The 288,358-nt window shown below is 44.1% G+C and overlaps 6 protein-coding genes across 32 annotated transcripts in view; 1 reads left to right on the plus strand and 5 right to left on the minus strand.

The window, feature by feature from the left end:
• The first annotated feature begins 26,725 nt into the window (after positions 1-26,725).
• On the plus strand, positions 26,726-53,820 carry LOC139550144 (Golgi reassembly-stacking protein 1-like). Of its 3 annotated transcripts, XM_071360800.1 has the most exons (11): positions 26,726-26,883; positions 31,734-31,952; positions 33,681-33,955; positions 44,313-44,393; positions 47,150-47,353; positions 47,674-47,760; positions 47,897-48,027; positions 48,727-48,835; positions 49,169-49,310; positions 50,483-50,644; positions 50,897-53,820. In XM_071360800.1, exons 2-11 carry the CDS (start codon positions 31,763-31,765, stop codon positions 51,373-51,375), a joined length of 1,860 nt encoding a protein of 619 aa, XP_071216901.1. In that variant the 5' UTR covers positions 26,726-26,883; positions 31,734-31,762; the 3' UTR covers positions 51,376-53,820. The 3 variants fall into 3 exon arrangements, with proteins under 3 accessions (XP_071216901.1, XP_071216900.1, XP_071216902.1); XM_071360801.1 differs by lacking the exons at positions 26,726-26,883; positions 31,734-31,952; positions 33,681-33,955 and adding an exon at positions 42,922-43,145; XM_071360799.1 differs by lacking the exons at positions 44,313-44,393; positions 47,150-47,353; positions 47,674-47,760; ... (3 more) ...; positions 50,483-50,644; positions 50,897-53,820 and adding exons at positions 37,652-37,975; positions 38,155-40,176.
• Positions 53,821-55,645: 1,825 nt separating this feature from the next.
• LOC139550143 (WD repeat-containing protein 48-like) lies at positions 55,646-76,408 on the minus strand. 4 transcript variants are annotated; one of them, XR_011669984.1, is made up of 19 exons: positions 76,308-76,408; positions 75,221-75,361; positions 74,953-75,028; positions 73,606-73,688; positions 72,863-72,992; positions 72,443-72,531; positions 72,128-72,229; positions 71,680-71,904; positions 71,356-71,430; positions 70,897-70,993; positions 62,361-62,566; positions 62,150-62,246; positions 61,963-62,058; positions 61,663-61,774; positions 58,595-58,682; positions 58,425-58,501; positions 57,964-58,153; positions 56,636-57,585; positions 55,646-56,402 (listed from the first exon to the last, which is right to left on the minus strand). XR_011669984.1 is itself a non-coding variant. In XM_071360797.1 (18 exons), the coding sequence occupies exons 1-18, from the start codon at positions 76,353-76,355 to the stop codon at positions 57,490-57,492; spliced, it is 2,025 nt and encodes a 674-aa protein (XP_071216898.1). In that variant the 5' UTR covers positions 76,356-76,408; the 3' UTR covers positions 55,646-57,489. The 4 variants fall into 4 exon arrangements, 3 of the variants coding, with proteins under 3 accessions (XP_071216898.1, XP_071216897.1, XP_071216899.1); XM_071360797.1 differs by having other exon boundaries at positions 55,646-57,585; positions 61,663-61,771; XM_071360796.1 differs by having other exon boundaries at positions 55,646-57,585.
• A 16,893-nt stretch (positions 76,409-93,301) lies between these two features.
• On the minus strand, positions 93,302-215,589 carry LOC139550145 (sodium channel protein type 3 subunit alpha-like). Of its 3 annotated transcripts, none has more exons than XM_071360803.1 (28): positions 215,133-215,589; positions 192,973-193,279; positions 182,795-182,913; positions 176,995-177,084; positions 176,190-176,318; positions 172,891-172,982; positions 164,712-164,954; positions 163,950-164,013; positions 137,467-137,608; positions 135,991-136,188; positions 135,057-135,236; positions 134,020-134,412; positions 133,690-133,831; positions 132,489-132,727; positions 127,137-127,310; positions 124,422-124,778; positions 117,746-118,186; positions 111,845-111,962; positions 107,671-107,825; positions 106,643-106,816; positions 101,291-101,413; positions 100,684-100,956; positions 100,455-100,508; positions 100,070-100,207; positions 99,548-99,652; positions 98,169-98,321; positions 95,982-96,099; positions 93,302-95,771 (listed from the first exon to the last, which is right to left on the minus strand). In XM_071360803.1, exons 2-28 carry the CDS (start codon positions 193,237-193,239, stop codon positions 94,414-94,416), a joined length of 6,039 nt encoding a protein of 2,012 aa, XP_071216904.1. In that variant the 5' UTR covers positions 193,240-193,279; positions 215,133-215,589; the 3' UTR covers positions 93,302-94,413. The 3 variants fall into 3 exon arrangements, with proteins under 3 accessions (XP_071216904.1, XP_071216903.1, XP_071216905.1); XM_071360802.1 differs by having other exon boundaries at positions 99,548-99,648; positions 100,066-100,207; XM_071360804.1 differs by lacking the exons at positions 176,995-177,084; positions 182,795-182,913; positions 192,973-193,279; positions 215,133-215,589 and adding an exon at positions 176,792-176,994 and having other exon boundaries at positions 99,548-99,648; positions 100,066-100,207.
• Positions 215,590-215,857: 268 nt separating this feature from the next.
• Positions 215,858-220,736, minus strand: LOC139550146 (calcyphosin-like protein). The gene is made up of 5 exons (XM_071360805.1): positions 220,635-220,736; positions 219,689-219,793; positions 219,268-219,445; positions 218,873-219,082; positions 215,858-217,128 (listed from the first exon to the last, which is right to left on the minus strand). Exons 2-5 carry the CDS (start codon positions 219,778-219,780, stop codon positions 217,027-217,029), a joined length of 582 nt encoding a protein of 193 aa, XP_071216906.1. The 5' UTR covers positions 219,781-219,793; positions 220,635-220,736; the 3' UTR covers positions 215,858-217,026.
• A 6,660-nt stretch (positions 220,737-227,396) lies between these two features.
• LOC139551311 (neurturin-like) lies at positions 227,397-231,703 on the minus strand. The gene is made up of 2 exons (XM_071362815.1): positions 231,319-231,703; positions 227,397-229,283 (listed from the first exon to the last, which is right to left on the minus strand). Exons 1-2 carry the CDS (start codon positions 231,701-231,703, stop codon positions 228,814-228,816), a joined length of 855 nt encoding a protein of 284 aa, XP_071218916.1. The 3' UTR covers positions 227,397-228,813.
• A 33,765-nt stretch (positions 231,704-265,468) lies between these two features.
• The window catches only part of LOC139550147 (receptor-type tyrosine-protein phosphatase F), a 498,277-nt gene continuing 475,387 nt past the window's right edge, over positions 265,469-288,358 (minus strand). For all 20 annotated transcript variants that reach the window (XM_071360808.1, XM_071360817.1, XM_071360813.1 and 17 more), the window contains 10 exons: positions 287,040-287,215; positions 281,863-281,982; positions 281,182-281,336; positions 279,933-280,218; positions 274,543-274,721; positions 270,957-271,083; positions 270,749-270,874; positions 269,990-270,144; positions 267,813-267,948; positions 265,469-267,633 (listed from right to left, as the gene is read on the minus strand). In XM_071360808.1, coding sequence (XP_071216909.1) covers positions 267,565-267,633; positions 267,813-267,948; positions 269,990-270,144; positions 270,749-270,874; positions 270,957-271,083; positions 274,543-274,721; positions 279,933-280,218; positions 281,182-281,336; positions 281,863-281,982; positions 287,040-287,215 — 1,529 coding nt within the window. In that variant the 3' untranslated portion in view covers positions 265,469-267,564. The remainder of the gene's footprint in view (positions 267,634-267,812; positions 267,949-269,989; positions 270,145-270,748; positions 270,875-270,956; positions 271,084-274,542; positions 274,722-279,932; positions 280,219-281,181; positions 281,337-281,862; positions 281,983-287,039; positions 287,216-288,358) is intronic.

Below are 288,358 nucleotides of genomic sequence, written 5' to 3' on the forward strand. Positions count from 1 at the left end.
GCCATTGGACATAAACATTACACAACAAGTTGGAAATCGCAAATTCAACCATGAGTGGTTTGGAAGGAACCAGGGGCTAATTGCAAGCACTGCAAAGCATCACTAGCCTGCTATTCAGTGGAGAAGATGTGTGGTCCAAGTCTGGGTTTAAGGGTCTCTTTTCCAAGCTTAAAAGGATAAACATTCACATGCAAACCTGTTTATCCTACGGTTCTGACTTGGTGTCCAGGGATCGGTCCATATTCTGAATTCTGTCTCTGTACATTTCAAAAGTGCTGAACAAAATAGTTATATTGACTACGTTCGTCCTAGCTCGCTCATTAATGTCTTAATGGAAATCACGGATTGCCTCTTATGCGCTCGTCGTCCCCTTATGTCATAGTTTGTACATCTCAATTGTCAGTAGAAACCACATTTGTTTAAGCAAGTCAGCCTTATCAGCTATGTATTTTTTTAAAGGCAGTAAATGAGGCTGAATGAATTGTTTTGCTGCCAGACAAGGCTCTGCTGATAGCCAGGTGTAACGATGGTAAGGATTCACTTCATGGTCCTGAAAATAAAGGTCTGCTGTTGAGAGCTTTATTTAGACCCTAACAGTTTGTGCTCACTGTTATAGGGCAGTTAATGTATTGTTTAGTGTTGTGTTGCTGACATGAATCAACAACAACAAATGGGATAGTTTTGCCCCACCAACATCTATATGCTAAAATCACCACTGTATACACTATAGATTATACACTATAATTAAGGCCAGGAGTTTTTCCTCATCATGAAACCTGACCAGGAGAAACTCTTGACCCAGATCTAGTTGGGACCCTAGTAGTTAACACAACTCTGCTCCAGTAAACCAATGATCTCAAGACTCCAATACTGTAGGCCCCATTTGATTTTACCAGTGTGGTGGGCTGTCAATTGAGAAGGGGGTAGCTGCAGCACAATATGGCAACTGGAGTATGGGCGAGTGGGTGTGTCAAAAGGAAAGTAATGGGTGTGTAGAAATGAGTGGGTGTGTCAAAAGGAAATTTAGTGGGCGTGTAGAAAGGAGTGGGTGTGTCAAGAGGAAAGTAGTGGGCGTGTAGAAAGGAGTGGGTGTGTCAAGAGGAAAGTAGTGGGCGTGTAGAAAGGAGTGGGTGTGTCAAGAGGAAAGTAGTGGGCGTGTAGAAAGGAGTGGGTGTGTCAAGAGGAAAGGAGTGGGCGTGTAGAAAGGAGTGGGTGTGTCAAGAGGAAAGGAGTGGGCGCGTAGAAAGGAGTGGGTGTGTCAAAAGGAAAGTAGTGGGCGTGTAGAAAAGAGTGGGCGTGTAGAAAGGAGTGGGTGTGTCAAGAGGAAAGTAGTGGGCGTGTAGAAAGGAGTGGGTGTGTCAAGAGGCAAGTAGTGGGCGTGTAGAAAGGAGTGGGTGTGTCAAGAGGAAAGGAGTGGGCGTGTAGAAAGGAGTGGGTGTGTCAAGAGGAAAGGAGTGGGCGTGTAGAAAGGAGTGGGTGTGTAGAAAGGAGTGGGTGTGTGGAAAGGAGTGGGTGTGTGGAATGCGCTCTGTTAGATACTTCCCACGCCGTTGCGGGACAGTAAACAGTGCTTGACAAGTGGGAGCGAAGGACACTATGTCCCAGTGTTGTTGCCATTCATCCCCTACCCATTGAGTAGACTATATACATATCAAGGCCAGATCTAAATAATTAAATGAGTTATTTATTGTGTAGGCTGCTGTCCTGGGAAGGAAAACATTTGACACGTTAGCTCCTACCGTCGACACGACCGTGATACAGCTGCCCAGTGGGAAGCACCTCAGGTCGGGCAGCATATATACCTCAGGGGTCAGCAGGCACCTCAACATCGGAGCTGGTCGTCGGTTTTATCAACTTGTCGTGCAGCCCAATCAGCATTTGCAAAATGTCTTGAGTGGCAATGAATCTGTCCAATTAGCTGATTCGCCTTCCATACCCTCTCTCCTTTCGACACACCCACCTGCCCATACTTCGGTCGCCATATTGGGCTGCAGCTACCCGTACTTGCATCGATTAGACCGTCTTGGCCTGAGGTAAGAACAGCCCAAACCCCAACGGAGAAGAACCCAGAAATTACTAATCAGTCCTATATTAAGAATAGTATGTGGAAACTACCAGAAAGCAATTGGCAACCAAAAAATAAAACTGTTTGGCCCGAAGCTTTCTTTCAGCCAAACGCTTTTAAACTTCCTGCTACGGTGTTTGAAAGCGTGTATTTATAGTTGATTAATGGAAGACAGTGCTGGCTAGCTGCTCCAGCTGGCTGCAGATATAGTTAAGCTATGATGGCTGACCTATATTCTTTGCTCAACTCTGGACTAGGTGAGTGAGTGAGAGAGAGAGAGAGAGAGAGAGAGAGAGAGAGAGAGAGAGAGAGAGAGAGAGAGAGAGAGAGAGAGAGAGAGAGAGAGAGAGAGAGAGAGAGAGAGAGAGAGAGAGAGAGAGAGAGAGAGAGAGAGAGAGAGAGAGAGAGAGAGAGAGAGAGAGAGAGAGAGAGAGAGAGAGAGAGAGAGAGAGAGAGAGAGAGAGAGAGAGAGAGAGAGAGAGAGAGAGAGAGAGAGAGAGAGAGAGAGAGAGAGAGAGAGAGAGAGAGAGATATTGATTCATGGTCAGCCCACTAACCTGACTATCAGACCATAGAAAAATTACAGCATATCTGAAAAGGGCAGAAACAAACCACAAGGGAGAAGAACCCAGTAAATTACACCAATCAGTCCTGCAGATCAGCGTTTCCCAAACTCGGTCCTGGGGCCACCCCCTCGGGTGCACTTTTTGGGTTTTGCCTAAGCACTACTCAGCTGATTCAAATGACTAACTCATCATCAAGGTTTGATTATTTGAATCAGCTGTGCAGTGCTAGGGGGGGAAACCAAAGCCTGCACCCAGGGGGTGGTCCCAGTTTGGGAATCGCTGCTATAGATGAACTAAGAATAGTATGGAAAACTACCAAAAAGAAAATGGCAATCTAAAAATGTAATCCCTCCCAAACACATAAAATTGGAACTCCCTAAAAAAAAAAACACACAGAGAAGAATAGGCTATCCAAAAATAGTGACTTTGAATCACTTTGAATAACTATATAGAAATATAACAATGAATTCAGAACAAAAATAAATATATACAGACGTGGCCAAAAAGTTTTGAGAATGACACAAATATTAATTTCCACAAAATATGCTGCTTCAGTGTCTTTAGATATTTTTGTCAGATGTAACTATGGAATTCTGAAGTATAATTACAAGTATTTCATAAGTGTTAAAGGCTTTTATTGACAATTACATGAAGTTGATGCAAAGAGTCAATTTTTGCAGTGTTGACCCTTCTTTTTCAAGACCTCTGCAATCTGCCCTGGCATGCTGTCAATTAACTTCTGGGCCACATCCTGACTGATGGCAGCCCATTCTTGCATAATCAATGCTTGGAGTTTGTCAGAATTTGTGGGTTTTTGTTTGTCCACCCGCCTCTTGAGGATTGACCACAAGTTCTCAATGGGATTAAGGTCTGGGGAGTTTCTTGGCCATAGACCCAAAATATCGATGTTTTGTTCCCCGAGCCACTTAGTTATCACTTTTGCCTTATGGCAAGGTGCTCCATCATGCTGGAAAAGGCATTGTTTGTCACCAAACTGTTCCTGGATGGTTGGGAGAAGTTGCTCTCGGAGGATGTGTTGGTACCATTCTTTATTCATGGCTGTGTTCTTAGGCAAAATTGTGAGTGAGCCCACTCCCTTGGCTGAGAAGCAACCTGAGGGGACAGCCAATGAGAAGTAGAGGGTGATTATTCAACCTGAGGGGACAGCCAGTGAGAAGTAGAGGGTGATTATTCAACCTGAGGGGACAGCCAATGAGAAGTAGAGGGTGATTATTCAACCTGAGGGGACAGCCAATGAGAAGTAGAGGGTGATTATTCAACCTGAGGGGACAGCCAGTGAGAAGTAGATTGTGATTATTCAACCTGAGGGGACAGCCAATGAGAAGTAGAGGGTGATTATTCAACCTGAGGGGACAGCCAGTGAGAAGTAGAGGGTGATTATTCAACCTGAGGGGACAGCCAATGAGAAGTAGAGGGTGATTATTCAACCTGAGGGGACAGCCAATGAGAAGTAGAGGGTGATTATTCAACCTGAGGGGACAGCCAATGAGAAGTAGAGGGTGATTATTCAACCTGAGGGGACAGCCAATGAGAAGTAGAGGGTGATTATTCAACCTGAGGGGACAGCCAATGAGAAGTAGAGGGTGATTATTCAACCTGAGGGGACAGCCAATGAGAAGTAGAGGGTGATTATTCAACCTGAGGGGACAGCCAATGAGAAGTAGAGGGTGATTATTCAACCTGAGGGGACAGCCAGTGAGAAGTAGAGGGTGATTATTCAACCTGAGGGGACAGCCAATGAGAAGTAGAGGGTGATTATTCAACCTGAGGGGACAGCCAATGAGAAGTAGAGGGTGATTATTCAACCTGAGGGGACAGCCAGTGAGAAGTAGATTGTGATTATTCAACCTGAGGGGACAGCCAATGAGAAGTAGAGGGTGATTATTCAACCTGAGGGGACAGCCAGTGAGAAGTAGAGGGTGATTATTCAACCTGAGGGGACAGCCAATGAGAAGTAGAGGGTGATTATTCAACCTGAGGGGACAGCCAGTGAGAAGTAGATTGTGATTATTCAACCTGAGGGGACAGCCAATGAGAAGTAGAGGGTGATTATTCAACCTGAGGGGACAGCCAGTGAGAAGTAGAGGGTGATTATTCAACCTGAGGGGACAGCCAATGAGAAGTAGAGGGTGATTATTCAACCTGAGGGGACAGCCAATGAGAAGTAGAGGGTGATTATTCAACCTGAGGGGACAGCCAATGAGAAGTAGAGGGTGATTATTCAACCTGAGGGGACAGCCAATGAGAAGTAGAGGGTGATTATTCAACCTGAGGGGACAGCCAATGAGAAGTAGAGGGTGATTATTCAACCTGAGGGGACAGCCAATGAGAAGTAGAGGGTGATTATTCAACCTGAGGGGACAGCCAATGAGAAGTAGAGGGTGATTATTCAACCTGAGGGGACAGCCAGTGAGAAGTAGAGGGTGATTATTCAACCTGAGGGGACAGCCAATGAGAAGTAGAGGGTGATTATTCAACCTGAGGGGACAGCCAATGAGAAGTAGAGGGTGATTATTCAACCTGAGGGGACAGCCAGTGAGAAGTAGATTGTGATTATTCAACCTGAGGGGACAGCCAATGAGAAGTAGAGGGTGATTATTCAACCTGAGGGGACAGCCAGTGAGAAGTAGAGGGTGATTATTCAACCTGAGGGGACAGCCAATGAGAAGTAGAGGGTGATTATTCAACCTGAGGGGACAGCCAATGAGAAGTAGAGGGTGATTATTCAACCTGAGGGGACAGCCAATGAGAAGTAGAGGGTGATTATTCAACCTGAGGGGACAGCCAATGAGAAGTAGAGGGTGATTATTCAACCTGAGGGGACAGCCAATGAGAAGTAGAGGGTGATTATTCAACCTGAGGGGACAGCCAATGAGAAGTAGAGGGTGATTATTCAACCTGAGGGGACAGCCAGTGAGAAGTAGAGGGTGATTATTCAACCTGAGGGGACAGCCAATGAGAAGTAGAGGGTGATTATTCAACCTGAGGGGACAGCCAATGAGAAGTAGAGGGTGATTATTCAACCTGAGGGGACAGCCAGTGAGAAGTAGAGGGTGATTATTCAACCTGAGGGGACAGCCAATGAGAAGAAATGTGATCATCAACAGTAGTCTATTCCTGTCCTTGGTCATCCTTGTTATACGTTTACTTTGACAATGGAAGTGTTTTACTTTCCACGTCAATAAAGTATTTTGAATTGAATTAATTTTGACTCGCTCTCTCTCTCTCTCTCTCTCTCTCTCTCTCTCTCTCTCTCTCTCTCTCTCTCTCTCTCTCTCTCTCTCTCTCTCTCTCTCGTGTGTTGAGGCGACAGGAACTGGGGCAGTGTAGTTTCGCACACATGCCTCCAGCAGCTTTGTAAAAAAAAAAAACTTAGTGAGCATCTCCCTGTGCTGTGACTGTGTGGTGCTGTATCTAGGCCACGGTTGGCCCAGCTTGACGAGAGGAAGGAAAGTGGGGTACAAGAGACCGTGGCAGCCAGCTAGGCAGCAACCTGAGAGAACTGGAGAGAGACTGGAGCCCGGCTGCCTGGTTGAATGTAGCTTAACTATGAGTTATGCAACATGGTTACAGCCGTGACAGCATTGGAGAGTAACGATCTGGACTCCAAGACACTGGCTGTCTGGCTAGAGTAGCTGTCCAGAGTAGCTGGATAGAGTATCTACCTGGAGTAGCTGGATAGAGTAGCAGGATAGAGGATAGAGTAGCTGTCCGGAAGTAGCTGGATAGAGTATCTACCTGGAGTAGCTGGATAGAGTAGCAGGATAGAGTAGCTGTATAGAGTAGCTGGATAGAGGATGGAGTAGCTGTATAGAGTAGCAGGATAGAGGATAGAGTAGCTGGATAGAGGATGGAGTAGCTGTATAGAGTAGCAGGATAGAGTAGCTGTCCGGAAGTAGCTGGATAGAGTATCTACCTGGAGTAGCTGAATAGAGTAGCAGGATAGAGGATAGAGTAGCTGTATAGAGTAGCTGTCCAGAGTAGCTGGATAGAGTATCTACCTGGAGTAGCTGGATAGAGTATCTCCCTGGAGTAGTTGGATAGTAACAGGATAGAGGATAGAGTAGCAGGATAGAGTAGCTGGATAGAGGATAGAGTAGCTGTATAGAGTATCTACCTGGAGTAGCTGGATAGTAGCAGGATAGAGGATAGAGTAGCAGGATAGAGTAGCTGGATAGAGGATAGAGTAGCTGGATAGAGTAGCAGGATAGAGGATAGAGTAGCTGTATAGAGTAGCAGGATAGAGGATAGAGTAGCTGGATAGAGTATCTACCTGGAGTAGCTGGATAGAGTAGCAGGATAGAGGATAGAGTAGCTGGATAGAGGATTGAGTAGCTGTATAGAGTAGCAGGATAGAGGATAGAGTAGCTGGATAGAGGATTGAGTAGCTGTATAGAGTAGCAGGATAGAGGATAGAGTAGCTGGATAGAGTAGCAGGATAGAGGATAGAGTAGCTGTATAGAGTAGCAGGGTAGAGGATAGAGTAGCTGGATAGAGTATCTACCTGGAGTAGCTGGATAGTAGCAGGATAGAGGATAGAGTAGCAGGACAGAGTAGCTGGATAGAGGATAGAGTAGCTGTATAGAGTAGCAGGATAGAGGATAGAGTAGCTGGATAGAGTAGCAGGATAGAGGATAGAGTAGCTGGATAGAGTAACAGGATAGAGGATAGAGTAGCTGTATAGAGTAGCTGTATAGAGTAGCAGGATAGAGGATAGAGTAGCTGGATAGAGTAGCAGGATAGAGGATAGAGTAGCTGTATAGAGTAGCAGGATAGAGTAGCAGGATAGAGGATAGAGTAGCTGTATAGAGTAGCAGGATAGAGTAGCAGGATAGAGGATAGAGTAGCTGTATAGAGTAGCAGGATAGAGTAGCTGGATAGAGGATAGAGTAGCTGGATAGAGTAGCAGGATAGAGGATAGAGTAGCTGGATAGAGTAGCAGGATAGAGGATAGAGTAGCTGTATAGAGTAGCAGGATAGAGTAGCTGGATAGAGTATCTACCTGGAGTAGCTGGATAGAGTAGCAGGATAGAGGATAGAGTAGCTGGATAGAGTAGCAGGATAGAGGATAGAGTAGCTGGATAGAGTAGCAGGATAGAGTAGCAGGATAGAGGATAGAGTAGCTGTATAGAGTAGCAGGATAGAGTAGCTGGATAGAGTATCTACCTGGAGTAGCTGGATAGAGTAGCAGGATAGAGGATAGAGTAGCTGGATAGAGTAGCAGGATAGAGGATAGAGTAGCTGTATAGAGTAGCAGGATAGAGTAGCTGGATAGAGTATCTACCTGGAGTAGCTGGATAGAGTAGCAGGATAGAGGATAGAGTAACTGGATAGAGTAGCAGGATAGAGGATAGAGTAGCTGGATAGAGTAGCAGGATAGAGGATAGAGTAGCTGGATAGAGTAGAAGGATAGAGGATAGAGTAGCTGGATAGAGGATAGAGTAGCTGGATAGAGTAGCAAGATAGAGTATCTACCTGGAGTAGCTGGATAGAGTAGTTAGATAGAGTAGCAGGTTAGAGTAGCTGCTTGGGGTAGTTGGATAGAGCTGGCTAGAGTAGCTGGCTGGAGCACAGGAGAGTATGACTGGATGAGAGTTAACTAGCGAGTGTTAATCAAATCAAATCAAATGTTATTTGTCACATGAGCCGAATACAACAACCTTACAGTGAAATGCTTATTTACGAGCCCTTAACCAACACTGCAGTTTCAAGATTAATTAGTCTGTGTGTTCATTGATTGTTGAGACATTATGTGATATTGGTGAAGAAAATAGCTTTTGAAAATCACTTGATGATCATTTTGAGAAATGTGCTGTTAAAACAGGTGAGTATTATAGAAACTTCCGTGGCTAGTCCTGACCGGGATTCACAACCTGTTGTTAATAACCCACCACCTTATTGCATTTAGACCCCATTATCCTCTTGATGAGGCCACTAGGTGTTGGGTTCAAAGGTCGCTAAAGTATTCATACACTATGTGGGCTATTTGTTAGCAGTCACAACATGTCTTTGTGCTGTACTGTAAAAAAATTGAAAATAAATACACATTACAGTGTGTAGGCTTGGTGGGCCTGGCAGTCAGTCAGACAGACCATATGCAACATAACTGTGATTAGCTATAAAAAGACAGTCGACCTTTGCACAGAAGAGAGATGAAGGAGAGAGAGAAATCACTCTCTTTCTTTCTCTTTCCATCTACGGTTTCAGAAAGGCAGCTCGTCATTTTTCTTTGTTGTCGTGTTTGAAGTAGAAATGGCACTATGTCGTGTTATAAGAGTCTATAGCAGATCATATTACATGGGCATCTGGAGGCTCCTCTGCTATGAGTCATATCCTTCTCCCCCTCTCCCCCCCACTGCTCTCCACCTACTCCTTCCACACCTCCCTCTCTCTGTGGCCTCCTGGGCTAAGATACTCTCTGACTAAGGGGAAATCTGAAGCGGGAAAAGCCTCCTGTAATTGCCCTGCAGCTAAGTATGAGACATACATACTACAGTGTACTGTACTGTGGTGTACTGTACTGTGCTGTACTGTGGTGTACTGTGGTGTACTGTACTGTGGTGTATTGTACTGTGCTGTACTGTGCTGTGCTGTGCTGTACTGTGGTGTACTGTACTGTGGTGTACTGTGGTGTACTGTACTGTGGTGTATTGTACTGTGCTGTACTGTGGTGTACTGTGCTGTGCTGTACTGTGGTGTATTGCACTGTGCTGTACTGTGGTGTACTGTACTGTGGTGTATTGTACTGTGCTGTACTGTGGTGTACTGTGCTGTGCTGTACTGTGGTGTATTGTACTGTGGTGTACTGTGGTGTACTGTACTGTGGTGTATTGCACTGTGCTGTACTGTGGTGTACTGTGGTGTACTGTACTATGGTGTATTGCACTGTGCTGTACTGTGGTGTACTGTACTGTGGTGTATTGCACTGTGCTGTACTGTGGTGTACTGTGGTGTACTGCACTGTGCTGTACTGTGGTGTATTGTACTGTCTGTGGTGTATTGCACTGTGCTGTACTGTGGTGTACTGTGGTGTACTGTACTATGGTGTATTGCACTGTGCTGTACTGTGGTGTACTGTGGTGTACTGTGGTGTACTGTACTGTGGTGTATTGCACTGTGCTGTATTGTGCTGTACTGTGGTGTACTGTGGTGTACTGTGGTGTACTGTGGTGTATTGCACTGTACTGTACTGTGGTGTACTGTACTGTGGTGTATTGCGCTGTACTGTGGTGTACTGTGGTGTACTGTGGTGTATTGCACTGTGCTGTACTGTACTGTGGTGTACTGTACTGTGGTGTATTGCACTGTGCTGTACTGTGGTGTACTGTGGTGTACTGTGGTGTATTGCACTGTGCTGTACTGTGGTGTACTGTATTATACTGTATAAAAGAGGGAAACAAATTCAGAAAAAGGAAATATTGAAAAAGTACTGCATAAACTGTATTTCTACAACATGAGATAGCAGCATCAGGATATATACAGTAGTTATATATATATATATATATATGATAGGTATGAAGCAGCATCAGGATATATACAGTAGTTATATATATATATGATAGGTATGAAGCAGCATCAGGATATATACAGTAGTTATATATATATATATGATAGGTATGAAGCAGCATCAGGATATATACAGTAGTTATATACAGTAGTTATATACAGTAGTTATATATATATATATATATATATATATATATGATAGGTATGAAGCAGCATCAGGATATATACAGTAGTCATATATATATATGATAGGTATGAAGCAGCATCAGGATATATACAGTAGTTATATATATATATGATAGGTATGAAGCAGCATCAGGATATATACAGTAGTTATATATATATATGATAGGTATGAATCAGCATCAGGATATATACAGTAGTTATATATATATATGATAGGTATGAAGCAGCATCAGGATATAAACAGTAGTTATATACATATATATGATAGGTATGAAGCAGCATCAGGATATATACAGTAGTTATATATATATATATATGATAGGTATGAAGCAGCATCAGGATATATACAGTAGTTATATATATATATATGATAGGTATGAATCAGCATCAGGATATATACAGTAGTTATATATATATATATGATAGGTATGAAGCAGCATCAGGATATATACAGTAGTTATATATATATATATGATAGGTATGAAGCAGCATCAGGATATATACAGTAGTTATATATATATATATGATAGGTATGAAGCAGCATCAGGATATATACAGTAGTTATATATATATATGATAGGTATGAAGCAGCATCAGGATATAAACAGTAGTTATATATATATATATGATAGGTATGAATCAGCATCAGGATATATACAGTAGTTATATATATATATATGATAGGTATGAAGCAGCATCAGGATATATACAGTAGTTATATATATATATATGATAGGTATGAAGCAGCATCAGGATATATACAGTAGTTATATATATATATATATATGACAGGTATGAAGCAGCATCAGGATATATACAGTAGTTATATATATATATATGATAGGTATGAATCAGCATCAGGATATATACAGTAGTTATATATATATATATGATAGGTATGAAGCAGCATCAGGATATATACAGTAGTTATATATATATATATATATGACAGGTATGAAGCAGCATCAGGATATATACAGTAGTTATATATATATATATATATATATATGACAGGTATGAAGCAGCATCAGGATATATACAGTAGTTATATATATATATATATATATATATATATATATATATATATATATATATATATATATATATATATACAGTGGGGAGAACAAGTATTTGATACACTGCCGATTTTGCAGGTTTTCCTACTTACAAAGCATGTAGAGGTCTGTAATTTTTATCATAGGTACACTTCAACTGTGAGAGACGGAATCTAAAACAAAAATCCAGAAAATCACATTGTATGATTTTTAAGTAATTAATTAGCATTTTATTGCATGACATAAGTATTTGATACATCAGAAAAGCAGAACTTAATATTTAGTACAGAAACCTTTGTTTGCAATTACAGAGATCATACGTTTCCTGTAGTTCTTGACCAGGTTTGCACACACTGCAGCAGGGATTTTGGCCCACTCCTCCATACAGACCTTCTCCAGATCCTTCAGGTTTCGGGGCTGTCGCTGGGCAATACGGACTTTCAGCTCCCTCCAAAGATTTTCTATTGGGTTCAGGTCTGGAGACTGGCTAGGCCACTCCGGGACCTTGAGATGCTTCTTACGGAGCCACTCCTTAGTTGCCCTGGCTGTGTGTTGCGGGTCGTTGTCATGCTGGAAGACCCAGCCACGACCCATCTTCAATGCTCTTACTGAGGGAAGGAGGTTGTTGGCCAAGATCTCGCGATACATGGCCCCATCCATCCTCCCCTCAATACGGTGCGGTCGTCCTGTCCCCTTTGCAGAAAAGCATCCCCAAAGAATGATGTTTCCACCTCCATGCTTCACGATTGGGATGGTGTTCTTGGGGCTGTACTCATCCTTCTTCTTCCTCCAAACACGGCGAGTGGAGTTTAGACCAAAAAGCTCTATTTTTGTCTCATCAGACCACATGACCTTCACCCATTCCTCCTCTGGATCATCCAGATGGTCATTGGCAAACTTCAGACGGGCCTGGACATGCGCTGGCTTGAGCAGGGGGACCTTGCGTGCGCTGCAGTATTTTAATCCATGACGGCGTAATGTGTTACTAATGGTTTTCTTTGAGACTGTGGTCCCAGCTCTCTTCAGGTCATTGACCAGGTCCTGCCGTGTAGTTCTGGGCTGATCCCTCACCTTCCTCATGATCATTGATGCCCCACGAGGTGAGATCTTGCATGGAGCCCCAGACCGAGGGTGATTGACCGTCATCTTGAACTTCTTCCATTTTCTAATAATTGCGCCAACAGTTGTTGCCTTCTCACCAAGCTGCTTGCCTATTGTCCTGTAGCCCATCCCAGCCTTGTGCAGGTCTACAATTTTATCCCTGATGTCCTTACACAGCTTTCTGGTCTTGGCCATTGTGGAGAGGTTGGAGTCTGTTTGATTGAGTGTGTGGACAGGTGTCTTTTATACAGGTAATGAGTTCAAACAGGTGCAGTTAATACAGGTAATGAGTGGAGAACAGGAGGGCTTCTTAAAGTAAAACTAACAGGTCTGTGAGAGCCGGAATTCTTACTGGTTGGTAGGTGATCAAATACTTATGTCATGCAATAAAATGCAAATTAATTACTTAAAAATCATACAATGTGATTTTCTGGATTTTTGTTTTAGATTCCGTCTCTCACAGTTGAAGTGTACCTATGATAAAAATTACAGACCTCTACATGCTTTGTAAGTAGGAAAACCTGCAAAATCGGCAGTGTATCAAATACTTGTTCTCCCCACTGTATATGATAGGTATGAAGCAGCATCAAGATATATACAGTAGTTATATATATATATGATAGGTATGAAGCAGCATCAGGATATATACAGTAGTTATATATATATATATGATAGGTATGAAGCAGCATCAGGATATATACAGTAGTTATATATATATATATGATATTTAACCCTCTGAGTGACCTAATACTGTAGTCACAGTAGTTATCCTAATTTAACCCTCTGCGTGACCTAATGCTGTAGTCACAGTAGTTATCCTCATATAACCCTCTGAGTGACCTAATACTGTAGTCACAGTAGTTATCCTAATTTAACCCTCTGCGTGACCTAATGCTGTAGTCACAGTAGTTATCCTAATTTAACCCTCTGAGTGACCTAATACTGTAGTCACAGTAGTTATCCTCATATAACCCTCTGAGTGACCTAATGCTGTAGTCACAGTAGTTATCCTAATTTAACCCTCTGAGTGACCTAATGCTGTAGTCACAGTAGTTATCCTAATTTAACCCTCTGAGTGACCTAATGCTGTAGTCACAGTAGTTATCCTCATATAACCCTCTGAGTGACCTAATACTGTAGTCACAGTAGTTATCCTAATTTAACCCTCTGAGTGACCTAATGCTGTAGTCACAGTAGTTATCCTAATTTAACCCTCTGAGTGACCTAATGCTGTAGTCACAGTAGTTATCCTAATTTAACCCTCTGAGTGACCTAATGCTGTAGTCACAGTAGTTATCCTCATATAACCCTCTGAGTGACCTAATGCTGTAGTCACAGTAGTTATCCTCATATAACCCTCTGAGTGACCTAATGCTGTAGTCACAGTAGTTATCCTAATTTAACCCTCTGAGTGACCTAATGCTGTAGTCACAGTAGTTATCCTCATATAACCCTCTGAGTGACCTAATGCTGTAGTCACAGTAGTTATCCTCATATAACCCTCTGAGTGACCTAATGCTGTAGTCACAGTAGTTATCCTCATATAACCCTCTGAGTGACCTAATACTGTAGTCACAGTAGTTATCCTAATTTAACCCTCTGAGTGACCTAATGCTGTAGTCACAGTAGTTATCCTAATTTAACCCTCTGCGTGACCTAATGCTGTAGTCACAGTAGTTATCCTCATATAACCCTCTGAGTGACCTAATGCTGTAGTCACAGTAGTTATCCTAATTTAACCCTCTGAGTGACCTAATGCTGTAGTCACAGTAGTTATCCTCATATAACCCTCTGAGTGACCTAATACTGTAGTCACAGTAGTTATCCTAATTTAACCCTCTGAGTGACCTAATGCTGTAGTCACAGTAGTTATCCTAATTTAACCCTCTGAGTGACCTAATGCTGTAGTCACAGTAGTTATCCTAATTTAACCCTCTGAGTGACCTAATGCTGTAGTCACAGTAGTTATCCTCATATAACCCTCTGAGTGACCTAATGCTGTAGTCACAGTAGTTATCCTCATATAACCCTCTGAGTGACCTAATGCTGTAGTCACAGTAGTTATCCTAATTTAACCCTCTGAGTGACCTAATGCTGTAGTCACAGTAGTTATCCTCATATAACCCTCTGAGTGACCTAATGCTGTAGTCACAGTAGTTATCCTCATACAGTGGGGAGAACAAGTATTTGATACACTGACGATTTTGCAGGTTTTCCTACTTACAAAGCATGTAGAGGTCTGTAATTTTTATCATAGGTACACTTCAACTGTGAGAGAAGGAATCTAAAACAAAAATCCAGAAAATCACATTGTATGATTTTTAAGTAATTAATTTGCATTTTATTGCATGACATAAGTATTTGATACATCAGCAAAGCAGAACTTAATATTTGGTACAGAAACCTTAGTTTGCAATTACAGAGATCATACGTTTCCTGTAGTTCTTGACCAGGTTTGCACACACTGCAGCAGGGATTTTGGCCCACTCCTCCATACAGACCTTCTCCAGATCCTTCAGGTTTCGGGGCTGTCGCTGGGCAATACGGACTTTCGGCTCCCTCCAAAGATTTTCTATTGGGTTCAGGTCTGGAGACTGGCTAGGCCACTCCAGGACCTTGAGATGCTTCTTACGGAGCCACTCCTTAGTTGCCCTGGCTGTGTGTTTCGGGTCGTTGTCATGCTGGAAGACCCAGCCACGACCCATCTTCAATGCTCTTACTGAGGGAAGGAGGTTGTTGGTCAAGATCTCGCGATACATGGCCCCATCCATCCTCCCCTCAATACGGTGCAGTCGTCCTGTCCCCTTTGCAGAAAAGCATCCCCAAAGAATGATGTTTCCACCTCCATGCTTCACGGTTGGGATGGTGTTCTTGGGGTTGTACTCATCCTTCTATTCCTCCAAACACGGCGAGTGGAGTTTAGAGCAAAAAGCTCTATTTTTGTCTCATCAGACCACATGACCTTCTCCCATTCCTCCTCTGGATCATCCAGATGGTCATTGGCAAACTTCAGACGGGCCTGGACATGCGCTGGCTTGAGCAGGGGGACCTTGCGTGCGCTGCAGGATTTTAATCAATGACGGCGTAGTGTGTTACTAATGGTTTTCTTTGAGACTGTGGTCCCAGCTCTCTTCAGGTCATTGACCAGGTCCTGCCGTGTAGTTCTGGGCTGATCCCTCACATTCCTCATGATCATTGATGCCCCACGAGGTGAGATCTTGCATGGAGCCCCAGACCGAGGGTGATTGACCGTCATCTTGAACTTCTTCCATTTTCTAATAATTGTGCCAACAGTTGTTGCCTTCTCACCAAGCTGCTTGCCTATTGTCCTGTAGCCCATCCCAGCCTTGTACAGGTCTACAATTTATCCCTGATGTCCTTACACAGCTCTCTGGTCTTGGCCATTGTGGAGAGGTTGGAGTCTGTTTGATTGAGTGTGTGGACAGGTGTCTTTTATACAGGTAACGAGTTCAAACAGGTGCAGTTAATACAGGTAATGAGTGGAGAACAGGAGGACTTCTTAAAGAAAAACTAACAGGTCTGTGAGAGCCGGAATTCTTACTGGTTGGTAGGTGATCAAATACTTATGTCATGCAATAAAATGCAAATTAATTACTTAAAAATCATACAATGTGATTTTCTGGATTTTTGTTTTAGATTCCGTCTCTCACAGTTGAAGTGTACCTATGATAAAAATTACAGACCTCTACATGCTTTGTAAGTAGGAAAACCTGCAAAATCGGCAGTGTATCAAATACTTGTTCTCCCCACTGTATAACCCTCTGAGTGACCTAATGCTGTAGTCACAGTAGTTATCCTCATATAACCCTCTGAGTGACCTAATACTGTAGTCACAGTAGTTATCCTAATTTAACCCTCTGAGTGACCTAATGCTGTAGTCACAGTAGTTATCCTAATTTAACCCTCTGCGTGACCTAATGCTGTAGTCACAGTAGTTATCCTCATATAACCCTCTGAGTGACCTAATGCTGTAGTCACAGTAGTTATCCTAATTTAACCCTCTGAGTGACCTAATGCTGTAGTCACAGTAGTTATCCTCATATAACCCTCTGAGTGACCTAATGCTGTAGTCACAGTAGTTATCCTCATATAACCCTCTGAGTGACCTAATGCTGTAGTCACAGTAGTTATCCTAATTTAACCCTCTGAGTGACCTAATGCTGTAGTCACAGTAGTTATCCTCATATAACCCTCTGAGTGACCTAATACTGTAGTCACAGTAGTTATCCTAATTTAACCCTCTGAGTGACCTAATGCTGTAGTCACAGTAGTTATCCTAATTTAACCCTCTGAGTGACCTAATGCTGTAGTCACAGTAGTTATCCTAATTTAACCCTCTGAGTGACCTAATGCTGTAGTCACAGTAGTTATCCTCATATAACCCTCTGAGTGACCTAATGCTGTAGTCACAGTAGTTATCCTCATATAACCCTCTGAGTGACCTTATGCTGTAGTCACAGTAGTTATCCTAATTTAACCCTCTGAGTGACCTAATGCTGTAGTCACAGTAGTTATCCTCATATAACCCTCTGAGTGACCTAATGCTGTAGTCACAGTAGTTATCCTCATATAACCCTCTGAGTGACCTAATGCTGTAGTCACAGTAGTTATCCTAATTTAACCCTCTGAGTGACCTAATGCTGTAGTCACAGTAGTTATCCTAATTTAACCCTCTGAGTGACCTAATGCTGTAGTCACAGTAGTTATCCTCATATAACCCTCTGAGTGACCTAATGCTGTAGTCACAGTAGTTATCCTCATATAACCCTCTGAGTGACCTAATGCTGTAGTCACAGTAGTTATCCTAATTTAACCCTCTGAGTGACCTAATGCTGTAGTCACAGTAGTTATCCTCATATAACCCTCTGAGTGACCTAATACTGTAGTCACAGTAGTTATCCTAATTTAACCCTCTGAGTGACCTAATGCTGTAGTCACAGTAGTTATCCTAATTTAACCCTCTGAGTGACCTAATGCTGTAGTCACAGTAGTTATCCTAATTTAACCCTCTGAGTGACCTAATGCTGTAGTCACAGTAGTTATCCTCATATAACCCTCTGAGTGACCTAATGCTGTAGTCACAGTAGTTATCCTCATATAACCCTCTGAGTGACCTAATGCTGTAGTCACAGTAGTTATCCTAATTTAACCCTCTGAGTGACCTAATGCTGTAGTCACAGTAGTTATCCTCATATAACCCTCTGAGTGACCTAATGCTGTAGTCACAGTAGTTATCCTCATATAACCCTCTGAGTGACCTAATGCTGTAGTCACAGTAGTTATCCTAATTTAACCCTCTGAGTGACCTAATGCTGTAGTCACAGTAGTTATCCTAATTTAACCCTCTGAGTGACCTAATGCTGTAGTCACAGTAGTTATCCTCATATAACCCTCTGAGTGACCTAATGCTGTAGTCACAGTAGTTATCCTCATATAACCCTCTGAGTGACCTAATGCTGTAGTCACAGTAGTTATCCTCATATAACCCTCTGAGTGACCTAATGCTGTAGTCACAGTAGTTATCCTCATATAACCCTCTGAGTGACCTAATGCTGTAGTCACAGTAGTTATCCTAATTTAACCCTCTGAGTGACCTAATGCTGTAGTCACAGTAGTTATCCTCATATAACCCTCTGAGTGACCTAATGCTGTAGTCACAGTAGTTATCCTAATTTAACCCTCTGAGTGACCTAATGCTGTAGTCACAGTAGTTATCCTCATATAACCCTCTGAGTGACCTAATGCTGTAGTCACAGTAGTTATCCTCATATAACCCTCTGAGTGACCTAATGCTGTAGTCACAGTAGTTATCCTAATTTAACCCTCTGAGTGACCTAATGCTGTAGTCACAGTAGTTATCCTCATATAACCCTCTGAGTGACCTAATGCTGTAGTCACAGTAGTTATCCTCATATAACCCTCTGAGTGACCTAATGCTGTAGTCACAGTAGTTATCCTAATTTAACCCTCTGAGTGACCTAATGCTGTAGTCACAGTAGTTATCCTAATTTAACCCTCTGAGTGACCTAATGCTGTAGTCACAGTAGTTATCCTCATATAACCCTCTGAGTGACCTAATGCTGTAGTCACAGTAGTTATCCTCATATAACCCTCTGAGTGACCTAATGCTGTAGTCACAGTAGTTATCCTAATTTAACCCTCTGAGTGACCTAATGCTGTAGTCACAGTAGTTATCCTCATATAACCCTCTGAGTGACCTAATACTGTAGTCACAGTAGTTATCCTAATTTAACCCTCTGAGTGACCTAATGCTGTAGTCACAGTAGTTATCCTAATTTAACCCTCTGAGTGACCTAATGCTGTAGTCACAGTAGTTATCCTAATTTAACCCTCTGAGTGACCTAATGCTGTAGTCACAGTAGTTATCCTAATTTAACCCTCTGAGTGACCTAATACTGTAGTCACAGTAGTTATCCTAATTTAACCCTCTGAGTGACCTAATGCTGTAGTCACAGTAGTTATCCTAATTTAACCCTCTGAGTGACCTAATGCTGTAGTCACAGTAGTTATCCTCATATAACCCTCTGAGTGACCTAATACTGTAGTCACAGTAGTTATCCTCATATAACCCTCTGAGTGACCTAATGCTGTAGTCACAGTAGTTATCCTCATATAACCCTCTGAGTGACCTAATGCTGTAGTCACAGTAGTTATCCTCATATAACCCTCTGAGTGACCTAATGCTGTAGTCACAGTAGTTATCCTAATTTAACCCTCTGAGTGACCTAATGCTGTAGTCACAGTAGTTATCCTAATTTAACCCTCTGAGTGACCTAATACTGTAGTCACAGTAGTTATCCTAATTTAACCCTCTGAGTGACCTAATGCTGTAGTCACAGTAGTTATCCTAATTTAACCCTCTGAGTGACCTAATGCTGTAGTCACAGTAGTTATCCTCATATAACCCTCTGAGTGACCTAATACTGTAGTCACAGTAGTTATCCTAATTTAACCCTCTGAGTGACCTAATGCTGTAGTCACAGTAGTTATCCTCATATAACCCTCTGAGTGACCTAATGCTGTAGTCACAGTAGTTATCAGTAGAGAAGGGGAACAACTGAATATGGGTAAACCATAGTTGTCTCTCTGTCATTTTGCCTTGAGGTCAGGAACAGTACTGTTTCCAATGAGAACCAGAGGATTTGGATGCACAGGAGATTCCCTTAACGGTGTAGACTTATAGTCTGTATGCTCGTGTCACAACAGGACACCTATACCGTGAGGTGAAGACGCATACACACACGCACGCACACGCGCACCGCACGCGCGCGCGCGCACACACACGTATACACACACAACACCCTCCAGGCATCAGGCGGTCTCTTGTTTTGGGGGGTTGCCGGGCAGACTTTAGTCTGCAGATTTTCCTCTGCTCCCTCCTGTCTCAATAGTTCTATTGTCGCCTAGAGTGGGGGTGGAAGTCTCTCTCTCGCTCTGTGTGTCTCTCTCTCTCTCTCTCTCTCTCTCTCTCTCTCTCTCTCTTTCTCCCTCTCTCTCTGTCTTTCCCCCACCCTCTCTCTCACACCCTCTCGCCCACCCTCTCTCTTTCCCACCTTCTCTCTCTCCCACCTTCTCTCACTCACTCCACCCCTCTCTCTCTCTCTCTCTCTCTCTCACCTTCTCTCTTTCCCACATTCACTCACTCCCACCCTCTCTGTCTCTCACCTTCTCTCTTTCCCACCCTCTCTCACTCTCTCCCACCCTCTCTCACTCCCACCTTCTCTCACTCTCTCGTATCCTCTCTCTCCCACCCTCTCTCTCTCCCACCTTCTCTCTTTCCAACCCTCTCTCTTTTCCACCCTCTCTCTTTCCCACCCTCTCTCACTCTCTCCCACCCTCTCTCACTCTCTCCAACCCTCTCTCACTCTCTCCAACCCTCTCTCACCCTCTCTCTCCCACCCTCTCTCACTCACTCCCACCCTCTCTCTTTCCCACCCTCTCTCTCTCCCACCTTCTCTCTTTCCCACCCCCTCTCACTCTCTCCCACCCTCTCTCTCTCACTCTCTCACACCCTATCTCACTCTCTCGTACCCTCTCTCTCTCACCCTCTCTCACTCACTCCCACTCTCTCTCTCCAACCCTCTCTCTCTCCCACCCTCTCTCACTCTCTCCCACCCTCTCTCTCTCCCACCCTCTCTCACTCACTCCCACCCTCTCTCTCTCCCACCTTCTCCCTCCCACCCTCTCTCACTCTCTCCCACCCTCTCTCACTCTCTCCAACCCTCTCTCTCTCCCACCCTCTCTCTCTCTCTCCCACCTGCTCTCTCCCCCACCCTCTCTCCTTCCCACCCTTTCTCTCCAACCCTCACTCTCTCCAACCCTCTCTCTCTCCCACCCTCTCTCCCTCTCTCCCACCCTCTCTCCCTCTCTCCCACCCTCCTCTCTCCCACCCTCTCTCTCTCCCACCCTCTCTCTCTCCCACCCTCTCTCTCTCCCACCCTCTCTCACTCACTCCCACCCTCTCTCTCTCCCACCCTCTCTCTCTCCCACCCTCTCTCTCTCCCACCCTCTCTCACTCTCTCACACCCTCTCTCACTCCACCTTCTCTCACTCTCTCGTATCCTCTCTCTCTCCAACCCTCTCTCTCTCCCACCCTCTCTCTTTCCCACCCTCTCTCTCTCCCACCTTCTCTCTTTCCCACCCCCTCTCACTCTCTCCCACCCTCTCTCTCTCACTCTCTCACACCCTCTCTCACTCTCTCGTACCCTCTCTCTCTCCCACCCTCTCTCACTCACTCCCACCCTCTCTCTCTCCCACCCTCTCTCTCTCCCACCCTCTCTCACTCACTCCCACCCTTTCTCTCTCCAACCCTCTCTCTCTCCCACCCTCTCTCACCCTCTCTCACTCTCTCCAACCCTCTCTCCCTCCCATCCTCTCTCACTCACTCCCACCCTCTCTCTCTCCCACCCTCTCTCTCTCCCACCCTCTCTCACCCACTCCCACCCTCTCTCTCTCCCACCCTCTCTCACTCTCTCCCACCCTCTCTCTCTCACTCCAACCCTCTCTCTCTCCCACCTTCTCTCTTTCCCACCCTCTCTCACTCTCTCCAACCCTCTCTCTCTCCCACCCTCTCTCTCTCTCTCTCCCACCTGCTCTCTCTCCCACCCTCTCTCCTTCCCACCCTTTCTCTCCAACCCTCTCTCTCTCCCACCCTCTCTCTCTCCCAACCCTCTCTCTCTCTCCACCCTCTCTCTCTCCCTCCCTCTCTCACTCTCTCCCACCCTCTCTCTCTCCCACCCTCTCTCTCTCCCACCCTCTCTCCCACCCTCTCTCTCTCACTCCAACCTGCTCTCTCTCCCACCTTCTCTCACTCCCACCCTCTCTCACTCTCTCCAACCCTCACTCTCTCCCACCCTCTCTCTCTCTCTCTCCCACCTGCTCTCTCTCCCACCCTCTCTCCTTCCCACCCTTTCTCTCCAACCCTCTCTCTCTCCAACCCTCTCTCTCTCCCACCCTCTCTCACTCTCTCCAACCCTCTCTCTCTCCACCCCTCTCTCTCTCCCACCCTCTCTCTCTCCCACCTTCTCTCTCTCCCACCCTCTCTCTCTCCCACCCTCTCTCACTCCCACCTTCTCTCTCTCCCACCCTCTCTCTCTCTCTCTCCAACCCTCTCTCTCTCCAACCCTCTCTCTCTCCCACCCTCTCTCTCTCTCTCCAACCCTCTCTCTCTCCCGCCCTCTCTCTCTCTCTCTCCCACCTGCTCTCTCTCCCACCCTTTCTCCTTCCCACCCTTTCTCTCCAACCCTCTCTTTCTCCAACCCTCTCTCTCTCTCACCCTCTCTCACTCTCTCCAACCCTCTCTCTCTCCAACCCTCTCTCTCTCCCACCTTCTCTCTCTCCCACCCTCTCTCACTCTCTCCAACCCTCTCTCTCTCCCACCTGCTCTCTTTCCCACCCTCTCTCTCTCCCACCCTCTCTCTCTCTCCCACCCTCTCTCTCTCCCACCTTCTCTCTTTCCCAATGTCTCTCTCTCCCTCCTTCTTTCGTCCCCCCCCCCTCTCTCCCCACCAGGTATATAAGCAGTTTATAATCATACCTTTAAGTAAAGTTGATGATGTCATAATAGCACGCATGCAATCCTCGTGAGCAGCGTGAGCTGTTACTTTGTCAAGCAGCTGGAGGAACATTCTACTCTAGTGTACCAAATTGCACCCTATTCACTATATAGTGCACTACTTTTGACCAGGGTCCATAGGCTCATAGGGCTCTAGTCAAAAGTAGTGCACTATATACTTAATAGGCTACCATTTGGGAGGCATTCTCTGTCTTTGTATCTCTGCCTTACATGTGACCTCTATGGTCGGCTGCTTGGACATGGGGCTCAGCTCACTCCTCTCTGCAGTCAAAACAGGAACATGTTGTACGATTATCCTTAAAAAGCTCAGTGAGCAGGGATGGAGGGAGGCAGGTAGGGCAGTAGGGAGGCAGAGAAGGAGGGAGGGAGGCAGAGAGCGAGGGAGGCAGAGCGGGAGGATGAGAGGCAGGGAGGCAGAGAGGGAGGGAGGATGAGAGGGAGGATGAGAGGCAGGGAGGGAGAAAGAGAGAGAGAGAGGGAGGTAGGCAGAGAGAGAGGGGGATGGAGGCAGAGTGGGGAGGTAGGCAGAGAGAGAGGGGGGAGGGAGGCAGAGAGGGAGGGAGGCAGAGAGGGAGGACAAGGGAGGGAGGCAGAGAGGTTAGGGAGGGAGGCAGAGAGAGGGAGGTAGGCAGAGAGAGAAGGGGAGGAAGGCAGAGAGGGAGGGAGGTAGGCATAGAGAAAGGGGGGAGGGAGGCAGAGAGGGAGGACGAGAGGCAGGGAGGGAGACAGGGAAGGAGGCAGAGAGGCAGGGAGGGAGGGAGAAAGAGAGGGAATCAGGGAGGCAGAGAGGCAGGGAGGGAGGGAGACAGAGAGGCAGGGATAGAGGGAGTCAGGGAGGCAGAGAGGCAGGGAGAGAAGGAGTCAGGGAGGCAGAGAGGCAGGAAGGGAGGAAGGCAGAGAGGCAGGGGGATGGAGGCAGAGAGGCAGGGAGAGAGGGAGAAAGAGAGGGAGGCAGAGAGGCAGGGAGGGAGGGAGGCAGAGAGGCACGGAGACCGAGAGGGAGGCAGAGAGGCAGGGAGACCGAGAGGGAGGCAGAGAGGCAGGGAGACCGAGAGAGAGGCAGGGAGGCAGAGGGGGAGGCAGAGAGGGAGGCAGAGAGGCAGGGAGACCGAGAGGGAGGCAGAGAGTCAGGGAGGCAGAGAGGGAGGCAGAGAGTCAGGGAGGCAGAGAGGGAGGTAGAGAGGCAGGGAGGCAGTGGACTGACAAATGTAAATCCTGTTATAGTTTCCGTTTGTAGTTATACAGAAAACAGTTTTACTTAATTTTCCATGATCTAATTTATACTCCATTGTCATGTCTGTTTGGACAACTTTGGTTCTGTACTTAGTTTAGCTTGTTTGTGTACAATAGCTTCATCACACAGTGGTAGACTAAAACATCGTGGCGACGTTTTGGTCATATCCACCACTGTCTGAGGTTGTTTCACTTTCTTAATCACTTTTTTCTTAAACATTTATTGGCATGGAAACATTTGTTAACAATGCCAAAGCAAGTGAAGTAGATAATAAACTAAAGTGAAATAAACAATACAAATTAACAGTAAACATTACACTCACAAAAGTTTTAAAAGAATAAAAGACATTTAAAATATCATAATATGTACAGTGGGGAGAACAAGTATTTGATACACTGCCGATTTTGCAGGTTTTCCTACTTACAAAGCATGTAGAGGTCTGTAATTTTTATCATAGGTACACTTCAACTGTGAGAGACGGAATCTAAAACAAAAATCCAGAAAATCACATTGTATGATTTTTAAGTAATTAATTTGCATTTTATTGCATGACATAAGTATTTGATCACCTACCAACCAGTAAGAATTCCGGCTCTCACAGACCTGTTAGTTTTTCTTTAAGAAGCCCTCCTGTTCTCCACTCATTACCTGTATTAACTGCACCTGTTTGAACTCGTTACCTGTATAAAAGACACCTGTCCACACACTCAATCAAACAGACTCCAACCTCTCCACAATGGCCAAGACCAGAGAGCTGTGTAAGGACATCAGGGATCAAATTGTAGACCTGCACAAGGCTGGGATGGGCTACAGGACAATAGGCAAGCAGCTTGGTGAGAAGGCAACAACTGTTGGCGCAATTATTAGAAAATGGAAGAAGTTCAAGATGACGGTCAATCACCCTCGGTCTGGGGCTCCATGCAAGATCTCACCTCGTGGGGCATCAATGATCATGAGGAAGGTGAGGGATCAGCCCAGAACTACACGGCAGGACCTGGTCAATGACCTGAAGAGAGCTGGGACCACAGTCTCAAAGAAAACCAATAGTAACACACTACGCCGTCATGGATTAAAATCCTGCAGTGCACGCAAGGTCCCTCTGCTCAAGCCAGCGCATGTCCAGGACCGTCTGAAGTTTGCCAATGACCATCTGGATTATCCAGAGGAGGAATGGGAGAAGGTCATGTGGTCTGATGAGACAAAAATTGAGTTTTTTGGTCTAAACTCCACTCGCCGTGTTTGGAGGAAGAAGAAGGATGAGTACAACCCCAAGAACACCATCCCAACCGTGAAGCATGGAGGTGGAAACATCATTCTTTGGGGATGCTTTTCTGCAAAGGGGACAGGACGACTGCACCGTATTGAGGGGAGGATGGATGGGGCCATGTATCGCGAGATCTTGGCCAACAACCTCCTTCCCTAAGTAAGAGCATTGAAGATGGGTCATGGCTGGGTCTTCCAGCATGACAACGACCCGAAACACACAGCCAGGGCAACTAAGGAGTGGCTCCGTAAGAAGCATCTCAAGGTTCCGGAGTGGCCTAGCCAGTCTCCAGACCTGAACCCAATAGAAAATCTTTGGAGGGAGCTGAAAGTCCGTATTGCCCAGCGACAGCCCCGAAACCTGAAGGATCTGGAGAAGGTCTGTATGGAGGAGTGGGCCAAAATCCCTGCTGCAGTGTGTACAAACCTGGTCAAGAACTACAGGAAACGTATGATCTCTGTAATTGCAAACAAAGGTTTCTGTACCAAATATTAAGTTCTGCTTTTCTGATGTATCAAATACTTATGTCATGCAATAAAATGCTAATTAATTACTTAAAAATCATACAATGTGATTTTCTGGATTTTTGTTTTAGATTCCGTCTCTCACAGTTGAAGTGTACCTATGATAAAAATTACAGACCTCTATATGCTTTGTAAGTAGGAAAACCTGCAAAATCGGCAGTGTATCAAATACTTGTTCTCCCCACTGTATATATACAGTGTTGTAACGATGTGCAAATTGTTAAAGTTTAAAAGGGAAAATAAATAAACATAAATATGGGTTGTATTTACAATGGTGTTTGTTCTTCACTGGTTGCCCTTTTCTTGTGGCAACAGGTCACACATCTCTCTCTCTCTCTCTCTCTCTCTCTCTGTCTCTCTCTCTCTCTCTCTCTCTCTCTCTCTCTCTCTCTTACGGCAATATGCTGACAGCACCAGCTGAAACTGGTTTGTAAACATGCTGAGGCACAGGGTTAGTGACCTTTGAACTCAGAGACAGCAGACCCCTCCCCTCCTTTACCCCTCAGGAGAGGACTGTCTGCAGAGTGTGGGAGTAGAAAAACTACCTAGCAACAAGCTGACTAATCAACCACACTGTCAACATAATCTTGGTTTCATAATAACATGTATCAACTAAATTGTAATAGTATGAGTTTATTTAATATCATGACAATGAGAGAGAGAGACATTTTGTGTTGCACCTTTTAATCACACTATGGGTTTGGGGTAGAGTGTACCCCATGGCTTTCCCTAACCCAATCCATTACCTACCACAACTGTTTTCCGCTCTATGACCAATCCAATGAGCTGAATATGGAGCTTTGAAATCACAATGTCTACATCTGAGAAGGCAACACACACACATCATTAAACAGAACAGTAGGCCACTTATTATATCTCTCTATGTGTCATCGGCAAGGCATGAAGACAGCGGCAGAATAGTCTATTATATTCTATCTGGACCGATAAGGTAATGCAGGAAGCTGTAGGCAGTAGCAGAACGTGAACAGCAGCAGGAAGAATTGTGTGTCGCTCCCCTTTCCTGTGTGACCGCCTGCGTCAGCGTCGCGCAGTGGGAGTTTTCCGCTGACGAACACACGGTTGATGTGCGCACTACACTACAGTAGGCTAGTCCAGAGAGACAAGAGAGCAGACACCGTCAGCGATCCAGTGCCACGGAGAAACAAAAACCTTGACGCGTTTATAAAACCGTCAAGTTAATAACTGATCTGTTGAATTTAGGAGATGGTGATCTCATATTCTTGGTGAGTAGCCTAACTAATGACCGTGTCTTTTGATCTGTTTAGTGGCAAAGCTAAAACATATTTCAACATCAGCGGTTTTGTAACCAGTCATTAATGCTGAGTGTTTGATAAGCCTCTTTGTGTGGGGGGAAAGTTGTCTTAAAGTTATATAAGAAGTAACAAAAAAGCGGACAACTATTTAATGTTTTTTTTATTTATTATTAGACTACACGAATGTCAAAAAGATAAGCAGAATAATATATTGTTTTTCGGCTTTAAGTTTGGTTTTGGTTGTATGGAAGCTATTTATATCGACAAAAATCTTTTGATCGTGTTTTCCAGTAGTTGTTTTGCTTGCTGTAGCCTAGTTGGGTCTTGTAATAGAGACCCCAAATAGCAACAGCTGAGTGTGACTGGGCTGACCAGCACAATGTTTTCATTGTAAAGGCCTAATTACCGAACACATGAAGCTCGCGGAGTGACGAGGTCAGCGGCGGAAGTTGGGTCGCGTTTATAACGGGATGGAAGCCAAATAGTGAGGCAGTGGGTACTTAGTAGTAGTGGCAATTTGAGTAAAATATTGGTTGGTGTGTGTGTGTGTGTGTGTGTGTGTGTGTGTGTGTGTGTGTGTGTGTGTGTGTGTGTGTGTGTGTGTGTGTGTGTGTGTGTGTGTGTGTGTGTGTGTGTGTGTGTGTGTGTGTGCGTGTGTGTGTTGCACAGTGCTATGCAACACTGCAATTCAGGTATTTCTGCTGCTGTGAGTCATTGAATTATTTATATTAGTCACACACACACGCACACGCACACGCACACACCCACCTGTACACTCACCATTAAATTTGACCTGAGTGAGAGGGGATGTCAAGGAACAGAATGTCTCTTGGAGAGATTTTCATAAAACTGCAGAAGAAAACCATAAGTCATTCTGAAACAACACACATAATCTATTTAAGCAATAAGGCCGGAGGAGGTGTGGTATCAGGTCAATATACCACGGCTAAGGATGGTTCTTATGCACAATGCAACACGGTGTGCCTGGATACAGACCTTAGCCTTGGTATATTGGTCGGGATACCACCATCCCAGAGGTGCCTTATCGCTATTGTAAACTGGTTACTAACATAATTAGAAAAGTAAACAAGTCATTTTGTCTCATACCCATGGAAAATTGTCTGATATACCACAGCTTTCATCCAATCAGCATCCAGGATCCAATTTACCCGGGGGTATAAATAGACATATTGTAGTGCACCTTTTGCAATCACTACAAATGTATAATACAGTTAGTCATACAACCAAACATGAGCTGCTTCCTTCTCTGTAGAAACGGTGTGTTATTTATTTGAACACCAAGACAAATTCCTAGCAACCATGTGTTATATAAATGTTTTCAGAGTCTTCACTGCCTTGTCCTAGTTATATTTGTGAGTATGACACTAATTCTTCCTAGTAGTATATACCTCTTATTCCTTCCTAGTACTACATACCTCTTAATTCTTCCTAGTACTACATTCCTCTTAATTCTTCCTAGTAGTACATTCCTCTTAATTCTTCCTAGTACTACATACCTCTTAATCCTTCCTAGTAGTAGATACCTCTTATTCCTTCCTAGTACTACATACCTCTTAATTCTTCCTAGTACTACATTCCTCTTAATTCTTCCTAGTACTACATTCCTCTTAATTCTTCCTAGTACTACATACCTCTTAATCCTTCCTAGTAGTAGATACCTGTTATTCCTTCCTAGTAGTACATTCCTCTTAATCCTTCCTAGTAGTAGATACCTCTTAATCCTTCCTAGTAGTAGATACCTCTTAATTCTTCCTAGTAGTACATTCCTCTTAATCCTTCCTAGTAGTAGATACCTCTTAATCCTTCCTAGTAGTAGATACCTCTTATTCCTTCCTAGTAGTAGATACCTCTTAATCCTTCCTAGTAGTAGATACCTCTTAATCCTTCCTAGTAGTAGATACCTCTTAATCCTTCCTAGTAGTAGATACCTCTTAATCCTTCCTAGTAGTAGATACCTCTTAATCCTTCCTAGTAGTAGATACCTCTTAATCCTTCCTAGTAGTAGATACCTCTTAATTCTTCCTAGTAGTACATTCCTCTTAATCCTTCCTAGTAGTAGATACCTCTTAATCCTTCCTAGTAGTAGATACCTCTTATTCCTTCCTAGTAGTAGATACCTCTTATTCCTTCCTAGTAGTACATACCTCTTAATTCTTCCTAGTAGTAGATACCTCTTAATCCTTCCTAGTAGTAGATACCTCTTAATCCTTCCTAGTAGTAGATACCTCTTAATCCTTCCTAGTAGTAGATACCTCTTAATCCTTCCTAGTAGTAGATACCTCTTAATCCTTCCTAGTAGTAGATACCTCTTAATCCTTCCTAGTAGTAGATACCTCTTATTCCTTCCTAGTAGTACATTCCTCTTAATTCTTCCTAGTAGTACATTCCTCTTAATTCTTATATTTACATTTACATTTAAGTCATTTAGCAGACGCTCTTATCCAGAGCGACTTACAAATTGGTGCATTCACCTTATGATATCCAGTTCTTCCTAGTAGTACATTCCTCTTAATCCTTCCTAGTAGTAGATACCTCTTAATCCTTCCTAGTAGTATATACCTCTTAATTCTTCCTAGTAGTACATACCTCTTAATTCTTCCTAGTAGTAGAAACGGGGGGCAAGAGTTCAAATGACTAGAGTAGAGAGCTTTTCTGTGACAACATGTTTTGTTTAAAGCCTCTACACCAGGTGTATTCAAGCTGAAGTACACAGACCCCAAGGAGTCCTACAGAGGCTTCTGCGAAAATATACAAATATAAAATATAGTTTTTTATATTTTAATGTTTTTCTGAATATCACTACAAAACCACTAAATTCAACTAATTTTGAATGACATACCTACAGTATAGATATCATCATAAAATCATCTTTCTAATGATGATACAACTTTTATTTCTCAACCTTTTAATATTAACTGGAGTGAATAACACTCCCTGGAGTATCTGACAGGCTTTGAAAATGTACCCTTGAGTAGTTTTATGTACTTGGACATGCCTGTCTGCCAGCACATGGCTAACCTTTGTTTAACCAGCTAAACACCTACTTGCAAAAAATGCATTTGGAGTTACCTTCTTTTTTTAACTGATAGGCCATGTCTTCTTATTTTAACCATAGGTTAAAATAATGGAAAAAAAATGATTTCCCCCAAATCTATTCATTTGAAAATGTTTATTTACTTCTCCTTGTCATTATCGTTCACAAAAATAAAACATGGGTAAAGAAATGTGCAAGAAAAGCTTGAAGACCACTGCTCTACTCTCTTGTATTTTACACTTTAAGTTAGAGTCCAGTTGAGCCTATTTAAGTATGTATTTACAGTAGTATTCAACACAAGCTGAGTTTGTAATCATTAAATAGACCTGTATGTTGTTTGTTCTGTGTGGGCTTGGTTTCCACTGTACTCCCTGTTTCACTGGGGCCAAAATAGCCTGCTCTAGACATAATTTTCCCTCCGAAATATTCCGTCCTGGACTTCCTCCCTCCTTGTTTCCCAGCCCTCCCTGTTTCCACGTTTTCTTACTGAAAAACGTCCCAGGAATCACTGGAATGTTAATGACGAGAAGGAAAGAGAGAAAGAGCTATTGACATTTTTAGACTAGCCTTGTATTTCACTAAAGCAAAAAAATAATTTGGGATTGCAATAGTTATTGAGCATGTTTATGACATGGGTTATCAATATCTAGGCTATGTAAGTTATCAGTGGTTGTTGGATAATCTGTAGGGACGGCTTTCATTAGTTTAAATAAGCAGATGTCCTCCTTTTAAAACCTGTCAAACCCGTACAGGTACCTCAGTCAAGGAATGAGGTTGGAAAATAACGATCCTACCCGGTGCTGTGTGTCACAATGAACAACAAAAGCAGTATCAGATTACTCTGCTGTGGTTTTGCCCGTTGACAACAAGACATAGATCTAATTTATTGTTGGCAGTTTGTGAAATGTTATTGGAAAGGAAAGTCCCAGTGATGTTTTTTTTTTGCATATGTCTTATGATACCTGTTTGACATGGAAATGTTGTGGGTGAAATTGAGCAGTGTGTATGTTACTGAGTAAATAACACACTTTGCAACTTTGCATGACTCAACCATGAGTATTGTTAAACTCTGTTTCCACCAGACTGATATTAACTATAGTAGTCAGAAAATGCATTAGAAATAACGTCAGTGTCAAAAGGAAGCTTGTGAATCACTGTTACACATTCAGTTATTACGGTAGGCTACTGATTCACCGAGTGAGTGGGCACGGCATTGTGTATGACTCATGGATATATCGGGGGCCGTGAAAATATATATTTTTTTAAATGTAATCGACTTAATAGCAGGAGTTTCTGTGATTAATCACTAATTCAGAATTTGCTAAAATTGAGCTGTAATTCAAGGTTTTATATACAAAAACTAATACAAGGATATTGATGTCTTGATTTAGCAGAATCAGATACATTGATAAAGTACACCTTTTATTTTTTACTTCAATGTCAACTTGTTTTGACATCACATTGTTGTTTTTAGCTGTACAGGTTATGTATTTCAGATGTCTTCAGACAATACAATCACGATAAAATACACTGTGCAATAAAATTATCAAAAAGTTAACTTAAGTTAACTTTAACAGTTGTAATTGTTATACCTCAGTTTTCACGAGACATATAGTCAGCAAAATACGGTGCCTTAGAAAAACTATTGCGTCACTGTTACACATCCATGTACTACAGTTAGTGAGTATTCATTCATCACCATTGCAGTATTAATGTGTATTGTTAATGTATATTCACCATCCTTTTTTTACTGTTTTGTATCCAGGCAGATCGTCTAACCGCCCTAGAGAAGCCATGAGTGGGGTCCTGAAGAGGAAGTATTCCGAGGTAGAAGAGGAGGACCCTTGCTACTCCTCCCCTTCTTCCTCCGCCTCCTCCTCCTCCCCCTCCTCCTCCGCCTCCTCGGAATGGGAGTCGGATGAGGAGAGCTGCAACAGTGACAACCAAGACTTCACCCCTGCCTCACCTACCTCCCATCTACCCAGTAAGTCAATAAGAATGGTGGTAGCTACATTAACACATCTGTTGATGATCCATGTTAACACAATCTTAAAGCAATATTTTGGCCAGTAGATCTCATAAGGAAACCCCTTGAATATATATCTATACAGTATGTCTATATACAGTATATGTTAATGTATATCATTTTTTATGGTCATTGGTCAATAAACTTGCAATGAATATGTCTTATCTTTCAAATAAATGCAAAGCTACACTATTGTTATCAGAGTCACTGCTAGGGAGTGTATTGAAGGAGTGTCCCGTTATCACACTACAGCAGCTAAGTTACAATCTGCTGGTAGCAGAGAATAGGCTTCTCTTTGAGGTACTGGGCTTTGCCCCTTGAGTTGACTGAATCATTTGACTAAGCAATATGATGTGAATTACAGTCATCATGCTTAAGCTGAAAATAATAGGTTCATGTTATTTCATTCAAAGATCACTACAAACTCCAGTGACTCTGTTTTGCACTGTTTTGAATGGACAGCACATAGACACACGTCCCTTAGGTTCAACAGATTGTGGTTGATATGTTGATTTCATGGACCCCCCCCCAAAAAAAATATATATTTCTATTTCATGTTGTAATTATTTTGTTCTCCAAACCACATTGAGAGTTAGATTCATTACAGGATGGACGTGAAATAGGTCATAAATAGTTAATCAATCACGAAACTACCATCTCTCCCCCACACAACTGCAAACACACTGTGTCCCAGTATGGAATGTCTCTAGCCAAAATAACAGCAGCGGAACTAAGCTGAATCCCAAATGGCACGTTCTTCCCTATGTAGTGCACTACTTTTGACCAGGGCCCTTATAGCTAATAGGGTGCCATTTGGGACATGGAATAGGTTACTACGTAGCTTGCTGAGCTGTTGTTTACCAACCTCCTCACTTTCGAGTTCCTTCTCCACTCCAGCATGTGTGAAGGTCAAACAACTCGTTATCATGAGGCCAAAATGTCAGATGAAAACAGCGACCTGATGGGTCATCAGTGACCTGATGGGTCTTTAACAGTCTCTTAGTAGTAGGGTGACTAGTACTTCTCACCAAACTGCAGAGAGGTTAGAGGGTCTTACTATAATTATAAGCAGGGTCTCTTTCTGTCTGTGTTGAGGGAGACATTGTCTTTCTCTCTCTTCATTCTCTCTCATTTGCCTTCGGTTGTATTATTATAAACACTCCTTGGGGTTTTGTTTCTAACAGATAAACTCCCTTATGTTCAACTCTGGTGACCCAGTTGACAAAGTTGTTAACACTGGGTTGTAACTTGTAACCATTAACAGTTAAGTGAGGTAGCGTAGTCTGCCACCCAGTGGCGGCTGACAGAACTGCACGATCAGCACTTTCGGCATACTTATTTTGTATTTATTTTTAATTATTGAACTAGGAAAGTCAGTTAAGTACAAATTCGTATTTACAATGACGGCTTACCAAAATGCAAAAGGCCTCCTGCGGGGACGGGGGCTGGGATTAAAAATACAATAAAAATAATATATATAAATATAGGACAAAACACACATCACGACAAGAGAGACACCAAAACACTACATTCAGAACTGGTATGCAGTAGCTCTAACAAGCTGACATTGACAAAGGCATAGAATACACCAACTTCTTGTCGTGACTTTAAACCCTGTTTCCTCTCCTCCTCCTCCTCCTCCTCCTCCTCCTCCTCCTCCTCCTCCTCCTCCTCCACCACCAACAGTCCGCTCCATCCTGAAGAGCCCAAAACTTTCCCATGACAACAGCGGCCATAGCAACAGCGTTGTCTTCAACCAGGTGACGGTGTTCCTGTTCCGGCGTTGCCAGGGTTTCACCAGCGTTCCGAGGCGCGGCGGTGCCACCCTGGGCATGGTGAGGAAGCACAGCGCCCTCCGGAGGTACACACTGGCAGAGCACACCCAGGAGAGACGAAGGAGGCGCAGGGAGAGACTCAGAGATAGACTGAGGGAGGAGAGGCTGGAGACACTCAGACAGAGAGTAAGTATTCTAGACTTCTAATCTACTAGTGAGCACTGTAGACCTCATTGCCCGGGCGGTTTCCCTTGAACCAGATTAAGCCTACCCCTGGACTAAAAAGCATGCTGTCCTGTGTTTGTCCCAGTCGAGTGCAAACTGACCATTCTGGTATAGTTTCTTGCATCCCATTTGCTTAAATTAAAATTAAATCAAAATCAAATAATCAAATCTAATGTTATTTGTCACATGCGCCGATTACAACAGATGTAGATTTTAGAGTGAAATGCTTACTTACGAGCCTCTAACCAACAACGCAGTTTTAAGAAAAAAATAGTATTAAGAAAGTATTTACTAAATAAACTGAAGTAAACAATAAATAAATAAAAGGAAAATTAAGAAAAAAAATAAAATAGAAAAATAAATATTAATTAAAGAGCAACAATAAAATAACAGGAGGTACCGGTACAGAGTCAATGTGGAGGCTATATACAGGGTATTACGGTACAGAGTCAATGTGGAGGCTATATACAGGGTATTACGGTACAGAGTCAATGTGGAGGCTATATACAGGGTATTACGGTACAGAGTCAATGTGGAGGCTCTCCTTTTCCTGTCGTCCACGATCATCTCATTTGTCTTGATCACATTGAGGGAGAGGTTGTTATCCTGGCACCACACTGCCAGGTCTCTGACCTCCTCCCTATAGGCTGTCTAATCTCACAGTAACTTAAACGTCATGTATGCGGGTCATTCCACCTCAAGAAGATGGGTCATTCCACCTCAAAAAGATGGGGTCATTCCACCTCAAGAAGATGGGTCATTCCACCTCAAGAAGATGGGTCATTCCACCTCAAGAAGATGGGTCATTCCACCTCAAAAAGATGGGTCATTCCACCTCAAGAAGATGGGTCATCCCACCTCAAGAAGATGGGTCATTCCACCTCAAAAAGATGGGGTCATTCCACCTCAAAAAGATGGGGTCATTCCACCTCAAAAAGATGGGGTCATTCCACCTCAAAAAGATGGGTCATTCCACCTCAAAAAGATGGGTCATTCCACCTCAAAAAGATGGGTCATTCCACCTCAAGAAGATGGGGTCATTCCACCCACCATCTCAGATTGTTCTGAATGTTTATGTTGTTAGAAAACAGATGAGATTAGCTTTCTTCCAACATTATTTTGTTGAAATATAATTTGAAATTAAGTTCAGGATGATTTTGACATGAACCATGAAAATGTTAATATAGGTACCATTGACTTAGCACAACAGTTAGCATTTGAAACAGGGGTCAGGTAAACAAAACCAAAGCATGGATTGCTGTCATACCTTGTCCATAAACTGGTTACAAGGTAAGGAAACCAATATGTAATTTTGTAATTCAAATGAACTATCCCTTTAACATTGAAATGGGGGAAGAACAGCACCATCTAGTGGTCAGAACCTGGTAATACCAGGACATAGGATGGGACAAAAACCAAACAACTTCAATGACTCCTTTCTGAACAGGGGGGGAAACATCATCAGATTCACTGAGAATACACAGGGTGAAGAAACAATAGAGTTGCAGCTCCATACTACTGGTCAGACATAGCAGCTCTATACTACTGGTCAGACATAGCAGCTCTATACTACTGGTCAGACATAGCAGCTCCATACTACTGGTCAGACATAGCAGCTCTATACTACTGGTCAGACATAGCAGCTCTATACTACTGGTCAGACATAGCAGCTCCATACTACTGGTCAGACATAGCAGCTCCATACTACTGGTCAGACATAGCAGCTCTATACTACTGGTCAGACATAGCAGCTCCATACTACTGGTCAGACATAGCAGCTCCATACTACTGGTCAGACATAGCAGCTCCATACTACTGGTCAGACATAGCAGCTCCCACCGTGGGTGGGTAGTGCGTGGGAGGTCTGTGGGTGGTTGGGGTGTGGTTGGGTGGTCTGTGGGTGGTTGGTGCATGGGGGGTCTGTGGGTGGTTGAGTGTGGGGGGTCTGTGGGTGGTTGGGTGTGGGGGGTCCGTGTTTTTAACTCATTGTTTGAAAAAAAGTTTGGTCCAAATCAGATATTAGGTATATTTATATTTATTGAATATTTTATGAATCCTATGGGAAATTTGGGTGCAATCAATTAGCTTTATTTCTCAGAGATCAAATTATATTTCAACAAAATATTGTTGCAGGATTGCTAATCTTATCTGTTTCTAACTATAGAAACGATTTCAGAACATTCTGAGATGGTGGGTGTCATGGCCTACTGAAATGACATGGAACGACCCAGATGGGTTACTGTAATGACATGGAACGACCCAGATGGGTTACTGTAATAACATGTAACGGCCCAGATGGGTTACTGTAATAACATGGAACGACCCAGATGGGTTACTGTATTAACATGGAACGACCCAGATGGGTTACTGTAATAACATGGAACGGCCCAGATGGGTTACTGTAATGACATGGAACGACCCAGATGGGTTACTGTAATAACATGGAACGACCCAGATGGGTTACTGTAATAACATGGAACGACCCAGATGGGTTACTGTAATAACATGGAACGACCCAGATGGGTTACTGAAATGACATGGAACGACCCAGATGGGTTACTGTAATGACATGGAACGACCCAGATGGGTGACTGTAATGACATGGAACGACCCAGATGGGTTACTGTAATGACATGGAACGACCCAGATGGGTTACTGTAATGACATGGAACGACCCAGATGGGTTACTGAAATAACATGGAATGACCCAGATGGGTTACTGTAATGACATGGAACGACCCAGATGGATTACTGTAATGACATGGAACGACCCAGATGGGTGACTGTAATGACATGGAACGACCCAGATGGGTTACTGTAATGACATGGAACGACCCAGATGGGTTACTGTAATGACATGGAACGACCCAGATGGGTTACTGTAATAACATGGAACGACCCAGATGGGTTACTGTAATAACATGGAACGACCCAGATGGGTTACTGAAATGACATGGAACGACCCAGATGGGTTACTGTAATAACATGGAACGACCCAGATGGGTTACTGTAATAACATGGAACGACCCAGATGGGTTACTGTAATAACATGGAACGACCCAGATGGGTTACTGTAATAACATGGAACGACTCAGATGGGTTACTGTAATAACATGGAACGACCCAGATGGGTTACTGTAATAACATGGAACGACCCAGATGGCCTGCTGTAATAACATGGAACGACCCATATGGGTTACTGTAATAACATGGAACGACCCAGATGGGTTAGTGTAATAACATGGAGCGACCCAGATGGGTTACTGTAATCACATGGAACGACCCAGATGGGTTACTGTAATAACATGGAACGACCCAGATGGGTTACTGTAATAACATGGAACGACCCAGATGGGTTACTGTAATCACATGGAACGACCCAGATGGGTTACTGTATTAACATGGAGCGACCCAGATGGGTTACTGTAATCACATGGAACGACCCAGATGGCCTGCTGTAATAACATGGAACGACCCAGATGGGTTACTGTAATGACATGGAACGACCCAGATGGGTTACTGAAATGACATGGAACGACCCAGAAGGGTTATATCTTGTATTCCTCGACTCCCTTGAAAATACTCTAAAAGCATTTAAAAAGAAAAGTTAAGGACTATGTGTAAATATTTTATTTTAAGTAACTCTCTTCTCTCCAGCTGACAGCCAGTGGCATTATGGACCAGGAGGAGTTAGATCACCTCACCATCGACCAGGTGCCAGACGAAGACATCGAGACACATCTTCCTGCGGCTGACCTTGAGGATGGGGAAGAGGATGGGGGTGACGGTGGGTTCCTGTACCCCTACGCTTCCCGCCAGAGACAGGCTCTACTCCGGACGGCGGGGGTGAGGCACATCGACCGGGAGGAGAAGAGAGAGCTCCATGCTCTGAGGAAATCCCGAGAGGACTGTGGATGTGACTGCCAGGGATTCTGTGAACCTGAGACCTGCGCCTGTAGTCTGAACGGGATCAAGTGCCAGGTGAGAGCCATGCAGATGTGACGGGTTTGATCCCTGGGCGTCTGATGAACAAAAAGCCATTTGGCAAAGAATGAGAATTCTCTCCCACACCTAGATCAGATGCAAACTTTAGTCATATAATGAGCTAAGATTTCAGTCATATAATGAGCTAAGATGAATGTGATTTCTCTCCGCAACAGATGGATCGCTCCAACTTCCCTTGCGGCTGCACCAAGGATGGCTGTGGGAATACTAACGGTCGCGTGGAGTTCAACTCCAGACGGGTCCAGACCCACTACATACACACTGTCATGAGGCTGGAGCTGGAGAGGAGACTGCAAGATGAGATACTAACCCAGAGGAGAGACCCAGAGGAGAACAAAGAAGAGCTCCAGGAGCTCCAGGACCAGGGGCAGCATCAGCAGGACAGTGCCCAGGAGGGGAGATGCCCCTTCGGGTTCACCCTGGAAGAAGAGGGTCTCCCTCTCTCCATCCCCACCACCCCTACCTTCCACTTCAGCTCTGAACTGTGTGAGGTTGGGGAGAATAGTTGCTGTAGTGACATGACCGACTCGTCCGGCGTCTCTGCCCAGAGCGAGGACTCCGACGTGGGAGGAAGCCCTCGAGAGCACCAGCCTCTCTTGGATGTGGACGATGGAGGTCTGGCTTGTGTCCTCAGCTTCTGTGACTCTGACAATGAGGACTGCTCCATGGGCAGTGAAAGTGACACAAAGCCAGGGAGACAACCATCGCCACACCTTCCCCAGTGTGTCAGCAGCTTCGACACGTCGTACGGTCTCTGTAAAGACACCACAGCCAGCCTCGGCCTGTCCAACGCACCCAGTTCACACACAGACAATACACAAAGGTACACAGAGAAGACACGCAGACACACAGACAACAGCTGCAGCGGCGGTTCTTTCATGGCCGAGTATCAAGACGACAATGCCAACCAAGCGACGGCCCTGTTCGCCCACAGCCCCCTCCAGGACTACCCCAACACACCCTCTCCCTCCATAGACTACTCATCCAGCAGCTACATGGACCTCAGTCTCTCCTCTGACTCGGATTTGGAGCTCTTTGACAACTTCCCTACAGACTATAGCTCAGCCCCTCTACACAACTCATTCAAAGGCCACAAGCACCCTGACAACTTCCTTCATCTGCAGGTGTTGAGTTCTGCAAATGTCCCACAGTTCAACGAGACAGCTGGCACCTGCCTCCTGGAGTCTCTGATTGGCTTATCTGAACCAATAGAAACTCCTTCATTCACAGACAATCAGTTATTGGAGCAGGTAATTCAGTGACCAATGGGCTGAACTGTCAGGGTTCTGTGGGACCTGATTGGCTCATGGACATTGAAATGAGCCTAGAAGAACTTTAATATGTACAGTCTACAGTTTGTATTTTAATAAGATATTTGAATGTACAGTATGAGATATTTTATTCAGATTTATTAAATATGATGTTGTTGAAGAAGAGGCACATTATGGTTATTCATGATTTAGACAATATTATACATGAGCAAATATCACAAAACCCTAAATGTCATCACTACAAGATATAACATGTTTCATGTTTCCTGATGTTCACGTTTTTTTGATGTGCTTTCCAGCAGTTATTTATAAATGATTATTCATTAAAAAAAATAACAATGGCTTAATTAATTTATTTACTTGAAGTACATTTTTTTTTAGCTGAGGGATTGTATTGCTGGAATCACCATGAGAGAACCGTGAGACAGACAGACAGACGTGAGACATTCATGAATTTTATGAATTGTATTCATGTGAAGTCTTGTTTCAATCAAGACGGTGGCACAATATTCAGAATTACAATATCTAGCCGTTTATTATTAATTGTAGTACTACTACTGTGTATTGGCCTACATGAAATGATTTAGCTAAATGTATCGCTATTTATTTGTGTCAAAACGCCATAGTTTCATGTATTGGAGATCCATCTCTCTCCTCCAACATAAGTAACTTATTTTCTTTCTTCGTTTGGCTTATTTGACAAACTGAAAAGTTATTGCTTTGCAAAAATATCAACGGAATCTGATATGTGCTCCGTGTATTTATAAGAAAGTTTTGCATTGTCTGTCTTTTTAAGTTATTTTTAATGGAAATATATTAGCATTTACAATGTGTTACTGAATCTTGTATTTTAAAGCAAAGTCAAATCTTTTATCAATGAATAAACATAAATCTTTTGGAACAATGTTGAACAGAGAGCTATCCTTTTTTAGGCTACTGCATGTATGACAGAACAAAAAAAACACCAACAATGTGACCAACCAAACAGTCTTCAAAAACATAATTCCAGCTAAAATAATAAGGTAATTAGTGGAAAAAAATTACTTGACAAGGCAAGAGCAAGATGTATGTCAGGAGAAGTGCAGTATTATCATAAGGAGATTTATACTTGGAATACAGAGGAGGGAAAAAGAGAGGCAGAGGAGGTCTAAGAGAGAGAGGGAGGAAAAGGGTGAGCTTGAGTTGATAAAAAAATGGAGATGATTTGTTAAAACAGAATGGTAGAAAGTATAAACAGAGTGAGTTGAAGACAGGAAGAGAAATGGAAATGAATGAGGGCGAAGTATCGGAGGTGGTAGGTGTGCTGAAGTTCTCGGAGCCCGAGGCTTCCACTGAGGGTCAGGATAAAGATGAGTCTGTGACAGTAGGAGTGAAGTTTTGGGAAAAAGAGGACCATTTGTGGTTTCATGGGTGGGTGAAAACAGAGTTAGGTGCTGTGGAATCGGTGAGGGTAACCAGAAGTGGTCTTGTGATTATTGATTGTGTTTCTGCTGGTCAGAGGGAGAAGGCGCTCCGTGTTAAACTAATGGGGGCAAGAGATGTGAATTGTTTTGCTCTCAAGGAAAGGGTGCCATTGAAAGGAGTGATTACTGGGGTAGCGGTAAATATGAAAGCTGACCAACTGAAGGGGAAGATTCCAGGTGTTTGTGATGCCCGACGTTTGGTGCGACGCAGACAGGGTGGCGAAACAGAAGAGTCATTGTTTGTTCTTTGAGTTTTGATGTTGAGTCTTTGCCCGACAAAGTGATGTTAGGATATATAGGTTATCCCATATGAGCTTTTGTGCCGAATACATTACGTTGTTACAGGTGTCAAGCTTATGGGCGTGTGGCAGCAGTGTGTAGGAGGGAGATTCCTAGGTGTGAGAAGTGTGCAGAAGGGAATGAGACAAAGGAATGTGTAGCATTGGGGAAAGTAGCGGAATGTGTTAATTGTAGGGATGCCCAAGGGGCTGGGGATCAGAAATGTCCCATGCGAGATATGCAGGTTGAGGTTCCCAGCGTTAGAGTAGTGCAGAAGTTATCATATGTTGAGGCAGTGAAGAAAGTAGAGGAAGATGGATCAAGGGGCAGAGATCCTGAGAGGAGTGGTGTAGTAGTAGATCTGTACCAGAACAGAGGGAGGGATCCTGAGAGGAGTGGTGTAGTAGTAGATCTGTACCAGTACAGAGGGAGGGATCCTGAGAGGAGTGGTGTGAGTAGTAGATCTGTACCAGTACAGAGGGATAAACCAACAAGTGATATATGTTTCAGAAAGATTGGATTTTTAGCATTTATAACAATGGTTATCAACTGTACTGCAGAGATGGAACGTAAGTCACAGAAAATTGAGGTGGTGGTGGTGGCAGCTGCAGAGAGGTATTTGGGTGTGCGAGACTTGACGTCAGAAGAGTTACTGTTACAATGCTGAATATGTGTATGTGACTAATAAACATTTGATTTTAAGAATTACAGGCTGTGTTAAGTGGTGGTGTCCCATTCTTTCAGGCTGTTGACCTGAAGTATTTTATTTATTTGTATTTATTTAACTTTTATTTAACTAGACAAGTCAGTTAAGAACAAATTCTTATTTACAATGACGGCCTACCAAAAGGCAAAAGGCCTCCCGCGGGGACCAGGGCTGAGATTAGAAAATTAATTAAAATAAAATAGGACAAAACACACATCACAACAACAGAGACACTACATAAAGAGACACCTAAGACAACAACACAACATGGCAGCAGCACATGACAACACAACATGGCAGCAACCCATGACAACACAACATGGCAGCAGCACATGACAACACAACATGGCAGCAGCACATGACAACACAACATGGCAGCAGCACATGACAACACAACATGGCAGCAACCCATGACAACACAACATGGCAGCAACCCATGACAACACAACATGGCAGCAACACATGACAACACAACATGGCAGCAGCACATGACAACACAATATGGCAGCAACCCATGACAACACAATATGGCAGCAACCCATGACAACACAACATGGCAGCAACCCATGACAACACAATATGGCAGCAACCCATGACAACACAACATGGCAGCAGCACATGACAACACAACATGGCAGCAACCCATGACAACACAACATGGCAGCAACCCATGACAACACAACATGGCAGCAACCCATGACAACACAACATGGCAGCAGCACATGACAACACAACATGGCAGCAACCCATGACAACACAACATGGCAGCAACCCATGACAACACAACATGGCAGCAACCCATGACAACACAACATGGCAGCAACACATGACAACACAACATGGCAGCAACACATGACAACACAACATGTCAGCAGCACATGACAACACAATATGGCAGCAACCCATGACAACACAACATGGAAGCAACACAACATGGTACAAACATTATTGGCCATAGACAACAGCACAAAGGGCAAGAAGGTAGAGACAACAATACATCACGCAAAGCAGCCACAACTATCAGTAAATGTCCAGTAGGACTAAATAGATTTAAATAGTGGAGTATAATATATATATTTTTTTTTATTATTTATTATTTATTTTTGTGCGTGTAGTGTTAGATGGTAGGGTATTTGTTGTATTTATTTATTATTTTGTTCCAGTAAAGTATAAGTGTGTTATACTCCAGTCTAGCAGGTGGCAGAATCGTTGTTCTACATGTTGCGTGGTGCTCGGTGTCACCAGTGTGCGACTAGTCTGGTCTGATATAGGAGATCGCCAATGACAAGATGGCCACGGAGCATTAGTGGTATCTGTCAACTCTTTTAGCTACAGTGAAGTAATATTTTGTGCTTTCTATAATAATGGGTTTATCACAAAGCACCGGTGCGTCGGAAGGAGGAACAGACGGATACCACGTCCACGGGGTAATAATGGGTCTTTATTTTATTGCACTTATGACGCTGCGTGTAGTTCTTGACGGTAGTATACAGAAGGCATACAGGGGTGTAGTAGCCGGATAAGGCCTGCCGAAAGCTGATGAGGTGGCACTTAGCTAGCTACCCTTTTGGCGCACAGACAACACAACGACCTCACATTGATTTACGAGATAAAATAATCGATCATAATAACTCTGTGTATAGTCTGTATACGATCGCTTTCTCTTTTGTATGAATGAGCACCCAGGCCCTCTGGCTACAATGTAACAACTTAAACCAGTCGATGTAGCTACTGTAGATACTAGGCCAAGCAGTGACCAAATGACAACAACAACATTTTAACGTTGACACCTTTTCATGCATGCATTTATATTATAAATGTATATAGCTACACGAGTTAACTATATAGTAGCTTAGTAAACTCAGCTCCATATATGAAGTTGATTTTACTCAACTAGCTAACGTTAGCTAGATAGGTGCTTTAGTTGTGCCATTACATTCGCCCGAGAGGAACATTTTGATGAAACCGTCTAAATTCGGCCTATGGGACTGCTGCCAGGGTCGGTATAATTTGTGAAACGTTCCAACGGGAATCTGTTCCAAAAATAACAAGGTTGCCAACAAATGACGCATACAAAGTTGTATAGCGGCAGAGTAAGATAACTGGTAGGGAGTGGGCAATTTAGGTACGTGTTTCACTCACCACGTTTATTCCAAAAAATGTCTATCCTCACTCTGGTAGCCTATGGACAAACATTAAGAATAAGCTATATATGACGAGTTGATGCCTATTCCCCAGCTAATTAGCTAGGTGAATTGATCATTCTACTTTCTATGCGTTGTTTGTTGGCATCCTTGTACTTTACGACGTTTCTGGAACAGGATCCTGTTGGAAGGTTCCACAAATTATACCCACCCTTGCTGCTATCTGCAGAAGCCACATGTTGCACAACAGCATAGCTGAAAATGCATACAATACTGCACAACACAGCTTAATTGAACCACTATATGATCTACTATTTGTTGATCAACAGTACTTGTTGTGGAATTGGTAGATTACATGTTAGATATTGCTGAACTGTCTGAACTAGAAGCACAAGCATTGGATTAAATGGTTGTGTTTTGTCTTCCCATGTCCACGTGGTGATCTGATAGGTGCAGGAGAATTCCCCTGCAGAGAAAGCTGGGCTGGAGCCTTTCTTTGACTTCATCCTCTCTCTGGGAGACCACAGACTGGTGAGTTAGTCAGATTCATCCTCTCTCTCTCTAGGAGACCACAGACTGGTGAGTTAGTCAGATTCATCCTCTCTCTCTCTAGGAGACCACAGACTGGTGAGTTAGTCAGATTCATCCTCTCTCTCTAGGAGACCACAGACTGGTGAGTTAGTCAGATTCATCCTCTCTCTCTAGGAGACCACAGACTGGTGAGTTAGTCAGATTCATCCTCTCTCTAGGAGACCACAGACTGGTGAGTTAGTCAGATTCATCCTCTCTCTAGGAGACCACAGACTGGTGAGTTAGTCAGATTCATCCTCTCTCTAGGAGACCACAGACTGGTGAGTTAGTCAGATTCATCCTCTCTCTCTAGGAGACCACAGACTGGTGAGTTAGTCAGATTCATCCTCTCTCTGGGAGACCACAGACTGGTGAGTTAGTCAGATTCATCCTCTCTCTGGGAGACCACAGACTGGTGAGTTAGTCAGATTCATCCTCTCTCTCTCTAGGAGACCACAGACTGGTGAGTTAGTCAGATTCATCCTCTCTCTCTCTAGGAGACCACAGACTGGTGAGTTAGTCAGATTCATCCTCTCTCTCTAGGAGACCACAGACTGGTGAGTTAGTCAGATTCATCCTCTCTCTCTAGGAGACCACAGACTGGTGAGTGAGTCAGATTCATCCTCTCTCTCTAGGAGACCACAGACTGGTGAGTTAGTCAGATTCATCCTCTCTCTCTAGGAGACCACAGACTGGTGAGTTAGTCAGATTCATCCTCTCTCTAGGAGACCACAGACTGGTGAGTTAGTCAGATTCATCCTCTCTCTAGGAGACCACAGACTGGTGAGTTAGTCAGATTCATCCTCTCTCTAGGAGACCACAGACTGGTGAGTTAGTCAGATTCATCCTCTCTCTCTAGGAGACCACAGACTGGTGAGTTAGTCAGATTCATCCTCTCTCTGGGAGACCACAGACTGGTGAGTTAGTCAGATTCATCCTCTCTCTAGGAGACCACAGACTGGTGAGTTAGTCAGATTCATCCTCTCTCTCTAGGAGACCACAGACTGGTGAGTTAGTCAGATTCATCCTCTCTCTCTAGGAGACCACAGACTGGTGAGTTAGTCAGATTCATCCTCTCTCTCTAGGAGACCACAGACTGGTGAGTTAGTCAGATTCATCCTCTCTCTCTAGGAGACCACAGACTGGTGAGTTAGTCAGATTCATCCTCTCTCTCTAGGAGACCACAGACTGGTGAGTTAGTCAGATTCATCCTCTCTCTAGGAGACCACAGACTGGTGAGTTAGTCAGATTCATCCTCTCTCTAGGAGACCACAGACTGGTGAGTTAGTCAGATTCATCCTCTCTCTAGGAGACCACAGACTGGTGAGTTAGTCAGATTCATCCTCTCTCTCTAGGAGACCACAGACTGGTGAGTTAGTCAGATTCATCCTCTCTCTGGGAGACCACAGACTGGTGAGTTAGTCAGATTCATCCTCTCTCTCTGGGAGACCACAGACTGGTGAGTTAGTCAGATTCATCCTCTCTCTAGGAGACCACAGACTGGTGAGTTAGTCAGATTCATCCTCTCTCTCTAGGAGACCACAGACTGGTGAGTTAGTCAGATTCATCCTCTCTCTAGGAGACCACAGACTGGTGAGTTAGTCAGATTCATCCTCTCTCTCTAGGAGACCACAGACTGGTGAGTTAGTCAGATTCATCCTCTCTCTCTAGGAGACCACAGACTGGTGAGTTAGTCAGATTCATCCTCTCTCTCTAGGAGACCACAGACTGGTGAGTTAGTCAGATTCATCCTCTCTCTAGGAGACCAGACTGATGAGTTAGTCAGATTCATCCTCTCTCTAGGAGACCACAGACTGGTGAGTTAGTCAGATTCATCCTCTCTCTAGGAGACAACAGACTGGTGAGTTAGTCAGATTCATCCTCTCTCTCTAGGAGACCACAGACTGGTGAGTTAGTCAGATTCATCCTCTCTCTCTAGGAGACCACAGACTGGTGAGTTAGTCAGATTCATCCTCTCTCTATGAGACCACAGACTGGTGAGTTAGTCAGATTCATCCTCTCTCTATGAGACCACAGACTGGTGAGTTAGTCAGATTCATCCTCTCTCTATAGGAGACCACAGACTGGTGAGTTAGTCAGATTCATCCTCTCTCTCTAGGAGACCACAGACTGGTGAGTTAGTCAGATTCATCCTCTCTCTCTAGGAGACCACAGACTGGTGAGTTAGTCAGATTCATCCTCTCTCTCTAGGAGACCACAGACTGGTGAGTTAGTCAGATTCATCCTCTCTCTATGAGACCACAGACTGGTGAGTTAGTCAGATTCATCCTCTCTCTATGAGACCACAGACTGGTGAGTTAGTCAGATTCATCCTCTCTCTCTAGGAGACCACAGACTGGTGAGTTAGTCAGATTCATCCTCTCTCTCTATGAGACCACAGACTGGTGAGTTAGTCAGATTCATCCTCTCTCTAGGAGATCACAGACTGGTGAGTTAGTCAGATTCATCCTCTCTCTAGGAGACCACAGACTGGTGAGTTAGTCAGATTCATCCTCTCTCTAGGAGACCACAGACTGGTGAGTTAGTCAGAGCATTGTGATCTCATCTTCTATATTTCTACTATAAACCTTTGATTAATATAAAATACATCTTAGATACTCTGTTCAATTCCTCTATCTAATCTATCACACACAAGCCCCACCCACGTGTTGCACATTTCCAACATATTTCCAACTGACAAACTAACTTGTGTCCAGAACCAGGAGAATGACATGCTGAAGGACCTTCTGAAGACTAACGTGGAGAAGGCCGTGACCATGGAGGTGTACAGCACTAAGACCATGAGGCTGAGGGAGGTGGAGGTGGTGCCCAGTAACATGTGGGGAGGACAGGGCCTGCTGGGGGCGTCTGTCAGGTTCTGTAGCTACCAAGGAGCCAACGAGAACGTCTGGCATGTGCTGGTGAGAACTTGCCTGGCTGTCGATGAGGCTACGGTTAGGTGGTAGTAGATAAACGTACACACGGCTACAATTTCAAACAACTAGGTATTGTTTCATCTGTGGCGTGATCAGTTGTCTGTCTGGTCTGTCTCTGTCTCTGTCTGGTCTGTCTGTCTGTCTGTCGCTGGTCTGTCTGGTCTGTCTGTCTCTGGCTGGTCTGGTCTGTCTGAGCTGGCTGGCTGGCTGGCTGGTCTGGTCTGGTCTGTCTGAGATCCTATATGTTGTTTCACATCATCATCATCATCAACACATCATGCTGTTCTGTGTGTTATTTTCTCTAGGATGTGGATGTGAACTCACCAGCTGCGTTGGCCAGCCTTCAGGCCCACAGTGACTTCATCGTTGGAGCAGACCAGGTGTTGCAGGATGTGAGCCTAATCATTCACGTTCTTAACGTTTTTAAAGTTGTTAACGCCGTTGACTAGGTCGTTGCCTTTTAATTTAGTGGGAAAATAACCCGCCGCAATAAACAATTGGCACTGTGATCTCGGTGTCTGTCCTCAGTCGGAGGACTTCTTCTCGCTGATCGAGACCCACGAGGGGAAACCTCTGAAACTGCTGATCTACAACACAGAGACTAACGCCTGCAGAGAGGTGGTGGTCACACCCAACGGGGCCTGGGGAGGAGAGGGGAGGTGAGTGTGTTGAGCCCTACCTGGGGTTACCTTACCTGGGGAGGAGAGGGGAGGTGAGTGTGTTGAGCCCTACCTGGGGTTACCTTACCTGGGGAGGAGAGGGGAGGAGAGTGGGGTTACCTTACCTGGGGAGGAGAGGGGAGGTGAGTGGGCTGAGCCCTACCTGGGGTTACCTTACCTGGGGAGGAGAGTGGGGTTAACTTACCTGGGGAGGAGAGTGGGGTTACCTTACCTGGGGAGGAGAGGGGAGGTGAGTGGGGTTACCTTACCTGGGGAGGAGAGGGGAGGTGAGTGGGCTGAGCCCTACCTGGGGTTACCTTACCTGGGGAGGAGAGGGGAGGAGAGTGGGGTTACCATACCTGGGGAGGAGAGGGGAGGTGAGTGGGGTTACCTTACCTGGGGAGGAGAGGGGAGGTGAGTGGGGTTACCTTACCTGGGGAGGAGAGGGGAGGTGAGTGGGGTTACCTTACCTGGGGAGGAGAGGGGAGGTGAGTGGGGTTACCTTACCTGGGGAGGAGAGGGGAGGTGAGTGTGCTGAGCCCTACCTGGGGTTACCTTGACCTTACCTGGGGAGGGGAGGTGAGTGGGCCACTGGGTTTTACCTGGGCTCTCTCTCTCTCTTCTCTGAGGTTATTCTGTCCTGCCTAAATGCCAAGGCTCTGAAACATCAGCAGTCTTAACTGATATTTGTTTGTTTAGTTTGGGTTGTGGTATCGGATACGGCTACTTGCACAGGATCCCATCCATGTTTCCCTCTCTACCTGAAGATGACTGCACACCAGCGATCCCCGCCAATGGATATGAAGAGGTATGGACGGGCTCCTTGTGTTTCACTACATGTATGGGAATGAGACGGAGGGAATACCACGTGTACTGTAATGACACATGAATCTACAGGTCTGCTAGTGACGAGGCTGACCGTTACCCCATTACAAGGCTATCATACATGCTTATGACATCATAATGGCGTATTAAACTTGGAACTACAGGTGTCTACAGATGACAACAAGGCAACAACAAACATGTTGTCCCCCCCCCCCCCCAGGCACATTTACAGAAATGTTCATTGATGTGCATTGTCCCTGTGAAATGAATGAATGAATAAATAAACTGTTATGGGTTGTTTCTGTGTGATCCACAGGCGTCTCTGATGGTGGGTCAGTCCGGGCCACGCCGGGGACAGGGAACAGAGATAACAGACCAGGATAACAGACTGGAACAGATCACTCTGCAGGAAGAGGGCAGTCCTCTACCTCCACCCATACAGGGAGTCATGGATCCAGGTGGGTTGACTGATTGGTTGGTTACAGGGTGTCATGGTTCCAGGTGGGTTGACTGATTGGTCGGTTACAGGGTGTCATGGATCCAGGTGGGTTGACTGATTGGTCGATTACAGGGAATCATGGATCCAGGTGGGTTGACTGATTGGTTGGTTACAGGGAGTCATGGATCCAGGTGGGTTGACTGATTGGTCGGTTACAGGGAATCATGGATCCAGGTGGGTTGACTGATTGGTTGGTTACAGGGAGTCATGGATCCAGGTGGGTTGACTGATTGGTCGGTTACAGGGAATCATGGATCCAGGTAGGTTGACTGATTGGTCGGTTACAGGGAGTCATGGATCCAGGTGGGTTGACTGATTGGATGGATCCAGGTGGGTTGACTGATTGGTCGGTTACAGGGAGTCATGGATGCAGGTGGGTTACTGATTGGTCGGATCAACCCTACTCCTCAGCCAGAGCTTCCATTGTGTGCTCTGAAAGCTAAGAGGGCGAAACACTCTGAATTTACGAACAGACAATGTGACGAACGCCCAGGGCGCTCTCTGGCACTCCAGAGTGAATATACGAAGGCCCAGGGCGCTCTCTGGCACTCCAGAGTGAATATACGAACGCACCCTAGATCATTATAGAAACACATATTCAGCCAACACATATAAAGCCATATATGAAATAGGAGTTCATTAAAATGTTTGTCTGTTTGTTTGTGGGGGGGCGGCAACAGCTACTCGTCCTTGGGTCCACACAACACAATTATACACAGGCAGAAACCAGGACTCTGATTACTATGTCTGTCTTTACTGTTCGTCTTCCATGAACTCTGTGCTGTGACCTAGTTTGCTTTGTTTGGCCCTTAATAATAATAATAAATCTGTCTTTCTGTGTTCCTCTAGGTTTCTGGGGTTAGGTTCTGAATCTGTCTTTCTGTGTTCCTCTAGGTTTCTGGGGTTAGGTTCTGAATCTGTCTTTCTGTGTTCCTCTAGGTTTCTGAGGTTCTGAATCTGTTTTTCTGTGTTCCTCTAGGTTTCTGACGTTCGGTTCTGAATCTGTGAAACTGTTATATTGATGCAGCCTCTTTGTCGTTGTCTGTTTCATTTTTATCTTGAACTACCTCTGTGCTCTGCCAATGCTTTGTCTTTTTGCCTGATTCTGAATCTGAATCTGTGTTCCTCCAGGCTTCTCTGAGTCTGAGGTGGCTATGATGGCCCCTGACCCATCAGAAGACATGGCTGATCGGCTGGACCTGTCCGTCTCGTCCATCGACATGACCGGCACCTCTCTGGCCGTACACGAGGATGTGCATGAGGAAAAACACAGCAACAACATCTCCGGCATCGGTAAGTTAACAATAACTTGGAGCTTATTGAAAGGGAAACAAGGTGTTGTTTTGGTAGTGTTTGTATTTTCAATTGGTTGTCGTGTCAAAACAGTATTATGACAAGACAAGCACACTGTTGATATTTATTGTCACCATGTGAAACGATAGACCCTTATCAGTCAAACAATTATTTTTTTTATACCGCTGGAACCAATTTGTCCAACAATGAATCTCCGTAGTCCCGACGTTGACTGTCTCTCTGTTCGTACAGAAGAGCTGGGTGACAGTGAGCTTCCTGAGACGCCACCAGAGAACTGGATGGAGACTGAACCTCGGGAGTCCCTTATCATGCCCACCGACTCACAAGACCAAGCGTCCGAATCCGCTGGATCCCCTGACACAGTTGTGGAGGCTCCATTCGCCCCTCTTGTTGATGCTTCTCTCCCAGACTCAGACATCACCTCCTGCCCTCCCCTGGGCCTCCTACCCCAGGACCAGCTCCAGCCAGAGCCCCAGGCTGACCTCCTGCTTCAGCCCCAGGTAAGTGACTCACTCACTCAGGAGGACGTCGCATTGGATGGAACACCACCAGAGCCAATGGTAGAGCCTGACGTCATCAGCTCACTGGAGCAACTCTCTGTGGAGCCGTCTGAAACCGCCGCAGCGGAACACCACCATGACGACCACGAGTGTTGCCATGACCACCACCACGAGCATGAGGTCAGCAACCAGGAAGTGGAGGAAGAGTAGGTTTGTGTGTTTCTTGCCGGGTCTGGTCACTGCCTGAAGAAACACTAGCAGAGATACTGAGCAGTCAAACATGGGGCATTTTCAGAACGCTGGTGAAAAGACCTGGGGTGATGTATTGAGATGAGACACTAATAGAACCAGATAGAAATGTAATGAATTTAACTGACACGGTTCCCCAATTTTATATGATGACGATGGATGTCTGTTCTATACTATACATTTCTATCTGAACAGGCCTCTGTTATATGAGTGATGGCGAGCGTACAGTCTACAGTTGGTAAGACGGTATGGTCCGAGAGAACGTTGTATAGTTTTTTTTTTTTATGACTGGTTGGATGGTTCGAAGGGTCACGAGACAGATCATGGTAGAAATACTCAGACATACATAACAGCTCTCTTGTATTTTTGGGTGTAGTATCCTATGTTACAAGTTCAGCTTAATGCTCCGATTAGCCATAAGGGTTGCAATGTAATGTTATGAACATTTTGTAGTTTGTTTTAGTGTAAAAAAAAAGTACTTTTTTTTAATTATTGTTTTGGATTTCTTAAAAAAAAAAAAAAAAAAGATGGAATGCCCATGTAATAGATCCAAAGATAATTACATTGTTTAACTACTTTATAGAATTCACTACGACAAACTTAAAGCATAGTTGCACCTTTTTTAATATTTTATTTGTGACGACAACACAACTTTTTTTTTAGTCCTGTAATTCCACTATTCCTGTTGAAATACACGAGTGGACCTCATAGACCTGGGTCTAATACATTCAAATACTTGAGCTGCGCTTGATTTAGTTTGCCAGTAGACTTGCATGGCCCTCCTTCCAAAACCCGTCTCGTTGACTCGAACGTGAGAAGCCTGGGCTTCCGAGGTTAGTTTGCCAGGCACAATGGAGTAGTCTCAAAAGTGCAGACTTCAAGCTAAATTAAGCGCATCTCAAATGTATTTTTGACATGTATATTTTTACATACATACTTGACCCAGGTTCAGTACCTCGTGACATCTATATAATCAAATCGGGTACAGCTTCTTCTTTTGCTCTTAAAAAAAAAACGACTATCATTTGGAAGTGTTCATGGTGAATCTTGTAAAGGCCGTCATTGTAAATAAGAATTTGTTCTTAACTGACTTGCCTAGTTAAATAAAGGTTAATAAATATCCTTCGCACTTCAGCAAACAAAGGAGCAGCAATGATTTAAAAATCACCAAGACAAACTTCCAAATGGACTAGAAAGGAGGTGGAGCACGCCACACAGAAAGGCTGTCTTTTAGCTCACTTTAATCCATTGTACAGGATGAGAACAGGTGACGTCTTCCTTGGTTACTGTTATAGGAATCCATGTTAAATTTTAAGTTTAAAATATTTGGAAAAAGTCATTGTTTTTAAAGCATCAAATATAGCCATTTTTTGTTAGTTTTGTGTTTACAAAAGAGAGACATTTTTGAATGTGGGATCAGGTTGTAGTTTTTAGTTCTTAAACTCAAGAAAGTTGAATATTTACTCTAAGAGGGAGAGGTAGACCTGTTTTCAGTAAGTTAGTGCATTTATTTGTTGGCCGATATAATTGTATGGATTTCTGTAGCGTAAGGGTCAGATTCAATCCGATCGCATTTTGTCGGCTATGCACCTTTTATAAAGTCAATGTTCCTGTGTTCGCAGAGACCGCATTCACCAACGATGCATATGTTGGCCTCAATAGTAAATTACCTTTTGAATGTCAAGCGTGCTAAATCTCAAATCTACCGAATGATCGGATTGAATCCCAGCCTTTGATGCGGTGCATTTTATTTTTTAAACAGTGTCATTTTGTGGATTTCTGTACACCCTAGATGAAAGGTCATTATTTTGTAAACATACAGTAGGGAAAGTCTCTCTCATTCCTCCATGTTACCTCTTATCTGTGTCGTCATTTTTGTGATCTATGCAATTGTCAGCCATGTTTGTAGTTTTTGTGACTTTCTTTTGTTGTAGGCAACATACTGTAGCCATCATGGAAGTCATCTGTAAGCTGGAACCACAGACAATACAGTATCAGGGCTGGGGTCAATTCCATTTAAATTAGTCAGTTCAGGAAGTACACTGAAATATCCAATTCTCTTCAATGCTTTCTGAATTGACTGGACTTGATATTGAATTGACCCCTAACCCTGTGCAGTAGCTTCTGATTAAATAGTGACACTACTGTTGTTAGTTTAATATAAATGCTTTTCTGTAAGGGAAGGTTCTTTTTGGTCTTCTTTATTGATTTAGGTTAGGTACTTAGTTGCGAGAAATGAGGGGAGGGGAAAGTATTTTATCAATGAATGGAGAGTTTTTATTGTTACGAATGAGTGCAAATGAAATTCTGATTGTGAAAATTTATGAATATTCTCTGTAAAGCTTCTGATGCAAAAATGGAATCACTACTAGTCACTGGAACAAAAAAATAAAATGGTCAATTTTATTTTTGCCTTTTTTGTTTCTCAACTTTTACATTAAGCATTGCATGATATTAATACATTAACACGTTCTTGCATGATATAGCAGGAACAACTGGCAAGTGTCTTCACTGACATTTTCAACCTCTCCCTGACCCGAGTCTGTAATACCTACAATACCACCATAGTCCATATGCCCAAGAATGCAACCTGCCTAAATGAAAGGCTGGTCATGGCTCACATCAACACCATCATGCCGGGAAACCCTAGACGCACTCCAATTCACATACCGCCCCAACAGATGACACACTCCACACTACCCTTTACCACCTGGCCAAAAGGAACACCTATGTGAGAATGCTGTTCATTGACTACAGCTCAGCGTTCAACACCATAGTGCCCACAGATCTCATCACTAGGCTAAGGACCCTGGGACTAAACACCTCCCTCACTAGGCTAATGGATCCTGGACTTCCTGACGAGCCGCCCCCAGGTGGTAAGGGTAGGCAACAACACATCTGCCACGCTGATCCTCAACACTGGGGCCCCTCAAGGGGTGCGTGCTTAGTCCCCTCCTGTACTCCTTGTTCACCCACGACACAACAGTGGTAGGCCTGATCAGCGACAACGATGAGACCGCCTAAAGGGAGGAGGTCAGAGACCTGGTGCCAGGACAACAACATCTCGCTCAGTGTGAGCAAGACAAAGGAGATGATCGTGGACTACAGGAAAAGGAGTGCCGAACAGGCCCCCATTAACATCAACGGGGCTGAATTGGAGCAGGTCGAGCGTTTCAAGTTCCTTGGTGACATCACCAAACTATCATTGTCCAAACACACCAAAACAGTTGTGAGGAGGGCACAACACCTTTACCCCCTGAGAAGACAAAAGATTTGACATGGGGTCTCCAGATCCTCAAAGTATTACCGCTGCACCATCGAGAGCATCCTGACTGGTTGCATCACCGCCTGGTGTGGCAACTGCTCGGCATCTGACCGTAAGGCACTACAGAGAGTAGTGCGTACAGCCCACCAAGCTTCCTGACATCCAGGACCTCTATACCAGGCGGTGTCAGAGGAAGGGCCCAAAATATTGTCAGACTCCAGTCACCCAAGTCATAGACCGTTCTCTCTGCTACTGCACGGCAACCGGTACCGGAGCGCCAAGTCTAGGACCAAAAGGCTCCTTAACAGCTTCTTCCCCCAAAGCCATAAGACTGCTGAACAATTAATCAAATGGCCACCCGGACTATTTGCATTAATATATTAATACGTTAATCAGTTGTAGCATGATAAATACGTTCGTTTTAAGATGTCATAACATGACATTAATACGTTAAGATATAGCATATGTTAAAGCATGATATTAATACGTTATAAGCAGTTGTAGCATGATATTAATACGTTATAAGCAGTTGTAGCATGATATTAATACATTGTCTCTACATATCTGAATGATTGTCTATGAAAAGCCAACTGACATTGACTCCTGAGGTGCTACCCTGGACAACCACTGATTATTATTGTTTGACCCTGCTGGTCATCTATGAACATTTGAACATCTTGGCCATGTACTGTTATAACCGGCACAGCCAGAAGAGGACTGGCCACCCCTCATAGCCTGGTTTCTTCCTAGGTTCCTGCCTTTCCAGGGAGTTTTTCCTAGCCACTGTGCTTCTACGCCTGCTGTTTAGGGTTTTAGTCTGACTTTCTGACCAGCACTTTGAGATATCAGCTGACGTACAAAGGGCTCTATAAATACATTTGATTGATGTTATTGCATGATATTAATACATTATAAGCGGGAGAATGGTGAAATGTGAGAGACAGTTAACAAATACAATACTTTCAGTCTATTAAAAACATTCAAATTTAATATGCTGTTGAAAGCCCAAAAATATACATCATCCACCAGTAGTTACAACCAACAGGGGATATAAATACTGTAGGATACGGCATCTTGCTGTCTACACCATAGAAAGTCATTCTATTTCTATGGTGTACAGTTACTGGCGCTTCCTCTTAACTCATCACCATAGTAACGCATTACTGATACACACCTTTCTTGTGGGGGGGGGGGGGGGGGAACAAGTCAATAACAAACTAAAAATAAAGACAATTTACTCAAACTAGTTATTTCACTCGTCCCAAGTAAGTGTGCATCCCATCCAATCTATGGTTTTACATATTACATTTTCAATTTGGTTACGCAGTTAAGTTATATGTATAAACACTGTAGTATGAGAATTTATATTTTTTTTAACTAACATCCTAGAACCAATTACTGCCTAGCTATATGAAACATACAATAGCCCTCTTGGAAGATGTGAATATTGGTTCATGATCATAAAACAAGTCTGGGTGGAGATTTCACTTTAAAAATGTGTAAACTTTGTCCACCAGATGCCCAATGTTACAATGTGTGATTTAAGAAATACCTTGTTTGTATCCTGATTGCTTAGACAACTACAAACATACTTGAAAATCTGTAGCCTGGTCCCAGATCATTGTCGACAATGACAGTTATAAGTTGGCTAGACAGCACAAACAGAACCAGGACCAGGCTAGGAAATCTGTCCTTTTTGATATCGTGTGCTTTTCTCAGGATTCTGAAAAAAAAAAAAAAACATTGAATCAAAAACCTTTGATCAAAGTTAATTTCTCTGACTTGTTAAACTGTACAAAAATGTTTTAAACATAGCATCCTGAAAAATAAAAAGAACATGAATTCACATAAAGCATGTTATTTACAACAACAAAAATATTCAATCTCTGAAGTCAGTCAGTCCTAATTCGGGTTGACAGAATTAAGCCATGAACAACAATATAGTCAGGGACGAACATTGATTGACTTAAATAGTTGTCCAGGTAGGTGGAGTTAGGGCCAGGAGTTGCTCCTGGTCAAGTCACACGGTAAGGAGGAACTTCAGGTCCTAGAGAGTGGAGAATCGGGATGTAGCCTCTCTTTCCCCCAGAAGTATACACTTGCATAGTCCCCTATCATGGATCTAAAAGCATAGGATTGGGGGAAAAGCAATGGCTGCAAGAAGTTTCCTGCATTGTAAAAACATACGTGAGAACTGGGACATAGTATCGGTGAAGGAAGGAGCAAAAGGCTGTTTCTGGAATGTACAAGAACAAAACAGCACATATATACATGAATGACCTACTACCAGAACTATTCCATTTTACTATGACATCACAAAGGAAAAAGGACAAACAACATTCTTTTTCATTTTAAATAACCTACATAGAGCTAGATAAAATATTTCATTCATTGATCATTCCACTATGCATTATAGCACAGTCTGCAGAAAGAAGCGCCATTCATCGTGAATCTCTCACTAGTCTCCGGGCTTCACCGGTCTGTCCGGTTGAGTTTCCTATGATACGAAGTCACCCACGTCCCTCAAATGGCCAGAGAAAACGTCTCCTCAAACCTCTGGGTTGTAATTTTATCAATACGCAACGGCAAATGGAGATAGGGAAGAAAAAAAAGTGATTCTTATTGGATAAATTCAGATTTAGTCCATGGTTTCTCCCATACGGTGTCTAATGAATAACGACCCTGATAAACAGAGTGGGTGGGGTGATACGCCTACCCTCTCACGGCCAGCCAATCATTGGGGCTGAAGATGGAGGATGGTAGGATGTGTGAAGAAACTGTCTCTTTATCCCTTAAATGAGGTGTCTGCCTCACGTAGATTTCTGCCTATAGTGAAGCGTCAAGTCTCCTCCGCTCTTCCAGATAAAATGCTTGACAGTTCGCAGGTCCATGTTTGGGTCCAGGACCTGTGGGAGAACAGAGAAGATCAACCAGGATGTGGATCAGGTGGATATCTATTTCAGTCATCACTGTCATTATTACGCTGTAATTTAACTAAACCAAAATCAGCATTGCGGCAATCTGTAATATGACATGTTAAACTAAACCAAAATAACTTCAAATCAACATCGAAGCAACCAACTACATTGCCCAAACCACCATCAAAAGTGAAGCTGTCAAGTAGTGGACTTTTTCAAAATACTTAGGAATCACAACAGATAACACACACACATTTCTCCTTCAACCATCAACAACTGAAGTCCATAATCTTTACTAAAACAGCAAAGATGTTTCCTCATTCCTCCCTAAACTACAGAAGAACGAGGAGTAGGGAGGTTTCCCACCTGGTCTTGACATATCAGTTCAATCTTCTCCTCGGCCATGTCCTCGTCCTTCTCTGTCTCTCCTGGCTTGTCATTGGCTGCCAAGGAGGAAGCAGTGGTCTGGGACTCCGTGTCCAGGTTAATGATCTTCTCATGGACGTGCTCCATCACCTTCCTCACCTGCAGCATGTCACTGGCAGACAGACGGTCCCTACACACACACACACACACACACACACACACACACACACACACACACACACACACACAGTGGAATAAAAGGATGTGTGTCAAGGGAAGTAGGATCTTGATTTACGACGGGAAACGTCGACGGTGCATTTATATACAGAGGTCAAATCGTGTGTGTTTAGGATTTATTCATGTAAGAACATCAAAGCCGAATATTAATAAAGGGACTTGGAAGTGTGGAAGGTAGTGGTTTCTCATGAAGAAACCTGAAACGGAGAAACCCAAAATGTTACTTCTTCAGTGTCTTGGCTCCAGAAGAAGAGTGGGGTTGAAGGTAGAACGGGATCTTGTTGAATTTCGGCATGTTCTTCTGAAGGACACAGAAAAAGAGGGCAAAATGTCAATTCAGTGAAGTCTGAGGCAAGAAGAGTAAAAAGCAAGGGAAGACTGAAAAGGTACTTACGTCCACGGTGATGTCTATGACCCACTGTGGGACTGTCTCATTCAGTAACATAGACTCCGTCTCCCCACCCGAGTCCCTACACAACAGTCTGAAACAGGAGACTCAACATTAGAACAGCTGAAGAACTAGAAGAACAGTACAGGGAAGTAAATCGATGTTGCAAACAGGACTGCTTTTTTGTGTGTCTTAACTGGTGATGCAAGACAAGTAATGATTGATTCTCAGATTCATTAATGATCCCATGCATGATAAAGCCTCGACAAAATTTATTTTGCTCCCAAAATTCTCTCTATAATCCCTCAATCAAATGTATTTATATAATAGTAGTGTTAGAGACGAACACACTACCCAGGTTACACTTTTTCAATCCTTCCTCCAGGGGGCAGCAGCAACCTTGTCCAAATGCTGAGCCTGGTTGATAAGCACATCAGGTGATCGTCAGTCAGTGTCCCAGCTAGCAGAGCTGTGAGGCTGCTAGTTGGCTTGGTGGTCGCGAGGCTGCCGGTCGGCTGGCTTGGTGGTCGCGAGGCTGCCGGTCGGCTGGCTTGGTGGTCGCGAGGCTGCCGGTCGGCTGGCTTGGTGGTCGCGAGGCTGCCGGTCGGCTGGCTTGGTGGTCGCGAGGCTGCCGGTCGGCTGGCTTGGTGGTCGCGAGGCTGCCGGTCGGCTGGCTTGGTGGTCGCGAGGCTGCCGGTCGGCTGGCTTGGTGGTCGCGAGGCTGCCGGTCGGCTGGCTTGGTGGTCGCGAGGCTGCCGGTCGGCTGGCTTGGTGGTCGCGAGGCTGCCGGTCGGCTGGCTTGGTGGTCGCGAGGCTGCCGGTCGGCTGGCTTGGTGGTCGCGAGGCTGCCGGTCGGCTGGCTTGGTGGTCGCGAGGCTGCCGGTCGGCTGGCTTGGTGGTCGCGAGGCTGCCGGTCGGCTGGCTTGGTGGTCGCGAGGCTGCCGGTCGGCTGGCTTGGTGGTCGCGAGGCTGCCGGTCGGCTGGCTTGGTGGTCGCGAGGCTGCCGGTCGGCTGGCTTGGTGGTCGCGAGGCTGCCGGTCGGCTGGCTTGGTGGTCGCGAGGCTGCCGGTCGGCTGGCTTGGTGGTCGCGAGGCTGCCGGTCGGTTCGGTGGTCGCGAGGCTGCCGGTCGGTTCGGTGGTCGCGAGGCTTTTCATTTGGAATCTTTAGTTTAGACTACTGTCTGTAGTTTTCCTTTCTGTATATATTTGTTTCTGTCACCACATGATAATCCACTTGGGCTCACCGACCCAAAGGGGTCAAGACAGAGCTAGCCCTGGACCTAAGGTAAGGTTGTCGTCTCCCTGGGCTCACCGACCCAAAGGGGTCAAGACAGAGCTGGCCCTGGACCTAAGGTAAGGTTGTCGTCTCCCTGGGCACACCTGCATCCAACGCGGTCCTCGTACACTGATTTCTTACAAATACGCACATTCATTCAGCTTAAGGACCATGTAGCTAGGCTAGGATCCCTAGACATAATGAGCCGTGACGATCTGAAGGATCAGGTTCCAGTGGGTCTGCTCTACAGTGTGCTCTCTCTGTCGTAGAGGGGGAATGTCATGACTCTCCTGTGATGATCTGAAGGATCAGGTTACAGTGGGTCCTCTCTACAGTGTGCTCTCTCTGTCGTAGAGGGGGAATGTCATGACTCTCCTGTGATGATCTGAAGGATCAGGTTACAGTGGGTCCTCTCTACAGCGTGCTCTCTCTCGTAGAGGGGGAATGTAATGACTCTCCTGTGATGATCTGAAGGATCAGGTTACAGTGGGTCTGCTCTACAGCGTGCTCTCTCTCGTAGAGGGGGAATGTCATGACTCTCCTGTGACGATCTGAAGGATCAGTTTACAGTGGGTCTCTCTCGTAGAGGGGGAGAGCGGGAAGTCAACTGTTTTATGGTCGGTCATAAAATACGCTGCCTCTATGCTCTGTAGTGTTCGAGATTGGAATGTAAACTGTGGAACACAGAGACCCTTGGTCATCAAAAGTTTGAAAAATTATAACAATATTTTTATTGTTGAGAATGTTGGAGTGGTCTGTGGACACTTAAGGGACAGTCATGACGAGTGTGTTTCACTTGGTGATCTCATGAAGGACAGGAATCACACAACTGTATCTCTTAAAGTGTACATTTCCCAGCTGTCAGCTTTACATCTAAATATCGTGAAACCTATGTGATTAAACATGAAACTATTTGTGAAAAGATGTAATGTGATGTTAACCTTCTAAATGAGAGTATGAATTTTCATAAAAAGCTCAACTAGTCAGTGGCCACACCCCCAGAAAACTATAACCACGAAGTATATTGTGACTTCTGGGGAAGTTAACCAGAGACTCTCTGATGAACTGACTCTCCAGCAGACGGACCGGCGATTCCAACAGAGAAGACAAAGACATACATTGCAATTATTCTCGAATGAACGGGGCCGTTCATGTGCAAAGGATTAGCATTTCAATTAATATAATTATCAACTGTGTAGTGAATCCATTTTGTCTTTCCTGCTCTCGGTCCCCACCCCTTTCCTTTGTCTACCAAGTCGTCATATCGGATTTGTCCACTAGGGACTTTTACTTTGTATCATGTAGTAACCCAAATAGCCACTGTTTGTTTGTTATGTAATTCTGTGTGATTATTTAGTTAGTAAATAAATACTTAAGGAAATGTGTATATCGCTGATTCATATTTTAGGCTAGGGTTCGTGACGTTCAGTAATGGAACTGATGAGGTAATAATACATTAATGAGAATGACTAATCGATAAGAGATGAAAATATCTGAAGAGTTATATTCAGGAAATTGGCACTCTATAAACAACATTTTTCCATGGTGCCCCGACTTCCTAGTTAGTCACATGATTAGTTTAATCACGTAATTAAATTACACAGAGAATCGATTTGATAAAATAACAGTCCACATTTAATGATAGGTCACAGACACGACACCATGTAGCTAGGCCTAAGACCCCTAGACATAATGAGTAAGGTTACAGACCATGTAGCTAGGCCTAAGATCCCTAGACTTAGCGAGTCCAACAATATTAGCAGGCTAGCTATGGGTTTCGTAAAATTTAGATATGTACCGGAACAGAGTCCTCCCTCCTGCCTCTCCGAAGATGACTGGAGTGTGTGGAGGTACCTGGAAGTACCCATTCCCCTTCTGTACCCGCGTCTCCTGCTCCCCATTCACTGCTGCTGGGGTTGGACAAGGTCAAAGGTTACTATAATCTTTTTTTACTGCTCCTATACCATGATGAAATAGTGAGTCTATGGACATTTTTTCTGGGCCTAACCCTGCGACATGGGATGTCTAACACTATAGCCGTCTACAGCCGTATCTCAGGTGAACACTGTTTTTGACAACAACAACAAGGCCCGTTTACCATGGTTGACCTCGTTCTCCTCCTCATCCATGGGGTTGATGTGCGTCCTGGGCCAGAACTCTAGCAGGGCCTGAAGTAGCAGTCCACCAAGGTTCACTATACACACACACAAACATTGCAAAGCTAAAAACAAACAAAGAAATCAGCATGAAGAAGTTATATTAAAATGAAAACCTAAAAATCGTACACTTTGGGTCCGATCCATCGGAGCTTGAGAAACCAGCATCCTTAGCAGACACCCAGGCAGCGAAGCAGTCACTCTCATCCAGCGTGATGGTCAGCATCTTATCCAGCAACACACAGAGAGAGAGAAACAACATCAACCGATCTTATCTAGCTTCACCTTTTCAAACACTGAATAAGTATAGTATTACTAAGTTATAAACCTAGAAACCTACCCCTGTCTTGAGGTCGACAGAGAACCAGTTTGGGACGTAGACTTGCTTGAACCTCTTCTTAATCTCTTCATCAAACTCTACTTTCCCTAGGTCCTCTCCCTTACAGGCTTTCAGCACGTCCCAGGATGCAACATTGTTGTTGGTGTCTTTGGTGACGATGTGCCTCTTGTCATTCAGAATGTGACACTGAATTATACTGGCCCCTCCTACAACAGCAAATATGTACAGTAGTTATCGTTTGACCACTCCTAAGACCATACAAGCCGCAAGACTAGGTTTGGGCGGTATTAAGATTTTCATACCACTTCTGTACCATACCGAAGGGCACTATTGTTTTTTAAATTTTAAATACAGTGCCATTGGAAAGCACTCAGACCCCTTGACATTATCCATGGTTTGTTCGGTTTTTATTTCTCAGAGTAAATAACTCACGGACACTAGAGAAGCTTAACCAAGTTTAATTCTTCCCAAAGGGTCGTTACAGTTCTATTCAGACAACAAAACATTTCTCACCATCACAGGTATATATATATATATATATACACATACAGTGGGGAGAACAAGTATTTGATACACTGACGATTTTGCAGGTTTTCCTACTTACAAAGCATGTAGAGGTCTGTAATTTTTATCATAGGTACACTTCAACTGTGAGATCCAAAAATCCAGAAAATCACATTGTATGATTTTTAAGTAATTAATTTGCATTTTATTGCATGACATAAGTATTTGATCACCTACCAACCAGTAAGAATTCCAGCTCTCACAGACCTGTTAGTTTTTCTTTAAGAAGCCCTCCTGTTCTCCACTCATTACCTGTATTAACTGAACCCGTTTTAACTCGTTACCTGTATAAAAGACACCTGTCCACACACTCAAACAGACTCCAAACACTCCACAATGGCCAAGACCAGAGAGCTGTGTAAGGACATCAGGGATAAAATTGTAGACCTGCACAAGGCTGGGATGGGCTACAGGACAATAGGCAAGCAGCTTGGTGAGAAGGCAACAACTGTTGGCGCAATTATTAGAAAATGGAAGAAGTTCAAGATGACGGTCAATCACCCTCAGTCTGGGGCTCCATGCAAGATCTCACCTCGTGGGGCATCAATGATCATGAGGAAGGTGAGGGATCAGCCCAGAACTACACGGCAGGACCTGGTCAATGACCTGAAGAGAGCTGGGACTACAGTCTCAAAGAAAACCATTAGTAACACACTACGCCGTCATGGATTAAAATCCTGCAGCGCACGCAAGGTACCCCTGCTCAAGCCAGCGCATGTCCAGGCCCGTCTGAAGTTTGCCAATGACCAACTGGATGATCCAGAGGAGGAATGGGAGAAGGTCATGTGGTCTGATGAGACAAAAATAGAGCTTTTTGGTCTAAACTCCACTCGCCGTGTTTGGAGGAAGAAGAAGGATGAGTACAACCCCAAGAACACCATCCCAACTGTGAAGCATGGAGGTGGAAAAATCATTCTTTGGGGATGCTTTTCTGCAAAGGGGACAGGACGACTGCACCGTATTGAGGGGAGGATGGATGGGGCCATGTATCGCGAGATCTTGGCCAACAACATCCTTCCCTCAGTAAGAGCACTGAAGATGGGTCGTGGCTGGGTCTTCCAGCATGACAACGACCCGAAACACACAGCCAGGGCAACTAAGGAGTGGCTCCGTAAGAAGCATCTCAAGGTCCTGTAGTGGCCTAGCCAGTCTCCAGACCTGAACCCAATAGAAAATCTTTGGAGGGAGCTTAAAGTCCGTATTGCCCAGCGACAGCCCCGAAACCTGAAGGATCTGGAGAAGGTCTGTATGGAGGAGTGGGCCAAAATCCCTGCTGCAGTGTGTGCAAACCTGGTTAAGAACTACAGGAAACGTATGATCTCTGTAATTGCAAACAAAGGTTTCTGTACCAAATATTAAGTTCTGCTTTTCTGATGTATCAAATACTTGTGTCATGCAATAAAATGCAAATTAAATTACTTAAAAATCATACAATGTGATTTTCTGGATTTTTGTTTCAGATTCCGTCTCTCACGGTTGAAGTGTACCTATGATAAAAAGTACAGACCTCTACATGCTTTGTAAGTAGGAAAACCTGCAAAATCGGCAGTGTATCAAATACTTGTTCTCCCCACTGTGTGTGTGTATATATATATATCCCCACTTTGGACACTCCTCCTCTCCAATCCTTACATCTTATGGTTCCACAGGAAGAGGGTAACAGGATAGTAAACCCTTATTACTCCCTTCAGGGGATCTGACCTCACCACCTGACCTCAACCCCTCCTTCACCCTAATCCAAAGATGTCCATCTGCCTCCCCTATAGTCTAGTCAAGGACCATATCACCTCCACCCTACCGGACACCCTAGACCCGCTCCAATTTGCTTACCGACCCAATAGGTCCACAGACGACGCAATCGCAACCACACTGCACACTGCCCTAACCCATCTGGACAAGAGGAATACCTATGTGAGAATGCTGTTCATCGACTACAGCTCAGCATTTAACACCATAGTACCCTCCAAACTCGTCATCAAGCTCGAGACCCTGGGTCTCGACCCCGCCCTGTGCAACTGGGTCCTGGACTTCCTGATGGGCCGCCCCCAGGTGGTGAGGGTAGGTAACAACATCTCCACCCCGCTGATCCTCAACACTGGGGCCCCACAAGGGTGCGTTCTGAGCCCTCTCCTGTACTCCCTGTTCACCCACGACTGCGTGGCCATGCACGCCTCCAACTCAATCATCAAGTTTGCAGATGACACTACAGTGGTAGGCTTGATTACCAACAACGACGAGACGGCCTACAGGGAGGTGAGGGCCCTCGGAGTGTGGTGTCAGGAAAATAACCTCACACTCAACGTCAACAAAACAAAGGAGATGATTGTGGACTTCAGGAAACAGCAGAGGGAGCACCCCCCTATCCACATCGACGGGTCAGTAGTGGAGAAGGTGGAAAGTTTTAAGTTCCTCGGTGTACACATCACGGACAAACTGAATTGGTCCACCCACACAGACAGCGTTGTGAAGAAGGCGCAGCAGCGCCTCTTCAACCTCAGGAGGCTGAAGAAATTCGGCTTGTCACCAAAAGCACTCACAAACTTCTACAGATGCACAATCGAGAGCATCCTGTCGGGCTATATCACCGCCTGGTACGGCAACTGCTCCGCCCACAACCGTAAGGCTCTCCAGAGGGTAGTGAGGTCTGCAGAACGCATCACCGGGGGCAAACTACCTGCCCTCCAGGACACCTACACCACCCGATGTCACAGGAAGGCCATAAAGATCATCAAGGACAACAACCACCCAAGCCACTGCCTGTTCACCCCGCTATCATCCAGAAGGCGAGGTCAGTACAGGTGCATCAAAGCAGGGACCGAGAGACTGAAAAACAGCTTCTATCTCAAGGCCATCAGACTGTTAAACAGCCACCACTAACATTTAGCGGCCGCTGCCAACATACTGACTCAACTCCAGCCACTTTAAAAATGGGAATTGATGGAAATTATGTAAAAATGTACCACTAGCCACTTTAAACAATGCCACTGAATATAATGTTTACATACCCTACATTACCCATCTCATATGTATATACTGTACTCTATATCATCTACTGCATCTTGCCATCTTTATGTAATACATGTACCACTAGCCACTTTAAACTATGCCACTTTATGTTTACATACCCTACAGTACTCATCTCATATGTATATACCGTACTCTATACCATCTACTGCATCTTGCCTATGCCGTTCTGTACCATCACTCATTCATATATCTTTATGTACATATTCTTTATCCCTTTACACTTGTGTGTATAAGGTAGTAGTTGTGGAATTGTTAGGTTAGATTACTTGTTGTTATTACTGCATTGTCGGAACTAGAAGCACAAGCATTTCGCTACACTCGCATTAACATCTGCTAACCATGTGTATGTGACTAATAAAATTTGATTTGATTTGATTTATAGCAATCCTTTGATCTCCTCCCGTCCACCCAGCACATTCAACAGCCACTCTGTCTTTCTACAGATCTCACTCCTTTATATACTATGCGTCTGATCTATCATGTCTTTTAATATCTCAATGTTCAAAGTTTAGAATTCAACAGGTTACAGCCTTATTCTAATACAGATTAAATCGCCCCCCCCCCCCATCAATCTACACACACTGACAAAGCAAAAACAGGCTTGTAGAAATTTTTGCAAATTTAAAATAAAATAAAAAAAATATTTAAAAAAATTCACATTTACATAAGTATTCAGACCCTTTACTCAGTCCTTTGTTGAAGCACCTTTGGCAGTGATTACAGCCTCGAGTTTTCTTGGGTATGACGCTACAAGCTTGGCACACCTGCATTTGGTGTTTCTCACATTGTTCTTGTCGTGGAATATTGCAAGTTTATGTTATAATGCTTGTATTACATTATAATAGTTGTTACATTCGACAGAATAGAGTATTGTGTGTGTGTTCCACTGAGGATGAGCCTCTATGAGATAGCACTGACAGAGGAGATTTACGATGTCTTTGGGTGATAAAGCCTAAAGAGCATTCCAGATAACATGAGCTAATGGTTCTGTTCTATGCCGTATCAGGGAGAGACGGTTCCCTTTTGGAGTAAGAGGGCCAGACACTGGTCTTTACAATGAGAACTGTTGACACAGCAGTAACTGTCTGCTATGTTTTATAGATATCGTTCATACAAATCTTAACCTTTCTGAACTGTTCCTAAGATCTGTGGTTCGTCAGTGTAAGTTGAGAGGGGTGTATCTTGGCTATAAAAGACCTTTGTACTTTTCTGTTGGTACTTCTCCACGGTCCATTAGAAATAGTGAATTGTTGAAAGTCAAATGCTATTGCAAAGCTTATTATTAAAGATGTAGTTTAAGTACAACTCTGACTGGTGTGTAGTTTGTAACTCTCCTCATTTGGTAAAGCAGAAATATGCCACCACATTCTCTACAGATCCTCTCAAGCTCTGTCAGGTTGGATGGGGAGCGTCACTGCACAGCTATTTTCAGGTTTCTCCAGAGATGTTCAGTTGGGTTCAATTCCAGGCTCTGGCTGGGCCACTCAAGGACATTCAGAGACTTGTCCCGAAGCCAAACCTGTATTGTCTTGGCTGTGTGCTTAGGGTCGTTGTCCTGTTGGAAGGTGAACGGTCACCCCAGTCTGAGGTCCTGAGCGCTCTGGAGCAGGTTTTCATCAAGGATATCTCTGTACTCTGACGAGTCTCCCAGTCCCTGCCTCTGAAAAATATCCCCACAGCATGCTGCCACCACCACCTGACGTGATGCTTGGCATTCAGGCCAAACAGTTCAATCTTGGTTTCATTAAACCAGAGATTCTTATTTCTCATGGTCTGAGAGTCTTTAGGTGCCTTTTGGCAAACTCCAAGTGGGCTGTCATGTGATTTTTACTGAGGAGTGGTTTCCATCGGGCCACTCAAACATAAAAGGCCTAATTGGTGTAGTGCTGCAGAGATGGGAGAACCTGCCAGAAGGACAACCATCTCCACAGAGGAACTCTGGAGGTCTGTCAGAGTGACCATCGGGTTCAGGTCACCTCCCTGACCAAGGCCATTCTCCCCTGATTGCTCAGTTTGGCTGGACGGCCAGCTCTAGGAAGAGTCTTGGTGGTTCCAAACTTCTTTCATTTAAGAATGATGGAGGCTACTGTGTTCTTGGGGCCCTCAATGCTGCAGAAATGTTTTGGTATCCTTCCCCAGATGGATCTGTGCCTCGACACAATCCTGTCTCTGAGCCCTACGGACAATTCCTTTGACGTCATGGCTTGGTTTTTGCTCTGACATGCACTGTCAACTGTGGGACCTTTATATAGACAGGTGTGTGCCTTTCCAAATAATGTCCAATCAATTGAATTTACCACAGATGGACTCCAAATAAGTTCTAGAAACATCTCAAGGATGATCAATGGAAACAGGTTGGACCTGAGCTCAATTTCTAGTCTCATAGCAAAGGGTCTGAATACTTACGTAAATAAGGTGTTTGTTTATTTTTAATATATTTGCCCAATTTTTTGGGCAAATATAATACATTTTGCTTTGTCATTATGGGGTATCGCCTTTAGATTGATGAAGGAAAAATAATAATTTAATACATTTTAGAATAAGGCTTTACCGTAAATTATTTTTGTAAAGTGTCAAGGAGTCACTGCACTGTGTGATATATTTAAGCAATAAAACCACGAAGAGGGGTGTTATATGGCCAATATACCGCGGCCAAGGGCTGTCTTTATGTATGACGCAACGCGGAGTGCCTGGACACAGCCCTTAGCCGTGGTATATTGTCCATACATCAAATCCCCAAGGCGCCTTATTGCTGTTATAAACTGGTTACCAACGTAATTAGAGCAGTAAAAATAAATGTTTTGTAATACAACTGAGCAAGAGGACAAGTACATTAAGAGTGTCTAGTTTGAGAAACAGACAACTCACAAGTCCTCAACTGGCAGCTTCATTAAATAATACCCGCAAAACTATAAAGATTGTACTTTTTGGACACCAGTCTCAACGTTAACAGTGAAGAGGCGACTCCGAGATGCTGGCCTTCTAGGCAGAGTTTCTCTGTCCAGTGTCTGTGTTCTTTTGCCCATCTTAAGCTTTTATTTTTAATGGCCAGTCTGAGATATGGCTTTTTCTTTGAAACTCTGCCTAGAAGGCCGGCATCCCGGAGTCGCCTCTTCACAGTTGATGTTGAGACTGGTGTTTTGTGGGTACTATTTAATGAAGCTGCCAGTTAAGGACTTGAGAGGCATCTGTTTCTCAAACTAGACACTCTTAATGTACTTGTCCTCTTGCTCAGTTGTGCACCGGGGCCTCCCACTCGTTCTATTCTGGTTAGAGCCAGTTTGTGCTGTTCTGTGAAGGAAGTAGTATACAGCATTGTACCAGATTTTCTATTTCTTGGCAATTTCTCACATGGAATAGCCTTCAATTCTTAGAACAAGAATAGACTGACAAGTTTCAGAAGAAAGTTTTTTTGTTTCTGGCCATTTTGAGCCTGTAATCGAACCCACAAATGCTGATGCTCCAGATACTCAACAAGTCTAAAGAAGGCCAGTTTTATTGATTCTTTAAATCAGAACAACAGTTTTCAGCTGTGCTAACATAATTGTAAAAGGGTTTGATCAATTCGAATTTTAAAATTACAAACTTGGATTAGCTAACACAACGTGCCATTGGAACACAGGAGTGATGGTTGCTGATAATGGGCTTCTGTACGCCTGTAGATATTCCTTTTTTTTTATCAGCCGTTTCCAGCTACAATAGTAATTTACAACATTAACAATGTCTACACTGTATTTCTGATCAATTTGATGTTATTTTAATGGACAATAAATGTGCTTTTCTTTTAAAAACAAGGACATTTCTAATTGACCACAAACTTTTGAACGGTAGTGTGTGTGTGTGTGTGTGTATACACAGTTGAAGTCGGAAGCTTACATACACTTAGGTTGGAGTCAATAAAACTCATTTTTCAACCACTCCACAAATTTCTTGTTAACAAACTATAGTGTTTTCCAACAATTGTTTACAGACAGATTATTTCACTGTATCACAATTCCAGTGGGTCAGAAGTTTACATACATTAAGTTGACTGTGCCTTTAAACAGTTTGGAAAATTCCAGAAAATTATGTCATGGCATTAGAAGCTTCTAATAGGCTAATTGACATAATTTGAGTCAATTGGAGGTGTACCTGTGGATGTATTTCAAGGCCTACCTTCAAACTCAGTGCCTCTTTGCTTGACATCATGGGAAAATCAAAAGAAATCAGCCAAGACCTCAGAAAAAAAATTGTGGAGGTCTACAAGTCTGGTTCATCCTTGGGAGCAATTTCAAAATGACCTCAATCCTATAGGCAATTTGTAGCCAGAACTGAAAAAGCATGTGCAAGCAAGGAGGCCTACAAACCTGACTCAGTTACCCCAGCTCTGTCAGGAGGAATGGGACAAAATTCACCCAACTTATTGTGGGAAGCTTGTGGAAGGCTACCTGAAACGTTTGACCCAAGTTAAACAATTTAAAGGCAATGCTCCAAATACTAATTGAGTGTATGTAAACTTCTGACCCACTGGGAATGTGATGAAAGAAATAAAAGCTGAAATAAAATCTCTCTACGATTATTCTGACATTTCACATTCTTAAAATAACGTGGTGATCCTAACTAAATGTCAGGAATTGTGAAAAACTGAGTTTAAATGTATTTGGCTAAGGTGTATGTAAACTTACACACACATACACACACTTATTTTTTGGGGTATTGAAAATCATACTGTCGGTATTTCGAATTACCCTGGTATACACTATAAACGATATATCGCCCAAGCCTAGTTCATGGTTAGAAACTACGGTCACTTCTGCCTCTCCTCACAACCACTGCATTCAGTAAGAGATAGTTAAAAACAATGAGGATCTATTTAAGTGAGGGCATCAAACAGCTTGCACTAAGATTCATGTGAAAACTACATCCAGTTAGGTAGATCACTCCACACCCACTAACGAAGCCGTACCTTTGATGACCTGTTCAGGCGTTGTACACAGTGGGGTCATGGGAGTGATGATGTCATAATCCCCAGACGCCCGGAAGTTGTGGATTCCCTTTAAACACTGCAACAGAAATTAATTAAGAAATCTTTTTCTTTTCTTTTTTAAGATTAAAAAAAAACTGAATTGACACTAACCCTGACACATAGAAAGCCCTAGAATGATCTCGGAGGGCACTAGCCCTGACACATAGAAAGCCCTAGAATGATCTCTGAGGGCACTAGCCCTGACACATAGAAAGCCCTAGAATGATATCTGAGGGCACTAGCCCTGACACATAGAAAGCCCTAGAATGATCTCTGAGGGCACTAGCCCTGACACATAGAAAGCCCTAGAATGATCTCTGAGGGCACTAGCCCTGACACATAGAATGCCCTAGAATGATCTCTGAGGGCATCCGAAGACATGGCATACTTATTGTTTACCCATTTGTTAACAGATGACTTGGTGGTGGAGACCCAGATAACAGGAGGAGGGTCAGCTGTCCTGTCCAGTTCCATCTGAGGAGGAGAGGGATAGCCCCTGTCAGACCCAGGTTAACATACACAACCACACACACAACCAACCTCCACCCCACCCTCTGTAGCTCAGCTGGTAGAGCGTGGTGCTTGCAACACCAGGATACTGGGTTTGATTCCCGGGACCACCCGTACGTAGAAATGTACGCACGACTGTAAATCACTTTGGATGAATTAAAGCATCTGCTAAATGGCATATATTATTAACAACAACCAGTCCCATGCCCTTACCTTCAGTACAGGGGCCTTCTCCTCACAGATGAGTACTCTGATATCAGGGTTCCTCAGATCGGTGCAGAAGATCTTCTTGTCTCTGCCTCCAGAGTAGATGTGTGTGAAGGCGTCGTTCACCTGCAGGGCCCACACTCCCTCGTCGTGGACCCGATACGTAGCGATACACCTCTGTTGCCCCAGAGACCACAACCTGATGGTTCCATCTGAGCTGCCTGACAGACACTGGGAACCACAGAGAGAGGAGAGTTAGACTGATGGACAACCAAACAGAAAGGGTCCATGTAATAGAGGGTCAGATACAATGTAGCAAAAAATGTTGAGACGGAAAAAGAAAAAACTCCTTATTTTAGGACCAAGTTCTGGTAGAACCTCTTACGTTTCACTTAATTTTTAATAACCATTTTCTAAAAATGTATTATCTGTGCTGTTTTGAGATATACCTTACCTGTGTGCCGTCCCTGTTCAGCAACAGCGACTTGACGTTGTCGGAGTGGCCTTTCAGTTTCATCAGCTTAGCACACGTCCTAGGGTCCCATACTCTCAGGACCTGATGAAACGTCAACAGATTGAAAAGACAACAACTGTCTACAAACATGCAATAGAACTTGTGCTTGGTAAATAAAAGGTGACCTTTCAAAAAAGGCAGCCAACAACTGCCGTCAAAACTGTAGACATAAAATTAAATTGTATTAATTTAAATAAAACATGAACTTTAACCTGGCAAAAAAAAAAAAAGGTGACTAAAATGTTGCCCTCTAACCTTTTCAGTGGAGCCAGATACGATGACTGTCCCCATCTGGTTCATAGCCAAGCTGTAGATTGAGTCTTTGTTCCCACTGAGGGACGACGCTGTCACACACACACACACACACACACAACGTTCAGCGCACAGGTTTGTGTTTGTAAAAACATTATTTTAAGGGCACGTACTGCATCGGAAAATAATAGGCTTTGCGGTATGAAAGATTGATTTCTGCCTCAACAAATACCTGTTCTCCAGACACAAATTAAGTCTAGTCCTGGACCAAAAACGTCTTTCAATGGCGAATCTTCATTGAGAATGCTATTTAGTCCTGGACTAGGCTTCATCTGTGTCTACGAAACCGGCCTGTGGAGGTGTTTTTAAACTCAATGGGACTCATCTTCTAAATATTGTAGAAATCAATAAAATGACATTTACTGGTGACAGTGTTGTTGGAGGCAGTCAGTGCTGTTAGTGTGTTGACATCCCACAGGAAGATCTGTCTGTCTAACCCTGCTGACGCCACCAGCTCCTTGTCTTTAGCATATGCCAATGCCTTCACATAGTCCTGGCAGGGGAAAATACAACATCACTTTGTGGTCTTCACATAGTCCTGCCAGGGGGAAATACAAAATCACTTTTTGGTCTTCACATAGTCCTGCCAGGGGGAAATACAAAATCACTTTTTGGTCTTCACATAGTCCTGCCAGGGGGAAATACAACATCACTTTGTGGTCTTCACATAGTCCTGCCATGGGGAAAATACAACATCAACATCACTTTGTGGCCTTCACATAGTCCTGCCAGGGGGAAATACAACATCAACATCACTTTGTGGCCTTCACATAGTCCTGCCAGGGGGAAATACAACATCAACATCACTTTGTGGCCTTCACATAGTCCTGCCAGGGGGAAATACAACATCAACATCACTTTGTGGCCTTCACATAGTCCTGCCAGGGGGAAATACAAAATCACTTTTTGGTCTTCACATAGTCCTGCCAGGGGGAAATAAAAAATCACTTTTTCCTTCTTTCAAATAGGAAAGCTCTATTATACTGTTTAAAAATACGCACAGATAATATACACACAATATCCACAGCAGGACAATATTCTGTAAATGGACATATTTCTGAACCACAAAGCCCAAATATTGAGTGTAGAAGAAGAAGAAGCACCACCTTGTGAGTTCGTAACGTTGACATGCAGAATCCTTTCTGTGCGTTCCACACTTTCACTGTCGTGTCTGATGAAGCAGATATCACTGGAAAGAAAGAATTTTAAAAAGTGAATTATAAAATCAGAATGTTTCTACTACATTAGGCTACGGATAATGATGGAATGACTGTCGTCGTTTGGGATGTTGCTACAAGCTATGCGGTGTTCAATACTGTTACAGGCTTTGGGTTTTCCTATTTATATTTTAAGGTTGGACGTTAGCACGTGGGGCGCACCGATTGGTTCCACCTCGTTAGTCCGTATGTGTTACACCTGTGCTGGCACAGGTGATATTTAAGAGTGGCTGGCCTATGCCCTGGTGCTCTTGAGAGATATGAAGAGTTAGCACCTTTAGTTGGTGCTCCATATTTGATTAAAAAAAAAAATTTAACTATATTTTATCTGATCTTAACTGGTTTCATTTTGCTCCACCTTTTGGTTTTCTTCCTGTCTTTAAGTTTGGGGTATTTTTTTTATTTTTTTAGCCTCTTTGGCCAATTCTAGTGGGCTCATGATGGGTGTCTTAGGTCCCAGTTGTTGTTGCTAGACAACTTTCAGTGGACAACATGAGTGTCTTTTAGAACCCTGACCAAGTCAGTGGCCTTGTGTTCAATCCCTGGCTGAGGCATACCAAAGACTGTAAAAATGGGACCAAGTCTAGGACCAAAAGGCTCCTCAACAGCTTCTACCCCCAAGCCATTAGACTGCTGAACAATTAATAAAATCGCCACCGGACAATTTACATTGACCCCCCTTCCCTTTTGTACACTGCTGCTACTCTGTTTATTATCTATGCATAGTCACTTTACCCCTACCTACATATGACCTCAACTAACCTGTACCCCCGCACACTGACTCAGTACCACCTGTATATAGCCTCGTTATTGTTATTTACTTTAGTCTACTTGGTAAATATTTTCTTAACTCTTCTTGAACTGCACTGTTGGTTAAGGGCTTGTAACTAAGCATTTCACGGTAAAGTCTACACTTGTTGTATTCGGTACATGTGACAAATAAAGTTTGATGTGATGTGTCTCTGTTTGGCACTCAGCTTTAAGGAGATAGATAGGGGGTAAGGCCCTGCGAAAGACTAGCGTCCTGTTCAGGGGGTGTACTTGTACATTAAGCTACTTCACGCTACAGAAACAGGAGATAGGCTCCTGCTCCTATGAGCCAGTCTGGCTCGCTCATGCAAGGCTACCTACTTACTTACTTAGAACCCCACCTGTTTTGGTTGTTAGTCTGTTAGTTCCCCCTTCTGTTTGAGTGACAATTTTTGGTTTCTTGCTGGGGAACATAACAATACTCACATGTCTTTCCATTGCAACAGAGGACGATGTCATTGACCCAGTCTGTATGGTGCTCCATGGAAGCGATGTAAGGGTCCTGCAATGGTAAAATAACATTCACTTAACATAAGTGGTGACAGGGGTGGTTTCCCAAACACAGATTAAGCCTAATCGTGGTCTTAAAACACATTCAATGGAGATTATACAGGAAACCAGCTCACAAAGGGTTAGGATAGGGATATGCTAATATTCGTATTTATCAAAGGGTGACTGGGCCACAATACAGTACCTTGTGCTGGTTGACACTCCATATCCTGATGATAGAGTCTCTTCCGGCCGTGAAGAGCCGGTTCAGTGTAGGGTCCAGCTGAAGAGCATTCACCCCATTGCGATTGTACTTCTCCACCTCGTCTCTTATCACATAAGATACCTGCAAATAAAGTTGGAGGGGGATGGTCAATAATATCCTGAACAGACCCCTGCTATAGCATTGGCGCATGCGTGACTAACGCTTTGGCCCAAAGTTTTTATTTTACCTTTATTTAACCAGGTAGGCCAGTTGAGAACAAGTTTCTCATTTATAACTGCGACCTGGCCAAGATAAAGCAAAGCAGTGCGACACAAACAACAACACAGTTACACATAAACAAACGTACAGCCAACAACACAATAGAAAAATCTATATAAGTTGGCTGAGGCTCCATGACATTCACTTATGCATTACATCAACTTATCTAGCTAGTTCATCGAGGATTAGTCCGCATCTTTAGCTAGCTAGCTTGTAAGCTACAGGCTAACGTTTCAAGATCCTAGCTAGCTGGCACAGCTTTTTAAAATCTTTATTTAGCTAGGGTTAGGGTTAGTCAGTTAAGAACAAATTTGTATTTACAATCACGGCCTACACCGGCCAAACTCAGACGACGCTGGGCCAATTGTGCGCCGCCCTATGGGACTCCCAATCACGGCCGGTTGTGATACAGTCTGGATTCGAACCAGGTTGTCTGTAGTGACGCCTCTAGCTGAGATGCAGTGCCTTAGACCACTGCGCCACTTGGGAGCCAGCTAACATGTTAGAATCGCAATTATCAATTCAATGACAATTTACACATACCCTAAGAAATGCAACAATGATTAAATACAATTGTCGCACAACTCAGGTTCATTAAGTTACTTTGTTCGAGCAAATCGCTTCAAATCGTGTGTTTAGCATGCTAGGTACGTTAGCTAGCTTGAGATGAGTCAACAGTAACGAGATACGCATTCTTGGATTGCAATTTGCATCGACTTTCCAAGATTAGTGGTGCACATTGTCACACTATTTTGAATAGTGTGCATTTTCATGTATACAGAGTTGTATTACAGAAATATCAATTGACCTGTACTTTCCTTCGCCCAGCGGCATTCTGTCTGTGGTGGGCCGCCATCTTACATGTTGACAGTCAACCCTCAGACGTCACATCCGAGAAGAAACAACATGCACAGATAGAATAATGACACTGATATTTCACCGGATGTATAAATGTGAAGCATCCGCTTGGCGTTTCCAATCACAAGCAAATATGGCTGGCAGTGGGAGAAGATTGAACGAGATGGATTGTGACCGACATTATGCACACTTTCTCATCGATGAATAATTTGATCTCAATACAGTTTTATGTATTTAAAACTAGAATATTTTATGAAATGTAGACTTTGCCAAAGTTTTAAAACATCGCGTTGTTTAGGAGTGCAAAGGTGAATTTAGGTAGTGCACACATGCACTTCACAGAGTAGACGTTGACTAACTGAAACATGCAAATATTTTCTAGAACGTGCCAAGAGGATCTTGATAGCTTGCGTTAGACCCTGCCCACCTCCTTGCTTGTTCTGCCCATTATGACTCATTTGTTTCTATCGGAAACGACAAGCAGTGATCTTGGATTAGTTATAAAAAATCTTTGCTACACGTTCTTCTTCGTCGAGGAGGTCTAACGGCGGTTGGCATCCAATAAATGTTACATTAGCCACCTACTACACTGGAGTATAACACCCTTATACATTGCTTGAAAAATAAAAATAAATACCCTACCATCTAACCCTACACTCACTAAAAACCCACCACCCTACTCCACTATTTAAATCTATTTAGTCCTACCTCAGGCCTGAAAGGATGGGACACCACCACATAACACACCCTGTAACTCTTCTGACGTCAAGTCTCGCACATCCAAATACCCCTCTGCAGCTGCCACCACCACCTCAATTTTCTGTGACTTACGTTCCATCTCTGCAGTACAGTTGATAACCATTGTTATGAATGCTAAAAATCCAATCTTTCTGAAACATATATCACTTGTTGGTTTATCCCTCTGTACTGGTACAGATCTACTAGTCACACCACTCCTCTCAGGATCTCTGCCCATTGATCCATCTTCCTCTACTTTCTTCACTGCCTCAACATATGACAACTTCTGCACTACTCTAACGCTGGGAACCTCAACCTGCATCTCTCGCATGGGACATTTCTGATCCCCAGCCCCATGGGCATCCCTACAATTAACACATTCCGCTACTTTCCCCAATGCTACACATTCCTTTGTCTCATGCCCTGCTGCACACATCTCACACCTAGGAATCTCCCTCCTACACACTGCTGCCACATGCCCAAAAGCTTGACACCTGTAACAACGTAATGTATTCAGCACAAAAGCTCATATGGGATAACTTATATATCCTAACATCACTTTGTCGGGCAAAGACTCAACATCAAAACTTAAAAGGACAGACAATGACTCTTCTGTTTCACCACTCACGCCACCCTGTCTGTGTCGCACCAAATGACGAGTATCACAAACACCGGGAATCTTCCCTTTCAGTTGGTAAACTTTCACATTTACCAGTAATTACTCCTCTCAATGGCTCCCTTTCCTTGAAAGCAAAACAATTCACCTCTCTTGTCCCCATTCTTTTAACGCGGAACACCTATTCCCTCTGACGAGTAGAAACACAAACAATTATCACAAGACCACTTCTGGTTACCTCACCCATTCCACAGCACCCAACTCTGTTTTCACCCACCCTGAAACCACAAATGGATTCTTAGACCTCCTCTGCCTCTCTTTTTCCCTCCTCTGCAGCTGCCTCGTCTTGATGTTCTTCTTTGTCAGTAGCTACCGAGAAGCTTTTCTATTCCCTCAACCAAAATAAACTACACGAGCTTCCAGTGTGTCTACTTATTAAGCAATAGGCCGGAGGGGGTGTGGTAAATGGCCAATATACTACAGCTAAGGGCAGTTCTTAGCACAACGCAACGCAACGAGCCTTAGACTTGGTATATTGGCCATATACCACAAACCCCCAAAGTGCCTTAGTGCTTATTATAAACTGGTTACCAACTAAATTAGTGCAGTAAAAATACATGTTTTGTCATATCTGTGGTATATGGTCTGATATACCACGGCTGTCAGCCAATCAGCATTCAGGGCTCGAACCACCCAGTTTATAATGTGGTTTATGGTGATGGCTAGAAGAGATCCAGCTTTAGTCAAATTAAACGTCAGATTTGACTTTCTGTAGCAGATAGAACTTACGCAGCAGGTTAGGATAATTAACAAAGGTTAGGAAAACTTACCTAGCAGGTTAGGATAATTAACAAAGGTTAGGAAAACTTACCCAGCAGGTTAGGATAATTAACATTGCAGGTTAGGAGAATTAGGCTAAGGTTAGGAAAATGGTTAGGGTTAGCTAAAATGCAACTATTGACGTTAATTTGACAAAAGCTGGATCCATTCTAGTCATGATTGTGGTTTATGGGCATAGAGATCCTATTAAATTACTAGAGGGGGATATGTCATAAACCCTCAAAGTTCCAAAATGAGGTGCAAATCTTGTTCGGGGAGAAATCCAAAACCAATAACTCTACTTCCTCATTCTATGTTTATGGGTAACTGAGTTCTCTCATATCCCTAGTACATTATCAGCTATTTACTTTGAACTGTCATCTATTGCCATTAAAATTGAAATAAGTTATAGAGTCAGATGTTTTTATCCACTTTCTGTGCAGGCCTTTTCCCCTCGCCACAACACTGCCTGCTACCACTTGATCTTGCAGTGTGTCTTTCCCATGTGATGTTCACGAAGAGGGCGAAGAGGACTCAGTTTGACTCATGAGCCGGATCACCCTCCTCTTCTTCTCTCTCGTCCGTGGCCTCCTGATACTCCGACACCTTTTCTCCAGGCGATCGAGGTGACCTTGAATGCTCTGCAGCATCGCCAGCATCCCTTCCAGGTCAGACTGGGATACGACCAGTTGTTCAGGTGGAGGTGTAGGTGGAGTCTCTTTGCCCTGATGTCTTGCTTCTGGGTCTGTTTCTGTACTCCTCCACCTCGGGTAGATCTTATAAGAGAAACAAGAGAATGGCCTGATAATGAATAAGCTTTGAAGGACTTTAACACAAAGGATCTCATCAATTCATATCAAGAAAAATAGAAGTTAAAGCAAATTATACCAATTGTATTATGCTCAATTTTACCTTCCAAATGCAAGCTGGAATGATGATGACCAACAAGACGAAGAGTCCACGTGATCCCATAGAAGACAGAAAAAAGCCTCTGGACTGGTTGGTGTTTGTCCAGGAGGTTGTTCTGTGTCGGATATCTGGATGGTCTGGGATGGCAGGACTTCTAGACAACAAGGCCACCTTGATACACATCATAATGTAATAGACTATACTTTCATCATCTGTCCTCAGTGCTTCAACTTTGTGTATTCTGAGAATGTTCCAGATGGACTCCATCCATTTGTCATGAATCAAGTCTTCACTTATGTCTGTTCTGAGTTCTATCTTCAGTGAACTGACGTTACAGAACATGCTAAGAAACTCCAAGGCAACTTTTTCATTATTCCAGTCCATGAGGATATTGCTTTGAAATGCCAAGAAGAAGATGAACAAGGAGAGAAGCAGGCACTTGTAAACCATTTTCACATCTCACTTCTAATGTTGATTCCCGTCCAGACTCACTCCCTCACCATAATGCACCACTCTATAGAAAGTTGGACTAAAAGTCAAACGATGGAGCTAGTTTCACATTCAGTATGTCAACGTTGGATATCAGGAGATGCCATGGTCTGCCTCTGTAAATTTCTCAGAGCAAACCACACCTGAGAGGTGCACCTAGTGGCCACAAAAAGGGGGTTTGCAGTGGCCGTAGTGTCTATTCACTCAGAGTTGCAGCGTCAACACAAAGTGATGTCACAAACCCCCCCAAAATAACTTTTGTGTCACAATAGGTGTTTGGAAGGCTGAAAAGTTCTAGCACTATATTGACAAACATCTGAATAGAACAGCAACTAAATACAGATTTTCAGAGCATTTATCTATTACATAAAATACATAAAATAATTGCTTTGCATAAATGTAAACCCAGCTCAACCATCAGATAACTGTCTTTAGGATCACTCCCGAGTGGTGCAGCGGTCTAAGACACTGCATCGCAGTGCAAGAGGCGTCACTACAGTCCCTGGTTTGAATCCAGGTCGTATCACATCCGGCTGTGATTGGGAGTCCCATAGGGTGGTGCACAATTGGCCCAGTGTCGTCAAGGTTTGGCCGTCGTTGTAAATAAGAATTTGTTCATAACTGACTTGCCTAGTTAAATAAAAGAAATAAAAAATCTGCCCCAAGTCATTTCAGCCTATTGACCACAAGTGTGTATTATTGCCTGTATTAAAACTCTGTGTCCAGATGGTGGCAGTACTCTTCCAGAAGACAGCAACAGTGTCTGACTTGCTGACACAGCTGGGGAAACCATGCTACAAGTAATTAGATAGTGCCTCGCCAGACCATCTGGGCACTGTTTGCCCACCATGACTAAGTAAATCCCTCCATCTCTCTCTCTTTCTCTCTCTCTATCTCTCTCTCTCAGGTTTTAGCTCTGGACTGTATAAAAGCACCATTTTCTCTACTCTGCTTTTTTTTTTTATCAAGCTCAGCCATTTTAGCTAACCTTGGTGTTTTTGTTTTTTGTTTCTGGATGTGAAGTGTTGAGAGAGTTTACAGATATTGGGCTCAGTGACAAAAATAATTGCATTTATATCAGCTTCTGAGACTGCAATGAAAGAAAGTGTATTTTAAATTGATCATAGAAAAGTCCCTTCTCTTCTGAAAGCTAGCAACAGCCAACACCGACACCAACAGATGGACCACAGCGAAAACACTCTTAATTTGATTAAGCGTTTTCAGATTTCACAGAATTCTTTATTATTATTGCAATTAAATATACGGTGTTTCCTTGAATCAGATATACTTCCCTCTCTTTACTAAACTTAACTGTAATTATTATTTTTTTATTGTCAGCTGTGACACTCCTAAGATTGTCTGCATTTTTCTTTTTATATATAGAAGTACCACAACACCATTTGACTAGGTTTGTAACAGCGACAGATCAGAGAGGAAGTCGAGTTCTAACATGGCTGTCTGTGTGCGTGCTGTGGCTGTAGCCGTGACTAAAATGAAGTTTTATGTACATGATTTCGTCTCTCTCTGAAATGGGCCTAATAGCTCCAGAGTGAGTGGCTTAGCCCAGCTTCTCTCTACTTACCCGTCCTGTCATGTGCCAAGTGACTGAGCTCTCTCACTCTCTCTCTCTCTCTCTCTCTCTCTCTATTTCACTCACTCATTCACACAGCTCTCCTCTCTGTTCACAAAAGGGCAAGGAGGAACCCATATAACAACATGTTTTTTTGTTTTAAAGCAGAATGTTAAAACGTATGTTGACAAGTTTGTTGTAAGTGGAATTCCAATGCTCTATTATTATCAGAGACCATGACTTCTTCTGCATCCAGACTGCATGACCTACCATCGTCATCAAGTCAAATGACTTGTTTTTAGGGGTTTGTACTCTCCTATTCCCCAAAGTGTTTGTGATGAACAAGTGTGTCACAGTACTTCACTGTGTCTGTCTCTACTCCCTGTACGAAAAGGAACTAGGAGGGTTTCACCCAATCACAGTGTCCCAATCAGGGGACCACTCCTCTTCCCACAGAGGGTTGGACGCTTATTTTCATCCGTTGCCGAGAGACCGCATCAGGACCACGTTGTCGCAGCAACCGGGAGAAAACAACCACCTCCCCCAGCCCCCTTGAGGTACCAATATGCCCAGGTGTAACTGGTTTGAGCTCAGGGGGAATGAATAAGAAGCTTTGGGAAACACTGGTAAAACTGGTAACACTGGTAATACTGGTAACACTGGTAACACTGGTGATACTGGTGATACTGGTAACACTGGTAACACTGGTGATACTGTAACACTGGTAACACTGGTAATACTGGTAACACTGGTAATATTGGTAATACTGGTAACACTGGTGACACTGATGACACTGATGACACTGGTAACACTGGTGATACTGTAACACTGGTAATACTGGTAACACTGGTAATATTGGTAATACTGGTAATACTGGTAACACTGGTGACACTGCTGACACTGATGACACTGGTAACACTGGTAATACTGGTAACACTGGTAACACTGGTGACACTGGTAATACTGGTGATACTGGTAACACTGGTGACACTGGTAATACTGGTGATACTGGTAACACTGGTGACACTGGTAATACTGGTAATACTGGTAACACTGGTAATACTGTACTACTGGTAACACTGGTGATACTGGTAACACTGGTAACACTGGTAACACTGGTAACACTGGTGACACTGTAATACTGGTAACACTGGTAACACTGGTAATACTGGTAATACTGGTAACACTGGTAACACTGGTAACACTGGTAACACTGGTAACACTAGTAACACTAGTAACACTGGTAACACTGGTAATACTGGTAACACTGGTAACACTGGTAACACTGGTAACACTGGTAACACTAGTAACACTGGTAATACTGGTAATACTGGTAACACTGGTAACACTGGTAACACTGGTAACACTAGTAACACTGGTAACACTAGTAACACTGGTAATACTGGTAACACTAGTAACACTGGTAATACTGGTAACACTAGTAACACTGGTAATACTGTACTACTGGTAACACTGGTGATACTGTAATACTGGTAACACTGGTAACACTGGTAACACTGGTGACACTGTAATACTGGTAACACTGGTAACACTGGTAACACTGGTAATACTGGTAATACTGGTAACACTGGTAATACTGGTAACACTGGTAACACTGGTAACACTAGTAACACTGGTAATACTGGTAATCCTGTAACACTAGTGACGATGTCGTCCCCACAGTGACTGTACGTACATATCCCAACCAGAAGCCATGGATTACAGGCAACATCCGCACCGAACTAAAGGTTGAAGCTGCCGCTTTCAAGGAGCAGGACACTAATCCGGATGCTTATAAGAAATCTCGCTATGCCCTCAGACGAACCATCAAACAGGCAAAGTGTCAATACAGGACAAAGATTGTATCCTACTACACTGGCTCTGACACTCGTCGTATGTGGCAGGGCTTGCAAACTATTACGGACTACAAAGGGAAAACCAGCTGTGAGCTGCCCAGTGACATGAGCCTACCAGACGAGCTGAATGCCTTTTATGCTCGCTTTGAGGCAAGCAACACTGAAGCATGCACGAGAGCACCAGCTGTTCCCAGACGACTGTGTGATCACGTTCTCCATAGCCGATGTGAGCAAGACCTTTAAATAGGTCAACATTCACAAAGCCGCAGGGTCAGACGGATTACCAGGACATGTACTCAAAGCGTGCATGGACCAACTGGCAAGTGTCTTCACTGACATTTTCAACCTCTCCCTGACCGAGTTTGTAATACCTACATGTTTCAAGCAGACCACCATAGTCCCTGTGGCCAAGAAAGCAAAGGTAACCTGCCTAAATGATTACCTCCCCATAGCACTCACGTCGATAGCCATGAAGTGCTTTGAAAGGCTGGTCATGCTTCACATCAACACCATCATCACGGAAACTCTAGACTCACTCCAATTTGCATACCGCCCCAACAGATTCACAGATGACGCCATCTCTATTCCACTCCACTCTGCCCTTTCCCACCTGGACAAAAGTAACACCTAATTGAGAATACTGTTCATTGACTACAGTTCGGTATTCAACACCATAGTGCCCACAAAGCTCATCACTAAGCTAAGGGCCCTGGGATTAAACACCTCCCTCTGCAACTGGATTCTGGACTTCCTCATGGGCCGCCCCCCAGGTGGTAAGGATAGGCAACAACACATCTGCCATGCTGATCCTCAACACTGGGGCCCCTCAAGGGGTGCGTGCTTAGTTCCCTCTTGTACTCCCTGTTCACCCACGACTCCTGTGGCAGGCCGGGCACCTGCAGGCTGACATCGGGCATCAGTACTTCCGTCCGTCGTCAGTTGAACACACATTGGTGCAGCTGGCTTCCGGGTTAATTAAGTGAGCGGGTGGTAAGAAGTACGGCTTGGCGGGTCATGTTTCGGAGGACACATGACTCAACCTTTGTCTCTCCCGAGCCCATTGGGGAGTTGCAGCAATGAGACAAGATCGTAATCACGAAATTGGGGAGATAAAGGCGGGGGGGGGGGAATTACAAGAAGAAAAAAAATGAAATGGAGGAACGTAATGATGATGAGGAGCCATTAGTTTGCTTTTGCGGCCTCAGGGATTTTGCTGCCCACATAAACTCTGGTGTCCTGATTCGTATTCCCAAAAACAAATTTGGCGACACACCCCTGTTCCAGGTGGGCCAAATTGACAGTTATCTAATGAGTAAATAGTTAAACATTACTTTATTGAATGATCACTTGTCATAAACCTCTATGAACAGGATCATTGGTGGGTTTATGTTTTCACATTAGCCCAAAACACAATAAACACTATGTTTATTTATCACAATGTTTTTTGGGATATTCTATTCTGCATTGCAAGGTGACACAATATCTATTGTCTCTCAAGCCCCCCCGTCATAAATCCATAGGGAACATACTCAAACCTGTTGAGCACCTATGCCTTGTTAACCCATCTCCACTGCTGTGGCAGTCGGCTACATGAGATAGTGATATCAAATATCATTATATAAGAAAGGTGCATGCGTGTACTGATAGGACGCATCGGGAGTGAGTAGCTCTTTTTTTGTATCAACTAAAACTGTGGTTATATATGTAAAAGCCAGACAACAAAGTTCAAATTCTAGCCTCTAAGATCAATAGATCGATATATCCCCTAGCAACTGGGAGAGAGTGGTTCGATGTTGTACATAACTGACCGCTCGATCTGTTGATAAAGTGGCACAGTGGCACAACTCCAACAAGCCATGGCTTCCCGCAGAGGAAAAGACCAGGAGTAACTTGGAGATGCAAACCAGAGTTATGAACAGCTAAAGGATATCCAGGAGAAGAAAATAGATAAAAATGCAACTTCTGTTGTTAAAAAAGTAGATTTCCTCTAAAAGACAGTCTATCGTGTCAGACGTGCACATACAAGGAGTGTGCATAAACAAGAAAAAACAAAATTAGCCATCTGGAAACAAAAAAAAACAGAATGACACAAAATCAACATGACAACATTGTCCTTACCGGAAGACGAGGACAAAGGGGACCTTTCGAGCTACGTGCTCAAGTTGATATCAGAGGAAGTTGACGTTTGGATATTTCACCAAAAGATCTGGAACGATGCCATAGGATTGCCGGTGAAACAGAATAACGCTAAATATTCTCGCATGGTAATCTTCAAGCTGCGGAACTATCAGACCAAAGTCAACATTCTGAAGGTACAGGGGGAAAGGAGATCAAAATCCACGGCCAGTCCATTCGATTCGTCCAGGACCTGTCTGCTAGGCTAAGAACCCCCCCCCCCCCCCCCCCCCGCAAGGAGTACATTCCAATCAGACAGTTACTGAAAAGAAAACAAATCAAATCTCAACTCTGCTTCCCGGCAGTGTGGTGGGTATGGAAGGGCACGCAAAGGATTGAATTCAAAAGCGCCGCCGAAGCCCTAATCAAGCTACAAGAAACCTCCTCAGAAACCTTCCCAGTTGAAGGAGGAGATACCACCTGCTCTGAGAAGAGGTCAACGTAGGAAATAAAGATGAGACACTAGGCTACATACAGTGATGCCTGAGACCAGCTTAGCGTAAATTGAGACAATGTCCTTTCCCCCTCCACCCAATACAATCTATACTATACTTTCCGCAAATAACTGTTCTTCTCTATGAAGTAACGATAGATGTGGCCGATGCCAACGGACTACGTGGACAATGAAAAGACAATTCAAATACAGCATGTACAGTAACAGTCAAAGGTTTGGACACACCTACTCATTCCAGGGTTTTTCTTTATTTTTTACTATTTTCTACATTGTAGAATAATAGTGAAGACGTCAGAACTATGAAATTACACATATGGAATTATGAGGTAACCAAAAAAGTGTTAAACAAATCCAAATAGATTTTATAATATGAGATTTTTCAAAGTAGCCACCCTTTTCCTTGATGACAGCTTTGCACACTCCTGGCATTATCTCAACCAACTTCACGAGGTAGTCACCTGAAATGCATTTCAATGAACAGGTGTGCCTTGTTAAAAGTTAATTTGTGGAATTTCTTTCCTTCTTAATGCATTTGAGCCAATCAGTTGTGTTGTGACAAGGTAGGGGTGGTATACAGAAGATAGCCCTATTTGGTGACGTGGTCTTCCTGTCTGGGTTGGCGCCCTCCCCCCCTTAGGTTGTGCCGTGGCGGAGATCTTTGTGGGCTATACTCGGGCCTTGTCTCAGGATGGTAAGTTGGTGGTTGAAGTGATCCCTCAAGTGGTGTGGGGGCTGTGCTTTGGCAAAGTGGGTGGGGTTATATCCTGCCTGTTTGGCCCTGTCCGGGGGTATCAGCGGATGGGGCCACAATGTCTCCTGACCCCTCCTGTCTCAGCCTCCAGTAATTATGCTGCAGTAGTTTATGTGTCGGGGGGCTAGGGTCAGTCTGTTATATCTGGAGTATTTCTCCTGTCTTATCCAGTGTCCTGTGTGAATTTAAGTATGCTCTCTCTAATTCTCTCTTTCTCTCTTTCTTTCTCTCTCTCGGAGGACCTGAGCCCTAGGACCATGCCTCTGGACTACCTGGCATGATGACTCCTTGCTGTCCCCAGTCCACCTGGCCGTGCTGCTGCTCCAGTTTCAACTCTTCTGCCTGCGGCTATGGAACCCTGACCTGTTCACCGGACGTGCTACCTGTCCCAGACCTGCTGTTTTCAACTCTCTAGAGACAGCAGGAGCGGTAGAGATACTCTCAATGATCGGCTATGAAAAGCCAACTGACACTTACTCCTGAGGTGCTGACTTGTTGCACCCTCGACAACCACTGTGATTATTATTATTTGACCATGCTGGTCATTTATGAACATTTGAACATCTTGGCCATGTTCTGTTATAATCTCCACCCGGCACAGCCAGAAGAGGACTGGCCACCCCTCATAGCCTGGTTCCTCTCTAGGTTTCTTCCTAGGTTTTGGCCTTTCTCAGGAGTTTTTCCTAGCCACCGTGCTTCTACACCTGCATTGCTTGCTATTTGGGGTTTTAGGCTGGGTTTCTGTACAGCACTTTGATATATCAGCTGATGTAAGAAGGGCTATATAAATACATTTGATTTGATTTTGATTTGATTTTTGAGAAAATACCAAGTCTGTATTATGGCAAGAACAGCTCAAATAAGCAAAGAGAAACAGCAGTCCATCATTACTTTCAGACATGAAGGTCAGTTAATCCAGAACATTTCAAGAACTTTGAACATTTCTTTGAAAGTGCTATAATGAAACTGTCTCTCATGAGGACCGCCACAGGGAAAGAAGAGCCAGAGTTACCTCTGCTGCTGAGGATAAATTCATTACAGTTACCAGCCTCAGAAATTGCAGCCCAAATAAATGCTTCACAGAGTTCAAGTAACATACACATCTCAACATCAAATATTCAGAAGAGACTGCATGAATCAGGCCTTCGTGGTCAACTTGCTGCGAAGAAACCACTACTAAAGGGCACCAATAAGAATAAGAGACTTGCTTGGGCCAAGAAACACGAGCAATGGATTAGACCGGTGGAAATCAGTCCTTTGATCTCATGAGTCCAAATTTTAGAGTCACACAGACTCGCACAAACATCCTATCACGTTTCAGGTTAGACCCAGATGCAGACAACGTTGAAATAACAACAGTTTATTAATCAAACAGGGTCAGGCAAAAGACAGTTCAAGGGCAGGCAGGGGTCAGTAATCCAGATAGGTGGGGCAAAGGTACAGGACGGCAGGCAGGCTCAGCGTCAGGACAGGCAAAGGTCGGTAACCCAGAAAGGTGGGGCAAAGGTACAGGACGGCAGGCAGGCTCAGCGTCAGGACAGGCAAAGGTCGGTAACCCAGAAAGGTGGGGAAAAGGTACAGAACGGCAGGCAGGCTCAGCATCAGGACAGGCAAAGGTCGGTAATCCAGAAAGGTGGGGAAAAGGTACAGGACGGCAGGCAGGCTCAGCGTCAGGACAGGCAAAGGTCGGTAACACAGAAAGGTGGGGAAAAGGTACAGGACGGCAGGCAGGCTCAGGATGTCGTTTGGATGCTTTGTATTGTAAAAAAAAGGATCAGAAATAAAATCGTACCAAAAAACAACTATGTCTATTTAAGCAATAAGGCCTGAGAGGGTGTATAGAGTATATTTTATTTGAACCTTTATTTAACGAGGCAAGTCAGTAAGAACTAGAACAGTTGAGCCTAGGAACAGTGGGTGCCTTGTTCAGGGGCAGAACGACAGATTTGTACGTTGTCAGCTCAGGGATTTGATCTTTCCACCTTTCGGTTACTAGTCCAATGCTCTAACCACTAGGCTACGCTGCCGCCCCATGGCCAACATACCACGGCTAAGGACTGTTCTTACGCATGACGCAACGTGCAGTGCCTAAATACAGCCCTTAGCCGTGGTATATTGGCAAAATACCACAAGTCCTCTATACCACAAACCCTCAAGGCACCTTATTGCTATTATAAACTGGCACCAATGTAATTAGGGCAGTAAAAATACATGTTTTGTCATACCAGTGGTATACGGTCTGATATACCACAGCTGTCAGCCAATCAGAATTCAGGGCTCGAACCACCCAGTTTATAATGTCTCTTAACCCCCCATGTCATAAATCCATGGCGCACATATGCTAACACATAGAGCACATAGACCTCTTTGTCTACATGATATGGTGCAATGGTAATAACACAATAAGAACGTGAAAAATCAGGCTACATACAGTCGAAGTCGGAAGTTTACATACACCTTAGTCAAATACATTTAAACTCAGTTTTTCACAATTCCTGACATTTAATCCTAGTCAAAATTCCCTGTCTAAGGTCAGTTATGATCACCACTTTATTTTAAAACTGGGAAATGTCAGAATAATAGTAATTATTTATTTCAGCTTTTATTTCTTTCATCACATTCCCAGTGGGTCAGAAGTTTACATACACTCAGTTATTATTTGGTAGCATTGCCTTTAAATTGTTTAACCTGGGTCAAACATTTTGGATAGGTTTCAACAAGCTTCCCACAAGAAGTGAATTTTGGCCCATTCCTACCGAAAGAGCTGGTGTAACTGAGTCAGGTTTGTAGATCTCCTTTCTCGCACATGCTTTTTCAGTTCTGCCCACAAATGTTCTATAGGATTGAGGTCAGGGCTTTGTGATGGCCACTCCAATACCTTCACTTTGTTGTCCTTAAGCCATTTTGCCACAACTTTAGAAGTATGCTTGGGGTCATTGTCCACTTGGAAGACCCATTTGCGACCAAGCTTTAACGTCCTGACTGATTAAAACAAGTTTTAATCACTCCAACCTAAGTGTATGTAAACTTCCGACTTCAACTGTAAATCAGGAAATTTGATTTTACGTGTCCATTTAAATTGTGAAACTTTTAGGGGTAATCAAAGACATTACCTTCATCAACCAAATTAAGTTTGACACTGATATCTTAAAAAATAAGGAAACTATTCATAATTAACTTTTTTGACTATGTAACGCTAATGCTTAAAATAATCATAAAAAATCTTCTCATGGACTAAAAGTCAGATTCACTCCAAATTTGGTCATTTGTCTCATCACAATAATCCCTAAAGATTCACTAACACCCACACACTAACACACACACACACACTCATGCTAACACCCACACACTCATGCTAACACCCACACCCACACACTCACACTAACCCCCACACACTCACACTAACACCCACACCCACATACTCACACTAACACCCACACATTCACACCAACACCCACATACATACAATAACACCCACTTCAACACACTAACACCCACACCCACACACTCACACTAACACCCACACACTCACACTAACACCCACACTAACACCCACACCCACACCCACACACTCACACTAACACCCACACACATACAATAACACCCACATCAACACACTCACACTCACACTAACACCCACACTAACACCCACACACTCACATTAACACCCACACACATACAATAACACCCACACACTCACACTAACGCCCACATACTCACACTAACACCCACACACTCACACTAACGCCCACATACTCACACTAACACCCACACACATACAATAACACCCACACACTCACACTAACACCCACATACTCACACTAACACCCACATACATACAATAACACCCACATCCACACACTAACACCCACACACTCACACTAGCACCCACACCCACACACTCACACTAACACCCACACACTCACACTAACACCCACTCACTCACACTAACACCCACTCACTCACACTAACACCCACTCACTCACACTAACACCCACACACATACACTAACACCCACACGCTCACAATAAGACCCATATACATACACTAACACCCGCACACTCACAATTACACCCACACATGCAACCTTAGTGTGGAAATATATATAAAATACAGGACACTCACATTTTTGACTTCACTGGGCCTTTAAGCATGTGACAAATGAAAACTTGAAGATAGACTCAATGAATTAGCCTCTAATGAATTTGAGAACTATTAGTTGCTGCATTCAAAATCAGTTACTGCTACACTGCTAAATGGCACCATTTCAAACCAGGGCTATAAGAAGTGAAGCGATGGACATGAGGCCATGAAATTTGGTATGTAAACCTTATGTTTATGTCCTTAGAAGCTGTGTGAATATAAAGCCACTGCACCAGACCAGTTGGTGGCACTATAGATGTCATTGGCACCAGTGGACACCATAAGATACTAGAGCAATAAATATTGGTCAAGTGGACTTTGTCCCATGCAAATTAATGTTAGATTTAAATTATGCAGATGAACAATGTGAAATATTATGAAATTAATGCAGAAAATATTTCACATATTATAACGTAAACCATTAGTCAAATTAACCCCATAATTGGTATATAAACGCAATACATTGTGTAAAGAATTTTAAAATGATTACCGGCTGCATTGAAAGATAACAAACCTACATCACTAGACTAAACATAACTTGCATCATTCTTGTGGTTTTGAGAGATAAACATAATGTTTTTAGTGATTGCTACATGATAAAGAGTGCTTGCTTTATTATCCAACTGATCGTGTCCTTTTATGTCGTCCTGTGAACCCCGTTCATTGCTGCTACATTTGATATGGATATATTTTCCTTGAGTGAAATATTTCATAATGCATCACATTGACATTGTATCTGAGTGTTTTACCATGTGCCCAAGCTGGTGCATTTGAGTAATTAGAAAAAGTGGAGTTTTTAATCTTTTTAAAATGTTTTCTCTCTGATTGAAAGGCTTAATACCTGCCACATGTCCAAATGCTTAAATATCAGATCAATGACCAAGTCACATCCATTCAAGGCACAGCATTTTTTGGTATTTCATGCACACAAAAAACAAATTAAATTTAAAGCATCTGTCAGTAATGAGGCTTGATGAAAAAGTATGGCATGTGTGTCAGTGTGTGTGTGTGTGTCAGTGTGTGTGCGCATGTTTGTGTGTTTATGCGTGTGTGTATTGCTAAAAGTGTCTGTGTGTGTTAATGTGTGTGTGAGTCCATGCAGCGCCCGTGTATGTGTGTGTGTGTAATTAAAACAAGTGATTTTTTTTTCACACAGATTATCCCTCTTGCCCAGCTGGTCCGCCTGGATTTGACCACTCCAACTCAACCACAGAGGAAATCTCTTTGGGGATAAATCCAAATTGGCTCCCCTTGTGAATATTTTTTCCAAACACAAAAAAATGTTGGAGGGTTCATATAGTAACTCGATTCCAACCTCCATATCTAAATACTGTACGTTTTACATAACACTTTTATCCCCAAGTGGCGCAGCAGTCTAAGGCACTGCTTCTCAGTGCTAGAGGCGTCACTACAGACCCTGGTTCAATTCCAGGCTGTATCACAACTGGCTGTGATTGGGAGTCCCATAGGGCGGCGCACAATTGGCCCAGCATCGCCCGGGGTATGACGTCATTGTAAATAAGAATTTGTTCTTAACTGACTTGCCTAGTTAAATAAAAGACAAAAAATACATCTCTGCTTTTATTAAAAGTAAGTACTAGAAGGATCATGAAAGCAGTCCAAACCTAAACTAAGAGATTAATAAAAATAGCCCAATGTCAAGTGTTTCAATAGGAGTGATGGAGAATAACCAAATAAAATGTTTTTGTCTTTCTATTATATATTTTTTTATATATTTTTTTCGGAATTAAAACGTCATAGCTCATTTAATTTCCTTACAGTAAGTGTTTTTGGACTCTGTTCGACGTTTACTTACTCTACAGTAGTCACGCTTCACTTCACGCTCAACCTATATCTTCTACATGCATTTTCCCCCAAAGCATCACAGACCAAATTAACTTGTAAGAGCAGTTAGTCTCTCAGCCACAGTATAATAATGGAGGATTGCAAATGTACACAGCTGTTGGGTTTAGTCAAACACACGGACGTGGAGCGGAGAGGGATTTAACTGTGACGCCTGGAAACCCCTGTCCACTATTGAGGTCATTGTAGCTAACTAGTTTTCACTGTGAAAACAGACAGAGACAGTCATTGGTCTTGATTTGGACCTGAAGATACAGTATAATATGGGGATTGTTCAGGTTATTCAGGTTGCTCAAAATATCGTACTGTATTTTGAGTTTGATCATGAATGTTAGTATGCGTTGACATGCCACAAACTGTAGATGAGTCTAATAGAAAAAGGCAAGAGGGATAAAACCAGTGAATTTGAAATAAATAAATTCTGATATATGCAGAAATGTTGTAATAATTATAGGCTATAACATGTAAAAAAATAAATAAAAAAAAAGTAAAATAAAATAGGATAGAAAACAATAGTGTACCATTTGTTTAACTAGCTGTAACAAAATGAAAACTCCCAACTATGGAAAAATCTTTTAATATTGTTTGATATAGTGATTACCTACTTAAATGTAATACGGAAAAAAGGTTTTCAAGGAAGTATGTTATCATCTTTCATGTAAAAAGAATGAATACAGCTGTATACACATCATTTGATTGCTCTGGCTATGATCCCTATATACGTATGGACTGTCATGGAGATGACCTTACAATATAAATACATTATAAAAGTTAGATATAAATGTTTGACATGAACGCCCCCCCCCCCATAACTCTTTACGTAGGTCAATATAACACATGTTTGTCATGTATATTTCTACTCCCGTCTACTTCCACAGGTCAAATTAAATGGTTTCAAAGGGAACTGAGTGTGCAGATGACAGACAACCATTATCAGGCACATTATGCTGCAGTTAGTACTATACACAACCCTTCACCATGGAGGTTTTAATATACCGATCATGCAATAAAATAAATTTAGTGCATAATATATACATATATACTATACACTTCTGATCAAATAATGTGGTCTTTACCATATTAACTCATTGGTTAGAAAATAACAATAATATTTGTCCTGAAATATCCATTAATAAGAAAATATACTTAAATATACTTTTTCATAAATATAATTTTAGCAAATCTAGCTGCCATTTTTTGATAATAAAGATAATAAAGATTTGATTACAGACATCGTCTGTAATCAAAGCGAGAACCAAGATCTTAACAGTCCACATTTATCTCTATTCATCTGTAAAACAAAACAATCCAACTTCAAAATGTTATTCAGAGCTGATTGATTGTCATTTACACTTACTGGTTAACCATTGTGACAGAATATATGAAATCACACATTTGTTTATAAGTATCTTTTATACATTTTAGTGGAATCGCCATCTTCAAAGTGGTGCCTGGGTTTCTAAACATTGTTAATACACATATCATATGATTGTTTGATTGACAAAGGGTCTTTTATAAATAATAGAAAAGCAATATTTGCATTTTACCATGAAATTCCTGGGTATTTTCTGCTATAAAAATGTTCATCTTGTACCGAGAGAGTTGTTCCGAGTTATGATACTGTACATGTTGTAAACAAAACAACAAAAAACACGTTTCCTGAAAACAATATCTCAAAGAAATGTCTCTTCAAATGTTTGTGAGGTGCTAGGCTCCCTATATGTTTGTGAGGTGCTAGGTTCCCTATATGTTTGTGAGGGGCTAGGCTCCCTGAGTTCTAACACTAAGTCTCTCGGCCTTTCTAGCCGTTCTATCTGACCAACGTCACTAGGCGCCCCCGGCCGGGTCACACTGTCGTAAGATGGCGGTGAGGAGGACAGAGTCCCTTCCATGACCCCCATGACCTCTACCAGCTCCTCCTCCTCCTCGCCGGGCCCCTCGGGGCCGTAGTGTTCCTTTATCATGGCGGCGATGAGGCCCTCCGTCTCCGGGGCCCTCTCTATGTCCACCACTATGTGCTCCTGCAAGTTCAGGTTGGTCTGAAGGTTCATCTGTCTGTAAAGGAATGAGGCCTGCTTCATCTGCCGTTTCACCAGGTGGCGTCTGTAACAGCGCTGGATGATGATGGCAGACACGTCTTCCTGCTTGCGGCGTAGGGTCGTTGTGATTGGTTCGTGGGAGATCTTGGACGGGTTGGCCATCATGAACTTCTCCTCCATCTGCTGCTTGAGGGCGTCCATCTCGCCCGACTCGCCCAGCACGCGTTTGGTGAAGGCGAACAGGATGTCCAGGCAGTGGATCTTGTCCCCGCTCACCATCGGCAGGTCCATAGAGATCAGCTTGATCTTGTTAGGCTTGGCGATGCGCAGCGGCTCCGACAAGTTGTCTGCGAAATTCGACAGCTTGGAGAACTCTATGAACTGGGTGGCCTCTGCGTCGAACTTCTCCCAAACCTCATAGAACATCTCGAAGTCGTCCTCGCTCAGCGGCTCGGTGCTCTCCTCGGTGGCCACGCTGAAGTTCTCCAGGATGATGGCGATGTACATGTTGACCACGATGAGGAACGATATGATGATGTAGCTGACACAGAAGGCGATTGCCACAGACGGGTTGCCACAGTTTCCCCGGACGTTGGTCCCGGTGTTGACGACGTAGGCTTCACACTCCTCTGGGGAGTTAGACATGATGGGCTCCAGGACGTTGTCCCACCCGGCGGACGTGCTGATCTGAAACAGGCAGATCATACTATTCCCAAAGGTCTCGAAGTTGAACATGTCATCTATCCCTTCCTTTTTTTTCACGTAAGCGAAGTTGGCCATTCCGAAGATAGCGTATATGAACATTACGAGGAAGAGCAGCAGGCCGATGTTGAACAACGCTGGCATGGACATCATTAAGGCAAACAGTAAAGTCCTTATTCCTTTGGCTCCACGTATCAGTCGAAGGACGCGTCCTATCCTTGCCAGTCTGATGACACGGAACAGAGTCGGAGATACAAAGTACTTCTCGATGATGTCAGCCAGAACGATACCTGCAAGTGTTGAAATCAGAAATGAAGAAAACAAAATGAAAGACAAAACATTTGATCACCTTTACATAAAATGTAAATTTATATAAATTATTCATAAATCAATTATTATTTATTAATCAAATATTTAGGAAAATGTTAGTATAGATGTCAGAAATATATATTTAGGTTGTTATGAAGGTTGTTTTTCAGGGTTATATTTTTTCCACCCACCCACGATGGAGAGAATGATAACCACAAAGTCAAAGATGTTCCATCCCACGGTGAAGAAATAGCAGCGAAGTGCCACGATCTTCATGAGGCATTCGGTGGTGAAGATGACAATGAAAATCTGAATGGATAAGGAGACAGGACACCGTTGTATTATCTTCAGGAACATACGGTGCATTCGGGAAATATTCACACCTCTTGAATTTTTCCACATTTTGTTACGTTACAGACTCATTCTAAAATAAAATTCATCTTCAATCTACACACCATACCCCATAATGACCATGCAAAAACTGTTTTTTAGAAATTTGTGCAATTAAAAAAAAAAAATTCTGACACTTTACTCAGTACTTTGTTGAAGCATTTTAGGCAGCGATTACAGCCTGAAGTCTTCTTGGGTATGATGCCTCAAGCTTGGCACACCTGTATTTGGGGAGTTTCTCCCATTCTTCTCTGCAGATCCTTTCAAACTCTGTAAGGTCGGATGGGGAGCGTCGCTGCACAGTTATTTTCAGGTCTCTCCAGAGATGTTAGATCGGGTTCAAGTCCGGGCTCTGGCTGGGTCACTCAAGGACATTCAGAGACTTGTCCCGAAGCCACTCCTGTGTTGTCTTGGCTGTGTGCTTAGGGACGTTGTCCTATTGGAAGGTGAACCTTCACCGCAGTCTCAGGTCCTGAGCGCTGTGGAGCAGGGTTTCCTCGCAGATCTCTCTGTTCTCTGCTCCATTCAGCTTTCCCTCAATCCTAACTAGTCTCCCAGTCCCTGCCACTGAAAAACATCCCCACAGCATGATGCTGCCACCACCATGCTTCACCGTAGGGATGGTGCCTGGTTTCCTCCAGAAGTGACGCCTGGCATTCAGGCCAAAGAGTTCAATCTTGGTTTCATCAGACCATATAATCTGGTTTTCCATGGTCTGAGAGTCTTTAGGTGGCTTTTGGCAAACTCCAAGCGGGCTGTCATGTGCCTTTTACTGAGGAGTGGCTTCCATTTGGCCACTCTACCATAAAGGCCTGATTGGTGGAGTGCTGCAGAGATGGTTGTCCTTCTGGAAAGTTCTCCCATCTCTACAGAGGAACTCTAGAGCTCTGTCAGAGTGACCATTGGGTTCTTGGTCACCTCCCTGACCAAGGCCCTTCTATCCCGATTGCTCAGTTTGGCCGGGCGGCCAGCTCTAGGAAGAGTCTTGGTGGTTCCAAATTTCTTCCATTTAAGAATAATGCAGGCCACTGTGTTCTTAAGGACCTTCAATGCAGCAGAATTGTTTTGGTACCCTTCCCCAGATCTGTGCGTCAACACAATCCTGTCTCAGAGCTTTACGGACAAATCCTTCGACCTCATGGCTTGGTTTTTGCTCTGACGTGCACTGTCAACTGTGGGACCTTATATAGACAGGTGTGTGCCTTTCCAAATCTTGTCCAATCAATTGAATTTACCACAGGTGGACTCCAATCAAGTTGTAGAAACTTCTCAAGGATGATCAATGGAAACAGGATGCACCTGAGCTCAATTTCGAGTCTCATAGCAAAGGGTCTGAATACTTATGTAAATAAGGTATTTCTGTTTTACTTGTAATACATTTGCAAACATTTCTAAAAACCTGTTTTTGCTTAGTCATTATTGGGTATTGTGTGTAGATTGATGAGGAAAAAATATAATTTAATACATTTTAGAATAAGGCTGTAACGTAACAATATGTGGAAAAAGTCAAGGGGTCTGAATACTTTCCGAATGCACTGTATGTACTAGGATAAAAAAGGATAAGTTGTACAGAGCATTATGGGTATTGTAGTACTAGTACATCATGCTATAGAACAAAGATGGTGGATAAATTAAGATAGTTCACTCAAGCCATTTACCATTGGAAAAAATGGTCAGTTCCTTTCTACTTAAGGGGGTGGCACTCCCATAGACACCTATGCAATAGCAGCTGGGTCTGGTCTACATAGTTCATTGACTCCATTGAAACAGAAAAAATTTGGGAGTGGGATGTCTCACTTCCTCTTCCGTCTCTGCTACAGACCATTTTGTTGAGGATGGACTACGTGAGTATTATGGGTACAGTAGTACATCATACACAGAGCATTATGGGTACTGTAGTACATCATACACAGAGCATTATGGGTACTGTAGTACATCATACACAGAGCATTATGGGTACTGTAGTACTAGTACATCACGCTACAGACCAGGTTGATCTTGTTGAGAATGGACTCCATGCGTGCGGACTGATCGTCTGTCTCCACCATCATGGTCACCATGTTGACGATGATCAGCATCATAATGATGATGTCAAAGGCTTGCTTGGATACCAGGTCAAATAAGAAGCCTTGGAGGATATTCTGGAGAGATGGATAGATGAAAAGATGGCATGGATCTATTAATTAACGCCATGTTGGCTATCCATAAAGTTTCCATCGTTCGAATATCATTCAGGTTCATTCTAAAATGCATTTATAAAACAATGTTTGAGTACATATTAGATCCACTGTCATGTTTGTCATAGTTCATCAAAGTTGGTATTTTACTGTAGGTCTTGGTATAGACTTATCATAATTGGTATTTTACCGTAGGTCTTGGTATAGACTTATCATAGTTGGTATTTTACCGTAGGTCTTGGTATAGACTTATCATAGTTGGTATTTTACCGTAGGTCTTGGTATAGACTTATCATAGTTGGTATTTTACCGTAGGTCTTGGTATAGACTTATCATAATTGGTACTTTACCGTAGGTCTTGGTATAGACTTATCATAATTGGTATTTTACTGTAGGTCTTGGTATAGACTTATCATAGTTGGTATTTTACCGTAGCTCTTGGTATAGACTTATCATAGTTGGTATTTTACCGTAGGTCTTGGTATTGACTTATCATAGTTGGTATTTTACCGTAGGTCTTGGTATAGGCCTATCATAGTTGGTATTTTACCGTAGGTCTTGGTATAGGCCTATCATAGTTGGTATTTTACCGTAGGTCTTGGTATAGGCCTATCATAGTTGGTATTTTACCGTAGGTCTTGGTATAGGCCTATCATAGTTGGTATTTTACCGTAGGTCTTGGTATAGGCTTATCATAGTTGGTATTTTACTGTAGGTCTTGGTATAGACTTATCATAGTTGGTATTTTACCGTAAGTCTTGGTATAGGCCTATCATAGTTGGTATTTTACCGTAGTTCTTGGTATAGGCCTATCATAGTTGGTATTTTACCGTAGGTCTTGGTATAGACTTATCATAGTTGGTATTTTACCGTAGGTCTTGGTATAGATTTATCATAGTTGGTATTTTACCGTAGGTCTTGGTATAGACTTATCATAGTTGGTATTTTACCGTATGTCTTGGTATAGACTTATCATAGTTGGTATTTTACCGTAGGTCTTGGTATAGGCCTATCATAGTTGGTATTTTACCATAGGTCTTGGTATAGACTTATCATAGTTGGTATTTTACCATAGGTCTTGGTGTAGACTTATCATAGTTGGTATTTTACCGTAGTTCTTGGTATAGACTTATCATAGTTGGTATTTTACCGTAGGTCTTGGTATAGACTTATCATAGTTGGTATTTTACCGTAGGTCTTGGTATAGGCTTTTCGGGCTTTTTAGAGCCTATTTTCTTCATAGCGTTGTAGTACTTCCTCTGCTCGTCAGTCATGAAAATGTCTTGTCCACCTAAGTATAACAAATGCATTCACCATTATTCTTCACCGTTAATGTTGCACATATACATCACAGGAGGTTGGTGGGACCTTCATTTGGGAGGACTGGCTCGTGGTAATGGCTGGAGCGGAATAGGTGAAATGGTATCAATTACATCAAACACATGGTTTCCATTCCATTTGCTCTGTTCCAGACATTATTATGAGCTGTCCTCCCTTCAGCAGCCTCCACTGATATGCATACACACAGCTGTTAATGTTGTATATATCCATACAGACAGCTGTTAATGTTGTATACAGACAGCTGTTAATGTTGTATATCCATACAGACAGCTGTTAATGTTGTAGATATCCATACAGACAGCTGCTTATACAACAGTGTGAAATGAGTAAGGTCGAGACATAAAACAACATGTTATGCCACATATACTTATCTTTCTTTTTTGCTGGTTGAAATTATCAATGATGACTCCGATGAAGAGGTTGAGAGTGAAGAAGGATCCGAAGATGATGAATATGACAAAATAGAGGTACATGTAGAGGTTGATCTCCCTGATTGGCTGCTCCTCTACCTGGACACACACACACACACACACACACACACACACACACACACACACACACACACACACACACACACACACACACACACACACACACACACACACACACACACACACACACACACACACACACACACACACACACACACATTTTAGTTGAACCCATTTTCATTTTTATAAATAAAAATGTAGTCTACTCATTCTATTTATGAGATGAGGAATTTGTCTAGATTTGTGGAAAGAGATTGATACATACGCCACGTGAATCAACAGCTGCATGCATAACTTCCATCCATCCTTTAAACGTGGCCTTGAAGGAAATTGAACACCATTGACACAATTATAGGGTAAACCTTTTTAAATAATAAAAATGTTACTTAATTTATCGACAAACAATAATAACTATGGCATCCTTTCAACACATAAGTTGCTAAAAACAAAAAATGTAAACAGTAATTTTTGTATTTTATTTTTTAAAGACGGACCACTTGCAGCAGTGAGAGGTATCCTAGTCCCACGTTGTCGAAGTTGACCTTGACTTTAGTCCAATAAAACTGAGTGTCGTTCATGGCCAGGCACTCTGACTTGTTGTTGACGATGGAGGCATTGTGGATGAACCCTGTCCGGTTCACACATTTACCAAACTTCCCTGCGAATAGGTTGACTCCCATGATGCTGAAGATGAGCCAGAAGATGAGGCAGACCAGCAGGACGTTCATGATGGATGGGATGGCTCCAATCAGTGCGTTCACCACCACCTGGGGATCGAGACAACACGGGTAGGCGGGTAGAAGTTGTCTATTACGGAGCACAGACACAGCATATCAATTATGTTTAATGATTAAGGGCTGGAGTTTTTCCTGACTAAGTGACCAAGGTAATACTCCACTGTTAGAGGCTGTCTGTCACTTCAGACTGTTATGATATAGGACCACAAGTTTTTCCTGACCACGTGACCAGCTTAGGAAAAACTCTGGTCCTTCGCAGGATGATAATAACTTGTGGAATCTCCTAGAATAACTTGACATAGGCCAACTATGAGAGAGCGGGGAAAGTAGAACATCTCTAAGAAAAGGTTAAAGAACGTCTCACCCGCATGCCCTCGAATCTGGACAGGGCCCTTAGGGGCCTCAGCGCTCGGAGGGTCCTCAGTGATTTGATGGCAGCAAAGTCAGAGTAGCCCAGAGAGTTAGCTACCAGGCTCACCAACGACACCTGGAGCGGACACACAGAGACATTCAATCAGCTCAGACTTAGATGACAGTACAAACTCCATCATCCCAACATTCAAAGGAGACCTCAGCATCACTCTTGAACACATTTAGATAAAGATTGTGGGTTTTGCAATTTATGAGCAAGTATCAAAGTACAAAATATGGGTTCCCCTGTCTGTAAGACCCCATCTCACCCCCAATTCCCCACCATTATCCGCACGCAGATGCAGACCTATGCACGCACACACGCACACGCACACGCACACACACACACACACACACACACACACACATGCACACACTCAAACCTACCACCTAAGTTGTATGATACAATATACTTTCAGTTAAGTCACTGACAACCTTTCATCAAATAAAAACAAAGCTCTACAGACCTAAATCATGAATCAAATAATTTCTGGAGAGAGAAATATGCAAGAAGAGCAGCGACAGAGTAACAGACAGTGAGACAAGAATTTCAGAGCCAACACTTTAGAGACTGTAAAAATGTATTATTTTGGGACATTCTACAGTTAGGAACACAATTAATTAAATGTAGAAAAATTTAGAATTTATTTTTGGTTTTGTGGCATATTTTTCATTACATTTTTTTGGGGGGGGACTTCCACTCTATTCTACATCCAAAATGGACAAAACAGAATGGTATTCCGCTGTTGAATGGCCCGAGGATGATAGCTATGATTCAGAATGGCATGATGAATGGTCCATGGATGAGAGGTATTACTGGTAGAATGACTGAAATGGAACAGGGACAAAACACATACAAGTATGCAATATGTACAGTCAATGCACATGCATACATACTCAGCTATATATACATAAGACCTATGTATATATGTGAAATAGAGTGAGGTTTTATAAAGAAGTTTAACAAAATGTTCAATTCTCCTTTTTTTATTTAAACTAATGGTATTGCCAAATTTGATTGCCCAATTTGTATTCGTATGATCCAATTAAGTCCGTCATTGCAATTTAGGGCTATTACAGTCCCAATAATTTCTTTATAAAAGTATATTTTAATGGATTTCGTCCAATATATCTAAAGAAGATACTCAGAAAATGAAATACAGCTGATAAATTATACGTCTTTGGCTCCATGAAAGTACACAACAAAACAAACATCAAAAAGTCTAGAGAGTTGTATATAGAAACCAGAAATAACAAATAGTGTTTATACAATCATTGGATCTCCTCCGTTGATCATTTCTGCAATCCAGCCACACATCTAAAAAATAATATAATCCTCTCCAACTGTGCTATCCAGTTAGATACACTGTAGACAGAGACAGAAACAGACAGACAGTATGAATCACCTCAGCTCCAGCTGACTACTGACCACATACAATATGTCACAGCATATTGTTAAGATAGCAAAACTACGGTGCAAAACATCAGACAGCTTTAACATTTATTGAAATTCTACCTACACTATTCAAAACGGTCTGAACAACTTGAATTCGGCCTGTCGATAACCTACGAGGAACTATAAAATACAATTAGTCCAATGATACATTTGATCTTCTCTAGATAAACCTTAGAATACATGGTAGTGTGTTTCTATACGATATAAAAGCCAAGGTCCGTTGTGCATTTTTAACTATCATTTGGATGGGGGGGGGGAAGAAAAAATACATTTTTTGCTTTGAATACATTTTCTGCTGAAAAGACAATTGTTGTTTAGATTTGAAAAGTAGACGAGACGGTGGCTTTTGATATCTCAATGTGAAGCACTTAGGAGTGAGGAAACATAGAAACTTTATTGATGCAGTAGCTTTTCCAAAACCTGGATCCCAATACTCACCTTTCACCTCACAACTACCACTTACCCTAACGGCTGCTATAGACACGTCTGTGCCAATCTGTGAACCAGCGGGTGAAATCAGAGGAAGCAAGGTAAGGTAAGGGAGATATAACCCCTAGCCCCTATGGCACTGTGGAGTAAAGTAAGGGAGATTTAACCCCTAGCCCCTACATCACTATCGGGTAAGGTAAGGGAGATATAGCCCCTATAATATTAAGATAAGGGAGATATAGACCCTAGAATATTAAGGTAAGGGAGATATAGCCCCTAGAATATTAAGATAAGGGAGATATAGACCCTAGAATATTAAGATAAGGGAGATATAGCCCCTAGAATATTAAGATAAGGGAGATATAGCCCCTAGAATATTAAGGCAAGGGAGATATAGATCCTAGAATATTAAGATAAGGGAGATATAGACCCTAGAATATTAAGATAAGGGAGATATAGACCCTAGAATATTAAGATAAGGGAGATATAGACCCTAGAATATTAAGGTAAGGGAGATACAGATGAAGTCGAAAGTTTTCATATACCTTAGCCAAATACATTTAAACTCAGTTTTTCACAATTCCTGACATTTCAACCTAGTAAAAATTCCCTGTCTTAGGTCAGTTAGGATCACCACTTTATTTTAAGAATGTGAAATGTCAGAATAATCGTAGAGAGAATGATTTATTTCAGCTTTTATTTCTTTCATCACATTCCCAGTGGGTCAGAAGTTTACATACACCCAATTATTATTTGGTAGCATTGCCTTTAAATTGTTTAACTTGGGTCTAACGTTTCGGGTAGCCTTCCATAAGCTTCCCACAATAAGTTGGGTGAATTTTGGCCCATTCCTCCTGACAGAGCTGGTGTAACTGAGTCAGGTTTGTAGGCCTCCTTGTTCGCACACGCTTTTTCAGTTCTGCCCACAAATGTTCTATAGGATTGAGGTCAGGGCTTTGTGATGGCCACTCCAATATCTTGACTTTGTTGTCCTTAAGCCATTTTGCCACAACTTTGGAAGTATGCTTGGGGTCATTGTCCATTTGGAAGACCCATTTGCGACCAAGCTTTAACTTCCTGACAGTAGTCTTGAGATGTTGCTTCAATATATCCACATAATTTTCCATCCTCATGATGACTTCTATTTTGTGAAGTGCACCGGTCCCTCCTGCAGCAAAGCACCCCCACAGCATGATGCTGCCACCCCTGTGCTTCACGGTTGGGATGGTGTTCTTTGGCTTGCAAGCCTCCCCCTTTTTCCTCCAAACATAATGATGGTCATTATGGCCAAACAGTTCTATTTTTGTTTCATCAGACCAGTGGACATTTCTCCTAAAAGTATGATCTTTGTCCCCATGTGCAGTTGCAAACCGTAGTCTGGCTTTTTTATGGAGGTTTTGGAGCAGTGGCTTCTTCCTTGCTGAGCGGTCTTTCAGGTTATGTCGATATAGGACTCGGTTTACTGTGGACATAGTTACTTTTGTACGTGTTTCCTCCAGCATCTTCACAAGGTCCTTTGCTGTTGTTCTGGGATTGATTTTCACTTTTCGCACCAAAGTACGTTCATCTCTAGGAGTCGGAACGCGTCTCCTTCCTGAGCGGTATGAAGGCTGCGTGGTCTCATGGTGTTTATACTTGCGTACTATTGTTTATACAGACTTGTGGAGGTCTACAATTTTTTTCCTGAGGTCTTGGCTGATTTCTTTTGATTTTCCAATGATGTCAAGCAAAGAGGCACTGAGTTTGAAAGTAGGCCTTGAAATACATCCACAGGTACACCTCCAATAAACTCAAATGATGTCAATCAGCCTATCAGAAGCTTCTAAAGCCATGACATAATTTTCTGGAATTTTCCAAGCTGTTTAAAAGCACAGTCAACGTAGTGTATTTAAACTTCTGACCCACTGGAATTGTGATACAGTGAGTTATAAGTGAAATAATCTGTCTGTAAACAATTGTTGAAAAAAATGACTTGTGTCATCCACAAAGTAGATGTCCTAACCGACTTGCCAAAACTATAGTTTGTTAACAAGACATTTGTGGAGTGGTTGAAAAACAAGTTTTAATGACTCTAACCTAAGTGTATGTAAATTTCCGACTTCAACTGTATAGCCCCGAGAATATTAAGATAAGGGAAATATAGCCCCTAGAATATTAAGTTAAGGGAGATATAGACCCTAGAATATTAAGGTAAGGGAGATATAGCCACTAGAATATTAAGATAAGGGAGATATAGAAACTAGAATATTAAGATAAGGGAGATATAGACCCTAGAATATTAAGGTAAGGGAGAATTAGCCACTAGAATATTAAGATAAGGGAGATATAGACCCTAGAATATTAAAATAAGGGAGAATTAGCCACTAGAATATTAAGGTAAACTGTGTGGAGATATAGACCCTAGAATATTAAAATAAGGGAGAATTAGCCACTAGAATATTAAGGTAAACTGTGTGGAGATATAGACCCTAGAATATTAAAATAAGGGAGAATTAGCCACTAGAATATTAAGGTAAACTGTGTGGAGATATAGACCCTAGAATATTAAAATAAGGGAGAATTAGCCACTAGAATATTAAGGTAAACTGTGTGGAGATATAGACCCTAGAATATTAAAATAAGGGAGAATTAGCCACTAGAATATTAAGTTAAACTGTGTGGAGATATAGACCCTAGAATATTAAGGTAAGGGAGAATTAGCCACTAGAATATAAACTGTGTGGAGATATGGACCCTAGAATATTAAGATTAGGGAGATATAGATCCTAGAATATTAAGATAAGGGAGATATAGACCCTAGAATATTAAAATAAGGGAGAATTAGCCACTAGAATATTAAGATAAGGGAGATATGGACCCTAGAATATTAAAATAAGGGAGAATTAGCCACTAGAATATTAAGATAAGGGAGATATGGACCCTGCGGCACTATCGAGATTATACTCTGTTAAAAATGTGTACTCTGTACATGCATATAAACAGTATATGTCTCCCGGTATACTGTTATAATGGCCACAAAAACTCACGTCCACAGGTAGGTACCACCATGTATAAATGAATGACCTTCATTTAAGAGGTACCAACGTACAGTTAATCGGTGACCACAGGTCCTACACAACATAACATATCTGGTGGCAGCCTGCTTACAAGCGAGCCCAAACCAAGCTGGAATTAAGCAGTGTTTATCGCCAATGTCAACAAGCCGACCTTAACGAACCAAACTCACTGGAAAGCAAGCTGAAAGAGTTCAACTCGGGTCGGGGCGATAGTTTGAAAAAAGATAAATCTGTACATGACATACAGCAGCTCTCACCACCAGTCTGAAAACCACCCAATCTTTTGTTATATGCATTAGCTACCTGCACATCTATTCTCACTGTGAACATAAACTGGGCACAACGTACGAAGCTTAACACTTACATCGACAATGAGGAAGTCCAGCCAACACCAAGCGTTGGTGAAGTACTTCTTGAAGCCGTAGGCAATCCATTTGAGGAACATCTCTAGGACGAATATGTAGGAGAAGACCTTATCAGCGTACTCCAAGATAACCTTCACTACTTTCCTTTTCTCAATGTAGATGTCCTCAAATGCCTAGAGCAGCGCAGCAGGGACAAGAGAGAAACCACAGATTATAACCTCTCAAGCCTTATATAAAACCAATACATTCAGCTATTGTGCTGTAGGAATAGGAATGAGCTGTTTAGTAAAAAAAAAAATGTTTTTAGTTAAGTAAAGATGACATAATAGAAAGATCTAGAAAGATACATTGCACGGTTTATGCCTTTTTTTATATACTTGCTTTTGAAGACACTTGGTATCAAATTAGCACTGATGGAGCAATAGTTTCGTAAATGTGGCCCTATGAGCTGACTCTTAAAGAGTTCAGAGGTGAAGGTTGAGAGGTCAGGTAAGACTGGGATAAGAGGTGATTGGTCTCAGAGCACAGCTGCTCAGCAGGATCATGAAGATGATAAAATAGGTCAGAGGTGAAGGTTGAGAGGTCAGGTAAGACTGGGATAAGAGGTGATTGGTCTCATCAGAGCACAGCTGCTCAGCAGGATCATGAAGATGATAAAATAGGTCAGAGGTGAAGGTTGAGAGGTCAGGTAAGACTGGGGTAAGAGGTGATTGGTCTCACCAGAGCACAGCTGCTCAGCAGGATCATGAAGATAATAAAATAGGTCAGAGGTGAAGGTTGAGAGGTCAGGTAAGACTGGGGTAAGAGGTGATTGGTCTCACCAGAGCACAGCTGCTCAGCAGGATCATGAAGATGATAAAATAGGTCAGAGGTGAAGGTTGAGAGGTCAGGTAATACTAAAGGGTAAAAGGTGGTTGGTCTCACCAGAGCACAGCTGCTCAGCAGGATCATGAAGATAATAAAAGAGGTCAGAGGTGAAGGTTGAGAGGTCAGGTAATACTAAAGGGTAAAAGGTGGTTGGTCTCACCAGAGCACCGCTGCTCAGCAGGATCATGAAGATAATAAAAGTCTCGAACCAGCTGTGTTCAACAATCTGGTAACAGGTCTTCCTCAGTCTCCACCAGGCCTGACCCAGGCCCCGAGTCGTGTTGATCTCACAGCACTTACAGTGGCGAACACAGACTGAGACACAGAGACAAACAGAAGATGGCGCTGAAGAGATGGATAGCTGTCGTCTTACAGGATCCTGACCAATCCTGTTATTTTGTGTTGTTTTTATTTACGCTGATCTTTTTTTGTACATAGTATTTCTGCCATCATTTCCTATGACCGAAAACAGCTTTGGACATCAGAACAACGATCACTAACCTCGATTTGGATGAAGATTTTTACTTTCAAGAGTCGGCATCTGTAGATGTACTGCACATCCCGTAACCAGGCCCTAATCCCCAAGACTCGAGAGGAAGAGACGGCGTAACAAGAGGCAAACGAGTGGGTTCCCTGATGAAACTACGTCGACGAGGAAATAAACCGGCTCTACCTTCCATTCTATTGGCGAACGTTCAATCACTAAAGAACAAACTGTACAATCTCCGTTTGAGACTATCCCATCAGCGGGACCTAAAGAAGTGTAATATCCTATGTTTCTCGGCGTCAAGGCTGAACAAGGACATTAATAAAATACTGTACATCTAGCTGTTTTTTTCTATGAATCGTCAAGACCGAACGGAAGCTTCGGGTAAGATTAAGGGGGAGGTGTGTGTCGCTTTGTTAACAACAGCTGGTGCGCAATCTCTAACGTTAAGGTCTCAAGGTTTTGCTCGCCTGAGGTAGAATACCTCATGATAAGCTGTAGACCACGATCTCTAATATTAAGGAGGTCTCAAGGTTTTGCTCGCCTGAGGTAGAGTACCTCACGATAAGCTGTAGACCACACTATTTACCAGGAGAGTTTTCATTTATATTTTTCATAGCTTTCTATTTACCACCACAAACAGATACAGGCACAAAGACCGCACTCAATGAGCTGTATACCGCCATAAGCAAACAAGAAAATGCTCATCCAGAGGCGGCGCTCCTAGTGGCCGGTGATTTTAATGCAGGGAAACTGAAATCTGTCTTACTTAATTTTTACCAGCATGACCTTACTCCACACACAGAAACGCATGCAAAGCTCTCCCTCGCCCTCAATTTGGCAACTCTGACCATAACTCTATCCTCCTGATTCCTGCTTACAAGAAAAAACTAAATCAGGAAGTACCAGTGATGCACTCAACACAGAAGTGGTCAGATGTAGCAGATGCTAAGTTACAGGACTGTTTAGCTAGCACAGACTGGAAGTGCATCGATGACATCGTTCCCACAGTGAACGTACGTACATGTCCCAACCAGAAGCCATGGATAACAGGCAACATCGGCACAGAACTAAAGGCTAGAGCTACCGCTTTCAAGGAGCGGGACACTAATGCGGACACTTATATGAAAGCCCGCTACAACCTCCAACGAGCCATCAAACAGTCAAAACATCAATACGGGACAAATATCAAATCCTACTCTGCCAGCTCTGACGCTCATCAGATGTGGCAGGGCTTGCAAACTATCACGGATTACAAAGGGAAACCCAGCCACGAGCTGTCCAGTGATTATAGCCTACCAGACAAGCTACATTTCTTCTATGCTCGCTTCGAGGCAAGCAACACTGAACCGTGCATGAGAGCACCAGCTATTCCGGATGACTGTGTGATCTCGCTTTCCGTAGCCAATGTGAGTAAGACCTTTAAACAGGTTAACATTCACAAGGCCGCAGGGCCAGACGGATTACCAGGATGTGTACTCAGAGTATGCGCTGACCAGCTGGCAAGTGTCTTCACTGATATTTTCAACCTCTTCCTGACCGAGTCTGTAATATCTACATGTTTGAAGCAGAACACCATAGTCCCTGTACCCAAGAATGCCAAGGTAACTTGTCTAAATGACTAGCACTCACATCTGTAGCCATGAAATGTTTTGAAAGGCTGGTCATGGCTCACATCAACACCATCATCCCAGACACCCTGGACTCACTCCTATTCACATACCGCTTCTACAGATCCACAGATGGCACAATCTCAATCGCACTCCACACTGCCCTTTCCCACCTGAACAAGAGGAACACCTACGTGAGAATGCTGTTCATTTACTGCAGCTCAGCGTTCAACACCATTGTGCGCTCAAAGCTCATCACTAAGCTAAGGACCCTAGTACTGAATACCTCCTTCTGCAACTGGATCCTGGACTTCCTGATGGGCCGCCCTCAAGTGGTAGGGGCCCATCAGCTGAATCTCAACACGGGGGACCATCAACGATGTCTGCATAGTCCCCACCTGTACTCCTTGTTCCCCTACGACTGCGTGGCAGCGCAAGACTTTAGGCTTGCCATAACAAATGGGTTGACATTTCAGCTTTTCATTTTTTATTAATTTGTAGAAATTTGGAAAAACAATTATTCCACTTTGACATTATAGGGTGTGTGTGTATGTGTAGGCCAGTGACCAAAAATCTAATTTTTTGCCATTTTAAATTCAGGCTGTAAAAAATCAAGGGGTGTGAATACTTTCTGAAGGCACTGTATGTACAGTACATATCTACCCCCTGTGTATATAACCAAGTTATTTCTACTCATTGTGCATTTATAGTTAAGTAATTTAGCAGATGCTCTTATCCAGATCAACTAGGGTTAGGTGTGTTGCTCAAGGGCACATCAACAGATTTGTCACCTCATGGATTCGAACCAACAACCTTGCCGTTACTGGCATAACGTTCTTAACCGCTAGGTTACCCTGCCGCCCCTTAATGTTTTTCTATGATCTCTCTTTTGTTCTCTCTGTTAGGAATGGCCGAGCACGCCCCCATCCAGGAAGCAATTCACTGTTAGTCTACAGTCGTGGCCAAAAATTTTGAGAATGACACAAATATTAATTTCCACAAAATGTGCTACTTCAGTGTCTTTAGATATTTTTGTCAGATGTTACTATGGAATTCTGAAGAATAATTACAAGTATTTCATAAGTGTCAAAGGATTTTATTGACAATTACATGAAGTTGATGCAAAGAGTCAATATTTGCAGTGTTGACCCTTCTTTTTCAAGACCTCTGCAATCTGCCCTGGCATGCTGTCAATTAACTTCTGGGCCACATCCTGACTGATGGCAGCCCATTCTTGCATAATCAATGCTTGGAGTTTGTCAGAATTTGTGGGTTTTTGTTTGTCCACCCGCCTCTTGAGGATAGACCACAAGTTCTCAATGGGATTAAGGTCTGGGGAGTTTCTTGGCCATAGACCCAAAATATCGATGTTTTGTTCCCCGAGCCACTTAGTTAACACTTTTGCCTTATGGCAAGGTGCTCCATCATGCTGGAAAAGGCATTGTTTGTCACCAAACTGTTCCTGGATGGTTGGGAGAAGTTGCTCTCGGAGGATGTGTTGGTACCATTCTTTATTCATGGCTGTGTTCTTAGGCAAAATTGTGAGTGAGCCCACTCCCTTGGCTGAGAAGCAACCCCACACATGAATGGTCTCAGGATGCTTTACTGTTGGCATGACACAGGACTGATCGTAGCGCTCACCTTGTCTTCTCCGGACAAGCTTTTTTCCGGATGCCCCAATTATGCAAACTCAATCAGCATGACAGAGTGATCTCCAGCCTTGTCCTCGTCAACACGCACACCTGTGTTAACGAGAGAATCACTGACATGATGTCAGCTGGTCCTTTTGTGGCAGGGCTGAAATGCAGTGGAAATGTTTTTTGGGTATTCAGTTCATTTGCATGGCAAAGAGTGACTTTGCAATTAATTGCAATTCATCTGATCACTCTTCATAACATTCTGGAGTGTATGCAAATTGCCATCATACAAACTGAGGCAGCAGACTTTGTGAAAATGTATATTTGTGTCATTCTCAAAACTTTTAGCCACAACTGTAGACCTGTTGTTTACCAAGCATGTGTCAAATACAAATTGATTTGATACTTTAAGAGATAACTTACAGTGGTGCAACACAGACTGAGGCAGAGAGAAACAGATATACTTTAATAAATCACTTAAATCACAGACAGACAGACAGACAGACAGACAGACAGACAGACAGACAGACAGACAGACAGACAGACAGACAGACAGACAGACAGCTAAGCATGAGGATCTTGCATACAGTAGCTACGTACATTCAGGGAAACATTCATCTGGCTCCATGACATCGTCAGCCGTCTCAGAGAAGTCATCCTCTTCCTCCCCTGGCTTCCGCAAGTCCACCGTGCTGCCTTCTGATAGGCTCACTTTTTCCTGCAACACAGGAACAAGGAAGTCACACCAGGAAGTCACGTCACACCATATTCATTCCTGTTTGTCCATCCCCGTAGAAAGTGCTGCCATATTCAGACTCGAGATACTTCTCGGCACACTAAGAAACGTAAACACACCCAATCTCTCAACTGCATTAGTGAGTACTGTTTATAAAACAGCCCATTCACATAGGCCTGTTTGAATTATGTATTAATAACATCCATCTGTGACATTTCTGTGACATAAAGTGCACACATCAAGCATTGAGTCGACATGTACATTTCAACCGTTAAATGGTGAGAGTTGACCTCCTTGAACAGCGTAATTCTATGTCTCCGATCTGTCATCCAGACACCTAGGTTCAAGTACTATTCCAAATCGTTTCAAATAGGATTGGCTTAATAGACAAACATAATAGTCCCAAAATGTCAAACCCCGCCCATCTGGCATTCCAGACAGGGCTAAAACAAACGCTGAAAGTATTTGAATGTTAGGATTCAGAGTTCAGGCTGTGCTGTAATCTAATGCTACAGTTAGGGGTCAGAGTTCAGGTTGTGTTGTAATCTAATGCTACAGTTAGGGGTCAGAGTTCAGGCTGTGCTGTAATCTAATGCTACAGTTAGGGGTCAGAGTTCAGGCTGTGCTGTAATCTAATGCTACAGTTAGTGGTCAGAGTTCAGGCTGTGCTGTAATCTAATGCTACAGTTAGGGGTCAGAGTTCAGGCTGTGCTGTAATCTAATGCTACAGTTAGGGGTCAGAGTTCAGGCTGTGCTGTAATCTAATGCTACAGTTAGGGGTCAGAGTTCAGGCTGTGCTGTAATCTAATGCTACAGTCAGGGGTCAGAGTTCAGGCTGTGCTGTAATCTAATGCTACAGTTAGGGGTCAGAGTTCAGGCTGTGCTGTAATCTAATGCTACAGTTAGGGGTCAGAGTTCAGGCTGTGCTGTAATCTAATGCTACAGTAAGGGTTCGGGGATCAGTTTGTGCTGTGACCTCTGCCTTCCTATCACCAGGAAGTCTTAGTCCAGGTTTGATGAGATCTCACTGAGTAGTCATGGAAACATATTTCACACGCTTTACTGGGATTATTGGGACCGAGGTGCTGCTGCAATCCAATAAAACGAAAGCGTAATCCAGCATTAAAGAATGTGTGTGTGTGTGTGTGTGTGTGTGTGTGTGTGTGTGTGTGTGTGTGTGTGTGTGTGTGTGTGTGTGTGTGTGTGTGTGTGTGTGTGTGTGTGTGTGTGTGTGTGTGTGTGTGTGTGTGTGTGTGTGTGTGTGTGTGTGTGTGTGTGTGTGAGAACTGGAGACAGGATTATTGTCGGTATCATTCTTAGGGCTGAAAGAGGAACAGAGGGAATCTGCTCTGGCAGCATTTAGATAGAATCCGTGTTATACTATGGTCAATAGTAAAGGATCAGAGATGATCACTTCACCAACATCAGTGCACACACACACACACACACACACACACACACACACACACACACACAAAGTGTGAGCAAATACATAATATGTCATTGCCTTTCAGTAAGACTTGCTGATTTTCAATCACTGAAGAAAATGATCAAATCAAATAAGTAAACCACAAATCATCTTCATTAATGATATAAAAAAATAAATAATAATAAAACCATTTGTTGCTAACTACAGACTTGCTGCTTAAATTCAAACTGCTGGTAATTTTTTGGTTTTAAAGTCCTTCACGTGTGAAACACATCCTTTTTTTACTGCTGAGTGAACTGATGATGTCAGACAAACTGCTGATGTCAGATAAACTGATGATGTCAGACAAACTGCTGATGTCAGACAAACTGATGATGTCAGATAAACTGATGATGTCAGACAAACTGCTGATGTCAGATAAACTGCTGATGTCAGATAAACTGATGATGTCAGATAAACTGATGATGTCAGATAAACTGATGATGTCAGATAAACTGCTGATGTCAGACAAACTGATTATGTCAGATAAACTGCTGATGTCAGATAAACTGATGATGTCAGATAAACTGCTGATGCTAGATAGGCTGCTGATGCCAGATAAACTGCTGATGCCAGATAGGCTGCTGATGTCAGATAAGCTGCCAGATAAACTGCTAGATAAACTGCTAGATGCCAGATAAACTGCTGATGCCAGATAAACTGCTGATGCCAGATAGGCTGCTGATGTCAGATAAGCTGCTAGATAAACTGCTAGATGCCAGATAAACTGCTAGATGCCAGATAGGCTGCTAGATGCCAGATAAACTGCTAGATGCCAGATAAACTGCTAGATGCCAGATAAACTGCTAGATGCCAGATAGGCTGCTAGATGCCAGATAGGCTGCTAGATGCCAGATAGGCTGCTAGATGCCAGATAGGCTGCTAGATGCCAGATAGGCTGCTAGATAAGCTGCTAGATAGGCTGCCAGATAAGCTGCTAGATGGCTTTTTTTTCAAATTTCCATTTTTCCCAGAAGCCTCTAATTCTGGAGTGGAGCGGGCAGGGAGCAGGGCACGCCAGGGAAAGAGGGCACGAGGAGGAGGCCAGACTGCTGCCCGGCCGCCCCGGCAACCACCCCTGCCCACCCCGCTCTGGCGTCCACCCTACCCCACCATGCCCAGCACCCCCCGCCCTACCCCACCCTGCCGTGCCAACCCCGCTCTGCCCTGTCTGACTATTTAATCTGCAGGGCCTGAGCAGTTCTACCACTACAGTTCTATAGCTCTACAACTTAACATCTGCCCCACTGCAGACTGATGCTGCCTGCCAACCCTGCATCAGGATTTAAAGAAAGAGAGGGATGAGGAGAGACAGAGGGAGAGAAAGAGAGAGCGAGAGAGCGAAAGAGAAAGAGAGAGAGAGGCAGAGAGAGAGTGACGGACACGATTGAGGGGCTTAAGGCTTAATGCCGAGGGAAATACATGCTGCAGTAGGTGACATTGTGTTAATTACCTAAGAGGTGAATATTAGTCAATCTAAGAGAAGCAAAAAGCCACTTCCATTAATTTTATGTGAGACAGTTTTCTTTGTAGCCCAGCGCTGTGCTTTGCGAAAGGCCAGTTCCTTTGGCAATGACGTAGTGACAAGGAGTGGAATGTCTTTTTTTAAAAAAAATATTATTTTTTTTACCCCATTTTCTCCCCAATTTTGTGGTATCCAATTGTTAGTAGTTACTATCTTGTCTCATCGCTACAACTCCCGTACGGGCTCGGGAGAGACGAAGGTCGAAAGCTGGACTACCCATAGTGGCAAGGAGTGGAATGTCTTTTTTTGTTAGTTTTTTTGAATTTTACCCCATTTTCTCCCCAATTTTGTGGTATTCAATTGTTAGTAGTTACTATCTTGTCTCATCGCTACAACTCCCGTACGGGCTCAGGAGAGACGAAGGTCGAAAGCCATGCATCCTCCGAAACACAACCCAACCAAGCCGCACTGCTTCTTAACACAGCGCGCATCCAACCCGGAAGCCAGCCGCACCAATATGTCGGAGGAAACACCGTGAACCTGGCGACCCGGTTAGCGTGCACTGCGCCCGGCCCGCCACAGGAGTCACTAGTGCGCGATGAGACAAGGATATCCCTACCGGCCAAACCCCCCCTAACCCGGATGACGCTAAGCCAATTGTGCGTCGCCCCACGGACCTCCCGGTCGCGGCCGGCTGCGACAGAGCCTGGGCGTGAACCCAGAGTCTCTGGTGGCACAGCTAGCACTACGATGCAGTGCCCTAGACCACTGCGCCACCCGGGAGGTGCCCTAGACCACTGCGCCACCCGGGAGGCAGGAGTGGAATGTCAGCTAAACAGACTGGAACCCAGACTAGAGACAGTCCCCTCCTGGATCAAGATCTCTGTTGCCTAAATGGTTTTTATTTAACTTTTTTTTTTAAACACTTCCAGTAATACCGTATACCCGGTATGGTACAGAAACGGTATGAACATTTGGATACAGCCCAACCATATTGGTGTATAGCGTTGCGTAGCGATTACGAAACGAAATCTGTGTCCTGTCTCCAGGGATCACCTTGTACGCCTGGCTCACAGATTTACCGGATTATACATCCGGAATGCCTCCATTCTGCCCCTCTCTGCTCCGTGTCCATCTATTCTACAGTACTACCCACTTCCTGTAATCTACCATATGACCCGCCCCCTGCGGCTCATTGATCCCTGTCCTCACTCTCACTTTTGAGTGACATGAGCAGCTGCCAATCTGGTACAGTACACCATGGCACTGATGTGTAAGTGTATCTGAGGTTACTAGGGCGATTCGGGACTGGCGAGGTTCGGGACTGGGGACACTCGGGACTGGGGAGGCTCGCGACTGGGGAGGCTCGGGACTGGGGAGATTCGGGACTGGCGAGGTTCGGGACTGGGGACACTCGGGACTGGGGAGGCTCGCGACTGGGGAGGCTCGGGACTGGGGAGATTCGGGACTGGCGAGGTTCGGGACTGGGGACACTCGGGACTGGGGAGGCTCGGGACTGGGGAGACTCGCGACTGGGGAGGCTCGGGACTAGGGAGGCTCGGGACTGGGGAGGCTCGGGACTGGGGAGGCTCGGGACTGGGGAGGCTCGGGACTGGGGAGGCTCGGGACTAGGGAGGCTCGGGACTGGGGAGGCTCGGGACTGGGGAGGCTCGGGACTGGGGAGGCTCGGGACTGGGGAGGCTCGCGACTGGGGAGGCTCGCGACTGGGAGGCTCGGGACAAGGGAGGCTCGGGACTGGGGATGCTCGGGACTAGGGAGGCTCGGGACTGGGGAGGCTCAGGTCTGGGGAGGCTCAGGACTGGGGAGGCTCAGGTCTGGGGAAGCTCAGGATTGTGTCTTTCACCATAAAAGTCCTATGACCAAGATCAAGTTAGTATATTTATACACACAGTGGAGTCAGATATGACTGACAGCCTTGATGAAGATGATGAAGATGAGCAATAATACAATTGTTCAGAGAAAGAGATTTTGTTTAACAAGTAATACTTTTTTTCAGAAGAAAAAGGTAGAGGGCAAAATGATTGACACCTCTAAAGAAGTAGTAAAACATGTAGTATTTGGTCCCATATTCCCAGCATGCTAATCTCTACATCAAGTTTGGGACTGAATGCATTTGCAGTTCGTATTTGGTTGTGTTTCAGATTATTTTGACATGCTAACCTCCCCTGTTATTGGTAATGGTGAGTGGGGAGTATGATCTTTGACCCTTTGTACATTTCTCAGTCATCATTAGTTATGATTCATTCAGGATAATCTGTAATCCTGCTAGCCATCCACATGAATGTAGAAGTGTTTAGAGACGTATTATATTCTTATTTACAATAAAAGTGACTCCAAAATGACACAATACATTATTTATCATTCATTTCTTTAGGGCACAAAATAATCTGAGAAACAACCCAAACAAACAGCAAATGCATCCAACAAGTTTGTAGAGTCACAAGCTTGATGTAAACATTGCATGCTGGGAATATGGGACCAAATACTAAACGTTTGACTACTTTATTCATAAGAATCTTTAGGGGTGTCAATTGTTTAAAGAAATATCTTTCTCTAAGCAATTGTATTAGAATAAAATAATATAATTTCCCCTATAGCTCAGTATTTTTATTATTTATTTTATACTGTCATTATTGCTCATCTTTATCAAGGGTGTCAATAATTTCGGACCCCACTGTATATTTAGTAAGAAAAAACGTCAAGACAAAATGTACACATTTTGTGCTTTTGGATGTACAAAAAAAAAACTTTTCTTTAGAATAAAAAACACGTACCTCCTTACTACAGTGTGATTTGTGCGATAAATCTTACCGCTTTGTTGTCCTCGTCCTCTGACGACTCTGTCTCCTCCTCCACCTCTCCTTCCTCAGGGAACTCCACGTCCGACTCCCCTGGAGCGATGGGCACGCTGATGGTCAGGTTGGGGTTGGTCATGTAGCTGTCGTCGTCCGGGACCTTCTCTCCGTAGCGTCCGATCGCCCCCACCACCGCCACACCCACCCCGCCGTTACTCTCCACGTGATTGGCTACGGGTGTCAGGTTCACAGAAATCTGAACGTCTTTAGTCATGAGACGTCTCTTCTTCAGGTTTCCGTTGAATAGGTCGGAGACGTTCCTCGTCAGCCAGGCGAACCCTGTGTGGATGCGGGCGACGGCGATCTGGATGTTGTTCATCTCTCCGTCCTCGTCGGGAGCTGACAGGTTGTCTGAGCTGAACGAGCTGAGCAGCAGGGCCAAGAACAGGTTCAGCACCTGGGATGGAAGAGGAGAAGGAGACCAGTATAATGGAACCACACAAAAAAAGGGGACAAATTGGTGTATTTTGATCATGTTCAAATTATATAGAAGCAGATCAGAGGTTGAGGACTTCTTTAAGACCCTTTGACCCCAGACAATGGTTTTGTCATCAGAATCAAATCCTATAGACGCCCTACAGAGGATTAACCCTGCCCACCGTTCAAACACATACATGTTTAATACGTAATATGGATCCAAGCAGCATCCCATCTGATCTCCAGTAATCTGCCTGTTCAGAGAGCACTCGAGCTACTTCTCATCTAGGCTCCAGATACCTCTGCATTGTGTGTGGGATTATCTGCTATGAGGGAGTCTACTGCTCATTGAGATTGGGGGGGGAGGGTCATGAACATGATCTGAGCAGATTGTTGTTGATGGGTGATCTTTGACCTCCTTGCACCTAAGCAATCAGTTGCTTGTTGAACCCTAGAGGTCAGCCGGGATCCACAGCCTTCATATGATTCATGTGTTTCTGTCAGTCTGACCATGTACTGCCCGGAGGAGAGCTGGAGGAATCTGCTGGTCAAGCTCGTCATATATAGCGCCCATTATAACTAGCTTCATAACATCGTATATTGCTGTCCATAATGTGATTTTTAAAAACCCAACGCAGCCGTTTTTATTTTAATATCCAAATCATTTCTGGGTAACAATTAGGTATTTTACTGTAATAGTTTTCCATTAAAATGGACAAAAAATGAACCAAAACAGCTTTTTTAGCAACAAAAAAAACAAAACTAATTCTAATGCTAAAATGTTGCTAGGACTGTCTGTGATTGGTCTGAGTGGGGAAGGGAAAGGCAGCTAAAAACAATCTGCTATTGGCTGAGAGGTTTGGAACCTCTCTTCGTTATCTGATCTATTAACTTACCGCCTGGTGACATCACCAGGCAACCCGAGCACTCCACTCATGCAAAAACCTGCTAATTAGAAGGTCCTTGGTAGATTGTATCTTTAACCAGCAACTATCAGGTAATAACACGAATCAAATAGTTGAAAAATCACAGATTTGTTTCTGAGCATGTGGATCGGATCCATTAAGATGTAGCCTTTAATGACGACAGGAAAGTAAAGACACAACGGAACGGGTGTTTGACTAGTGTCCAACAGGATTTGACTTTCTTAAAGCTATGCTCTCTTAAAGCCTGACATGGTTTTAAAACAGTTAACTGATCACAGGTAGGTCAGTCCTGTATATTGGGGGGCATTAGACTGTTTAACTATAAAATAGAGTTCTTTGGCCAAGCACACCTGTGGTGGGTGTGACGTCTATGAAAAACCATTAGGCCGAAAAGAACCCATTACCTACTGTAAAATATGGTGGTGGATCTTTGATGCTATCAGGCTATTATTTGCTTCCACTGGCCTTCCACATTAACTTCACCCAGTACCAAGACATTTTTTGGCCAAAGACCTGGTTGCCTCTGCCAGGAGACTGAAACGTGACTGCAAGTGGATCTTCCAGCAAGATAATAACCACAAGCACACGTCAAAATCCACAAAGAAATGGTTAATTGACCACAAAATCCGCCTCTGGGTCTTGAACCCCATTAAAACCCTGTGGTTTGAATTGAAGAGGGCAGTCCATAAGAACAGATGAAGGATATCAAGGATCTGGAAGGATTCTGTATGGAGGAATGAGCTGAGATCTGTCAGGACCCGGTGCGAGAAACAGTCACTAAATCGGCAGAACCCAGAAGATGAGGCAGACACAGCAGTACTAGAGATGGTGGTTTAATAAAAAATAGATAACTTCCAAAATACAAAGAAAATCCACAAAGTGGTAAAAACAGCAAGGGAAAAAACAAAAGGTACAAAAAAGGTGCAATGGGGACATCTAGTGACAAAAAACCAGAACAGTCCTGGCCAAAACCTGACAAGATCTCTCCCAATGTGTTCTCCAACTAATCAAATATTTTTAGAAAAGGAGAGGTATTCCCCCTTTTTGAGGGGAAAAAAACGTATTACTTCTTCAACTAAATCTCCTTCTCTGAGCAATTGTATTAGTATAAAATAATATAATTTCATTTTCTTCAATTTTATACAATAGCTCAGTATTTGAAGTATTTGTTTTATACAGTCATTTTTGCTCATCTTTATCAATAATTTAGGACACTGCATGTGGTTTGGAAATGACATGCGAAAGCCAGAGCCAAAACCCAGTGAATCTGTGCCGGTCACTCGCTCTCCTTTGGATTTAGCCTGCCTGTGTCCTGGATTACACAAAATGGTTACCTCCGACTTTACTGTAGTCCACTAACGGCAGAAAATGGTACTCAACTTGTTGTACTCGCTCGTAACATAAAAAAAAAAATGGAAGTTTTATATATATTTTTTAAAATCTGATTTTAATTAAATAATGAAATGAAAATATTTTTTTTTGTCATTATCTCGGGGGGGGGGGGGGGGGGGGAAACATGAGAAAATGTTGAATGAAAAAAAATACTATCTTTCAAAATGACCCCAGTGATACGGGAAATAGTCGAGGTATGGGACTGGAGAAATGTAACCACTCTTCATTGACAGATGGATGCAGAGACTGATCATCAATGATGTTACAAGTATAGTTCTAACCATGTTTTGAGGCTATACAATGTTTGTTTACAAACGCTCTCCTTTGTTTACAAACATTGGAGTAAAACAAGTTTATATGTTGAGTTCTGATGGAATACGACAGTTGAACTAAGCTCTTGAAGCATTTACAAGTTCTATTCTTCAAGAATCAAATTGGTATATATCCTTAATTTATAAATCCACAAATGAATGTAGCAACATGCGGATTGTCCCTTTAAAGACTTCATTTAGCTCGGTAATGTACTCCATCCAGCAGCACATCAAGCTGAAGCTATGCAAAATGAACACGGATGAATGAATGAGAGAAATGCTGCTTGCTGTCCGGCCGGCCGGCCGAGCAACCGCCGGTTGTCTGGAGTTCTGGGAAAAAAGGTTTTGATCTCTTCTCATTAAATGGTAGTTTCCAGGACACAGATGGATAACAAAGCAACATCTGGGTGGCTCAACCAATACTGCATTGCTGTGGCGCCAAGTGACAGCAGTTGTGTATAAACAGAGCCCGTTACTTGGATTAAATGTTTTTTTAAATTTTATATATATAAACAGTTCCAGTTCTGTACCCTTGCATTACGAAAGCTTTTGTTTTATACTATAAAACTAAACTGTCGATACTTGCTGAGTCCGGATATTATACAGTAGTGTAGTTAGCTACCACACCGTGCTGTAACGTTCCAACGTCACCTCATCTGATCTTACGTACTGAACAACTTGGATCACACATGTTCAACCCATTAAAATACATTATTTATTACCGCTGGATAAAACATTTAAGCCTTAAGTGGACGTTCTGCCGTATAAATGCTACAAACGCCACTCCACTCCAGTGTGGATATACTTGTTGGCACTGGACACGCGAGTAGGATAATGCCATACATGTTGTATGTACTTTGTAGAGGATAACAGATGGTTAGTATGTTGTCCAGACTGAATCTGTTTTGAAGTTTGCTTATAGTAATCTGCATGTCAAACCAGTTACTATGACAACGTAGCCGCCATTTTCTGAGATATGATTGGGTCTTGGATGGCCCACACGGACACTGTACATGGAATCATTGTCGTAACACGGTGACCATAACAGACAACGCAAACCTTTTAGTTATTTCCTAGATCAATCCTCTCACACTGTCTGAAAGCACTGCTTTCTCAGAGTATGTTTTATACTGTAGACTGTGCTTCACTTTCTCAGAGTATGTCTATACTATTGACTCCTAAATAATCCCTTGTGTAGAAACAGATTTATGGAACAGCGGCGACTGTGAAGAGACACACACACACACACAGACACACACACACACACACAGACACAGACACATGGATTTTGTATTGTAGATATGTGATAGTAGAGTAGTCTGAGGGGACACACTTCATGTGTTGTGAAAAGTGTCAAGTAATATTTTGAATTGTATATAACTGTTGCTGGACACCAGGAAGAGTAGCTGCTGCCTTGACAGGAACTAATGGGGATCCATAATAAACCCCAGGAAGAGTAGGTGCTGCCTTGGCAGGAACTAATGGGGATCCATAATAAACCCCAGGAAGAGTAGGTGCTGCCTTGGCAGGAACTAATGGGGATCCATAATAAACCCCAGGAAGAGTAGCTGCTGCCTTGGCAGGATCTAATGGGGATCCATAATAAACCCCAGGAAGAGTAGCTGCTGCCTTGGCAGGAACTAATGGGGATCCATAATAAACCCCAGGAAGAGTAGCTGTTGCCTTGGCAGGAACTAATGGGGATCCATAATAAACCCCAGGAAGAGTAGCTGCTGCCTTGGCAGGAACTAATGGGGATCCACAATAAACCCCAGGAAGAGTAGCTGTTGCCTTGGCAGGAACTAATGGGGATCCATAATAAACCCCAGGAAGAGTAGCTGTTGCCTTGGCAGGAACTAATGGGGATCCATAATAAACCCCAGGAAGAGTAGCTGCTGCCTTGACAGGAACTAATGGGGATCCATAATAAACCCCAAGAAGAGTAGCTGCTGCCTTGACAGGAACTAATGGAGATCCATAATAAACCACAGGAATAGTAGCTGCTGCCTTGGCAGGAACTAATGGGGATCCATAATAAACCCCAGGAAGAGTAGCTGCTGCCTTGGCAGGAACTAACGGGGATCCATAATAAACCCCAGGAAGAGTAGCTGCTGCCTTGGCAGGAACTAACGGGGATCCATAATAAACCCCAGGAAGAGTAGCTGCTGCCTTGACAGGAACTAATGGGGATCCATAATAAACCCCAGGAAGAGTAGCTGCTGCCTTGGCAGGAACTAATGGGGATCCATAATAAACCCCAGGAAGAGTAGCTGCTGCCTTGGCAGGAACTAATGGTGATCCATAATAAACCCCAGGAAGAGTAGCTGCTGCCTTGGCAGGAACTAACGGGGATCCATAATAAACCCCAGGAAGAGTAGCTGCTGCCTTGGCAGGAACTAACGGGGATCCATAATAAACCCCAGGAAGAGTAGCTGCTGCCTTGGCAGGAACTAACGGGGATCCATAATAAACCCCAGGAAGAGTAGCTGCTGCCTTGGCAGGAACTAACGGGGATCCATAATAAACCCCAGGAAGAGTAGCTGCTGCCTTGGCAGGAACTAACGGGGATCCATAATAAACCCCAGGAAGAGTATCTGCTGCCTTGGCAGGAACTAACGGGGATCCATAATAAACCCCAGGAAGAGTAGCTGCTGCCTTGGCAGGAACTAACGGGGATCCATAATAAACCCCAGGAAGAGTAGCTGCTGCCTTGGAAGGAACTAATGGAGATTCATAATAAATACAAATACAAATCCCTTACAGAAACCCTCTGTCTCTCCTCCTCTCTCTTCCCCAATAGAATCCCTTACAGAAACCCTCTGTCCCTCCTTCTCTCTCCTACCCAATAGAATCCCTTACAGAAACCCTCTGTCCCTCCTTCTCTCTCCTCCCCAATAGAATCCCTTACAGAAACCCTATGTCCCTCCTTCTCTCTCCTCCCCAATAGAAACCCTTACAGAAACCCTCTGTCCCTCCTTCTCTCTCCTCCCCAATAGAAACCCTTACAGAAACCCTCTGTCCCTCCTTCTCTCTCCTCCCCAATAGAATCCCTTACAGAAACCCTCTGTCCCTCCTTCTCTCTCCTCCCCAATAGAAGCCCTTACAGAAACCCTCTGTCCCTCCTTCTCTCTCCTCCCCAATAGAATCCCTTACAGAAACCCTCTGTCCCTCCTTCTCTCTCCTCCCCAATAGAATACCACATCCATCTCATCATTTGGGCCAAACGACAAATCAGACCAGATCTTGTTATTGTTTCCATAAAACTCAGAAGAACTCTGTAGCTCTTGTCTCCCCAATGCATTGTAATACTGTTCTATCGATGCTCTTTTCAGATCCCATTTCTCAATCAAAAGGTTGTGCAACAGCACAACTAATTGTATCCATAATATAACATCCATCACATCATTTATGCCAAATAACAATCTTGCTGATATTTCTGTAAAAAAAAAAAAAAAAAACCTCTAAACTAATTCCACTGTATAATAATCCTGTTCTATCGCCTGTGTCTTTTTGTCTGACCTTCACTCTTTTTTGTTGTTGTTAGATCTGATCTCTACATTTCAGGTTTCTAAACGGATCTACTCACCACCAGGTTTCCTATGACCATCACCAGCATGAAGACCAGGATGCAGAGAGGCTGCCCGGCCACCTCCATACAATCCCACATGGTCTCGATCCACTCGCCACACAGCACCCGGAACACGATGAGGAACGAGTGGAAGAAGTCCTTCATGTGCCAACGAGGTAACATACAATCCTTAGAGATCTTACACACACAGTCCTGGTAGTTCTTGCCGAACAGCTGCATGCCCACCACGGCGAAGATGAAGACGATAATGGCCAGCACCAGGGTCAGGTTTCCCAGAGCGCCCACGGAGTTACCGATGATCTTGATCAGTGTGTTCAGGGTGGGCCATGACTTCGCTAGCTTGAACACTCGCAACTGACCGACACACAAAAAAGAGACAAATCAATTAGCAAAATTTAAATGATCGAATTATGTTATGTTAATTATGTTACATTACATAATGCTTAAAAAATTACCAATTATAATATTTTTTACATTATGTGAATTACAATGTAGTCCCCTGCAGTAAAGGAATGGCACGTGACGTTATCATTGGATTGCTGTGTGCGTATGGCTTATACCAAGTAAACAGCGTCTCAGCATCTAGATCAGAGTCCTTGTGTTTGACAGCGTCTCAGCATCTAGATCAGAGTCCTTGTGTTGAACACGTTTCAGCATCTAGATCAGAGTCCTGTGGTTGACACGTCTCAGCATCTAGATCAGAGTCCTGTGGTTGACAGTGTCTCAGCATCTAGATCAGAGTCCTGTGTTTGACACGTCTCAGCATCTAGATCAGAGTCCTGTGTTTAACCTCGTCTCAGCATCTAGATCAGAGTCCTGTGTTTAACACGTCTCAGCATCTAGATCAGAGTCCTGTGTTTGACAGCGTCTCATCATCTAGATCAGAGTCCTGTGTTGGACATGTCTCAGCATCTAGATCAGAGTCCTGTGTTTAACACGTCTCAGCATCTAGATCAGAGTGCTTGTGTTTGACACGTCTCATCATCTAGATCAGAGTCCTGGGTTTGACAGCGTCTCATCATCTAGATCAGAGTCCTGTGTTGGACATGTCTCAGCATCTAGATCAGAGTCCTGTGTTTGACAGCGTCTCAGCATCTAGATCAGAGTGCTTGTGTTTGACACGTCTCATCATCTAGATCAGAGTCCTGTGTTGGACATGTCTCAGCATCTAGATCAGAGTCCTGTGTTTGACAGCGTCTCAGCATCTAGATCAGAGTGCTTGTGTTTGACACGTCTCAGCATCTAGATCAGAGTCCTTGTGTTTGACAGCGTCTCAGCATCTAGATCAGAGTCCTGTGGTTGACAGTGTCTCAGCATCTAGATCAGAGTCCTGTGGTTGACAGCGTCTCAACATCTAGATCAGAGTCCTTGTGTTTGACACGTCTCAGCATCTAGATCAGAGTCCTGTGTTTGACACGTCTCAGCATCTAGATCAGAGTGCTTGTGTTTGACACGTCTCAGCATCTAGATCAGAGTCCTTGTGTTTGACAGCGTCTCAGCATCTAGATCAGAGTCCCTGTGTTTGACACGTCTCAGCATCTAGATCAGAGTCCTTCTGTTTGACAGCGTCTCAACATCTAGATCAGAGTCCTGTGTTTGACAGCGTCTCAGCATCTAGATCAGAGTCCTGTGTTGGACACGTCTCAGCATCTAGATCAGAGTCCTGTGTTTGACACGTCTCAGCATCTAGATCAGAGTCCTTGTGTTTGACACGTCTCAGCATCTAGATCAGAGTCCTGTGTTTGACACGTCTCAGCATCTAGATCAGAGTCCTTGTGTTTGACACGTCTCAACATCTAGATCAGAGTCCTGTGTTTGACACGTCTCAGCATCTAGATCAGAGTCCTGTGTTGGACACGTCTCAGCATCTAGATCAGAGTCCTTGTGTTTGACACGTCTCAGCATCTAGATCAGAGTCCTGTGTTGGACACGTCTCAGCATCTAGATCAGAGTCCTGTATTTGACACGTCTCAGCATCTAGATCAGAGTCCTGTGTTTAACAGCGTCTCAGCATCTAGATCAGAGTCCTGTGGTTGACAGTGTCTCAGCATCTAGATCAGAGTCCTGTGGTTGACACGTCTCAGCATCTAGATCAGAGTCCTGTGTTTAACAGCGTCTCAGCATGGTGGTCCCGTGTGGCTCAGTTGGTAGAGCATGGCGCTTGCAACGCCAGGGTTGTGGGTTCATTCCCCACGGGGGGACCAGGATGAATATGTATGGACTTTCCAATTTGTAAGTCGCTCTGGATAAGAGCATCTGCTAAATGACTTAAATGTAAATGTAGATCAGAGTCCTGTGTTTAACACGTCTCAGCATCTAGATCAGAGTCCTGTGTTTAACACGTATCTGATCCATTTTCATTTTGCTCGTAATTGAAGTGATTCCACTAAAATGTGTCCCCCACTCTCTAAATCGCATTGATACCGTGACCCAATCATTGTAATGCACAACAGATTACGCCACTGTGTGGGGGGGGAGGGGGGTGCAGGTACATGCTAAGCTTGAAGTTTCTCACCCTCAAACATATCATCAAGAGGGAATAATTATTTTATAAATATTTTGATGTAGCATTTTTGTTGTTGTTGTTGATTGGGTTAAATAATATATACAGTTATTTAAACCAATCATAGCCAATCAAATATATAAAATAGGAAATACATAAATAAAATGTTATCAAATTGAAATGAAATGTCTGTGTGACAGTGACAATACCAGTCTGAAGGAGCGCAGGACAGACAGTCCCTCTACGTTGGACAGGCCCAGCTCCATGAGGCTGAGGCAGACGATGATGCCATCAAACATGTTCCAACCCTGCTGGAAGTAGTAGTACGGATCCATGGCTATCAGCTTGAACACCATCTCCGCTGTGAAGATCACTGTGAACACCTGGGAGAGCACACAGATAATACCCCACCAATACACGACCGTTACACAACCGTCACACAACCATCACACAACCATCCCATTACACAACCCAATACACAACCATTACACAACCATCACACAGCCATCACATTACACAACCAATACACAACCATCACACAACCATCACATTACACAACCATCACACAACCATCACATTACACAACCGATACACAACCATCACACAACCATCACATCACACAACCATCACACAACCATCCCATTACACAACCAATACACAACCATTACACAACCATCACACAACCATCACACAACCATCACATCACACAACCATCACACAACCATCACATTACACAACCATTACACAACCATCACATCACACAACCATCACACAACCATCACATTACACAACCATCCCATTACACAACCATCCCATTACACAACCAATACACAACCATCACACAACCATCACATTACACAACCATTACACAACCATCCCATTACACAACCAATACACAACCATTACACAACCATCACACAACCATCACATCACACACCCATCACAAAACCATCACATCACACAACCATCACACAACCATCACATTACACAACCATTACACAACCATCACACATTGCTATGCAGACGACACACAATTAATCTTCTCCTTTCCCCCTTCTGATAACCAGGTGGCGAATCGCATCTCTGCATGTCTGGCAGACATATCAGTGTGGATGACGGATCACCACCTCAAGCTGAACCTCGGCAAGACGGAGCTGCTCTTCCTCCCGGGGAAGGACTGCCCGTTCCATGATCTTGCCATCACGGTTGACAACTCCATTGTGTCCTCCTCCCAGAGCGCTAAGAACCTTGGCGTGATCCTGGACAACACCCTGTCGTTCTCAACCAACATCAAGGCGGTGACCCGTTCCTGTAGGTTCATGCTCTACAACATTCGCAGAGTACGACCCTGCCTCACACAGGAAGCGGCGCAGGTCCTAATCCAGGCACTTGTCATCTCCCGTCTGGATTACTGCAACTCGCTGTTGGCTGGGCTCCCTGCCTGTGCGATTAAACCCCTACAACTCATCCAGAACGCCGCAGCCAATACACAACCATAACACAACCATAACACAACCATCACATCACACAAACATCACACAACCATACCATTACACAACCATCACACAATCATCACATTACACAACCATCACACAACCATCACACAACCATTACACTACCATCCCATTACACAACCAATACACAACCAATACAGACCCAGTGTACAACCATGATCAGCCACGACTCGTTCTCATTCTGTTAAAAGTCCTTGGACTTTGAGAAACTTTTTTCCACACTATTTGTCGTATCGTATGTCACAACTATGCTAATATTGTGTTTCTACTGTATACTACTGTTATTCTCTATTTTCTGTGAAAGGCATTTGCCTCCTGTGGTCTAAAGGGCTTCAGATTAACAGCAAGAAGGAGATGAGTATTAGAAGATTATTATCTACCTTCCAACCTTCCAACCTTTGTTACGTTTTGATCTGGATTCAATACACTAGTGTTGATCTGGATTCAATAGACTAGTGTTGGATTGAATAGACTGGTGTTGATCTGGATTCAATAGACTAGTGTTGGATTGAATAGACTAGTGTTGATCTGGGTTCAATAGACTAGTGTTGGATTGAATAGACTGGTGTTGATCTGGATTCAATAGACTAGTGTTGGATTGAATAGACTGGTGTTGATCTGGATTCAATAGACTAGTGTTAGATTGAATAGACTAGTGTTGATCTGGATTCAATAGACTAGTGTTGGATTGAATAGACTGGTGTTGATCTGGATTCAATAGACTAGTGTTGGATTGAATAGACTAGTGTTGATCTGTATTCAATAGACTAGTGTTGATCTGTATTCAATAGAATAGTGTTGGATTGAATAGACTAGTGTTGATCTGGATTCAATAGACTAGTGTTGGATTGAATAGACTAGTGTTGATCTGGATTCAATAGACTAGTATTGGATTGAATAGACTAGTGTTGATCTGGATTCAATAGACTAGTGTTGGATTGAATAGACTAGTGTTGGATTGAATAGACTAGTGTTGGATTGAATAGACTAGTGTTGATCTGGATTGAATAGACCAGTGTTGATCTGGATTGAATAGACTAGTGTTGATCTGGATGGAATAGACTAGTGTTGATCTGGATTCAATAGACTAGTGTTGGATTGAATAGACTAGTGTTGGATTGAATAGACTAGTGTTGATCTGGATTGAATAGACCAGTGTTGATCTGGATTGAATAGACTAGTGTTGATCTGGATTCAATAGACTAGTATTGGATTGAATAGACTAGTGTTGGATTGAATAGACTGGTGTTGATCTGGATTGAATAGACTAGTGTTGGATTGAATAGACTGGTGTTGATCTGGATTGAATAGACTAGTGTTGATCTGGATGGAATAGACTAGTGTTGATCTGGATTCAATAGACTAGTGTTGGATTGAATAGACTAGTGTTGGATTGAATAGACTAGTGTTGATCTGGATTGAATAGACCAGTGTTGATCTGGATTGAATAGACTAGTGTTGATCTGGATTCAATAGACTAGTATTGGATTGAATAGACTAGTGTTGGATTGAATAGACTGGTGTTGATCTGGATTGAATAGACTAGTGTTGATCTGGATTCAATAGACTAGTGTTGGATTGAATAGACTAGTGTTGATCTGGATTCAATAGACTAGTATTGGATTGAATAGACTAGTGTTGATCTGGATTGAATAGAATGGTGTTGATCTGGATTCATGAATAGACTAGTGTTGATCTGGATGGAATAGACTAGTGTTGATCTGGATTCAATAGACTAGTGTTGATCTGGATTGAATAGACTAGTGTTGATCTGGGTTCAATAGACTAGTGTTGGATTGAATTCAATAGACTAGTGTTGATCTGGATTCAATAGACTAGTGTTGATCTGGATTCAATAGACTAGTGTTGATCTGGATTCAATAGACTAGTGTTGATCTGGATTCAATAAACTAGTGTTGATCTGAATTCAATAGACTAGTGTTGATCTGAATTCAATAGACTAGTGTTGATCTGGATTCATGAATAGACTAGTGTTGATCTGGATTCAATAGACTAGTATTGGATTGAATAGACTAGTGTTGGATTGAATAGACTGGTGTTGATCTGGATTGAATAGACTAGTGTTGGATTGAATAGACTGGTGTTGATCTGGATTGAATAGACTAGTGTTGATCTGGATGGAATAGACTAGTGTTGATCTGGATTCAATAGACTAGTGTTGGATTGAATAGACTAGTGTTGGATTGAATAGACTAGTGTTGATCTGGATTGAATAGACCAGTGTTGATCTGGATTGAATAGACTAGTGTTGATCTGGATTCAATAGACTAGTATTGGATTGAATAGACTAGTGTTGGATTGAATAGACTGGTGTTGATCTGGATTGAATAGACTAGTGTTGATCTGGATTGAATAGACTAGTGTTGATCTGGATTCAATAGACTAGTATTGGATTGAATAGACTAGTGTTGGATTGAATAGACTGGTGTTGATCTGGATTGAATAGACTAGTGTTGATCTGGATGGAATAGACTAGTGTTGATCTGAATTCAATAGACTAGTGTTGGATTGAATAGACTAGTGTTGATCTGGATTCAATAGACTAGTGTTGGATTGAATAGACTAGTGTTGATCTGGATTGAATAGACTAGTGTTGATCTGGATAAACTAGTGTTGATCTGGATAAACTAGTGTTGATCTGGGTTCAATAGACTGGTGTTGATCTGGGTTCAATAGACTAGTGTTGATCTGGATTGAATAGACTAATGTTGATCTGGGTTCAATAGACTAGTGTTGATCTGGATTCAATAGACTAGTGTTGATCTGGATTCAATAGACTAGTGTTGATCTGGATTCAATAGACTAGTGTTGATCTGGATTCAATAGACTAGTGTTGATCTGAATTCAATAGACTAGTGTTGATCTGGATTCAATAGACTAATGTTGGATTGAATAGACTAGTGTTGATCTGGATTGAATAGAATGGTGTTGATCTGGATGTAATAGACTGGTGTTGATCTGGATTCAATAGACTAGTGTTGATCTGAATTCAATAGACTAGTGTTGATCTGGATTCAATAGACTAGTGTTGGATTGAATAGACTAGTGTTGATCTGGATTGAATAGAATGGTGTTGATCTGGATGTAATAGACTGGTGTTGATCTGGATTGAATAGACTGGTGATATGGATTGAATAGACTGGTGTTGATCTGGATTCAATAGACTGAGGTTAATCTGGATTGAATAGACTGGTGTTGCCAATTTGAGGGAAATATATTTCCTTGTTTATTCCCTTCTGATTCTGGGATTTTACAACCCTAGTTTCCATTGTGTCTGATTTTACAACCGTAGCCTCCATTGTGTCTGCTTTTACAACCCTAGTTTCCATTGTGTCTGATTTTACAACACTAGTTTCCATTGTGTCTCATTCTACAACCCTAGTTTCCATTGTGTCTCATTCTACAACCCTAGTTTCCATTGTGTCTCATTCTACAACCCTAGTTTCCATTGTGTCTGATTTTACAACCGTAGCCTCCATTGTGTCTGATTTTACAACCCTAGTTTCCATTGTGTCTGACTATACAACCCTAGTTTCCATTGTGTCTGATTTTACAACCCTAGTTTCCATTGTGTCTGATTTTACAACCCTAGTTTCCATTGTGTCTGATTTTACAACCGTAGCCTCCATTGTGTTTGATTTTACAACCCTAGTTTCCATTGTGTCTGATTTTACAACCCTAGTTTCCATTGTGTCTGATTTTACAACCGTAGATTCCATTGTGTCTGACTATACAACCCTAGTTTCCATTTTGTCTTGTAGGTTGTGATTAATATTTCCGTAACTGTTATGTGATTGTGGATAGATGGTAAGTAGTTTATTAATTGTAAAATTACATTTAAAAAACCATCTTATCAGTTGTAATGATAACTATACTTATTTACTGTTTATTTGAATCTTTCATAAAAAAATAAAAAAAAATCACAAAAATAGCCTTCCCATGTTGAGTGAATATTGTGATCGTTGTGTGATAGATTGTAAGTGTTGTTAATAATTGTAATAGTCATTTAATTCTGGAATACCTTACCAGGTTGCCAACAGAGAGCACATTGTTGAACTCGTCGGTCATGGGGTAGTGTTCCAGGGCCATGAAGAGGGTGTTGAGGACGATACAGATGGTTATTGCCAGGTCTAGGAAGGGATCCATCACAATCATCTTCACATACTCCTTTACCTTCAGCCACCATGGGAACCTGTCCCAGATCAGGTACGCCTTGGCAAAAGTGTACCAGCAGGGGGGGCACTTCTGACGAGACTCCTCCAGCTCTGGGTGGCAGAGACCAGACACAGGGGTTAGGTTGTAATGGTTTGAGGGCTGTGTAAAATTCCACTAACTTTCCCACAGTTCCTTGGGTTTTTCAAGAAACTCGGTTTAAGGATTGTCTCCTTGCTCATGCCCTCCTAATTCCGGGAAACCGCTAACCAAGATTTCGGAAAAACCTAAGAACTTTTTGGGAACGATTGTGGAAGCCCAAGCAGTTTTAAAGGTAACACTTTATATTTCAAAATCATTTATAAATAATTTATAAAGGATTTCTAAACTTTTAATAAGTAGTTTATAGATATTTTATAAATATGTCATAATTTATTAACTACAAAGATATGAAACGTGTGCTTTTCATTTATCTCCTTGACAAAGACTATATGTGCGCTGGTAATAATAACAGTAATGGTTTTAAAATGCTTGATAGCATGACCTTTTACATCCTTATTGGCTCGTTGAGAGCTTTAACAGTCCAGTCAGCTAGCCATCAGTTAATTATGACTTAGTTACACGTTAGTTTTGAGCTAGTTAACTTGTAAATTATAAATTAGATATAAGTTAGTTATATGTTTATAATGAAGTCATAATGAGTTACATAGACATGTATAATGAAGTCATAATGAGTTAGACAATTATAATGAAGTCATAATGAGTTAGACATTTATAATGAGGTCATAATGAGTTAGACATTTATAATGAAGTCATAATGAGTTAGACAATTATAATGAAGTCATAATGAGTTAGACATTTATAATGAGGTCATAATGAGTTAGACATTTATAATGAGGTCATAATGAGTTAGACATTTATAATGAAGTTATAATGAGTTAGACATTTATAATGAGGTCATAATGAATTAGTTAGACATTTATAATGAAGTCATAATGAGTTAGTTAGACATTTAGAATTAAGTTATAATGAGTTAGTTGGGCGTTAAAAGAGCCTCTGTAAATTGACCTCTGACCTCTGAAGGTACCCTCACCATCCATGGCATCGCTGAGGAAGCTAATGGAGCTCAGACCGCGTTTCCTTCGGAGGGGAGGCTCTGCAGCCTCGGGGGAGAGCTGGGCCGGCTTGGCACTGGACTCATCTATACAGGTGGGCTCCTGGAAGAACGGGAGAAACAAAGTTTGACAAAACACCGGCCAATCAAACAATCAATCAATCACATTATATTTACATAAAGATTTGTACAAGAATATTTGTCACCACAGACTCCAATACTACAACAGGGCTCGCTTGAAAAAAGCCCTGGTTTAAAAAAAAAAAAAAACATTTTAAAAAGTTCACAAACTTTATCTTCTTTGACCTTCTCCATGCTGCAGGCGGGTAGGGAGGTGGGGGTGTGCAGGCCGACCGTGGTGACGCCGTTCTGGTCCAGGGAGATGTTGAGACGTCCGTTGATGTTGAGACTGGGGGTGAAGACCTGGGAGCAATGGCTCCTCACGCTGCCTGTCCTTTTGTGCTTGTGTTGCCAGTTGGGGCCGACGGTGGAGCCTGCCCTGCTCCTCCCCATGACGTCCCCGTGAACACTGTACTCGTCATCCCCGAAGTCGGCATCGGAGGTGGCACAGGGTCTGAAGGAGAAGATACTGGCCTGGCTGCCACGGCGCGTGCTGAGAGGGTGGGACGACATGGCAGCAAGGAGAGGGTGGACGGGCATGGGAGACGTGGGAGGCAGGGGGGACTGGAGGGAGGATAAAGAGGGAGAGAGAAGGTGCAAGAGAGAAAAAGGGAAAGAGAGAGAGGGAGAAACAGAGAAGGTGAGACAGAGAGAAAGAGAGAGTTAGTTGTAGAAGACGAACAATTCCCCAAAAAATGGAGACATTCATTATTTTTTAAATGTTAACCTTTATTTAACTAGGCAAGTCAGTTAAGAACAAATTCTAATTTACAATGATGGCCTACACCGGCCAAACCCGGACGACATTGGGACAATTGTGCCCTGCCCTATGGGTCTCCCAATCACGGCCGGATCGAACCAGGGACTGCAGTGTCTTAGACCGCTGCGCCACTCGGAACCCCAAGTGGTGCAGCAGGCCTTGATGGGTGCTGCACATTGGTAGTGAATAAGGTGAGTTTGCCTTATTGTAATTGTTAAAAGGCTAATCGGGAACATGGTGATGCTAAACAAGGTTCTAATCAACATTCAAACTTTCCAAGACGGACACGTTGCTAACTACAAATCCCTCTGACAGTTCAGTGAGGTGTGATATGTGCTTGTCTCACCAAGCTACTTAAAGATGAATGCACTAACTGTAAGTCGCTCTGGATAAGAGCGTCTGCTAAATGACCACAATGCAATGCAATGCAATAAGTGTCTGTCGTTACCACCCGCTCATCCAGTGGCTCAAACTTCCCATCTGCTTCGTCCTCTGGATCCTCGGACAGCATCCTGTGAGATCTTCTACTGGCCGTCCGTTTCAAACTACTGCCCGCTTTTAGTTGAAACGGTGACAGCTGTGGGGACATGACCGAGTCTGTCTCCTGCTGGATTCTTCTTTCTGCCATCTTCCCCACCAGTAGAGAAACAAGTTCAGTTTACACGGTCAAAACAATAACTGATAATATATAATAACCTTCTATCTTGTGCTTTACCATTGACTTTAAAAGGAATTTAACACACGTTCTAGACCGATGTTAATTACTAGTGCTTCAAATCATTATTACAATATTCCTAAAATGTAATACATACTTTAATTTCCTGAATTGGCAAAAGAAAAACAAAAAGAAAAACAAAATAAGTAACAGGATGTTTTAATATAAACTTTAAACCAGAGCCATAAATCATACAGAGAATATATTACAACATACTGTACATGGTTCTAATGTAAACCAGAGCCATGCATCATACAGAGAATATATTACAACATACTGTACATGGTTCTAATGTAAACCGGGGTTGGAGTAAATTCGAATTGAAGACAGTCAATTCAGGAAGCAAACTGAAATATTAATTCAATAATTAATTAATTCAACTGAAAGGGAAATGTTTTTACTTCAGTGATTTCAATTTGAATGAACCCCAGCCCAGATGTAGCCTAGCTACCCTCTGTTCTCTGCATAGGTGCTGTACAGTGCTAATAAAGTTGCAACTCAAATTGCCCAATGTTGGAACAATAAAGCTTTCTGAACTTGAATCTGGATAGAAAATGTCTGCCTTTCCGAAAACGTACAACCTATCGTCTGAATACAAACCTATCGTCTGAATACAAACCTACCGTCTGAATACAAACCTATCGTCTGAAAAGTAAATCCAACCTACCCTCTGTTCTCTGCGTACATGTTCCATGGCCAGCTGGAACTCTCTCTCCTTCATCCAGGCCTCCTGGATGGTGGCCTGGTTCTGTTCCTCGTAGGCCATGGCCACCACAGCCAGGATCAGGTTGACCAGGTAGAAGGAACCCAGGAAGATCACCAGCACAAAGAACACCATGTATGTTTTCCCTGCTGAACGCAGAGTCTGAGGACAGACAGAGATACAGCAGGTTAATACACACACACACTGACCGCAGAGTGTGAGAAGAGACAGAGATACAGCAGGTTAATACACACACACTGAACGCAGAGTCTGAGGAGGGACAGAGATACAGCAGGTTAATACACACACACACTGACCGCAGAGTCTGAGGAGAGACAGAGATACAGCAGGTTAATACACACACACTGACCGCAGAGTCTGAGGAGAGACAGAGATACAGCAGGTTAACACACACACACTGACCGCAGAGTCTGAGGAGAGACAGAGATACAGCAGGTTAATACACACACACTGACTGCAGAGTCTGAGGACAGACAGAGATACAGCAGGTTAATACACACACACACTGACCGCAGAGTCTGAGGAGAGACAGAGATACAGCAGGTTAATACACACACACTGACCGCAGAGTCTGAGGAGGGACAGAGATACAGCAGGTTAATACACACACACACTGACCGCAGAGTCTGAGGAGAGACAGAGATACAGCAGGTTAATACACACACACTGAACGCAGAGTCTGAGGAGGGACAGAGATACAGCAGGTTAATACACACACACACTGACCGCAGAGTCTGAGGAGAGACAGAGATACAGCAGGTTAATACACACACACTGACCGCAGAGTCTGAGGAGGGACAGAGATACAGCAGGTTAATACACACACACACTGACCGCAGAGTCTGAGGAGAGACAGAGATACAGCAGGTTAATACACACACACTGACCGCAGAGTCTGAGGAGAGACAGAGATACAGCAGGTTAATACACACACACACTGACCGCAGAGTCTGAGGAGAGACAGAGATACAGCAGGTTAATACACACACACTGAACGCAGAGTCTGAGGAGGGACAGAGATACAGCAGGTTAATACACACACACACTGACCGCAGAGTCTGAGGAGAGACAGAGATACAGCAGGTTAATACACACACACTGACTGCAGAGTCTGAGGAGAGACAGAGATACAGCAGGTTAATACACACACACACACTGACCGCAGAGTCTGAGGAGAGACAGAGATACAGCAGGTTAACACACACACACTGACCGCAGAGTCTGAGGAGAGACAGAGATACAGCAGGTTAATACACACACACACTGACCGCAGAGTCTGAGGAGAGACAGAGATACAGCAGGTTAATACACACACACACTGACCGCAGAGTCTGAGGAGAGACAGAGATACAGCAGGTTAAAAGACACACGAAGCGTCCAGCTCACACCAGTGTATACAGAGTATTGTAGGTTGTGTACCTGATGATAGAGGTTCTCCCAGTAGTCTTGGGTCATCAGCCGAAACAGCGCCAGGAAAGCCCAGCCAAAGCTGTCAAAGCTGGTATAACCATAGTTAGGGTTCCTTCCTATTCTCAGACAGTCAAATCCCTCAGGACACTTCCTGCAACACACAGCATCATGCTAGGGTTAACACATGACACAGCAGTGTTCTACCCGGGGGGGGGGGGGGGGGGGAGTAGTTTTCATTTATTTCAGATACAGTACCTCCTATGTGTGCACGCACTACAATTACATACAGTCCTTATTCGTAAAAAAAAAAAAAAAGTTTTACTTTTAAAATGTAGAACCTTTTTAATGTGGCATTAACACAACCAGTTATTATGTTTTGATCAGGTCGTCAAACAATCACTTCAATAGGATCCTGTAAGCCTGGCTGCCGCCACACATACGTTAATCTAAAGATACTTCCTGCATCCAATACAGTTACGCTGTGCAGCCGCCATTTAATGAAGAGAAAGAATAATCTGTAACAACACACTGAGAAGTGGAAGCCATTCTGTGATTCTGCATTCGTCACCTCTACACACTTGTAACCTGAATTGATGGGTCCACTGTCCGTACCGCTCGGTCTTGACCACTCAAATTTCACGGTTATCGTTGAACCACATTTTGGAACGTATTCCATTCGGAAAATGTTACATACGTGTGATATGTTTCGTACGTGTGATATGTTACATATGTGTGATATGTTACATACGTGCGATGTGTTACATACGTGCGATATGTTACATACGTGCGATATGTTACATACGTGTGATATGTTACATACGTGTGATATGTTACATACGTGCGATGTGTTACATACGTGCGATATGTTACATACGTGCGATATGTTACATACGTGCGATGTGTTACATACGTGCGATATCTTACATACGTGTGATATGTTACATACGTGCGATATGTTACATACGTGTGATATGTTTCATACGTGTGATATGTTACATACGTGCGATATCTTACATACGTGTGATGTGTTACATACGTGCGATATGTTACATACGTGCGATATGTTACATACGTGTGATATGTTACATACGTGTGATGTGTTACATACGTGCGATGTGTTACATACGTGCGATATGTTACATACGTGCGATATGTTACATACGTGCGATGTGTTACATACGTGCGATATCTTACATACGTGCGATATGTTACATACGTGCGATATGTTACATACGTGTGATATGTTACATACGTGCGATGTGTTACATACATGCGATATCTTACATACGTGCGATATGTTACATACGTGCGATATGTTACATACGTGTGATATGTTTCATACGTGTGATATGTTACATACGTGTGATATGTTACATACGTGTGATATGTTACATACGTGTGATATGTTTCATACGTGTGATATGTTACATACGTGTGATATGTTTCATACGTGTGATATGTTACATACGTGTGATATGTTACATACGTGCGATATCTTACATACGTGCGATATGTTACATACGTGCGATATGTTACATACGTGTGATATGTTTCGTACGTGCGATATGTTACATACAGTGGGGAGAACAAGTATTTGATACACTGCCGATTTTGCAGGTTTTCCTACTTACAAAGCATGTAGAGGTCTGTCATTTTTATCATAGGTACACTTCAACTGTGAGAGACGGAATCTAAAACAAAAATCCAGAAAATCACATTGTATGATTTTTAAGTAATTAATTTGCATTTTATTGCATGACATAAGTATTTGATCACCTACCAACCAGTAAGAATTCCGGCTCTCACAGACCTGTTAGTTTTTCTTTAAGAAGCCCTCCTGTTCTCCACTCATTACCTGTATTAACTGCACCTGTTTGAACTCGTTACCTGTATAAAAGACACCTGTCCACACACTCAATCAAACAGACTCCAACCTCTCCACAATGGCCAAGACCAGAGAGCTGTGTAAGGACATCAGGGATAAATTGTAGACCTGTACAAGGCTGGGATGGGCTACAGGACAATAGCCAAGCAGCTTGGTGAGAAGGCAACAACTGTTGGCACAATTATTAGAAAATGGAAGAAGTTCAAGATGACGGTCAATCACCCTCGGTCTGGGGCTCCATGCAAGATCTCACCTCGTGGGGCATCAATGATCATGAGGAATGTGAGGGATCAGCCCAGAACTACACGGCAGGACCTGGTCAATGACCTGAAGAGAGCTGGGACCACAGTCTCAAAGAAAACCATTAGTAACACACTACGCCGTCATGGATTAAAATCCTGCAGCGCACGCAAGGTCCCCCTGCTCAAGCCAGCGCATGTCCAGGCCCGTCTGAAGTTTGCCAATGACCATCTGGATGATCCAGAGGAGGAATGGGAGAAGGTCATGTGGTCTGATGAGACAAAAATAGAGCTTTTTGCTCTAAACTCCACTCGCCGTGTTTGGAGGAATAGAAGGATGAGTACAACCCCAAGAACACCATCCCAACCGTGAAGCATGGAGGTGGAAACATCATTCTTTGGGGATGCTTTTCTGCAAAGGGGACAGGACGACTGCACCGTATTGAAGGGAGGATGGATGGGGCCATGTATCGCGAGATCTTGACCAACAACCTCCTTCCCTCAGTAAGAGCATTGAAGATGGGTCGTGGCTGGGTCTTCCAGCATGACAACGACCCGAAACACACAGCCAGGGCAACTAAGGAGTGGCTCCGTAAGAAGCATCTCAAGGTCCTGGAGTGGCCTAGCCAGTCTCCAGACCTGAACCCAATAGAAAATCTTTGGAGGGAGCCGAAAGTCCGTATTGCCCAGCGACAGCCCCGAAACCTGAAGGATCTGGAGAAGGTCTGTATGGAGGAGTGGGCCAAAATCCCTGCTGCAGTGTGTGCAAACCTGGTCAAGAACTACAGGAAACGTATGATCTCTGTAATTGCAAACTAAGGTTTCTGTACCAAATATTCAGTTCTGCTTTTCTGATGTATCAAATACTTATGTCATGCAATAAAATGCAAATTAATTAATTAAAAATCATACAATGTGATTTTGTGGATTTTTGTTTTAGATTCCTTCTCTCACAGTTGAAGTGTACCTATGATAAAAATTACAGACCTCTACATGCTTTGTAAGTAGGAAAACCTGCAAAATTGTCAGTGTATCAAATACTTGTTCTCCCCACTGTACGTGCGATATGTTACATACGTGTGATATGTTACATACGTGTGATATGTTACATACGTGTGATATGTTTCGTACGTGTGATATGTTTCGTACGTGTGATATGTTACATACTTATGATATGCAGTCATTACAAATAGTAGTGTAATAGTGGGTTTTCTTGGCATCTTTGAGTTAATTATTGTGAAAGGTTCATGTTCAACCGGTACCCCCACCATTTATTTTGCTGGGGGGGACGCGGTACAAGCCAGTACCGGCTTATCTTCACCGTTGATTGTACAACCCAAAACAGAGTAAAGGTGGTAATGGACAGCTAAGAGCTAACACTGATGAAGGTTAAACCAAATCCGTACAGTAAAAAAATTAAAGTGTTAATTTAGAGTTTGTCACGTTCCTGACCTGTTTTCCTTTGTTATGTGTTTGTTTTAGTTGGTCAGGGCGTGAGTTGGGTGGGTTGGTCTAGGTTTGTTTTTCTATGTTGGGATTTTGTGTTTGGCCTGGTATGATTCTCAATCAGAGACAGGTGTGTATCGTTGTCCCTGATTGAGAGTCATACTAAGGCAGCCAGGGTTTCATTGGTGTTTTGTGGGTGTTTGTTTCCTGTGTCAGTGTTTGGGCCACACAGGACTGTTTTCAGGTTAGTCACGTTTGTAGAGTTTCGTAATTTGTAGTGTTTGTTGTTTGTTCATTAAAACATGAATACCTACTACTCCGCATCTTGGTCCGATCCATGCTCCTCCTCGTCTGAGGAGGAGAACGACTACGACAACCTTAACAGAGTTGAATTCAACACTGTTTCAGATAACATGTAGTCCCAGTCTGCATAGTGTTAAAGTTACTCTACAGGTAGTGTCCCATTTTCAGAGTTAATTAGTGGAGACAGTAGTGGAGAACGTGGAAAGTTTTAAGTTCCTCGGCGTACACATCACAGACAAACTGAAATGGTCCACCCACACAGACAGCGTGGTGAAGAAGGCAAAACAGCGCCTCTTCAACCTCAGGAGGCTGAAGAAATTTGTCTTGTCACCAGAAACACAAACTTTTACAGCTGCACAATCGAGAGCATCCTGTCGGGCTGTATCACCGCCTGGTACGGCAACTGCTCCGCCCACAACCGTAAGGCTCTCCAGAGGGTGGTGAGGTCTGCCCAACGCATCACCGGGGGCAAACTACCTGCCCTCCAGGACACCTACACCACCCGATGTCACAGGAAGGCCAAAAATATCATCAGGGACAACAACCACCCGAGCCACTGTCTGTTCACCCAGTTATCATCCAGAAGCCGAGGTCAGTACAGGTGCATCAAAGCTGGGACCGAAAGACTGAAAAACAGCTTCTATCTCATGGTCATCAGACTGTTAAACAGCCACCACTAACATTGAGTGGCTGCTGCCAACATACTGACTCAAATCTCTAGCCACTTTAATAATTGCAAATTGGATGTAATAAATGTATCACTAGTCACCTTAAACAATGCCACTTTATATAATGTTTACATACCCTACATTACTCATCTCATATGTATATACTGTACTCTATACCATCTACTGCATCTTGCCTATACCTTTCAGGCCATCGCTCATCCATATATTTATAAGTACATATTCTTATTCATTCCTTTCTGGTTGTGAAATTGTTAGATTACTTGTTAGATATTACTGGACGATCGGAACTAGAAGCACAAGCATTTCGCTACACTCGCATTAACATCTGCTAACCATGTGTATGTGACCAATAACATTTGATTTGATTTGATTCACACATAAACGTGTTTCAGCTGAATTTGAGTTTAAGTTGAATTTACACTGCAATGACTGCAAAATGTAACACTCTGATTTAATTCCGACACTAGAGCTCATTGACTCCTCATAGTGTTGAAAATACTCATCCTGGGTTAAAATAAGTCAACACTGTAATGTTTACACCCCCTTTTTTACTGTGTGGGCTGTAATATTTGAAATGTTTACATATGTCCCTATGGCTTTCACTCTACACAGTAAATTACTGCAAATGTTGAGAGAGAGAGAGAGAGAGAGAGAGAGAGAGAGAGAGAGAGAGAGAGAGAGAGAGAGAGAGAGAGAGAGAGAGAGAGAGAGAGAGAGAGAGAGAGAGAGAGAGAGAGAGAGAGAGAGAGAGAGAGAGAGAGAGAGAGAGAGAGAGGGGAAAGAGGGGGAAGAGAAGGAGAGAGAGAGAGAGAGAGAGAGAGAGATGGGAAAGAGGGGGAGGAGAGGGAGATAGAGAAGGGTGGGGGAAAAAGAGAAATGGGGGAGCGAGAGAAAGAGAGATAGATAGAGAGAGAGCTGAGCGAGAAAGAGCTGAGAGAGAGAGAGAGAGAGAACACAAGCTGTGTGTGGCTGACATGTCAATCTGAGAGGAGGAGAGGAGAGGAGAGGAGAGGAGAGGAGAGAAGAGAAGAGAAGAGAAGAGAAGAGAAGAGAAGAGAGGAGAGGAGAGGAGAGGAGAGGAGAGGAGAGGAGAGGAGAGGAGAGGAGAGGAGAGGAAAGGAGAGGAGAGGAGAGGAGAGGAGAGGAGAGGAGAGTGGGTAATCAGAATGTATTTCTAATCCCCCACAAAAATATGCATTATTTCATTTTATTTTATTCCTTTTTTATGGAACTCCGTCGGGGTCTCAACTTAGAATAGCAGAATAGGTGTCTGTTTGAAATGTGGTTGTGCATCAGAAGTTTTTTCTCTTGTTTTGTCATCACTGACAGTCACTCAATAAACCATGTCAGCTAACCATTTTTAGAATGGTAAATTAGTCTAGCCAGTTATCTTGTAGTTATCACGGCTGAATACAGACCCGACACGCAGGGCATGTGCCCAGGGGCCCTGACCTCCAGGGGGCCACCAGTTGATTTTGTTAGACACTCTCACTCAGATATCGTTAACATGGCATAAGTCAGGATGTGTAGGATGTGTAGAACGGCAGGAGATGTACTTTAAAAGGGCCCCGAAAAGGCTAGAGACGACCCTGGGCACATTAAATGTAATCATGAAAAGAGAGAGAAAGAGAGAGAGAAAGAGAGAGAGAGAGAAAGAGAGAGAGAGAGAAAAGGCTGGATAGAGAGAGAGAGGAGAAAGAGAGAGAGAGGAGAAAGAGAGAGAGAGAGAAAGAGAGAGAGAGAGAAAGAGAGACGGAGAGAGAGAAAAGAGAGAGAGAGAGAAAGATGAGGATAGGCTACCCGTCCTGTTGGGGGAGGACGCAGAGAGCTGTGGGTTGGCAGCGCACTACATTGCTGCCTGCCATAAGTTGAGGGACAGTGTCTGACAGACCAATCAACCTGCACATGTCCTTTACTGTATGTTTATTGTTATTGTTGAATGTATGGTTATTTTGACCCTTGGTTATTGTTGTTACTGTTGTCCCGTTGACAATTTTGATTCTCATTTTTACATTGTAAACAAGCTTTGGCAATATGTACATTGTTACGTCATGCCAATAAAGCAAATTTAATTGAATTGAATTGAAAGAGAGAGAGAGAGAGAGAGAGAGAGAGAGAGAGAGAGAGAGAGAGAGAGAGAGAGAGAGAGAGAGAGAGAGAGAGAGAGAGAGAGAGAGAGAGAGAGAGAGAGAGAGAGAGAGAGAGAGAGAGAGAGAGAGAGAAAAGGCTGGATAGAGAGAGAGACAGAGAAAGAGAAAGAGAAAGAGAAAGAGAGAGAGAGAGAGAGAGAGAGAGAGAGAGAGAGAGAGAGAGAGAGAGAGAGCGAGAGAGAGAGAGAGAGAGAGAGAGAGAGAGAGAGAGAGAGAGAGAGAGAGAGCGAGAGAGAGAGAGAGAGAGAGAGAGAAAAGGCTGGATAGAGAGAGAGAGGAGAAAGGGAGAGAGAGCGAACCGAGAGGTTCCTGTAACACCTCACCTGGTGTACACAGCTGCTTCCTGGAGTTATTCACCCATGATTTATTACAGAAAAATCACAGGTGCAAAATGTAGCACAGGGACAAGTTACACTGATATAACACCACATACTACTACTGTATACTAGTACATACTAGTACACTACAGTAGTACACTACATACAGTAGTACACCACATACAGTAGTACACTACATACAGTAATACATCAGTACACTACATACAGTAATACAGTAATACACTACATACAGTAGTACACTACAGTAGTACACTACATACAGTAATACACTACAGTAGTACACTACATACAGTAGTACACTACATACAGTAATACACTACAGTAGTACACTACATACAGTAATACACTATATACACTGCATGCAGTAATACAGTAGTACACTACATACAGTAATACAGTAGTACACTACATACAGTAATACAGTAATACACTACATACAGTAGTACACTACATACAGTAGTACACCACATACAGTAGTACAGTACATACAGTAATACAGTAGTACACTACATACAGTAATACACTACATACAGTAATACAGTAATACACTACATACAGTAATACAGTAGTACACTACATACAGTAATACAGTAGTACACTACATACAGTAATACAGTAATACACTACATACAGTAATACAGTAATACACTACATACAGTAATACAGTAATACACTACATACAGTAATACAGTAATACACTACATACAGTAGTACACTACATACAGTAGTACACCACATACAGTAGTACAGTACATACAGTAATACAGTAGTACACTACATAAATTAATACACTACATACAGTAATACAGTAATACACTACATACAGTAATACAGTAGTACACTACATACAGTAATACAGTAATACACTACATACAGTAATAAGGTAGTACACTACATACAGTAATACAGTAATACACTAGTTACAATAATACAGTAATACACTACATACAGTAGTACACTACATACAGTAGTACAGTACATACAGTAATACACTATATACAGTAGTACACTACATACAATAGTACACTATATACAGTAGTACACTACATACAGTAGAACACTACAGTAGTACACTACATACAGTAATACACTATATACAGTAGTACACTGCATACAGTAGTACACTACATACAGTAATACACTACATACAGTGATACACTACATACAGTAGTACACTACATACAGTAATACAGTAGTACACTACATACAGCAGTACACAATATACAAGAGTACACTATATACAGTAGTACACTACATACAGTAGTACACTACATACAGTAATACAGTAGTACACTACATACAGTAATACAGTAGTACACTACATACAGTAATACAGTAATACACTACATACAGTAATACAGTAATACACTACATACAGTAATACAGTAGTACACTACATACAGTAATACAGTAATACACTACATACAGTAGTACACTACATACAGTAATACACTATATACAGTAGTACACTACATACAGTAATACACTATATACAGTAGTACACTACATACAGTAGTACACTACATGCAGTAATACAATAGTACACTACATACAGTAGTACACTACATACAGTAATACACTATATACAGTAGTACACTACATACAGTAATACAGTAGTACACTATATACAGTAATACACTACATACAATAGTAGCAGTATGTTTAGAGTCTCAGCGTGGGGATAAAGCAGTATGTTTAGAGTCTCAGCGTGGGAGTAAAGCAGTATGTTTAGAGTCTCAGCGTGGGGGTAAAGCAGTATGTTTAGAGTCTCAGCGTGGGGATAAAGCAGTATGTTTAGAGTCTCAGCGTGGGGATAAAGCAGTATGTTTAGAGTCTCAGCGTGGGGGTAAAGCAGTGTGTTTAGAGTCTCAGCGTGGGGGTAAAGCAGTATGTTTAGAGTCTCAGCGTGGGGGTAAAGCAGCATGTTTAGATTCTCAGCGTGGGGGTAAAGCAGTATGTTTAGAGTCTCAGCGTGGGGATAAAGCAGTATGTTTAGAGTCTCAGCGTGGGGGTAAAGCAGTATGTTTAGAGTCTCAGCGTGGGAGTAAAGCAGTGTGTTTAGAGTCTCAGCGTGGGAGTAAAGCAGTATGTTTAGAGTCTCAGCGTGGGGATAAAGCAGTGTGTTTAGAGTCTCAGCGTGTGGATAAAGCAGTGTGTTTAGAGTCTCAGCGTGGGGGTAAAGCAGTATGTTTAGATTCTCAGCGTGGGGATAAAGCAGGATGTTTAGAGTCTCAGCGTGGGGATAAAGCAGGATGTTTAGAGTCTCAGCATGGGGATAAAGCAGGATGTTTAGAGTCTCAGCGTGGGAGTAAAGCAGTGTGTTTAGAGTCTCAGCGTGGGAGTAAAGCAGTGTGTTTAGAGTCTCAGCGTGTGGATAAAGCAGTGTGTTTAGAGTCTCAGCGTGGGGATAAAGCAGGATGTTTAGAGTCTCAGCGTGGGAGTAAAGCAGTGTGTTTAGAGTCTCAGCGTGGGAGTAAAGCAGTGTGTTTAGAGTCTCAGCGTGGGGATAAAGCAGGATGTTTAGAGTCTCAGCGTGGGAGTAAAGCAGTGTGTTTAGAGTCTCAGCATGGGGATAAAGCAGGATGTTTAGAGTCTCAGCGTGGGAGTAAAGCAGTGTGTTTAGAGTCTCAGCGTGGGGGTAAAGCAGGATGTTTAGAGTCTCAGCGTGGGAGTAAAGCAGGATGTTTAGAGTCTCAGCGTGGGAGTAAAGCAGGATGTTTAGAGTCTCAGCGTGGGAGTAGAGCAGGATGTTTAGAGTCTCAGCGTGGGAGTAAAGCAGGATGTTTAGAGTCTCAGCGTGGGAGTAAAGCAGGATGTTTAGAGTCTCAGCGTGGGAGTAAAGCAGTGTGTTTAGAGTCTCAGCGTGGGAGTAAAGCAGGATGTTTAGAGTCTCAGCGTGGGAGTAAAGCAGGATGTTTAGAGTCTCAGCGTGGGGATAAAGCAAAACAACAGATGTAGCTAAACTCACACACATCGACCGTTCTGTTTCGAAACAGCAGAAATCATAAAATCATAAACCTTGTTCTCCATGGAGACCATTGGTCACTCTTACAGAGGTAGCTAAAAGTAGCTTAACATGAAATGATAGAGACAAAATGTGTGTGTGTGTGTGTGTGTGTGTGTGCGCGTGTCTGTTTGTGTGTCTAGGTGTGCGTGTGTGTGTGTGTGTGTTTGTTTGTGTCATCATAATGTATTTGAATCTTTAATTTGGAAACCTAGTCAGGGATTACTTGTTGGAATACACTCAAAAGATTAAACTTCCTCTATGTTTTATGTCCTCACTGCTTTTGACCTACTTACAGTAATGTGTCACCTACATGGATAACCTCACTAAAGGTTCAGCTCAAATGTAACAAAAGTCTCCAAAACAGTTATTTCTTTATGATTATTTTCCTAGAGTATACCATTGTCACGTCCCAGACAAGCTGTGTTCAATGAACAAGCACTGTATCTGCCTGTCTGATAAAAAGAACAAGGAAACTGAAATAATGTGTTTTATGACCTCTGTCTGTCTGTCTGTCTGTCTGTCTCTCGCTCCCTCTGTCTCTCGCTCCCTCAGTCTCTCTCGCTCCCTCAGTCTCTCTCGCTCCCTCAGTCTCTCTCGCTCCCTCAGTCTCTCTCGCTCCCTCAGTCTCTCCTTTCTCTCGCTCTCTCTCAATTCAACTAATTTCAATCTCTCTCTGTCTCTATCTCACCCCCCCTCTCTCTATCTCAAAATAAAGGAGGCAGAAAGAAAGGAGAATTCATCCTCATTGTTTTGTTGGTCCCAACAGCCATTATGTGTGTGTGTGTGTGTGTGTGTGTGTGTGTGTGTGTGTGTGTGTGTGTGTGTGTCCACATCCCCAAGGACTTAACATGGTCCACACAAGCATTTCGCTACACTACAAGCATTTCGATACACTCGCAATAACATCTGCTAACCATGTGACCAATAAAATTTGATTTGATTTAACACACCCACACAGTCACAAAGAGGGCACAACAGCTCCTCTTCCCCCTCAGGAGGCTGAAAATATTTGGCAAGGTCCCTCAGATCCTCAAAAAGTTATACAGCTGCACCATCGAGAGCATCTTGACTGGCTGCATAACCAACAAGCTCCGAGACAGCTTCTACCCCAAACTCCAAAACTGCTAAATAGTTAATTAAATGGTTACCTGGACTATCTGCATTGACCCTATCTTGAACTGACTCTGTGAACATTCAAAAGACTATATACAGCGGCAAGAAAAAGTATGTGAACCCTTTGGAATGACTTGGATTTCTGCATAAATTTGTCATTCAATTTGATCTGATCTTCATCTTAGTCACAACAATAGAAAAACACAGTGTGCTTAAACAATTAACACCCAAATTATTGTATTTTTCTTGTCTTTATTGAATACATAATTTAAACATTCACAGTGTTGGTTGGGAAAAGTATGTGAACCCCTAGGGTAATGACTTTTCCAAAAGCTAATTGGAGTCAGGAGTCAGATAACCTGGAGTCCAATCAATGAGATGAGATTGGAGATGTTGGTTAGAGCTGCCCTGCCCTGTAAAAAACACTCACAAAATGTGACTTTTCTATTCACAAGAAGCATTGCCTGATGTGAACCATGCCTCGAACAAAAGAGATCTCAGAAGACCTAAGATTAAGAATTGTTGACTTGCATAAAGCTGGAATGGGTTACAAAAGTATCTGTAAAAGACTTGATGTTTATCAGTCCACGGTAAGACAAATTGTCAATAAATGGAGAAAGTTCAGCACTGTTGTTACTCTCCCTAGGAGTGGCCGTCCTGCAAAGATGACTACAAGAGCACAGCGCAGAATGCTCAATGAGGTTAAGAAGAATCCTAGAGTGTCAGCTGAAGACTTACAGAAATCTCTGGAACATGCTAACATCTCTGTTGACGAGTCTATGATACGTAAAACACTAAACAAGAATGGTGTTCATGGGCGGACACCACGGAGAAAGCCACTGCTGTCCAAAAGAAACATTGCTGCACGTACGAAGTTTGCAAAAGTGCACCTGGATGTTCCGCAGCGCTACTGGCAAAATATTCTGTGGACAGATGAAACTACAGTTGAGTTGTTTGGAAGGAACACACAACACTATGTGTGGAGAAAAAAAGTCACAGCACAGCACACCAACATCAAAACCTTATCCCAACTGTAAAGTATGGTGAAGGGAGCATCATGGTTTTTGGCTGCTTTGCTGCCTCAGGGCCTGGACAGCTTGCTATCATCGCCGGAAAAATGAATTCCCAAGTTTATCAAGACATTTTGCAGGAGAATGTAAGGCTATCTGTCCGCCAATTGAAGCTCAACAGAAGTTGAGTGATGCAACAGGACAATGCTTCAAAATACAGAAGTAAATCAACAACAGAATAGCTTCAACAGAAGAAAATACAGCTTCTGGAGGGGCCCAGTCAGAGTCCTGACCTCAACCCGATTTAAAATGCTGTGGTATGACCTCGAGAGCGGTTCACACCAGACATCCTAAGAATATTGCTGAACTGAAACAGTTTGGTAAAGAGGAATGGTCCAAAATTCCTCCTGACCGTTGTGCAGCTCTGATCCGCAACTACAGAAAACGGTTGGTTGAGTTTATTGCTGCCAAAGGAGGATCAACCTGTAATTAAATCCAAGGATTCACATACATATGGTACTTCCTGCATGGTACTCCCTGTATGGTACTTCCTGTATGGTACTTCCTGCATGGTACTCCCTGTATGGTACTTCCTGTATAGTACTCCCTGTATGGTACTCCCTGTATGGTACTTCCTGTATGGTACTCCCTATATGGTACTTCCTGTATGGTACTCCCTGTATGGTACTCCCTGTATGGTACTTCCTGTATGGTACTTCCTGTATGGTACTCCCTGTATGGTACTTCCTGTATGGTACTCCCTGTATGGTACTTCCTGTATGGTACTCCCTGTATGGTACTCCCTGTATGGTACTTCCTGTATGGTACTCCCTGTATATACTGTACCATCATTCTTGTGTATTTTATTCCTTTTGTGTTACCATTTTTTACTTTTCTTATTTTCTTATTTTTAACTCTGTATCATTGGGAAGGGCTTGCAATCTAAAATTATTGAATCAGCTTTTTCTCCTTGTAGATTAAACCTGTGGCTCTCCTTGTAGATTAAACCTGTGGCTCTGTGTTTGATATTGTGAGAGATTAAGTTCTGCGTTTTGAGTTTCTGCAGACAGCATAGCACTGGCCTCTGTCTCTCTGTGTGTGAGCACCAACAAGGACTCTCTCGTAAAATATATTTTTCCTCAATAAAACAAACCAGAATAAATAAAGGTTAAGTACAATTCAAGTTTCAAACCAGGTCAATCTTGTTCATCTCATTGTCAATCACTCGTATATGTATTTTCCGTAAATCCAACCTCCAAAATGTGCTCATTGCCAACAACAGTCTATCTGAACGAAAGACTTAGACAAAGTCAAATATAGTATACCACATCCATTCCTTAAATATGGAATATTAGATAGCCAAGTATAACTCTAAATTCTATTTTCTGTCATCTTCTCAGAAGCGATTAACAGAAACACCTAATGGATAAGCTATTTGTTGAAAAACCCTGGGATTTCAGATTTACCCAGATGGGTATTTAGTTCAATATAACCCCTGGAACAGCCATGTCATGGCCGGAGTCATCCCTCCCTCCCTCCCTCCCTCTCTCCATACCTCTCGTTGTGCTGTTTCAAAACGCTTTGGATTTATGGGATTAAAGATAGCGTGGGCTGAGTAGCCATATTTGGTAGGTTTCAAACTACAGCCTTTGATTGGGAACAGATCAGGAACCATTTAACATGACAGAACAGGAACCATCTAACCTGACAGAACAGGAACTATTTAACCTGACAGAACAGGAACCATTTAACCTGACAGAACAGGGACCGTCTAACCTGACAGAACAGGAACCATTTAACCTGACAGATCAGGAACCATTTAACCTAACATTACAGGGACCGTCTAACCTGACAGAACAGGAACCATTTAACCTGACAGAACATGAACTATTTAACCTGACAGATCAGGAACCGTCTAACCTGACAGATCAGGAACCATTTAACCTGACAGAACAGGAACCGTCTAACCTGACAGAACAGGAACCATTTAACCTGACAGAACAGGAACCGTCTAACCTGACAGATCAGGAACCGTCTAACCTGACAGAACAGGAACCATTTAACCTGACAGATCAGGAACCGTCTAACCTGACAGATCAGGAACCGTCTAACCTGACAGAACAGGAACCATTTACCCTGACAGAACAGGAACCATTTAACTTGACAGAACAGAAATAGGGTTTCTGCAGGAGGAGGTAGGCCTATACAGTACTGTGAGTAAAGTTTCTGCAGGAGGAGGTAGGCCTATACAGTACTGTGGGTAGGGTTTCTGCAGGAGGAGGTAGGCCTATACAGTACTGTGGGTAGGGTTTCTGCAGGAGGAGGTAGGCCTATACAGTACTGTGGGTAGGGTTTCTGCAGGAGGAGGTAGGCCTATACAGTACTGTGAGTAGGGTTTCTGCAGGAGGAGGTAGGCCTATACAGTACTGTGGGTTGGGTTTCTGCAGGAGGAGGTAGGCCTATACATTACTGTGAGTAGGGTTTCTGCAGGAGGAGGCAGGCCTATACATTACTGTGAGTAAAGTTTCTGCAGGAGGATGTAGGCCTATACAGTACTGTGGGTAGGGTTTCTGCATGAGGAGGTAGGCCTATACAGTACTGTGGGTAGGGTTTCTGCAGGAGGAGGTAGGCCTATACAGTACTGTGGGTAGGGTTTCTGCAGGAGGAGGTAGGCTTATACAGTACTGTGAGTAGGGTTTCTGCAGGAGGAGGTAGGCCTATACAGTACTGTGGGTAGGGTTTCTGCAGGAGGAGGTAGGCCTATACATTACTGTGGGTAGGGTTTCTGCAGGAGGAGGTAGGCCTATACAATAATGTGAGTAGGGTTTCTGCAGGAGGAGGCAGACCTATACAGTACTGTGGGTAGGGTTTCTGCAGGAGGAGGTAGGCCTATACAGTACTGTGGGTAGGGTTTCTGCAGGAGGAAGTAGGCCTATACAGTACTGTGGGTAGGGTTTCTGCAGGAGGAGGTAGGCCTATACAGTACTGTGAGTAAAGTTTCTGCAGGAGGAGGCAGGCCTATAAGGTACTGTGGGTACCCATAAAAGAGCTAGGGATTTATCACGATGTAATCTTCTGTTCAACAGCCCCTGACACGACAGGGCTGCAGGGGCCCTGACACGCTAGGGACTATAACCTGACATGCTAGGGGCTATAACCTGACATGCTAGGGGCTATAACATGACATGCTAGGGACTATACCCTGACACGCTAGGGGCTAGACCCTGACATGCTAGGGGCTATAACATGACATGCTAGGGACTATACCCTGACATGCTAGGGGCTAGACCCTGACATGCTAGGGGCTATAACATGACATGCTAGGGACTATACCCTGACATGCTAGGGGCTAGACCCTGACATGCTAGGGGCTATAACATGACATGCTAGGGACTATACCCTGACATGCTAGGGGCTAGACCCTGACATGCTAGGGGCTATAACATGACATGCTAGGGACTATACCCTGACACGCTAGGGGCTATAACCTGACATGCTAGGGACTAGGGGCTATAACCTGACATGCTAGGGACTAGGGACTAGACCCTGACATGCTAGGGGCTATAACCTGACATGCTAGGGACTATAACCTGACATGCTAGGGACTATACCCTGACATGCTAGCAGTTATACCCTGACATGCTAGGGACTATAACCTGACATGCTAGGGACTATAACCTGACATGCTAGGGGCTAGACCCTGACATGCTAGGGACTAGGGACTAGACCCTGACATGCTAGGGGCTATAACCTGACATGCTAGGGACTATAACCTGACATGCTAGGGACTATACCCTGACATGCTAGCAGTTATACCCTGACATGCTAGGGACTATAACCTGACATGCTAGGGACTATAACCTGACATGCTAGGGACTATAACCTGACATGCTAGGGGCTATAACCTGACATGCTAGGGACTATAACCTGACATGCTAGGGACTATAACCTGACATGCTAGGGGCTATAACCTGACATGCTAGGGACTATAACCTGACATGCTAGGGGCTATAACCTGACATGCTAGGGACTATAACCTGACATGCTAGGGGCTAGACCCTGACATGCTAGGGGCTATAACCTGACACGCTAGGGGCTATAACCTGACATGCTAGGGGCTATAACCTGACATGCTAGGGGCTATAACCTGACATGCTAGGGGCTATAACCTGACATGCTAGGGACTATAACCTGACATGCTAGGGGCTATAACCTGACATGCTAGGGACTATAACCTGACATGCCTGGGACTATAACCTGACATGCTAGGGGCTATAACCTGACATGCTAGGGACTATAACCTGACATGCTAGGGACTATAACCTGACATGCTAGGGGCTATAACCTGACATGCTAGGGACTATAACCTGACATGCTAGGGGCTATAACCTGACATGCTAGGGACTATAACCTGACATGCTAGGGGCTAGACCCTGACATGCTAGGGGCTATAACCTGACACGCTAGGGGCTATAACCTGACATGCTAGGGACTATAACCTGACATGCTAGGGGCTATAACCTGACATGCTAGGGGCTATAACCTGACATGCTAGGGGCTATAACCTGACATGCTAGGGACTATAACCTGACATGCTAGGGGCTATAACCTGACACGCTAGGGGCTATAACCTGACATGCTAGGGACTATAACCTGACATGCTAGGGGCTATAACCTGACATGCTAGGGACTATAACCTGACATGCTAGGGGCTATAACCTGACACGCTAGGGACTATAACCTGACATGCTAGGGACTAGGGGATATACCCTGACATGCTAGGGGCTAGGGGCTATAACCTGACATGCTAGGGACTATAACCTGACATGCTAGGGACTATAACCTGACATGCTAGGGACTAGGGGATATACCCTGACATGCTAGGGGCTAGGGGCTATAACCTGACATGCTAGGGACTATAACCTGACATGCTAGGGGCTAGACCCTGACATGCTAGGGGCTATAACCTGACATGCTAGGGACTAGGGGATATACCCTGACATGCTAGGGGCTAGGGGCTATAACCTGACATGCTAGGGACTATAACCTGACATGCTAGGGACTAGGGGATATACCCTGACATGCTAGGGGCTAGGGGCTATAACCTGACATGCTAGGGACTATAACCTGACATGCTAGGGGCTAGACCCTGACATGCTAGGGGCTATAACCTGACATGCTAGGGACTAGGGGATATACCCTGACATGCTAGGGGCTAGGGGCTATAACCTGACATGCTAGGGACTATAACCTGACATGCTAGGGGCTAGGGGCTATAACCTGACATGCTAGGGACTATAACCTGACATGCTAGGGGCTAGACCCTGACATGCTAGGGGCTATAACCTGACATGCTAGGGACTATAACCTGACAAGCTAGGAGCTATACCCTGACATGCTAGGGGCTATAACCTGACATGCTAGGGACTAGGGGCTATACCCTGACATGCTAGGGGCTAGGGGCTATAACCTGGCATGCTAGGGACTATAACCTGGCATGCTAGGGGCTAGGGACTATACCCTGACATGCTAAGGACTATAACCTGGCATGCTAGGGACTATAACCTGACACGCTAGGGGCTATAACCTGACATGCTAGGGGCTATAACCTGACATGCTAGGGGCTATAACCTGACACGCTAGGGGCTATAACCTGACACGCTAGGGGCTATAACCTGACACGCTAGGGGCTATAACCTGACATGCTAGGGACTATACCCTGACATGCTAGGGGCTATAACCTGACATGCTAGGGGCTATAACCTGACATGCTAAGGACTATAACCTGACATGCTAGGGGCTATAACCTGACATGCTAGGGGCTATAACCTGACATGCTAGGGGCTATAACCTGACATGCTAGGGGCTATAACCTGACATGCTAGGGGCTATAACCTGACATGCTAGGGACTATAACCTGACATGCTAGGGGCTAGGGGTTATAACCTGACATGCTAGGGGCTATAACCTGACATGCTAGGGGCTAGGGGCTATAACCTGACATGCTAGGGGCTATAACCTGACATGCTAGGGGCTATAACATGACATGCTAGGGGCTATAACCTGACATGCTAGGGGCTATAACCTGACATGCTAGGGACTAGGGGATATACCCTGACATGCTAGGGGCTAGGGGCTATAACCTGACATGCTAGGGACTATAACCTGACATGCTAGGGACTATAACCTGACATGCTAGGGGCTATAACCTGACACGCTAGGGACTATAACCTGACATGCTAGGGACTATAACCTGACATGCTAGGGGCTAGACCCTGACATGCTAGGGGCTATAACCTGACATGCTAGGGACTATAACCTGACAAGCTAGGAGCTATACCCTGACATGCTAGGGGCTATAACCTGACATGCTAGGGACTAGGGGCTATACCCTGACATGCTAGGGGCTAGGGGCTATAACCTGGCATGCTAGGGACTATAACCTGGCATGCTAGGGGCTAGGGACTATACCCTGACATGCTAAGGACTATAACCTGGCATGCTAGGGACTATAACCTGACATGCTAGGGACTATAACCTGACATGCTAGGGGCTAGACCCTGACATGCTAGGGGCTATAACCTGACATGCTAAGGACTATAACCTGACATGCTAACGGCTATACTCTGACATGCTAGGGGCTAGACCCTGACATGCTAGGGGCTATAACCTGACATGCTAAGGACTATAACCTGACATGCTAGGGGCTAGACCCTGACATGCTAGGGGCTATAACCTGACATGCTAGGGGCTATAACCTGACACGCTAGGGGCTATAACCTGACATGCTAGGGACTATAACCTGACATGCTAGGGACTATAACCTGACATGCTAGGGACTAGGGGATATACCCTGACATGCTAGGGGCTAGGGGCTATAACCTGACATGCTAGGGACTATAACCTGACATGCTAGGGGCTAGACCCTGACATGCTAGGGGCTATAACCTGACATGCTAGGGACTAGGGGATATACCCTGACATGCTAGGGGCTAGGGGCTATAACCTGACATGCTAGGGACTATAACCTGACATGCTAGGGACTAGGGGATATACCCTGACATGCTAGGGGCTAGGGGCTATAACCTGACATGCTAGGGACTATAACCTGACATGCTAGGGGCTAGACCCTGACATGCTAGGGGCTATAACCTGACATGCTAGGGACTAGGGGATATACCCTGACATGCTAGGGGCTAGGGGCTATAACCTGACATGCTAGGGACTATAACCTGACATGCTAGGGGCTAGGGACTATAACCTGACATGCTAGGGACTATAACCTGACATGCTAGGGGCTAGACCCTGACATGCTAGGGGCTATAACCTGACATGCTAGGGGCTATAACCTGACATGCTAGGAGCTATACCCTGACATGCTAGGGGCTATAACCTGACATGCTAGGGACTAGGGGCTATACCCTGACATGCTAGGGGCTATAACCTGGCATGCTAGGGACTATAACCTGGCATGCTAGGGGCTAGGGACTATACCCTGACATGCTAAGGACTATAACCTGGCATGCTAGGGACTATAACCTGACACGCTAGGGGCTATAACCTGACATGCTAGGGGCTATAACCTGACATGCTAGGGACTATAACCTGACATGCTAGGGGCTAGACCCTGACATGCTAGGGGCTATAACCTGACATGCTAGGGACTAGGGGATATACCCTGACATGCTAGGGGCTAGGGGCTATAACCTGACATGCTAGGGACTATAACCTGACATGCTAGGGACTAGGGGATATACCCTGACATGCTAGGGGCTAGGGGCTATAACCTGACATGCTAGGGACTATAACCTGACATGCTAGGGGCTAGACCCTGACATGCTAGGGGCTATAACCTGACATGCTAGGGACTAGGGGATATACCCTGACATGCTAGGGAATAGGGGCTATAACCTGACATGCTAGGGACTATAACCTGACATGCTAGGGGCTAGGGGCTATAACCTGACATGCTAGGGACTATAACCTGACATGCTAGGGGCTAGACCCTGACATGCTAGGGGCTATAACCTGACATGCTAGGGGCTATAACCTGACATGCTAGGAGCTATACCCTGACATGCTAGGGGCTATAACCTGACATGCTAGGGACTAGGGGCTATACCCTGACATGCTAGGGGCTAGGGGCTATAACCTGGCATGCTAGGGACTATAACCTGGCATGCTAGGGGCTAGGGACTATAACCTGACATGCTAAGGACTATAACCTGGCATGCTAGGGACTATAACCTGACACGCTAGGGGCTATAACCTGACATGCTAGGGACTAGGGGATATACCCTGACATGCTAGGGGCTAGGGGCTATAACCTGACATGCTAGGGACTATAACCTGACATGCTAGGGACTAGGGGATATACCCTGACATGCTAGGGGCTAGGGGCTATAACCTGACATGCTAGGGACTATAACCTGACATGCTAGGGGCTAGACCCTGACATGCTAGGGGCTATAACCTGACATGCTAGGGACTAGGGGATATACCCTGACATGCTAGGGAATAGGGGCTATAACCTGACATGCTAGGGACTATAACCTGACATGCTAGGGGCTAGGGGCTATAACCTGACATGCTAGGGACTATAACCTGACATGCTAGGGGCTAGACCCTGACATGCTAGGGGCTATAACCTGACATGCTAGGGGCTATAACCTGACATGCTAGGAGCTATACCCTGACATGCTAGGGGCTATAACCTGACATGCTAGGGACTAGGGGCTATACCCTGACATGCTAGGGGCTAGGGGCTATAACCTGGCATGCTAGGGACTATAACCTGGCATGCTAGGGGCTAGGGACTATAACCTGACATGCTAAGGACTATAACCTGGCATGCTAGGGACTATAACCTGACACGCTAGGGGCTATAACCTGACATGCTAGGGACTATACCCTGACATGCTAGGGGCTATAACCTGACATGCTAGGGGCTATAACCTGACATGCTAAGGACTATAACCTGACATGCTAGGGGCTATAACCTGACATGCTAGGGACTATAACCTGACACGCTAGGGGCTATAACCTGACATGCTAGGGACTATACCCTGACACGCTAGGGGCTATAACCTGACATGCTAGGGGCTATAACCTGACATGCTAGGGGCTATAACCTGACATGCTAGGGACTATAACCTGACATGCTAGGGGCTAGACCCTGACATGCTAGGGGCTATAACCTGACATGCTAGGGACTAGGGGATATACCCTGACATGCTAGGGGCTAGGGGCTATAACCTGACATGCTAGGGACTATAACCTGACATGCTAGGGGCTAGGGGCTATAACCTGACATGCTAGGGACTATAACCTGACATGCTAGGGGCTAGACCCTGACATGCTAGGGGCTATAACCTGACATGCTAGGGGCTATAACCTGACATGCTAGGAGCTATACCCTGACATGCTAGGGGCTATAACCTGACATGTTAGGGACTAGGGGCTATACCCTGACATGCTAGGGGCTAGGGGCTATAACCTGGCATGCTAGGGACTATAACCTGGCATGCTAGGGGCTAGGGACTATACCCTGACATGCTAAGGACTATAACCTGGCATGCTAGGGACTATAACCTGACACGCTAGGGGCTATAACCTGACATGCTAGGGGCTATAACCTGACATGCTAGGGACTATAACCTGACATGCTAGGGGCTAGACCCTGACATGCTAGGGGCTATAACCTGACATGCTAGGGACTAGGGGATATACCCTGACATGCTAGGGGCTAGGGGCTATAACCTGACATGCTAGGGACTATAACCTGACATGCTAGGGACTAGGGGATATACCCTGACATGCTAGGGGCTAGGGGCTATAACCTGACATGCTAGGGACTATAACCTGACATGCTAGGGGCTAGACCCTGACATGCTAGGGGCTATAACCTGACATGCTAGGGACTAGGGGATATACCCTGACATGCTAGGGAATAGGGGCTATAACCTGACATGCTAGGGACTATAACCTGACATGCTAGGGGCTAGGGGCTATAACCTGACATGCTAGGGACTATAACCTGACATGCTAGGGGCTAGGGGCTATAACCTGGCATGCTAGGGACTATAACCTGGCATGCTAGGGGCTAGGGACTATAACCTGACATGCTAAGGACTATAACCTGGCATGCTAGGGACTATAACCTGACACGCTAGGGGCTATAACCTGACATGCTAGGGACTATACCCTGACATGCTAGGGGCTATAACCTGACATGCTAGGGGCTATAACCTGACATGCTAAGGACTATAACCTGACATGCTAGGGGCTATAACCTGACATGCTAGGGACTATAACCTGACACGCTAGGGGCTATAACCTGACATGCTAGGGACTATACCCTGACACGCTAGGGGCTATAACCTGACATGCTAGGGGCTATAACCTGACATGCTAGGGGCTATAACCTGACATGCTAGGGACTATAACCTGACATGCTAGGGGCTAGACCCTGACATGCTAGGGGCTATAACCTGACATGCTAGGGACTAGGGGATATACCCTGACATGCTAGGGGCTAGGGGCTATAACCTGACATGCTAGGGACTATAACCTGACATGCTAGGGGCTAGGGGCTATAACCTGACATGCTAGGGACTATAACCTGACATGCTAGGGGCTAGACCCTGACATGCTAGGGGCTATAACCTGACATGCTAGGGGCTATAACCTGACATGCTAGGAGCTATACCCTGACATGCTAGGGGCTATAACCTGACATGCTAGGGACTAGGGGCTATACCCTGACATGCTAGGGGCTAGGGGCTATAACCTGGCATGCTAGGGACTATAACCTGGCATGCTAGGGGCTAGGGACTATACCCTGACATGCTAAGGACTATAACCTGGCATGCTAGGGACTATAACCTGACACGCTAGGGGCTATAACCTGACATGCTAGGGGCTATAACCTGACATGCTAGGGACTATAACCTGACATGCTAGGGGCTAGACCCTGACATGCTAGGGGCTATAACCTGACATGCTAGGGACTAGGGGATATACCCTGACATGCTAGGGGCTAGGGGCTATAACCTGACATGCTAGGGACTATAACCTGACATGCTAGGGACTAGGGGATATACCCTGACATGCTAGGGGCTAGGGGCTATAACCTGACATGCTAGGGACTATAACCTGACATGCTAGGGGCTAGACCCTGACATGCTAGGGGCTATAACCTGACATGCTAGGGACTAGGGGATATACCCTGACATGCTAGGGAATAGGGGCTATAACCTGACATGCTAGGGACTATAACCTGACATGCTAGGGGCTAGGGGCTATAACCTGACATGCTAGGGACTATAACCTGACATGCTAGGGGCTAGACCCTGACATGCTAGGGGCTATAACCTGACATGCTAGGGGCTATAACCTGACATGCTAGGAGCTATACCCTGACATGCTAGGGGCTATAACCTGACATGCTAGGGACTAGGGGCTATACCCTGACATGCTAGGGGCTAGGGGCTATAACCTGGCATGCTAGGGACTATAACCTGGCATGCTAGGGGCTAGGGACTATAACCTGACATGCTAAGGACTATAACCTGGCATGCTAGGGACTATAACCTGACACGCTAGGGGCTATACCCTGACATGCTAGGGGCTATAACCTGACATGCTAGGGGCTATAACCTGACATGCTAAGGACTATAACCTGACATGCTAGGGGCTATAACCTGACATGCTAGGGACTATAACCTGACACGCTAGGGGCTATAACCTGACATGCTAGGGACTATACCCTGACACGCTAGGGGCTATAACCTGACATGCTAGGGGCTATAACCTGACATGCTAGGGGCTATAACCTGACATGCTAGGGGCTATAACCTGACACGCTAGGGGCTATAACCTGACATGCTAGGGACTATACCCTGACATGCTAGGGGCTAGGGGTTATAACCTGACATGCTAGGGGCTATAACCTGACATGCTAGGGGCTAGGGGCTATAACCTGACATGCTAGGGGCTATAACCTGACATGCTAGGGGCTAGGGGTTATAACCTGACATGCTAGGGGCTAAAACATGACATGCTAGGGGCTATAACCTGACATGCTAGGGGCTATAACCTGACATGCTAGGGGCTATAACCTGACATGCTAGGGACTATAACCTGACATGCTAGGGACTAGGGGATATACCCTGACATGCTAGGGGCTAGGGGCTATAACCTGACATGCTAGGGACTATAACCTGACATGCTAGGGACTATAACCTGACATGCTAGGGGCTATAACCTGACATGCTAGGGACTATAACCTGACACGCTAGGGACTATAACCTGACATGCTAGGGACTATAACCTGACATGCTAGGGGCTAGACCCTGACATGCTAGGGGCTATAACCTGACATGCTAGGGACTATAACCTGACAAGCTAGGAGCTATACCCTGACATGCTAGGGGCTATAACCTGACACGCTAGGGACTAGGGGCTATACCCTGACATGCTAGGGGCTAGGTGCTATAACCTGGCATGCTAGGGACTATAACCTGGCATGCTAGGGGCTAGGGACTATACCCTGACATGCTAGGGGCTATAACCTGACATGCTAAGGACTATAACCTGACATGCTAAGGACTATAACCTGACATGCTAGGGGCTAGACCCTGACATGCTAGGGGCTATAACCTGACATGCTAAGGACTATAACCTGACATGCTAGGGACTATAACCTGACATGCTAAGGACTATAACCTGACATGCTAGGGGCTAGACCCTGACATGCTAGGGGCTATAACCTGACATGCTAAGGACTATAACCTGACATGCTAGGGACTAGGGGATATACCCTGACATGCTAGGGGCTATAACCTGACATGCTAAGGACTATAACCTGACATGCTAGGGACTATAACCTGACATGCTAGAGGTTATAACCTGACATGCTAGGGACTATAACCTGACATGCTAGCGACTATAACCCGACATGCTAGGGGCTAGACCCTGACATGCTAGGGGCTAGACCCTGACATGCTAGGGGCTATAACCTGACATGCTAGCGGCTATACCCTGACATGCTAGCGGCTATACCCTGACATACTAGCGGCTATACCCTAACATGCTAGCGGCTATACCCTGACATGCTAGCTGCTATAACCTGACATGCTAGGGACTATACCCTGACATGCTAGGGACTATACCCTGACATGCTAACGGCTATACCCTGACATGCTAGGGGCTATAACCTGACATGCTAGCGGCTATACCCTGACATGCTAGGGACTATACCCTGACATGCTAGGGGCTAGACCCTGACATGCTAGGGGCTATAACCTGACATGCTAAGGACTATAACCTGACATGCTAGGGACTAGGGGATATACCCTGACATGCTAGGGGCTATAACCTGACATGCTAAGGACTATAACCTGACATGCTAAGGACTATAACCTGACATGCTAGGGGCTAGACCCTGACATGCTAGGGGCTATAACCTGACATGCTAAGGACTATAACCTGACATGCTAGGGACTATAACCTGACATGCTAACGGCTATACCCTGACATGCTAGGGGCTAGACCCTGACATGCTAGGGGCTATAACCTGACATGCTAAGGACTATAACCTGACATGCTAGGGACTAGGGGATATACCCTGACATGCTAGGGGCTATAACCTGACATGCTAAGGACTATAACCTGACATGCTAGGGACTATAACCTGACATGCTAGGGACTATAACCTGACATGCTAGCGACTATAACCCGACATGCTAGGGGCTAGACCCTGACATGCTAGGGGCTAGACCCTGACATGCTAGGGGCTATAACCTGACATGCTAGCGGCTATACCCTGACATGCTAGCGGCTATACCCTGACATGCTAGCGGCTATACCCTAACATGCTAGCGGCTATACTCTGACATGCTAGCTGCTATAACCTGACATGCTAGGGACTATACCCTGACATGCTAGCGGCTATACCCTGACATGCTAGCGGCTATACCCTAACATGCTAGCGGCTATACCCTGACATGCTAGCGGCTATACCCTGACATGCTAACGGCTATACCCTGACATGCTAGGGGCTATAACCTGACATGCTAGCGGCTATACACTGACATGCTAGGGACTATACCCTGACATGCTAGCGGCTATACCCTGACACTATGCATTTGAATATGGATTGAGAGGAGCTCTAGCTTTGTCCTGTCTGGGCTAATGTCGTATATAGAAATGTTTGTTCACGATGCTCTACCCTCACTAACAGTTCACTATTCACAAGCAGATGTTATGTAGAAGCCAACATTATGCAATAGCCAGTACAGCAGATGACTTACCCTGCATCTTGTCCATATCCACAAATTAAGGCATCCTTTGCTCCTTCAACTTTGTAGAAATTATCTGAAAAACAGATTAGGAACATGACTTATGCACAATACATACAACTAAGGTAATAAAACAATACAGTCTTGAGGCCTGCTTTAAATGGTCCAACTGATTGAGAGTTCCTGAGCTGGTCATTCCAGAGACCAGTAACCTAACCTATATTTAACTAGGCAAGTCAGTTTAAGAACAAATTCTTATTTACAATGACGGCCTTGTAACAGTGGGCTAACTGCCTTGTTCAGGGGTAGAATGACAGAATTTTACCTTGTAGGCTCTGGGATTCGATCTAGCAACCTTTCAGGGTTACTGGCCCAACGCTCTAACCACTAGGCTACCTGCCGCCCCAGTAATACACACTACAGAATAACAAAAAAAGCTTCGACCCATCATCACTGTGCACCCGCCCGCCTACCTTATACATGCCGTTTAGCAGACGATTTTATCTAAAGCAACTTACAGTCTCAGAGTGTTGGGTTAAATGCGGGAGACATATGGTCCCGGGAAATGAACCCACAATCCTGGCTTTGCAAGCACCATCCTCTACCGACTGACCAATTACAGTACTGAGTGTAATTTTACATTGCAGCATACCAATTCATATTTAGTGTGTCATATCCCTTCTACTTGTAGAGGCCTTTAACAAAGGCTTCCAAACTGGCCATGCCTACAGTGCAGAACAAACCGAAAGGACACGACAACAACAAAACTAAAACCTTCATTGGTGACGAAGTCGTTCATGGAGTTCCAGGTCCGGTTGTTGCAGGTGAAGGTGTCGTTGACGTTGTACGAGGAGTTGACGCAATGTGCCGCGCTACGGACGCACTTCTGCCGCAGGATGCCCATGAAGAGCTGCAGGCCGATGAGGGCGAACACGCTCAGGCAGAACACGGTCAGGATCATCACGTCCGCAAGCTTCTTCACTGACTGGATCAGAGCACCGACGATGGTCTTCAGACCTGAGGGAGACAGACAATAGATTACACAATGTCCCCTATAGACTTTACAGTTAAACAGTGTCCCTACCATGGTCTTAGGCCTGAGGGAGACAGACAATAGATTACACAATGTCCCCTATAGACTTTACAGTTAAACATTGTCCCTACCATGGTCTTAGGATGGAGGAAGACAGACAATAGATTACACAATGTCCCCTATAGACTTTACAGTTAAACATTGTCCCTACCATGGTCTTAGGCCTGAGGAAGACAGACAATAGATTACACAATGTCCCCTATAGACTTTACAGTTAAACATTGTCCCTACCATGGTCTTAGGCCTGAGGGAGACAGACAATAGATTACACAATGTCCCCTATAGACTTTACAGTTAAACATTGTCCCTACCATGGTCTTAGGCCTGAGGGAGACAGACAATAGATTACACAATGTCCCCTATAGACTTTACAGTTAAACATTGTCCCTACCATGGTCTTAGGCCTGAGGGAGACAGACAATAGATTACACAATGTCCCCTATAGACTTTACAGTTAAACAGTGTCCCTACCATGGTCTTAGGCCTGAGGGAGACAGACAATAGATTATACAATGTCCCCTATAGACTTTACAGTTAAACATTGGCCCTACCATGGTCTTAGGCCTGAGGAAGACAGACAATAGATTACACAATGTCCCCTATAGACTTTACGGTTAAACATTGTCCCTACCATGGTCTTAGGCCTGAGGGAGACAGACAATAGATTATACAATGTCCCCAATAGACTTTACAGTTAAACATTGTCCCTACCATGGTCTTAGGCCTGAGGGAGACAGACAATAGATTACACAATGTCCCCAATAGACTTTACAGTTAAACATTGTCCCTACCATGGTCTTAGGCCTGAGGGAGACAGACAATAGATTACACAATGTCCCCTATAGACTTTTTATTTTTTTTTATTTTTTTATTTAACCTTTATTTAACCAGGTAGGCAAATTGAGAACACGTTCTCATTTACAATTGCGACCTGGCCAAGATAAAGCAAAGCAGTTCGACACATACAACAACACATAGTTACACATGGAGTAAAACAAACATATAGTCAATAATACAGTGAAAAAAAAAATACGTCTATATACAATGTGAGCAAGTGAGGTGAGATAAGGGAGGTGAAGGCAAACAAATATATGTATAAATAAATAAAAATATAAAAGGCCATGGAGGCGAAGTGAGTACAACACAGCAAGTAAAATAAAAACTAAAAAAACACTGGAATGGTTGGTTTGCAGTGGAAGAAAGTGCAAAGTAGAGACAGAAATAATGGGGTGCAAAGGAGCAAAATAAATTAATAAATAAATACAGTAGGTAAAGAGGTAGTTGTTTGGGCTAAATTGTAGATGGGTTATGTACAGGTGCAGTAATCTATGAGCTGCTCTGACAGCCGGTGCTTAAAGCTAGTGAGGGAGATAGGTGTTTCCAGTTTCAGAGATTTTTGTAGTTCGTTCCAGTCATTGGCAGCAGAGAACTGGAAGGAGAGGCATCCAAAGGAAGAATTGGTTTTGGGGGTGACTAGAGAGATATACCTGCTGGAGCGCGTGCTACAGGTAGGTGCTGCTATGGTGACCAGCGAGCTGAGATAAGGGGGGACTTTACCTAGCAGGGTCTTGTAGATGACCTGGAACCAGTGGGTTTGGCGACGAGTATGAAGCGAGGGCCAGCCAACGAGAGTGTACAGGTCGCAGTGGTGGGTAGTATATGGGGCTTTGGTGACAAAACGGATGGCACTGTGATAGACTGCATCCAATTTATTGAGTAGGGTTTTGGAGGCTATTTTGTAAATGACATCACCGAAGTCGAGGATTGGTAGGATGGTCAGTTTTACAAGGGTATGTTTGGCAGCATGAGTAAAGGATGCTTTGTTGCGGAATAGGAAGCCAATTCTAGATTTGACTTTGGATTGGAGATGTTTGATGTGAGTCTGGAAGGAGAGTTTACAGTCTAACCAGACACCTAGGTATTTGTAGTTGTCCACATATTCTAAGTCAGAGCCGTCCAAAGTAGTGATGTTGGACAGGCGGGCAGGAGCAGGCAGCGATCGGTTGAAGAGCATGCATTTGGTTTTACTTGTATTTAAGAGCAGTTGGAGGCCACGAAAGGAGAGTTGTATGGCATTGAAGCTCGCCTGGAGGGTTGTTAACACAGTGTCAAAAGAAGGGCCAGAAGTATACAGAATAGTGTCGTCTGCGTAGAGGTGGATCAGAGAATCACCAGCAGCAAGAGCGACATCATTGATGTAAACAGAGAAGAGAGTCGGTCCAAGAATTGAACCCTGTGGCACCCCCATAGAGACTGCCAGAGGCCCGGACAACAGACCCTCCGATTTGACACACTGAACTCGATCAGAGAAGTAGTTGGTGAACCAGGCGAGGCAATCATTAGAGAAACCAAGGCTGTCGAGTCTGCCAATGAGGATGTGGTGATTGCCAGAGTCAAAAGCCTTGGCCAGGTCAATGAATACGGCTGCACAGTATTGTTTCCTATCGATGGCGGTTACGATATCGTTTATGACCTTGAGCGTGGCTGAGGTGCACCCATGACCAGCTCTGAAACCAGATTGCATAGCGGAGAAGGTGTGGTGGGATTCGAAATGGTCGGTAATCTGTTTGTTGACTTGGCTTTCGAAGACCTTAGAAAGGCAGGGTAGGATAGATATAGGTCTGTAGCAGTTAGGGTCAAGGGTGTCCCCCCCTTTGAAGAGGGGGATAACCGCAGCTGCTTTCCAATCTTTGGGGATCTCAGACGACACGAAAGAGAGGTTGAAGAGGCTAGTAATAGGGGTGGCAACAATTTCAGCAGATAGTTTTAGAAAGAAAGGGTCCAGATTATCTAGCCCGGCTGATTTGTAAGGGTCCAGATTTTGCAGCTCATTTAGAACATCAGCTGACTGTATTTGGGAGAAAGAGAAATGGGGAAGGCTTGGGCGAGTAGCAGACGGGAGGGCAGTGCTGTTGTCCGGGGTAGGGGCAGCCAGGTGGAAAGCATGGCCAGCCGTAGAAAAATGCTTATTGAAATTCTCAATTATAGTGGATTTGTCGGTGGTGACAGTGTTTCCTATCTTCAGAGCGGTTGGAAGCTGGGAGGAGGTGTTCTTATTCTCCATGGACTTTACGGTGTCCCAGAACTTTTTTGAATTTGTGTTGCAGGAAGCAAATTTCTGCTTGAAAAAGCTAGCCTTGGCTGTTCTAACTGCCTGTGTATATTGGTTTCTGGCTTCCCTGAAAAGTTGCATATCACGGGGGCTGTTCGATGCTAATGCAGAACGCCATAGGATGTTTTTCTGTTGGTTAAGGGCAGTCAGGTCAGGAGAGAACCAAGGGCTATATCTGTTCCTGGTTCTAAATTTCTTGAATGGGGCATGCTTATTCAAGATGGTGAGGAAGGCATTTTTAAAAAATGACCAGGCATCCTCTACTGACGGGATGAGATCAATATCCTTCCAGGATACCCCGGCCAGGTCGATTAGAAAGGCCTGCTCGCTGAAGTGTTTCAGGGAGCGTTTGACAGTGATGAGTGGAGGTCGTTTGACCGCTGACCCATTACGGATGCAGGCAATGAGGCAGTGATCGCTGAGATCTTGGTTGAAAACAGCAGAGGTGTATTTGGAGGGCAAGTTTGTTAGGATGATATCTATGAGGGTACCCGTGTTTACGGAATTGGGGTGGTACCTGGTAGGTTCATTGATAATTTGTGTGAGATTGAGGGCATCAAGCTTAGATTGTAGGGTGGCTGGGGTATTGAGCATGTTCAAATTTAGGTCGCCTAGCAGCACGAGCTCTGAAGATAGATGGGGGGCAATCAGTTCACATATAGTGTCCAGAGCACAGCTGGGGGCAGAGGGTGGTCTATAGCAGGCGGCAACGGTGAGAGACTTGTTTTTAGAGAGGTGGATTTTTAAAAGTAGAAGTTCAAATTGTTTGGGAACAGACCTGGATAGTATAACAGAACTCTGCAGGCAGTCTTTGCAGTAGATTGCAACACCGCCCCCTTTGGCCGTTCTATCTTGTCTGAAAATCTTGTAATTGGGGATGAAAATGTCTGAATTTTTGGTGGTCTTTCTAAGCCAGGATTCAGACACGGCTAAAACATCCGGGTTGGCAGAGTGTGCTAAAGCAGTGAACAAAACAAACTTAGGGAGGAGGCTTCTAATGTTAACATGCATGAAGCCAAGGCTATTACGGTTACAGAAGTCATCAAAAGAGAGCGCCTGGGGAATAGGAGTGGAGCCAGGTACTGCAGGGCCTGGATTCACCTCTACATCACCAGAGGAACAGAGGAGGAGTAGGATAAGGGTACGGCTAAAAGCTATGAGAATTGGTCGCCTAGAGCTACTAGAGCAGAGAGTAAAAGGAAGTTTCTGGGGGCGATAAAATAGTTTAAAGGAATAATGTACAGACAAAGGTATGGTAGGATGTGAATACAGTGGAGGTAAACCTAGGTATTGAGTGATGATGAGAGAGATATTGTCTCTAGAAACATCATTGAAACCAGGTGATGTCATCGCATATGTGGGTGGTGGAACTGAGAGGTTGGATATGGTATAGAGAGCAGGGCTAGAATCTCTACAGTGAAATAAGCCAATAAACACTAACCAGAACAGCAATGGACAAGGCATATTTACATTAAGGAGAGGCATGCTAATCGAGTGATCAATAAGGGTCCAGTGAGTAGAGGTTGGTTGGGGTCGTGGCGATCCAGACAGCTGGCCGGGTATATGGCTATCGGTAGCAGCATAGGATGGAGGTCTGTTTGTAGATACCTCGTGCGTTTCCGTCGGTAGGTTAGTGGGGTTCCGTGTAGTGGGGTTCCGTGTGGTAGAGGGGATCAATCCAAATTGGCAAAATAGATATAGTGACCCAAGGAAAAAATAAATAAATAATAAATAATAATAATAATAATAGTTGTCCGATAAACTTGTTCAGATAGCAGCCGATAAGACAGCTAACGATTAGCGGGCCTCAGATGAGCGTTCAGGTAACGTCGGGACGGAGGTGCCAGTTGGATAAATCCCTCGGGCAGATAACGTCGGCAGTCAGTCGCGGCAGTCAGTCGTGAAGGCCCGGTGGGGTTCCGTATCTGCAGCAGCAACAAAAGAAACGGGTCCGGATGGTGATGGAACTCCTCAGTTGGCTAGCTCCAGAATGATTTGAGTTTGCTCCGGGGTCGACGTAAGCCAATAGTCACACGGTTTGCAGCTAGCTAGCTGCGAAATCAAGGTGCAAGTGTCCAGAGCCTGCGGCTGGAATCCGGGGAAACTGAGAGAAAAAAAAAGTCCCGGAATGCTCCGGTCCGAGTCGCGTTGCACAAAAGTGCCGGTAGATTATCGAGCTAAAGGAATAGCTGATGACCACTAAACGTGGGCAGCTGAAACACCAACGCTAGCCAGCAAACCGGCTAATTTCGGGGCAGCTACAGATTAGCTTCTGGCTAGCTATCGGAGTAGCTTCTGATTAGCTTTCAGGCTAGCTTCTGAATTAGCCCCTGGCTAGCTTCCACGATGGATTTTCAGATTGAGGTAAATAATACTTTTTGTAATTGGTGAAGCGGGTTGCAGGAAAGCTTTTGTAGTTGAGTTCTTGGATAATAAAATAAATAAAAGATATGCGAAGAAAGGTGTAAATATACAGTGGGGAGAACAAGTATTTGATACACTGCCGATTTTGCAGGTTTTCCTACTTACAAAGCATGTACAGGTCTGTAATTTTTATCATAGGTACACTTCAACTGTGAGAGACGGAATCTAAAACAAAAATCCAGAAAATCACAGTGTATGATTTTTAAGTAATTAATTTGCATTTTATTGCATGACATAAGTATTTGATCACCTACCAACCAGTAAGAATTCCAGCTCTCACAGACCTGTTAGTTTTTCTTTAAGAAGTCCTCCTGTTCTCCACTCATTACCTGTATTAACTGCACCTGTTTGAACTCGTTACCTGTATAAAAGACACCTGTCCACACACTCAATCAAACAGACTCCAACCTCTCCACAATGGCCAAGACCAGAGAGCTGTGTAAGGACATCAGGGATAAAATTGTAGACCTGCACAAGGCTGGGATGGGCTACAGGACAATAGGCAAGCAGCTTGGTGAGAAGGCAATAACTGTTGGCGCAGATATTAGAAAATGGAAGAAGTTCAAGATGACGGTCAATCACCCTTGGTCTGGGGCTCCATGCAAGATCTCACCTCGTGGGGCATCAATGATCATGAGGAAGGTGAGGGATCAGCCCAGAACTACACGGCAGGACCTGGTCAATGACCTGAAGAGAGCTGGGACCACAGTCTCAAAGAAAACCATTAGTAACACACTACGCCGTCATGGATTAAAATCCTGCAGAGCACGCATGGTCCCCCTGCTCAAGCCAGCGCATGTCCAGGCCCGTCTGAAGTTTGTCAATGACCATCTGGATGATCCAGAGGAGGAATGGAAGAAGGTCATGTGGTCTGATGAGACAAAAATAGAGCTTTTTGGTCTAAACTCCACTCGCCGTGTTTGGAGGAAGAAGAAGGATGAGTACAACCCCAAGAACACCATCCCAACCGTGAAGCATGGAGGTGGAAACATCATTCTTTGGGGATGCTTTTCTGCAACGGGGACAGGACTACTGTACCGTATTGAGGGGAGGATGGATGGGGCCATGTATCGCGAGATCTTGGCCAACAACCACTTTCCCTCAGTAAGAGCATTGAAGATGGGTCGTGGCTGGGTCTTCCAGCATGTCAACGACCTGAAACACACAGCCAGAGCAACTAAGGATTGGCTTCGTAAGAAGCATCTCAAGGCCCTGGAGTGGCCTAGCCAGTCTCCAGACCTGAACCCAATAGAAAATCTTTGGAGGGAGCTAAAAGTCCGTATTGCCCAGCGACAGCCCCGAAACCTGAAGGATCTGGAGAAGGTCTGTATGGAGGAGTGGGCCAAAATCAATGCTGCAGTGTGTGCAAACCTGGTCAAGAACTACAGGAAACGTATGATCTCTGTAATTGCAAACAAAGGTTTCTGTACCAAATATTCAGTTCTGCTTTTCTGATGTATCAAATACTTATGTCATGCAATAAAATGCAAATTAATTACTTAAAAATCATACAATGTGATTTTCTGGATTTTTGTTTTAGATTCCGTCTCTCACAGTTGAAGTGTACCTATGATAAAAATTACAGACCTCTACATGCTTTGTAAGTAGGAAAACCTGCAAAATCAGCAGTGTATCAAATACTTGTTCTCCCCACTGTATATATATACAGGACACGACAATACGGAACAGAAAAAGACGTCTGAACTGCTAAGCCACCTTGGACAAAGATGACTTTACAGTTAAACAGTGTCCCTACCATGGTCTTAGGCCTGAGGAAGACAGACAATAGATTACACAATGTCCCCTATAGACTTTACAGTTAAACAGTGTCCCTACCATGGTCTTCAGGCCTGAGGAAGACAAAGACAGGTTAGAAATGGTCCCCACTATTGTCTTAGATCTCCAGTAGACAAGAGATGAGTTAGACATTGTCCTGTGATGGTCTTTGACCTACAGGTGATATTTATCAGCTTTACAATGTCCTGCAAGGCTTCAACCCTATCAGCTAGCCTTATAGTACAATGTCCTGCAAGGCTTCAACCCTATCAGCCAGCCTTATAGTACAATGTCCTGCAAGGCTTCAAACCTATCAGCCAGCCTTATAGTACAATGTCCTGCAGGGCTTCAAACCTATCAGCCAGCCTTATAGTACAATGTCCTGCAAGGCTTCAAACCTATCAGCCAGCCTTACAGTACAACGTCCTGCAAGGCTTCAACCCTATCAGCCAGCCTTATAGTACATTGTCCTGCAATGCTTCAAACCTATCAGCCAGCCTTACAGTACAACGTCCCCAGACAGAACAGAAGAAAATAGTTTCTCTCACCTGGAATGACAGAGATGGTTTTCAGCGCTCGGAGGACCCTGAATGTTCTCAATGCAGACACGTTTCCCAGGTCCACAAACTCTGTGAGATATCTGCAACACGATGAAAGACATGAGGACAATGATGTCCCATAGACGCAGCACCGGCTGGCTAAACAGATATCAGACTGATTCAGAGTGTACAGAATGGGGTTTAAAGAACAGAAGAGAAATGGACACGTGCAACACTAAGGGTATAAAGCAATCTATAAAGAGAGTGAAATTCAACAGGGCATTGCCCTTCAATGATCGCTGTGGCTTGATCAAGAAACGCATCTCTACTCAGTTGGCTTGTAGGTGGTCAACTACTGTACAACAAACAAACAAAAGACACCACAGGAGTCCTAGGGTAAGGAATGTTTCTGGGGATTTTCAAGTCCCTCAGTCGAGCACCCGATTCCCTTCTTGTGAGGGTACATTTTCCTTCTACAGTACAAGACACTTTGCGTCAGTATAGAAAAAAATAAAAATAAAGTTGAATCCATCTATCTGGGAAACGCTATACAGTACAGTCCAATACAGTACAGGTCTATACAGTACAGTTCTATACAGTACAGTTCTATACAGTACAGTCCTATACAGTACAGTTCTATACAGTACAGTCCTATACAGTACAGTCCAATACAGTACAGTTCTATACAGTACAGTTCTATACAGTACAGTCCTATACAGTACAGTTCTATACAGTACAGTTCTATACAGTACAGTCCTATACAGTACAGTCCTATACAGTACAGTTCTATACAGTACAGTTCTATACAGTACAACCAGTGCCTGGAATCCCTGATGATGATAGTGATGATGATGGTGATGATGATGATGATGATGATGGTGATGATGATGGTGATGATGGTGATGATGATGGTAGTGATGATGATGGTAGTGATGATGAGGATGATGATGGTGATGATGATGGTGATGATGGTGATGATGATGGTGATGATGATGGTAGTGATGATGATGATAGTGATGATGAGGATGGTAGTGATGATAATGGTGATGATGATGATAGTGACAATGATGGTGATGACGATGACGGTGATGATGACGGTGATGAGGATGGTGATGATGATGATGGTAGTGATGATGATGGTGATGATAGCGACGATAATGGTGATGATGATTGTGACAGTGATGATGATGGTAGTGATGATGGTGATGATGGTGATGATGATAGACGTGATGATGATGGTGATGATGATGGTAGAAGATGATGATGATGGTAGTGATGATGGTATTGATGATGGTAGTGATGATGGTAGTGATGATGGTGTTGGTGATGGTAGTGATGATGGTGATGATGATGGTAGTGATGATGGTGATGATGATGGTGTTGGTGATGGTAGTGATGATGGTGATGATGATGGTGATGATGATGGTAGTGATGATGGTGATGATGAGGGTAGTGATGATGATGGTGTTGGTGATGGTAGTGATGATGGTGATGATGATGGTAGTGATGATGGTGATGATGATGGTAGTGATGATGGTGATGGTAGTGATGATGGTGATGATGTTGATGATGATGATGATGGTAGTGATGATGGTGATGATGATGGTAGTGATGATGGTGATGGTAGTGATGATGGTGATGATGTTGATGATGATGATGATGATGGTGATGATGATGGTGATGGTAGTGATGATGGTAGTGATGATGTTGATGATGAAGATGGTGATGATGGTAGTGATGGTGATGGTAGTGATGATGGTGATGATGAAGATGGTGATGATGGTAGTGATGATGAGGGTAGTGATGATGGTGATGGTAGTGATGATGGTGATGATGATGGTGACAGTGATGATGGTGATGGTAGTGATGATGGTGATGATGGTAGTGATGATGATGGTGATGATGATAGTGATGAGGTTAGTGATGATGATGGTAGTGATGATGGTGATGGTGATGGTAGTGATGATGGTGATGATGATAGGGATGGTGATGATGATGATGGTGATGATGATAGAGATGGTGATGATGACGGTGACGATGATGGTGATGGTGGTGATGATGATGATGGTAGTGATGATGGTGATGATGGTAGTGATGATGGTGATGAGGAGGATGATGATGGTAGTGATGATAGTGATGATGATGATGATGATGATGGTGATGGTAGTGATGATGGTGATGATGATGATGATGATGATGATGGTAGTGATGATGGTGATGATGATGGTAGTGATGATGGTGATGATGGTAGTGATGATGATGATGATGGTGATGATGGTGATGATGGTAGTGATGATGATGGTGATGATGATAGTGATGAGGTTAGTGATGATGATGGTAGTGATGATGGTGATGGTGATGGTAGTGATGATGGTAGTGATGGTGATGGTGATGATGATGGTGATGGTAGTGATGATGATGGTGATGATGGTAGTGATGATGATGATGATGGTAGTGATGATGATGATGATGATGGTGACGATGATGGTAGTGATGATGGTATTGATGATGGCAGTGATGATGGTGATGTCTAAGGACCATATTTGCTCAGTATTGTTACCTGTGTAATTTTTCCTTCCTGTTTATTTATTCTAAGTGGTGAGGAACAGGTGCATCACTGTAACTGAGCATCATTTAGAGAGCTGAGGCTTAGTGAACATGGCCCTAGCTGTGTCCTCTCTCTCTCTCCTATATATAGCCTAAAGCCCTAAACGGTTGAGCAGCCTTATGGTGTTCTGTCCTGGTCCAGTGTACTGATAGAGTTGTTTCATTACCCAAGCAGGTCCTAACATATTCAGGATGTATAAACTATGGAGGAGGAGTCAGATGTAATCTCACAACCTTGTTATTTGCATATCAATGCGACCTTATGTGTGTATCATGTGATGGGATGTGATATTGCGTGTGGGGATAAAGGTGCTTAAAACTCTCTCTCTCTCTCTCTCTCTCTCTCTCTCTCTCTCTCTCTCTCTCTCTCTCTCTCTCTCTCTCTCTCTCTCTCTCTCTCTCTCTCTCTCTCTCTCTCTCTCTCTCTCTCTCTCTCTCTCTCTCTCTCTCTCTCTCTCTCTCTCTCTCTCTCTCTCTCTCTCTCTCTCTCTCTCTCTCTCTCTCTCTCTCTCTCTCTCTCTCTCTCTCTCTCTCTCTCTCTCTCTCTCTCTCTCTCTCTCTCTCTCTCTCTCTCTCTCTCTCTCTCTCTCTCTCTCTCTCTGATGTATCAAAAGCCCCTGGATGACAAATACCTAGCAATTGAACAGGAGGTGGCGAGGGGTGAAGGAGGTGAAATACCAGACCAAAGGGGCAGTACTTACGCCATGGAGATTACACTAAAATCCAGCCAGTTCCATGGGTCTCTCAGGAAGGTGAACGGTCCGACACAGAATCCTCTCGCAAATATCTTTATCATGGACTCAAAGGTGTAGATACCGGTGAACGTGTACCTGAAAAATAATTTAATGTATTCAAAACAACACAGTATTAGGCAATATCAGTGGATGGAATGAAGAGAGATCATTTGTTAAGGTATAACGTGATAGTGTTTCAACTCATTTAGCATGCTCTCAATCAACAGTTGAAAGAAAATGTAAATGCCAAAATAGCAGAATGTAATAATACGGTATATACAATCAAGGTATTGTTAGCTAGCAAGGGTGTGTGTGTGTTATGTCATACAATCCCAGAATACCTTGTTTCAGAGGATAGATTTACCTTAGGTATAAACATTCAGTAACGGAATCGGAAGTTTAGCATTCATCACATTCCAATTGTAAAAGATATTTCAGCAAAACCTGAGGTAAAGTGTTGGGGCGAAGTGTGGAGCCATTATACGCCATGCCAAGTTGTCATTCTCATGTGCCATTCCAAGTGCAGTGAGTGAGCCGACCGTATCACATGCTCGATGTAGACTACTTACATTTGAAATACGGTAACTCACTGTTACTGTTACCGTAGCAACACACCTTGGCAACGCTCAATATTGTGACAAAAAAAAAACAACAACAAAAAAGGGGGGGGGACGGGGACACAGACAGAGGAAGTTCCTATCACAGGAGAACAGTGTATTCACCATCAAAATAAGTGTACTAAGGAGGGAGGAAGTGTAGACGTATTACTTACTCCAGGTACTTGGTCCAAGGGGCAGGGTCTGACATAGCCATGAAGCAACAGTTGGTCAGAATAGTACACATAATGAACAAGCTGAATAACGTGAAGAAAAAGGTTAAAGTAAATTCACATATGTTTGTCAATGTATCACATACTGTACTTACCACACCTTCGCTCTAAATTAAGTTTTTAAATGTTTCTATTAGTGATGTAATTCTGGGAACTAGCCGTCCTTTCAATGGAAAATAATCCTTTGAAATATGACCATAAGGATAATAAACTGACTAAGTTTTGTCCTTGTTAGCAAGGTCCTCCTCACGACTACTCTGTTCATGTTATATACAGTAAATGCATGATAGCTTGTTCCGGCTCCCATGACCAGTTGGGTTGTTGCTACCTTAGTTTACATTATAGCTCACCCTCAGCTTTCAGGTCATAGCTACAGACTGGGGATGTGGTTTTCTCCACGTCTCTAATGTTGGGCGTACACTACACGACTTTCAAAAAAATACTAAAATCGCCGAGCCTCTCACATTAAAACAATCGTCTTTTCCTGTAGTTGTTTTGTGTTGCCAGTAAATGATGTGACATCGGAATGGTGTCACGTCGCATCGGAATGGTGTCACGTCGCATCGGAATGGTGTCACGTCGCATCGGAATGGTGTCACGTCGCATCGGAATGGTGTCACGTCGCATCGGAATGGTGTCACGTCGCATCGGAATGGTGTCACGTCGCATCGGAATGGTGTCACGTCGCATCGGAATGGTGTCACGTCGCATCGGAATGGTGTCACGTCGCATCAGAATGGTGTCACGTCACATCAGAATGGTGTCACATCACATCAGTATGGTGTCACATCACATCAGAATGGTGTCACATCACATCAGAATGGTGTCACATCACATCAGAATGGTGTGAAGATGTGATTAGATTTTAACGTAATTAGAACGAGCTGTGGCTCAAAGTAGCCCATTAAACTTTTGTGGTCAGTCATTCACGCTTGCTATACAGAGTTGAAATATTTTTTTTTAAACATTGCTCGTGAATAACAATTTGACACTTTTGCTTTTAATGAAAGTAAATATGCATACTGGCTAGCTGGTATTAGTTATGGCTCCTGCTGGAGAGTCTACACGTTCTGGGTGATGTGAAACAACGACATCATGTCGCTGGCTTCTTCTCTGGCGAACTCTCATTGGCTATTGCTGATCACCGTTCTCAAAACTCTGTCGTGGCACATCTCACACTACAAGAGCATTGCAGATTTTCTGCTGATAAAATCAAAACGTGTTTGAAAATATCGGCATGTCTGGGACGGCTCAAAAAGACGGAAATCGGTAGACCTCAGATTGAAGTCTCTGACCCGCTCATATTAAACGAGCGTCTGTGACGCCTGCGTGCCTCGACTAGGCAACGACATGGGGATTTTGTCTCCGATCTCAAAAAACTTGTTTGGGACGGCTAAATCGTGTAGTGTACACCTGGCTTAAGATGTCTCTCTTTTATGATTTGTTTCCAGAATTCTAATAAAGTGGACTCTTACTAAAAAATAAGAAGGAAATGAAGATGTTATCTAGCATTTCACCCACAAACATAGATCTACATTTTGACACTAACATCACATTTACTAACAGTTCTTTCCGGTATACAGTAAGTGTGACCCATTGCAATTGTTAGGGGTAGATTTTTAAACCCCTATAGTATAGTACAGAACAACAGAATATACAGTGGGGAGAACAAGTATTTGATACACTGCCGATTTTGCAGGTTTTCCTACTTACAAAGCATGTAGAGGTCTGTAATTTTTATCATAGGTACACTTCAACTGTGAGAGACGGAATCTAAAACAAAAATCCAGAAAATCACATTGTATGATTTTAAAGTAATTAATTAGCATTTTATTGCATGACATAAGTATTTGATCACCTACCAACCAGTAAGAATTCTGGCTCTCACAGACCTGTTAGTTTTTCTTTAAGAAGCCCTCCTGTTCTCCACTCATTACCTGTATTAACTGCACCTGTTTGAACTCGTTACCTGTATAAAAGACACCTGTCCACACACTCAATCAAACAGACTCCAACCTCTCCATGGCCAAGACCAGAGAGCTGTGTAAGGACATCAGAGATAAAATTGTAGACCTGCACAAGGCTGGGATGGGCTACAGGACAATAGGCAAGCAGCTTGGTAAGAAGGCAACAACTGTTGGCGCAATTATTAGAAAATGGAAGAAGTTCAAGATGACGGTCAATCACCGTCGGTCTGGGGCTCCATGCAGGATCTCACCTCGTGGGGCATCAATGATCATGAGGAAGGTGAGGGATCAGCCCAGAACTACACGGCAGGACCTGGTCAATGACCTGAAGAGAGCTGGGACCACAGTCTCAAAGAAAACCATTAGTAACACACTACGCCGTCATGGATTAAAATCCTGCAGCGCACACAAGGTCCCCCTGCTCAAGCAGGCGCATGTCCAGGCCCGTCTGAAGTTTGCCAATGACCATCTGGATGATCCAGAGGAGGAATGGGAGAAGGTCATGTGGTCTGATGATTCAAAAATAGAGCTTTTTGGTCTAAACTCCACTCGCCGTGTTTGGAGGAAGAAGAAGGATGAGTACAACCCCAAGAACACCATCCCAACCGTGAAGCATGGAGGTGGAAACATCATTCTTTGGGGATGCTTTTCTGCAAAGGGGACAGGACGACTGCACCGTATTGAGGGGAGGATGGATGGGGCCATGTATTGCGAGATCTTAGCCAACAACCTCCTTCCCTCAGTAAGAGCATTGATGATGGGTCGTGGCTGGGTCTTCCAGCATGACAACGACCCGAAACACACAGCCAGGGCAACTAAGGAGTGGCTCCGTAAGAAGTATCTCAAGGTCCTGGAGTGGCCTAGCCAGTCTCCAGACCTGAACCCAATAGAAAATCTTTGGAGGGAGCTGAAAGTCCGTATTGCCCAGCGACAGCCCCGAAACCTGAAGGATCTGGAGAAGGTCTGTATGGAGGAGTGGGCCAAAATCCCTGCTGCAGTGTGTGCAAACCTGGTCAAGAACTACAGGAAACGTATGATCTCTGTAATTGCAAACAAAGGATTCTGTACCAAATATTAAGTTCTGCTTTTCTGATGTATCAAATACTTATGTCATGCAATAAAATGCTAATTAATTACTTAAAAATCATACAATGTGATTTTTGGGATTTTTGTTTTAGATTCCGTCTCTCACAGTTGAAGTGTACCTATGATAAAAATTACAGACCTCTACATGCTTTGTAAGTAGGAAAATCGGCAAAATCGGCAGTGTATCAAATACTTGTTCTCCCCACTGTATATATGTATACTGTAGCACAGTTAAGAACAAGAGGATGGATGGATTCAGCAGAGAACGAGAGGATGGATGGATTTAGTAGAGAAGAAGAGGATGGATTCAGTAGAGAACAAGAGGATGGATGGATTCAGTAGAGAACGAGAGGATGGATTCAGTAGAGAACAAGAGGATGGATGGATTCAGTAGAGAACGAGAGGATGGATTCAGTAGAGAACAAGAGGATGGATGGATTCAGTAGAGAACGAGAGGATGGAGTCAGTAGAGAACAAGAGGATGGATGGATTCAGTAGAGAACGAGAGGATGGATGGATTTAGTAGAGAATGAGAGGCGAACGAGAGGATGGATGGATTTAGTAGAGAAGAAGAGGATGGATGTATTAGAGAAAGAGAGGATGGATGGATTCAGTAGAGAAAGAGAGGATGGATGTATTAGAGAAAGAGAGGATGGAGGGATTCAGTAGAGAAAGAGAGGATGGATGTATTCAGTAGAGAAAGGGAGGATGGATGTATTAGAGAAAGAGAGGATGGAGGAATTCAGTAGAGAAAGAGGATGGATGTATTCAGTAGAGAAAGAGAGGATGGATTGATTCAGTAGAGAAAGAGAGGATGGATGTATTCAGTAGAGAAAGAGAGGATGGATGGATTTAGTAGAGAAAGAGAGGATGGATGGATTTAGTAGAGAAGAAGAGGATGGATGGATTTAGTAGAGAACGAGAGGATGGATTCAGTAGAGAAAGAGAGGATGGATTCAGTAGAGAATGAGAGGATGGATGGATTTAGCAGAGAAAGAGAGGATGGGGGGATTTAGTAGAGAAAGAGAGGATGGATGGATTTAGTAGAGAATGAGAGGATGGATGGATTTAGAAGAGAAAGAAAGGATGGATGGATTTAGTAGAGAAAGAGAGGATGGGGGTATTTAGTAGAGAAAGAGAGGATGGATTTAGTAGAGAAAGAGAGGATGGATGGATTTAGTAGAGAATGAGAGGATGGATGGATTTAGTAGAGAACAAGAGGCGAACAAGAGGATGGATGGATTTAGTAGAGAAGAAGAGGATGGATGGATTCAGTAGAGAATGAGAGGATGGATGGATTTAGTAGAGAAAGAGAAAGATGGATGGATTTAGTAGAGAAAGAGAGGATGGATGGATTTAGTAGAGAAAGAGAAAGATGGATGGATTTAGTAGAGAAAGAGAGGATGGGTGGATTTAGTAGAGAAAGAGAGGATGGACGTATTCAGTAGAGAAAGAGAGGATGGACGTATTCAGTAGAGAACAAGAGGCGAACAAGAGGATGGATGGATTTAGTAGAGAAAGAGAGGATGGATGGATTTAGTAGAGAAAGAGAGGATGGATGGATTCAGTAGAGAAAGAGAGGATGGATGGATTTAGTAGAGAAAGACAGGATGGATGTATTCAGTCGTGCATGCAAAGGACAAGCCGTCCGTCTGAGAACTAATAGACAGCCGTCATGTGACGTGAAATCTCCTTGCTCTTATTTCATTTGGGAGATTAAGAGCAGCAGATCAAGGGATTTGGTTGGCGATGCCAGGGAGGAACATCACAAAGCTGTTTCAAAATGGGACTATGGAAAAATCCAATGGGATCCTACCATTGGAATCTGTAAATATTAGAAATTGGCTGATTTTACAGTACAGTATATGACGCATGGCAGGGTGTGGCTTTTGAGGTTTTTCTAAGGGGACGATTAGAAAGTGGTACCAGTTGAGGTTTTTCTGGGTGAGGGGTTATCTTAATCCTACGTGTTTCTGTGACATTATACTGAGTAGGCTACCCTTAAAATACCTCCTGCTTTACAAGCAAACAAACAGGCCAAACTGATATAACTGTTTTTGAAATGAAGTGGCTCTATACTACACAGCAACACAACACAGAAAGATCAACCTGGCTCTCTTCCCTGAAACAATTACATCACACGATTATATCATGTAGAATGTTACTGACCTGACATCACATATAACTGTTTTCCTCTGGGCTCATCACCAACCACTTACAGACAGGTAGATAGATAGACAGACAGGTAGACCGACAGACAGACAGACAGACAGACAGACAGACAGACAGACAGACAGACAGACAGACAGACAGACAGGTAGACCGACAGACAGACAGACAGGTAGACCGACAGACAGACCGACAGACAGACAGACAGACCGACAGACAGGTAGACAGGTAGACAGACAGGTAGACCGACAGACTAACAAACAGACAGACAGACAGACAGACAGACAGACAGGTAGACCGACAGACAGACAGGTAGACCGACCGACAGACAGACAGACAGACAGACAGACAGACAGACAGACAGACAGACAGACAGACAGACAGACAGACAGACAGGTAGACAGACAGGTAGACAGACAGGTAGACCGACAGACTAACAGACAGACAGACAGACAGACAGACAGACAGACAGACAGACAGACAGACAGACAGACAGACAGACCGACCGTTGTAAAGGATATGAATGGACCAGGACTTTGATGGAGATTCTTCTGAGGAAGGTGAAAGGGGTAAATATATAGAGAGCAGACGTGGCACTGAACCGGAAGATGGCCGTCCCTTTATTAACTACTATAAAAGTCTGAGGGAAGAAAGAAAGAGGAAAGATGCATTAGTAGCAATACAAGTTGTGGTTTGAGGTCAAATCACAGTAAACAAACAGTTGTAAAGTGCACAATACTCTATTCAATCTAAACCAGTAGGGGGGTCTTTTAAGGTGGGGTGGGTTTGAGTAAATCAACACTCTTTGGTCTGTGCCAGTCCAAATAACCTGTTCTCAAATAGGAGTCAATAAATAGATTGTTGTGTGTACCGGACAGGATTTATTTATCTTCCATGTTGAGAGTCTGACAATGTCTACCATCTGTCTACATCAACGGTAAGCAGTGTCTAGGCAGTCCTGCAGTCCTCCAAGACAGACCCGGGTTCAAATACTATTTGAAATCTTTCAAATATTTTTGAGTGTTTGCTCTAGCCTGCCTGGAGTGCCAGAATGGTGGGGTTTGCAGTTCGGGGACTATTGTATTGGTCAATTAAGCCAGGGAAGCTCAATCAAGCACATATAAAGTATTTGAAATGATTTCAAATACTATTTGAACCCAGCCAGGTTCAAGCAGCAAACTCCTTCCCATCAACAGAGCCAGTCAGTGCACTATAAGGCCAGCCCAGCTCAGATAATGCAGGCAACTCTTCTCCAAAGCAGGCTGAATATTTACTGAACAGATGTGGACGTATTTATTTAAATATTTATTCGTCTTTGGTTAATCCCACAGTCCAACAGCAGCAGGGCCGGTCTTTGCCGTTCTGCTGCCATAGGCGAGACCAAAACATCCCCCCCCCCCCCCCCCCGCAAAACTAGAATAGTCCCAGTAAGCAAAATGACGTTGAAAAGGCATCTAAAATATGTACTTTCCAGACGTTGAAGTTAGGTTCAATTTAGGTGCTGAATGAAAGGTGAAAAGGTATTTTCCATATGGTTAAAATACATATTTTCCAGGATGTTGAATAGGCATCTTTTCCGGACTTTAAAAAAATACATATTTTTCGGAGGTTGAAATCAGATTCATTTTCGGTTCTGAATGAAAGTTGAAAATTCTTATTTTCCAGATGTTGAAAATATGTATTTTTACAGACGATGAAAATATGTATTTTTACAGACGATGAAAATATGTATTTTACAGACGATGAAAATATGTATTTTACAGACGATGAAACCAGGCTCATTTTTGGTTCTGAATGAAAGTTGAAAATAAATCCTTTATAGACGTCTATGTTTGGGGTCAAATCAAGGCTTGTCCAGACCGGACAAAAACTGAACTAAACATAGATGTCAATGATCGGTTCAGATTTTGTCTGGACCGGACCAAAACCCAATGTCCGTAGAAGTGGAAATCAAGGCCGGTCCGGAACGGCACCAAAATAAAAGACATCAGAAAGGTGTCAGTCCGTGCTTACCGAGGTGTAGCTTAAAGTGTTGCCTGAAACGGAATAATATGAATACCCATCTATGTGGTAAGCCTACCGTTTGTAAAACACAAACAACAAAAAAGGTTGAAAACATTTTGGGTAGTGCTTACTGGAGTGTATGTAGCCTACCATGTCAGCCTGCAATGGAATGGTATGAACGTATGAATCTATGTGGTAGGCCCACCGTTTGTAAAACAGGCCATTATTGAATTGACTTTATTAGTCCTGATTCTTGTGACTAATCAATTTGGATATTTAAAAACTCTGAATATGCAGAAAATATTTTATTTTTCACAATGATCAGCTTGTCCAAAATTGACGGATACTAACTTGAAACCACTGTACGTGACAATGGGGTGAAACTCCTGGACAACAGTTGTGATTGTCCATTCCATATTGTACATTTTACTTTGTGACTTGTCCTGTTTTTAGGATATGTTGTTTGTTGACTTAACAGCACGTTTTTTATTTGATTGAGTGCCATTGAGGTTCGGCCATTTGATCAGAGAAACCTGTAAAAAGTGTCTCATTACATTACCATCCATTTTATCTCCGGCCTTGATTTATCTCTCTATTTATTTTATATGTATTCTACAGAAAAGGCCACATACTCCTTCTATTTTTTTAGTATTATTATAATACTCAATTTCATGATATCCAATTGGAAGTTACAGTCTTGTCCCATCGCTGCAACTCCCGTACGGACTTGGGAGAGGCGAAGGTCGAGAGCCGTGCGTCCTCCGAAACACGACCCAACCAAGCCGCACTGCTTCTTGACACACTGCTCGCTTAACCCGGAAGCCAACCGCACCAATGTCTCAGAGGAGAAACACCGTACACCAGGCGACCGTGTCAGCGTGCATGCGCCCGGCCCGACTTCAGGAGTCGCTAAAGCGCGATGGGACAAGGACATCCCGGCCGACCAAACCCTCCCCTAACCCGGACGACGCCGGGCCAATTGTGCACCGCCTCATGGGTCTCCCGGGATTGAACACGGGCCTGTAGTGACGCATCGAACACAGCGATGCAGCGCCTTAGACCGCTGCGCCACTCGCCCCGCTGCGCCCACATACTCTTTCTATCATATCCTACATCTGCTACATGATTTATCTGAAGGAACGTTGGTGGAGCACCGCACCGATGCGTGTCTTCAACCCTGGAGAGACACGCTGGGATTTCAAACAAGATACATATTTTGCGTCCCTGCCTTTGACGTAGTGGGCACTGCTTATCAAAGGGCGGCATCAGCACTCGCCTAAAAAAAGCCCATTTGCCACTGGTTGAGAGAAATTGTAATTGTTTTTTGGGTAGAATTATGTGAGGTTGTGAGGTAATGTGACGTAATGGACAGAGAGGCCTGATCTACGACTCTGTAGAGACTCTGGTAACGGACAGAGAGGCCTGATCTACGCCTCTGTAAAGACTCTGGTAACGGACAGAGAGGCCTGATCTACGACTCTGTAAAGACTCTTGTAACGGACAGAGAGGCCTGATATACGACTCTGTAAAGACTCTGGTAACGGACAGAGAGGCCTGATTTACGACTCTGTAGAGACTCTGGTAATGGACAGAGAGGCCTGATCTACGACTCTGTAAAGACTCTGGTAACGGACAGAGAGGCCTGCTATACGACTCTGTAAAGACTCTGGTAACGGATAGAGAGGCCTGATATACGACTCTGTAAAGACTCTGGTAACGGACAGAGAGGCCTGATCTACGACTCTGTAAAGACTCTGGTAATGGACAGAGAGGCCTGATCTACGACTCTGTAAAGACTCTGGTAACGGACAGAGAGGCCTGATTTACGACTCTGTAAAGACTCTGGTAACGGACAGAGAGGCCTGATCTACGACTCTGTAAAGACTTTGGTAACGGACAGAGAGGCCTGATATACGACTCTGTAAAGACTCTGGTAACGGACAGAGAGGCCTGATCTACGACTCTGTAAAGACTCTGGTAACGGACAGAGAGGCCTGATCTACGACTCTGTAAAGACTCTGGTAACGGACAGAGAGGCCTGATCTACGACTCTGTAAAGACTCTGGTAACGGACAGAGAGGCCTGATTTACGACTCTGTAATTGACAATCAATGAACCAACAGCATCACCTATGGCTATACGTTGTCTACCAGACTCATGAATATACATGTTGGAGTGTAGAATCAGGTAACCAGTCCATCAAGTATGAATAATAATAATACAATCCACACTCAAAGGCAATTACTCAAATGTATTTCATTTTGGAGCATAGGCTAGACAAATTATGTACCAAAGACATCTCCAATCAGTCATTTATTAATGTTTTTGTAAAATGCGGTAAAAATATATGCGGCTATATATTGTATAATGACACAATCATAATTTTAATTCAGGTTTCTTTCATATACATATGCATCAGCTGTAATATGTGTATGTGTGTTTTGAATAAATCATCACGATTAGCAAGAACTGTACATTCTATTGTGTTAAGCTTTAAACCAACATCCACAACCACAACCAAACGTTTTGTGGTCTCTGGTGGACAGGTAAGTGTTGTGGTCTCTGGTGGACAGGTAAGTGTTGTGGTCTCTGGTGGACAGGTAAGTGTTGTGGTCTCTGGTGGACAGGTAAGTGTTGTGGTCTGGTGGACAGGTAAGTGTTGTGGCCTGGTGGACAGGTAAGTGTTGTGGTCTCTGGTTGACAGGTAAGTGTTGTGGTCTGGTGGACAGGTAAGTGTTGTGGTCTCTGGTTGACAGGTAAGTGTTGTGGTCTCTGGTTGACAGGTAAGTGTTGTGGTCTCTGGTGGACAGGTAAGTGTTGTGGTCTCTGGTGGACAGGTAAGTGTTGTGGTCTCTGGTGGACAGGTAAGTGTTGTGGTCTCTGGTGGACAGGTAAGTGTTATGGTCTCTGGTGGACAGGTAAGTGTTGTGGTCTCTGGTGGACAGGTAAGTGTTGTGGTCTCTGGTGGACAGGTAAGTGTTGTGGTCTCTGGTGGACAGGTAAGTGTTGTGGTCTCTGGTGGACAGGTAAGTGTTGTGGCCTGGTGGACAGGTAAGTGTTATGGTCTCTGGTGGACAGGTAAGTGTTATGGTCTCTGGTGGACAGGTAAGTGTTGTGGTCTCTGGTGGACAGGTAAGTGTTGTGGTCTCTGGTGGACAGGTAACTTTATGGTCTCTGGTGGACAGGTAAGTGTTGTGGTCTGGTGGACAGGTAAGTGTTGTGGTCTCTGGTGGACAGGTAAGTGTTGTGGTCTCTGGTGGACAGGTAAGTGTTGTGGTCTCTGGTGGACAGGTAAGTGTTGTGGCCTGGTGGACAGGTAAGGGCTGTGGTCTTCCTGACGGGCCGACCCCCCAGGCGATGAGGGTAGGAAACATCACATCCGCCACGCTGACCATCAACACAGGGGTGTGTGCTTAGTCCCTTCCTGTACTCCCTGTTCACACACGACTGCGTGGCCCGCGCACGACTCCAACACCATCATCAAGTTTGCTGACCACGTCAAAAGTGGTAGGACTGATCACCGACAACGATGACACAGCCTATAGGGGGTGAGGTCAGAGAGGACAACAGCTTATCCCTGAACGTCAGCAAGACAACGGAGCTGATCGTGGACTACAGGAAACAGAGGGGCGAGCACGCCACTATCCACTTTGATGGGGCTGTAGTGGAGTTGGTCAAGAGCTTCAAGTTCCTCGGTGTCCACATCACTGAGGAATTAACATGGTCCACACACACCAACACTGTTGTGAAGTGGGCACGACAGCTCCTCTTCCCCCTCAGGAGACTGAAAAGATTTGGCATGGGCACTCAGATACTCAAACATTTCTACAGCTGCACCATTGAGAGCATCTTGACAGAAGGTGGTGAATACAGCTCAGTACATCACTAGGGCCGAGCTCCTTGTCATCCAGGACCTCTATACCAGGCGGTGTCAGAGGAAGGCCCAAAAAATGATCAAAGACTCCAGCCCCCAAGCCATAGACTGTTCTCTCTGCTACCACACGGCAAGCGGTACCAGCGCGCCAAGCCTGGAACCAACAGGACCCTGAACAGCTTCTACTTCCCCAAGCCATAGACTGTTCTCTCTGCTACCACACGGCAAGCGGTGCCAGCGCGCCAAGCCTGGAACCAACAGGACCCTGAACAGCTTCTACTTCCCCAAGCCATAGACTGTTCTCTCTGCTACCACACGGCAAGCGGTACCAGCGCGCCAAGCCTGGAACCAACAGGACCCTGAACAGCTTCTACTTCCCCAAGCCATAGACTGTTCTCTCTGCTACCACACGGCAAGCGGTACCAGCGCGCCAAGCCTGGAACCAACAGGACCCTGAACAGCTTCTACTTCCCCAAGCCATAGACTGTTCTCTCTGCTACCACACGGCAAGCGGTACCAGCGCGCCAAGCCTGGAATCAACAGGACCCTGAACAGCTTCTACTTCCCCAAGCCATAGACTGTTCTCTCTGCTACCACACGGCAAGCGGTACCAGCGCGCCAAGCCTGGAACCAACAGGACCCTGAGCAGCTTCTACCCCTAAGCCATGCTAAACAAGACTGCTAAATAGCTAATCAAATGGCTACCCGGACTACCTGCATTGACCTTTTTTAACAGTAACTTTATTTGGATAGTGTGAGGTTTTCCATCTGTTGACGTTATACAGATGGTCATACTATCAACCAACTATATCAACAAACTATCTGTTGATAAGCAATTGTTTGCTAAGGTTACTGTTAGGTTTAGAATAAGGGCTAGGGCTAGTGCTAGGGTAAAGGTTAAGGTTAGGGTTGGGGTTAGAGCTAGGTTTAGGGTTAGTAGATAGTTAGTTGAAATGTTACTGATAGTCTGTAAAACACATCTACAGATGGACTATCCAATTAAAGTATTACTCACTAACTCTCTTGCACTCGACTCTACCCAACACGCTGGACTCTACCCCACACACTGGACTCTACCCAACACACTGGACTCTACCTAACACGCTGGACTCTACCCAACACGCTGGACTCTACCCAACACGCTGGACTCTACCCAACACACTGGACTCTACCCAACACACTGGACTCTACCCAACACACTGGACTCTACCCACACACTGGACTCTACCCAACACACTGGACTCTACCCAACACACTGGACTCTACCCAACACGCTGGACTCTACCCAACACACTGGACTCTACCCAACACACTGGACTCTACCCAACACACTGGACTCTACCCAACACACTGGACTCTACCCAACACACTGGACTCTACCCACACACTGGACTCTACCCAACACACTGGACTCTACCCAACACACTGGACTCTACCCACACACTGGACTCTACCCACACACTGGACTCTACCCACACACTGGACTCTACCCACGCACACTGGACTCTACCCACACACACTGGACTCTACCCACACACTGGACTCTACCCCCACACTGGACTCTACCCCCACACTGGACTCTACCCAACACACTGGACTCTACCCCACACGCTGGACTCTACCCCACACACTGGACTCTACCAACACACTGGACTCTACCAACACACTGGACTCTACCAACACACTGGACTCTACCAACACACTGGACTCTACCAACACACTGGACTCTACACACACACTGGACTCTACCCAACACGCTGGACTCTACCCCACACGCTGGACTCTACCCAACACGCTGGACTCTACCCAACACGCTGGACTCTACCCAACACGCTGGACTCTACCCCACACGCTGGACTCTACCCCACACACTGGACTCTACCCAACACTGGACTCTACCCAACACTGGACTCTACCCAACACACTGGACTCTACCCAACACACTGGACTCTACCCAACACACTGGACTCTACCCAACACATTGGACTCTACCCCACACGCTGGACTCTACCAACACACTGGACTCTACCAACACACTGGACTCTACACACACACTGGACTCTACCCAACACGCTGGACTCTACCCCACACGCTGGACTCTACCCAACACGCTGGACTCTACCCCACACGCTGGACTCTACCCGACACGCTGGACTCTACCCGACACGCTGGACTCTACCCGACACGCTGGACTCTACCCGACACGCTGGACTCTACCCGACACGCTGGACTCTACCCGACACACTGGACTCTACCCAACACACTGGACTCTACCCACACACAGGACTCTACTCGACACGCTGGACTCTACCCGACACGCTGGACTCTACCCGACACGCTGGACTCTACCCGACACGCTGGACTCTACCCAACACGCTGGACTCTACCCCACACGCTGGACTCTACCAACACACTGGACTCTACCAACACACTGGACTCTACACACACACTGGACTCTACCCAACACGCTGGACTCTACCCCACACGCTGGACTCTACCCAACACGCTGGACTCTACCCAACACGCTGGACTCTACCCCACACGCTGGACTCTACCCACACACAGGACTCTACTCGACACGCTGGACTCTACCCGACACGCTGGACTCTACCCGACACGCTGGACTCTACCCGACACGCTGGACTCTACCCGACACGCTGGACTCTACCCGACACGCTGGACTCTACCCGACACGCTGGACTCTACCCGACACGCTGGACTCTACCCGACACGCTGGACTCTACCCGACACGCTGGACTCTACCCGACACGCTGGACTCTACCCGACACGCTGGACTCTACCCGGCACGCTGGACTCTACCCGGCACGCTGGACTCTACCCGACACGCTGGACTCTACCCGACACGCTGGACTCTACCCCACACGCTGGACTCTACCCCACACGCTGGACTCTACCCCACACGCTGAACTCTACCCCACACGCTGGACTCTACCCAACACACTGGACTCTACCCACACACAGGACTCTACCCCCACACAGGACTCTACTCGACACGCTGGACTCTACCCGACACGCTGGACTCTACCCGACACGCTGGACTCTACCCAACACGCTGGACTCTACCCAACACGCTGGACTCTACCCACACACAGGACTCTACCCCCACACAGGACTCTACTCGACACGCTGGACTCTACCCAACACGCTGGACTCTACCCAACACGCTGGACTCTACCCACACACTGGACTCTACCCCCACACTGGACTCTACCCGACACGCTGGACTCTACCCGACACGCTGGACTCTACCCGACATGCTGGACTCTACCCACACACAGGACTCTACCCCCACGCTGGACTCTACCCGACACGCTGGACTCTACCCGACATGCTGGACTCTACCCCCACACAGGACTCTACTCGACACGCTGGACTCTACCCACACGCTGGACTCTACCCGACACGCTGGACTCTACCCGACACGCTGGACTCTACCCGACACGCTGGACTCTACCCGACACGCTGGACTCTACCCGACACGCTGGACTCTACCCAACACGCTGGACTCTACCCAACACACTGGACTCTACCCAACACACTGGACTCTACCCAACACACTGGACTCTACCCCACACGCTGGACTCTACCAACACACTGGACTCTACACACACACTGGACTCTACACACACACTGGACTCTACACACACACTGGACTCTACCCCCACACAGGACTCTACTCGACACGCTGGACTCTACCCGACACGCTGGACTCTACCCAACACGCTGGACTCTACCCAACACACTGGACTCTACCCACACACAGGACTCTACTCGACACGCTGGACTCTACCCGACACGCTGGACTCTACCCGACACGCTGGACTCTACCCACACGCTGGACTCTACCCACACGCTGGACTCTACCCGACACGCTGGACTCTACCCGACACGCTGGACTCTACCCGACACGCTGGACTCTACCCGACACGCTGGACTCTACCCACACGCTGGACTCTACCCACACGCTGGACTCTACCCAACACGCTGGACTCTACCCAACACGCTGGACTCTACCCAACACACTGGACTCTACCCAACACACTGGACTCTACCCAACACACTGGACTCTACCCAACACGCTGGACTCTACCAACACGCTGGACTCTACCAACACGCTGGACTCTACCCAACACACTGGACTCTACCCAACACACTGGACTCTACCCACACGCTGGACTCTACCCAACACTGTTACTGTCTATTATCTATCCTGTTGTCTAGTCACTTTACCCCTACCTACAGTATACTGCTGTTACTGTCTAATATCTATCCTTTACCCCTACCTACAGTATACTGCTGCTACTGTCTATTATCTATCCTTTACCCCTACCTACAGTATACTGCTGTTACTGTCTATTATCTATCTATTATCTGTAATCACATCCAGTTTGAAAGCCTTTGATAAGTCCTCTAGAAACACCTACTAGTCATTAATATGCTTCTAATATGCAGTAAATTACAGTAAAATACTGTAGAAATACATTTTCTTACAGTTTAATGGTGACTTTTACTGTATTTTACTGTGTTTAATTGCTCTGATCTATCACTTTACCGTGAATATATCAGTATTGTATTGGCACTATCACAGAGAGTCACAGTGGAGGCTGCTGAGGGGAGGACGGCTCATAATAAAGTCTGGAACGGAGTTCGAATGGAATGGCATCAAACCATGATGTATTTGATACCATTCCACTCATTCCGCTCCGGCCCGTCATCCACCATTAATGTGCCACCAACCTCCTGTATCCCACCCCCACCCCCGCCTCCCCCTCACAGCCCACACCCCTACCCCACACTCACCCTCTGATTCTTGAAGTAGAAGGGATCGATGTCATCCAGAGGTACCCCAACCAGTCCTGGGGGAATGTCACCAAAGATACGTGGAAGTTGTTTGCCAGCCTCCAGGTCGGGCCTGGGCATGGGCAGCTCCACGTTGCCCAGATCCTCCTGGTAATCCTTGGCGTTCTTGGCCTGCTCCTCGGCAATCCGCTGCTCGATGGCGGCCAGGGATTCGCGAGTGAACCGGCGCAAGCCATCAGGACCCGTTGGTAACAGCGTGGCTGCCATCTTTTCATCCTGATTATCCTGTACTAGAATTTACTTACAGCTGGTGGTACAGGTGGAGGTGGGGAAGACAGACGCCAGAGAGGGAGAGAGGGAGAGAGAGAGAGAGAGAGAGAGAGAGAGAGAGAGAGAGAGAGAGAGAGAGAGAGAGAGAGAGAGAGAGAGAGAGAGAGAGAGGGAGGGTTAAAGAGAGACAGAGGGTGAGAGAGAGAGAGGGTTAAAGAGAGACAGAGGGTGAGAGAGAGAGAGAGAGAGAGAGAGAGAGAGAGAGAGAGAGAGAGAGAGAGAGAGAGAGAGAGAGAGAGAGAGAGAGAGAGAGAGAGAGAGAGAGAGAGAGAGAGAGAGAGAGAGAGAGAGAGAGAGAGAGAGAGAGAGAGAGAGAGAGAGAGAGAGAGAGAGAGAAACACACCCCACAGAGCCCAAGGACAACAGCACAATTAGACCCAACCAAATCATGAGAAAACAAAAAGATAATTACTTGACACATTGGAAAGAATTAACAAACAAACAGAGCAAACTAGAATGCTATTTGGCCCTAAACAGAGAGTACACAGTGGCAGAATACCTGACCACTGTGACTGACCCAAACTTAAGGAAAGCTTTGACTATGTACAGACTCAGTGAGCATAGCCTTGCTATTGAGAAAGGCCGCCGTAGGCAGACATGGCTCTCAAGAGAAGACAGGCTATGTGCTCACTGCCCACAAAATGAGGTGGAAACTGAGCTGCACTTCCTAACCTCCTGCCCAATGTATGACCATATTAGAGACACATATTTCCCTCAGATCACACAGATCCACAAAGAATTCGAAAACAAATCCAATTTTGATAAACTCCCATATCTACTGGGTGAAATTCCACAGTGTGCCATCAAAGCAGCAAGATTTGTGACCTGTTGCCACAAGAAAAGGGCAACCAGTGAAGAACAAACACCATTGTAAATACAACCCATATTTATGTTTATTTATTTTAACTTGTGTGCTTTAACCATTTATACATTGCTACAACACTGTATATATATAATATGACATTTGTAATGTCTTTATTGCTTTGAAACTTCTGTATGTGTAATGTTTACTGTTAATTTTTATTGTTTATTTCACTTTTGTATATTATCTACCTCACTTGCTTTGGCAATGTTAACACATGTTTCCCATGCCAATAAAGCCCCTTGAATTGAATTGAATTGAATTGAATTGAGAGAGAGAGAGAAGGGGTTTTAAAGAGAGACAGAGGGTGAGAGAGAGAGAGGGTTAAAGAGAGACAGAGGGTGAGAGAGAGAGAGAGAGAGAGAGAGATGGATTAGAAAGTAAGTACCAGGCCACATTGAAGACACCACTATGGTATGAATGACTGTTGACTCATCATATAACAAACCCCAGCTCCAAAGTAGCAGGTTAGGAGAATTATCGTAGCAGGTTAGGAGAATTAAGTGATGGTTAGGAAAGGGTTAAGGTTAGCTAAAAAAAAAATATATATATATATAATCTACTTTTGACATAAATGTGACATAAACTGTATTCTATCTAGCCACGGCCCTCCATTATGCATGGATTACAACCCCCAACCCTGACCCCGTGTCTTCTGCTGATGCAACTGTAAAGTCCCTTGAACAATACAGATTTATGGCTGAATGTCCTTGTGTTCTACGAACAGATCTGATGGGACAGCATTGTGTATCTAAACTCTCAGATCTCAGGAGCTGATTTCCCAGAGGGCCATTCTGCTCTAATCCAGCCCCAATAGGCTGTATTTTAAGGCCTCTCAAAACTGCACATCTGACAGTTACTCTGACAACCTTCAAGTGGCCACACACTTACCGGAGAGGATATGAGCTTTAAAAGGGAAGGAATGATCCACAGAAATTGCATAATTTGTTGACATTGTATCTCCTGAACCACAGTGGATATTGGGACGGGACAAAACACAGCGATGAATACCGTGACTAAAGAAACACAGAAGACTATGGATACGAGATTGTTCATTTTAAAATACTACGTCTCCCGGTGTATGTAACATTATAAAGTTTTTTTTTTCTGTTCTTAGTCTTATTATACTGCTTTGGTAGAACAGAAAACGAATACCAGAATAGGTCTAGACTACATCGTCGCTAGATAATCCTACCCAGGTGTAGATCCTACCCAGGTGTAGATCCTACCCAGGTGTAGATCCTACCCAGGTGTGCATTGTTTGAATGGCCATTCCTACGTCATTGTGAGGTGGTAATCTGTGACTGTTTTGAAAGTTGTAGTTTGTCATTGCTGCGGTTGGTCCCATTGAAAAGGGGTTTCTTACAGTGAGGAACACGTCAGACGTGTCACCACCACCACTGTGGCATTCTTATATTTCTCTGTTTAGGCTTTGTGTTATTTAATGTGTTTAATGTGTTAGGCTGAAAGCCAGATTGACTCTGCTCTTCTGATTGGAATAGCCCAGGGCACAGAGAGAGAGAGAGAGAGAGAGAGAGAGAGAGAGAGAGAGAGAGAGAGAGAGAGAGAGAGAGAGAGAGAGAGAGAGAGAGAGAGAGAGAGAGAGAGAGAGAGAGAGAGAGAGAGAGAGAGAGAGAGAGAGAGAAAGAGAAAGAGAAAGAGAGAGAGGGAGAGAGAGAGGGAGACAGAGAGTTCCAGTCAGTTCCAGTCAGTGTGTGTTGAAAGAAAGACATGTTTTAAGTTCTTTACCAGTGACCAGCGTCAGCTTCCTGTTACCCAACCGTCTCTGTCAAAGTAGGCCAGCCATAGTTGTCAGTCAGAGGATTATAAAGCAATGGTCACTAGCCAGCCCTGACCTGGGATGGGGATGGGTATGAGGCGAATCACTGTCCCTCCCATGTAGGGGGAGGGGGGAACTGGTCGAATTGACATCATTATAAAACTGGGATGACATCACTATAAAACTGGGATGACATCACTATAAAACGGGGATGACATCACTATAAAACTGGGATGACATCACTATAAAACTTGGTGAAATAACATCATTAGGCCTACAATCAGAAAGTGGCTGAGGTAATATCCTTGTTTCGACTGCATTTCAACCAATGCTGGGCTGGCATTGAAGTGCTTTCCCCCCACCCATTCACCTCTATCTCAAACGGGATAAAATGGTGGTCCGAACTATTTTAACCAATAATGAAAGAGAGATCTAGACTGATTGTTGCTTGTTAGAATAACCAGGCTGCTGTGTAACCGGCTGGTCCATACATTACAGGCCAAACAGCTGCCTAAAATCAAATAGGTTTAAAAAGAGGATCAAAACCAAGTCATCCCTGTTGAGAAGGATTGAGATGTTCCCTTCCATATCATTGGCTTAGCTCCTAGGATTCCCTATTAACAAATGGAGAGACTGTTATTTCCATAGAACTGGCTTAGATCCTAGCATTCCCTTTACTATTGGCTTAGATCCTAGCATTCCCTTTACTATTGGCTTAGATCCTAGCATTCCCTTTACTATTGGCTTAGATCCTAGCATTCCCTTTACTATTGGCTTAGATCCTAGCATTCCCTTTACTATTGGCTTATCTCCCGGTGGGGAGATCCCCCCCGTCCTGTCCTATCCTGTCCTATTCTGTCCTATCCTGTCCTGTCCTGTCCTATCCTGTCCTATTCTATCCTATCCTGTCCTATCCCGTCCTGTCCTATTCTGTCCTGTCCTATCCTGTCCTATCCTGTCCTGTCTTGTCCTATCCTGTCCTTTCCTATCCTGTCCTATCCTGTCCTGTCCTATGCTGTCCTGTCCTGTCCGTCCTGTCCTATCCTGTCCTATTCTACCCTGTCCTATCCTGTCCTGTCCTATCCTGCCCTGTCCTGTCCTGTCCTGTCCTGTCCTATCCTATCCTGTCCTGTCATGTCCTGTCCTATCCCGTCCTGTCCTATCCTGTCCTGAAACACATTGATCTATGATCTCTACACACCACACCCAGCCAGACAGATACTAGTTATCTCTTAACTGCTTTTATTTGATCTGCTTATTTGGCCCAGGTTGATCTCAATCTCAGATCATATATATCACTGACTAGATCCAACCAACTGGATCACTGACTGGATCCAACCAACTGGATCACTGACTGGATCCAACCAACTGGATCACTGACTAGATCCAACCAACTGGATCACTGACTAGATCCAACCAACTGGATCACTGACTAGATCCAACCAACTGGATCACTGACTAGATCCAACCAACGGGATCACTGACTAGATCCAACCAATGTCATTCCCATTTGGTGGGGGAAGAAATAGGTTAAATTCTCCATTAGCAGATAAAGAGGTTGCTACAGCAGATAAAGAGGTTGCTACAGCAGATAAAGAGGCTGCTACAGCAGATAAAGAGGTTGCTACAGCAGATAAAGAGGCTGCTACATCAGATAAAGAGGTTGCTACAGCAGATAAAGAGGTTGCTACAGCAGATAAAGAGGTTGCTACAGCAGATAAAGAGGTTGCTACAGCAGATAAAGAGGTTGCTACAGCAGATAAAGAGGTTGCTACAGCAGATAAAGAGGTTGCTACAGCAGATAAAGAGGTTGCTACAGCAGATAAAGAGGTTGCTACAGCAGATAAAGAGGTTGCTACAGCAGATAAAGAGGTTGATACATCAGATAAAGAGGTTGCTATAGCAGATAAAGAGGTTGATACAGCAGATAAAGAGGTTGCTACATCAGGTAAAGAGGTTGCTAGAGCAGATAAAGAGGTTGCTACAGCAGATAAAGAGGTTGCTACAGCAGATAAAGAGGCTGCTACAGCAGATAAAGAGGTTGCTACAGCAGATAAAGAGGTTGCTACAGTAGATAAAGAGGTTGCTATAGCAGATAAAGAGGTTGCTACATCAGATAAAGAGGCTGCTACAGCAGATAAAGAGGTTGCTACAGTAGATAAAGAGGCTGCTACATCAGATAAAGAGGTTGCTACAGCAGATAAAGAGGTTGCTACAGCAGATAAAGAGGTTGCTACATCAGATAAAGAGGTTGCTACAGTAGATAAAGAGTTTGCTATAGCAGGTAAAGAGGTTGCTACAGCAGGTAAAGAGGTTGCTACATCAGATAAAGAGTTGCTACATCAGATAAAGAGGTTGCTACAGCAGATAAAGAGGTTGCTACAGCAGATAAAGAGGTTGCTACAGTAGATAAAGAGGTTGCTATAGCAGATAAAGAGGTTGCTACAGCAGATAAAGAGTTGCTACATCAGATAAAGAGGTTGCTACATCAGATAAAGAGGTTGCTACAGCAGATAAAGAGGTTGCTACATCAGATAAAGAGGTTGCTACATCAGATAAAGAGGTTGCTACAGCAGATAAAGAGGTTGCTACAGCAGATAAAGGGGTTGCTACAGCAGATAAAGAGGTTGCTGCAGCAGATAAAGAGGTTGCTGCAGCAGATAAAGAGGTTGCTACAGCAGATAAAGAGGTTGCTACATCAGATAAAGGGGTTGCTACAGCAGATAAAGAGGTTGCTGCAGCAGATAAAGAGGTTGCTACAGCAGATAAAGGGGTTGCTACAGCAGATAAAGAGGCTGCTACAGCAGATAAAGAGGTTGCTACAGCAGATAAAGAGGCTGCTACAGCAGATAAAGAGGTTGCTACAGCAGATAAAGAGGTTGCTACAGCAGATAAAGAGGCTGCTACAGCAGATAAAGAGGTTGCTACAGCAGGTAAAGAGGTTGCTACAGCAGATAAAGAGGTTGCTACAGCAGGTAAAGAGGTTGCTACAGCAGATAAATAGGTTGCTACATCAGATAAAGAGGTTGCTACAGCAGATAAAGACTGCTTCTACACATCGTTACACGTGGTGAAATATCATGCCCTGTGAGACAGACCTGGTCTACACATCGTTACACGTGGTGAAATATCATGCCCTGTGAGACAGACTGCTTCTACACATCGTTGCCATCTAAGACAATACTTTGTTCAGATATGATGCTGTGCCTCCATAACAATGGTGACATTGGCATTACTATTCTCCCTCCGTGTTCTGTTTTCACTGTAGATCAACTAGTTTTGTTTTTTGACATTGTAAAATAATAGTGAAGACATCAAAACTATGAAATAACATCTATGGAATCATGTATTAACCGAAAAAAGCGTTAAACAAATCAAAATATATTTCAGATTCTTCAAAGTAGCCACCCTTTGCCTTGATTACAGCTTTGCACACTGTTGGCATTCTCTCAACCAGCTTCACCTGGAATTATTTTCCCACATATGCTGAGCCCTTGTTTGCTGATTTTCCTTCACTCTGCGGTCCAACTCATTCCAAACCATCTCAATTGGGTTGAGGTCTGGGGATTGTGGCCAGATCATCTGATGCAGCACTTCATCACTCTCCTTCTTGGTCAAATAGCCCTTACACAGCCTGGTGGTGTGTTGGGTTATTGTCGTTGAAAAACACATTATAGTCAAACTAAGCGCAAACCAGATGGGACGGTGTATCGCTGCAGAATGCTGTAGTAGCCATGCTGGTTAAGTGTGCTTTGAATTCTAAATAAATCACTGACAGTGTCACCAGCAAAGCACCCCCACACCATCACACCTCCTCCTCCACTCTTCACGCTGAGAACCACACATGCGGAGATCATCCGTTCACCTACTCTGCATCACACAAAGAATCTCAAATTTGGACTCACCGGGACAGATTTCAACCGGTCTAATGTCCATTGCTCATGTTTCTTGGCCCAGGCAAGTCTCTTCTTATTATTGGTGTGTTATTTAGTGGTGGTTTCTTTGCAGCAACTTGACCGTGAAGGCCTGATTCACGCAGTCTCCTCTGAACAGTTGATGTTGAGATGTGTCTGTTACTTGAACTCTGTGAAGCATTTATTTGGGCTGCAATTTCTGAGGCTGGTAACTCTAATCAATTTATCCTCTGCATCAGAGGTAACTCTGGGTCTTCTTTTCCTGTGGCGGTCCTCATGAGATACAGTTACATCACAGCACTTGATGTTTTTTGCGACTGCACTTGAAGAAACTTTCAAAGTTCTTGAAATGTTCTGGATTGACTGACCTTCATGTCTTAAAGTAATGATGGACTGTCGTTTCTCTTTGCTTATTTGAGCTGTTCTTGCCATAATATGGATTTGGTCTTTTAACAAGTAGGGTTATCTTCTGTATACCACCCCTACCTTGTCACAACACAACTGACTGGCTCAAAAACATTAAGAAGGAAAGAAATTCCACAAATTAACTTTTAACAAGGCACACCTATTAATTGAAATGCATTCCAGGTGACTACCTCATGAAGCTGGTTGAGAGAATGCCAAGACTATGCAAAGCTGTCATCAAGGCAAAGGGTGGCTACTTTGAAGAATCTCAAATATAAAATACATTTTTTATTGTTTAACACTTTTTTGGTTACTACATGATTCCATACGTGTTATTTCATAGTTTTGATGTCTTCACTACTATTCTACAATGTAGAAAACAGTAAAAATAAAGATAAAACCCTTGAATGAGTAGGCGTGTCCAAACCTTTGACTGATACTGTACTTCGTTGCTTTTTTGACTAGTTTTGACTAGTTTTGGCCAGTTTTAACTGTCTAAAAAGCAACTAATGTATATTAAAAACCAAAACGAGTTAGTCTACAGTGAAAACAAAACACAGAGGGAGAACACTTACTGTGGGCTAGGTTGTGTTCAATTAGCAGAGGACTTAATGTGGGCTGTGGTCACTAAGCAGAGGACTTTATGTGGGCTGTGGTCACTAAGCAGAGGACTTAATGTGGGTTGTGGTCACTAGGCAGAGAACTTAATGTGGGCTGTGGTCACTAAGCAGAGGACTTAATGTGGGCTGTGGTCACTAAGCAGAGGACTTAATGTGGGCTGTGGTCACTAAGCAGAGGACTTAATGTGGGCTGTGGTCACTAAGCAGAGGACTTAATGTGGGCTGTGGTCACTAAGCAGAGGACTTAATGTGGGCTGTGGTCACTAAGCAGAGGACTTAATGTGGGCTGTGGTCACTTAGCAGAGGACTTAATGTGGGCTGTGGTCACTAAGCAGAGGACTTAATGTGGGTTGTGGTCACTAAACAGAGGACTTAATGTGGGCTGTGGTCACTAAGCAGAGGACTTAATGTGGGTTGTGGTCACTAAGCAGAGGACTTAATGTGGGTTGTGGTCACTAAGCAGAGGACTTAATGTGGGTTGTGGTCACTAAGCAGAGGACTTAATGTGGGTTGTGTTCAATTAGCAAAGGACTTAATGTGAGCGGCAGGTAGCCTAGTGGTTAGGACGTTGGACTAGTAACTGAAAGGTTGCAAGATCGAATCCATAAGCTGACAAGGTAAAAATCTGCCGTTCTGCCCCTGAACAAGGCAGTTAACCCACTCTAGCAGAGGACTTAATGTGAGCTGTGTTTGTTTAGCAGAGAACTTAATGTGGGTTGTGGTCAATAAGCAGAGGACTTAATGTGGGCTGTGTTTGTTTAGCAGAGGACTTAATGTGGGCTGTGGTCACTAAGCAGAGGACTTAATGTGGGCTGTGGTCACTAAGCAGAGGACTTAATGTGGGCTGTGGTCACTAAGCAGAGGACTTAATGTGGGTTGTGTTTGTTTAGCAGAAGACTTAATGTGGGTTGTGTTTGTTTAGCAGAGGACTTAATGTGGGCTGTGGTCACTAAGCAGAGGACTTAATGTGTGCTGTGGTCACTAAGCAGAGGACTTAATGTGGGTTGTGTTTGTTTAGCAGAGGACTTCATGTGGGCTGTGGTCACTAAGCAGAGGAGCAGAGGACTTAATGTGGGCTGTGGTCACTAAGCAGAGGACTTAATGTGGGCTGTGGTCACTAAGCAGAGGACTTAATGTGGGCTGTGGTCACTAAGCAGAGGACTTAATGTGGGTTGTGGTCACTAAGCAGAGGACTTAATGTGGGCTGTGTTTGTTTAGCAGAGGACTTAATGTGGGTTGTGTTTGTTTAGCAGAGGCAGGGAGCAGGGCGGAGGAGTAGGAGGGCAGGGAGAGATTGAGGGAGGAGGGCAGGGAGAGATTGAGGGAGGAGGGCAGGGAGAGATTGAGGGAGGAGGGCAGGGAGAGATTGAGGGAGGAGGGCAGGGAGAGATTGAGGGAGGAGGGCAGGGAGAGATTGAGGGAGGAGGGCAGGGTAGACAGGGAGGGAGGGAGGAGGAGGAGGGCAGGGAGAGATTGCGGGAGGAGGGCAGGGTAGACAGGGAGGGAGGGAGGAGGAGGAGGGCAGGGAGAGATTGAGGGAGGAGGGCAGGGTAGACAGGGAGGGAGGGAGGAGGAGGAGTGCAGGGAGAGATTGAGGGAGGAGGGCTGGGTAGACAGGGAGGGAGGGAGGAGGAGGAGGAGGGCAGGGAGAGATTGAGGGAGGAGGGCAGGGTAGACAGGGAGGGCGGGAGGAGGAGGGCAGGGAGAGATTGAGGGAGGAGGGCAGGGCAGACAGGGAGGGAGGGAGGAGAAGGGCAGGGATGAGGGCAGGGCAGGGCAGGGAAGGGCAGGGCAGGGAAGGGCAGGGCAGGGCAGTGGAAAAGTATCTTAGTTTAATGAAATTGAATTGTCATTACAGCCAGATGTGCTGTGGACGTTTCCCACCACAAATAATTATCCTAATTAGATTGAGGGTGGAGAGGAACAGAGGACAGACAGAAATAGCTGATGATGTGCCTTCCATCCAAAACGTCCAGCAAGCTAAACATACTTATTGTTTTGCTGTTCAAAATACGACCAAAATACACATCCGAACACAAGTGAAACTATAGGCAATTTTTTTTTCTGTTTGCAAAAAAATACAGTGTCCTTTTTTCAATCAATAAACAACCTGACATGATGTCACATGATTCCACATGATGTCTTTTCAACATATCTGGGTTCTGGCCACTGGGATAGGTGAGATCACAGATATCATATTAAATTATATTCTTTAAAGGGAATAGGGTTCTATAGGCCCTGGTCAAAAGTAGTGCACTATAAAGGGAATAGGGTTCTATAGGTCCTGCTCAAAAGTAGTGCACAATAAAGGGACTAGGGTTCTATAGGCCCTGGTCAAAAATAGTGCACTACAAAGGGAATAGGGTTCTATAGGTTCTGGTCAAAAATAGTGCACTACAAAGGGAATATGGTTATATAGGCTCTGGTCAAAAGTAGTGCACTATAAAGGGAATGGAGTTCAATTTGGGACGTAGCCTAAACGCTATACAGTCTGAAATACATGTACACTGAAAAGTTTCTGTTTTAAAAAAAAAGGGAGTCTACACTTGAGTACTCCTTGTGATTGGAGGGGAATCAGCCGGCCCCCATCTTGTCTGGCAGAGAGCAGAGCAGGTCATAGCTACTGTAGTAGTTCATCACTGTTAGTCTGCTGTAAAATGAACATCATGTCCCACTTCCTGTCCTGCTGAGACACTGACATTCCTCGGAGTCACACAGAGTCCTAACGTTCCTCTGTTTGTCTGTGTATGTGTGTGTGTGTGTGCGTGTGCGTGTGCGTGTGCGTATGCGTGTGCGTGTGTGTGTGCGTGTGTGTGTGCGTGTGTGTGTGTGTGTGTGTGTACATGTGTGTGTACATGTGTGTACATGTGTGTGTGCGTGTGTGTTTGTCTGTCCTGTCAGCCGAGAGACTGGGTCACATCCCATCCAGAGGAGTTCTAGGAAGTCTGGGTATTTCCTTAATCGTCTTAATCTATTGTGATGATTCTCTGATCCACCTCTACGCAGACGACACCATTCTGTATACTTCTGGCCCTTCTTTGGACACTGTTAACTAACATCCAGACGAGCTTCAATGCCATACAACACTCCTTCCGTGGCCTCCAACTGCTCTTAAATGCAAGTAAAACTAAATGCATGCTCTTCAACCGATCGCTGCCCGCACCCGCCTGCCTAGCATCACTACTCTGGACGGTTCTGACTTATAATATGTGGACAACTACAAATACCTAGGTGTCTGGTTAGACTGTAAACTCTCCTTCCAGACTCACATTAAGCATCTCCAATCCAAAATAAAATCTAGAATCGGCTTCCTATTTCGCAACAAAGCATCCTTCACTCATGCTGCCAAACATACCCTCGTAAAACTGACTATCCTACCAATCCTTGACTTTGGCGATGTCATTTACAAAATAGCCTCCAACACTCCACTCAGCAAACTGGATGCAGTCTATCACAGTGCCATCCGTTTTGTCACCAAAGCTGGCCCTCGCTTCATATTCGTCGCCAAACCCGCTGGCTCCAGGTCATCTACAAGTCTTCGCTAGGTAAAGCCCCGCCTTATCTCAGCTCACTGGTCACCATAGCAGCACCCACCCGTAGCACGCGCTCCAGCAGGTATATCTCACTGGTCACCCCCAAAGCCAATTCCTCCTTTGGCCGCCTTTCCTTCCAGTTCTCTGCTGCCAATGACTGGAACGAACTGCAAAAATCACTGAAGCTGGAGACTCATATCTCCCTCACTAACTTTAAGCACCAGCTGTCAGAGCAGCTCACATATCACTGCACCTGTACATAGCCCATCTGTAAATAGCCCATCCAACTACCGCATCCCCATACTATATATATAAAAAAAAATATCTTGCTCCTTTGCACCCCAGTATCTCTACTTGCACACTCATCTTCTGCACATATATCACTCCAGTGTTTAATTGGTATATTGTAATTATTTCACCACTATGGCCTATTTATTGCCTTACTTCCCTTATCCTACCTCATTTGCACACACTGTATATATACTTTTTCTATTGTATTATTGACTGTATGTTTGTTAATTCCATGTGTAACTCTGTGTTGTTGTTTGTGTCGCACTGCTATGCTTTATCTTGGCTCGGTCGCAGTTGTAAATGAGAACTTGTTCTCAACTAGCCTACCTGGTTAAATAAAGGTGTAATAAATAAAAAATAAATAAAAATGTATTGTATTGTATTGTGCTGTATTGTATTGTGCTGTGTGTTATGTATTGTATTGTATTGTGCTGTGTGTTATGTATTGTATTGTATTGTGCTGTGTGTTATGTATTGTATTGTATTGTGCTGTGTGTTATGTATTGTATTGTGCTGTGTGTATTGTATTGTGCTGTGTGTTATGTATTGTATTGTGCTGTGTGTATTGTATTGTGCTGTGTGTATTGTATTGTGCTGTGTGTATTGTATTGTGCTGTGTGTATTGTATTGTGCTGTGTGTGATGTATTGTATTGTGCTGTGTGTGATGCATTGTGTTGTGTGTATTGTGTTGTGTTGTGTGTTATGTATTGTATTGTGCTGTGTGTGATGTATTGTGCTGTGTGTTATGTATTGTATTGTGCTGTGTGTTATGTATTGTATTGTGCTGTGTGTGATGTATTGTATTGTGCTGTGTGTGATGTATTGTATTGTGCTGTGTGTATTGTATTGTGCTGTGTGTTATGTATTGTGCTGTGTTGTGTGTTCGAGAGCTGTTTGAAAATACCTCCTGAAATGTCTGCCTGTTTTGGTGGGATGGAGTTCCACCGGGCTTTACAAAAGTTAATCGACCAATAACAGAGAGTTTCAAACCGCTCTGCCAATTTTCTGCTAGTTTTCAGAATACATATCCCTCCCATTATGCTTGTCCAATTAGGCCTCTCACTCAGACCACTCCCAGAAAGTCCTAGTAACATTATTGCTTGAGAAATTGTTCTTTGCTAAGAAGCTTTTTTTTTTATATATATATTTGAAAACTTTAATTGAAAACAATCACAGCAGTAAGGCTCTTAATTAATTGTTACCCAGAAATGATTTGATCTTGAGATAAAAACAGCTCCGTTGGGCTTTTAATCAACCGTGTGTTGATTGATATCAGCATCTACAGGCCATATAGGGGGACACTGCAATTAAACTGGTGCCAGAGACACTAACAACTGAAAGAGGCATCGTCCTCGACGCTCTGGGAAAAACCAAAAGGTTGTTGAAATGACAACATTAAAGATCGACTGAACGCATAGATTCTGCATGTGTTTTTCTGTTGCTCATTATGGAAAAACAAGAATTCAGTCTTGGGGTTGTGGTTCGATGTGTCAGTTACTGATGTTTGTCCCCCATGAGACACCATAGGAACAAAGACAGTATCACTCCTTTAAAATAGTCTGAATTAATCTAATTCAAGACATCTGTCATTAAATGTGGACGTTTCTTTCTTTGCCGAGGAGGTTTTTAGTTTAACATCTAGTGAAGGTGTTTGGCGCAGTACTTCTCAAGTTAAAACATTTGCAACGCATTGTTTAATGTAAACAAAGACTGATCCGCTGCTCTGCTGGTCAGTCTGTCTCACGATCTGTGTTCTGCGGTAGGATTGGATAGAACACAAATCACCACAGCTGTGTATCCCGTGTTAGCGGACAAGTGAGCATTGTCGAAATCAAAACCCAATCCTCGAGTAAGTCATGACGAACTCACATACAAAACTACGTTTTGGATGAGACTGATTTTATGAACCAAAATTATCTTATTTTCAATTTGAGGTAAATTTTGACACTATAGAGTAAATGTTTCAGATTCATATTGATGATAGAAGTTGTTTGCCTTCAGTTGGGATTTAAAACTAGCTGGATGCCTTTTAGTAGAGAAAAATGTGTGAAGAATAATCTCTATTCACAATGTGAGTGTTTTAATTTGGGCTTGTCCAAATAGTCCTCTGTGTTAGTGGTACTTCCTCTAAACAACATCTGATTTCAGACTCTGGTTCTTCCTCTGTAACCCTTCAAATGAGTTCACACTGAGGTTATCTCAGGGCAAACTAAATCCACAGCAATCAATGTTTTATCCTCCTCTTCCATCAAAACACAGACACACAATCTATCCTATTTCTGTAATAGTTCATGTCAAACATCTCCATTTTGTTTCTTAGTCCTCCGTGTGTGTTTCTTGGCCATGCATACTGTCAATTTACTTAGCTGCATGTAATCCTACTCACACAATAAGTGTTTTACTAATTCATTACTACTATAACCTGTGAAATAATCCAACCTTAGTGTACTGTTGACTTTATCTCAGTGGGTTTTCAGGCCCTGGGACACGGATGAAGCTCAAGGGAGAGATCTACATTCTTATTCTTTTTTTTGTTCATTATTATTATTATTATTATTATTATTAATAAATGTGTTTCTCTTTTGAATTACTGATTTTTGTTGAAGCTTTTCAAATCTCTTGCCCATTTGATGTGGGCTGTCCATCCTGTCCATGGCATTCCTGGTACCGTTGACGGAGTGATTGTATGCCCAACAAAGCTCAAATTAAACTGCAGAAACTTGATTGCTACGGAAACTAGACTTTGGACAGGAGCCCAATACTCTACCCTTCAACCAAAACCCTACCCTTCAACCAAAACCCTACCCTACCTTTCAACCAAAACCCTACCCTACCTTTCAACCAAAACCCTACCCTACCTTGCAACCAAAACCCTACCCTTCAACCAAAACCCTACCCTTTAACCAAATTCCTACCCTTCAACCAAAACCCTACCCTACCCTTTAACCAAATTACTACCCTTCAACCAAAACCCTACCCTTTAACCAAATTCCTACCCTTCAACCAAAACCTACCCTACCCTTCAACCAAAACCCTACCCTACCCTTCAACCAAAACCCTACCCTTCAACCAAAACCCTACCCTTCAACCAAATTCTCTTACATGTTTACTCATTTTAGAGCCTGTGTTTACTAAGGATTATAGAGATGTCAGGTCTCCATAATAGTCAGCAACTTCCCACTTCAACCGCTGACAGAGGCCAGGGCCCCTTATTCACAAAGTGTCTCAGAGTGCTGATCTAGGATCAGGTCCCCCCTGTCTCTGAAGTGTGTGAAAACAGGTTTTCCAGCATGGCGACCATGGTGTCTGTCTCACTACAGTATAAAGTCTATACAGGTCAGCTGATGTCTATGATGTTGGGATTGTACAGTATACACTGAGTGTACAAAACATTAGGAACACCTTCCTAATATTGAGTTGCACCCCCTATCCCCTCCTTCACAGGGATACTGGCCCATGTTGACTCTAATTCTTCCCACAGTTGTGTCAAGTTGGCTGGATTTCCTTTGGGTGGTGGAACATTCTTGATACACACAGGAAGCTGAAAAACCCAGCAGCGTTGCAGTTCTTGACACACCCAAACAGGTGTGCCTGGCACCTACTATCATACCCTGTTCAAAGGCACTTAAATATTTTGTCTTGTTCATTCACCCTCTGAATGGCATACAGACACAATCCATGTCTCAATTGTCACAAGGCCTAAAAATCCTTCTTTAACCTGTCTCCTCCCCTTCATTACACTGATTGAAGTAGATTTAACAAGTGACATTAATAAGGGATCATAGCTTTCACCTGGATCCACCTGGTCAGTCTATGCCATGGAAAGAGCACACTATATGTGGTCAGCTGATGTCTATGATGTTGTGATTGTACACTATATGTGGGTGGGACTGTCAGATTACTAAACCAGGAGATGGTACCGTATAACACCACGGATCTCCTGAGTGACCTAATTATTCCTATCCCGAAAACCTTTTGCTATGATTACTGCAGACAATACTGAATCACTTAATACACAACACAGCTATAATGATTTCAACACAGTAATAGCACAACATCGGCTAATGGAAAATATTAATTCTGACTGAGGGAAATGGAAAAGGTATGAAATGAATGGGAATTGCTAGAATGACTGGGCATTATTGTAGATAAAACATTGTTATGTGAGATACACTGTATAAACAGCAGTATGTTGACACCCCTTTAAATTAGTGTATTTGACTATTTCAGCCACACCCGTTGCTGACAGGTATATAAAATTTGAGCATACAGCCATGCAATCTCCATAGACAAACACTGGCAGTAGAACGGCCCTTACTGAAGAGCTCAGTGTCTTTCAATGTGGCACCGTCAGAGGATGCCACCTTTCCAACAAGTCAATTTGTCAAATTTCGGCCCTGCTAGAGCTGCCCCGGTCAACTGTCAGTGTTGTTATTGTGAAGTGGAAACGTCTAGGAGCAAAAATGGCTTAGTCGCAAAGTGGTAGGCCACAAAAGCTCACAGAACAGGACTGCTGAGTGATGAAGAGCGTAAAAAAAAATGTCTGTCCTCGGTTGCAACACTCACTGCCGAGTTCCAAACTGACTCTGGAAGCAACGTCAGCACAATAACTGTTCGTTGAGAGACTCATGAAATGAGTTTCAAATAAAATCAAATTCTATTAGTCACATGCGCTGAATACAACAGGTGTAGACCTTACAGTGAAAGGCTTACTTACGAGCCCCTAACCAACAATGCAGTTAAAAAATATATGAAAAAGTAATTAAAGAGCAGCAGTAAAATAACAATAGTGAGATTATATACAGGGGGGTACCAGTACAGAGTCAATGTGGAGGCTATATACAGGGGGTACCAGTACAGAGTCAATGTGGAGGCTATATACAGGGGGTACCAGTACAGAGTCAATGTGGAGGCTATATACAGGGGGTACCAGTACAGAGTCAATGTGGAGGCTATATACAGGGGGTACCAGTACAGAGTCAATGTGGAGGCTATATACAGGGGGTACCAGTACAGAGTCAATGTGGAGGCTATATACAGGGGGTACCAGTACAGAGTCAATGTGGAGGCTATATACAGGGGGTACCAGTACAGAGTCAATGTGGAGGCTATATACAGGGGGTACCAGTACAGAGTCAATGTGGAGGCTATATACAGGGGGTACCAGTACAGAGTCAATGTGGAGGCTATATACAGGGGGTACCAGTACAGAGTCAATGTGGAGGCTATATACAGGGGGTACCAGTACAGAGTCAATGTGGAGGCTATATACAGGTGGTACCAGTACAGAGTCAATGTGGAGGCTATATACAGGGGGTACCAGTACAGAGTCAATGTGGAGGCTATATACAGGGGGTACCAGTACAGAGTCAATGTGGAGGCTATATACAGGCGGTACCGGTACAGAGTCAATGTGGAGGCTATATACAGGGGGTACCAGTACAGAGTCAATGTGGAGGCTATATACAGGGGGTACCAGTACAGAGTCAATGTGGAGGCTATATACAGGGGGTACCGGTACAGAGTCAATGTGGAGGCTATATACAGGGGGTACTGGTACAGAGTCAATGTGGAGGCTATATACAGGGGGTACCGGTACAGAGTCAATGTGGAGGCTATATACAGGGGGTACCAGTACAGAGTCAATGTGGAGGCTATATACAGGGGGTACCAGTACAGAGTCAATGTGGAGGCTATATACAGGGGGTACTGGTACAGAGTCAATGTGGAGGCTATATACAGGGGGTACCAGTACAGAGTCAATGTGGAGGCTATATACAGGGTGTTACGGTACAGAGTCAATGTGGAGGCTATATACAGGGGGTACCGGTACAGAGTCAATGTGGAGGCTATATACAGGGGGTACCGGTACAGAGTCAATGTGCGGGGGCACCGGTTAGTCGAGGTAATTGAGCTAATATGTACATGTAGGTAGAGTTATTAAAGTGACTATGCATAGATGATAACAACAGAGAGTAGCAGCGGTATAAAAGGGGAGGGGCAAAGAAAATAGTCTGGTTAGCCATTTTTTTATTAGATGTTCAGGAGTCTTATGGCTTGGAGGTAGAAGCTGTTTAGAAGCCTCTTGGACCGCCTCCTGAGTGGTGCAGTGGTCTAAGGCACTGCATCGCAGTGCTAACTGTGTCACTAGAGATTCTGGGTTCAACCAGGCTCTATCGCAGCCGGCCGCGACCGGGAGACCAATGGGGCAGCACACAATTGTCCCGGCGTTGTCCGGGTTAGGGGAGGGTTTGGCAATAGAACAGTCTATGACTAGGTTGGCTGGAGTATTTGACAATTTTTTGGGCCTTCCTCTGACACCGCCTGGTAATAGAGGTCCTGGATGGCAGGAAGCTTGGCCACAGTGATGTGCTGGGCTGTACGCACTACCCTCTGTAGTGCCTTGCGGTCAGAGGCCGAGCAGTTGCCATACCAGGCAGTGATGCAACCAGTCAGGATGGTGCAGCTGTAGAACATTTTGAGGATCTGAGGACCCATGCCCAATCTCTTCAGTCTCCTAAGGGGGAATAGGTTTTGTCGTGCCCTCTTCACGACTGTCTTGGTGTGCTTGTTAGTTTGTTGGTGATGTGGACACCAAGGAACTTGAAGCTTCCAACCTGCTCCACTACAGCCCCGTCGATGAGAATGGGGGCGTGCTCAGTCCTCTTTTTCATGTAGTCCACAATCATCTCATTTGTCTTGATCATGTTGAGGGAGAGGCTGTTGTCCTTGCACCACACGGCCAGGTCTCTGACCCATATATGCTGTCTCGTCATTGTCTGTGATCAGGCCAACCACTGTTGTGTCATCGGCAAACTTAAGGATGGTGTTGGAGTCGTGTCTGAGTCATGAGTGAACAGGGAGTACAGAAGGAGACTGAGCACGCACCCCTGAGGGGCTCCTGTGTTGAGGATCAGTGTGGCCGATGTGTTGTTACCTACCCTTACCACCTGGGGGCGGCCCTTCAGAAAGTCCAGGATCCAGTTGCAGAGGGAGGTGTTTAGTCCCAGGGTCCTTAGCTTATTGATGAGCATTGAGGGCACTATGGTGTTGAACACTGAGCTGCAGTCAATGAATAGCATTCTCACATAGGTGTTCTTTTTGTCCAGGTGGGAAAGGGCAGTGTGGAGTGTGGAGTGCACCCTAACAGATCTGTGGATCTGTTAGGGTGGTTTGCAAATTGGAGTGGGTCTAGGGTTTCTGGGATAATGGTGTTGATGTGAGCCATGGCCAGCCTTTCAAAGCACTTCATGGCTACAGACGTGAGTGCTACGGGTCGGTAGTCATTTAGGCAGGTTTCCTTCGTGTTGATGGGCACATGGACTATGGTAGTCTGCTTAAAACATGTTGGTATTACAGACTAGGACAGGGAGAGGTTGAAAATGTCAGTGAAGTCACTTGCCAGTTGGTCAGCGCATGTAAGTACACGTTCTGGTAATCCGTCTGGCCCTGTGAATGTTGACCTGTTTAAAGGTCTTACTCACATCGGCTGCGGGGAGCGTGATCACACAGTCTTCCGGAACAGCTGGTGTTCTCATGCATGTTTCAGTGTTATTTGCCTCGAAGCGAGCATAGAAGTAGTTTAGCTCGTCTGGTAGGCTCGTGTCACTGGGCAGCTCTCGGCTGTGCTTCCCTTTGTAGTCTGTAATAGTTTTCAAGCCCTGCCACATCCGACGAGAGTCAGAGCCGGTGTAGTACGATTCGATCTTAATCCTGTATTGACGCTTTGCCTGTTTGATGGTTCGTCGGAGGGCATAGCGGGATATCTTATAAGCTTCCAGGCTAGAGTCCCGCTCCTTGAAAGTGGCAGCTCTAGCCTTTAGCTCAGTGCAGATGTTGCCTGTAATCCATGGCTTCTGGTTGGGGTATGTGCATATGGTCACTGTGGGGATGATGTCATCGATGCACTTATTGATGAAACCAATGATTTATGTGGTGTACTCCTCAATGCCATCGGAGGAATCCCGGAACTGTCTGTCTGTGCTAGCAAAACAGTCCTGTAGCTTAGCATTTGCTTCCTCTGACCACTTTTTTATTGATCTAGTCACTAGTGCTTCCTGCTTTCATTTTTGCTTGTAAGCAGGAATCAGGAGGATAGAATTATGGTCAGATTTGCCAAATGGAGGGCGAGGGAGAGCTTTGTATGCTTCTCTGTGTGCGGAGTAAAGGTGGTCCAGAGTTTTTTTCCCTCTGGTTGCACATTTAACATGCTGATAGAAATTTGGAAAGACGGATTCCCTGCATTGAAGTTCCCGGCCAATAGGAGCGTCGCGTCTGGGTGAGCGTTTTCCTGTTTGCTTATGGCGGAATACTGCTCATTGAGTGCGGTCTTAGTGCCAGCATCAGTCTGTGGTGGTATGTAGACAGCTACAAAAAATACAGATGAAAACTCTCTAGGTAGAAAGTGTGGTTTACAGCTTATTATGAGATACTCTACCTCGGGCGAGCAAAACCTTGAGACTTCCTTAGATATTGTGCACCAGCTGTTGTTTACAAAAATACATAGTCCGCCACCCCTTGTCTTACCAGACGCCGCTGTTCTATCCTGCCGATACAGCGTATAACCAGCCAGCTGTATGTTGATAATGTCCTTGTTCAGCCACGACTCTGTGAAGCATAAGATGTTACAGTTTTGAATGTCCCGTTGGTAGTTTAATCTTCCGCGTAGGTCATCGATTTTATTTTCCAAAGATTGCACGTTTGCTAGCAGAATGGAAGGCAGTGTTTCCATGGCTGAGCAGCCGCACACAAGCAGAAGATCAACATGAGCAATGACAAACATTGGCTGGAGTGGTGTAAAGCCTGCCGCCATTGGACTCTGGAGCAGTGAAAACGTGTTCTCTGGAGTGATGAATCACGCTTCACCATCTGGCAGTCCGACAGACGAATCTGTAAAGTTTGGTGAAGGGGGAATAATGGTCTGGGGCTGTTTTTCATGGTTCAGGCTAGGCCCCTTGGTTCCAGTAAAGGGAAATCTTAACAGCATACAATGGCATTCTAGGCGATTCTGTGCTTCCAACTTTGTGGCAACAGTTTGGGGAAGGCCCTTTCCTGTTTCAGCATGACAATGCCCCTGGTGCACAAAGTGAGGTCCATACAGAAATGGTTTGTCAAGATCGGTTTGGAAGAACTTAACTGGCCTGCACAGAGGGACCTCAACCCCGTCGAACGCCTTTGGGATTAATTGGAACACCGACTGCGAACCATCCCTAATCGCCAAACATCAGTGCCCGACCTCACTAATGCTCTTGTGGCTGAATGGAAGCAAGTCCCTGCAGCAATGTTCCAACATCTAGTGGAAAGCTTTCACAGAAGAGTGGAGGCTGTTATAGCAGCAAAGAGGGAACCAACTCCATATTAATGCCCATGATATTGGAATGACATTTTTGACAAGCAGGTGTCCACATACTTTTTGTCATGTAGTGTATCTCGATGCATTTATTTTAATGTTGTTTTTTTATTTATTATTTAACCTTTATTTAAATAGGCAAGTCAGTTAAAATAACAAATTCTTATTTACAATGCCGGCCTAACGGGGAACAGGGGCATAACGACAGATTTTTACCTTGTGAGCTCGGGGATTCGATCCAGCAACCTTTCAGTTACTAACCACTAGGCTACCTGACTCCCCGAAGGGGATGTTGTATAGAGGGATGTTATATAGACAGGTAAAGGAGGTGAATGTGCAAATTCCGAAAAGCTAGCCTTTTTAATTCAGGCTGTACATGTTCTAGAAAAGCAATTAGCCTGCGTGGAAGATTGGTGTTTGAATATATTTGTGCAACAAACTCTCTCCATTTACCATTTAAAAATGCTCTACAATTAGTTTTTAATTGGGCTAGATACATGCAATGGTTTGACTTGAACAATTGTGACTGTGAAGTATAAAAACGACATTCTCTGAACAAAGATCATTTGCTTTTTATTTGATGACTGCAATGAAATGTAGGGTACATTCTCAATGAAATGTAGGGTACATTCTCAATGAAATGTAGGGTACATTCTCAATGAAATTGACAGATGATTTAGCACAGAGCAAATCTATAAATTTGAGCATTTACCAACAGAAGTGACAATGTAACTTTTTTAATTGTTAAATTAGGCCTACATTGATTTCAAGTGCACTTTTTCGTTGCGTTGTCTTTGTCGCTTATTAGCCTACCTTCTTTTTCATGTTAAAGAAGTTTGTGGCTTTTGTCAAATCAATATTTTTTTGTTGGTTTTGAAAATTACGAGTGAAAACATTATTAGGCCCAGTCCAATTTCCATCAAAATGTACTCGTTCTATGCTTAATTGTAAGGCAGGCCCCTGCATTCATTAAACACTATGATTTTCCCATATTGGTCAAATAGCACCTACAAAATTAAACTGTATAGGCCTGCAAAAATACATGATAAAGCATGAATAAAGAATGAATACTTACGTGTGAAACTCCGTGTTCTGTAGCATAGCTTCCAGACTTTCGTTTTTCAGTTTTTAGAGAACAGAATGACCAGAAAACCCAAGTAGAATCCATGTTTCATTTGTCTCCAGGAAGATCCTGATTATTAAATCGATAAATTACTTCAATTACACGTTACGGAGACTGAAAATGGCGCCTGTTATGTAGCGAGGCCGAATCCAGAGGTTATCGTTTAAAAGTGACTCCCGGTTGAATGCCAGTTGTCAAATCCCCTGATGTGAGGCATTTTGAACCGCGCTTCACTCGGTGCTACAGGGTCAACGCCCGCCTACGGACTCACCCAAAATACCCTTCCTTTCCATTTGATTGCCACAAAATGTCAGTCCTGAGAAAACTTCAAATAGACACAAAAAGCGCACGAGAAATTATGGTGCGCACGGTTGTAATTCATGCGTGTTCCTGAGCCGTTGCGCTGAGAGTGGAAAGTCCTAAAACCTCCGTTTGCCCTTGAGCTGCTGAGCGGCTGGCCCGGGCAGGATGGGAGCGATGCCTGACTAGGGGATTAGGCTTCGGCTGGCCCATGTCATCTCACATTCAAAAGTTATCAGGATTTGGGAAGCAATACCTTTTTTTAACCTCTCAATTGAGTAATCTGAAACAATTTTGTGAGGCAACAGGAAAGATGTTTAATTTCACTGCACGACATTTTACAAAGACCTGCAAAAATAGAAAACAGAATGCAAAAATGTGTTTGCAAAAATATGTTTAATCATGAATCAATATTTTCACGCACCGGGAGATAAGAAATCTACTTTCTCAGATCTATTTACAGGTAAATGTTGGCATGCGTGCTATTATACCTGTAGGCCTATAGGAATCAAATAATAAACGTTGCCCTGTTGCTCCCTCTGCCGGCACTACAGTGTCCTATAAGGGGAACGCTGGGCTGATTATCAATTACATTTCAGTACCCTTGACAGCTCCCTGAATTGCAGACTTGACATATCGCCTAATTGTCCACAGTTAATTAAAGCGCAGAAGACTAGCAATGACGACCTTGGGCTTTGAAACCATAATAACAAATTATAACAGTGCATATGCACTCATAATTCAATTTCACGCTTAGGCGGTATAGGACCTCTAAATTGCATGCACTCGATTACAATAGAGTCTGGGTTAGAGAGTCTGGGGATTCTCAGTACATTGCTTTTGCTATGCATAGTAGCTATGGTTATTAGCCTAGCACAGAACTTGGATCCACATATACTGTACTTGTGCAGGTAGATAAAGCATTTAAAGAAACACTTATTGTGTTACCGATGTCAACTACGTTGAAGCATCCACTATATCGATGTATTACATTATTCTGGTGAGCAAGAGTTTATTTAGTCTTCCCGGGAAACATAGATTCTCATTTCTCAGTTATATCTAATTATAGACAAGCTGACTAACAAATAGCTGAAGGCCAGTCAAATTCTTCCAAGCCGATCTCGAGAAACCATTTCTGTATGGACCTCGCTACTCGCTGCATTCAGCACACGGTGGTCCCGATCAGTGAGCTTGTGTACAGGTAGATAAAGCATTTAAAGGAACACTCATTGTGCTACGAGAAAGATAGTCTATTTGGCAAACATTTGCATAATTATGATGTAGCTTTAACCATAAGAAAGATCTTAACAAGACAACGCAATATGGCACAAAGGAACGTGATTAATATTTTGTAATATATAAAAATCATTCAGTAGAAATAGGTTGTATCTGTGCATTTAAAGCTAGTCTGTTCCATTGAAAAACTATAAACTAACATTTGTGTATTTTCTCACATACAGACGTTCTAAATGAAAGCAAAGCAGCCTTTTTATGATTAGCCAAATATATTAGTAGAATACACATAAATGTAGCTAGCCAGTGGTGCCTACAGCTTCCAGGCATTCTGCATCATAGTGACAAAGTATCCGTCGCTGTCGATAGAGGCACTCACTCCACTGTAGTAGTTGATAAACTCCTCCTGAGTTACCTAAAGGAGAAGGACAAGACAACTCATTTACATAATGTACAAAACCAAGTAACCAAGCCAAAAAATATCTGCTCCTTCCTTTTGTATGTAAATAGTTGAGTACATTTTTTTTACCTCGTTTTTTTCGTTGTTTATGTAATATCAGCTACAATTCATTAGCCTGAAATCCAGGGCCTGTTTGCATAAAACATCTTAAGTGTTTCCCTTAAGGAATAATTTCCCTTACCTAAGGGAATCGTTTAAGGGGGTTGAATAGAGCCACTGAAAACGTAAGGTCATAATGTAAGGGTTTTACGGGTAGTTTGAAGGCATGTAAGGCAGAGTCTCTGGTTACCATGGAGATGACTTGATTCACTGTTCAAGACAGGACAAACCCATTTATTTAGAAGATAATAAAACATATTTATTTTAGTTACTTTTTTTCTCAACTTGTTTCTATTACTTTCTAGCATGTCAAGCTAACTTAGAGAGTAGGTAGCTAGCTAGCCAGCTAGCATGTCAAGCTAACTTACAGAGTAGGTAGCTAGCTAGCAAGCTAGTTTTGTAACCATGGATTGTGCACCTTGATTAGCTACCTAGCTAGCTAGTGGATGTTTTCCTTTTGAAACCAGGACAGAGGAAAGCAACATTCACCTCCATAAATGCTGCTTACATTGATATTCATACTGAATGAAGCACTTAAAAGACCTGTTAGCAGTTGATGTTATTCTTCGATAACAAACTCCAAAGCAAATCAGGGGGAGAAAAATCGGTTTATTTGAGAAGGACAAATCAAGATGTTATGCTGGGAGGTAGATGTTCAGATGTTCAGTCTCCCCTGTCCTCAGCTTTTCCCCCCGATCAAAGGAACAGGATGTAATTTATAACCCCACGCCCTAGCCTGGGGTTGACCAATCAGAAATCCTAACAAGTATCCTGCCTCCGACTTAATGTACAGAACGTAGTACACATAGCTCTGAGTTCAGGACTGACATTCCACAGATTCTAAACAGCTGTTGAACTGAGACCCAACTCCTATTTACAATTCCCTATTGACCATTAGTACTATATTTAGTTTAGTACTCTCGTCCTCTCAAACTCTGCGTTGTGTATTTATCTTCAAAATACTCTTATAGACCTCATGGGAACCCTTAACTTTTTCACTGCATTTAAGGGAGAAATTCACCTTAAAATGTTTTGTGCATCTGACTTAAAGTTAAGGAAACTTTAAATGAAAAGATAAGGGGGGAATTAACTTAAGATGTTTTATGCAACCGGGCCCAGACCGGTTTTGTGATAACATTCCAGGCCTTGTACTCCGTGCCATATGCCTAAGATATGGCATCGTCTGTTCTCCTCAGTTCTCTTTGAGCTCATTATTGATAGAATGTTCAAATTTGAAGATTGGAGAAAGGCCAGACTGTTTGGCATGACAAGGAGTGGCAAGGAGTGGAATGTTAGCACAAACAGACTGGTACCCAGGTGTAACGGATGTGAAATGGCTAGCTAGTTAGCGGGTACGCGCTAGTAGCGTTTCAATCAGTTACGTCACTTGCTCTGAGACTTAAGTAGGGTTTCCCCTTGCTCTGCAAGGGCCGTGGCCTTTGTGGAGCGATGGGTAACGATGCTTCGTGGGTGACTGTTGTCGATGTGTGCAGAGGGTCCCTGGTTCGCGCCCGTGTCGGGGCGAGGGGACGGTTTAAAGTTATACTGTTACACAGGCTAGCAGTTCATCATTCCAGTAAATTACAAATGTATTTATTACCTTGCCGTCTTTGTCGTTGGGGGAATCAAAGCTGCTGAGGAAGGTTAGGAAGACCTGTTCCTCTGTCCACTCCCCACTCTTATATTTGGGGTGTTGTGAACCGTTGTAGACCCCCCTCAGGTCCTCCACAGTCACCACCCCGTCCCCTGTCCGGTCTAACTTCTTAAAGGCCTGACCGATCACAGAGATCCTGGCACTGGACATAGGAGGCTGAAAGAAACACAAACACATGAAAACAGCAATATACATCACTGCACCTTTATCATGCAATTATTAGATGTACTTTGGCTCGTTCAAATACTAATATTATGAGAGAACCATTATTATACACTGTCCATAATGAATAAAAATGTGCATAATCAATGAATTTTTGTGTCTCTACTCTGTAATTTTACCCTCAGATTCTCCAGAAACTCGTTGAAGTTGATGGTGCCACTGCCGTCCTTGTCACACAGTGTGAAGATCTGCCGGGCTTCCTCTCTGCTCACCACCACACCATAGTGCTCCAGTCCCTTAACAAACTCCTGCATGTCCAGAGACTTACTGCCATCGTCGTCCATGATGCGGAACGTCCTGTATGGACGGAGAGGAAGAGAGAGGATGTGGAGAGATTAACCATCTGTCTCTGGATATCTATTTAAACGTAATAATCAATTACGAATCAGTTATTCTGAATTATTATTGGCCTTTTGTATGCAGACTATTTTCACTTGTGACTGAATATCACAATAAGATAAGAAATCGTTATTGTAAAGTAAAAAAAAAAAAAGAATTGTTGTTGATGTTTTGCTTTGTCTTTTAATGAGTTGCTCTTACCTTGCCAGTCCCTTGATGCCAGCCGCTCCCCTGGCCAGACATTGCTGTCTCAGTACCTCCAATGGGTCTGTGGCCTTGGTGTCTGATGCCATGTCTTCTGTGTTACTGTAAAATATGGAGTAAAATACACCATCTGCTTAGTTAATGTGTATTCAGATGTAGGTTGAACTTTATGAATTGTAACAGAGGAAGTATAATGAGCAAGCAAGGAGAAAAAAGAGAGTCAAACTATGCAAACTATTCTCTGGCACCCCAATGGTGGAACAAACTCCCTCACGACGCCAGGTCAGCGGAGTCAATCACCACCTTCCGGAGACACCTGAAACCCCACCTCTTTAAGGAATACCTAGGATAGGATAAAGTAATCCTTCTAACCCCCCCCCCTTAAAAGAGTTAGATGCACTATTGTAAAGTGGTTGTTCCACTGGATATCATAAGGTGAATGCACCAATTTGTAAGTCGCTCTGGATAAGAGCGTCTGCTAAATGACTTAAATGTAAATGTAAAATGTAATGCTACACTCCTCCCCTAGAGACCTGTTACTAGGCTACACCCCTCCCCTAGAGACCTGTTACTATGTACATGCGCACCAAGCCATCACAAGTCAGTTCGATAGTCAATGAATCCTAAACCGACATCATTACAGATATGTTCATATTGCAATTGCATTAGGTATTTTAATGTTCATATCCAGTATCATATACAAAATGTCTCCCTAATTTGCTTAATTTACACCACTTTCATAAAATAAAAACGAAACGTATTACTCCTGTTGTCTAGACAACACTTACACAACAACCACACCTTTTTTTCCAATGCCATAACTTCAAACCACCAAAAATAATTAAACTGACATACCAAATCTAAGCAATTATGAAGTATACGATTACCCAACAAAAATGGTACTTGTTGCAAGTGTTTGCGTGTGAAGAGAAAGTGGTCTCACCTAGTGTTATTGTCACCTGTTCCACTCTAGTTTGCCGGTGCGTAATGTAGTGATGGATGGTATGAATAGCGCACGCCTCCTCCTCTTCTCTTTACCGTACACTTCAGACCAGCGGCCCACTCGTGTCTTTACCAGTAAGCATTGTTAGATCATTTTCGATTTTCGCGGTAAAGAAGGCGGTAAAGTTGTACAAAGGGAAAATCCATCGAATTGTAGAGCTTTAAAAACAAAAACAAAGTGTCTGTCCCAAAATGGCTCCCTATTCTCGATACCTGTAATGTTATGATAGTGAGATAATTGTAAGCAGTAGAAGGCCTAGAATGGGTTAAAGGTTTCAGGTGTGATGTTGAAAACGCTAGATGGATGATTCCGGACCACGTCTGAAAAAGTAGATACATTATTTGGGATAGAGATGGGATAATACGTTGTCAGAAAAAGATTATGCGTGGTGGAAAAGCACATCTATAGTATTGTAACGACCCTTGAAAGGAGGGAGTAGTGTAACAACCCTGGGTTTATAAAAGCACGGATATCGACTCTGCCGTTTGAGCAATTTTTGCGGCACAGTCGATAGCACGCTGGACTTCGGGCTAGAAGGTCGAGGGTTCGAAACCTGCTCCCTGCTGTTTCATTACAGTATCATAGCAAGGCATTTGCAGTGGTGTAAAGTAATTAGTAAAAAATACTTTGAAGTACTACTTAAGTCGTTGTGGGGGAGAATCTGTACTTTACCTTACCATTGATATTTTTGAAAATGTTTACTTTTACTTCACTATTGAAGACAATATGTACTTTTTACTCCCATACATTTTCCATGACACCAAAAAGCACTCGTTACATTTTGAATGGTCAGGCAGGACAGAAATAGGGTCCAATTCAAACACCTATCAATTAGAGGTCTTCACGGGTCCACCGGAACCCGGTTATATGAGACCCAACCAGTGACCAGAGCGGGTCTGGTTACAAAATTCAAATGTTTCCCTCGGGCCGGGTCTGGTCCTGTTTGATTGTCAATCGGATCTATGTACTGTAGCTACAGCTGATCGACCCTGAGTGGACCTGAATAGACCTAACCACAGCTCTACATAGCCTATAGAATATTTTATTTTACGCTAATACGGTGAATTTATTTAATTATAAAAGCCCTAGCCAACATATAAATAACTATTCGTTAACCAGAAGAGCAACCTGGCTGACAAAAATTATTTGTTTGTCACTCGGGTCACTTAGGATACGGTTCTAGTCCGGATTTGATAGTCCTCAGGTCCAACATCTTGGACCCGAGAAGACCTCTACTATCAATATAACGCGTTGTCATCCCTACTGACTCTGACCTGGCGGATTCTCTAAACACAAATACAGCTTTTGCAAATGATTGAGTGTTGGAGTGTGCCTCTCGCTGTTCATAAATAAAGAAAAACAAGAAAATGGTGCTGTCTGGTTTGTTTAATACAAGGAATTTGATGTATAGCATTTACTTTTACTCAAGTATGATAATTGAGTACATTTTCCAGCACTGTGACTGTACTTAAGTACACTTAGAACCATATCACTTGTAGACTTTTACTCAAGTAGTATTTCACTGGGTGACTTTCTCTTTTACTGGAGTCATTTTCTATTAGGGAATCTACTTTTACTCAAGTAGTATTTCACTGGGTGACTTTCTCTTTTACTGGAGTCATTTTCTATTAGGGAATCTACTTTTACTCAAGTAGTATTTCACTGGGTGACTTTCTCTTTTACTGGAGTCATTTTCTATTAGGGAATCTACTTTTACTCAAGACAATTGAGTACTTTATCCACCACTGGGAATTTGTCCAGTATAGCAGCTGGTTAACACAATTAAATCCATGTAGGGTATTATAAACAAGATGGAGAAAACGAAATTGTGTGTTTAGAAAAGAGGGAAATAAATAATGATGATGGAACTCTTTGAAATAGATATAAGGGTTATTCAGCAGTCAGTATGTTAGATAAAAAAAACATTTTTGGCACAGTTGCTCAACAAATGGGTAAGCTGCTATGTCTACTAAATAAATATTCTTCAAACCATCATTTACTTCCAAATAAATACAGACAGAATCAGGCGCCAGAGATTTCCCAGGTCAGGTAAACCTCATGGCCCTATACAGTGCCATTCAGAAAGTATTCAGTCCCCTTGACTTTTTCCACATTTTGTTACAGTACAGCCTTATTCTAAAAGGGATTAAATACATGTTTTTCCTCAGCAATCTACACACAATACCCCATAATGACAAAGTGAAAACAGGTTGTTAGACATTTAATAAATAAAAAATAAAATTTAAAACACTTAAGACCTTATTTACATAAGTATTCAGACCCTTTGCTATGAGACTCAAAATTGAGCTCAGGTGCATCCTGTTTCTAGTGATCATCCTTGAGATGTTTCTACAACTTGATTGGAGTCCACCTGTTGTAAATTCAATTGATTGTACACGATTTGGAAAGGCACACACCTGTCTATATAAGGTCCCACAGTTGACAATGCATGTCAGACCAAAAACCAAGCCATGAGTTCAAAGGAATTGTTCGTAGAGCTCTGAGACAGGATTGTGTCACGACACAGATCTGGGGAAGGGTACGAAAACATTTCTGCAGCATTGAAGGTCCCCAAGAACACAGTGGCCTCCATCATTCTTAAATGGAAGAAGTTTGGAACCACCAAGACTCTTCCTAGAGCTGGCCGCCCGGCCAAACTGAGCAATCGGGGGAGAAGGGCCTTGGTCAGGGAGGTGACCAAGAACCCAGTGGTCACTCTGACAGAGCTCTAGAGTTCCTCTGTAGAGATGGGAGAACGTTCCAGAAGGACAACCATCTCTGCAGGACTCCAACAATGAGGCCTTTATGTTAGAGTGGTCAGACGGAAGCCACTCCTCAGTAAAAGGCACATGACAGCCCGCTTGGAGTTTGCCAAAAGCCACCTAAAGACTCTCAGAACATGAGAAACAAGATACTCTGGTCTGATGAAACCAAGATTGAACTCTTTGGCCTGAATGCTAAGCGTCACGTCAGGAGGAAACCTGGCACCATCCCTACGGTGATGCATGGTGGTGGCAGCATCATGCTGTGGGGATGTTTTTCAGCGGCAGGGACTGGGAGACTAGTCAGGATTGAGGGAAAGACGAACGGAGCAAAGTACAGAGAGATCCTTGATGAAAACCTACTCCGGAGCGCTCAGGACCTCAGACTGGGGCGAAGGTTCACCTTCCAGCAGGACAATGACCCTAAGCACACAGCCAAAACAATGCAGGAGAGACTTTGGAACAAGTCTCTGAATGTTCTTGAGTGGCCCAATCAGAGCCCGGACATGAACCAGATCGAACATTTCTGGAAAGACCTGAAAATAGCTGTGCAGCAACACTCCCCATCCAACCTGACAGAACTTGAGAGGATCTGCAGAGAAGAATGGGAGAAACTCTCCAAATACATTTGTGCCAAGCTTGTAGCGTCATACCCAAGAAGACTCGAGGCTGTTATCGCTGCCAAAGGTGCTTCAACAAAGTACTGAGTAAAGGGTTTGAATACTTATGTAAATGTGATATTTCTGTTTTATATTTTTTTTTTATAAATTAGCAAAAAATGTCTATAAACCTTTTTGCTTTGTCATTATGGGTTAATGTGTGTAAATTGATGAGTGGGGGGGGGGGGGGGGACTATTGAATCCCTTTTAGAATAAGGCCTCTAACGTAGCAAAATGTGGAAAAAGTCAAGGGGTCTGAATACTTTCAGAATGGCACTGTAAATATAATCCATAAAGAAAGATGCACTGCCTTGCTGCTGCTTTGCTTGTAGGCCGACTGTAACACATTGATTCGTTTTGTATGTGTGCATACAAAATGGCACCCATAATAGTGCACTACTAACAGGGCCCATAGGGTCTATAGACGTATTGTTCACATTAATCAGGGCTGTGAATTATATAATGGATTATATATTTATAAGGTTATATATTTCTTTCAGCACTTCAAAGTTGAAGAATATTCTGTAATTATGTAACCTGTAATCTGAAACCACAGCAGTAAAATCAAACAGTGAGTTCTTACATAATGTATTGGCAAACGCTTAGGAGGACATTGTGTCAGTGAGTTACTGACCGTGATTGGATTTGGAGAAAGTTATTTTTTGAAGAGTACTAGATAAAAGCCTCGAATGGAAATAACAAAGATATAATGCTTGTGTTTTTGCTGGAATACTCTTAGACGAAAATCCCACAGAACATCTCATCATTTTTAGAGAAGATAAGACAGCAGACATTTCGTGATATCTAGACGGCAGACATTTTGTGATATCTAGACGGCAGACATTTTGTGATATTTAGACAGCAGACATTTTGTGATATTTAGACAGCAGACATTTTGTGATATCTAGACGGCAGACATTTTGTGATATCTAGACGGCAGACATTTTGTGATATTTAGACAGCAGACATTTTGTGATATCTAGACGGCAGACATTTTGTGATATTTAGACAGCAGACATTTTGTGATATCTAGACGGCAGACATTTTGTGATATTTAGACAGCAGACATTTTGTGATATTTAGACAGCAGACATTTTGTGATATCTAGACAGCAGACATTTTTTATATCTAGACAGCAGACATTTTGTGATATCTAGACGGCAGACATTTTGTGATATCTAGACAGCAGACATTTCGTGATATCTAGACGGCAGACATTTTGTGATATTTAGACAGCAGACATTTTGTGATATTTAGAAAGCAGACATTTTGTGATATCTAGACGGCAGACATTTTGTGATATTTAGACAGCAGACATTTTGTGATATTTAGACAGCAGACATTTTGTGATAGCTAGATGGCAGACATTTTGTGATATCTAGACGGCAGACATTTTGTGATATCTAGACGGCAGACATTTTGTGATATCTAGACGGCAGACATTTTGTGATATTTAGACAGCAGACATTTTGTGATATCTAGACATCAGACATTTTGTGATATCTCCATGGAGGGTTTGTATGCAGTTGGAGGGGGAAGGGAAGTTGTTTGATAATGGTCCAGTAAAGGTCATTGATCAACAACTTAATATTCAAGTAATATTTTGAATAAACCATTGATCATTCCTTTCTGATTTCAAATACAGAAGAGTTTCTCTCTATTGATCATGCCACATACTCAGTAATGTTCTAGTGACTGGGTCCATACTCTGTACTGTTCTAGTGACTGGGTCCATACTCTGTAATGTTCTAGTGACTGGGTCCATACTCAGTACTGTTCTAGTGACTGGGTCCATACTCAGTACTGTTCTAGTGACTGGGTCCATACTCTGTACTGTTCTAGTGACTGGGTCCATACTCAGTACTGTTCTAGTGACTGGGTCCATACTCAGTACTGTTCTAGTGACTGGGTCCATACTCAGTACTGTTCTAGTGACTGGGTCCATACTCAGTCCTGTTCTAGTGACTGGGTCCATACTCAGTAATGTTCTAGTGACTGGGTCCATACTCAGTAATGTTCTAGTGACTGGGTCCATGTTCAGTACTGTTCTAGTGACTGTGTCCATACTCAGTACTGTTCTAGTGACTGGGTCCATACTCAGTACTGTTCTAGTGACTGGGTCCATACTCAGTCCTGTTCTAGTGACTGGGTCCATGTTCAGTACTGTTCTAGTGACTGGGTCCATGCTCTGTAATGTTCTAGTGACTGGGTCCATACTCTGTAATGTTCTAGTGACTGGGTCCATACTCAGTACTGTTCTAGTGACTGGGTCCATACTCAGTACTGTTCTAGTGACTGGGTCCATACTCTGTACTGTTCTAGTGAACGGGTCCATACTCAGTACTGTTCTAGTGACCGGGTCCATACTCAGTACTGTTCTAGTGACTGGGTCCATACTCAGTACTGTTCTAGTGACTGGGTCCATACTCTGTAATGTTCTAGTGACTGGGTCCATACTCTGTACTGTTCTGGTGACTGGGTCCATTCTCTGTACTGTTCTAGTGACTGGGTCCATACTCAGTACTGTTCTAGTGACTGGGTACATACTCAGTAATGTTCTAGTGAACGGGTCCATACTCAGTACTGTTCTAGTGACCGGGTCCATACTCAGTACTGTTCTAGTGACTGGGTCCATACTCTGTACTGTTCTAGTGACTGGGTCCATACTCTGTACTGTTCTAGTGACTGGGTCCATACTCTGTAATGTTCTAGTGACTGGGTCCATTCTCAGTACTGTTCTAGTGACTGGGTCCATACTCAGTACTGTTCTAGTGACTGGGTCCATTCTCAGTACTGTTCTAGTGACTGGGTCCATACTCAGTACTGTTCTAGTGACTGGGTCGATACTCAGTACTGTTCTAGTGACTGGGTCCATACTCAGTACTGTTCTAGTGACTGTGTCCATACTCTGTACTGTTCTAGTGACTGGTTCCATACTCTGTACTGTTCTAGTGACTGGGTCCATACTCTGTACTGTTCTAGTGACTGGGTCCATTCTCAGTACTGTTCTAGTGACTGGGTCCATACTCAGTACTGTTCTAGTGACTGGGTCCATACTCAGTACTGTTCTAGTGACTGGGTCGATACTCAGTACTGTTCTAGTGACTGGGTCCATACTCAGTACTGTTCTAGTGACTGGGTCCATTCTCAGTACTGTTCTAGTGACTGGGTCCATACTCAGTACTGTTCTAGTGACTGGGTCGATACTCAGTACTGTTCTAGTGACTGTGTCCATACTCAGTACTGTTCTAGTGACTGGGTCCATACTCTGTAATGTTCTAGTGACTGGGTCCATACTCAGTACTGTTCTAGTGACTGGGTCCATTCTCAGTACTGTTCTAGTGACTGGGTCCATACTCAGTACTGTCCTAGTGACTGTGTCCATACTCTCATGATTCTCAGAAGTTCACTACAGGTGTGTTGCCCTCAACCAGTTCCATACAAATAGCCCGTGGCTTGTACTTTTTAGACCGGGCTAGAAGAAAATATACCCAATTATCCCACTGGCTAGATATCTTTTTCTATTAAAATATCCCATTGCACAGATTTTGGACCATGCGTAGTAAAAATGCCAGTCTACAAGCTCAAGCTGATCAGTACCCAAAATCCTTGAATTCCATCCCTGAATACATCCACACAGATCCATATTCAGAGACGTTATCCTGTTGCTCTATCTTCCCGTACCCAGTATCCATGGGCCCGGAAAGTCAGATGATATTTACATTTTACTTATTTTTTATTATTCTTAACATTTTTTACTCCTGTCTTTTTTATTATGTCGCATCGCCGAGAATGAATCTACAAGTAAGCATTTCATTGTACATGCGTACCATGTGTATCCTGTGCCACATGACAAATGAACTAGACCTGACATGATATCCCAGAAGCAGGCATTGGTGCTCCTCCTCAACTACATGGAGGTCCTGCAGCTCCAACGCCACCAGGGGGCAGACTCACATTCCATGAGGTGAAAAGGTTCACAGCCTTGCAGATAGGAATGGAATTCACAGAGCTGATTGCAGTCCCTATATTCCACGTGACAGACGATCATATCTGTTCCATACGATACAGTCCCTATATTCCACGTGACAGACGATCATATCTGTTCCATACGATACAGTCCCTATATTCCACGTGACAGACGATCATATCTGTTCCATACGATACAGTCCCTATATTCCACGTGACAGACGATCATATCTGTCTGAATGTTCGCCAACATGTCGCCCTCCTGAATTGGCCCAATGTCAAAGGTCATCCAGAAGGCATCGTCCTGTTTTCGCTGTAATCCAGTATCCGTGGGTAATATCCATGTATCCAACAGAAACACTGTACATAACAATGAACTCTGTTCTATTTGATATAGCATATTGCTGTTTTATTTTAATGCTGGGTCCTCCTGAATGCTGCCTTCGAAGGCAAAGCTGCCAGTACAACGAGATGGATAAAGAAAAAACTCCACCGAGCTTTCCGACTAGGCCCCATGTTCAGAGATCGCGCACAGCAACCCCTCCTGAGCAGACACTTCCTGCATCATGTGGCCATAACACCTGCGATGACAAGTCTCGCTTTTCATGAGGCGTTGTATCCACACCGAGACATCATATTATTCTCTCATGATATCATCCCAGTAGCCAGTATTCATTGGTGGTTCAGAGGATGTGGTCGTTATTAAACGTTTACACACCTCCCCCAGGGTCACGCACAGCCACACTCCCGCGCCAACACATCCTGCACCGTGTGGTATCTACTGTTGTTATCCAGGAAGGAGATATCCTTCTCGTACGCGATAGGCCGACAGCACGGGCTGTACTGCACTTTGTCTCTCCGCCCCTTTTTAATGTGCCCCGCCCTCCTCGTGTGTTCCAGGGCGATGTCATAGTTGCGTCGTCGGCGAGCAGTGCACCTGCCGCTGCAGTACCTGAAGAGGAGAGTCTCGTCGCTGTCGTAGCCCAGCCCCAGTTCCCCCACCGTCACTTCCACCTCCCGCAGAGAGCACGGCTTTAACCTCCTCCTGCGCCCACTCTTAGCTCCCTTGGTCCCCCGGGAGGAGCTCTCCTGGCTCTCCTCTCTGCCGTTCCTGCCTCTCCTCTTGCTACTCCTGTCAATCAGAGTCCCGATCACCTTCTTCAGTTCTCCCTCGGTGAAGCTCTGGAGAAGGTGGGAGACTGGAAGGAGACGGAGAGAGAGAGAGGACAGTTAGATACAGGTAGACAGACAGACAGACAGACAGACAGACAGACAGACAGACAGAGAGGCTTGAGATAACAACAATCTATTCCACACCTCCCCTCAGGCCTCGGACACAAAAAAAAAGAGATAGCTATTGACTCAAACCAGAACCTCTGCCACGTCCCAGTGACTTTCAGCATTCAGCAGATATCATTTCCTTCCTGTCTAATGTTGCTGGATAGAAACACATAACACATCATCGGCCTGTTAAAGGCTGTGTTGAAGGATCACACAACATGAAGTACAGCACTACCTGTTACCTTCATTTCTAGTCTAGGCCTAGCACCCTGGGCAGTGCAGGGAGATATGAGGTGATGTGTGATGTGGTGTGAGGTGTTGTGAGGTAATGTGAGGTGATGTGAGGTGATGTGAGGTGTTGTGAGGTTATGTGAGGTGATGTGAGGTAAAGTGAGGTGATGTGAGGTGAGGTGATGTGAGGTAAAGTGAGGTGATGTGAGGTAATGTGAGGTGATGTGAGGTGTTGTGAGGTTATGTGAGGTGAGGTGATGTGAGGTAAAGTGAGATGATGTGAGGTGATGTGAGGTGATGTGAGGTGATGTGAGGTAATGTAAGGTGATGTGAGGTAAAGTGAGGTGATGTGAGGTGATGTGAGGTGATGTGAGGTGTTGTGAGGTGATGTGAGGTGATGTGAGGTAAAGTGAGGTGATGTGAGGTGATGTGAGGTGATGTGAGGTGATGTGAGGTAATGTGAGGTGATGTGAGGTGATGTGAGGTGATGTGAGGTGATGTGAGGTAAAGTGAGATGATGTGTGAGGTGATGTGTGAGGTGATGTGAGGTGATATGAGGTGATGTATGAGGTGATGTATGAGGTGATGTGCGAGGTGATGTGAGGTAATGTATGAGCTGATGTGAGGTAATGTGAGGTGATGTGAGGTAAAGTGAGGTGATGTGTTAGGTGATGTGCGAGGTGATGTGAGGTGATGTGAGGTGATATGAGGTGATGTATGAGGTGATGTATGAGGTGATGTGAGGTAATGTATGAGCTGATGTGAGGTAATGTGAGGTGATGTGTGAGGTGATGTGATGTAATGTGAGGTGATGTGTGAGGTGATGTGAGGTGATGTGAGGTAATGTGAGGTGATTATGTGAGGTGATGTGAGGTAATGTATGAGCTGATGTGAGGTAATGTGAGGTGATGTGAGGTAATGTATGAGCTGATGTGAGGTAATGTGAGGTGATGTGAGGTAATGTGAGGTGATGTGAGGTAATGTATGAGCTGATGTGAGGTAATGTGAGGTGTTATGTGAGGTGATGTGTGAGGTGATGTAATGTGAGGTGATGTAATGTGAGGTGATGTGAGGTAATGTGAGGTGATGTGAGGTAATGTATGAGCTGATGTGAGGTAATGTGAGGTGATGTGTGAGGAGATGTGTGAGGTGATGTGAGGTGTTGTGAGGTGATGTATGAGGTGATGTGAGAGGTGGTGTGTGAAGTGATGTGTGAGGTGATGTGAGATGATGTATGAGGTGATGTGAGGTGATGTTGTATGAGGTAATGTATGAGGTAATGTAAGAGGTGATGTGAGGTGATATGAGGTGATGTATGAGCTGATGTGAGGTAATGTGAGGTGATGTGTGAGGTGATGTGAGGTGATGCATGAGATGATGTGTGGTGATGTGAGGTAATGTGTGAGGTGATGTGAGGTGATGTGTGAGTGATGTGTGAGGTGATGTGTGAGGTGATGTGTGAGGTGATGTGTGAGGTGATGTGTGAGGTGATGTGTGATGTGTGATGTGACGGCAGGTTATTGTGTCTCTGTCCTTATGTCAACAACATTCCCTATGCAGTGAATTGTTCTTTTATCTGAGGCCCGTGTGCCCAAATAGGTTTATAGGACACAACCAGAGTCACTAAGCCCCACTGTCAGCGCCATGACAACCCTTCCCCACACCACCTCATCTATAACACCCCGGTGGCTATGGAAACCAAAACTGTTTATTTTAACTTACACTGGGAGAGGAGAGAGCTGATGGTGTCTACAGCCCGCACTGTTCTGTGGAGCCCAGCCTTCATCCTGGATGAGGAGGAAGACGATGATGGTGATGATGATAATAATGGTGATGATGATGATGATAACGGTGGTGATAATGCTACTGAAGATAATGCTGGTGGGGGTGATATTGGCTTTGTCACTGATAACGACAGTGGTTTTGACGATAATGATGATGATTTTGATGATGATGATGATGATGATGATGATGATGATGATGATGATGCTATCCTAGGTTGAAGTCTTGCAGGTCCAGTAGTAACCATGATGTTTCTAGTGAGGTGGAGGAACAGTAACGTAGCACAGAGCATGAAGACAAAAGTGGCACCTTTCCATAACTTCATCTTAGAATTTGGAGGAGCATTGAAAATCTGCCAGAAAAAGAGAGAGAGAGGGAGAGCGAGAGAGAGAGAGAGAGAAAGCGAGAGAGAGAGAGAGAGAGAGAGAGAGAGAGAGAGAGAGAGAGAGAGAGAGAGAGAGGAGGGAGAGAGAGAGAGAGAGGGAGACAGAGAGAGAGTGAGAAAGAGAAAGAGAGGGAGACAGAGAGAGAGAGATAGAGAGAGAGAGGGAGGGAGAGGGAGACAGAGAGAGAGAGAGAGGGAGAAAGAGAGAGAGAGAGAGAGAGAGAGAGAGAGAGAGAGACAGAGAGAGAGAGAGAGAGAGAGAGAGAGAGAGAGAGAGAGAGAGAGAGAGAGAGAGAGAGAGAGAGAGAGAGAGAGAGAGAGCGAGGGAGAGAGAGAGAGAGAGGGAGACAGAGAGAGAGTGAGAAAGAGAAAGAGAGGGAGACAGAGAGAGAGAGATAGAGAGAGAGGGAGGGAGGGAGAGGGAGACAGAGAGAGAGAGAGGGAGAAAGAGAGAGAGAGAGAGAGAGAGAGAGGAAGAGAGAGAGAGAGAGAGACAGAGAGAGAGAGAGACAGATGGAGAGAGAGAGAGAGAGAGAGAGAGAGAGAGAGAGAGAGAGAGAGAGAGAGAGAGAGAGAGAGAGAGAGAGAGAGAGAGAGAGAGAGAGAGAGAGAGAGAGAGAGAGAAGACAGAGAGAGAGAGAGAGACAGAGAGAGAGAGAGACAGATGGAGAGAGAGAGAGAGAGAGAGAGAGAGAGAGAGAGAGAGAGAGAGAGAGAGAGAGAGAGAGAGAGAGAGAGAGAGAGAGAGAGAGAGAGAGAGAGAGAGAATGAACCAGTTGAATATGTTAACACATTGTTACATCTGTGATCTTGTAGAAACATTTACCTTTGATAATCCTGTGAACTATTAGAAGGTTTGGCTACACTACTGTGTGTGAAGACTATTGTAAAGCCTAAAATGGAAAATATGTCTTGTTTTGGGGACTGAACAATGATTTACCTGTTATTCCCTCATCTCTTTCACATGGCTGAGATTCCTCGTTCAACACAACATAAGAGCCAAGGGCTTAACATAACTGTTTTCTTGTCAGATGCCATTACTCTGCTGTCAGTTTGCTTTTAGTCTAAATGCCAATACTCATTTAGCCTGCAGAATAATATATGCCATTTATCAGACGCTTTTATCCAAAGCGACTTACAGTCGTCATGTTTGCATACATTTTTTTAGGGATGGGTGGCTCGAGGAATTGAATCCACAATCCTGGCATTACAAGAGCCATGCTCAACCAGAATGAGCTGCAGCTCCATCGGGGAGTTAGAAAATAATCCTACATTACTTGTTGACGTGTAAGAATGTGGTGTGTGCATATAAGTCATGTGCTTCCAGAGAAAGAGATGGAAAATAATTTGTTCTCCACCAGGAATCTGTAAGCCACACCTACCGTGTTCTGCTACGTGAAGAATTCCAGCAGAGCCTATAGAATGGCACCCTGGTCCATATTATAGTGCACGATTTTTGACCAAAGACCAAACAGCATAGGGTACCATTTGGGCCACATGTTCTAGGTCCCTCAGTGAACATGTGTCTATATATAAACAAGCTGTTACCTCTCTCCTCCCTCTCTCCTCTCCTCTCCCTCTCTCCTCTACCTCCTCCCTCTCTCCTCTCCTCTCCTCTACCTCCTCCCTCTCCTCTACCTCCTCCCTCTCCTCTCCTCTACCTCCTCCCTCTCCTCTCCTCTCCTCCCTCTCCTCTCATCCCTCTCCTCTACCTCCTCCCTCTACCTCCTCCCTCTCCTCTACCTCCTCCCTCTCCTCCCTCTCTCCTCTGGCCTTAGGGACTGTGGCACTATAGTAGGTGCTGTCAATTTAAAATAATTACCACCTCTGTTTTTGACTCTCTCTCTTGCTGTCTCTCTCTCTCTCGCTGTCTAGTCTCTCTCTCGCTGTCTAGTCTCTCTCTCTCTCTCTCTCTCTCTCTCTCTCTCTCTCTCTCTCTCTCTCTCTCTCTCGCTGTCTAGTCTCTCTCTCGCTGTCTAGTCTCTCTCTCGCTGTCTAGTCTCTCTCTCTCTCTCTCTCTCTCTCTCTCTCTCTCTCTCTCTCTCGCTGTCTAGTCTCTCTCTCTCTCTTGCTGTCTAGTCTCTCTCTCTCTTGCTGTCTAGTTTCTCTCTCTCTCTCGCTGTCTTGTCTCTCTCTCTCTCGCTGTCTAGTCTCTCTCTCTCTCGCTGTCTAGTCTCTCTCTCTCTTGCTGTCTAGTTTCTCTCTCTCTTGCTGTCTTGTCTCTCTCTCTCTCGCTGTCTAGTCTCTCTCTCTCTCGCTGTCTAGTCTCTCTCTCTCTTGCTGTCTAGTTTCTCTCTCTCTTGCTGTCTTGTCTCTCTCTCTCGCTGTCTTGTCTCTCTCTCTCTCGCTGTCTAGTCTCTCTCTCGCCGTCTAGTCTCTCTCTCGCTGTCTAGTCTCCCTCTTAATTTCAATTTAAGGGCTTCATTGGCATGGGAAACATATGTTAACATTGCCAAAGCAAGTGAAGTAGACAATAAACCAAAGTTAAATAAACAATAAAGATTAACAGTAAACATTACACTCACAGAAGTTCCACCAGAATAAAAACATTTCAAATGTCATCTTATGTATATATACAGTGTTGTAACGATGTGCAAATAGTGAAAGTACTAAAGGGAAAATGAATAAACATAAATAAGGGTTGTATTTACAATGGTGTTCGTTCTTCACTGTTTGCCCTTTTCTTGTGGCAACAGATCACACATCTTGCTGCTGTGACACTGTGGTACTTCAACCAATAGATACGGGAGTTAATCAAAATTGGGTTTGTTTTCTAATTCTTTGTGGATCTGTGTAATCTGAGGGAAATATGTGTCTCTAATATGGTCATACATTTGGCAGGAGGTTAGGAAATGCAGCTCAGTTTCCCTCTTTTGTGGGCAGTGTGCACATAGCCTGTCTTCTCTTGAGAGCCAGGTATGCCTACTACGGCCTTTCTCAATAGCAAGGCTATGCTCACTGAGTCTGTACATAGTCAAAGCTTTCCTTAAGTTTGGGTCAGTCACAGTTGTCAGGTATTCTTCCACTGTGTACTCTCTGTTTAGGGCCAAATAGCATTCTAGTTTGCACAGTTTTTTTGTTAGTTCTTTCAAATGTGTCAAGTAATTCTCTTTTTGTTTTCTGATGATTTGGTTGGGTCTAGTTGTGTTGCTGTCCTGGGGCTCTTTGGGGTCTGTTTGTGAACAGAGCCCCAGGACCAGGTTGCTTAGGGGACTCTTCTCCAGGTTCATCTCTCCGTTGTAGAATTTAATGTCTCTTTTCTGGATTTTGATAATTAGCGGGTATCGGCCTAATTCTGCTCTGCATGCGCTATTTGGTGTTTTACGTTGTACACAGAGGATATTTTTGCAGAATTCTGCATGCAGAGTCTCAATTTGGTGTTTGTCCCATTTTGTGAATTCTTGGTTGGTGAGCGGACCCCAGACCTCACAACCATAAAGGGCAATGGGTTCTATAACTGATTCAAGTATTTTTAGCCAGATCCTAATTGGTATGTCAAATTTTATGTTCCTTTTGATGGCATAGAAGGCCCTTCTATGCCATCAGATCGTTCACAGGTTTGTGGAAGTTACCTGTGGCACTGATGTTTAGGCCGAGGTATGTATAGTTTTTTGTGTGTTCTAGGACAACGGTGTCTAGATGGAATTTGTATTTGTGGGCCTGGCGACTGAACCTTTTTTGGAACACCATTATTTTTGTCTTACTGAGATTTACTGTCAGGGCCCAGGTCTGTCAGGGCCCAGGTCTGGCAGGGCCCAGGTGTGTCAGGGCACAGGTGTGTCAGGGCCCAGGTCTGTCAGGGCCCAGGTCTGGCAGGGCCCAGGTGTGTCAGGGCACAGGTGTGTCAGGGCCCAGGTCTGTCAGGGCCCAGGTCTGTCAGGGCCCAGGTCTGGCAGGGCCCATGTCTGACATAATCTGTGCAGAAGATCTAGGTGCTGCTGTAGACCCTCCTTGGTTGGGGACAGAAGCACCAGATCATCAGCAAACAGTAGACATTTGACTTCAGATTCTAGAGGGTGAGGCCGGGTGCTGCAGACTGTTCTAGTACCCTCACCAATTCATTGATAATATCTTGAAGAGGGTGGGTCTTAAGCTGTATCCCTGCCTCAGCCCCGTGGAAAGAAATTTGTTTTTTTGCCAATTTTATCCGCACACTTGTTGTTTGTGTACATGGATTTGGTGTACTTTCCATCAATTTGTATAGCAGACCCTCATGCCAAATTGAGTCAAAAGCTTTTTTGAAATCAACAAAGCATGAGAAGACTTTGCCATTGTTTTGTTTGCCAATTAGGGTGTGCATGGTGAATACGTGGTCTGATGTATGGTAATTTGGTAGAAAGACAATTTGACATTTGCTCAATAGATTGTTTTCACTGAGGAAATAAACTAGTCTGCTGTTAATGATAGTGCAGAGGATTTTCCCAAGGTTGCTGTTGACGCGTATCCCACGGTAGTTATTGGGGTCAAATATGTCTCCACTTTTGTGGATTCGGGTGATCAGTCCTTGGTTCCAAATATTGGGGAAGATGCCAGAGCTGAGGGTAATGTTGAAGAGTTTAAGTATAGCCAATTGCAATTTGTGGTCTGTATATTTTAGCATTTAATTTATGATACCATCAACCCCACAGGCCTTTTTGGGTTGGAGGGTTTGTATTTTGTCCTGTAGTTAATTCAATGTAATAGGAGAATCCAATGGGTTCTGGTAGTCTTTGATAGTTGATTCTAATATTTTTTATTTGATCATGTATATGTTTTTGCTGTTTGTTCTTTGTTATAGAGCCAAAAAGATTGGAGAAGTGGTTTACCCATACATCTCCATTTTGGATAGGTAACTCCTTCGTGATGTTTGTTTAGTGTGTTCCAATTTTCCCAGAAGTGGTTAGAGTCTATGGAGTATTTCTGTATTGTTTTAATCATTCACCATAGTGAAGGTGTAGACTCAGGTTTTCTGGGTCTCTATCTTTTTGGTTGGATAGGTTTCGCAATTTCTTTCTCAGGTTTTTGCATTCTTCATCAAACCGTTTGTCATTGTTGTTAATTTTCTTCGGTTTTCTGTTAGAAACTTTTACATTTGACAGGGAAGCTGAGAGGTCAAATATACTGTTTATGTTTTCTACTGCCAAGTTTACACCTTCACTATTAAAGTGGAACGTTTTGTCCAGGAAGTTGTCTAAAAGGGATTGAATTTGTTGTTGCCTAAATGTTTTTTGGTAGGTTTCCACACTACTTTCCTTCCATCTGTAGCATTTCTTAATATTATTCAGTTCCTTTGGCTTTGATGCCTCATGATTGAGTATTGCTCTGTTCAAGTAGACTGTGATTTTGCTGTGATCTGATAGGGGTGTCAGTGGGCTGACTGTGAACGCTCTGAGAGACTCTGGGTTGAGGTCAGTGATAAAGTAGTCTACAGTACTATTGCCAAGAGATGAGCTGTAGGTGTAGCTACCGTAGGAGTCCCCTCAAAGCCTACCATTGACTATGTAGATACTCATTGTGCGACAGAGCTGCAGGAGTTGTGACACGTTTTTGTTGGTTATGTTGTCATAGTTGTGCCTCTCAATTCAATTCAATTCAATTCAAGGGGCTTTATTGGCATGGGAAACATGTGTTAACATTGCCAAAGCAAGTGAGGTAGATAATACACAAAAGTGAAATAAACAATACAAATTAACAGTAAACATTACACATACAGAAGTTTCAAAACAAGAAAGACATTACAAATGTCATATTATATATATACAGTGTTGTAACAATGTACAAATGGTTAAAGCACACAAGTTAAAATAAATAAGCATAAATATGGGTTGTATTTACAATGGTGTTTGTTCTTCACTGGTTGCCCTTTTCTTGTGGCAACAGGTCACAAATCTTGCTGCTGTGATGGCACACTGTGGAATTTCACCCAGTAGATATGGGAGTTTATCAAAATTGGATTTGTTTTCAAATTCTTTGTGGATCTGTGTAATCTGAGGGAAATATGTCTCTCTAATATGGTCATACATTGGGCAGGAGGTTAGGAAGTGCAGCTCAGTTTCCACCTCATTTTGTGGGCAGTGAGCACATAGCCTGTCTTCTCTTGAGAGCCATGTCTGCCTACGGCGGCCTTTCTCAATAGCAAGGCTATGCTCACTGAGTCTGTACATAGTCAAAGCTTTCCTTAAGTTTGGGTCAGTCACAGTGGTCAGGTATTCTGCCACTGTGTACTCTCTGTTTAGGACCAAATAGCATTCTAGTTTGCTCTGTTTTTTTGTTAATTCTTTCCAATGTGTCAAGTGATTATCTTTTTGTTTTCTCATGATTTGGTTGGGTCTAATTGTGCTGTTGTCCTGGGGCTCTGTGGGGTGTGTTTGTGTTTGTGAACAGAGCCCTAGGACCAGCTTGCTTAGGGGACTCTTCTCCAGGTTCATCTCTCTGTAGGTGATGGCTTTGTTATGGAAGGTTTGGGAATCGCTTCCTTTTAGGTGGTTGTAGAATTTAACGGCTCTTTTCTGGATTTTGATAATTAGTGGGTATCGGCCTAATTCTGCTCTGCATGCATTATTTGGTGTTCTACGTTGTACACGGAGGATATTTTTGCAGAATTCTGCATGCAGAGTCTCAATTTGGTGTTTGTCCCATTTTGTGAAATCTTGGTTGGTGAGCGGACCCCAGACCTCACAACCATAAAGGGCAATGGGCTCTATGACTGATTCAAGTATTTTTAGCCAGATCCTAATTGGTATGTTGAAATTTATGATCCTTTTGATGGCATAGAATGCCCTTCTTGCCTTGTCTCTCAGATCGTTCACAGCTCTGTGGAAGCTACCTGTGGTGCTGATGTTTAGGCCGAGGTATGTATAGTTTTTTGTGTGCTCTAGGGCAACGGTGTCTAGATGGAATTTGTGGTCCTGGCTACTGGACCTTTTTTGGAACACCATTATTTTGGTCTTACTGAGATTTACTGTCAGGGCCCAGGTCTGACAGAATCTGTGCAGAAGATCTAGGTGCTGTTGTAGGCCCTCCTTGGTTGGTGACAGCTTTCTCTCTCTGTCTCTGTCTCTGTCTCTGTCTCTGTCTCTCTCTCTCTCTCTCTCCCTCTCTCTCTCTCTCTCGTCTAGTCTCTCTCTCTCTCTCTCTCTCTAGTCTCTCTCTCATGTGCTGTCTAGTCTCTCTCTCTCTAGTCTCTCTCTCTCTCTCTCTCTCTCTCTAGTCTCTCTCTCACATGCTGTCTAGTCTCTCTCTCTCTAGTCTCTCTCTCGCGTGCTGTCTAGCAGAACATTTCCCCAGACCAGGCCTGGAAACAGTAAACTAACAGTTGAGCAAATCCAGACCAGAACTCTCCAAAGTGGTTTGTCAGATTTGATAGGAGAATAATTCTCTGAGGACAAAACGTGTGTGTGTGAGCGCGAGAGAGAGAGAGAGAGAGAGAGAGAGAGAGAGAGAGAGAGAGAGAGAGAGAGAGAGAGAGAGAAAGTTCTCAGAGGACCAAACGTAAGTCCGGACTGGTGCAGAGAATAATATCTAAGGGAAGTTTGAATGGTTGGAAGGTTGGAATGGAACAGGTATTGTGGCGGGTTGAAAGCAGAGTAATTACATTATATAATAGCTTTAAATGATGGAAACCTTTTTGCTGTGGGTTAGGGTCTGTATCAGCCTGTGGGTTAGGGTCTGTATCAGCCTCTGGGTTAGGGTCTGCATCAGACTGTGGGTTAGGGTCTGTATCAGCCTGTGGGTTAGGGTCTGTATCAACCTGTGTCACCTAATATTTCTCCCTGCTCTCTCTTTTTTCTTATCCTGTGAATAACACAGTGAATAACACAGTGAATAACACAGTGAATAACACTGTGTATAACACTGTGAATAACACTGTGAATAACACTGTAAATAACACTGTGAATAACACTGTGAATAACACTGTGAATAACACTGTGAATAACACTGTGAATAACACTGTGAATAACACTGTGAATAACACTGTGAATAACACCGTGAATAACACCGTGAATAACACCGTGAATAACACCGTGAATAACACCGTGAATAACACCGTGAATAACACCCTGTGAATAACACTGTGAATAACACTGTGAATAACACTGTGAATAACACTGTGAATAACACTGTGAATAACACTGTGAATAACACTGTGAATAACACTGTGAATAACACTGTGAATAACACTGTGAATAACACTGTGAATAACACCGTGAATAACACCGTGAATAACACCGTGAATAACACCGTAAATAACACCGTAAATAACACCGTAAATAACACCGTAAATAACACCGTAAATAACACTGTAAATAACACTGTAAATAACACTGTAAATAACACTGTAAATAACACTGTAAATAACACTGTAAATAACACTGTAAATAACACCGTAAATAACACCGTGAATAACACCGTGAATAACACTGTGAATAACACCGTGAATAACACTGTGAATAACACCGTGAATAACACTGTGAATAACACTGTGAATAACACTCTGAATAACACCGTAAATAACACCGTAAATAACACCGTAAATAACACTGTGAATAACACCGTAAATAACACCGTGAATAACACTGTGAATAACACTGTAAATAACACTGTAAATAACACTGTGTATAACACCGTGAATAACACTGAAAAACACCGTGAATAACACTGTAAATAAGACTGTGTATAACACTGTAAATAACACTGTGAATAACACCGTGAATAACACTGTGAATAACACCGTAAATAACACTGTGAATAACACCGTGAATAACACTGTGAATAACACCGTAAATAACACTGTGAATAACACCGTAAATAACACTGTGAATAACACTGTCTAAGTCTAAACAGATGTAGCCCGTTCTGATAGCTATATTAATCTGGGATATTATTGTTTTCATATGCAATCAATAAGTCATATTCATTATGTAATTACACAGAAACGAAGTCTTAGGGTGCATCCCAAACGGCACCTTATTCCCTATATAGTGCACTACTTTAGACCAGAGCCCTATTCCCTATATAGTGCACTACTTTAGACCAGAGCACTATTCCCTATATAGTGCACTACTTCAGACCAGAGTCATCTGGGACCTGTTAAAAAGTAATGCACTATATAGGGAATAGGGCGCCGCTTGGGACGCAGACAGTACCTCTTGGGACCTGAATGCACCACAGTACTTCATAGGACCTGAATACACCACATTACCTCAATGCACCACAGTACCACATAGGACCTGAATGCACCACAGTACCACATAGGACCTGAATGCACCACAGTACCTCATAGGACCTGAATGCACCACAGTACCTCATAGGACCTGAATGCACCACAGTACCTCATAGGACCTGAATGCACCACAGTACCTCATAGGACCTGAATACACCACATTACCTCAATGCACCACAGTACCACATAGGACCTGAATGCACCACAGTACCACATAGGACCTGAATGCACCACAGTACCTCATAGGACCTGAATGCACCACAGTACCTCATAGGACCTGAATGCACCACATTACCTCAATGCACCACAGTACCCCATAGGACCTGAATGCACCACAGTACCTCATAGGACCTGAATACACCACATTACCTCAATGCACCACAGTACCCCATAGGACCTGAATGCACCACAGTACCACATAGGACCTGAATGCACCACAGTACCTCATAGGACCTGAATGCACCACAGTACCTCATAGGACCTGAATACACCACATTACCTCAATGCACCACAGTACCCCATAGGACCTGAATGCACCACAGTACCACATAGGACCTGAATGCACCACAGTACCTCATAGGACCTGAATGCACCACAGTACCTCATAGGACCTGAATACACCACATTACCTCAATGCACCACAGTACCCCATAGGACCTGAATGCACCACAGTCTCAGTCGGAATCATCTAGAATAAATAATCACATATTGCATCCTCTAATGTTTTCCTCGAAAAGGAAAATGAGATTAAAACTCAAACAGGATGAGATACAAATGTAATCTTGAATCTAATTTCGTACTTGAGTGAAACAAACTAGATGCAGTGGCAGGGTGGATTTAGTTAATAATGTTTTTATTTAACCTTTATTTAATGACGGCCTATCCCCGGCCAAACCCGGACGACGCTGGGCCAATTGTGCGCCGCCCTACGGGTCTCCCGATCACGGCCGGTTATGATACAGCCCGGGATCGAACCAGGGTCTGTAGCGACGCCCTAGCACTGAGATGCAGTGCTTTAGACCGCAGCGCCACTCGGGAGTAAAGTAGGTGCCAAACGGAAACTATATGATTCGGCGTCTTATTTTTGTTGTTGTTGGCGCAGCAACACTCTTCTCTTTCAGTCATCAGGTGTCCAGCACTGAGGAAGTCATTATCAACAGATTCCACTGTTCTCAATCACATCATTTACATCGTCACCACTGACGCTTTTCTGCAAGAGATCACATCCATCTGCTGCGAAGCGCTCTCTCATCCAATGAATTGGATGAATCATCATTTGGATTTAGTTATTGTTATGAACTTTATGGGCAATTCATGGTCAATTAATCATAACTGCGTGGCAAATGGCATCCTAATTCTCTAGTGAAACACGTTCGACCAGAGCTCTCTTGTATCATCAGTAGCAGACACACTTCCCTCCTAGTCCAGGAGACTCGCAGTACTGGCTGTGCAGGCTTTTGTTCTTGCCCAGCACTAACACCGTAAATAATCCCAATTCTTCTTATAATGAGACAGTTTCGTACCAGACATTCAGTCCGTTTCAAAGACTGCTGTGTGTATGATAGAAGTACCATGCTGACTGAATGGACAGTCTGTTGTCCCAGGAAAACTGGGCCACCAGTCACTGAACTCTGGTGGACATTTTATTAAGTTTGTTTTTGCCTTCCCTCTTCTGCTTTGCCTCTCACAGCCTCTCACAGCCTCTCACAGCCTCTCACAGCCTCTCACAGGTAACGAATGGAGAAGAGTGGCAGACAGAGAGATACAGGAAATTGCGGTCTGTGAGAATGGAAGATGTAAACCAGTGCCGTGTGTTTGTGTGTGTGTTAGTGTGTGTTAGTGTGTGTGTGTGTTAGTGTGTGTGTGTGTGTGTTAGTGTTAGTGTTAGTGTAAGTGTGTGTGTGTGTGTGTGTGTGTGTGTGTGTGTGTGTGTGTGTGTGTGTGTGTGTGTGTGTGTGTGTGTGTGTGTGTGTGTGTGTGTGTGTGTGTGTGTGTGTGTGTGTGATGGAACAACACGACAGCAGTGATCTATCTGTTAGAGAGGAGAGCATCTGTTTTCGTTTCATTCAAAATCATCACCATGATATAGATCATGGCCTCTGTGTTACACACACACACACACACACACACACACACACACACACACACACACACACACACACACACACACACACACACACACACACACACACACACACACACACACACACACACACACACACACACACACACACACACACACACACACACTCACACGCTGCGTGCACCTACACACACACCCATGCATGCACACACAATGTAGATGTAATTCAATGGTTACTCTGTCCTACATGATATGGGTCAGGCCTAGGGATTAACATGGGTCCTACATGATATGGGTCAGGCCTAGGGATTAACATGGGTCCTACATGATATGGGTCAGGCCTAGGGATTAACATGGGTCCTACATGATATGGGTCAGGCCTAGGGGATTAACATGGGTCCTACATGATATGGGTTAGGCCTAGGGATTAACATGGGTCCTACATGATATGAGTCAGGCCTAGGGGATTAACATGGGTCCTACATGATATGAGTCAGGCCTAGGGATTAACATGGGTCCTACATGATATGGGTCAGGCCTAGGGGATTAACATGGGTCCTACATGATATGGGTCAGGCCTAGGGATTAACTTGGGTCCTACATGATATGGGTCAGGCCTAGGGATTAACATGGGTCCTACATGATATGGGTCAGGCCTAGGGGATTAACATGGGTCCTACATGATATGAGTCAGGCCTAGGGATTAACATGGGTCCTACATGATATGGGTCAGGCCTAGGGATTAACATGGGTCCTACATGATATGGGTCAGGCCTAGGGGATTAACATGGGTCCTACATGATATGGGTCAGGCCTAGGGATTAACATGGGTCCTACATGATATGGGTCAGGCCTAGGGATTAACATGGGTCCTACATGATATGGGTCAGGCCTAGGGATTAACATGGGTCCTACATGATATGGGTCAGGCCTAGGGATTAACATGGGTCCTACATGATATGGGTCAGGCCTAGGGGATTAACATGGGTCCTACATGATATGGGTCAGGCCTAGGGATTAACATGGGTCCTACATGATATGGGTTAGGCCTAGGGATTAACATGGGTCCTACATGATATGAGTCAGGCCTAGGGATTAACATGGGTCCTACATGATATGGGTCAGGCCTAGGGATTAACATGGGTCCTACATGATATGGGTCAGGCCTAGGGATTAACATGGGTCCTACATGATATGGGTCAGGCCTAGGGATTAACATGGGTCCTACATGATATGGGTCAGGCCTAGGGATTAACATGGGTCCTACATGATATGGGTCAGGCCTAGGGGATTAACATGGGTCCTACATGATATGGGTCAGGCCTAGGGATTAACATGGGTCCTACATGATATGGGTCAGGCCTAGGGATTAACATGGGTCCTACATGATATGAGTCAGGCCTAGGGATTAACATGGGTCCTACATGATATGGGTCAGGCCTAGGGATTAACATGGGTCCTACATGATATGAGTCAGGCCTAGGGATTAACATGGGTCCTACATGATATGAGTCAGGCCTAGGGATTAACATGGGTCCTACATGATATGGGTCAGTCCTAGGGATTAACATGGGTCCTACATGATATGAGTCAGGCCTAGTATCACGGGGTCAAGGCATATGAACTAACAGGTTATAGAGCAAACAATGCAATTATCACAACCACATAGGTTGTAATTATTATGGCTTTTTTTGTCCTGGATTGGCTTCCCGGGTGATTTTACCGACGCACCGCTACTGCCCCTACAGCGGGCTATAGCCTATAAAATTACGCGTTTCTCTGAGCTGTCATTTTCACTCTTGAGACGGTCACAAATGTGATATGCCTATGCACATTGACATCTCTAGCAAATACAAGTGAGGCATAAGGGAAATTCTTCTTCTGTCCTAGAGCCTAGGCTATTTTCCTATCCAATCCTACTGAAACCCAATTCTGTAATCCATAGGATGCATTATTTAAAAAAATAAATTTAACCTTTATTTAACTAGGCAAGTCAGTTAAGAACAAATTCTTATTTACAATGATGGCCTACCGGGGAACAGTGGGTTAACTGCCTTCAGGGATAGAAGGACAGATTTTTTACTTTTCAGCATTGGGGATTTGATCTAGCAACCTTTCGGTTACTGGCCCAACGTTCTAACCACTAGAATACCTGCCGCCCCAACGTCATGAAAGAACGTCTCTCGTCTACGCATGTCAAAATGTCGCTATAACATCTCCCCCGCTTCTCTTCTCTGAGAACGTGTGATCAACAAACGTAGATATGGATATTTTTCTAAAAGAGTTGGTCTTCGTTAACTTAATATTTCAACTATTTCCACTTTCCTCCCCGTTATTCATGAGCTGATCTGCTATCTGTATAATAAAACTCGATGTTGCCAAATATAGGAGATGTTCTGTCTTTCGTTGAAGGAGGTTATCTAGCAAGTTTAGCAACTTTGGTCATTTGACTGTTGTTTGACTGCAGTTACAATGTTTGTATGATTCCACATTGCTATACACCGGGTGTGCTCTGCGTCGAGGTAGCCTACCGCTGAAATGCGCTGAATTCATTGCTCATCAACATTATAATGCTCGGAATTTATGAACGGCCTGTTTCGAAATTCACAACAATGTCAAAGATAGAGTAACTATCGTTACTAAATACCAGTTTCATTTGCTCTGAAATCTTTAGATAGTGGAGCAGCACCCCTCTTATTTGGGGAGAACCCGGGCATAGTGAACATATTTTGGGTTTAAACGCTTTAAAATGCGCACTTCCGATTTTCTGCTGTATTTCCCGGGACTCTCGGGAGAAATATAAATTATTCCCGGTATTGAAACTTGGTAGATTGAAGGGAAAATATGAATCCCTAGTCAGGCCCTCATGGGATAGCGACATCAAAGGTTAAAATAGGCTACAGTATCTGTCCTCATTGGGGTCATAGAGATAGTGTAGAGTTAGATAGGGGCCCACTCTAACCATAACATTATATAATCCAGATTACAGAGATAGTGTAGAGTTAGATAGGGCCCCATTCTAACCATAACATTATATAATCCATGTTACAGAGATAGCGTAGAGTTAGATAGGGCCCCACTCTAACCATAACATTAGATAATCCAGGTAAAGAGATAGTGTAGAGTTAGATAGGGCCCCATTCTAACCATAACATTATATAATCCATGTTACAGAGATAGTGTAGAGTTAGATAGGGCCCCACTCTAACCATAACATTAGATAATCCAGGTAAAGAGATAGTGTAGAGTTAGATAGGGCCCCATTCTAACCATAACATTATATAATCCATGTTACAGAGATAGTGTAGAGTTAGATAGGGCCCCACTCTAACCATAACATTAGATAATCCAGATTACAGAGATAGCGTAGAGTTAGATAGGGCCCCATTCTAACCATAACATTATATAATCCATGTTACAGAGATAGTGTAGAGTTAGATAGGGCCCCACTCTAACCATAACATTAGATAATCCAGATTACAGAGATAGCGTAGAGTTAGATAGGGCCCCACTCTAACCATAACATTATATAATCCATGTTACAGAGATAGTGTAGAGTTAGATAGGGCCCCACTCTAACCATAACATTATATAATCCAGATTACAGAGATAGTGTAGAGTTAGATAGGGCCCCACTCTAACCATAACATTAGATAATCCATGTTACAGAGATAGCGTAGAGTTAGATAGGGCCCCATTCTAACCATAACATTATATAATCCAGGTTACAGAGATAGCGTAGAGTTAGATAGAGGCCCACTCTAACCATAACATTATATAATCCAGATTACAGAGATAGTGTAGAGTTAGATAGAGGCCCACTCTAACCATAACATTATATAATCCAGATTACAGAGATAGCGTAGAGTTAGATAGGGCCCCACTCTAACCATAACATTATATAATCCAGATTACAGAGATAGCGTAGAGTTAGATAGGGCCCCACTCTAACCATAACAGCAGATAATCATTTATGGCAGTTCCTTGACAGCGAGGCAGCTAGTGGTCTAACAGAGAGACAGACAGCTAGTGGTCTAACAGAGAGACAGACAGCTAGTGGTCTAACAGAGAGACAGACAGCTAGTGGTCTAACAGAGAGACAGACAGCTAGTGGTCTAACAGAGAGACAGACAGCTAGTGGTCTAACAGAGAGACAGACAGCTAGTGGTCTAACAGAGAGACAGACAGCTAGTGGTCTAACAGAGAGACAGACAGCTAGTGGTCTAACAGAGAGACAGACAGCTAGTGGTCTAACATAGAGACAGACAGCTAGTGGTCTAACAGAGAGACAGACAGCTAGTGGTCTAACAGAGAGACATACAGCTAGTGGTCTAACATAGAGACAGGCAGCTAGTGATCTAACAGAGAGACAGACAGCTAGTGGTCTAACAGAGAGACAGACAGCTAGTGGTCTAACAGAGAGACATACAGCTAGTGGTCTAACAGAGAGACAGACAGCTAGTGGTCTAACAGAGAGACAGACAGCTAGTGGTCTAACAGAGAGACAGGCAGCTAGTGGTCTAACAGAGAGACAGACAGCTAGTGGTCTAACAGAGAGACAGACAGCTAGTGGTCTAACAGAGAGACAGACAGCTAGTGGTCTAACAGGGAGACAGACAGCTAGTGGTCTAACAGAGAGACAGACAGCTAGTGGTCTAACAGAGAGACAGACAGCTAGTGGTCTAACAGAGAGACAGACAGCTAGTGGTCTAACAGAGAGACAGACAGCTAGTGGTCTAACAGAGAGACAGACAGCTAGTGGTCTAACATAGAGACAGGCAGCTAGTGGTCTAACATAGAGACAGACAGCTAGTGGTCTAACAGAGAGACAGACAGCTAGTGGTCCTACAGAGAGACAGACAGCTAGTGGTCCTACAGAGAGACAGACAGCTAGTGGTCTAACAGAGAGACAGACAGCTAGTGGTCTAACAGAGAGACAGACAGCTAGTGGTCTAACAGAGAGACAGACAGCTAGTGGTCTAACAGAGAGACAGACAGCTAGTGGTCTAACAGAGAGACAGACAGCTAGTGGTCTAACAGAGAGACAGACAGCTAGTGGTCTAACAGAGAGACAGACAGCTAGTGATCTAACAGAGAGACAGACAGCTAGTGGTCTAACAGAGAGACAGACAGCTAGTGGTCTAACAGAGAGACAGACAGCTAGTGGTCTAACAGAGAGACAGACAGCTAGTGGTCTAACAGAGAGACAGACAGCTAGTGGTCTAACAGAGAGACAGACAGCTAGTGGTCTAACAGAGAGACAGACAGCTAGTGGTCTAACAGAGAGACAGACAGCTAGTGGTCTAACAGAGAGACAGACAGCTAGTGGTCTAACAGAGAGACAGACAGCTAGTGGTCTAACAGAGAGACAGATAGTTAGTGGTCTAACAGAGAGACAGGCAGCTAGTGGTCTAACAGAGAGACAGACAGCTAGTGGTCTAACAGAGAGACAGACAGCTAGTGGTCTAACAGAGAGACAGGCAGCTAGTGGTCTAACAGAGAGACAGACAGCTAGTGGTCTAACAGAGAGACAGATAGTTAAGATGGCTAAAAAGCGGGAACCAACCTGACGGTATCCAATAGAACGGCTCCATAGTGTTTCTACATCCTGTCTTCCCTCTCCCTGTGTTCTGCACATCAGAAGGCACGAGGTAAGGACAGGGCTACTCTGAAGGGAAATGTGGACATAGTGCAAAGATCAGCGCTGGATTACCCTCTAATGCCTCCCAGTTTATCTACGGGTCACGTAAGTTAACACCTGGGATTGGTAGGTTAAGGTCTATACCCGTGTGGTGTGATGGGCAGGCTGAGGATGTACAGTAGGTTTTCACACCTACAGACTCAAACATGCTCTGTAGCACTTGGTTTCTTGTCATTTATCTGTCTAACCGGTCACTTCAACTGATCCTTGAAACGGGAAAGCTTTTCTCCCAGCTCAGTACTATAAATCAGTGAGGGGCTGGTCAGTAACATCCCAGGAATCGGAGCCGGTCCACGAGAAATACGACTCTTTACATGGGATGTGCAGTTCCAGTCTTGGAGAACTGCTGAGCATTCAGGTTTTAGTTCCAGCCCAGTTTTAACACAGAGTTGTAAGGAAAGCTTTGTGCAGAGAGAGGTAGGTTGTTCCAACCCAGGAGGGTTTCTCAACCCTATATCTGTATCAGGGTCAGGAAGGCTACAGAGAGAGAGGGAATCCCAGGCAGGCAGGCAGGCAGGTATCACTTCTCCCAGCTTAACACAGGTTAATCACTAGTGACCTGCTGGGCCAGCCCAGGTCCAGGTAGTGGTGCATGTAATCCTTCAGGCCACAGCTGAGACTCACTACTGCTGTCAAGGGTGTCACATGTGATGACGTATGTTGACATATGACATAGAGATACAGTTGAAGTCGGAAGTTTACATACATCTTAGCCAAATACATTTAAACTCAGTTTTTCACAATTCGTGACATTTAATCCTGGTAAAAAATGACCTGTTTTAGGTCAGTTAAGGTCACCACTTCATTTTAAGAACGTGAAATGTCAGAATAATAGTAGAGAGAATGAAGTCATGGCTTTAGAAGCTTCTGATAGGCTAATTGACATAATTTGAGTCAATTGGAGGTGTACCTGTGAATGTATTTCAAGGCCTACCTTCCATCTCAGTGCCTCTTTGCTTGACATCATGGGAAAATCAAAAGAAATCAGCTAAGACCTCAGAAAAAAAATTGCAGACCTCCACAAATCTGGTTCATCATTGGGAGAAATTTCCAAATGCCTGAAGGTACCACACTCATCTGTACAAACAATAGTACACAAGTATAAACACCATGGGACCACGCAGCCATTACACCGCTCAGGAAGGAGACGCGTTCTGTCTCCTAGAGATGAACATACTTTAGTGCGAAAAGTGCAAATCAATCCCAGAAAAAGAGAAATGGACCTTGTGATGCTGGAGGAAACGGGTACAAAAGTATCTATATCCACAGTAAAACAACTCCTATATCGACATAACCTGAAAGGCCGCTCAGCAAGGAAGAAGCCACTGCTCCAAAACCGCCATAGAAAAGCCAGACTATGGTACTTTTCGGAGAAATGTCCTCTGATCTGATGAAACAAAAATAGAACTGTTTGGCCATAATGACCATCGTTATGTTTGGAGGAAAAAGGGGGAGGCTTGCAAGCCAAAGAACACCATCCCAACCGTGAAGCACGGGGGTGGCAGCATCATGTTGTGGGGGTGCTTTGCTGCAAGAGGGACTGGTGCACTTCACAAAATAGATGGCATCATGAGGTAGGAAAATGATGTGGATATATTGAAGCAACATCTCAAGACATCAGTTAGGAAGTTAAAGCTTGGTCGCAAATGGGTCTTCCAAATGGACAATGACCCCAAGCATACTTCCAAAGTTGTGGCAAAATGGCTTAAGGACAACAAAGTCAAGGTATTGGAGTGGCCATTACAAAGCCCTGACCTCAATCCTATAGAACATTTGTGGGCAGAACTGAAAAAGCGTGTGTGAGCAAGGAGGCCTACCAACTTGACTCAGTTACACCAGCTCTGTCAGGAGGAATGGGCCAAAATTCACCCAACTTACTGTGGGAAGCTTGTGGAAGGCTACCTGAAACGTTTGACCCAAGTTAAACAATTTAAAGGCAATGCTCCAAATACTAATTGAGTGTATGTAAACTTCTGACCCACTGGGAATGTGATGAAAGAAATAAAAGCTGAAATAAATCATTCTCTCTACTATTATTCTGACATTTCACATTCTTAAAATAAAGTGGTGATCCTAACTGACATAACACAGGGAATTTTTACTAGGATTAAATGTCAGGAATTGTGAAAACCTGAGTTTAAATGTATTTGGCTAAGGTATATGAAAACTTTCGACTTCATCTGTATCTCCCTTACCTTAATATTCTAGGGTCTATATCTCCCTTGTATTTGGCTAAGGTGTATGTAAACTTCCGACTTCAACTGTATGTTGACATAGGGATAGGTATGTTGGCGTAGGGATAGGTATGTTGACATATGACATAGGTATGTTGACATATGACATAGGGATAGGTATGCTGACATAGAGATAGGTATGTTGACATATGACATAGGGATAGGTATGCTGACATAGAGATAGGTATGTTGACATATGACATAGGGATAGGTATGCTGACATAGAGATAGGTATGTTGACATATGACATAGGGATAGGTATGTTGACATAGAGATAGGTATGCTGACATAGAGATAGGTATGTTGACATATGACATAGGGATAGGTATGTTGACATAGGGATAGGTATGTTGACATATGACATAGAGATAGGTATGTTGACATATGACATAGGGATAGGTACGTTGACATAGGGATAGGTATGCTGACATAGAGATAGGTATGCTGACATATGACATAGAGATAGGTATGCTGACATAGAGATAGGTATGCTGACATAGATATATGTATGTTGACATATGACATAGGGATAGGTATGTTGACATAGGGATAGGTATGTTGACTTAGGGATAGGTATGTTGACATATGACATAGGGATAGGTATGTTGACATATGACATAGAGATAGGTATGTTGACATATGACATAGGGATAGGTACGTTGACATAGGGATAGGTATGCTGACATAGAGATAGGTATGTTGACATAGAGATAAGTATGTTGACATATGACATAGAGATAGGTATGCTGACATAGAGATAGGTATGCTGACATAGAGATAGGTATGTTGACATATGACATAGGGATAGGTATGTTGACATAGGGATAGGTATGTTGACATATGACATAGGGATAGGTATGTTGACATAGAAATATGTATGTTGACATATAACATAGGGATAGGTATGTTGACATATGACATAGGGATAGGTATGTTGACATAGGGATATGTATGTTGACATATAACATAGGGATACGTATGTTGACATAGAGATATGTATGTTGACATAGAGATAAGTATGTTGACATAGAGATAGGTATGTTGACATATGACATAGGGATATGTATGTTGACATAGAGATAGGTATGTTGGTGTAGGGATAGGTATGTTGACATATGACATATGGATAGGTATGTTGACATAGGGATAGGTATGTTGACATATAACATATGGATATGTATGTTGACATAGAGATAGGTATGTTGACATAGAGATAGGTATGTTGACATAGAGATATGTATGTTGACATATGACATAGGGATAGGTATGTTGACATAGGGATAGGTATGTTGACATATAACATAGGGATATGTATGTTGACATAGAGATATGTATGTTGACATAGAGATAGGTATGTTGACATAGAGATAGGTATGCTGACATAGAGATAGGTATGCTGACATAGAGATAGGTATGCTGACATAGAGATAGGTATGTTGACATATGACATAGGGATAGGTATGTTGACATAGGGATAGGTATGTTGACATAGACATATGTACGTTGACATAGGGATAGGTATGTTGACATAGGGATATGTATGTTGACATATAACATAGGGATATGTATGTTGACATAGAGATATGTATGTTGACATAGATATAGGTATGTTGACATAGAGATAGGTATGCTGACATAGAGATAGGTATGCTGACATAGAGATAGGTATGCTGACATAGAGATAGGTATGTTGACATATGACATAGGGATAGGTATGTTGACATAAGGATAGGTATGTTGACATATAACATAGGGATAGGTATGTTGACATAGACATATGTACGTTGACATAGGGATATGTATGTTGACATAGGGATAGGTATGTTGACATAGAGATAGGTATGTTGACATAGAGATAAGTATGTTGACATATGACATAGAGATAGGTATGTTGACATAGAGATAGGTATGTTGACATAGAGATAGGTATGTTGACATAGGGATAGGTATGTTGACATAGAGATAGGTATGTTGACATAGAGATAAGTATGTTGACATAGGGATAGGTCTGTTGACATATGACATATGGGATGATGTGTGGATCTACCACATGTATAGTATAGGAGAATGTTGGTGAGGGAACAGCAAAGCCCCGTCATCTACACTGTGTGTACGTGCGGGCGTGTTTATGTGCGTGTGTATGTGCGTGTGTGTGTGTATGTGCGTGTGTATGTGCGGGCGTGTTTATGTGCGCGTGTATGTGCGTGTGTACGTGCGGGCGTGTTTATGTGTGTGTGTACGTGCGTCTTTTCCTTTTCATGATCAACATAACATTTGCATGAGAAATTGACGTACTGTTCTTTTCCTGAAGAGACAGGAAGCTTGAAGAGATGATGAAAGTGTTACCGACACGTTGGACTCACATCCACTCATTTTCTAACAAGGCTGTCGTCGGCTCTTTACCGTGAAGGTTGTTTACCATGTCGTGGAAAGTACCACTAGGAACACTCAAAGTCAATCATAAATGAATCATTGTATATTATCAGCAAGCTGGAGAGGTTCCAACAACATTAATGCACCAATAGTGAAAGGAGAAGACAAAAAAGGATTCTGCTAGTCCGTGGTGAGTAATCGCAGTCCTGATGTCTTTTTTTCCTTTCACGACTCTGACAAGCCCGACGCGAAGGGTACACTGCTTCCTCGGGAACAGGCCCCGATCCCCGTGATCTGCGAGAAGAGGAGGCGGAGAAAGAGGGGCCAACGGTCGGGCTGTCTTCTGAGAATTCTTAGGCAATCTAATCAACCTCCACTTCCCTACATTCTGCTAGCAAACGTGCAATCTTTGGACAATAAAATCGACTAGTTAGGCGGAAGATTAAACTAGCAACGGGACATTAAAAACTGTAACATCTTATGCTTCACGGAGTCGTGGCTGAACGATGACAACATTAACATACAGCTGGCTGGTTATACGATGTACCGGCAGGATAGAACAGCAGGGTCTGGTAAGACACGGGGTGGCGGTCTATGTATTTTTGTAAACAACAGCTGAGATATCTTTCGTTATCAAAACAAGGGTCTGGGCGTACTGCCAAATTGCAGATACTGATAAGTGAGGATTCGTTCAATCAGTCACTTTATTTGAACGAGCTACAGTACATCTTTACAAAACCCATATTAGTCCAGGCAATATGTGATTTGTGAAAAATAATCTAACTTGGTATATTGTATTTTATACATTATAGAAACATCTTAAACAATGTTTTGGCTTTTATCCACTGGACTATATGACACATTTTGATGTTTGTGTAAGTCTATGGAGATGAATACCACTTCGCACAGGTTGAATACTGTTCTCGTGAGCACGCTCAAGCAGAACATACATATCTGAAATGTTTATGACATTTACAGACTGAATCAGAAGTAACTTCTACCAACACAGCGGTTTAAATAAGATCATGATGTCACAGCGGGTTAAATAAGATCATGATGTCACAGCGGGTTAAATAAGATCATGATGTCACAGCGGGTTAAATAAGATCATGACGTCACAGCGGGTTAAATAAGATCATGACTTCACTGCAGGTTAAATAAGATCATGACGTCACTGCAGGTTAAATAAGAACATGACGTCACAGCAGGTTAAATAAGATCATGACGTCACAGCGGGTTAAATAAGATCATGATGTCACAGCGGGTTAAATAAGATCATGACATCACAGCAGGTTAAATAAGATCATGACGTCACAGCAGGTTAAATAAGATCATGACGTCACAGCAGGTTAAATAAGATCATTATGTCACAGCAGGTTAAATAAGATCATGACGTCACAGCGGGTTAAATAAGATCATGATGTCACAGCGGGTTAAATAAGATCATGACATCACAGCAGGTTAAATAAGATCATGACGTCACAGCAGGTTAAATAAGATCATGACGTCACAGCAGGTTAAATAAGATCATTATGTCACAGCAGGTTAAATAAGATCATGATGTCACAGCAGGTTAAATAAGATCATGACGTCACAGCGGGTTAAATAAGATCATGATGTCACAGCGGGTTAAATAAGATCATGATGTCACAGCGGGTTAAATAAGAGCATGATGTCACAGCAGGTTAAATAAGAGCATGATGTCACAGCGGGTTAAATAAGATCATGATGTCACAGCGGGTTAAATAAGATCATGACGTCACAGCGGGTTAAATAAGATCATGATGTCACAGCGGGTTAAATAAGATCATGACGTCACTGCAGGTTAAATAAGAACATGACGTCACAGCGGGTTAAATAAGATCATGACGTCACAGCGGGTTAAATAAGATCATTATGTCACAGCAGGTTAAATAAGATCATGATGTCACAGCAGGTTAAATAAGATCATGACGTCACAGCGGGTTAAATAAGATCATGATGTCACAGCGGGTTAAATAAGATCATGATGTCACAGCGGGTTAAATAAGATCATGACATCACAGCAGGTTAAATAAGATCATGACGTCACAGCAGGTTAAATAAGATCATGACGTCACAGCAGGTTAAATAAGATCATTATGTCACAGCAGGTTAAATAAGATCATGATGTCACAGCTGGTTAAATAAGATCATGACGTCACAGCGGGTTAAATAAGATCATGATGTCACAGCGGGTTAAATAAGATCATGATGTCACAGCGGGTTAAATAAGAGCATGATGTCACAGCAGGTTAAATAAGAGCATGACGTCACAGCAGGTTAAATAAGATCATGATGTCACAGCAGGTTAAATAAGATCATGACGTCACAGCGGGTTAAATAAGATCATGATGTCACAGCGGGTTAAATAAGATCATGACGTCACAGCAGGTTAAATAAGATCATGATGTCACAGCAGGTTAAATAAGATCATGACGTCACAGCGGGTTAAATAAGATCATGACGTCACAGCAGGTTAAATAAGATCATGACGTCAAGGTCTTAATAAAATCAACACCAGTCCAAATGTCAAATCACACCTCAAACAATCACGTAGGCTTTGTCACAAATGGTAGACTAGTTCATATATATTGCATTACTTTTGAGCAGATCCCATTGGGCCCGCTCAGAAAATAGTGGACTAAATAGGGAGTAGGGTGCCATTTGGGACGTAGACCCTAGTAACACGAGGTTGAAGATAGAATAAACATTGTTGATATAAATCTAATCTATGATGTGTTTGCTGCTTCCTGGCAAATTGCTGTCTGATGAACCAACCAAAGCTGTCAGCATACAGCACCTAACACCTACAGGGGGCCCCTAACACCTACAGGGGCCCCTAACACCTACAGGGGCCCTAACATCTACAGGGGCCCCTAACACCTACAGGGGGCCCTAACACCTACAGGGGGCCCCTAACACCTACAGAGGCCCCCTAACACCTACAGGGGCCCCTAACACCTACAGGGGTACCTAACACCTACAGGGGCCCCCTAACACCTACAGGGGTACCTAACACCTACCGGGGCCCTAACACCTACAGAGGCCCCCTAACACCTACAGGGGCCCCCTAACACCTACAGGGGCCCCTAACACCTACAGGGGCCCCCTAACACCTACAGGGGCCCTAACACCTACAGGGGTACCTAACACCTACCGGGGCCCTAACACCTACAGAGGCACCTAACACCTACCGGGGCCCTAACACCTACAGGGAGCCCTAACACCTACAGGGGCCCCTAACACCTTCCCACTAAGCTCCCAGCTTATACTAACAAAAGGAGCTATGTCCTTACTGTCTGCCCGGGTCTGTTAATCCAGATTTAGCTGCCTAGCATCGTTTTCTCCAGCTGAACTCTGGAGCAGGCAGGAGCCGGCGACGGGATAAGCCCAGCATCGTGGCCTCGGAGTGGGGAAGGAAACCAGTGTGTGTCCCTCTCCTCCTCTCAACCCTCTGGATCCATGTATACTGCAGCCGCTGAAGTGATTGTGTTGATTCTCTCTCTCTCTCTCTCTCTCTCTCTCTCTCTCTCTCTTATCCATTCATTGTGGTGACTCTTCCAAACGTTAAATCTGGTAGAAATTCACATCTTGATTGAAGAAGTGATGAGTGAGCCTCATATTTGTATATGACTTGTTGAGTAAGAAAAGGTAAGGTTCAGCTCAGATTGGGAAAGAGGCATTTGAGACACTCCACAAAACTCTTCTCTCTTATACTGATGCAGTTCCCTAAGTTAAGTAACTTTAAATCAAGTAAAGCTAAGTAACGTAAAGCTAAGTAAAGCTACGTAACTTTAAGCCAAGTAAAGCTAAGTAACGTAAAGCTAAGTAAAGCTAAGTAACTTTAAGTCAAGTAAAGCTAAGTAACATAAAGCTAAGTAAAGTAACGCTAAGTAACTCTAAGTAAAGCTAAGTAACGCTAAGTAACGCTACGTAACGCTACGTAACGCTAAGTAACTCTAAGTAACGTAACGTAGGACCATGACTCCAGTCCTTCTCTGATAATGTAGCACCCCAAAAGTAGTAGAACAGATCTTGTACTTACCTCTCCAGCTGTTTGTTCCTCCACCAGTCCATTCGCAGCCAGGCTACAGAGTGTGCGAGACCACAGAAAGGAAAAGGCTTGAATCGCTAGATGGGATGGGTACTGGAGAATAGTTAACTGGAGCATGTAGCCTCTCAGATACTTATCTTCCCAACTGTTGCTCCACCGCCCTATCCTCCTTTTCCTTCTTCCAACTACTCGTACTCCCTCCTTTCCCCCTCCGCTTCCCGCTCTTCATTCCTCCTCCTGTCTCTCCCTCCTTTCCCCCTCCTCTTCCCTCTCTTCATTCCTCCTCCTGTCTCTCCCTCCTTTCCCCCCTCCTCTTCCCTCTCTTCATTCCTCCTCCTGTCTCTCCCTCCTTTCCTCCTACCCCCTTCTTTTGTAGTTGTTCTCGCAGCTAGTCTGATTACTTTGGACATGTTAATCTCGCTGTCTGTGTTTCTGGCTGACGGACAAGTGCTATGGGATGATTTGGACACCTTCTGCCAGGGACAAGTATATCTGTCTGACACCTTAATAAGCATGTATGGCTGCAAATCAATGAGATCAGAGGTCCCTTTCTTTCTGAGTCTTTAGAGTAAAAACAAGTAAGTAAGGAGGGAGGGGGAAAAGAGCAAAATAAAGTGTGTAAATTGTAGTGCAGGAAGCTGTAGTGCAGGAAGCTGTAGTGCAGGAAGCTGTAGTGCAGGAAGCTGTATTGCAGGAAGCTGTTAGAGAGTGTGCAAGTTGTAGTGCAGGAAGCTAATCGTGTTTCGCCTCTTGTTTAACGCCATCTTCCAGAATGTCTACTTTTACTCAGCTTCAACAAATGATACAAAAAACAATATATTGACGTGGATTATAAATTTGTAAGGGTGGAATTCCGACCCAAGCTAAGCGTGCTTAAATGACATGTACGCTGAACCAAAATAGAAGTGAGCATTTATCCTTTGCCAAGATAATCCATCCACCTAACAGATGTGGCATATCAAGAAGCTGATTAAACAGCATGATCATTACACAGGTGCACCTTGTGCTGGGGACAATACAATTCCAATTCAAAATGTGCAGTTTTGTCACAACAACACAATGCCACAGACGTCTCAAGTTTTGAGGGAGCGTGCAATTGGCATGCTGACTGCAGGAACTTTCACCAGAGCTGTTGCCAGATAATTTAATGTTCATTTCTCTACCATAAGCCGCCTCTAACATAATTTTAGAGAATTTGGCCGTATGTCCAACCGGCCTCACAACCGCAGACCACACGCCAGACCAGGACCTCCACACACGGCTTCTTCCCCTGAGGATCGTCTGGGGGGGGGGGGGGGGGACTAATGAAGACCTTTTGTAGGGAAAAACTCATTCTGATTGGCTGGGCCTGGCTCCTCAGTGGGTGGGCCTGGCTCCTCAGTGGGTGGGCCTGGCTCCTCAGTGGGTGGGCCTGGCTCCTCAGTGGATGGGCCTGGCTCCTCAGCTAGTGGGCCTGGCTCCTCAGTGGATGGGCCTGGCTCCTCAGTGGGTGGGCCTGGCTCCTCAGTGGGTGGGCCTGGCTCCTCAGTGGGTGGGCCTGGCTCCTCAGTGGATGGGCCTGACTCCTCAGCGGGTGGGCCTGGCTCCTCAGTGGGTGGGCCTGGCTCCTCAGTGGATGGGCCTGGCTCCTCAGTGGGTGGGCCTGGCACCTCAGTGGAAGGGCCTGGCTCCTCAGTGGATGGGCCTGGCTCCTCAGTGGGTGGGCCTGGCTCCTCAGTGGATGGGCCTGGCACCTCAGTGGGTGGGCCTGGCTCCTCAGTGGGTGGGCCTGGCTCCTCAGTGGATGGGCCTGGCTCCTCAGTGGATGGGCCTGGCTCCTCAGCGGGTGGGCCTGGCTCCTCAGCGGGTGGGCCTGGCTCCTCAGTGGGTGGGCCTGGCTCCTCAGTGGGTGGGGGGGCCGATGCCCTCCATGTTGCGTTTACATTTTTGTTCTGTATAATTCCCATTTTATACACTTTTCTCTCTATGCGTATTCTGACCTTGAACTTAAGCATGAGTTCAGCATGTTATTCACCCGCTATTCATTTGGGGTGGAGATCAAAGTAATGAAGGTGTGGCGGAGTGTGTGTTTACAGATACGACGTCTTCTGACCACAACTTAATTCCCTCATAATTCCACCACCTTTACGTGCGGTGAAATGATGAATAAGGTCAAGCAACCTGTCGGTTCCAAGTGGAATCTAATTTACTTTCTTCCCGATACAAATAACACCATTCTCCATGCACTGTAATTTACAAACTGATAAGAGTTATGGATAAGAGCTATTGATAAGAGCTATTGATAAGAGCTATTGATAAGAGTTATGGATAAGAGCTATTGATAAGAGTTATTGGATAAGAGCTATTGATAAGAGCTATTGATAAGAGTTATTGATAAGAGTTATTGATAAGAGCTATTGATAAGAGTTATTGGATAAGAGTTATTGATAAGAGTTATTGATAAGAGTTATTGATAAGAGCTATTGATAAGAGTTATTGATAAGAGCTATTGATAAGAGCTATTGATAAGAGTTATTGGATAAGAGTTATTGGATAAGAGTTATTGATAAGAGTTATTGATAAGAGTTATTGATAAGAGCTATTGATAAGAGTTATTGGATAAGAGTTATTGATAAGAGTTATTGATAAGAGTTATTGATAAGAGCTATTGATAAGAGTTATTGGATAAGAGTTATTGATAAGAGTTATGGATAAGAGATATTGATAAGAGTTATTGATAAGAGTTATTGATAAGAGTTATTGATAAGAGCTATTGATAAGAGTTATTGATAAGAGCTATTGATAAGAGCGAGGTAAATGAGTAAGCTGTTTGGATCAGGGGGATTGTAAATAAAAACGACAATTGTTTCAGATCTATTTGAATTTGCGATCGCTGGAGACCAAATGTGAAACCAGTCATATGGAAGCAAACTGAAACATATCAACATATCAACATATCAGCATATCAACATATCAGCATATCAACATATCAGCATATCAGCATATCAACATATCAGCATATCAGCATATCAGCATATCAACATATCAACATATCAGCATATCAGCATAGCAACATATCAGCATATCAACATATCAACATATCAGCATATCAGCATATCAGCATATCAGCATATCAACATATCAGCATATCAACATATCAGCATATCAGCATATCAGCATATCATCATATCAGCATATCAACATATCAGCATAGCAACATATCAGCATATCAGCATATCAGCATATCATCATATCAGCATATCAACATATCAGCATATCAGCATATCAGCATATCAGCATATCAACATATCAGCATATCAACATATCACCTTTTCCACAGTGAAGTTTATGAAGTGATGGCCGTATAACTCGCAGTTGCAAGGATGACATTTGGAGAGCCAAGCTATAGGCTTTTGTAGTCATGCACAAACGACAGTACATCGCTAAACCTACCTGTTTTAATTATGTCAGTGGAGGCTGCCGAGGGGAGAACGGCTCATAATAACGGCCGGAACGGAGCAAATGGAATGGCATCAAACACCTGGAAACCATGGAAACCATGTGTTTGATACCATTCCACTGATTCCGCTCCAGTCATTACCACGAGCCCGGTCTCCCCAATTAAGGTGCCACCTTAAGGTCCTGTAAATGATATGTCTTTTAATTTAATTTATTTTTTACAATTTGTATCATGTTAAATATTAGCCACTATCGGTAGGCACTGTCACTTATACCCACATACACTTGGAACTGTCACTTTTACCCAGATACACTTGGAACTGTCACTTATACCCACATACACTTGGAACTGTCACTTATACCCACATACACTTAGAACTGTCGAAGGATAGAAGGATTGAAGATACGTGAAGGAGAACAGATATAACTATAACCCCTGTAACTATTCCCCAGGTCGTTGCTGTAAATGAGAAAGTGTTCTCAGTCAACTTACCTGGTTAAAACAAATATAAATATAAAGCTAGTGGCTTGAAGGTGTTGAATGTATTGAAGGTGTTGAAGGTGTCACATACAGTACCACTGAAGCAGAGATACAGGCTGTCGGACCAGCAGACAGAGACTCTAACAGAACGTCTTCTGTCACAATGCTGAGCATTCTACTGTTCTGACTAGAACCAACCACGCTGAGCAAGAAATCAATTATATTATGCAAGAAAGTCAAGTCTTTGGATTGTTTATGGGATGCGATAGGTATGAACACTGTTTAATCTTCAGATCCACAGCTGAGGACAGCCTGCGTCTAAACCTTCACTGTTTTAATCTTCAGATCCACAGCTGAGGACAGCCTGCGTCTAAACCTTCACTGTTTAATCTTCAGATCCACAGCTGAGGACAGCCTGCGTCTAAACCTTCACTGTTTTAATCTTCAGATCCACAGCTGAGGACAGCCTGCGTCTAAACCTTCACTGTTTTAATCTTCAGATCCACAGCTGAGGACAGCCTGCGTCTAAACCTTCACTGTTTTAATCTTCAGATCCACAGCTGAGGACAGCCTGCGTCTAAACCTTCACTGTTTTAATCTTCAGATCCACAGCTGAGGACAGCCTGCGTCTAAACCACCTGAGAATTTCACCCTGGATGCAGGATTCCTGGATCAACTGAAACTGACAGTCCAATTTTTTCTGGGACACCTTGGTCCCCTCGGGTCCTCCATCCGGCTCCATCTCCTCCCCCTCCTCCTCCACTGCTCCCGAGGGGTCCTCCATCCGGCTCCATCTCTTCCCGAGGGGTCCTCCATCCAGCTCCATCTCTTCCCGAGGGGTCCTCCATCCGGCTCCATCTCTTTCCCCTCCTCCATCTCTTCCCGAGGGGTCCTCCATCCGGCTCCATCTCCTCCCGAGGGGTCCTCCATCCGGCTCCATCTCTTCCCGAGGGGTCCTCCATCCGGCTCCATCTCTTCCCGAGGGGTCCTCCATCCGGCTCCATCTCTTTCCCCTCCTCCAGAGGGGTCCTCCATCCGGCTCCATCTCTTCCCCCTCCTCCATCTCTTCCTGAGGGGTCCTCCATCCGGCTCCATCTCTTCCCCCTCCTCCATCTCTTCCTGAGGGGTCCTCCATCCGGCTCCATCTCTTCCCCCTCATCCTCCACTGCTCTCGAGGGCGCCCGAGTGGCACAGCATTCTAAGGTACTGCATCTCAGTGCTAGAGGCGTCACTACAGACCCTGGTTCGATCCCGGGCTGTGTCACAACCGGCCGTGATCGGGAGTTCCATAGGGTAGCACACAATTGGCCCAGTGTCGTCTGGGTTAGGGGAGGGTAGGAGGGGTAGGCCGTCATTGTAAAATAATAATTAGTTTTGAACTGATTTGCCTAGTTAAATAAAGTTTAAAGTTAAATAAAATAAATAAATAATCTGTACCATCCTGGTTGGTGGGTTGGGAGGACGAGGATGGGAGGAGGCGCGTGCCGGGGCTCCCTAGCGGGGAAACACACAGCCCGGCCAGCTTCCCCCTACGCTTCTCCCCCCCCCCCCCCTGCAGGGCTCCGTAGGACCACCTGGCCCCCCCTCCAGGGTCTCAAACCCCACCACAAGACTCGACCTGATGAAATAGGGAAAACAACCTGTCTGGAATGGCGCTCTACTCACTGTGACTCAAAAGTAGTAAAGTACAAAGGGAATAACATCACACCTCCTTAGATGTGTTAAATAGGAGTTGATTGAGATATAGCATCCCCCTTTAAGGGCACTGTAGTTATTTTAAAGTGTTTCTCTCACTTCTGTATATATTACAAGACAGCCGTTATAAAGAGCACATTACAACAAAGAGTAACAGTGTCACCAACTGTCAGCGTTGTGTAACTACAGTACCTGCTGGTCCGGCTCGGCCTGCCTCCTGGCATGGCGTCTCAGCTTCACAGGAAGCTCTCTTTCCTGAGACGTAGGATCCGCAGCGAGGCCGCGGCAGCATTGACACTGAACAGCTTCAGAGTTCTCTCCAGGACTTCCTGCTGGTCCAATCCGCCGGGGGGGGTAGTGTTCTCCCCAAACAGGTTCCAGACCAGCAGCAGGGGGCGCTCCGCAGGCAATCAGGGAGGGGCTCTCTGCGCCTCACCTTGGTGCCTTCCTTGTTGACTTCCAGCCAATCAGAGCACAGCGCTCCGGACAGGGTGGTGAGTCAGTCGCTCGTCAGCTCCTTCATCTGTCACGTACAGGCACAACAACACGGCATAGAGCCCCACAGTGACCTTGTCCAAAAGAGATTTACACAGTTATCAAAACGTAACGCCAGGGTAAGCCTACACAAAACACAGCCATTATTTTAAGTGTTTAAAAAATTAATGGTGGAAAAATGATTGGAACCATTTCTCTGTTTGACCGCTAGGTTTTATGGGTATTATGACTCACACTGTGGTACTCTATTCAGCAGGACGCAACGTTTTGGAAAAGTTCAGATGTATTTTCCGTACGTAGGGATTTCAGCAGATATATTTGCCCCACGGTTGGCTCCATGTGAACTGCAATATGTTAACATTTAGAATAGTCAATAACCACTGCATTCAAAACGATTTTCTAAACATAAAGTGTTCATACCCCTTGACTTATTCCACATTATGATGTGTTGCAGCCTCCATTTCTCACACACATCTACACACAATACCCCATAATAACAAAGTACATTTTTTGTTGTTGAATTTTTTGCAAATGTACTGAAAATGAAATATCTCATTTACATAAGTATTCACACCCCTGAGTCAATACTTTATAGAATCAACTTTGGCAGCGATTACAGCTGAGAGTCTTTCTGGGTAAGTCTCTAAGAGATTTCCACACCTGAATTGTACAACATTTTTCACATTTCTCTTTAAAAAAATCTTCAAGCGTCATTGCTAGACAGCCATTTTCGAATCGTGCCATAGATTTTCAAGCCGATTTAAGTCAAAACTGTAACTACTGTAGGCCACTCAGGAACATTCAATGTCGTCTTGGTAAGCAACTCCAGTGTACACTGAGTGTACAACACAGTAGGAACACCTCTTCTTTCCATGACATAGACTCACCAGGTGAATCCAGGTGAAAGCTATGATCCCTTATTAATGTCACCTGTTAAATCCATTTCAATCAGTGTAGATGAAGGGGAGGAGACGGGTTAAAGCTGTGATCCCTTATTAATGTCAGTTGTTAAATCCATTTCAATCAGTGTAGATGAAGGGGAGGAGACGGGTTAAAGCTATGATCCCTTATTGATGTCACCTGTTAAATCCACTTCAATCAGTGTAGATGAAGGGGAGGAGACGGGTTAAAGCTGTGATCCCTTATTAATGTCAGTTGTTAAATCCATTTCAATCAGTGTAGATGAAGGGGAGGAGACGGGTTAAAGAAGGATTTTTTAATGCCCTTCAGACATGGATTGTGTATTTGTGCCAGAGGGTGAATGGGCAAGACAGAAGACTTACGTGCCTTTGAACGGGGTGTGGTAGTAGGTGCCAGGTGCACCGGTTTGGGTCAAGAACTGCAACACTGCTGGGTTTATCCACCCTCGACAGTTTCCCGTGTGCATCAAGAATGGACCACCGCCCGAAGGACATCCAGCCAACTGGACACAAACGTGGGAAGCATTGGGGCAAATATGGGCAACTCAATATTAGGAAGGTGTTCTTAATGTTTTGTACACTCAGTGTATATAAAACACAGGAAAATCTAGTTTTTGACTGCACAGCCCCTTTAAATCAACGTCACTGTTCCTGCTATATTGCCACAATTCATTTTGATGTTCTCTTGTGTTTATTAAATAGATCATTTCCTTTACAACTTCGGGTAGAAAACCAATAGATTTAAACCTCACAATTCCAGTTTGTCCTGATTTGCTTTGGGTGCAATCAATTAGCTTAATTTCTCAGAGATCAAATTATATTTCAACCAAATAATGTTTCGTGGAATGCTAATCGTCCTGTTTATCTGTTACTAACGACAGAAATGATTTCAGATGGTGGGGTGTTGAAATCTTGTTTCTTGTGCGTTTTGATGTGGAACGACCCTATTGTTAGTGATCACAGTATTGCGATTTCCTGTGAAATGTGAGTCATATCTGTCACAATAACAATAGAGCAAATCATTATTTAATGAGAGGGAGACAAAAAACATCACAAACAAAAGGAATTTTTTCCCAAAAAAAACAACAATTATTCAACTTTATTCGAGATTTTTTTTCCAGCAACATCTTTTTTTAAATTCCAGTTCTTTATCAACAAATAGAAAACAGACTGCGTATACAACAGATCAAACCCCTACAGCACTAAGCATTCACAAGGTATAAATGAACATTGTGGTTTATTCCAGCCAGCATGTCAGACTCAGTCCTGTTAGGCTTGGGGATCGTCGTGCCCTGCGGCCTTGTGGGTAAAGATGTGCTTGTGTGGCGTGATGGCGGTTGGCCGACGGAGGCTGGGGAGTGGTCCTCAGTTAGGGTTATGCTATTCATCTCTCTTTAACAGAACTACACATTTTACACCTCTCTCACTCTCTTTAACAGAACGATAACCTGCTCTCTATCTTTCCGCAAGGGTTAGGGTCAAGTCCAGGTTCAATGAAGTCGATTACAGCTAAATGAATCAAATTACAACTAAATGAATTAATTTTCGATTCGTGAATTGAAATCACTCCCTGAAAAATGACTGGATTGAAAAATGGAACTGATCCCAACTCTGTGTGGCTGTCAGGTTGCTATGGTAATCCAGTAGATACAGACACTAACTTTCCTTCTATCTCTCACTCTCTCTCTTTCCCTCTCTCTCTCTTTACTATGCCGGTACGTAAAGAGAGTGAATCATTTTAACAATATAGTTTGAAGCTGCAGTATATATCTATGTATAATTGTACATATATATATAATCAATCATAATTATATATATAGTTATCATTTCTATTTCTGTATAAAATAATAGCAGGTCGGTGGGAGGGTGCAGAGGGTTTGATGTGTCTCTGTCCCGCCGGTAGTAATCGTAGTATTCTGTACAGGGGGGCCAGGATTAGTGGCTGCTACTCCTCTCTCCACCACCATGGGGCGCTGCTCCAGCAGTCCCTATGTTCCAACCCCCAGGCAGCGGACTGACCAATCAGCTCGCTGGGAACCAAGGAAAGAGGAGGGGCTAAGAGGGGCACAATATGATTCATACAGAGATTCAGGAGTTGATTCTCAAGTTCAACTCCTGGTTGGGTATAAAAGTCTGTTCGTCCGTTCGTCTCCAGATTCGTTCTCTGGTTATTGAAGGCCTCAGGGCCTTCAAGGCTTCTGTCTCTCTGTTGTTGAAATCATCATGTGCTCTTTGAGTTTCTGTACAATGCTGATTTAGTTGTCGTTAGTTGATGTCACGTTTTTTCGCTAACTAGTGTGGTTTATATAGTACCTGTATCGCGACGGTTGCTGTAATGCTTTTGAATCATTTTGTCATTTTTTCCCCCTACGTTTTAAAAAGAAACAGCAAAGTGAAAAGGCATATTATCTTAGTTAATCTTACTCCGTTTTAAAACGAATAAGACTAAAAAAATGGATAATAATAAACAATAAAATCTTGATACAAAATCAAAACTGTCAGCAGCTTCAGAGAACAAACAGTGGCTCTCCTGTATTAACGTCAGGAAGTAGAAAATACAGGTCCCTAAAATAACATACATTTTTTATTCTTTTTTACTAAAATAAACATACTGATTATGGTGGAAAAACTAAAATGCTGCGCCCCAGTTAGGCCATTAAGACAAAAATATATGTCTGATGGTATTAAAACAATTATAAAAAAAATAAAAAAAACTAATGATTAAGTAAATAATAATAAGAACATTATTCATAATGGTATTTCATAATAATGATAATAAAATAAGAAAGGAGAACAGAACCTCAGAACTCAGTCAGAACTGTCGCTTGCTCCCGTATGAAACGCTGTCGTCGTCATGGTATTGTTTGTTGTTTGTTTTTTAAATCTTTAGGGTGTTTTTTTTGTTTTTTTGTGTTTTTTTTGTTGTAAATCCAAGTAGTAGACCTCTGGGATTGGTTGAACCCGTCGCTAGGTGACAGTGGCACCTCCCTCCTCCCCTGTGATAGGGTAGCAATGGCAGGGTCAGGTCAGATGGGTTGATACAAGTACGGTGGCTGAGATGGGACACTCAGTGGCCATGCCAGAGGCTGCTCAGCTCAGAGTGGTTACGTTGCATAGTGGTCAAAACTGCCCAGGTACTCCAACGCGGCTCTGTAGCACAGCTGATACTGGTCCTAGACAGAGAGAGAAAACACATCAGGCAGATGCAGCATTATATTACTGTATGTTGAGAATCCTTTCTAGTGACAGGTGCTGCTAGAGTCATGAAGCCTTTTGATTCGTTGTTGAGAAGCACTTCCCTCCATTCCACTCTCCAACAACGGAAGACCAGCAACAGTATATTCGTCCATACCTCTGTCTGCACCATGGCAGGTCTCTGGGTACGTAACGTCTTGACGGTCTGGAAGAGGTCAACCACCCCTTCGTACCTCATCCTCTCCAACACGATACTCAGAGTGATGAAGACCCCTGTCCTGCCCACCCCGGCACTGAGGAAGAGGAGGAACACACACATTACACACCTTATACAGTATGCACAGTATCCTATAGGCTTGGGCGGTATCCAGATTTTCATACCGTCATACCGTTCTTCTGCCATCCCAGGATTTACGGTATTACCGGCATAACACACAAGGGGACGCTAAAAACGTTTTAAAAAAGCCCATTGGGCGTCTATTACCAGAATGCTAAGAAAATTAGCACAAGTAATAGCGAAATCACATAGACGCTGTTAGATCAATGCTAACAAGCGATAATTAACATAAACGAATTGCAAAGACAGGCAAATACTGCTCATAAAGTTATACAAGCATATCTAGTAGCTACCAGATGTCATGCTTTTCTGAAGGAAGAACAGCATGGGTAGACGGAGCAGAGGGGGGAGGAACGGAGGAGGAAGAGCAGCATGGGTAGACGGAGCAGAGGGGGGAGGAACGGAGGAGTAAGAGCAGCATGGGTAGACGGAGCAGAGGGGGGAGGAACGGAGGAGTAAGAGCAGCATGGGTAGACGGAGCAGAGGGGGGAGGAACGGAGGAGGAAGAGCAGTATGGGTAGACGGAGCAGAGGGGGGAGGAACGGAGGAGGAAGAGCAGCATGGGTAGACGGAGCAGAGGGGGGAGGAACGGAGGAGGAAGAGCAGCATGGGTAGACGGAGCAGAGGGGGGAGGAACGGAGGAGGAAGAGCAGCATGGGTAGACGGAGCAGAGGGGGGAGGAACGGAGGAGGAAGAGCAGCATGGGTAGACGGAGCAGAGGGGGGAGGAACGGAGGAGGAAGAGCAGCATGGGTAGACGGAGCAGAGGGGGGAGGAACGGAGGAGGAAGAGCAGCATGGGTAGACGGAGCAGAGGGGGGAGGAACGGAGGAGGAAGAGCAGCATGAGTAGACGGAGCAGAGGGGGGAGGAACGGAGGAGGAAGAGCAGCATGGGTAGACGGAGCAGAGGGGGGAGGAACGGAGGAGGAAGAGCAGCATGGGTAGACGAAGCAGAGGGGGGGGGGAAGAGCAGCATGGGTAGACGGAGCAGAGGGGGGAGGAACGGAGGAGGAAGAGCAGCATGGGTAGACAGAGCATAGGGGGGAGGAACGGAGGAGGAAGAGCAGCATGGGTAAACGGAGCAGAGGGGGGAGGAACGGAGGAGGAAGAGCAGCATGGGTAGACGGAGCAGAGGGGGGAGGAACGGAGGAGGAAGAGCAGCATGGGTAGACGGAGCAGAGGGGGGAGGAACGTAGGAGGAAGAGCAGCATGGGTAGACGGAGCAGAGGGGGGAGGAACGGAGGAGGAAGAGCAGCATGGGTAGACGGCGCAGAGGGGGGAGGAACGGAGGAGGAAGAGCAGCATGGGTAGACGGAGCAGAGGGGGGAGGAACGGAGGAGGAAGAGCAGCATGGGTAGACGGAGCAGAGGGGGGGGGGGAGAAACAAAACGCTAGCAGGAAACAGAGGAGAGAAAATAACTCATCCAGGGCTTTTTGACTTCTGGTAGAAAGATCATTATAAGATATCTGATGACAAACATTTTAGTAGTGAATTGCATAACTTCATCACTTCCTGTCCGCCACACGACAGAGACTCACCAGCTCCCTCTTTCTCCCGTTGTGCTATTTACAAACAAACACGTGACTGGCTCCACTGCTCTGGGAAACTACAGGTAAGCCTCATAACGTAAAACAATGTTGACCGGTGAAGTGAAGAACGTAATCTGCTTTATCTCCTAACGTATTGCACAAGTTGACTGCAGGTATTTTACTTAAAAAGTAGCTACAAATATTTCAAATTTAGTGAAAAACTTCAAAGGAATTGTTTTGACGGTATTGAATAAAAAATCCTCCCATGACTATTTCCTAGTACCCTGGTATACGGTATTCCGCCCAGAGCATCCTACTTCCAGGTACTTACTTTACACTGACTGCACGGTACCAAATGGTGCCGAGTGATTCTTGTTTTAATTTATCCAACAACCAACACACCAGTCATTCATTGGGTAATTACTATATTTACATGTCATTTCTGGCTATTCAGCCAAGTCTCATTACCTGCAGTGAACAGTGATTGGTCCGTCCTGTCCAAACTGCTCCTTGGTTTTATGCACTTGGCCAATGAAATCGATGAATCCTTCCCCGGTTTTTGGCACTCCTTGTTCTGGCCAATCAGTGAACTGGAATTGGCGGATCGTCCTGGATTGGCCATCCTAAGGGAACCAATAGGAGGAGAGTATGTTAGAGCGGTAGTCAAGAGGGAACCAATAGGAGGAGAGTATGTTAGAGTGGTATTCGAGAGGGAACCAATAGAAGGAGAGTATTTTAGAGTGGTAGTCGAGAGGGAACCAATAGGAGGAGAGTATGTTAGAGTGGTGTCGAGAGGGAACCAATAGGAGGACAGTATGTTAGAGCGGTAGTCGAGAGGGAACCAATAGGAGGAGAGTATGTTAGAGTGGTAGTCGAGAGGGAACCAATAGAAGGAGAGTATTTTAGAGTGGTAGTCGAGAGGGAACCAATAGGAGGAGAGTATGTTAGAGTGGTGTCGAGAGGGAACCAATAGGAGGACAGTATGTTAGAGCGGTAGTCGAGAGGGAACCAATAGGAGGAGAGTATGTTAGAGTGGTAGTCGAGAGGGAACCAATAGGAGGAGAGTATGTTAATTCACTAACAAACTCACTCACTCACTCAGTCACTCAGTCACTCACTCACTCTCATTAATTCACTCACTCACTCCCTCACTCACTCCCTTCTTCCCGTCTCAGGACATCCCCAGGGATATGATCTATCTCACAGGTTGACACAGTACACACTCACCCTGGCGTCGGTGACTTTGAACTCTCGGAGGATGTACTGGGGCATGTTGTACTCGGCCATGGGGTCCACCACAAAGTACTGGTACCTGGCTGAGCGCTCCGCCGGCCAGTACTGATGACACTTCTCCTGTAGGGGGGGATAGACAACCAGGGTTAGAACAGGGTGTGTGTGTGTGTGTGTGTGTCTACTGTATTTGTGCTCATCTTACCCGCCCCATCTCTCTGAGTTTGGTGAGCATCACTACAATGGTAGAGTTGTGTTCCCACAGCATCCTCCAGAAGTCTTCAGTGGTTTCAGCCAGAGGGCCCTGGGTGGCCAGATACCCTTTCTGTTGTCTGGAGAGAGAACATCAGGACACACTTACAGCAAACACACAATTAACTCAGCAGTTCTGCTGACTGCCTATAGGTGGCAGTAGAGTGACATGCAAAACAGAATGAAACGTGCTGAGCCACAAACACACAGAGAGAGAGAGAGAGAGAGAGAGAGAGAGAGAGAGAGAGAGAGAGAGAGAGAGAGAGAGAGAGAGAGAGAGAGAGAGAGAGAGAGAGAGAGAGAGAGAGAGAGAGAGAGAGAGAGAGAGAGAGAGAGGGAAAGAGAGAGAGAGAGAGAGAGAGGGAAAGAGAGAGAGAGAGAGAGAGAGTGAGAGATAGAGAGAGAGAGAGAGAGACAGAGAGAGACAGCCACGGGTGAACAACTAATGAAGGTGCTACAGGCTAGGCAATAATGTGTAACCGTGACATTAGAGTGATGCTCTGGGCCCCACTCCTCACACAAATAAAGGAAAAGAACGACAGAGCAGAGAAGAGGAGAGAGGGGAGAGGAAAGAGAGGGGATAGAAGTGGAGAGGAGACACAGAAGACAGACAGACAGACAGACAGACAGACAGTATGAGATGTCTTCCCTCATCATTATCTAAGTGTCTTTTCTAGAGCCTGACAGGATTTTTGGGGTCCGATACCGATAACAGTTTTAAGGAGGCAGAAGTCAACGATTACCAATATGACTGCCAATAAATGTTGTTTTTTTAGAGCGATAATTCAATGTTATCCTACAGAAACCAAGCACAACTAGTTGTTCATTAAGACAATGTTATCCTACAGAAACCAAGCACAACTAGTTGTTCATTAAGACAATGTTATCCTACAGAAACCAAGCACAAGATAGCTGTTCATTAAGACAATGTTATCCTACAGAAACCAAGCACAAGATAGCTGTTCATTAAGACAATGTTATCCTACAGAAACCAAGCACGAGCTAGCTGTTCATTAAGACAATGTTATCCTACAGAAACCAAGCATAAATCACCACAAATGAGCAGATATTATTGTGTATTCTATGTATATAATATCGGCGCTTTATCTGTGGAATAAAGACCGATACAAATATTTAGGTGAAAGGCTAATATCGGCCAATAATACCGGTCGAGCGATGTATCGGTCGGGCTCTAGTCTTTCCCTGCTTGGCTCAGTTCGAGAAACACGAGAGGCTCTTGTTGAGTTTCTATTTAAGCCTGGTTAAAACGAGGCTTAATTACTAAATACTGCTGCAGCAGCACACAACAAAAACAACATTAACAACAACAATATCAACAACAACAATGGCAGGTCCCTGTGCTGAGCAGCTGAAGACTCAAGGAATAGCAGACAGGGAGAGAGAAACTATCCATCTGGAAAATGCTTAATTAACACACACACACACACAAACACACCACACACACACACACACACACACACACACACACACACACACACACACACACACACACACACACACACACACACACACACACACACACAACACACACACACACACACACACACACACACACACACACACACACACACACACCATGCTCTTAATGGGAGCGGTTGTCATTAAGGTATTTACATAGTGACAAAGCAGTCTGGGTCTCTGGGGAACAGTTTTCATTAACACTTAATAGGATGAGAGAAAAGCTGTGTGTTAAAGTTTATGGGATGAATGTAGAGGAGGGAAAAGCTGTGTGTTAAAGTTTATGGGATGAATGTAGAGGGAAAAGCTGTGTGTTAAAGTTTATGGGATGAATGTAGAGGAGGGAAAAGCTGTGTGTTAAAGTTTATGGGATGAATATAGAGGAGGGAAAAGCTGTGTGTTAAAGTTTATGGGATGAATGTAGAGGAGGGACAAGCTGTGTGTTAAAGTTTATGGGATGAATGTAGAGGAGGGAAAAGCTGTGTGCTAAAGTTTATGGGATGAATGTAGAGGGAAAAGCTGTGTGTTAAAGTTTATGGGTTGAATGTAGAGGGAAAAGCTGTGTGTTAAAGTTTATGGGATGAATGTAGAGGGAAAAGCTGTGTGTTAAAGTTTATTGGATGAATGTAGATTGAAAAGCTGTGTGTTAAAGTTTATGGGATGAATGTAGAGGAGGGACAAGCTGTGTGTTAAAGTTTATGGGATGAATGTAGAGGAGGGAAAAGCTGTGTGTTAAAGTTTATGGGATGAATGTAGAGGGAAAAGCTGTGTGTTAAAGTTTATGGGATGAATGTAGAGGAGGGAAAAGCTGTGTGTTAAAGTGTATGGGATGAATGTAGAGGGAAAAGCTGTGTGTTAAAGTTTATGGGATGAATGTAGAGGAGGGAAAAGCTGTGTGTTAAAGTTTATGGGATGAATGTAGAGGAGGGAAAAGCTGTGTGTTAAAGTTTATGGGATGAATGTAGAGGAGGGACAAGCTGTGTGTTAAAGTTTATGGGATGAATGTAGAGGAGGGAAAAGCTGTGTGTTAAAGTTTATGGGATGAATGTAGAGGGAAAAGCTGTGTGTTAAAGTTTATGGGATGAATGTAGAGGAGGGAAAAGCTGTGTGTTAAAGTGTATGGGATGAATGTAGAGGGGGGACAAGCTGTGTGTTAAAGTTTATGGGATGAATGTAGAGGAGGGACAAGCTGTGTGTTAAAGTTTATGGGATGAATGTAGAGGAGGGAAAAGCTGTGTGTTAAAGTTTATGGGATGAATGTAGAGGGAAAAGCTGTGTGCCTGAGCCTCCCTCCCTGTACGGACCACATGACATATCATGCTCTCTCTCTTCTCCCTCCTCTTCTCTCTCCCTCTCTTCTCCTCCATCTCTCCCTCCTTTTCTCCTCCATCTCTCCCTCCTCTTCTCTCCATCTCTCCCTCTTCTTCTCTCTCCATCTCTCCTCTCTCCCTCTCTTCTCCTCCATCTCTCCCTCCTCTTCTCTCCATCTCTCCCTCCTCTTCTCTCCATCTCTCCCTCCTCTTCTCTCCATCTCTCCCTCCTCTTCTCCTCCATCTCTCCCTCCTCTTCTCTCTCCCTCCTCTTCTCTCCATCTCTCCCTCCTCTTCTCTCTCCATCTCTCCCTCCTCTTCTCTCCATCTCTCCCTCCTCTTCTCTCCATCTCTCCCTCCTCTTCTCTCTCCTTCCTCTTCTCTCCATCTCTCTCTCCTCTCCCCTTCTCTTCTCCTCCATCTCTCTCTCTCTCTCTCCTCTCCATCTCTCTCCATCTCTCTCTCTCCTCCTCCCACACTTCACTGTGTGAGGCCACATTTAATCTCTGGAAGGCTCGTAGCCTTATAAGCTAACAGGCCATGTCAGCACAGGTCGTAGTTTCAACATGGAGCGGTCAATCAACACCCAGGGATGTCTGAGGCAGAGACGACTGAGGATGGATGGACACATTGATTGGAGAACGTGTTGGCCCACCCCAGTCTGACCCAGCTAGACTAGACAGTGAGAGAATCTCTACTGCATTTCCTTCTTTTTTTCACACACACACACACACACATTCTCTCTCTTACCTGTATCCGTCGATGCAGCTGGCGTTGATGTAGTCAGACCCTTCCACTCCTCTGATAGGCTGCAGACACACGCGTGTCGACTCGAATGGCATGATGTTCACCAGCCGGTTCTTGAACTTATTGCAGGGCAGGTTGGCACTGATGAACCTAGAGGTGTGGGCTTTGGAGTTAGCCAGTCTCTGTGAGAGAGGGAGGGAATAAGGAGAGGAGAAAAGGAGAAGGAGGAGAGAAAAGGGGGAGAGAGAAGGAGGGGAGAGAGAAGGAGGAGAGAAACAGAGGAGAGAGAAGAAGGGAGATAGAAGGAGGAGGGGAGAGAGAAGGAGGAGAGAAAAGGAGGAGAGAGAAGGAGGAGAGAAGAAGGGATATAAGGAAGAGGAGAGAGAGTATGAGGAGAGAGAAGAAGGGAGATAGAAGGAGGAGGGGAGAGAGAAGGAGGAGAGAAAAGGAGGAGAGAGAAGGAGAAGAGAGAAGGATGAGAGAAGAAGGGATATAAGGAAGATGAGAGAAAAGGAGGAGAGATAAGGAGGAGAGAGAAGAAGGGAGATAGAAGGAGGAGGGGAGAGAGAAGGAGGAGAGAGAAGGAGGAGATAGAAGGAGGGGAGAGAGAAGGAGGAGAGAAGAAGGGATATAGAAGGAGGAGGGGAGAGAGAAGGAGGAGAGAGAAGAAGGGAGAGAGAAGGAGGAGGGGAGAGAGTATCATTCACATGTACTTCACTTTATTGTGTTTCTTTAATAGGGGTTCATTAATGTACATCACATTAATAGCAGCAGGACTTTACTGATAGTAACAGTAAGGCATGGTGGGTATAAAATGGTTGTAATGGCTATAGTAGATGGTGTTGGGTGTCCGCAGAGCTGGCAGAGCCTGCTGGAGAGATGGGAGAGATGGGAGTGGAGAGGCGTGGCTGGCTCAGTGCTGGACCTGGCAGCTCTCACACCACAGATGGACATCACAGGAGAGAGTGGACAGACCTGGTGTTGCTCTGTGTGTGGTGGCCAGACTGCCTGGGCTTGAACGGCAGGGCTGTAGTCCCACAATCACCATCGCTCCTCTTTCTCTCCCCCCCTGTCCCCATCTCTCACTCGTATCCTCTCCCTCTCTCTCCTTCTACCACTGGAAGAGCTACAGACCGCTGGATATCATGTAAACACGACCTTAATGACTCTATTTAGTAAGTCGTACATCTTATCCTTTTCGGTAACACTTTACTTGACACCCAGTGTCATAACACATTTATGGCACATTCATAACCATGTCATAACAGCTGACATAACTTTTTATTACCTGTCATAACACTGTCATGACCCATATATTTACACCTGTTGTGACATGTATAGTGTTATTTTATGGCTGGTTATGACACCTACATAAGAGTGTCAAAATCCACATTTATTCAAATGTGTTTTTCCCCCTGCCACGAAATGACCTTTTGTTTGAATGTTTGCTTCTAACATCCTTTGTTGTTTTAATGAATTCTTTACAGTCCTGTTTTTTTCCCTCCATCATATTTTAAATATCTTGTAGAATATACACTTTATGACACACTGTCTAGAAGCATTATGACATCATAATCATATAAGCAAGACAGGCCTATTCATGAATTGATGATAAAAAATAATGTGGGGGATGTTTTGTTAGACTTCAGTGCGGCTTTTCACATTATCGATCATAGTCTGCTGATGGAAAAATGTGTTATGGCTTTACACCCCCTGCTGTAATGTGGATAAAGAGTTACTTGTCTAACAGAACACAGAGGGTGTTCTTTAATGGAAGCCTCTCAAATATAATCCAGTTAGAATCAGGAATTCCCCAGGGCAAATGTCTAGGTCCCTTAGTTAAAAAAATAATATTTACTAACGACATGCCACTAGCTTTGAGTACAGTCAGTGTGTCTATGTATGCCGATGACTCAACACTATACACATCAGCGACTAGAGAGACTGAAATGACTGCAACACTTAACAAAGAGCTGCAGTTAGTTTCAGAAAGGGTGGTTAGGAAAAAGTTAGTCCTAAATATTTCCAAAACTAAAAGCATTGTAATTTGGGACAAATCATTCAATAAACCCTAAACCTCAACTAAATCTTGTAATGAATAATGTGGAAATTGAGCAAGTTGTGATGACTTAACTGCTTGGAGTAACCCTGGATTGTAAACTGTCATGGTCAAAACATACAACAGTAGCTAAGATGGGGAGAAGTCTGTCCATAATAAAGCGCTGCTCTACCTTCTTAACAGCACTATCAACAAGACAGGTCCTACAGGCTTTACTGTTCAGTCATGTGGTCAGGTGCCACAAAAAAATGACTTAGGAAATTTACAATTGGCTTAGAACAGGGCAGCACAGCTGGTCTTTGGATGTAGACAGAGAGCAAACATTAATAATATGCATGTCAATGTCTCCTGACTCAAAGTAGAAGAGAGATTGACTTCATCACTACTTTTATTTGTTAGAGGTATTGACATGTTGAAAGCACTGAGCTGTCTGTTTGAACTACTGGCACACAGCTCAGACACCCATGCATACCCCACAGGACATGCCACTAGAGGTCTCTTCACAGTCCTCAAGTCCAGAACAGACTATGGGAGGTGCACAGTACTACATAGAGGCATGATAACATGGAGCTCTATTCCACACCAGGTAACTGATTTTTATTTAACCTTTATTTAACTAGGCAAGTAAGTTAAGAACAAATTCTTATTTACAATGACGGTCTACCAAAAGGCAAAAGGCCTCCTGCGGGGAAAGGGGGCTGGGATTAAAAAATAAATACAATATAAATATAGGACAAAACACACATCACAACAACAGAGACAACACAACACTACATAAAGAGAGACCTAAGACAACAACATAGCAAGGTAGCAACACATGACAACACAGCATGGTAGAAACACAACATGACAACAACATGGTGGCAATACAACATGGTAGCAGCACAAAACATGGTACAAACATTATTGGACACAGACAACAGCACAAAGGGCAAGAAGGTAGAGACAACAATACATCACACAAAGCAGCCACAACTGTCAGTAAGAGTGTCCATGATTGAGTCTTTGAATGAAGAGATGGATATAAAACTGTCCAGTTTGAGTGTTTGTTGCAGCTCGTTCCAGTCGCAAGCTGCAGCGAACTGAAAAGACGAGCGACCCAGGGATGTGTGCGCTTTGTGGACCTTTAACAGAATGTGACTGGCAGAACGGGTGTTGTATGAGGGCTGCAGTAGATATCTCCTGATGCAAGCAGTAGAATCAGATTTTTAAAAAACAGATAAAAATACACCTTATGGAAGAACGGGGACTGTGAAAAGACACACACACACACACACACACACACACACACACACACACACACACACACACACACACACACACACACACACACACACACACACACACACACACACACACACACACACACACACACACACACACACACACGATAACATACGCACTATACACACACGTATCTTTAGTACTGTAGATATGTGGTAGTGGAGTAAGGGCCTGAGGGCACACATTTAGTGTGTTATGAATTCTGTTACGAATGTATTGTAATGTTTTTTTTAAATTGTAAAACTGCCTTAATTTAACTGGACCCCAGGAAGAGTAGCTGCTGCTTTGGCAGGAACTAGTGGGGATCCATACATCATTGTAGTAGTATTGATGGCTGTCAGCTCTATGACTTGATGGACTACATCATTGTAGTAGTATTGATGGCTGTCAGGCCTATGACTTGATGGACTACATCATTGCAGTAGTATTGATGGCTGTCAGCCCTATGACTTGATGGACTACATCATTGTAGTAGTATTGATGGATGTCAGCCCTATGACTTGATGGACTACATCATTGTAGTAGTATTGATGGCTGTCAGCCCTATGACTTGATGGACTACATCATTGTAGTAGTATTGATGGCTGTCAGCCCTATGACTTGATGGACTACATCATTGTGGTAGTATTGATGGCTGTCAGCCCCATGACTTGATGGACTACATCATTGTAGTAGTATTGATGGCTGTCAGCTCTATGACTTGATGGACTACATCATTGTAGTAGTATTGATGGCTGTCAGTCCTATGACTTGATGGACTACATCATTGTAGTAGTATTGATGGCTGTCAGCCCTATGACTTGATGGACTACATCATTGTGGTAGTATTGATGGCTGTCAGCCCCATGACTTGATGGACTACATCATTGTAGTAGTATTGATGGCTGTCAGCTCTATGACTTGATGGACTACATCATTGTAGTAGTATTGATGGCTGTCAGTCCTATGACTTGATGGACTACATCATTGTAGTAGTATTGATGGCTGTCAGCCCTATGACTTGATGGACTACATCATTGTAGTAGTATTGATGGCTGTCAGTCCTATGACTTGATGGACTACATCATTATAGTAGTATTGATGGCTGTCAGTCCTATGACTTGATGGACTACATCATTGTAGTAGTATTGATGGCTGTCAGCCCTATGACTTGATGGACTACATCATTATAGTAGTATTGATGGCTGTCAGCCCTATGACTTGATGGACTACATCATTATAGTAGTATTGATGGCTGTCAGCCCTATGACTTGATGGACTACATCATTGTAGTAGTATTGATGGCTGTCAGCCCTATGACTTGATGGACTACATCATTGTAGTAGTATTGATGGCTGTCAGCCCTATGACTTGATGGACTACATCATTGTAGTAGTATTGATGGCTGTCAGCCCTATGACTTGATGGACTACATCATTGTAGTAGTATTGATGGCTGTCAGCTCTATGACTTGATGGACTACATCATTGTAGTAGTATTGATGGCTGTCAGCTCTATGACTTGATGGACTACATCATTATAGTAGTATTGATGGCTGTCAGTCCTATGACTTGATGGACTACATCATTGTAGTAGTATTGATGGCTGTCAGCTCTATGACTTGATGGACTACATCATTATATTAGTATTGATGGCTGTCAGTCCTATGACTTGAACTGTATGTCATTGTGAGCCATGTGGATGTAAATGTTCAACGTTGTTTTATATGGTCATTTTCTGGGACAATAAACGTAAAACTACTGTAGAACCTGGGCAACTGGCTGGCCCTTTTGTAGACCTGCGGAACAATTTCCAAAAATAAAAACAATTTAAAAAAGGTAACAGATCTGAAACAGCTCCGCTGTCACTGTCCAATCACAGGAGGAGTAGTGGCTCCACCTCAACATCTGATAGGCTGGGAAGAATCCTCAACTAGGAACGTATTGGGTAACAATGGAATACACCTATCCAATCCAATTTCTGATCTACGTGTCTAAAAGGTCCAGAAGGTCATTTTCATTACGACGATGACGACGATGAAGATTCCACATATTATTATTAATAATATTACCTTGAACTCCAGCTCCATGGCGGTGACGGTCTCCCCCGTGGGCGGCTGGGTGAGTTTCTGGATGTGTGCGTACAGGTTACGTGCGGGGACCTCAGTGAGGCCACAGGTGGCTGCCTCTAGCAGGGCCTCGTGGATGAAGACATACTGGTCCTCGGTCTGCACCATGTAGTTCCGCTGAGCTCTCATACACGTCACATGACCGTAGACATCCACTGACTTCTCGTGCTTCATACGCTCCAGCATGGCCTCGATCACGATCAGGCAGCCGGTTCTACCCACGCCCGCACTGAGGGAGGAGGGAGGAGAGAGGTTAACATTACACGATCAGGCAGTCTGTTCTACCCACACCCACACTGAGGGAGGAGGGAGGAGAGAGGTTAACATTACACGATCAGGCAGCCTGTTCTACCCACACCCACACTGAGGGAGGAGGGAGGAGAGAGGTTAACATTACACGATCAGGCAGCCTGTTCTACCCTCAATTGAATTCAATACAACTTTATTAATCGTAGAGGGGCAACGTCAAGGTTATACAGTAATATCTAGGAGACTTTTCAAACATGTACCTCATCAACTTTTTTTCTGGCTGGTTTTACTGCAGTATTTTATTGATCTTCGATAAATACATGTCCCAAAAATATATCTCAGATATAGGACAGGCATTTCAGAACAAACTTGATGTAGATTTGTTTTGGGGACTACCTGTTGTTCCATGTAGTGAATCTGTTATTCATTGTGTTTGTATCGGTAGCAGTAAGGCCAAATGCAATGCTTTGGACACACCTACTCATTCAAGGGTTTTTCTTTATTTTTTACTATTTTCTACAATGTAGAATAATAGTGAAGACATCAAAACTATGAAATAACACATATGGAATCATGTTTTATATTTGAGATTCTTCAAATAACCACCCTTAGCCTTAATGACAGTTTTGCACACACTTGGCATTCTCTCAACCAGCTTCATTAGGTAGTCACCTGGAATGCATTTCAATGAACAGGTGTGCCTTGTTAAAAGTTAATTTGTGGAATTTCTTTCCTTCCTAATGCGTTTTAGCCAATCACTTGTGTTTTGACAACGTAAGGGTGGTAAAAGACCAAAGTCCATATTATGTCAAGAACAGCTGAAATAAGCAAAGAGAAACGACAGTCCATCATTACTTTAAGACATGAAGGTCAGTCAATACGGAAACTTTTCAAGAACTTTTAAAGTTTCTTCAAGTGCAGTCGCAAAAACAGTATAGTTTACCTGCAGTGTACCACCATGGGTCCTGCGTCAGGCGGGTTGCAGGCTTTGACCCGTCGTAGGAAGGCCAGGATGGGGGTGGGGTACTCTGGTACCCCATGGTCCGGCCAGGCCATGAACTGGAACTGACGAATCTCACGCTTCTCACTGGAACCATTCTGTAGGAGAAAACCCGGAGAAAGTCAACGAAGGGAACAATATTGTTTATGGTGTTCATTGTGTGTGTGTGTGTGCGTGTGAGTGTGTGTGTGTGTGTGTTAATGAAGCATTTTCCAGATGGATAGCAGAGGGGTTAGACATGAAAGTGAAACCAACCAACCATCCCGCTGGTCTGAGAGGTGAGTTAGTAGAATGATAAGTTGTGATGGAGGGATGCAATGGAATGAAGAAGAATGAATGAAAGAGAGAATGAAACAGACAGGTGATTCCATACGCTAGGGATGGGGAGAGGGAGAGAGAAAAAGAGACAGAGCGAGCGAGAGAGAGCTAGAGAGGGAGAAACAGAGATCGAGAGAGAGAGGGAGAAACAGAGATCGAGAGAGAGAAACAGGGATTGAGAGAGACAGACAGAGAGAGCGAGAGACAGAGCGAGAGAGAGAGAGACAGAGATTGAGTGAGAGAGAGAGACAGGCAGACAGAGAGAGAGAGAGAGAGAGAATGAGAAAGACAGAGACAGACCCTTACCTTGTAGAGGGCGAAGGTGCGTACGCTGTAGGTAGCCAGCTCCACAGTATCCAACATGCTGACCTGTATCATACCATAGGTCTCTGTCCCTCTGACAGGCCAGTACTGGTCACACTTCACCTGGTAGAGAAGGAAGAACACAATCAGTCGGGTCCAGAGTTTCACCTGGTCTGGAACACCTCATGCTTCTCTAAATATCATACACTGGGGTTCCGGAGTCTTTCCTAGTCAGGTCATGTTGACCAGGGAAAACTCCTGGTCCAATGCACAACAATGAGGTACGCTGGTGAGACAGGGTATAAGGCATCGCAGTAACAGACAATATTGCCCAATATCTCTCCAAATCCTCGTGGCTCCACTATCCCTCAATGGAACAGGCTGAACGTTCCAAACAGACAAGCTGTGTTATTATCAACGAGCTAATAGCTGGTTGGATCATCAGCATCCGTCGTTTATGTTCGCGTCGGAGACCATTTGTGGAAAATGTCTGCTACCCACTACCCAGAATGCTGTTCTGGGTTATGACATAATGTAACGTGTTCCAAAATGGCACCCTATTCCCTATATAGTGCACTACTACGACAAGGTGCTGTCTGGGAGGCGTCCAACATTATGTCTCTAATTCATCCAGTCACGGCAGCCTAGAGGGAGACAGCAGGAGTGACCACCTGGACACATCAGTCTGTGGGACAAACCTTCACCTCTACCAAGCCGGATGTTGGCTGAATGCTTGGGACCACAACTATATAACATGACAGATACACACAGACTAGACCTGACACAACATCTATCCACACCTGGGTTACAACAGTGTTTATTTTCCTTTCCAATAATGGAGTGCCAGATAGGAAGTGTTTGACGTTGGTTCCATGACGTTGGTTCCATGACGCCGGGCAAGTTGGCGTAAACAGATAACGGTCACCCTGTTGCTAGCTCCTAGCTCCTAGCTCCTAGCTCCTAGCCAACACTGGAGTCTTTTGCAGATTCAACTTAAAAATATATATATTTTAAAATGTTAACCTTTATTTAACTAGGTAAGTCAGTTAAGAACAAATTCTAATTTACAATGACGGCCTACACCGGCCAAACCCAGATGACGCTGGGCCAATTGCGCGCCGCCCTATGGGACTCCCAATCACGGCCGGTTGGATAGCAACCATGCCAGTAGAATGGATTACCAGTCCGTTTGGATAGCAACCATGCCAGTAGAATGGATTACCAGTCCGTTTGGATAGCAACTTCAGAATCTCAGAAATAACACCTGGCTATTGTCCATAATGTCTGGTGAAGGGATGAAACAAAACAAATTTACTTTTTTATGAAATCATGTCATTATTTATTTATATATATACAGTGGGGAGAACAAGTATTTGATACAGTGCCGATTTAGCAGGTTTTCCTACTTACAAAGCATGTAGAGGTCTGTAATTGTAGAGGTACACTTCAACTGTGAGAGACGGAATCTAAAAAGATTGCCTGGCTGCGTTGTGGGGACAGTGGATACACATTGATATTTAAAATGGAACTGTTAACAGATTACCCAGGGAATCTGGGTAATCGTGAATAACTCGTGAATAACTCCCCTGTTATCAATTCAGGATCCAAACAACACGTTTTTATAAATACTAGTTAAACCCCAAGTCTGCTTTATACACCAAGAAAAAACAGATTTAGAAGACCAGAAACAACCACATCAGGTCCACTGACAGTCTGAAACAGTCCACATTATCTTCAATGTGCCATTCAGATCCAATCTTCTTCAGAGCACAGCGAGAACAGACAGACAGTGGGGGCCGCGCCCCAACTAGTAACCTGCTTTAGGTAGTGCACTACAACAGGGTGCCATTCGGGACGGGCAAAGGCAGAGCATGTTGTTGTCACCAAACAGAAGGTCAAAGTCAACGGAAAGCCTGTTGAAAATGCCGAACTTGTTAAAGGCTACTAGGATACGCTCTCTCATCGATTTGGGATACATGAAGAGGGACGGAAAGGGAAGGAGGGAGGGAGGGAGGGAGAGAGAGGAAGGGAGGAGGAAGGAGGTAGCAACAGTACTGCTATCTTAACCAGATAGAAACTGTGTAGACAACAGGAGAGCTGACATTTGGATGCAGTACCAGATAAAAGAGGCATACCTTTTCTCCTATAAATACTCTCTCCTGTAAACGGAAATTTCCCTGTCTCTCAGTTCAGACAGAGACCATTGTGTCTCTCAGTCTAAACAGAGACCATTGTGTCTCTCAGTCCAGACAGAGACCATTGTGTCTCTCAGTCCAGACAGAGACCATTGTGTTTCTCAGTCCAGACAGAGACCATTGTGTCTCTCAGTCCAGACAGAGACCATTGTGTCTCTCAGTCCAGACAGAGACCATTGTGTCTCTCAGTCCAGACAGAGACCATTGTGTCTCTCAGTCCAGACAGAGACCATTGTGTTTCTCAGTTCAGAGGATGTAAACAACAAGCCTGACACCTCTAGTCTCCATCTCTGTTCCCACACTGCCACAAACAGGCCCCGTCAGAGACACACGTCACCACACCCCCCTAGTGTTTGAGTGACTGAAACCTCCTCTGTCAGACTCTGAGTCACACGGCTGCTGTTCTATCTGTCTGTTTTACATGTCCTCTATTATCTCTCTCTGTTTTACATGTCCTCTATTATCTCTGTCTCTCCTATCTTCTACCTGACCTTCACCTCTACAGCCTCATTATCTGTCTCTGTTTTACATGTCCTCTATTATCTCTGTCTGTTTTACATGTCCTCTATTATCTCTGTCTCTCCTATCTTCTACCTGACATTCACCTCTACAGCCTCATTATCTGTCTCTGTCTGTTTTACATGTCCTCTATTATCTCTGTCTCTCCTATCTTCTACCTGACCTTCACCTCTACAGCCTCATTATCTGTCTCTGTCTGTTTTACATGTCCTCTGTCCTCTATTATCTCTGTCTCTCCTATCTTCTACCTGACATTCACCTCTACAGCCTCATTATCTGTCTCTGTTTTACATGTCCTCTATTATCTCTGTCTCTCCTATCTTCTACCTGACCTTCACCTCTACAGCCTCATTATCTGTCTCTGTTTTACATGTCCTCTATTATCTCTGTCTGTTTTACATGTCCTCTATTATCTCTGTCTCTCCTATCTTCTACCTGACCTTCACCTCTACAGCCTCATTATCTGTCTCTGTCTGTTTTACATGTCCTCTATTATCTCTGTCTCTCATATCTTCTACCTGACATTCACCTCTACAGCCTCATTATCTGTCTCTGTCTGGAAGCATCTCTCCATCTCTCCCCTGCACAGGCACAGAACAGGAGTAATGTTCTTTCTACGGCATCATAGCTGATGCAGGCCAGCAGGGTGGATGTCAGGACTGTGTCTGAGACAGGGGGTAGGGTATCTCTGTCATAGCTGACGCAGGCCAGCAGGGTGGATGTCAGGACTGTGTCTGAGACAGGGGGTAGGGTATCTCTGTCATAGCTGATGCAGGCCAGCAGGGTGGATGTCAGGACTGTGTCTGAGACAGGGGGTAGGGTATCTCTGTCATAGCTGATGCAGGCCAGCAGGGTGGATGTCAGGACTGTGTCTGAGACAGGGGGTAGGGTATCTCTGTCATAGCTGATGCAGGCCAGCAGGGTGGATATCAGGACTGTGTTTGAGACAGGGGGTAGGGTATCTCTGTCATAGCTGATGCAGGCCAGCAGGGTGGATATCAGGACTGTGTTTGAGACAGGGGGTAGGGTATCTCTGTCATAGCTGACGCAGGCCAGCAGGGTGGATGTCAGGACTGTGTCTGAGACAGGGGGTAGGGTATCTCTGTCATAGCTGATGCAGGCCAGCAGAGTGGATGTCAGGACTGTGTTTGAGACAGGGGGTAGGGTATCTCTGTCATAGCTGACTCAGGCCAGCAGGGTGGATGTCAGGACTGTGTCTGAGACAGGGGGTAGGGTATCTCTGTCATAGCTGATGCAGGCCAGCAGAGTGGATGTCAGGACTGTGTTTGAGACAGGGGGTAGGGTATCTCTGTCATAGCTGACTCAGGCCAGCAGGGTGGATGTCAGGACTGTGTCTGAGACAGGGGGTAGGGTATCTCTGTCATAGCTGACTCAGGCCAGCAGGGTGGATGTCAGGACTGTGTCTGAGACAGGGGGTAGGGTATCTCTGTCATAGCTGATGCAGGCCAGCAGAGTGGATGTCAGGACTGTGTTTGAGACAGGGGGTAGGGTATCTCTGTCATAGCTGACTCAGGCCAGCAGGGTGGATGTCAGGACTGTGTCTGAGACAGGGGGTAGGGTATCTCTGTCATAGCTGACTCAGGCCAGCAGGGTGGATGTCAGGACTGTGTCTGAGACAGGGGGTAGGGTATCTCTGTCATAGCTGACTCATGGTAACAATAAATATAATCAGATGGCCTTAGAACTCTGGTCCAAGAAGAGCAGACGGGACTTTGTTGACTACAGGACTGTCATGTGATCTGGGCCAGGTCAAGGTCAGGGTATTATATAGGAAGTCCAAGGAGTCAGGAAGTCCAAGGAGTCAGGAAGTCCCTGCTCTGTCATCATTATGTAAAGCATGGCAGTATGGGGGGGGCTGTTAGGACTGACAGCGGTGGGAGCAGGGGGGGGGGCTGTTAGGACTGACAGCGGTGGGAGCAGGGGGGGGGGCTGTTAGGACTGACAGCGGTGGGAGCAGGGGGGGGGGGGGCTGTTAGGACTGACAGCGGTGGGAGCAGGGGGGGGGCTGTTAGGACTGACAGCGGTGGGAGCGGGGGGGGGGGGGGCTGTTAGGACTGACAGCGGTGGGAGCAGGGAGGGGGGGGGCTGTTAGGACTGACAGCAGTGGGAGCAGGGGGGGGGGCTGTTAGGACTGACAGCGGTGGGAGCAGGGGGGGGGGGCTGTTAGGACTGACAGCGGTGGGAGCAGGGGGGGGGGGGGCTGTTAGGACTGACAGCGGTGGGAGCAGGGGGGGGGGGGGCTGTTAGGACTGACAGGGGTCCAAAGGCCTGAGAAGTGACTCATAGATCAGATCTTCAAAGTAAGACAAACAACGGACAACAACAATAACAAGACAGCTATCTGGTTACAGAAGTACAGCAAGAGGGACGTCTCCTGAAAGTGATGGTTGTACCAGTGAGACCTGCGGCATGTACAGTACACGTGGTCAGAGTCATTGTACTCACGCGTGACTTCTCCTCCAGTCGTGTCATCATGACGATAGTGTTGGTCCTCTGCTCCCACACCAGCCTCCAGAAGTCGCTGAGGGTCTCGGGAAGCGGGCCCTGCGTAGCGATGTAGGCATTCTGTTTCCTGTAGCCGTCTATGTAGTTGGCGTTGATGTAGTCACTACCAGGAACAGCTGAGGGAGAGGGCATGGAGGGACGGGATGGGTATGGGGAGAGGGCATTGGGAGAGGACATTGGGAGAGGACATGGAGGGAAGGGAGAGGGCATGGAGGGAGGGGAGAGGGCATGGAGGGAGGGGAGAGGGCATTGGGAGAGGACATTGGGAGAGGACATGGAGGGAGGGGAGAGGGCATGGAGGGAGGGGAGAGGGCATGGGGAGAGGGGAGAGGGCATGGAGGGAGGGGAGAGGGCATGGAGGAAGGGGAGAGGGCATGGAGGAAGGGGAGAGGGCATGGGGAGAGGGGAGAGGGCATGGAGGGAGGGGAGAGGGCATGGAAAGAGGTGAGAGGGCATGGAAAGAGGGGAGAGGGCATGGAGGAAGGGGAGAGGGCATGGGGAGAGGGTATGGAGGGAGGGGAGAGGGTATGGGGAGAGAGTATGGAGGAAGGGGAGAGGGCATGGGGAGAGGGGAGAGGGCATGGAAAGAGGGGAGAGGGCATGGAAAGAGGGGAGAGGGCATGGAGGAAGGGGAGAGGGCATGGAGGAAGGGGAGAGGGCATGGAGGGAGGGGAGAGGGCATGGAAAGAGGGGAGAGGGCATGGAAAGAGGGGAGAGGGCATGGAAAGAGGGGAGAGGGCATGGAAAGAGGGGAGAGGGCATGGAGGAAGGGGAGAGGGCATGGGGAGAGGGTATGGAGGGAGGGGAGAGGGTATGGGGAGAGAGTATGGAGGAAGGGGAGAGGGCATGGGGAGAGGGGAGAGGGCATGGAAAGAGGGGAGAGGGCATGGAAAGAGGGGAGAGGGCATGGAGGAAGGGGAGAGGGCATGGAGGAAGGGGAGAGGGCATGGAGGGAGGGGAGAGGGCATGGAGGGAGGGGAGAGGGCATGGAAAGAGGGGAGAGGGCATGGAGGAAGGGGAGAGGGCATGGGGAGAGGGGAGAGGGTATGGAGGGAGGGGAGAGGGTATGGGGAGAGGGTATGGAGGGAGGGGAGAGGGCATGGGGAGAGGGTATGGAGGAAGGGGAGAGGGCATGGGGAGAGGGCATGGGGAGAGGATATGGAGGGAGGGGAGAGGGTATGGAGGGAGGGGAGAGGGTATGGGGAGAGGGTATGGAGGGAGGGGAGAGGGTATGGGGGAAGGGGAGAGGGCATGGGGAG

The sequence above is a fragment of the Salvelinus alpinus genome, chromosome 23, assembly GCF_045679555.1.
Source record: "Salvelinus alpinus chromosome 23, SLU_Salpinus.1, whole genome shotgun sequence".
Taxonomy (NCBI): Eukaryota; Metazoa; Chordata; class Actinopteri; order Salmoniformes; family Salmonidae; genus Salvelinus; species Salvelinus alpinus.

Excerpts from the sequence above, each read along its gene's own strand:
- LOC139550145 (XM_071360803.1), bottom strand. The coding sequence starts at position 193,239 with ATGGCAGCCACGCTGTTACCAACGGGTCCTGATGGCTTGCGCCGGTTC. Across the intron at positions 134,413-135,056 it reads AGCCACTGGATGAGCGGGTG|TCCCCCCTGCCTCCCACGTC; the intron begins GTAACGACAGAC and ends TCCTCCCTCCAG. Across the intron at positions 106,817-107,670 it reads TGCTGAGCAGCGGTGCTCTG|GCATTTGAGGACATCTACAT; the intron begins GTGAGACCAACC and ends GCGCTGCTCTAG.
- LOC139550143 (XM_071360796.1), bottom strand. The coding sequence starts at position 76,355 with ATGGCGGCCCACCACAGACAGAATGCCGCTGGGCGAAGGAAAGTACAG. Across the intron at positions 75,029-75,220 it reads GGAGTGTCAACCAGCACAAG|GACCCTTACATCGCTTCCAT; the intron begins GTACTGTATTGT and ends TTACCATTGCAG. Across the intron at positions 70,994-71,355 it reads AGTCATCTGTTAACAAATGG|TGTTTAAAGGGAATCCACAA; the intron begins GTAAACAATAAG and ends TTTCTGTTGCAG.
- LOC139550144 (XM_071360799.1), top strand. The coding sequence starts at position 31,763 with ATGAGTGGGGTCCTGAAGAGGAAGTATTCCGAGGTAGAAGAGGAGGAC. Across the intron at positions 33,956-37,651 it reads TGGAGACACTCAGACAGAGA|CTGACAGCCAGTGGCATTAT; the intron begins GTAAGTATTCTA and ends TCTTCTCTCCAG. Across the intron at positions 37,976-38,154 it reads TGAACGGGATCAAGTGCCAG|ATGGATCGCTCCAACTTCCC; the intron begins GTGAGAGCCATG and ends TCTCCGCAACAG.
- LOC139550146 (XM_071360805.1), bottom strand. The coding sequence starts at position 219,780 with ATGGCATCAGACACCAAGGCCACAGACCCATTGGAGGTACTGAGACAG. Across the intron at positions 219,446-219,688 it reads GGCATCAAGGGACTGGCAAG|GACGTTCCGCATCATGGACG; the intron begins GTAAGAGCAACT and ends CCGTCCATACAG. Across the intron at positions 217,129-218,872 it reads CCAACGACAAAGACGGCAAG|GTAACTCAGGAGGAGTTTAT; the intron begins GTAATAAATACA and ends CTTCTCCTTTAG.
- LOC139551311 (XM_071362815.1), bottom strand. The coding sequence starts at position 231,703 with ATGAAGTTATGGAAAGGTGCCACTTTTGTCTTCATGCTCTGTGCTACG. Across the intron at positions 229,284-231,318 it reads CAGCTCTCTCCTCTCCCAGT|TCTCCCACCTTCTCCAGAGC; the intron begins GTAAGTTAAAAT and ends GTCTCCTTCCAG.